Source organism: Condylostylus longicornis, unplaced genomic scaffold (assembly GCF_029603195.1).
Source record: "Condylostylus longicornis isolate FDR11 unplaced genomic scaffold, ASM2960319v2 ptg000135l, whole genome shotgun sequence".
NCBI classification, from domain to species: Eukaryota; Metazoa; Arthropoda; class Insecta; order Diptera; family Dolichopodidae; genus Condylostylus; species Condylostylus longicornis.
Window position 1 is genome coordinate 11928290 of NW_026578103.1, and position 288358 is coordinate 12216647.

The 288358-nt window shown below is 23.4% G+C and overlaps 3 protein-coding genes across 8 annotated transcripts; 1 reads left to right on the forward strand and 2 right to left on the reverse strand.

Annotated features, from left to right (window-relative positions):
• Positions 1–18744: 18744 nt before the first annotated feature.
• LOC129615455 (uncharacterized) lies at positions 18745–19464 on the reverse strand. Its single transcript, XM_055530676.1, has 2 exons — positions 19358–19464; positions 18745–19291 (listed from the first exon to the last, which is right to left on the reverse strand). The coding sequence occupies exons 1-2, from the start codon at positions 19427–19429 to the stop codon at positions 18971–18973; spliced, it is 393 nt and encodes a 130-aa protein (XP_055386651.1). The 5' UTR covers positions 19430–19464; the 3' UTR covers positions 18745–18970.
• A 23090-nt stretch (positions 19465–42554) lies between these two features.
• Positions 42555–45272, forward strand: LOC129615177 (uncharacterized). Its single transcript, XM_055530276.1, has 9 exons — positions 42555–42564; positions 42970–43119; positions 43180–43343; positions 43410–43515; positions 43767–44140; positions 44203–44533; positions 44591–44899; positions 45001–45071; positions 45132–45272. The coding sequence occupies exons 1-9, from the start codon at positions 42555–42557 to the stop codon at positions 45270–45272; spliced, it is 1656 nt and encodes a 551-aa protein (XP_055386251.1).
• Positions 45273–61873: 16601 nt separating this feature from the next.
• LOC129615062 (potassium voltage-gated channel protein Shaw) lies at positions 61874–236826 on the reverse strand. Of its 6 annotated transcripts, none has more exons than XM_055530116.1 (9): positions 235993–236826; positions 159274–159842; positions 158983–159193; positions 154949–155066; positions 143167–143361; positions 135809–136027; positions 135006–135618; positions 129176–129304; positions 61876–62943 (listed from the first exon to the last, which is right to left on the reverse strand). In XM_055530116.1, the coding sequence occupies exons 3-9, from the start codon at positions 159189–159191 to the stop codon at positions 62780–62782; spliced, it is 1647 nt and encodes a 548-aa protein (XP_055386091.1). In that variant the 5' UTR covers positions 159192–159193; positions 159274–159842; positions 235993–236826; the 3' UTR covers positions 61876–62779. The 6 variants fall into 6 exon arrangements, with proteins under 6 accessions (XP_055386094.1, XP_055386091.1, XP_055386096.1 ...); XM_055530121.1 differs by lacking the exon at positions 61876–62943 and adding an exon at positions 66542–66666; XM_055530120.1 differs by lacking the exon at positions 61876–62943 and adding an exon at positions 77152–77281.
• Between the last annotated feature and the right edge of the window lie 51532 nt (positions 236827–288358).

Consider the following 288358-nt stretch of genomic DNA (forward strand, 5'->3'; position numbering starts at 1 on the left):
ATCGTGATATTGTTACTCTAAAATTAATAATTCCAATAAAAATTTGATAATTCAAAAGTTTATGTTAAAATAATGTATAAATTTCCAGGGGCCTTATTATGTAATTCGATTTTCTTAAAAAGACTTGTGTATCTGCAGAAATGGAAAGACAATAAGTACTATAGAAAATAATTGGTAACACCTTATAATTTTTCCGAATACGAAAATCGTTTCATGAAAATAGAATTACATAGTAAGGGCTCAGTTAAATTTACTATTAGTTTAATAGCTCTTTGAAAAGCATCATACATCCGATTGTAAATAAATAATTCCTAAAACTGTGTGTGTCTAAAATTCACAGTTTTCTAACTTTAACACACAAGGAGGTTTTTTTAAACATTTCTTAATTTTTCATGCATTTCTTAATTTTTCATTTCAACATTTTTAAACATTTCTTTCTGTTTCAAGAATCGTAAGAAAACTTCGTCATTGATGTCTAGTATTAGAAAAATCATTAATTTTTATACATTCAACGAAAATTCAACCAATTTGTTTAAATAATAACATTGAGTGTGTGTGTAAAATCATTCATTTGAAGGTGTAATAATAATTGAAAAAGAAAATTGATTTTAATATCGATGAAACAAAAGTTTTTCCCACAGGATAAATTAAACAAAAAATTTTACAAGAAACGAAAAATATTTTTTTTTTTTTATTGCTATGGAAAACTTTAAAGAAAAACAAAAATGTATAAAGAACCCTTTTTACATCCATCCCATGGCTATTCAATCATAATAAATTGAATTAATTTTTCGGCGAATCATAAAAATTATCCTTCCTAAAAGGATTTATAAAGTGCTGAAAGTTATTAACCCAGATTAAGATTATTGTATAATAAAATCGAAAATATAAGATAAATAAAACTTATAAAATTTTCTTGAATACAAATTTTATCTGAAATTGAGAAAAACCTCAATTTAAGTATATGTGTATGTATATATGAGTAAAATATTTATGTATGAATGTACATTAATGTAAGTATATATATATATTAGCATAAACAATGAAGTCATGAAGCCGTTGTGTAATAACACAACACAATATCGAAATTATCTTTTTATTGAAACTTTGTTTCATAAACAATCATAACTTAAGAACAACAATAAAAAAACAAAAAAGAAACAAAGGATGTGGTGCTCCTTTTTATAATTTAATTGATTTTGGCACTAAATTACTTATACAATAATTTTTTTTCTTTAATACTTTAATTTATTTTCTCTTTTCTCTATATAGTAAAGGAATTTTACTTCAAATCTATACTTATGTGTTAAGCTTTTAATTTATCTTACCACAACGTTATAATCAATTTATGTACTAAAAATAACCACCTTTAGTTACAAGAAATAAAATCTAATAACTTTGATTTAAGAAATTTAATAAGAAATTACAAGAATAAAATTTTAATAAGATGAATAGGGGAAATTTCTTTTAGAGAATTTTTTATTCAAGAACTTCATATTTTAATTCGAAACTTTAGTAGTAGTTGTCTATAGAGATTTGCATTCTAGGTTTGTTCAGTTCATTAAAATATAAGAATGTTAAACAATAAAGTCATTGATATTAAGAAATTTAAAAATTATATTATATAAGAAGAGTGTATATAGAAATAAAGATGGTCTTGTTTTAATGATATTCGTGGTTTGATATATTGAATACAGAACCCTAAAAAAATTAATACAGAAAATTTTGTAGTTCAAAATATATGCAAAATAGCCAATTTTCATAAGTCTTTTCTGCGTTCATATATAATAGGTCAATTTGCTGTTGGTATATGATAAATAGGATTGTCGTTAAAAACGCTCTGGATATAGTTTAATTTGATTAAATTAAAAAAAATTACCAGTCATGCTTACTATTTTGTTTTGAATTCAATTTTTGTAAATAAAGTAATGTAAGTAATTCAAATGAAAATTTGTTGCACTGTTTACATACTATGTATACGCACGCATACAAAATTTCTCTATTATGTTGGAATTTTCCTATTATATATTGGAAAAATTTCTCTCTTTAAAAAATTATTTCCTTCAAGTACATATTTTCTTTTTAAAGAGTTAATATTCACATTTGTTTGTTAGAGGAGCAATTAAAAAAAAAAATTTAATTAAACTTTTTGTCAAATTTTCTTATATTAGTGAATGTGTGATTGTTTAATCTAGGAAAATTAATAAACGAAAGAAATCTTCTTTACTTTAATTTAAAAAAAAAAAAATTTATAAGGATGTCATATTTAATGAATATTTCGCTTGGAACAATTTTAATATTATTTCTGCAAACTTCGTAGTTTTCTTATGTTTTTTAGTTATTTGGAAAAAAGTTTTTAATGGTAGTCAGAGAAAATTTTTTGCATACTTTATCTCTATCACCATTTGCAGTTTAAAAAAATATTTTTTCTATTTTTTTTCTACATTAAATAAGAAATGAAACTTAAAATTGCTCTTTTTCATAGTAAGTATACATACATAAATTATTTGAAACTTTTTTTTTATTAAAATAGAATTTTGCGAATTCAGTCTTTGAAAAATTTCCCCAGCAATAGTACATATTGCTATACCATTTGTATAAAAATTCATTTGCATAAAGAAAATATTTTCATTTTATATTAAATATTTTTTTTTGTTATGCTTAAATTGCTACTGATGTATTAATCTTATCTTAAGAAAATCTTATTCGATACAAATTAAGGGACACTTGTTGCCATAAATTTTGACTTTTTGCAAAAAACAGGTTTCATTTCAATATTTTTACATAACCAAAATATAATTCCTTGTTATATTTATATGCAATGCTCTTACATCTCACTTGAAAAACTTTTTCGTATTTCAAAAACAGAAAATGTGAGAATTGACCTCATTTATTCAAATGCGAGGCAACTTGCAACTCATTTGATTCATCAAAAAATCTTGATATTTATTTTGGTAGAAAATATTAAACTCTAGTTTCTTGAAGTATAAAATTTTATTATATATAATATTTAAAATTGAAAGTAAACCGCTATTAGATACGAGTACCTTTGTGAATTTAAATGTTCAAAATGTCCTCTCTTATTAATTGAAAATTCATTCTCAAAATATATTTTAAAAATCCCTTATAAAAATGTAAGAAAAAATTTTAAGGAAGAGAAAAAAAAATTTTAAATATTAAAATAATTTTAATGTTAAAAAAAAATATGCTGAAATTTTTTCTTTGATTGAGTTTTGCATAAAATTTTTGTAAAATTTCTTAAATAAAAAAAAATTTTCGAAAAAAATGAATTTAAAAAAAAATTTTAATGGATTAAAATGTGACCTTAAAAACTAAAATATATCAAATTGCACAATTGTCTAAGTCTTGGTAACATTGTTATTTTAGATCGGAAAGAACTAGAAACTTCGATTTTGGCTTAAACGATTACTTTTAGTGCAGAAAGGTTAGTGTGGCAAATGAACAAAATCGTTTTACAGAAATTGCTATATTACATACAAAATGCTTGAAAATTTGCAATAACATCTTTAAAAATCGTCAGCACATATTATTGTCATGCGACTTTAAGATTTCAAATTGTACGAAAATTAGCTATAATTTCCAGGCATAAATTAAATATTCCTGAAAAAATTTAAAATTTTTCTTAACATGTGACATGTTTACAAATTTGTTTGATGACTCTTCGGTTCGTGAAATAATCTGTCTTTTCCCTTATTTAAGAAAAATAATTAATATACCTTAATAAAAAATTTTATCTAAGAATAATTTTGGATACCTAGTTATATTTAGCGTACACCCAAAAAACTACTATTACTTACATAAATTAATTAAACTAGATTTTTATTAAACTAAAAAACTAAATTTGTATTAAACTAAATATAGAATAAAAACGCAAAATTACTATTTTTCATTAAGTTATAGGTACATATATTGTGTTCTTTGTCGAAGATCCTATATTAGCAAGTGCTTAATTTCAATAAAATCTATTATTCATCAGTTTGTTGTACAATTAATTGGTAAAATCAATAAAGAAATTAATTTTGTAAGCGTTTTCATTTTCATTAAAATGCTTTAGGTTCCAAACGGCTAACAAGTAATAACAAAGCTATTATAAATTTAACATTATGTTTGAAATTGTGAGTAAGTTCTATTATAGAATGTGTATTAATCTATTATTTAATTGTTGAATTAAAAAATTGAATGAATTAAGTAAAGTTACATATAACTATACATAAAAGCATCAGATGATGTAATTTGGGCTAAGTCTTTTCAGAGTTCTACAGATTAATTTTCTTTCTATTTAAATCTAATATTTATCTGAAATTCTTAATAAAAGAAAAAAAAATACATAGGGCAGTTCAATGTTATGTTTACAAATTAGTATGACGATGATAATTGGGACATTAAAAAAAAAAATTTAATTCGAAAAATACTTAGTTTTTGTAGAATAAAGAAAGTGTCAATAATTACCATTTAATCATTCATTTTAAATTTTACCACCATATTGAATATTCACACCTCATATACATTTTGATAATAAATTGGTAATAAATATTATATTACACCAAATTTTTTTATTAGAACAGGTTATAATTTTGTATAGTTGGAAATTCATTTATTGGGATCTACATGAAAATTTTTTTTTACAGTATAATTAACAAGATTACTATTGAAACAAATTCAGTGTACGAACCTATTTCTTGTATTAAATTTGTTATTTACTTATTCTAAATTCAACCAAACAGGTGTCTTAACTATAAAATAGAATAAATACAACAACAATATAGAAAGTATCTTATGCTGTAACAAATTCAGTAAGAAATACTTAATTGTATCTGCAGTAAGCTTATAATTTTCATTCACTCTTTCAATTTTTTATTTTTATTTTTAAATTGCTTTAACTGATCAAAAAATATAATTAACAGTTTTAAACAATTCTGTTGAATATCTGGTCTTAATATGTATATACAGTTTGTATAAATTTATATATATGTTAATGTATATTTGATATACTTAAATATATTATTATATACATACTATAATATTATTTACTTACCTTTCTTTTTAAGTCAATTTTACTCATATGCTAAAAGAGAAAAGATAAAAATATAAGATGATCAGTTGTTATTTACACCGTTAACAGTTAACAAGCGTAAGCAAAAATCGCCATTTATGTGAATTAATATAAGAGTGAAGAAAATCAGATTGATTGTATTTTTAGAATTGAAATTTCAATAGTTCAAAAATAATATTGTGTTTTTTATACAATTTTGCAATATGTGTGTGGTAGAATATTTTTGTTATATTTAAATTTAAAGAAATTTTAATGTATGAAAAAATTTATTAAAATAACAAGAAGTTATTCGAAAAATTTGAAATGTAAAAAGTAAATGCAGCAGTTAAATACCATAAGTAGGTACCTATATTATAATATTATACATAAATCTATACAGATAAATATTAATATGTACGTTTGTTTATAAAAATTATAATGGATTTAGGCCAGTGAGAGTTGTTTTTATAGTTATTTCACTTTTTCATTCAACAAAAATTTTTTGTACATTTTTTTTTGCTTTTAAAAATTATGGTCATTTTTGTATAAATTATCACATAACATAAAGTTTATTAACATCTTGGAGTTATATTATACATTTATTATAACTTATATATTATAATTCATTCAACAATAACAAAATATAAAAAAACAATAATTATAATGATTTATAGAACATTTAATAAAATATTTATATTATTATTTATAATTAATTTTAAATTTGAAATATTAAAATGTTTACCGAAAGAATTAAAAACACTTGAAAAGAAATCATGGCCACCAATGGAAACAATTGATATTTGGGGTAAAAATCATCAATCAAATACAAATAATCAACAACAAGTTCAATTAACATTAACAAAAAATAATAATAAATATGAAAAAAGAAGAAGAAATTTAAATAAAAAACATTTTATTAGTAATAAATCAATATCATTGGATAAAATTAAAATTTTAAATTCAAATGAATTGAAATCAGATGTAACAATTAAGCCAATAATAGCAACATTTACACCACAACCGTATTTTTATAATGAATTAAAAAATAATTTCTCTCAACATTTCAACAGTAAACTTGATAGTGATTCGATTACTGATAAAGATCACAGTCGTCAACATGTTGCTAAAAATAATAAAAAGAAGAGAATAAATTTAAATGTTATAAACAAACAGCATCAAGGCAAAGGTAAGCAAGTTTTTATTTTTATTTTTTATTTTTTTTTTTAATTTTTTTTATGTATATGAAGCCGATGTTCTGTATAAAATCAAAATGCATTTTGTACCAGTTTGTAAACAAAATAGTAATAAGAAAAAGAGCAATATTGTTTTTATTTCTCTTTCATTTCTTTTGAGTTGAATTGAAATGAAGCAGGTGAAATGCAACAACAATAATGTTATGACATAGGAAGAGAATTAAAAATGAGTGAATTTTTTTTTTTTTCGCTTTTAATGTACTTATACACTGTTGGCTTTAGAACGTTTATTGGAAGTAAAATATTTGTTTATGATTATACTGAAAAGATTTGTTAAAAATTTTCTGATTCTTAATGCAATGCAAAATTTCTAAAGATTGAATTAAAAAAAAAAATTTAAATTTCAAATTTTAATGTTAGTATATTTGAAATTAATAATGAGCTATAATGAAAGCATTGGTTTCTGTTAATTTTTTAACAAGATAATTAATTCTTTTATTTTTATAAATTTTTGATGTCATATAACGTACATAATAAATGTATACAGGGTGATTCAGAAAGTTATACAACAATATTATACCATTGGTTAGAAGATCGAAAATGGGTAAAACTTTTGTACCGGACTGGATGCGAAATCTCAAGGGTTTCTGAATTCCAGAGATTTTAACGAATTTTTACGAAATTTTTACTTATCCAAGTGTTTTTGATTATAACTTCCATTCTGAAAAAGTTGGAATTTCAAACAAACAGTTTTAGAAAGCTCTAAGAAAATACTTAAAATAGACATGCTGCTTGATTCTGGTATTTTATGTTCCTTCGGGATACCAAGCATTTGAACTTTAGGGACAATCAAATTTTTCTCTTGTTTCATTTTTTCAGTTTTTTCTAGCTGGACAATTTCGTAAGAAATTTTTTGGAACCTTAAAAATTTTGAACCTTTTGGAACCCAGTTGCTCAAGCTTTAATTTAAGTCCTCAAACATGAAAAAAATTTTTATGGTACAAAAGGTGTAGCACAAAAACGATTTCTATGTCTCTGTAATTATCAATGATCATTAATTTTTGATGACAAGGGTCACTCGAGAAAACAGTTGATATTTTTAAGATCCGTTATTTTGACAAAAAATCAGAATTTTAATGTTTTTATTGAAATGTAACAAATAATAACAAAATTGAAACGAAATTTTATACAAACTTTTTAATTGAAAAACAAAAATTTAATTTGAAAAATTTGAAATTTTTAAAAAAAAAAACTGGAATTTTATAATAGGAAAAACAAAAAAAAATCTAGTAATCAAAAATTTTTTTTCGAAACTTTTCTTGGTAAAGAAATTTATAGGTTTTTAATTTTTGCCAATTTTTATAAGAAATGGTACCTATAAGGTTTGAAATTTTTAAATGCATTTTTCTCAAATTGGGTGCAATTTAAAAAATTGAAAAAAATATTTTCGAAATCTAGATACTATTTGGCATCTGAAGTTATTAAAATTAACCAGCTGGAGCGAATTTTTAAAGATCTGCCATATAAATTTTGATATTTATTTTAATAGAAAAAAATTTTTTTTAATAGGAGAATTTAATTTTTTTGAAAATGGAGTTTGTGGTTTATACATTATGAAGATGATAAATAATTAATAAATAATTTAATGGGATTAAAAAATTTAAACAAATTTCTACAAAAACTTAAATTGGTGTGCGGTTGATGCAACTAAAGAGGTTTTCCAGTAAAGCAATTAATTTAAAACATGTGATTGAATACAAATAGATTTGAAAGAAGAAAAACATAAATTTTTGCCGATCTAGGTGAATTTCATAGGAGAATTTGAAGTTCGTTTTGAGAAATTTGTAAAATTATTGGATAAGGAATTCGCATTTTCTCAAATTTTTTGGTAAAGGAATATTAAATTAAATTTAATTTTAGCTTTATCAACATCTGGTTTGATTTTAATTGAATTTGTGGCTCACAATATTTGTGGTTTTTGTACTATATCTTCTGTAACATTAAAATTTTTTAAATGTTTGTGGACTTAAATTAAAGTTATTTATAATCTATAAAAAAAATTTCAAGGTTTTAAAAAATTTCTTACGAAATTATCTAGTTAGAACAAACTAAAAAAATAAAACAAGGGAAAAATTTGATTTTCCCTAAAGTTTGAATGCTTAGTATTCCGAAGGTAGATAAAATACAGAATCAAGCAGCATGTCTATTTTAAGCCCTTCATTAGGCATTTCAGAAATTGTTTGTATGAAGTTCCTATATTTTTCCGCACTAAAGTTATAATGAATAAAAACTTGGATAAGTAGAAATTTCGTGAAAATTCGTTAAAATCCCTGGAACTCAGACACCCTAGAGATTTGGCACCTAGTCCAGAACAAAAGTTTTACCCATTTTCGATCTTCTAACCAATGGTATATGTGGTTGTATAACTTTCTGAATCACCCTGTATATGTTTATACATATAGAGAGTGTTCAATTATGTTAAACTGATTTAAGAAAACAAATAATAATTTATTTTAATATAAAAGGCTGTTACGTGTATTTTAATTTTAATAACGGAATTTCCTGGATTTCCACTAAATTTCCGGAATTGATAATGTTAAACATTTCCTAGATTTTAAACCATTTGTATCCCTTTCATTCAAAATGTTTTTATAATAAGTATTTGCAAACCTAAATAGTCCATTGGGCCCACAGTACCTTTGTTCGACTAATTGTAACGTACTCTTCTATCATATGGTGGCAAAAGCCTTGCCCCCAAGGCTATCTTGGGCATGGCTCCGTTTTATATTCACCTTAAAGGGGAAGATATAAAAGTTACTTAAACATTATTGGGGAAATTAACGACACACACGACATGGAAACGGATCTGTGACGAAGATGTCTTCTATACGGATGGATCCAAAACCACTGGATGTGCAGGGCAAGGGCGTGAGCATCTCAAGGGCCATAGGCCACCGTCTATCAATATTTGAACTGAATCATATGCCATAGAGCTGTGTGTGAGCAGTTACAACTGGAATGCCTCGGAGAGGCTGTGTGGCCCCGTGGAGAATCTCGCATCTTGATGTGGCTGCTATTCTGCAGTTTATCAGGGCTAATGTAGATGGGGATGAAAATCACAAAAGATCCGGTGGGTCTTCACGAGAAGGAGTTAAGGATAGGATAAGGATAAGGTTAATATTTATATTAAATTTCTTAAGAATCATACCAATTATTTCTAGCAAACAATTTATAATTATACTGCAAAGTATAAATTTGAAATATTGGAGTGCTATATAAAATAAACCACATAAATTATAACATTTATGTTATAATTAAATATTCTTATTTATCAGATAATGACACAAAGGCACTCATATGCAATATATGATACGTGTATTAACCATAGTATATTTTATCCTAGATTGAAAAACTACATCAACACATTGTTGTTTGTACTTTCATAAATTTGTTTTATTTTTTAACTTTGTAATTAGAGACTTTATTTTTTCAATACAATTTATTTATTTTTATGTTTGTCACAAACATTTTTTTTAAAATGCTATAAAAGTAGGTTAAATTTGAAATTTGATTTATACAGTTCTTCTTATACTACGTAAGACTGCTAATTTTTTTTAGAATTCGATATCTATTTTTATTCAATGAACTCTTATACACTTTTAGCGCATATAGATAATCCAATTCAATAATTTGAAGTGCGATATTTTAATTTTTGTATTAAGAGAAAGGCATACGTACATAATAATTTTTGACGTGTTTGTATAGATTTATTTTTTTTTACTATGTGAATTAGAACGAATGGCAATTAACATGGGAGTTATGAAAAAGAAAAAAAAGTTTTCATTGAAGTGAAATTACACAGTTTGTGCAAGTCATTTGAATGGAAAGAAAAGTCAATATGATTAAAAAAAATTTTTACTTAGTTTTTCTATATTTTCATCGATTAAACAATTTATTGAAAAGAAATAGAATATATGCAAGAAAAGAAGGTCAATTACGATTTTCTAAAAAAAAACAAAAAAAAAAAAAAACAAAAAATTTAAAAGGAACGATAAATTTTACTTTCTAATTGTGTGCAAAAAATCACTCACGTGTGATATTGAATTTTTGCGATATTTCATTAATTTGCGCACCTTTTACTTATGGTTTTACAATATGTTTATAAAGTGTTCTTTTACAAACAATAACGAAATACTTTTATTTATATGTTTAGGTAAAAGTGTAAATTAATTTGATTAACTTTTAAAAATAATTAGTTAAAACTAAATTTCACGTTCCTACAAATATTTTTCTAATATTGGAATTGATTTGTACTCAAAACAACTGTAAGTTTCTTTATATTATTAGAATAAACAAAAAAAATGCTTAGATAAAATATTAAAAAATTCGTACATATATGTAGATACTTAAAACTTGAACTTGAATCAATTAACATAATTGAAATTTAATATTCAATTATATAAACTTTTATAATGGGATTAATACAGCAAGACATTCAAATTATGATAGTGTGATCAAAAATTAGTTTTCATTCAACATTTCACCTCAAGAAGCAGTCAAATTTCAAACTATCTTAAGTCTCGTATCTGGCAAAAATGTGAATTATTGTTCTAAAATTAATATAAGGAACGCAGTCTAAATTTATGTTAATTAAAAGCCTGATCTCGATACGAGTATTTTACTCATCAATTGAGAAGAAGGTGAGTTACTATTTTGTATTTGTATAATGTAATTTTCGCGTAAGAATTATTCCTTATTGTATTCTAATTTTTTTCCAAAATATATACAAAATTTATTCACTTTGTTTTTGAAAATGAGACGTTCAGTCGATAAATGAAATGCCAATTGATAATTGAAATGAGCAATCTTATTGGAAAAAATGAAATGTCTATTAGAAAAACGAAAAATTCTGGTTTGAAAGTGAATAAAAAGTGAGTACACGATTAGGCTGCAATTCTCTCAGTTATTATTTTTTAGAGACGAAACAATGTAGCATTATTTTGTTAACAAGATTTTTTACTTGCTTCTAAATCTTGAAAAACCAAAGGCATAAATTTCATAATTTTTTGTGAAGCTATTTTTGATAAAAAATAAAATTGGAATTGAGAATATTGTTTGTGAAAAACACCTCACGTTTTAGCTCTATAAATAATTTTTTCCTTTAATTGTCTTTGATGATTTTCTAAGTTAATTACTTAATTTAATTTTAAATGAAAAAGCTATAAGTATTGTCTATAAGTAACAAAATAAAAAGAATTCAAGTTGTATAACACGTTCCTTCACTATATTTGTAGAACAATTGGATAATTTTAGTTAGACTATAACTGAGACCTGAGAAACAAAATTATAAATAAATTAAAAGATTTTAAAGATTTTGTGAAATTAAATTCGAAATGTTTTACAAAATTTTGAAATACTGTAGATTTACTGTAAAATTTATCCTCATTTGATTATTATCATGATATTTAGTTTAAACTTTTTTTTCTAATCCTGTTCTCTTCTTTATTCTTTATCTGGTTCAAACCTATTTATTGGTATTTTATACTGTTTTAACTATTTCCGCGTGTAGGTTTGCTGCTAACTACAGAAACTCTAAATATAACATATAGCTGAAGTTACTGTATTCAATTAGTCATTTCAATCCAATCTATTGAAACCTGATAATTTAAAATTATAAAGTTAATTTGTTTCATTGTTTTAAATACTTTAAAATACATAAACATAAAATTATTTTTAAATTATTAAACTTATTTCTTCTTAATTAAATTTTGGTTCCAAAAAAAAACAGTCACGGGTTAAAATAAAACACAAATCTTAAATAAAAAACAATTGTCCTAATTTTATTTAAAACAAAATACTCACGTATAAAAGTTTCCGTCTCAGAAGACTATGTATATGCAAAGCATTTTTAAAAAGCAAGTTACACAAACGTACAAATATTATGTATATTTCAATTTCTATATAATTATATTTTAGGTGTATAATATATTTATGTATAACGCTTTCCATCTATTTGAATAATAAACATAATTTCTTTTAATTTTCATAAAAATCCTTTTGTCACTTTAAAGTGTTGGCGAGAAACTGGTTTTTAATGTAGGTACCTATAAAGTATATAGAACTATTTCGTTTACCTTTTTGTGTAAATGTGTATTATACACGATGATTCAAAAAAAGATGAGGTCAAGTACGGAAGCGCTCATGAAATTACTACTTTTATTTGGAAACTTAATATTACAAGAATAGGGAACAATAATTCGTTTTTTTTTACTTTTTAATACAAATTTAAAAATTCCGGTGGCCTTGTTTTGCTATGTGTCTTAAATGGTACAGAAAATAATTACTCGTTTTTTTGACTTAAATTTAAGCTTTCGAAATATGAATAACTTTGATCGAAAACCAGTTTTAAAGTTTGTAAAAATTTAATGTGGGGCAAAGGGTGAAGAATAGACTAAAAAGAATAAAAGAAACAACAAAGCAAATATTTTACAAAACAAATATTTTAAGAATTTGCAACATAAATAAAAATCGAACAATACGTCAATCTTGAAGCCTTTAACAGTTTTACCACTTTCAAAAACTCTTTTAAGGAAGCATTGTTTCTTGGATAACGGAAGTTGTAAGTATAAAATGTCAGAACTATAGAATTTTGAACTTGAAATTTTTTTAAAGTCACTATAATATTTAGGCAACAACTCCGATTTGACCCTAGGTTTCAAAAAAGTTTCATTAATATTTTGTTTCCCTATAAGATAGTTAATTGAACAGTAGCACAATGGCATATTTCTTTGAATCAACTTATGCACACATATGTATATATATTTAAGTATTTATTCGCTCAAATATTAACAAAGAAGTTGAATGATAAAAATATAAAATTCTCCTAAATGAATGAATAATAAAATCATCAACTGTACAAATTAAAGTCATTAAAAATAGAAACAACTTAACAATCAACCTAAAAATAAAAATAAAAATTATAAAAAAAAGCTATTATGGAAATAAAATTAAAAATTTTTCGTTTAAATTCACAATTTTAAGGTATTTTCAATGAAGAGATATGGTAATGGAGAAAAATAACACAACAATACTTTAAGCAACTAAGCAACTGTATAAGTCTGAAGATAGGAGTATGAAAACCAATTGAAAATTTTGGTAATTTTTTAATAAGACAAACTGTGAACAACTTATATAAATTGGTTATTGTGATTGGCGATTTCTAAAAAATTTCATTATTTCTTAAAACATTTCGTGCTTTAAGGCATTCTTGTAGCTTTCGTCTATTGTCCTATTAAAATCATAAATTTTATTATTAACTGTAATAATTTTTCTATAATGAATCATGCAGTAATATTAATAAAATTGTCTTTCAACACATTTAAAAAACACAAAAGAAAAATGATAATGTTATAAACTTAGCATGAAAATTGTGATAAATTTATTTGTCCTAATAAATAGGCGACTCTCATTAATAAAATTAGATTTTCATAGTATAAAAATAAAATTAACCAACAGTTTATATCATAATATTCTTAAAATGTTGACAACTTTTTTAATTTTAGGCATTTAACAGGAAAAAAAAAATGTTTATAAAAACTTTTAGAAGAAACTTTTCTGGTTTTCTTTTTTGGTTTTCACCACCACCACCACCACCACTTATTTGTCCCTTTAATGTTAAAGAGTTATTTTATTTTGTTCAAAATTTTCCTATTTTTACTTTAGTCCTTACATTTAATGGTTATTAAGATTTATGAGCATTGAAATTTTTCGTTTTCTTTTTATTGTTGTTGTTGTTTTTTTTTCTTATTTTATTAAATAAATGACTATTTTCCTTTCTTTTTTCTTTATTCTTGTGTATATTTTCGATTTACTTCTTTTCTAAGAAACTCCAAAATATCTTCATATTTTTTTGTCTTTTAATTTTGATTTTCTTTATTTTCTATTCATACAAATATTTATATTCGTATACGAGTACATATACATACATAAATATGTATATACGTTTATTAATTTTGGTAATTTTACCCTTCAGATTGGTGTAAACAATATGGTTATATGTAGGTATACCATAAAAGTTTTTCTGTAAATTGCTTTTAATACAAATATTTTTATATACATATGTATATAGATTCGGTGTGCCTAAAAAGGAGGACTTTTCAAATTCTAAAAAAAAACAAAAAGAGAAAATTTCAGAATAAAAAATAAATGAATCAAAAAACAAAAAAAAAATTGGATTCTTTAACACTAATTGTAAGGATTTATTCGTTTTAATCAAAAAAAAAAAAAGGCAGAAAATTTTCAAAAAGAAAAATAGTTTTTCCTAGTAAAAAAAAAATAATAAAAGACAAGAAGAAATTTTTCTCTCTTTTTTTTTTTTCTTAAAAAATGAGAGAAATAAGGATAAAATGTGACTATTATGCGTGATAAGAACTTAAAAATGTTATTGTTTCCATTTTATTACATATAGACACTAAATATCTATCAATCTATGTATATATACAAATATGTTGCTATACAGCAGATTGTTTTTACTTGTTTGTGATGTGGTTTTGTTACAAGATTTATTTTTTAGACTTTGGTTCGTTTTTTTTTCTTTATTTTTTGAAAAATAATATTAGATTTACTATTTAAGAATTCTTTTTGTATATAAATATACACGGTGATTCAATAATCAGTGACATAATATATACCATCATTGAGCCCTTTACAAAAAACTGGTTATTCGAAGCCTCTATGTTTTTCGCAAGAGAAGTTATAAGCAAAAAAATTCGGCAAGTAGAGATTTCCTGAAAGTTTTAATAAATCCCTATTCCTCGGAAACCTTTGATATTTGACACCTAATTCTGAATAAAAATTTTACTCATTTTTGATACCCTAAATAATGGTATATGCTGTGTCACTGATTACTGAATCACTCTGAATTTATATACTCGAATATTTTGTACCACTACATATCAAAGGATCTAAGTTAAGGATCATTGTTTTTGTTTTATAATACATACATTATATGAAATAAGAAAACATGATGATTAATTAAAGGTGGATTAAATATAACAATTTATTTTATTTAGAATGAAAGGATTTCTAAATCAAATAGTTTTTTTATGCATTGAATATAATATGTGTTGAAAATCCTTTAAAGATTTGAATTTCTATAGTATTTTAAAGTGAGAAATTTCACAAAAAAAGGAAATCTGAAAATTGAAACTTTTGTTTTCTTGTTATAAGTTTCTATTGTGTAAAACTTTTTATATTGTATTAAATTTTAATATATGGTAACAAAATTATTAGAAAAATTTATGTTTTATAAAATAAAAATTAAAATTTAAGTTAAAGGAAAAAAAAACATAGTAAATTAAAAATCCTACTCGTATAATGTAATTTGAGTACTTAAGAATCATTTAAAAGGATTTAATTTTTGACTAGATAAAATTACCACCATGGAAGACATAATATCAATTTATTAAGATAAAAGTATCATACTCCAAAAGAGAAGAGAACGGAAATAATATTCTTTAATAAAATATATGCACGAATACACATGATATTCTTTAATAATTTTTTCGATTCTTTTGTCACATTTATTCTTATTTTCAAATTGGTAATTGGTATACCAAAAAATATCGTCTACAATGTTATTATTTTAATTAGGGATCGCTGTTGTTTTCTGATAGTTTTTCCTATATGAACTTTTAAAGAAGTGCATTTGACTCCTTTAAACTTTAAGAATGTCTGAAAGAAAAATAAGAATGTGAAGCATCCATTTTCAATAAATTTTAAGATAAGTTTAGAAAATAAATATTCATCATACATATTATGGTATATCTATATGTCAGATTGACTTGAATAACATTGAAATATCTTTTTTTCTTATTTTAATTAAAAATGTCTTCGATTTAAAAAAATTTAAAACGAAACTTGTGTTAAAAAATGTGATTAAAATTTAATTTGATTAATTTAATTAGTCAGCGATATTTAACAACAAATTTATTTATTTTCATATACCACATTAGTAAGTTAACCACATTAGGAACGAAAAATTTCCATTTAAAAAAAAGCATTATTTGTTAGAATTTTTCCGTCAAGGGGTTTTTATCTGATGAATCGTATGTTTTACTTGAATTTTAAAAGAATTGGAATCTATTGCTCTAGAACATTCCGTATTGGCGAATTGTCTATGCAAAAAGAATGACTGCGGAAGATAGAGACCTATTTTATCAAAATTTTGTCTTTGACATTTCTTTATGGTTAAAATGTATGCTAGACTGACAGGGAATTGGTACTGAACAAAATTAAATGGAATCGTTGGATCGTTTGATATATTCAGAGATATTATAGGAATAAAATCAATTTTTCTAGAAAGTAGATCATGGATAATTTAAAAAGGACTTTCTAGAGCAGTCAAATACAGCTCTTACAAAACACATATGTATCAGATATTACAGGTAATACTGTTTATCAGCAAATCATAAGGGGGACGCTTAGTAAGTAATACATTAAAGCTTCATGTAAAGCTATATGTACTCATGTATTGTGTAAAATGATAATTTACCTCTTCTGCATCTAGGAGTAATTCTGAAGGATTAAAAAAAATTAATTGTCAGTAAGGTGATAATTTATGGAAATCATTTTTTTAATGGCTGTAAGAAACACGACTATATTAAAAAGAAAAATACAAGTAAATGTTTGAGTCTTTTGAGATAATCAATGTTCCTTGAAAAATTTTCAATGACTACAACTTAAAAACGATAAGTTTGATACTAATCATCGGCATGTCGTTATGTGTATAGATTTATCAATTGAGGAACAATGTCCAAATTATTGCAGCTTAAACAGCTTCAAAGCTAGACTGGCTTTTTTTAACACAGAATTTTTTCGACCCAATTTTCACATTTGTTCCCCTAGACGAGTTCAGCCTTTAAAAAACTCCAAGGAATCTTACCCCAAGTACGCTTACACCAGAACCAGACCGTTCTGTATAGTGTCATATTGTACATTTGTTTCAATTAAATATTATTATTAACGATACTTGAATACTGGACGAGGAAAGAATTAAGAATGTGAGGATAAAAACGCCGTCATTTCAATTCAAATGATTTTCAGTTTTTTTTTTAATTTTTTTTTTATTTTTTGTCTCCCAATATTGTTAAAGTATGAAAAAAACTTATTTACATTATTAAAAAAATAGTAATTCTTATTATCCTTGTTGAATTTGAACACCTTAAAAGTAATGCAAAAATATTATTTATTATTTTGTTTTTTTTTGCTTGTCGAACTTATTTTAAAATAAAAAGAGAAACAAAGAAAAAGAAAAATTTGCGAAAAGATCGAAATATTTTAATGCTCAAGGTTTTTGTGTATAAATGTGGGTATATATACATAATAAAAGTACGAAAGGAACGTACACACGAATACAATTTCAAACTCAAGGCACGTACGAAATTTGTTAGTTTTTTTTTATTTATTTATATATTTTATTATTTTTCATTTTGTATTGTGTTTTGTTCTTTAAGGAACCAGGATATGTTATCATAATCAGGATATGTTTTATATAATCATGTTTAAGATTACTTTTGTACTGTACCGATGCATTTGTACGAGTATATATACAATATTTATTTAAACATTTAAGGATTTGTATAAAATATGTTTTTATGCTTCTGGACGGCACCCTATCGCTGATTTACAATATTCAACGTATTTTTTTTATAAAGATCCAAAACTTTATATATTAATTTGTCATCGAAGAGCGCAATATGTACACAGGGTGAGTACAATATTATTTATCACTGTTTAGAACATCAAAAATGGGTAAAAATTTTGTTTGAAACTTGTTTTCAAATCTCAACGGTTTCCGAGATACACAGATTTTAACTTATAACATAGAACATTACATATGAAATTCGATAAAATCCTTGCATCTTCGATGCCGTTGAGATTTGAGAACAAGTTTTAAGCAGACATTTAAAGACCTACTGACAAAAATTTATTAAATCCAGTCACTCAGTTTTGAAATAAATTGTTTCTAAATTTCAAAGGTGGTTTTCTTGATTCAAAAGTTATGTCGTATTCAGTAGACAATATCTAACGTAACTTCCAGAGTAGAAATTTATTTCCTAGATATGGTTGAAAGTGTAACCAGTATTGAAATAAAAAATTTTAAGGAAAATGTTTAATTACGAGTATATTTTCTAATATTTCTGGGCAAAAGTGTCATAGTTGATTTGAAATACAAATTTTTAATTTTTCATTTCTGTTTTAATTAAAGTTTATAGATTTAACTAAGTGTTTAACCTTTGAAAGTGTTTCTCATTCTATTAAAGTGGTCTACTGAGACGGTTATGCAATTCAATGCAATTTGTTTGCTTCAAAAATTTAAGATAATCACAATAATCATTCATAAAAGCCAAGCTTGATTTAATATTATTAGTCTCCATTTGATTTTCATGCTAAATTTAATTTTAGATAATATAAGAAAAGAACTATGCAAATTTTTTGCTATAATGTGCTTTATTAGAATTGTAATGAAAAACAAAAAAAGGGAAATGGAAAGGAATTACAATTATATATATATAATATAAGCTCTACCTATTACACACTTTTATATTATACACATATGTTAAAAGGGTTAATAAGTAATATGTATTTAGTTAAATGTTTACAATTGGGATCATTTAAGTAGGATCGATCTTACAATAAAATTTTATTTGGTGACATTATTATTTTATCCTTGTTTAGAACAAAGTGATTTTGTTGTTTGTCCAAATCCATCTGTGAGAATTCCTGAGGCTTCTTTTATTAAACTCAAAATATCGCCTGCATCTTCGTTATCTGGATCGATATCAGTGTTTTGTATTATATCATTAGCCTTTTCAATCACACCTTTTTCAAGTTCTTTCAAAACGTCGCAAAGCTTCTTTCGACAAACCACGTCTCCAACTAAATTCGTTATCCCCAGTGATTTTCCTCCTAAAATTCCATCTAATAAGCCGGATACAGTATTACCAAGGCCCGGAATTATAGAATTTAAAAGTTCACCCACAGGCTAAACGATAATGTAGATTTTTTAATTAAAATAATGGGACTACAATTGTAAATATATAAAAATTACTTTAGGTTCAGGAGCACTTTCGATTCTGGTTGCACTAAGTGCTAGTAATATAGTTATTATTAAAAATTTCATTTTCAAACTGATAACTTTTACTGATATATTTTGTCTTTTTATATAAGTGGGTTTCTCTTCAATTACACAGTAAAATTAAATAAAAATTTTTTAATTACTTAAGTCTTAAAATAATTGTGCAATTTCAAATCACGCATTAAATCCATAAAATATAAATTAATTTTTGTGTACTCGGAAACACTATTACTACATTCTGCTATATCAGCCTATTAAAAATAAAATTATTACTTCATCGTGATTTTAAAATCGTGTTGTGAATGAAGTGAAGATGACATAAGCCTGGCATGATATTTTTAATAGTTTTAACTGATTTTCGTATACACAAATAATATGCAATTGAAATGTATGTGGTCCTGTATAATTAGATTGATTGAAATTTAGAATATAAGAACTTTTTTTTTGTGCAAAGAAAGAAAGCTACCGAATTCAATATAATGTAGAGCTGAAAATTTATTAGCTTAAAAAGTTTATGATTCAGTTTAATGTGCAAATGGGACACAAATGTTTTCAGTTCTATTTGCTAATGAAACAATTTTTTCTTGGAAGAGCGAATTCTGCAAAGTGAATTTGTATACAAAGAAGGAAATTAACATATTTAAAGAATTTATTTTAACTTGACACTTAATAATTTTGTTGAAAACAAAAAACAAGGTGTAACTCGAAATAATTCACAAGCTTACGTAAACTTTTTGTTTAAAATCATTCAAAAAATATGTAAAGCAGTCAAAAAATTTATTCTTGTGAGTTAAGTAAAGCAGTACAGTTATTCAGAACTTCATCAAAATCAATCAATTATTAGTTAAGTTAAAATATCTTTATAAATGCCAGATCGTTTCAGATGGTTCAGTTTCCTATACTAAATATCCGATTATACTAAATACTTTACTAGAAGTTGATTATCTTGATCTGGGAGGAGTATAGGGATGGTGCATAATATCGTAGATAACCAGCTTAATTACTCACGAAAACTTCCTTAAAATTTTAGTGTATATAATATATTGTTCATTTTCACATTCAAGCATCCTAAAAGTATGCGATATAAATCTTTTTTGCAAATATTTATGATCATTTAAGGAATGAAAATATAACAATTTGTTTCAAGAAATATACAGCTACACTTAAGTTTAATAATAAATAAAATGTATACAATAGATAACTTTAAATTTATTACCATTAGGGTGATTATTAAGATGGTAATATAGGCTTACTTTAAACGCATTCATACCTTAAATAATCACTTATAATTTTTAAGTAAAAATCACAAGGTGTTTCTGTCATAAATTATACTTGTACAATATGCATTTAAAAAGCGTATTTTGAAAACTTGTTGTGGCATAAAATTATACAAAATATGTATAAACTGTGTGTATTATACTCGTATCATACCTCGGGCGAATTAATATCCAAAGTTATTATAAATTAGATACGTAATAGTAGTTTGTAACATTAACAAATAACAGGTTTTGATAAATGTCTGTCCACTACAACGATAATTAAAAACTTATCAAGCTGTGTTAAAAACATTTTATTGCAAGGACTGGGTCTTGTAATAATATTGCAATATTAAATTGATTAAGACTTGCAATATTATTGCCAAGTTCCTACTCAATTCAAGGGTTCGATAATAGAAGTTGTTCGAATAATTATCATAAAACTCCGGAAATAATTTGGTCATATCTGGGTAACTGTACAGCGTATAGTATTCAAATATTGTATATGAGTGGAATGGTAAGGTGGCTATTCCAGTAAAATTTAGTTGTGCTTCTATAAATAGCTGCCATACAAATTAAATAAAAGTTACAATATGTACGCAAGTCAAACTTAAGATTAACATTGAATTTTTTTTGTCAAACAAAATATTTGTGCGTTTATACAAAAGAACGAAGCATTGAGCGTAGAAGGACATTTTTTTGATATTGCAAATGTGCATAAATATAATTTTTTTTTTCGAAAAAATTTGAAATTCAATTTAATATTTTGATTTCGGAATTCTAAATCAAAGAATGTAAAATGTATTTGTTCACAGTAGTTTTGTATTTAAAGAAACCTGTTAAGCACGTATGATTCTTGTTCCTAATGTATGATTTTGGAATATATTGAAGCGAGCTTGTTCTTAGCTAAAAAAAATAAACTGAGCTTCTTACCTAAAAAAAGAAATGCTTATTAAAAGATAATATCAACCGCTATTTTTTCCGCATGACTTTGATCTGGTGATTTTACTGAAATTTTTCCAATCAAATCTTTGATTGGATCACTAAATTTCTCTTGACTCTTAGGGCATTTATTTACTATACTTTTCGTTACGAATTTTTCCAGATTATAATTTCCAATAATGGAAACGATATATGATCAAATTGAATTGTTGGGAATGAAGTTAATAAATAGGATAATATTTTTATCCATAATCTGCTCAATTGTGTAAATTTTTTTATTCAAATAAGGTTAAATGTCTTGTTTCTCAAAAAAAAGTAATTCTATTTTTTATTTAATTTGATTTCAAACGTAAAGGATCATTAATTTTTCGCATATTTTTTAATGCTTTTATGTATAGACCATAAAATTAAAAATAAAAAATAAAATTTTGTAAGCTACTGTAATGGCAAGTATACAACATAATATGACAATTATTTCCATTCATGCATTTACCTAATATACATTGTACACATTTCATGTTCTTTGATTATTCACATATAATGAGAGAAATGAAATCTTAGACGAGTACACACCTAATAAGTTTTTATTAATAGATAAAAAATAGGAGAGCGAAATACAATTAAGATAGGTAAATTAAGGAAAATCACTGATTCCAATTTTGGATGTAGTCAATAGGAAGCTATTAAGATATTAACAAATTGGCTTGTATTTAAACTAAATTGAAATGGAACTAAATAAATACGTTTAGGTTTTCATTTAAGTTTTTTTCTCTATAAAGTGAAGGAGCTTATAATAATGGTGATGAAAGAGCTTTAAGAATTTGATAGTTTTGGAAAAATGAAATATTCATAAAATGTTTTATAACAAGTTATATTAAAATTTTATAACAGTTTATTTGGGCAAACAGAGTTGAGACCGCAGGTTCGTCCTCTCTAGTATTGAGTATAAATTCAATATAGCAGTTAATTACTATATTGATAATAATGTTTTTCCAAAAGAATTTTCATAACACGGTGAATATTTCTGTATTTTAAGTATTTTAAATACGAATTCGAGTTAGTCTTCTTGATTTGCATTAGTGCGCAGTGTTGTTGATGGAAATAGATAAAATATTTTATTGACGATGATGATTCGTAATACTAATTTAATTATTCTTTAAGAATAATTTCTATTAAAGTTCTTAATACTATGTAATTACACCTCACATCACCATACTTTTCAGTTAAAAAAAAAACCAAATTATTTTTTAACATTGCGTTGATTTGGCATAAATACCAGCATTTTAAAACCTCTACTTTTTTGGCAATATTTACGAAATCGTGCTAGTAGTTCAAAAATTTATTTTTAAGTTGTTTTCAGTGTATTTTTAATAAAATTTACATTAATTTTTCGGCAAACGTGTTGTATGAAAAATAGACAAACTATTAAAATCGCTCTTTTGTGATGTGTTTTAAAAAAATCTTATATATACGATGAGTTTTGACTATCGTTTTAGCAAAATATGTACACCAATTTTTGCTTTTTTTGTTTTGATATAAGATCGTCTATTGCCAAACAAATTTTGTTGAGTAACAAATTATAAAAAAAAAAAAACGAAATTGAAAAAACTGAAAAAGTTGTTACTTTTTTAAGATAAGTTTCTATTAAAACGATAAGCCGCTTTTCCGTACCTTAAACCTAATCAAAAGATGAATGAATATGGAGCCCTAAAAGAATATATGAACATAAAGGAATAAGAAAAAGAAAATCTAGTAGAAAATAAAAAAGATTTTCTCTTTTGTGTCGCGTTATCCTTTTAAAGAAAAGGTTACGTGATTTTTATATAGAAGAAATCAACATATAAAATAAGAAAATAAAAAAAAAACAAGACAAATTAAAAAAAGAGAAAATTCAAGATTTTCACTTAATTTGTATCGTAAGACATTTTCATTTTCCCGCCAACATACATAAGTGTTCCTTTTCATCTTATAATAAAAATGATTATTATTATATCATCAATCATTATCATCATACCATCATTATTATAATATAAAAATCATTATCATTACTATAGTATCACTGCATATTATCACTATATTTATATTATAGTCTTCGAAAAGAAAATGGTATAGGTTAGATACGTAATCTCAAACACAATTACAGTCTTAGTGAAAAATATATGAACCGTTCCATTTTTCTGTAAAAAGATTTTATCTTTTGATTTTTGTTTTAATTTAGTCTTGGGTTTTAAAAAATTGTGTCTCAATTTGAAATATTTGAATTTTAGTTTTTAGAATTGGGAAAAATTATATTCAAATTTCCTAGCATATCATTCTGTATTTTGTTTACAAATAAAATCTTATGGAAATTTTTACCCTTTTAATAATATTTGACATTCTCTCAAAAATATTTTCGATATTTTCAACCTTAAGAAAATGTGCAAGAATCTCAATTTATTGTGAAGATTTATAAAAAATTACGTGCTAGTTAATGAGTGAGCGACTTTAAAAGTTTTCTAGACTTTTAATTCATTATGACTTCGTCATTCATTAAGCTCTTTTTAGTTTTATTCTGTCAATATTGGGTATTTGTTGTCAAATTAACATTTTATAGTGTACAATTGCTATCAATTTTCTAAATTCATTTACTTAAAATGAGCGCTGTGTGTAACACCAAAAAAATTTTATTTTAATAATAAAAATAGCATATTGCAAAAATTTCAATATAGGTTTGGTCCATGAACTTTCATTTAATTTTATTAAAGTGACAAATATAAGTAATTTGTTCTGTATAACTTTTTAAGAAAATAAATAATTTGAGTTAGTTAAATCAAAAGCTTAACAATACAGAACATTTTATTTTAAAGATTTTTAATATTAAATGTTAAATCAAAATTTCGTTTTCGATAAAATTTCGAGAGTATTAAAAACAATGATAACATCAAATTATAATTATATCATAATTATAAGTAGAAATGATAACATATTGCATATTATTTGTTATGCAGGTAATACCAGAAGTACAGACAACATCCCATGTGCAAAGTAAACAACAATTTTTACCATACCTCTTCTCAAGCCAATATTAAAAATGTTTCAAATATTAAATTTGAAAAAATAATTTCTTTGGAAGCATTCAAAAAAGTTTATTTTTAAGACTTTTCTAAAAAAAATTCAAAGAAAAATTACTTATTGGTTTCATTCTGGCCGACCGACCATCTGATTTAGCTTCTGCCCGTTAGTCTATTCGTGAACCTGTCCTTAATATTTGTATATGCTTTAAGATAGAAAGCTGAAAATTTGTGTCAGAAACTTATTTTCCGATAAGAAAATTTTTATTTATCCAGTTTTAAAAGTGATACTTCGTGATTAAGAGTAATAGTCGATGCCTAAATCATACAATAATTTATAATTTTGTATAATTTGCAATATTTTATAATTTTGTGAAATGGGGTTGAATTTACAAGAAAAGCCATACTATTCTTTTCATTTTGGTACTTCTGTTTATTTAATTTTTTTTCAGACTGTGTAAATTGAGCATTTTACTCCGAATACGATACATGCATACATTGAGCATGTTCTTACTTTTGCTTATTATTGTATAAGATAGAAGTAATTTTAGGATATTAAAGGATAAACGTATACATATATAGTATAATGAAAAGAAAACCAATATTAAATAGAAGGATAATTATTTTTTATCATTTTCTTTTTTCTTATAGATAGTCGTACTTACATATGCACATATATATTTGTTGGTAAATTAATAAAAATATAAGAATATATAAAAATTAATAATCTAAATTGAATACGCTAAATTAAAATGATTTTATGAATGAATTGATTAAATTAGTAATTTCGTTTTTTTTTCAAAGAATTTTTTTTTATTTCATTTAAACATTTATTTAATATCCAAACTCATATATATTTAATTTATGTATTTGTATAGTGTATATGGAATATTAGCTAATATAATTGAGATTTTATTGAAATAAAATTTACTTTATGAACTACATTATTAAATGAGGTATTTTATTGTAAAGAAATGAGATTAATTGAAAATAATTAACAAAAATTAACGAAAACTATAAAATGTTTAAGTTGATCTTATGTTTAAGTTAATTGAAGAAGTTTTCTTTATTATAACAGAAATATGTACACATAGTAAAGAGAACAAACTAGAATTTTTAAATTTTCACTATAGAATTAAATAGGTGCGAGGTTAAAATATTTATTAAATTACTTTTAACCTAATATAGGTAGTAGGTACATGTTTTTAATAAAATGATTTTATATAGTGAACGTCGCATATTTGAGGGACTTGAAACAACGTTTTGTAGGAATAACTTTTTACCAACCGGATTGCTTACAATGAGAATATATTGAGTTTCATATATTGAGTTTTCGGTAGAAACGCAATTTTCCATGGTTAAGAATGGTAAATAAATTATTTTCAGAGAGATGTCGACAAAAGTTTTTGTCTGTGTGCGCACTCGTTTATTTCATTTTCGGCTAAACGAATTTTGATGAAAATTTATATCAGATCAGTAAAAACTTTGTAGATGCTTATATCAGGCCTCAGGAACTGAATATTCTTGATATTTAATATTTATGCTTTCAAAGTGTTAAAATAATTAACTTATACTTATTAAATATCTACTAATAAAATAATATTTAAAATAAATAACTACCAATTGGCAAAATCAAACTTTCAGTAGAGGTTGGTTGCATATTTTTTACTACATTTAAGGAACTAATTTTTTGCATATATTTACCGATTGGATTATGTATATATTAAGGTAGGTTATGTGGAGGCACCAAAATTTTGAATGTCGAGTTTTCGTTTGGCACATACTTTTCTATGGTAGGAAAGTGTAAATAAAGTATGTTTAGCAACCTATTGGTCTGTCTGTGTGTGCACGTGTGTATCTCAAGTTCGGCTGAACCGATTTTGATGAAATTTTATATGTTAGTTTGTTTTCGCAACCAATTTCATTAAAATTTATTGTTTAAATTTGTAGCGCTAAAACAATGAGCATTTAAATTTTTTGGAACAATAAGGCCTCGGAAACTGATCCGGAGACTGATTTTACATTTTTTACCATATCTACGGAATGGATTGTTAAAATTTCTTGAAATTTAATACTTGACTTTTAGTTGAGAAGTTACTGATGAGCTTTTTTTATAATTCGGACGGTACAAAATGAAACTCTACTAAGAGCCAAATTCACATTTTTCTAGGTAAGTTAACTAAAAGCTTATTAGTGTCCTTTAAATTGTAAAAAAGTAAAACGCATTTTCATAATCTTCTGGATTACTTTTACTAATCTAAACAATATACATTGCAGTAGGTTATGTACTGGGCACATCAGATTTTTTTCATTACAAATTTGACATGATTTTCTTTTCATTTCCAAATTGATTTGTTGTAAACTGCCAATAATAACATAAATAATAAAGATATTGTATAATTCAAAACGAAATAAAAAGAGTTCATAGTTTTCTAGTTTCATACCAAGTGAAATGTACCCTTTACTGGAAACTGCAAAAATACTCTTTACAAGAATACCCTTTATTGGACAAAATTACATTAATATAAATGTTTTTCATTTTTCAATAGAATCCCAGTAAACTTTATAATGTGAATATAAATATAATTTTTTAAGTTATTCTCTTATCCATTATGTGAAGTAGCTAAAAAGCAGAAATAAAAAATATTCAATTATCAATAATAAAAAACTTACATATATTAATTACTTTCAGAATTTAATTATTAGTAACATTTTGATAAAAGGATTTCGATAATTTATAACAAACACATATGTAGATAATATGAAAGTGAAAGAAAGAAAAACTTAAAAAAAATTACCTTAATCCTTAATGTTAATGATGTCGAATAAAAATAAAATTACTTTAATTAAATACCTTATATAGGGCTTCTTTTATTCCTCACATACATAGGAACATAAAAGATAAGAGATTATTTAATTGAAAAATTATTTCTATTTTAACCACATGTATAAAAAGTTTTATTTTATATTATTGTAAAAAGGACATTATTATTTTTATATAAAATTAGAACATAAAAAAAGAATTAGATATATATATACATATAACAATATATGTAAAACTATATTGATGAACCAAGAACATTTTTTTTGCTATATGGACAGCAAAAGTATAGTAAAAATTAGAGAACATTAAATAGCCCAATCAAAAGGAAAAAAGTTTTTCTTTTAGTTTTTTTTTTGTTCTTCATTTTCTTAAATATTTATATATATATATATATATACATTTTCCTCAATGGAATAAAAGTAAAAGATACAAAATAAAATAAAAAATATCTTCAATGAAGATCAGAAAAAAGAAGGAAAAAAAATACACTCAAAAAAATCAATCCAATTCGTTGACAAATTCAATAAAATTACCGCCTGACGCGAGATTTCATAGAACTGATTTCATTTACTCTAAATAAATTTATTATGTTTTAACTATATTTCCTATATATCTATACATATATATATATATATATATATATGTATTTATTAGTGAAACTATGTAAAGTATCCTTTAACATTCTTATATTAGATGCAGACATTGTAGGTACTTTTATGTCAAAAAATATACATACAGGGTGTCCAAAATTCAATAGTCAAAAGAGTAGACCCAAACGGATTAAAAATTTTGAAAAGAAATTTCTTTTTTTTTTCTTCCCTTTGTTAGTTATATCTTAATTAATTAACTCATCGAGTCTTCTTTCTAGAATTTCAATATAAAATTGATCTTTAAAACTTTCTTGATCTTCAAAATATTCAATTGCTAATTTGGAATTTTTATCAGTAATTCGAGAATTTCAATTCAATTCAATTTTAATAACTCCTTACTGTTAATAATATTTACTTCAGTAACTCGTTAGTTATTTACGGAATCTTTTAGTAAAAGATTTTTTTTCTGAATATTAATTTTTCGGGGCAAAATGATATTATTTAAAAAAAAAAAGAAAAAAACCTTATATGTGTAATTTTAAAAAAGCGCATTTTAAAATGTATTTGACAAACTCGAATTTCGAGCATCGAATTCTGAATCGACATTGAAATCATTTAAGATCTAAGTTAATCAGATTTTGGTACGTATTTTTTTCAACTGCAAATATGAAAACAATAAATTGTTACGATCGAATCGTCGGGTGACCCATGTGCAATACAAACATTTAGTAAATATGTCGTGATATTGCTTTTACTTATTTAGTGTAGAAACCTTATATGTACATGAATATATATGTATATATACATACATTTATACAAAATTATACGAGATAGGGAAAAATTACATGGGTTAACTTTTAGTAGTGCTTCGTAGGGCATCAAAAATAAAAATAAAATAAAAATTCGAAAAATTTTGAACTTTTTAAAAAAAATTTCAAAAAAGAAAAAAAAACTCGCACTATAACAAAATTCTTATCTCGAAAACTGTGCTTTAAATCCAATTGATTGTAAGACAGAAAATAAAGAGCAGTGAATTGTCTGTGAAGCCAGTCCCCGATAGTTACTCTATGTCGCATGGTTCTGAAGTTATCAAAGAATCATTCCTGAAATTATTTGCCACCTTATATGAAACACTCTGTATGAATATCTTCATATAATGTAAGTACAGATAAATTTCATTTCCAATGTATAAGTTTTAACAAAGTAGTATTATTGTTAGTGTAATATTTCTACAAATATACATTCATATATACATACATATATATGATCACAAAATTTAGAATTACTTAAGAACATTGAAAATGAATCGTTTTTATATATGAAACAATACTGAGAAACCATTAATAACACAGAAGCAAGCAAGTGATTCAAATTAAATTCAGGTTTTTCTTTTATTTTCACTTTATTTTTTTTTTTATAGTTTTCTCAATACATAAAACACACAATTGTATTACATTTTGTATATTTGAAGTATAGGTTATATTACATGTATACTTTAATGATTATATTGAGCATATTGATAGTTTATGTGTTCATATTTTTTGAGGATATTTTTTTTTACCACATGGTGATGGCATGAGGAACATGAAAAACAAATGAAAAAGGAAAGAGAAACAGAAAAACAGGGAAAAAAACACTATTGTAATAAAGTAAATTTTTTTATTCAATTTATTTTTATGTTGGTATTTCTGAAATAACTCTGAATGTATATAAGGTACATATAATATAATATACATATACTTATGATCTTTGTTGGTAAGACTATATTGTAGTTATAGACCACGATATAACAAGAGAAAATTATCTATATTATGCCCTTTAACTAAGTGTTGAGCTTAAAGCATATCCTTCTCGAACCAAGGACCATATTTTTCCGGTAAATTCGAATTTTTTTTCAATTGGTCGACATTTTCTGGAGTTTTGACAATACACAAAGGTTTGTTATATATTAAGTATGTAATGTGTGAACATTAAAGTATCGATTCAAGATATATACACACACCGTATAATAATATAAATGACTGTATAAAAAGGACATAAGGATAAATAATAAATTTATATTTAAAAATTTTAAATTTCCATTTAATTCTTTTCGCATGTAGCTAACTTATTTCAAAAATTACAAATTTTATTTTGTTCTTTTTATAAATATATTTTTTCTCCATTTTGAATTAAAATATTTCATAAGAAAAAAAAAAATTTCAAAGTGTTGCCAATATCCGGTAACAAAAGAAATCAAACGAAAAACAAAAAATTTTAATTTTAATTTTATTATAAAAAATCATGACCGGATATTAAATAAGAAACAAAGAACGAAATTAAAATTTTGGAAATTTAGATATTTTTACTTAAAATTTAATGTTTATAACAAAAATTTTAATAATTTAAAAAAATTGAATATTTTAAGAAAAAAAAATTTCAATTTTTAAAAACAGTAAATTGGTTTTTTCCTTTCGGAATTACAGTGAAACATGAAATACAAAATAAAAAATAAAAATATAAATAATAAAATTTGTATAAAATCTCATATATCCCAGTATAACTTTAATAAAATTTCATGGAAATCATAACATGAACAATAATTTTTCATTAATGCTATATATATGATTATATTTCATGTACTCACTCATAGATGTCCACATATAAGGATTTATTTTAAGTAATTTGTATATACTGAAGTGTACATTACATATATACAAACATACATAATAATATTATAGAAGAAGTATAATACTTAAATAAGAGAAGAAAAAAAAAATTCATTTACAAGAAGTTCATTTCATACAATACAAAAAGGACGAATATAATTCCCTATTGTTTTTTTTTTTTTATTTATTTTTTATTATACTTGTTTTTGGTTTTTCACTTGTTTTTTTTTTTTTTTTGGAAAATCTACTACACTTTTTACTTTATGTTTTTTTCTTTTTAATTTTTTTTCCTTTGTAAATTATTACTTTGAATAATAAAAGGCTTTTTAGATTGTACATATTATTATGTATACAATATACATGTATATTGTATAAAAGTATAAATGAGCATTAATATGAGTGTATGTGTGCGTTATATTATATAATGTATTTACATTGTAATAAAGTGATATAGAAGATTTTAAGGACTCAAAGTCATTTATAAATTGTAAAAGAAGAAGTCATTTTTCAGAATCACATTATTATTATTATTGTTATATGTTACTTATTATATTTCATATATGCATGTATGAGTGTGTTATGTATTATTATAGGAGGGCAAAAATAAAATTTATAAGGATATAATAATATAATATCGTAGATCCTTTTATTTTGTTCAAAAAAAAAAAAGTAAACCAATTTTTTTTTTTTCGTAGTGCTTATTTGATTTGTTTTTTTTTTGTTTTTTATTTAATATGTGAAATGTCATGTGCAGGATAATAGAAAAATAAAAATTAAAAAAAAAGGAAAACAAAAAATTATGCACGAACAATTTATTTACTTATTTTTTTCATTTTTGTTTTTCACAATTTTTCTTGTTTCTCTTTATTTGGTAAGGATTAGAATTAATATGCTCATTTCTAGGATTTTTGACAAATTTCATAGAAATTATGAATTAATTTGTGTAATCTTTTTGAATGATATTATTGTTTATCTATATATATATATATATATATATATATATATATACATATATATACTTGGTGTTATTTTGTTTGGTTTTTTTCTTTATGGTTTTCGAAGGCTTATGCATATTATGTATAAGTGGAAAGGATAAAAAATTTGTAATTTTATAAAGGATTTTAAGAAAAAAAAATAAAATAAAAAATTAAGTACTTGTGCATATTTATATAATTTTTATTTTTTTTTTATATTTTTTGTAAACATACATAAAATTTTTGGTACCTATATGCTTGGTTAATTTGCAATAATCCTTAATTTTTTAAAAACACAACATAAAATTTTTTATTAAACAAGAAAAAAAGTTTCTTTGAATTTTTTTTTTTTTTGTAAATCAATTTAAATAATGAATTTTTTTGAAAAACAAAAAAGAAATTTAACATGTTATACAGGGTGAGTTCCTTTACCAAATAAAAATTTGATGTGGTCAGCACATAACCGACCGCAATGTGTACTTCGTAGTTTAGTGAAACTTTTACAGAACATTATGAAAATGTGTCTTAAACATTTTTTTACAGTTTAAAGACACTAATAAGCTTTTAATTAACATACTCAGAAACGTTTAGATTTGGATCTAAGCAGAATTTGTGCCACCTGATTCAAATTTCAAGAAATATGGCCATAACTTGGGTTTCCGAGCCGTAATCTTTCCATAAAATTTATATGTTTACAATGCGGTCCGAAAAACTTAGGTTTTTATTTTTTCGTTTCCCTTTTCAGAATGAAAATTTGAAATTTTATTAGATAATTTAATGTTCCGATAAGTAGAATAGTATTTTCGTAAATGAAAAATACCTTAAAGAACTCTACAGCTTCCAAAAAATAACTTATAAATATTTTCTGAGATATTAGTACTGTCCATTGATAAAGCCGTGCGTATAGGTACTGTTATAATTATATGATATAAAATTACAATTAAATTTAAACTGTCAATATTGATTCTTTTAAAATTAATTAAAAAAAATATTTATTGTTTCAAAATTCTTAATATTGAGAGAAACCTTAATATTTTATAGTGATAGCCCAAAATCTATTACATCAATTGTTATTATGCATTAAAAAATGAATAATAAAGAAAAATTTTCATGTTGAATATTCACTAGACGCTAAACACTTAAAATCTTAAATATTAATTTTCATAATATATTAATTATTATTTCCCATATTGACCTTTGTTTTATGTAACAAATTCAATAAAAATTGAATTTAGAAAATTCAAAAATGTCCTTGAGAAAAATTAATATCGCATTAGCAAGAAAAATTTCTTATAGAAACTGAGAAGAATTGAATATTACTTTGCAGTACTAAAAGGAGAGATTTTCAAAAATTTTCTTTTGTATTAAGCAAGCAAGGAATGAAATTTCTTTCTTATAAAAACAGAATGTATCGTGCTTACGTATTAAGAGGATTATTATAAATTTATAAATTTTTTAAATTTTAAATAAAATTACATTTGAATTTTAAATTGTTTTTTTTTTTTCTTCTTTTTTGGAAATTGAATTTTTTAAAGTTCAACAATATTCAAAGACGTTAAACAAAAGATTATTTTATTTTTTATGCTTTTTCTTTCTTTTATTTTCACTAAGGATATCTAGGGAAATTCGAATTAATTATTTATAATGTTTGTTTATTATATTTTTTTTTGATTTCGTATATGAGAAAATTGTTGACAGTAACAAGAAAACAATGATAGCGTTTGTTTTTTCTTCTTTGGTTAAGGTTTACAGAATTTTATTGTGATCCACTAACGTATATACTAGTATAACATAGATAACAGTATATAATATATAGTTTTCACAGTATACTTTCAGACTTTCAGTACTCATAAAATCAAGAACTTTTGAAACCAAAAACCTTGCCGTATTTAAAATGAAAATGAGTCTATTTATATTTAGTTTTAATCTATTTAAAAGCCCTTGTGGTCAATAGACACAAGAAGCTAGAAAAATAAAACATTTTTTTTTAACTCGATTTATTATATACTTCGAACTCCTAGGGTGGAGTTTGTAGCAAATTATTAATCCAAATATATGGGAATTATTTAACACTTATTTAACACATATATATTTAACACTTTGAATATAAACACTTATTTTTCACAAATATTTTTTACATTTAATGGTTACATTGATATTGATATTGAATCATAAATTAAAACATGGGTGTCAATATATTATTTATATTGCTTTTCATCATCCAATAAATTCGAATATGTATTAAGGTCTTTCAACTATCACATTTTATGTAATAAAATGGCCAAATTTTCTCGAATCGTAAATCTGTGTTTATAAGTGAAAACTATGAAAAAATATTCGTATTAGTCATTAAGAATTAATTAAGGTTAGGAATTTAGGTACAAAACAAAAAAAAAGATAATTAAAAATTAAAAGGAAAATCTGGTAACCCTTTCCCAATATAATGGAGTATGATTAAAAAAAAACAACATTTTCATGTACATATAAAGTTCGTTGCCGATTAAACCAGTTACGTTCAAACCAATAGCTAATTACCAAATGCCAAAACTTTTAGTAAAACATAAATTATTAGAAAGAAAGCTTATAATGTTTTTAATTATTTTGCCTTATTAACAGTTAATAATCGTTATAATTATAATTATACGCACAGTCCCGCTTTGTGACATTATAGCAACAAAATATAATTCAAATATTCTAAAATAAATTGTAGCAATTTAGGTGAAGTCTAGCATTACAGGTGTTTCTATAGTTATATACATTTTTCAAAATTTGAAATAATTTAGACAAGCTTTATCTAAAGAATGTGTTGCTGCATTAAAAATTATTCAAATGATGTTTTTTGACAAATGTAATTCTACGAATAGTCTGCAAAAATTTTTGAAGTCACCGAACTATAATGATGAAAATGCCGCAATAAAATGTTATCTATTCTGTTTTTTTGATTATTTAAAAAAAAAAAATATTTCATCAGAGAATTACTATAGAATATTTTTGATGGTGTGAAATGACAAATTATGGAAAACGCCCTAAAGTCGCCTATATATCCTATATCATACCGCTTTATCTATTTATTATGACTCTTAAAGGAGTAGCTTCGCAAAATATTATAAATATGAACATGCATATAAAATATACGCATAATGTTACACAAATTCTTTATGTACATAAATATTTCATATACATAATATTAAACTTATTCTATGCGTCCTTTATACTAAATATAAAATTGGATTTAATATCATATTGCTTATTTTTTTTATACTTACACGCTAAGTATTATAAATAATAGGTTTTGTTTTTGTTTTTAACATGACGTTACTGTTGTTTAACAAATGACGTTACAAATTATTATTACTTATAAGATTATATGGTGGAAATTGAAATAGGAGTGATAACCAGGAGTGCTAAATAAATAAGAGTATAAAAAAAAATTTTTTTTTAGGTTGTCATAATCATAAAATTTAATAAATTTGTTTTAAACTGGATGAACAACAACAAAATAATAAGATGTCTACATATAAAGTTTTATCTTTAGCGCATTTTCCACACCTCTTTATGAGTGTATACGACAAACATAAATGTTGTTATTTTCGTTGAATGTGTTTTTAACAACATGTTTGTTTAATTAAAATTAAAATGAATTATTCTAGTTTTTCAAATATGTATGTGTGCATGTATGTATTTTTAAAAGTCAAAACATTACAAAAGGTGATTTAGGTGAAATAATTCTCAACAATGACAAATATCAATAGAAAACGCAAATATTTCAGTTTTATTTTAATCACTTGAATTAAGGCGAAATTGAAAATTTGGCAAGAAAGAAACCAAACCATTCCTTAATGCATATATTTAGGGGGAGAAAAGCTTAACGTATCTAGTGTATGAATTGAATTGAACGGCGCTAATCGAAATTAAAATATTATGCTCGTGGTGTATTTCGTTTAAAAACCATAATGCTGCTAGTAATTTTAATGTAAATATAAAAATTAATATACATCATGTTCTATAATGCAGTTGGATTTTTTAGCACTTTTCCAAAAAAAATTTGATGAAAGTTTGCTCGTCCTAAAAGTATGCAATTTTTGAAATAAATTCGTATATGAATGAAAGTAATTTTAATATCGTAGCAGATTGTTTTTAAAAGCAGTATTTTCACTTATTGAAAAGTTCTACATTAAAAACCATCGCTTTGACCCAACTTTTTATTTTTTTAAATTTTTTATTTGGTTTTACGTCGACCCTTAAATTTGGAACGCATCTAGGACCTAGATCGACCAAGTATATAAGAAAATTTTCAAAACCAATAATTTGGGGACTTAATTAAGTTCTTAATTCTTGATTAGCAATTAAAAGCAATTGAATTAAAACATCTGACTTTTATGTTCTGTAGTATTAATTTCAAAATTAATATTGGCAATACTTCAACAGTGTGTTTGTTCATTAGACAACCACTATTTTATCATTTTGTATTGATTAATGTGTACTATATTATAAAAATTGAAGATTTGTGATTAGACCTCCAATAAAAAAATGTTATACATTATTGAGCAAAAAAAAAATCCATAAAGAAAGAAATATTTTCTATATAATAAAATTGCTAACAAAATGCTCTATTTCCAAATAAATTGCAAGTGTGAGCCTTTTCTACATATTAAACTTCTTTTATTACACTCAAATTTAAAATGGTAATATAAAATAATATATTTGGTTTAAATGTGAAATGTTTGTAAATTGACTGGAATAATAATTTGAATTTATTTAAAAATAAATATATAGCAAGCAATTTCACAAAAAAAAATATTTTTTATGTAATAAAATGTAAATTACATTTTATTATGATTTTATTGTAATAAAACTTAATTTAATTTTATAAAATTTGAGAATTTATTATAATAAAATGGGATCAAATCAATGACTTGCAAAGTAGCACATTTCATTTTAACAGATTAAAATAATCAATTGCATTATTTAAATTAGTTTCATTTAAACACGAATATAATCAAAAATTGCATACATTTAGGGTATGCAAACAAAAAAAAAATTAAAGGAAACTTAACATAATGCTCGAATTTAAGGGTTAATTACCCAATATAAGAAAAATAATTATGTTTTTTAATGGTGAAAAAGCTCGGAGTTCCGGAAATATTTTTATGTGCAGAAATTTCGAATTTTCTAAATTTCGATAGGTGGTAGAGGTAGAAAAAAATTTCTTCTAACGAAACTTTACAATGTCTAGAAGCTGCTGAAATTTCAGATTCCTTAAAAAAACTTTTCGGTATCAAAAATTCGACAAAAGTGGCTTTTAAATAACGGTTAATTTTAACAGCATTTTGCTCTTTTAAGATCAGCTATGTCATGCTAAGGTAGAAAAAACTAGCAGCTATCTTGCAGATGTTTGTGAAATTTTAAAAGTGTTTGTGGTATCATTACAATAAATAGTCAAAAAATGGCATGTTTGAGCTTTTGTGGGAACAATAACTTTTAAAGGGTGGGGGGGGGGGGGAATATAATAGGTGAAAACTTTCTTTTACGAAGATAAGTTTCTAGTAAGGATCTATATGTTCATATAAAATTTCAGTTTTCCATCTTCAAGACTGTAAATGTTTTCCACGGACGGACGGACGGACAAAATGGAACTATTACGCATTATTTTTCAAATTTTTTTTTAAAATGCTAAAAAACGAGAAATATTTACACTTGCTATATTATGAATTTGAAAATTATTTTAATATTTTACATTTTGGCTGCAAGTACATAATAAATTTTATTATTTTAAATTTCGAAGTAATAAAAATCGAATACTCGTATTATTTATTGTACATAAATTTTGAAATTTCAACTTTTTTACAAAAATATTTATTAAATTAAATTTGTATATTTTTCTGAATTTTAAATTTATAATGAACCTTCCCATTTAAAAATTTTGCATTTTTTTTTTTCAATTTTTACACATGTATACACAATAAGAAAAAAAAATTTTATATATGATTTGTATAGGTTTTTTCATTAACAATTTTGTACACTATTATCTTTGAATAAGACCACATAAGCTTTCGGGAATATTTAAAACAATAATTGGAATTGTATTCAAATTACACATTTTTTTTTGTAATTATAAAGATAATAATCGCATTAACAGAATACAAAAAAATCTAATAAAAAAAAAATAAGATTTTTACAAGTCTTAAAACCTTAATCTGTGTAACTTTAGCTATAAATTGAGGCGATTTCTTTTATAAGGGATCCATTCGATGTGACTTTTTTTTGTCAACAAAATTTAAGTATAATCGATCTTTATTATATGTAAGATAAAAAAATGAAATGTAATTAGGATGTGTATATAAAAAGCTCTTAGGCTGACATTTACAAATTCAATGGATTTTACCAAAAATTAAAATCACATTTTCTGACAGATTTTCTGGCCTATAGGTTTCATTAATCACTAATGAAAAAATATTTTTCTTATATTCATTGAAACAAGGAAAATATTTTTTTTTTGTTGTCCTTAAAGAAGATTTGAATTTCTATATCCTTATTGTCCCTTATTATCAATTCAACTAGCAATTATTATCATTACTTACATTTTAGTAAACTACTCATAGCTGGGTATTAATATAGTGCAGGGTTTCTTAAACTTTTTTATATAGCGACCCCCTTCAAGCTTAGGAAATTTTAAACGACCCCCCCCTCCATATAATGAAATATATATTAACCGTAGATGTATATGTAATATCGCACTATTTTACAATGCAAATAAAATAAGGGTTAAAGAATACGTACCCATTCATTTCATATATATAATTGGAAACGTTGTTGGGATATCGGTGGTAATAAAACACAATAAATAGAATGACATAAAACTATATAATATATATTTATTCAATAGAAAAAATAAACTTTTGTAACAATTTTTTGACCCCCTTTCAGTAGTCTCGCGACCCCCCTTGGGGTCGCGACCCACAGTTTAAGAAGTCCTGATATAGTGTATTCGGTGTAAGGGTGCTGATAGTTAATAAATAGATCAGTATTAGTTAGTATTTTAGTTCGCCTTCTTAAAAGGCATTGATTTTAAATTAATGTATAAGTGCGTTAGACGTAAGGTGAATCGCGATTAGTTCACTGTTTCGGTAAAATGTATATATAAAATAAATTAGAATTTGGTAAGCAAAGAGTAATTTTTTAAGCAACAATAATGAACAATTCTATTTTTTATTTTGATATAATTCGCAAAATTAAAATTTTTTAAAAATATTTCTAAAATTTGATTTAAGAACATAATTAATTGTCACGAATCTGATCATTAAATTAATTTTGACAATAAGTGATAGAAATGCGAAATTTTCAATTTACTAAATATTCTGAAATATAAATTTATTTATTCTTACCAGACTTGTAGCATACATTACTTGTAGGAGTAGATATGAGTACGACAAACTAATGAAAATTTACACATAGAATGTTGTTTTTTTTTTGCAAAACGAAACTTTTATTAGAGCAGTAAAAAAACTACATTAATTCAACCTTAATCTTTTATTTTGAATAAAAAGATATAGCCCATATAAAAGAATAAATTTGCACAACTCTACTAATCTCAACTACTACATTATGATGTGATTAAGGAATGCTTAATGTTTAGAGAGTATAAAGTCTGCAAACATTTTCCTCGCGTTTAAAAACGGAAACATTTTAAATGATCCATTTAAATTTATAAAAGGATAAAAAAACATAATAAAAATATGTATACATGAACATATATAAATAATAATTTATTTGGAATGGAAGCCATATTACTCTTGTGATTTCCTTTAATTGCATTAATATGGGTCGGAAGACTTAAAAATTCTTTTGTCGCATTACAAAATACATATATGTATGTATATAATTTTAATGTCCAAAACTCCAAATAAAATATGTTTATCTAAGGAAATAATTCAAATCAACTTCATTTACTTAAATATGTTATACAAAGTGTCTCGCATGAAAGTGCGTTTATCAAAAAATTATTGAAATCAAAACTGAATTATGGGGTTGTATCAATGAGAGGTGCCATATGATATTTTCTAAGCTATTACTTTTTGAAAATTTAAAAGAAACTCGATTGTTAAGTTGAACGTTTCCCCGTTATGCAAATAAAAATTAAAGGGACACCCTTTTGAAAACTTATACATTTTTCTAAGTCATTGAAGGAAAAAATTTGGTATAAAACAACATTGGCAGTACTCTATTTTCCTCAATAAATCTTTAACCAGAACAGGTATAAAGATGACCCATATACGAAATTAAAGATCAGTTGATAAGATGGCCAGCTGTGTTAAAACTGGAGAAAGCACAAAGGTCTACTAGAATATTAACATTTTTTTAAAATGATAAGATTAAATTTCAAATTTTTCAAAATTTAGGATCATGTAATTCTCAAATCTAAACAGATTACAGCTAATGTAAATATTCATAAGGAAGCCCTTATTCTGAGGTTTCCAAATCATATTTAATATGTCTCCTATCTTATACAGGTACAGAGTTATACCTAAAATTCCAAAAAGTAAAAACCGAACTTGTCGAGCTATGAACATAGTCTTAATACAAAAATTTTCTACACATGTAGGTATGTACATATGTTATTAATTAATACATATACAAGTAATTAGTCGAAGAAAATATCTTCTATCCTATTTATTGTCATAATAATGAACATTTATAATAATTATGATGATTTTCATAGAAATGCATCATTTTACAGCATAACGATACTCGTAATATTTACTTTACATAAGTATGTACATATGCCCATAGATATAAATTAAAAATACAAAGAAATACAAATATTTCTCAAATATAATTTATATTAATATGCAAAAAAACATTATTAATAAAAATTTATTAAATTTTTAAATGCAAAATAAAAAAGATATTTAACAGCAGCGCTGATTCTCTTTCCTTCATAATTTTATGATGATAAAGTGAAAATTTTGTACTACATACGTCTGTATAACTTTGTTACATTATTATATAAGTAGCTCTGCTATATTTATAAATATCTTATTTCTGTAATATTTGTATGTAAGGCCTTACTGTATGATAGATAGATATATCAAAGGATCATTGAATATTTCATTAATCTATCGCTGTACTTGATGTGTATAACAAGTATATAAGTCTGTGTTTTCAATAAATATTTGATGTATGATTGATTTTTATTCCCATATAAGAAATTAAAAGGTAATTCACCCAAAATTATAATGGAATTTTTTTTAATATTATTCATGAAATTTCTTTTTTTTTATAATAAGCAACATTTTTTGTGGGTTTAAAAAGCTTTGGAATTATTAATAAATGAAAGTAATTGATTTTCATGATCAGAAAATGACAAATATGGTTTAGTATCAGTAAAGGACCAACAACAAATTCTTAAGTTTGCATTATTTGTCAATTATTACTAACCGCATTGTGTAAACAGTAGGTAGGTTATGTGATGGTAATAAATTTTGCATATTGAATTTTAGGTGGGAACGCACTTCTCCATGGTAGGGAAGTGTAAATAAACTATTTTTAGCAAACTGTCGGTCTGTCGATCTGTGTGGGTACGCGTGTATCTCAAGTTCGGCTAAACCGATTTTGATGAAATTTTATATGTAAGCTTATTTTGACTATGGCACGGATTGATCAACTTCTGGGATATACCAGGCCTCGGGAACTGCATTTTTTAGCGGGCCTATTTTACATTTTTGACCATTTTGAAGAAAATATTATTCAATCAATTTACTTGAAATTTCATAGATAAGCTTTGATGGGCTAATGCCCTAAAAATTGGAAAGATAAGTATTTGACAGGCATTTTTATAATATTCTGTAACATTTTCACTTAACTAGACAATGCACATTGTGGCCAGTTATGTGCTGACTATATCAGAGTATTTTTTTTTTTTGCCTTCGAAAAGGTGCTAAACATTTGGTTCTTGCTTATGAAATAAATTTTAGCACATTTATTTTTTAAAATCTGACAATTTTTTATATGAACTCATTCTGACGTACTTTCCTAACAATAATTACGTATTATACTCAATTATTGAGTATTTAATGTAAGTCTTACAGCAATTTAGTTTTAAACTACAAAATTTATTTTGCAGTAAACCTAATATAAATTTTTCATAGGAAAAGTGAGGAAATGTGCTTGGAAAATAAAAATATCGATAATTAATTATTGTATGTGTTTACTGAAAACAAAATTCCAATAGCCAGAATCACTAAAATAAACTGTTTCAAATAGTATCCCATTCCTATTATATTTCAAATGAATAGTAAAAATTGTTCCTTACATTAAATTTATTTCTGTAGATTTATAATACCCAAGAATTAATTAGAACCGCAATGTTGATGCCTTTTAATGGGTTTTATATTGCGTTAAAAAACATGAACTTTGATGTTTCAATATTTTGTTTGTATACATACGTTAATATTGTGTATTGCCATTATTACACAAAATTATTACAAATAAATGTGAATTACACATTTCTCTTTGTGATTAATAAATTAAAAAAATTGTGATGCATAGATGTTATTAATCCTTTCATACTCGAATTGATATTTGAAAATTATAAAAATCTGAGAATTAACAAAAGTATGATGAATTGAGACATTGTGAATAATTCATTTATATGTGATTTGGTTCTATAAAAATTATTGTCTTTTTCTCATTATAATTTGATTCCCAATTGATTCGCTCTAATAATTCATTACTATTTCGTTTAATTAATTCACTTGTATGTATGTACTCGTATGTTTGTTATTCTTTATTTTGCTTTGTTATTTATTATGTGCTCATAAATCATAAAATATAATTAAATTGTGGACGATTTTAGGTAACGTTTTATACAAGGAACTTTCTCTGAAATGTTAAGCGGTAAGACAATATGAAATGCAATCATTCTCGTCATTAACTCGAATAAAAAGAACGAGAATTGCAGAAATAAATTACTGTTGTTACTGGAAAAGTTTACAGCGTTAATTTAAACATCTTAAGAACTGGGAATTTTCCTTCGATTCCTTGCAATTAGAGTAGTCCCCATAAAATAAACATTTTAAAAGATTTATATGCATTTTATATTACATAGATATTTAGCAATTTGTTGAAATTATTATTTTGGTTAAGCAAATACATATTCATTATAATATTTTACTATTTTAAATTAATTTCTTGATTTGGCTCATATAACTAGGAAATAATTAGATAATATGTTGATAAAATTCATCAAATGCTACATTCAAAGTTTTATAGTAGATTACAGTTTTTCTTCTACATTTACAGTTTTAAATTTTTTCCCTGTATCCGAAGAACATGAATGTTTATCAGATGATGGCAGACGATTTGGTACTTGTCTTAATCCATACGAATGCCATTTAAATAAAGGCAATGCTAAAGGTGAATGTGCTTTAGGATTTGGAGTTTGCTGTGTTTGTAAGTAAAAAAAAAAGAAAAATTTTTACAACATCAATTAATTTTCTTATTTTTTTTTAGTTATTGCATCTTGCGGTAGTGAAATTTCAGCAAACAATACATATTTAGTTTCACCAAATTTTCCAAGTTTTATGACAACAAATGTGACCGAATGCAAATTAAAAATTAAGATGATGAGTCCAGATATTAGTCAACTAAGAATTGATTTTCATCATTTTTTGTTGGTATTAACATTTTAAATATAAAAAAATTATATTTATAGTAAAATTTTATTTATATAATTAAACTAGGGTCAACCAGATAGAAAAACTGGAATATGCAATGGAGATTCTTTTAAAGTAATAGGTGGACCTGGAGGAAATTTTACTATTTGTGGATATAATAGTGGGCAACATGGTAAGTTTTGATGATGTAAAAATAATTATACAATAGATGATAAATTAATGCTAAATAAATTTCAATAAAAAGAGGGGAATCAAATTGAATACAAAATTTATTTGTCAAATTGCAGTTGTGTAGCAAAAAAGACCTTTAAAACTTATTAAAATTAAATTGAACATATTTTTTATAACTAAATTTTAACAACCAATAAATTACACGTGAATGTAATATTTGTTAGCTTATTATGAAAATGCAATATTTTTTAGCTTATTATGATGTTGGAGGTCGTATGGCTGCTCGGCAAGCTTTAATGGGCTTATACACTTCTACTACTACGACTACAACGACTACTACTACAACAACAGAAAAATCAACCTTGAATTCAACAAATAATGACATACTGATGCATGAAAATGATAATGAAATAACAAATTCTACTTCAAATGACGCTATTCAAATGGATTCAGAGGATCTTAATGATGACGAACCGAAACCAGAATATGCTGAAATACTAATCGAATTTCGTGGCCAAATTATTCAAAAACGTTTTTGGGAAATACAAATATCACAAATTCCCTTTAGTCAAAGAGCTCCTGCTGGTTGTTTACAATATTTTAGAGGTGACAACGGCGTTTTTCAAGTAATTTTCAATTTCTTTTCAATGTTATTTTATGTTTTATTTGAAAATTAATTTTGTTTTAGACTTTTAACTTTGCTGATAATGGTAGACATTTGGCAAATCAAAATTATAGAGCTTGTTTCAGGCAAGAAACTGGAATGTGTTCTATTTTATATGAACCATGTGATACACAATCATTTCGTATTGGACCATCAACCAAACAGAACGATGAAGTATTGAATGATGAAATTCCAGAAATTTTAAAGGATGAAACAACTATTAATCCAGTAACAATGACAACAGCAGAAACAACAACTGTTGCAACAATTTCATCATCTACTATAGTTGAAACCACATCTACAACAACAGCAAATTCAACAATAACTACAACGACACCAGCACCTACAACCATAAGTATGTAATGCAAGATAAAATTCAGAATGATTAATTCTTGATTTTTTTTTATTGAAGGTGGGAACTCTGTTCTAGCTGATGAAACAACATTAGCAGCAAATATAACACAAGAAGATGAAGGTATTGAAGGATCAGGTGGAGCACAAGATGAACCAATTCGTTATGTTTCAACTTCATCAAAAAGACCACAAAGTGGTGGTTTCGATTTTTTCGAATTTTTCCGAGAAGCTCTTGATTTAGATGATTTTAGACGTAGGCGAAGCGCAAAACAAATAAAATTCTTTGAAAATAACGCTAGACAATTATATTCAACTTGTACTGATAGAATCACTTTGCCATGCATAATAGAAGATTTCATTGCAGATGGTAAGAGATGGGAATAGTATATACAAAAATTACAAAGTCCCTTTTTCGAATATTATTGAAAATATCTTCTTTGAATATTTCCTCTTTCTTCTTAAATGTAGGAAATTTTGGTTGTGAACCAGTGCATTGTGGAAATCAGTTTTGTTCACCAGGAAATATGGGTGCATTAGGTGTCAGCAACAGTAGTAATATTAACAATAATACAACTAATAGTAGTAATAATATGAATAAGACCGCTGAATCACAATGTCGTATTGAGTCAACAGTGACACCATTTTTTTTGGGTGTACATTTTGGTGATGGAATTGGTAAAGGGAGTCCCGAGGATAATATTGGAGCATGTTTAAAATTTAGTCAAATACCTTGCTTATAATAATTTAAATTTATTGTGCGATTGCATTTTTATTATTATAATTAAGATTAATTAAGATTAATATAATTATTAGGCGTGAAACATTTTATAAATGTGTATTTATAATTTAGAGCATGAATGTATGCTTATTGAGAGAATTTCTTATTAAAATTTTATCAAATATTCTTGTAGTTTAAAAATTTAGTTTTGTCCAAATTTTTTTTTTTCAATTAGTGTGAATGTAATTTATTAAAGTATAATTGTTAGTGGAGTCAGCTTGAATTTGTTTTTCATATATTTTAGATGTTGTGCTAATTAAAATATAAACTAGACAAATAATAAACTAAGTTAATTTTGAAAAAAGTGTTCTTTAATGTTAAAAATAGTTTGTTGTAAGATTTTTCATTTAATTTCAAAAAATAAAAAATTTAAAAAATTTTTATAAATAATCATATTTATTGAAAAATAATTTTTGTTACGGAAAATGACTAGTATTTAACTCTAATTATTGAAAGTGTTTTTAATAGCACAGAAATTTTTAGGGCTCCTGTAAAATTTTACAAATTTTTGATGAATTAAAACAAAGTACAAGACTTATTTTATGGGGTTTTTTATATAAAAAATATTGAAATTTTCTTGTCCTCCATATTTTGAGTCAAATAACGTTTAGAATTCTGTAATTTCTGTTCTATAAATTTTCATTCTGTAACGAAGTGAACATAGGACACAATTTGTGAAAACCTACGAAAATTAGGAATTTCAATTAGTTTTTTAATGAATTCGGAAATATTCTTTGAAAATTGCAATTAAATTTGTATAAACTAAGATTTTACATTGTTATTAGAAAAGATTTTTAGAATTTCCAAAAATTTATAATTCTGTTATAATCCAGATTTCTGTTTAAAGTATAATGAACTAAAATAAAATTATTGAAAATAAAATATTCCAAAAATATAGTAAGTGGAGCTGTTTTTAATATGAATTATTAAAGGCACTTAAAATTTAAAATTGCTTAAGAAATTTTTATTCGAGTTTTTATTTAAACGAGGAAAAACAGGCAAAAAATAAAAAGGATAACAAATTTCCACTGAATATCGTTAAAAAAAAGAAACTACAATTTTTTTTCGAAAAGTAAAAGAAACCTTACCGAAAAAAATAAAAAAAAATAATGAGAAAATTTAATTTTCCAGACTTTTTTTTTTAAATAAGAAAAAAAAAAGGAAAAAAAAACTCAACCTACACATTTTATATGGCATAATTCATTTTTATGTTTTCAGAAAATTAAACAAAAAATTCTTCACCATTTTCTTTTTTGTAGTTTCTATTGGATTTTCTTCCTTCTCCTTCCTACTCAACTCTTTTACTCTTCCTCTATCTCGTCCTCATTCTTTTATTAAATAGCACTAATAACATATTATGCTTATATTATAATATGTGCAACACTATTAACGGTTAGTGATCCTTGGACAACTTTTATAGTATATCGTATATCCTTTCATATGTTAAAAAAGAAAGAAAAACTGTTATAATGCGATACATTACTTTTAGTTGTACTTTTTTCTTTTTATACCCTTCATTTAGTAAATAATAAAATTTTATTTTAACGGTATATTCTACATAAGTGCGACGGCTTTTTTTCTTGTACAGAGTGTTCTCAATTTTCATTAGATTTTATAATAAAAAGAGTAGTTAAGATAATTGTATGGTTCGTTATTCAGAATTTATGCATCAAATATAGTTCATTAATTTTATTTGCTTAGAGCTATAAAAATTTAATTGAATTAGATGTAAATATAATGTGTAAATGTCTGTGAATCAGAATTATTATATTTGATGAAAAATTCAGAGAACTAGAACTTTATCAAGTTCTGATTAAAGGAAGTCTTTGAAAAATTTTTGAAATTTAAATTTTGCGAAACAATTTTGTGGTTATTGAAAATTTTAAAAATTATCAACATGGTTTTGTCCTTTTCAGCTTTTATCTACTTGCTTTACATGTAAAGCCTATAAAATGTATAACATTAAGTTCACCAATGAATTGCAGCTTATCATTGCCCCTGACTCTCTTAAGAATATCAGTAAAAGAATTAAAAATTTTATGAAAAGTTTTATCTATAATTTCCACCATCTTTTTCAAAAGTTCCATTAATCTCTCTATTTCTTTTTCCTTTAAAAACTTCCAGTTTTCTCGTCTTTGGAACCACTATTGATATTTCAATGGAAATTTTAGAAATACAAAGGCAATAATTGTTATATGAAGCTAATGTTCAATAGTTTCAGCAATTAAATTGTAATGTTAGAGTAAGTGTACCGTATGAAGATCACGTTTCCTAAGGCAACGTTTCACAAGTCAAAATATTATATATTTGGTATAAAATTAAATCATTTCCAGAAAATCAGTCAGTGTTAATTATTGAAAATTTGTGATCGATTGCCAAAAAAAAAAATAATTAATTGTTCCCATTAAAACTTCAAATAAAATTTTGGATAGTTTAACTTAATTATTAATTTAAATTTAATAAAGTTTGGAAAACATGCAATCAAAACATGTTTGAAACTTGCCAAACCTATTCAAAAGAAGTTAAGTTTGTTTTCAAGGATTTATGTTTTAAAATAGTTGAATAAAAAAAACCGGTAATAACTAAAATGACAGTTTTTATAAATTTTTTTTGTAGGACCAGATTCTTCTTATTTTTCATTTTTGGTACGAATTAAAATAAAACAAAAACGAAAGCAAAAAAAAATTAAACAAACAACAGCAGTAAATGTAAGTTAAATATACGAAAATGACAAAAAATATCCTGGTTTTATGTGCCTCCGGAGATTTTTTTATGAAACAAATTTTTTTTCTTTTCTTATTTGGTTTTTTTCCACTATTATTTTTCACTTTGCTCTTTCTTATTTTTTTTTGTTATTTTTTACGATTGTTGTCTTTAATTTTTCCTCTTTTTGCTTACATTTTCATTTTGTTATTTTACACCATAACATTTGATTTTCACTTAAAAATACCGTGCATTTCAAAATTGTGCGTTTAAAGAAAAATTTAACTTGATAATTGAAAACGATATTTGGAATTTAATAAAAAAAGAAATTAATAATTTTAAAATTAAGTCTTCTACATCTTAAATTTTTTAAATAGGTTAGATACGATTGTGCAAGTAATATTCTAAATGTCGGATATTTGTGGCCTCACAACATTGCATCTAAACTATAAAATGTTATCAATATTATGAAATGTTATCACTAAACTGCTTAAGATCAGTTTTGTTAAATTGAAAAGTCATAAATTTTTGAAAATTTTCAAAATGTTCTGAAATTTATTTAAAAACTTGCATAGTGACAAAACCATAAATATATTTTGTGAATGAGTTCATGGATTGAAGAAAATAGATGCAAATTTTATAGTGTATGCTTTGTTTAAGACATACTATAGGACATACTCGATATCTGTTCCAGTGTTACCAACTCTTTCTTGTTCAAATTACCACTTTTATTTCAAAAATTCCCATTTTTTCTTCTGCCAAACCCAATTACTTCCCTTGGAATTGAAATTTCAAAATTAATTTGAAAAGCCGAATTTACGGAATATTTAGAAAATTAATTCATATTTTGATTATTATTGTTAAAGGACTCACACAATTTTGATATTTTTCGACAGAGAATTTCAATTTTCAGGCCTTAAGCTAAAAATACTGTTAAAGCTAATAAGAATTTAAGTTCCATAGGAGCATTATATTTTCGAAAAAATTTTAAAAAATTATTTTTCAAGCGAAATAATGAAAATTCTATGCTTATATTACGCATATTTAACAATCAATTTCTCTTTTTTTTTACATCCCACTGTATAACAGTAAAATAGAGTTTATTATTATTGTTTGAATTCCCTTAAAGTATAACACAAGAAAAAGAAAAGCAAAAAAATAAAAATGGAATTTTCAATTCTTTTCAAATAGCATTCGTACATAATAATCTATTCTTACATTATTTTATATTAAATGCAATAGTGTGCGTTAATATGTTAATATATATATATAGTATAACACAAATATGAGTGTATAATGAAAAGAAATACTTTTCTGAATATTCTTAAATTAAATAGTTTTCCTTTTTTTATGGAAATTGTAAACATTTTTACTGATTTTAAAAGCAATTTGAATATTAAAGCAGAATGAAAGGTAAATATTAAAGGAAAAAGAATAAAAAAAAAGAGAAGAAAATAAAACAAATTTAAATAATAAAAAAAAAAATTTAAAGGTTGAAATTATTCCTTTCCTGTTTTTATTATATTGAAAGAATGCTTGGCATTTTATCTGCTGATATTTGATTTTAAATTTTTTTTTTTTATTTAAATAATATTTTTTTTTTTTTGGTTTGCAATTTCTATGAAAATAGACCATAAAATAAAATCAACCATTTTGTTTAATTGGTTAAACGTGTTCAAATTGTAAGACTTTGAATATTTATTTAACAAAAACAAAAAATTGAAATTAGAATAGCAATGTATAAATAATAATAATTCTAATTAAATTAAAATTGTTTGGTTTTTCTTTCATTTTTTTAACATTAAGAATGAAAAAGGAAAAAAACAACTGCATTAGTTATGGAAGGTTTTTAGTACTAGCAATAGTAAAAAAATTTTTGAAGGGTATTGGAAACTATTTTGCTTCAAAAGTAAAAATTGAAAAATGAATTTCCAATTGCAATATACGACACAACACAAGACATAACAAAAACGAAACCAGTACAAAGTAATAGATTGAGTTCATGTTGGCAAATCTTAAAATTTTATTCTACCTCTGTCAGCGCAGAGCTAGAATAAAATCTGCTAAAGCAGAAAATTGAAAAAACTGAAGGAATCAGCTCTACTTTTAAAAACAGTTGACAGCACTGCATAAATAACAATTAATTTTTGAAATTAAATTAAATGCCTTTAAAATTTATTTAAAATAATTGAAATATTAATTAGCATTGTCTCCTATATTTTCACTTTATAATTATAGCTTTTCAATTGTATTTTTAAGCTAGATCAATTGAATTGAATCTGAGATTACTGGGAGCATGGATTTTCATACTGGAAATATGAGAGTAGATCTTTTAATGATCTTTACACTAAAACGATCTGCTTTTTGCAGTGTTATCAAAAATACGCGCTACAGTTCCAAATTTAAGTAAGATTTGCTAACATGAACTCAACAATAGTCTACACGAAACACAAATGCTCTTTCTCTCTCTCTGAGAAATATAGATATAAGAAATTATTCCCCCTGATATTTAAATAATGGTTTTTTTCTTAGTTATCGGTTTAATGCTGGTGGGAGGAATTATTTTTTTTCTTAAACTAGGATCTATTATGAGACATTGAAAATGGCTAAATCAAATAAATTTTACATATTTGCTGTTACAAGCGACTATAAATAAATTTCATAAAACAAATATGAACAATTTTTTGAGAAATATTGCATATATTTGGGCGAACTTTTATTAAAGAAGCATGATATTTGCATTCTGTACTAAAATATTAGTTTATTTAGTACATTAAGTACATACTCTATAATAAATTTTAAAATTAACTGCAAATTTAAATTATTAAATTAAGCTTTGTGTTAGTGTTTCGGTTATTATTGCGTTTAAATATTGCCAGATATTTTAAAAATTCTTCCAAATTGTGTCATTTTTAACAATAATAAAATTTCAAATTGACTAAAAATATGAGAGAAAATTATTTTGAATTTTTTTTTCGATCCAATCACATTCCATTCAATCACTTCTCGCAGGATCTTTAACAAATTAACATTTTATACCTAAACCTTTTTCACATATATGTGAATTTTTTTTTCTTTTATTATGTAAGCTGATTTCACACTTTAAATACTTTTCATTTTTAAATTAAAAAAAAGCCAAAACAAAAATAAAAAAAAGTGAAATGGAAAAATGCCTATGTCAAAATAATAAAATTTTTCAAATTTTTTTCATTTTTTTATCACCTAAAATTCTATCAAAACGAAACAAAGCAAATCTAATCTTGGGTAACATAAAGAAATTAATGTAAATGTATAATGAAAACATAGAGGCATACATACACATACACTCACATTTGAAAATATTAATGTTGAACGAGATTTTAAGATTAAAACAAATTTCCATTAGTAAGTTATTTGTTTAAACGAAAAATATAAGGAGAGAAGAAAAAAAAGGATATCTTCAAACTTTTCACATTCCCATCAATCTCAATAATTTAAGAGAAAGAAAAATTTTATTCAAAGTAAAATAGAAAAAAGACATTAAATGTATTTTTTTCTTCCTATTTTCCTAGCTATTTTATTATATTTCTATTATCAAAAAAAAAAAAAAAAAACTGAGGATTGAAAATATAAGAAAGGATTTCCTCCATATATAGCTGGCAGATGTAAAATAAAGGACGAAAAATATTCTTCTTAAAAATAATATTACATGAATATTAACAATTTTGTTTTTCATTCTTGTTATTTGATATTCAACCTCATATAACATTTAAGGATAAAATTTATGAATTTATTATATTTACACATATTTCATGTTGATATATACAACGATTACTCTATGTATATATATAATATATAGAAATATATATTATGCTCAATGTAAATGAATCTACATTCTTTTATAACATGTAAAAATGATATTTTACTCATATAAAATAATTTATTAAAGAAATAAGAAACCTTTCTAAGATTTAGGCCAAAGATATTACATAATATATATAAGGTATATGTTAAAGAATTATATGGATACAATAAACCTCATTTTATTGAAAAAAACAAATACATATGTGATAGGAAGGATTCTATTATTATTTTCTTATTTCAAATTAAAGGAAAAATACACATACATTTGCAAGTATACATTTTTACCTGTTACATTTAAATCTCTATTTTAAATAGAATATTTAACATTACGATATATTTTAAATTATGATAACTTACGATTGATCTTGCAGCTTCTAAACTTAAAAATATAGTATATAGACAATTATTTTTCCATTGACAATACTCACTTATTTTAGAGATTTTGATATTTTCGATTTTACAATGCTGGTTGGTCAGCATTAGAAGAAATAGTTGTTAATTAATGTAAATCAATTCTACTGAGGATAGAAATGTTAAAAATTCTGCTATGGATAGATATTGTGATCCAATCCGTTGTGTAATTTCAGTATTCTTCTAGAATATTCTTTGTAATACTTACTTTTAGTTTGTCACTTTAATTTTAAACAATAATTTTGTTTTACCTGTTTAATTATTTATTTTAAATTTTTGTTATAAATTAAATTTGAATGCAATTATTTGTATGTCAAAAATTTCAATTTATTACAATTAAAATTTTATTTGATTTTCTTTTATCTCGCTCTCTTTTCGTTTACATATAAGTACCTATAGTAATAAATAAAAGTTGAAGGACTCTTTTCTCAGTTTGCTTGATATTACTGATAACACTGTATTTTTTTCTTAAAAAACTTTAATCTCAAAGTAATCAAATATTAAATGCAATGAGAATGAATATACTCTTTAAAATTTTTTTTGACTCTTAAAGCTCATTTGAGTGTCTGAATGAGAAATGAGAATGTAAGATAAACTACAACAAAATGTGCATTTATTTTTATAATTTTTTTTTATAAAAATAAAGGGAATTAGTCAATTAATTTTCGAAATTATTTGAAAATTTTCAATATATTAATTAGAGAATTTTTCCCATAAGTCTTTAATGAGTACATTTGTTGATTTGAATAGCCATGCTACTGGTACTGTAGGTAAAAGTAATAGATTTACTTTTAGTTTCTTTAATCAAAATTGAACAAATTATTATGAAGCAACTTAGTTTTAATCAGTTGTTCTTATACTCATTTAATTAAACAGATTCTCAACACATAACATAATAGATGCACCTCGTGCTTTAGTTAAATAAAGAAAAAACCAAGAACAAACCCAACTACTTGATTTTTTTTTAATAATTTTAATTTTATTTTTCGAATTTTTTCATTTTTTATTGATTTTTCTCTTTTTTTTCATGTTTTCATTAAATTTATTTATAATATATTTATTTATGTATATATTAACGTATATAATTATATATATAATTTCATATATATATATATATATATTAAATATATACATATATATGTATATATACGATTTTTTAATAATAATAATTTTTTTTATGTTAAAAAGACTTACAATGGTTCTTGTTTTTATTTTTTTTTTTTATTTTTTATACACAATGAGAATTTTATTTTTGAGGAGAAAAATTAAAAATTTTAATTTTAATGTTGATTTCTTTTGTTTTTCTTGTGATAGTTTCTTTCTATTTTAATAATATTATATTAATTATGGTAATTTTTTGTTTTTTTTTTGTGGTAATAATTTGATAAAGGTATTTTAATGTGTGTATATGAATAGATTTAAGTTTTAATTAATAAAAGAAATCAAATATTTTTATATTTACATATGTAAGCGTTTATGTATGTACAATAAATCTATGCTACAATGAGTAGGATAATATTAAGGGATTTTCATTAAAGTTTTGTAAATTACAAATAATAAATATTTTTTATTATTTAATATTATATACATTTGCTCTTAAATATTATAAAACAGAAAAAATTGCAAAAACGAATTGATTTCAACAGTAAATTTTGTACATAAAACGAAAAATAACAATTTTTCTTTTATTTTAGAACTAAAATTTTTGAATTGAAGAATTTTTTTAAGTTTAAATAGATAGCTAGCTATTTTAAAAGTTAAACTCATAGCTATTTTAAAAATTTCGTTATCAAAATAGCTAATAATGAAAATATTATAAAATTGCATATAACTAGGCGAAAAATAAAATATTTATTTCTATAATGGATTTCTTATAGTTTTCATTCTGAAATCGTAAATAATTAAAAGTAAAATGAGATTTTTAATTTTTAAAATCATTAAGTAGCATACATTTAAGGACTTACATAAGGATAAAACATGTTTTTTTTTTGTTTCGAATGCAAGTATATAAGTTTAAATTATAATTTTGTTTCGGTTTAAATTTTGAATTTTTTTTTTTGTTACATTTTTATATTTTATTTAAATATTTTCATTTTGTTTTTCTGTTTTTATAATATCCTTAAATTTAATAACTTTGTTTTTTTTTTTAATTTGCTATGCATGATTTTTTTTTATTTTTCATTTGTTTTTTTGTAATTTTTTTTTTTTTTTTGTAATTTTTGTATTTAAATATTTAATTAATAAAAATAATTTACTAGATTAATTATTATAGTATAATTTTTGTTGTTCTTTTTTTTTTTTGTTTTTTTTTGCATTTTATTTTGTTTATTGATAAATGGCGTAGCGCAATAATGAAAGCTTTACAAATATGAAAATGGTTTTTAATAATTTTTTTTTTGTATTTTTTTTTTCTCTTATTTTTGTGTTTTTTTTTTTAATTAAATTTGTATTTTTCTTTTTGTTGATATAATTAGTAAAAATATACGATGTGATAAAATTTAATAATTAACAGAAGACTGAAAAAAAAAATCGTATTTTTATTTTGATGAATTTTTTTTTGTGTTATTTTTAATTTGTTTTTGGTAATAGCCGCTCGTATTTTAATAAAAATTTGAAAAAATTAAAAAACTTTAATAAATTATTTTAGAATAAGTAGCAAAATCGACTAAACGACAATTTATTTTTAAAATATAATCGAATTTTTCATTTGATTTGATTTTTTTAATATTAAATTTCGGCCATGCTGCCAACCACAATAATTTTAATTAAATAATTTTGAAAAAATAAATATTTTTGTTTTTAAAATTGTGATATTCCAATATAATTTTGTATAAATTAACCAAACAAGAGTTATTGTTTCCATAAAAATTGAATTAATTATAATTAAAATTATTCAAATTTAAGACTTATAAAATATATTAAATCGGAATATCATCAGATGAATTGAAAATTCTTTATAATTTAAATTAAAATTCAAGCGCATGGAAACTAAATTATTGAAAAAGCCGAATGACTTATTGTATAAATAAATAGTTCAAATAAAATGAGAAAAAACAAATTCACTATAACAGTAATTAACACTAATAATATGACTAAGAATTTTAATAACACTTCAATAAGCTATGTAAATAAAATCTTAAGAGTTTGTTTTACAAATATTGTGGTCACTTTTTTTAAAAAATTGTTGGAATGTAAAGGACTCTTAGATTTATTGCGGCTCAAATAAAATAAACAGATTAAAAATAAGTCAATAATTTTTAAAATAATTAAATGCTATAAATTTTTCCAAGATTATATTGAACAAATTTTTAGTAAATTTTAAAAAAAAAAAAATTTCTATTTGTTTGCCAGATTAAATTTGAATGTGAGTGAGATTATTAAAATAAAATTTTTTTAATTTGAAATTCTTGACAAAAAAATTCGAGACTTTTATTTTGTAAAAAATCGGAGTCTCACTTAAATTTGAATAGAAAAATTAATTTTACTATTTAGGCTGTGTTTTAATTTAAAATTAAAAAAAAATTAAAAATTTTAATGAAAATAAAAAAAAAACCGATGATTTTAGAAATTTTTTATTTTGTTCTTTTTTTTTTTTTTTTTGGTTTTTTTCATGTTACTTATTTGCTTTTTTTTTTTTTATAAATTTTAAAATATTTCTTGTTTGATTTTAATTTTTTTCATTTTATTTTTTCTTTTTTTTTTTACATTAAATATTGAATCTACTTTTTATCACATTAAATGCTTTTTTCGTTTTGTGTTTCATTAGTTCATTAAAAATTTTGTTATTGTTTTACATATAGTAAAAAATTAAATAAAATTAAATAAAATAAATTAGTAAATATATATTTTTATATGAATATAATCAACGGAAGAAAAATTAATTTAATAATTTTTTTTTGTATGTATTTTTATTTATTATTATATTGATGTATAACAGTTTAATTTATACATTTTTATTATTACTGTTATTTTTATTATTATTATTATTATTATTATTATTTATGTAATTATTATATTTTGTTACAGCGTTTTTCTTAAGCTTTGAAATTTTGTAAAAATTTATTAAATTTATTTTTTTTTATTTCTTTTTTGATATCCCAATATTTTCAAATTTTATTATTAGTTTTCTGATCTTTTTAAATTATTATTTTTTATTTTGCCTTTTTCCTATAATAATATTTTTGATGAATAAAATTTTAAAACAAAGTTAAATACAATTATGTGAGTTTATGAAAGCTTTGCAGAATATTAATTTTTAAGCTCATCGCTGAAACAATTATAGTTTCACAGCAACACCAAAATTTAGTTTCTGAATTGTGGTGTTGCTGCATTGTATATTGAAAATTTACAAAGTTTTCTTTGTACTCACAGATGTAAATCTATTATTATTGTTTATTTCATTCAGAATTTGAATTACAGAATAAAATAAATCGGTAACAGCAATTTTAAGGGCTCTGAAGCATTGAAAGCATTATAATTTGAATATTAACTAGCAAAATAATCAAATGATTCGGTAGAAAGTAATTTTGACTTTAACATTAATATTAATATTATTTTACTATCTTTTTATTTTTATAAGCTGTAATTATTTTGTTCTATAATGGAGTACATTATATTATATATTTTTACTTTAAATTTATTTCATATATTATATTTTTATAATTCGCACTAATTTAAATTTCTGTTTGTTTTTGTTTTCTTCTAAAAATATATTCATAAATTTCGAAAGATATTAATATTTTTCATTTGATAATAATAAAAACATACTTAAATAATTTATATATATACAATATTTTGATTTTTTTTTTGGTTTTTGCTATTTTTGCATATTTATATAATAATGTATGAATTTATAGACTTAAAGACATAATATTGGTCCGGACGTTGCAAAAAGTGAATATTTAATATTATTGTTTAACTGAAACAGAAATTATTGAATGTAAAATTATATTATTATTTTAGAAATAGAAGTTATTTTATTCGAAAAATAATAATATATTTTTTTTGAGATAGATGATATGAAATTTGTAGTCAATAACAGATAATGTAATATAATATTTTGATATGTAAATATATTTTATATTGGTATACATAATATTATTTTTGATATTATTAATAAATATTTATAAAATTATGTCAATAACATAAGCAAATGTGATTCTACATATTATAATACATACTAAAACTGGTATACATATTATAACATTATACCAAGAGTTTTTTTTAAAAAAGTAAGAGAAAAATAATATTATGTATATATAATAAATAAATTAATATAAGAATTATAAAAAAATTTTAAATATTTCTATAAAAATTTTATACTTATAAATATTATTATTTATACAATGATATTGTTATTCAATTATAAAAGTCAATACACTGGCATTGCATAAAATATGAATCTATATTTTATTTTAAATAATTTTTATATTATAGAAAATAATTTATGTACTTTATAAAATTAAATATTATTTTATTGAGCTCAACTTAGATATTATGATAAATAAAATATATAGATGTAAAAAATTATTTATTTTAAAAATTAAATATGATATTCTATAGTCATATAATAATTAATTGTGTTAATATTTTTTTAAATGATATTATTTTGAAAAATAATATAGAAAAATATGAATTATTTAAAACTTTTATTATTAATTCATCAAAAAGGGAGCCCATTATTTTTATATAACTAAATAGTGTATAAACTTAAACAGAATTTTTAAAATTTCTATAATATTTTTCAAATAATTTTTAAATAAATAATTTAAAGTTTAAAATTTTTTCATTCCAACTTTTTTGTAACAAAAAACTTACTGTGAATTTTAAGAAACATTGTTTGTGTAACCGTAAATAATATTAATTTTCTTAAAATTTTAATGAATATTTATTGTGAACACAACAACAATATTTGGAAAAAAAATTAAATAGAGCTTTATATTTTTTTTTTGCTCATTCAGTTATTGTAGGGGTCAGTGATACTAATTGATATCATTTTACGATATTTAAGAAAAAACTACGATAACAGAATATTGCAAATTATAAATTTATAAATAATTTACTGGAATTTCACAAAATAAACATTTATGTAATTAATGAAGTCCAAATTTTCGAAAAAATACACAATATCTTTTATACACAATGAATAATAATAGTATAACAGAAATTTAAAATTGGTACTGGTTTAAATATTTCAGTATAGTTTCTCACTATTATTTTGATTAAATTTTAATAGGATTTTTATTAATAAATTTTTATTTTAATATTTTATGCAGGTTACAATAGAAACTAAAATAAAACGAGAAAAAAAAATTAATGAATTTAAAGCACGAAAAATTTATTGTTTTCTTTTTTTTTGTTATTAATTTAGTGGTTAGTTGTTTACGATTTAGTAATTTTCTTTTATATTTTTTTTTTTTTAATGAATTCTGAAACATTTTGTTATATTTACATTTTTTTTTTATCTTATTTTTTTCTTTTATTTTATCTTTCTCATACCTTATCATATTATATAGATATATATATATATACATATATTTATACATATGTATGTATGGTATATTTATTTATATCTTTGTATATTATTATTTATGTACGCATTTTTTGTGTTTTTTAAATTTCCAAAAATTTATAAAGTTAGTTTTTATAATACATCGAAATTTTTTGTATAATTTTTTTTTATATTTATTTTTTTTTTAACAATATTAAATTTTCTATAAGTTTCTTGTTTTTTTTTTTTTTTAAGTTATTTATTTATTTTATTTTCTAATAAAAATATGAAAAAAACTTTTTTTTTTTCTATCTAAAATTTTATAATAATAATATTGTTCCTTAATATTGGTTTTATTAATATTTTTTTTTTAATATTTCACTTTGTTTTTTTTTATTTTAAATTTTATCTTAGATTATTTTAATAATTAGCTATTAAATAAACATTATTTACTTTTAAATTTTTTATTTAATTATTTTTTTAAACATACAATTTTTTTCTTTTACATTATGTAAATTAATATTTTATTATTTTAGGTATTTGTTCTTTTAATTTAATAGTTTTTGATTTTATCGATTTGTTTTTTAAAATTTTCTATTTTATTTTTTATTTTAATTTTAAGTATATACCTATTACAAAAAATTTAATGTTATTTACATGATATAGTAAAATTAATAAAATAATTTTTGATAATAAAAAATTATTCGTAATTTATTTAAAGTTTACATATGTAAGTATTGTGATTGTACAATGAAAATGTGTGAATAGAAAACGAAAAATAATCTCATATGTTGTAATTATTTACAATTCTCTATCTGCCGGAACTGAGAATAAGAAGATTAGAGCTTGAACAAAAAAGATATAATTGTATTGTAATAATTACAAATGAAATAAATAAGAGAATTATTTTCGCTGTAAAAATTTTTATTAAAGAAAGAGAAAAGATAATTAAAGTAAAAAACATGAAACAATGAAAGAAGATGAATGAAGAAAATATTAAAAATTCAGTGATAAATTAATTAATGAGTGAAAAATTCGAAATGAGTATTGTTTATTAAATGTAGAACTCAGATTTTTACGCTTCGGAGATAGAGAATTCTGTTTACTCTTGTATAATTATGTGTGTTAAAACAAAATAAATGTTCTAGTTAAAACTGTATATGAGAACAATCAATCAGTGAAAGATTGAAACCTTTTTTATTTATTTTTTTTTTCTTTTCTATATTTAATACACTCTGAAATATTAATTTTATTTTTTTTTTTAAAATACATGAATATAATAAAATTAATCAAACTTTAAATAAAATACGCGGTGAGATTACAACCTTAAATTTTTAAACTAATTTTACTATATCCCGTATAAATTTTTATATTAATTATTTAATTTTATTCATACTTATATAAATACATAAATATATATTATGATTTAACAATAAATTTATATAACAAATTTTTTTTTGTTTTTTTTTTTTCTTTTTTAATTACGATTGCAAATTAAAAATAACATTTTATGTCTGAGAAAAAGAAAAAAGACAAACAAATTAAAATAAAATTTTTTTAAATTTTATTTTTTGTTTTTTTTTTAGAATTTTAACGATTATAGAGCTTATAAATACGGATTTAATGTAAGAATATTATATATATACAGATATATAAAGTACATATACAAGTATATACATAATATTATATTTTATATACATATTATACTTATTATATAATTTTAATAAAAAAATATTTAACTTAAAAAACTATTTTATATACGGTAATATTATTTTTTTTTTTATGTTTGTTTAGTAATTTAAAGCGTTTAAAATTTGCGATAAATTTTAAAAGTATTTTATTTTATACATATAATAAATAGTTTATAAAAATATTTAAACAAAAATTAGAAATTAAAAAATTATTTTTATAGAAAAGAAAGAAATTGTAAAAAAAAAATATTAAAAAATAAATATTTAAAAAAATAATAATTTATTTTAAAATTTTCTCTATATTATTTTTTATAAAGCTTTACATTGTAATTCATTTGTAGTTAATATTAAGTTTTATTAAAACAATAAAAAAAAAATTAATTGTATTAAATAAATATTAATTTTATTTTAATTTTTTTGTTACTATTTATTTTCTATTAGATTTTTGTTTTTTTTAGAAATTGATATTTTATTTAATATAATTTTTGATCATTGGTAAATGCAAGATATTATTATATTTTTAATATATATGTATTTGTATAACATTGCAATAAATTCGATTTTAACTAAAATAAATACATACATAAGTATGTACTCTTATAAAATAAATCCATAACATAACAATTATTACTAATACTCGTATAAATCTAGTAAAGTATTTTTATAAATAAAAATAAAAATTAATAATATTTTAAAATAAAATTTAAATTATATAAAATTGCTGTATATAGAATATATTATAATATTGTTACATAAAATATACATACAAATTATAATGTTAAATAAAATCAAAATGTCAAAAAATCAGAACTGATTAAATGTATAAACAGTAAAATATTGTTAGTATAATTTTTCAATTTTACTAAAATTTTTTTTCGATTAACTAATTAATCGAACAAAATAATATTGTTAATTTAATTGAAATTTTTTATTATACATAAAAAATTACATATAACAAAAGATCAAATTATTTTATTCATAATTAAATTTTATTTGATAAATTTAAATCAATTATTAAATAAATACCATTAAATATTTTTAAAAAATAAATCATAAATAGTTAGTATTGTAGAATATTAGAATTACATTAAGAAATTTTCTGTTTTTAACAGAAAATTCTGCAAAATTAAGAGAATCGAATCGTAGTACAAATAAGAATATTTTTAATAATGAGAGTAGATAGGTACATTGATCTTTATTATCGAAGATAGTCGAATTATAATGATCAGATTATATTTAACATTCATGAAATAAAAATTTATTAATTAATTTCATATAAAATTATATAAAAAACAATTACGATATTGAATAACAAATGAGTGCTAATGAATAAAATTTGAATAAAAATTTAAATGCAAATTGGAACATTTTTATTAAATTTTTCTCTATTTATTTTTTTCTTTTAAATTATTTATTTTAAAGATTTAGTTTAAAGTTTTCTTTATTATTAATTTTATTAATATTTTTTTTTTATTTTTTTTATTTTATTTTTGTAGTAAATTAATAAAATTTTCGGTAAGTAAATAATTATTATTTATTTTTTATTTTTCATTATATTTTTTTTTTTTTTTTTGCAAAATAGTTTATTTATTGGTCGTTGTATTTGTTTTGTAATCTTCTTATTGAAATAAATTCATTATATAAAATAAGAAAAACTATATATAATATAAAACTTAAATAATAATTATAAAAATGCAAGTTTTGATTGTAATAATGAAATCCACCATATATAGAAAAATATCAATTGAAAATTTGAAATCAAAAATTTTTAAAATAGCAAAAAAAAAAAAAATAAATATAAAATTTTATTATATAAAAAAATTAATAATTTTGCTGCATAGTTTATTATGTAATCATTAATATTATTATTATATGATTTTTACTTTTAATATTATTTGTAGAGGTGTTGTTATATAAGCGTTTCTGGAACTTTTCCATATACATATAATTTTTTGTTTTCTTGTTGAATGTTTTCCTTTTATATTTATTTATTCTTATCAATTTAATTTTTTTCGCTTAAAATATGAATTGTCAATAATTTCATTACAATATTATCAAATAATTTAGTTTTTTTTTTTTTGATATAATATTTTATTTTCCGTTATATAAATCGCCGTTTTGCTTATAAATTATTTTCCAAAGCATTTTCTTTTTGATTTTCTGTTTTTGTTTTATTTATTTTGTAATTATATAGAACAAAATTTTATTTTATTGTGTGTAAAATGATTTTTATTTATTATATACGAATTGTTTTTTTTTTTTTAACAATGCGTATACATTTATAATTGAAAAATTAAAAAATAATAAGAAAAAACAAAACACCAGCTAAACTCAAAGGAAATTTTTTTCAGTTGACTGATCCAATAGTTTATTACATTCTTTGGCTGTTATTGGTGGTCCTTTCGATTCAAATGTTGGTTTAACCATTGCTAAAGCTGGATTTAAGTCCATAATATTACGTGGTGACATTGCAACAATACTAGCTCCAATCGGACCTGATTTTTATATATATATTTTATAAAAACCATATTTGATATGGTTAAGTTTGGTTTTTGGGCCAAAACAAAATAAAAAAAATCAAATATACAAAAGAAAGAAAAAAGAATGGAGAAAAAAAAAATGTATATTTTTATATTAAATATTAATTTTTAATTTAAAATATTTATGATTGTATAATATATAAAAGAAAAAATTAGAAAAAGAGATACACTTAATGTAAATAAGAAATAATTTATAAAAGATCAAAGATTATTATAGGAAAAAAAAAATCTATATAGGAATTTTATAAAATGCATTAATAGTAATATATATATATATATATATATATATATATAGCTAGTATAATATATAATATATTAATTTATATTTATGTATATATATAATTATTATATAAATATATAGATTTACAGAAAAATAATTTGGAAATAATCGAAATTTTTTTTAGAGCTCTATTAGAAATTTTTTCGTTTTTCTAAAGATTAACTAAAATATGCATTTCAATTTTTTTTTTGTTTAAAAAAGTCTTAGTGTGCATACTAAATAAGAAGAATTAGTGTATATAAGTTCATTAAAATCTCATATATATATAGTATAACAGTATAAAATATTGTGCAAAACTAAAATAAGAAAACTATTTTTCAAAAAAAAATTTTTTTTTTCTCACAAATTAATTAAATGCATCATCTACTTAATTTCGAAATTCAAGCAATTAATTCTGAAAAATAGAAAAACTAATAACATGCAAAAATTTTGTGGATTTTCTACTTTTTATCACAATCTAATTTTTTTCTATATTGTTATGATTTTATTTGTATTCTAATTAAAATTAATAATTTTTAAATTTTTTTTAGTCCAATCTACTTTCGAATGTGACAATTTTTAAAAACAAATTTATTACAAGTGTGCAACAAGCAAAATATGTAGGTACAAAATTGATTTAAAGCCAAAATGTATGCAAGGAAAAAAGTTGGTTCCTTATTATAAGTATTGACAATGCAAATGTAATTTCTTTTTTTTTTTTGGTTTTTAATTGTTTTGGGTGCAGAAATGAAATTTAATTTTGTTGATATTAATTTGTGCAGACAGAGAGACATTTTTCAAACAAATTCTTATTTATTAAACTTGACTGTGAATTTTTTTTATATCTATGTTGAGTTGAGAACTTAATTACATTTATATTTATATAATATAAATTGTATATATAAATTATAATTATATGTGTATGATGTAAATTAATAATATTTCTGCAAAAATTTTTTATATTAGTTGACTTTATTGAATGGTATGTGTAAATATTGTTTATTTGTTAATTAGATCTGTGTTTCTTTATATAATTAAGGTAAATATTTGTTAGGGTATACTTATATTGTTACGTAATAAATATAATTACTTACAGAAGATTTAAATTTAAATTGTGTATAATTATAATTTGATTTCAAAGTTAAAGACATTTACTTTAATAATAATTTATTAAAGTAGTTATAATTGTAGTATGTTTTATATGACACCAGAATATTAATAATGAAATCAACTGAGAAAAAAATATTAGTATTCAAAGTGGTAAAATAATATACATATTAATATAATTTTGATGTTAAGAATGGGCTTCTACAAAAGTAGTATACATTTTGTTTAAATTATGCCGTCGGATTTTTACTGCGAAATTTATTTTGTTCGTTTAAGATTGATTATATACTTTTCCTTTTTTGGGTAATATAATTTCAATCAATAATTTGGTATCAAAAGTTGAAGCCTTAGAATTTCATATTTTGGGAGACCTTGAGTTCGATATTATAAAATTATAAAAAAAAAACATATTTTTGCTTGAAAAATAAGAAAAAATTTGATGCTATACGATTCAAATTTTAAAAATAATTTTTGGTTTTTTATATTATACAAGGTAGATATGCAAACATTACCGCTAAAAAGTTTGGTGTATCTTTCACAAACTTATTTTATAGTTATGTTGATATTAAACAAAGGTTATTGTTGATAAAGGAGATATAGTGTAGAGGGAAATAAACTTAAAATATTATCTGCGACACTGGCTTTTACTACAATTTATTTAATAATCGTGTAATGCAAAGAAACTAATAAAATAGTTACAATTTAACAATTATAACTCCTTTATTACGTTAGGTTCTCTCCTTAATAAATTGTTTTGGACAAATTTTTGTATTCATAATTTTTAAATGAATTAAGAGAAAGTGAAAATCACACTGGTTTAACATTTCCATTGGGAGTAATATTTGTAACTCTCTCTTTTTTGTAACTCTAATACAAATTTTAAATTACATGTTCAAATTTATCGTTACATGTTCAAAAACATTAATGAAGTTTTAACATTTTCGAAGTACAGAATAGTATGTACCGGTTATTAACATTTTCTTTTAATAACACTTAAACTAATTTAGAGAAAACAAAATAATTACAATTCATATTAATAAAATCAAAAGTAATATGCCATGTTATACTTTTTATACTTGTGATAACATTTGCTATTTTTTTGTAAAGACTTCTTAGGACTGCTATACTAAAATTTCGTATACATAAATTAAATTATTAATTGGTAAATATTTTATTAGATGTTTTTCCAATAAAGTTTAAAAATTCAATGATAATTTTGGTTTTAGAGAAGTTAGGGAAATTTCATTAATCTAGTTTTTGAAAATAAATATAAAATTCACATTGCTGGTGAATATTGAGTTTATTATCATGTTATAAAAAGCAAAAGAAAAATTAAAATGATTCACACATCTTTTAATGTTATTTAGTTATTGCTTTAAAATTGTTTTTAGAATGTTAATGCTATTCCAAATAGATTTTTACATCCAAAAATTATGCCTGTTTCAATCTGAACTATTACAATTAATATGCTAGGCAAATTTTGATTTCTAAAAAAATTTTACTGTAGAAAACAAAATCTTACATAGAAGAAATAAAATCAAAAATTCTAAAAGATTTGAATTTTCAAAGAGAGAAATTTTTTAATTGTTACATTTGTTAGAGGCGAAATTACCCCTTTTGAAAAATTTAATAGAAGAGTGAGTTTTCTCAGCTATATTAATTTTACTACTTATACATAAACAACCTATAAAATATCAATGTATGAGATGAAAATATTTTCTCAAATATTTTAGAAATTATATTTAATAATAAAATAAAATATCTATATAGTTTTTATTAAACATGCTCTGTTTAATTATTGATATTTAGGATATTTGTTTAGTGGAGGAAAATCTCATATATACAGAGTACATTTTGATAGTTATAGCGTATAATAGTTTATAAATCAAGTATATTTTACCATGCATTTTATAACTTTTTGATCAGTTTACTTACAAGTTTTTTTTAACAAAATTCCGAATAATTTTAAATCCCTTTACATCTATTCCGAAGAAAAAGTATCATTTTTTGTAAATTATGTAATCTAATTTTTATATTCAATGTAAACATTTTATGTGTTCATGAAATTACATTTCCGATTTCACCAATCAGATTTAAAATAGCTCATTCAAAAGTTCTTACTATTCGTGTTATTCATTAAGATTTAAAGGAAACAAATTTTTTTTTCATTTTAAACCTGTTTTATTTAAAAATTTGCAAGAATTCTTATAGAAGTAATAAAATGTCACTTTAATTGTAAAGAAATATATAGATATTTTTCTTTTTATTATAAATTACAATAATCCTTGTGTGTTATTCGTATGATAATAAAGCTGAAAAGCATAAAAATAAAATTGAAACTAAATTAAATTAGCAAAACAATTCAAAAATATTCTTGTAAATAAAAAATATAAATGAAATTAATTATATGAACAAGCATAGTAAAATTAGTCACCTTCATTTCAGTGTAGTCTAAGATTATTCACATCATATATGAGGTTGAAAAATATTCAAAGATTTTAAATAATTTTAAAATGTAAATTCTTGTTATATTTTAGAATAGTAGATGATGAATCTAATAGCTTGTTTAATATAAGATGAATAAAACACAAAAAATATTTAGGGATGTTCGAATATTTAGGAGTAATGGAAATAAGATAAATGGCAATAGAAACAACACAAGATAGCTGATATTTTATGTCCAAAATATAATCAATGATCATTTTAATGAATATGAAATCTTTTTTGGTAAACTCATGTCCGGGTATATAATTTTTAAAAATATTTTGCTCTGTGATTCGAATTTTAACTAGGCTATTTATTATTTTCAGCTATTTGTCAAGTTTTCTATTTTAAGTGGGTAGTTTTTATTATAAAAGAAAATTATTAGACTTTTTTTCACGACATTTCTGTAATTTTATATTGCATATGACAAAAACTATCTTAGATTCATATACGTGTTTCCTTGTTATATATTTTTTTTTTGATCCATTAGAGTTTTAAAAATATTTCTAGAATAAAATTATTCAAGGAACAAAAATATTGGTTCTTTTAAGTTTTAGATTTACTAGCTATGAATTTTAATATTTTAAACAAAGTCAAAAAAAAATTTATGAGAGGAAAATTTAAAAATGGTAAAAATTTAATGAAATTATAAACATCTTGAATTTTAATACAAGACCTTTTTAGATGACGTAAGAAATAAATAAAATTTAATTAAAAAAAAAAAATAAATTGTTTTAGTTTCATTGCTTTTTTATTTATTTAATCTTGAAAGACCATATTTTATTCGTATTTAATATTATAAATGATTTCAATAAAATTATTAACAGAATTTTTATGCGTCAACCATAGTTTAAAAATAACAATATTCAAATAAAAACTCTAGACAGTGTTAAAGAAAAAATCTAAGTGAAAATATTATTTTTTTACAGGTACGTTGTACAAATACTTTTCTGGCCAGCAATTATTCTATTGATTAAAAAATAAATCATGTGGCTAACTATTTCCGTAGAAATTATCAATATTTTATTTATCCTACCCTAAAAGTATGCAAAATTTTAGTATAAAAATATTTTGTATAGAAATTAAATGTACATAGTTATATTACATTTGCAAATAATAGAGCAAATAATTTTCCATTTCATTTTCAAAAATATCAAAATTAAAGGTAATATATTTAATTTTTAATATGTAGATTTGGGTTATTTTCCATATTTATTTTACTCTTTACTGTAGCATGTTATTAAAACTAAGTTAATTTTAATACTCGTATTATTTTAAGCAAAAGTCCTTCTAATTATATTTTGTTTTGAGCTATTTAATAAAATGAAAAATAATATCCAAATTCATTATTATACAAAATGAATTTATTAAAATTACCTTTGTATATGAAATGAAAATAAAATACGATATTAGAAATTAATATCTTTTGGGAACAACTACTACATTTATTAAATTGAAGTCCTCCAATTTTTACATGATTACATTTCATCAATTTCATATAATATATTATTTCTAATACTTTAATCGTAATATCAGAATAGTTTACTATGTTATGTATACGTTATAGATATTCAAATAGTGTAGAATGAAATTTTATGTTAAATTTTTACTATATTTATTGTACTATACACATCTATGGGCTATGCTTTAAATATTCTATAATATTATATAATTATATATTGTATTGCATTTTATATTATTTTAATATATGGTCATATGAATTCATACAACTATAAATATCTAGCATTTCGACTATTAATTTATACATAATAAACTTTGTGCCATTTGTTTCCCATCGGGAAATATCAATATCCAAGTATATGTAATATCGTATATATAAGAGTAATTTAATATAAATATAAACATGTCCATCTAAATCAACTTTAGTTAGATGTTTTTGTTACTGTTATACTCTATGATGATGTAAAAAATTTGCATATATTTGTTATTAAAATATAATATTATTATGTAAATATATTTATTATATTATATATATACATAGCTAGCCTTGAATAAAAATAAGAAATAAAGTTTAATTATAAAAGACACATGATTGTGTTATTGGAGAAAGGAACTTGTTACAACTATGTATGATAAAATTAAAAATATAATTTTAAAATTTTAATCAAAAAATCCAATATCATAATATATGTTTTTTTTTTTATGATTTCATAGTTGAGATCTTTACAGGTCAGAACACATTTAAAAATATTTGAATAACACCTAATGAAAATTTTCAAAGTAAACTCTAGTAATATTTTCATGTAGTTTATTTCATGAAACTAAAATAATATAATATTCTGGGCTGTAACACAGTTGAAGTGATAATGTACTTGAAAAGATAGATCAAACACATTTACAGGATGTCATATTGCTTATTTATATCGGTAGCATTTAATCAAAGAGAATAGAATGTTAACTATTCTGAACTCTTGTAAAGGGAAAGGCAAATATAAGGCTATTAAATTAATAAGAATTTCGTTGGTTTTGCATAGAAAGTTTATTCAAAAATTGTATTACAAAATTTTAATTAGAACCACTAAATTTACCCAATTTTGTCCTTTCAAACAAAGTGCTTTGTGTTGTAGAAGCAACACAATATAAATAGTGACTATTTTATTGCTACATACATTTTAATATCGTATTATTATTACTGCCATCCTTATTACCCCAGGTTTTAAAAATAACAATAATACAAATTTCATTTTTCGATTTTTTTTTTATAATGAATTTTCTAAAATTTCATATAAGATATTCAAAGATGTATAAAATCATATTTCATAAAATTTTTTAATAAATCATTGAATATTCAACAAAATTATAATAAAAAATTTGTCACCAAAATTATGTGTTTAAAATTTATTTTACGCAATTTTTCGTAATATTATAACTCAGAATGCTATGCATAAAAATATTAATGCTTTTAACACTAATAGATAATGAATGATGATATCAGTTCCAATGAGATTGCAAAAAAATTTAATGAGGCTGAGTGACAATTATATTTTATTTTAATATTTATAAAAGTGCTACTAAATCGATTTTTATTTTTTTGATATTTAACCCCAACAAATTATATTAATTTTGGATCTTACACTCACTTAATAATTCATTTACGCGCAAAAGTCTTAATAATCATTCAATATATCATAACATGATGCTTTTTGCAATCATTTTAATAAAATTACACCATATAGTAGATAGACATTTATGCATTAAAATTTAGTGCAGGACAATTTTTCCCAAAAGGATAAAATGAATACAATTTTTAAATAACACGTGACTATCGTGCTTTTTTTTATTGTTGCAATCCAATTATGTATGGTGGTCAAGCATTATTTTTACCTCAATAGAGTTCTTCCTATATATTTATAATTATGTACAACCTTTATATTGCACAAATATTCATTTGAGTGTACTGCTTTTATACGTACATATATTGTTCACTGCTCCCATATAACATTCTGCGCTTTAAATGACATTAAAAATTTATGTATACTTGTATAATATCACCTGTTTATTTTATAGACACATAATGCTTGTATATAGTAAGTATGTTTACTTCAGGTATTATGAAAATTTAAAGATTCATGGTGGAATTTTTTTACGAAATTTAATAAAAAAAAATGATTCGAAGAACAGGGACCTTTATCATTACTAATTTACTAATATTTTGGAATTATTAATTATTATATTATTAATTATAGCCACGTATATTTAACGTGGCTATAATTATATTATTGTATTCACTGCGGATAATGAAAATTTTTTTGCTTTTACAAATTACTTGCTATTTTTGCTTCTTCAATCTTTTAAATTTGTGTTCACTCTTGATGAAAATTTTTTTTAAAAACAAATAGTGAATTATTAAATAAAAATAATTCATAAAATTTACCGCCAATTCTTTGATTAATAGTTTCTCAACTCATTCTTGGGTTATATTAAAGGGGTTAAGTTAAAAGGACTAATCAAAGTATACTCGTCTATACTATAATTAGTCCTTTTAAACTCATATTAGGTTTGCAAAAATTTTATAAAAATTATTAAATCAATGCCTATGTTTTTGATAAAATTAATTTTTTAGAAATCTAAATATTTTGTATAGGTACTACATCTGCATATTATAGGTGATAATTTCCGGCGTCATCCAGGTATAATAAGCTTCAAAATGGCTAAATTCAATTACCAAATTGCAATTCAAGTAAAACTTAAAAAAAGTTATTGCTCAACAACCTTTAAGGAAACCATGTTTATAATTGCAAAGAAATTTTAAAATATGCACTATTGATTGCAGATTCTTTTTAATTAACTAGAGTAGGGGTATTTTTAAAATATTTAAATTTTGTTCATTAATATTAGGCGAATGTATTCAAAATAAAATAAAGTGCAGGATTTGTGACATTCTTTAATATAATTTTGTTGAATTTCCAATAATTTTCTTATAGAATCTCTTAGTTTTCGTGTTATTAACTACGGTTACTAAATTTTACTAAATGTAATTTCATTGTTTCAAAGCAACCGATATATTTTTCTCTCTTAATTTATTATTTAAGTACGCATAAAAATAATTTTCATTAAATATACATATTTCTTTTATTTCTTCCTAAAATGTTAAATATAATTTATTTGTTCTCAGAAAAAAAATAAATTATGCAGCTTATTCTTTTCCAGGATTTCTAAGAATATTGTTCCTGTTTTTTTGTATTATTCGGTATTTTGTTGTCGTGGTATAAGAGATGTGTCTTATAAATTCAGATTAAATTACGAATTTTCTTTTGGAGCATAATCAAAAAAATTGATATTAAAATTATGTACACACATTTTCACACATTCAGTAGAATATTATCAATGCTCGTACAGTCTATTTTTGTTATACAATTTATTTTTGTTATATTGTCTGAAATCTCTTAAATTATGTAATTTTTCAAATTACATTTTTTATGATCAAGTGATGCTAATTAACATTTTTCAATTTAAAAATATCTCTTTGGATTAGAGAAATTATTTATCACTGTGCATGTATGGTTTAAAATAATTCTGAACTCACAAAATGTTGGGACTCGTTATTTCAAAAATCCAAAATCTAAAATAAATTCTTTAATCTTTAAGCTTTAATAACCTATTTAATTAATTTTATAAAAGCTTTCATTTGAAATAAAATTTACTTCAAATTAAATATTCCGCAACTGATTTTTAAATCGAATCTATTTTGAACAGAAAATTTTACATCCAACATATCTTTAGCAAAGGTTCATACATTTATTTTAATTGAGCACCTGTTATTCATATTTTGCACCCGGTTACATTACTTTGTTCCAGACAATATACCTCAAAAATGGATTTTTATGAAACATCCAAGAGGCGAAAAAGAAAAACAGAACAGAATGGCACATAAATAAATTTTCATCTTTATTAAATTTTTATTTAATTTCATTTCCGTTTAAAATCCTTATTAAAATTTATATTTTATTATCCTTTCGAATTCTTTTGAATTTTTTTTTTGCTTGCAATTTCAAGATTTAAAAATTTTATATAATGGAGACAGTTTCTCATGTATGTATATATATGTACGTATATAAAGAAAAAAAAAGGAGCAGCCAGATTGTTTAACAAGATTAGCCGTCCAAAAAGTATTAAATTTAAAGAGGTCTAAATTCAATATTCATAAATTTTGTTTTTATTAACTTCCATTTTAAGGATATTTAAATACATGCAATATTTTAAATTGTAAATATGTACGCATCGTAATCATAATAAATTTATATTTTCCTATAAATTGAAATTGAGGGTATTAAAATAAAAAAATACAAAAGGGAGAAAAAGAAGAAAATGAGAATAAAATAGCTGAATAATCTGCTTAAAAAATGATTTAAAAAGATTTTCCCATCCTTTTTTAAATAGAATGATGAAAAAATAAATGCATACAACTTAAACATATTTACAATTTATACAAAGTGGACTAAAAGTCGTTCCAGAAAATAGGCTCTTACTTAATAAAATAGCAAGGGATTTGAAAATTTTAAAAAATTTTCATGACCATTGAATAATTATTTCATTCATTTTTAAATTTCAGAATGCTATAATTCAATTTTATTTCTATATTTCATTTATTCGGATACTGGCAAATTTCCGTAACTTAACTTATTCTATAAATGTGAGAATGAATTCAAAAAAGGGAAAGTTTTCGGACAATAAATTTGAGAAATTAAGTATTAAGTATAAGACTATTTTGAAAAGATGTTCTAGAAATATTGTTCAGCAGTCTTTAATGAATTAAAAATTCCATTTAAAGAGAAATTTTTTGTTAAGGAATTGGAATAAAAATTCAGTCGTGTACAGAAAGTTTTTGTTCAAATGTACAAGTAATCAGATCTGATTTTATTGAAAGCTGAGTTGCAAAAGTTTGGTTTACCAAAACTTAATTTTATAATTGGGTAAACTCGAAATATTAGAGATTTTGAAACATATTTGATAATTACAATTACAACTGAATTGATTTTTACATTAATGATTCTTTCTGATTTTCTAAAAATTCCTATTTAATTTTCTGAAACAAAGTCAAATTCAAATATACACACAATATCCGGTTTTCCAAAACTTTTATCTTTTTTAATGCCAATCAAATCCAAATTACATTATTTTTCCGTCATATTATTTTTAGTGTACTTTCGTTTCATATTTTACCAAACCTTCAAGTATTTTCTTGAAATAACTTAAAATTTTTAGTGGGTGAAAAGAGTGTGGGTACATTTTTGTACTTTTCAATTTTTAAGTTTACTTTGCATATACTCGTAATATCATTTTGTCTATTATTTGAAAAGGTTAAGGATTCTGAAAAAAAATATGTTATATATTTGAATTTAAATATGAATTTTATTAGCGGACATAATAATTTTTTAATGTAAATTTTATATTATAAGGGATCAAACTTGCTAGATATACAAATATACAAATAAATAATATTTGAAAAAAGGAAAATATTAATTTCCGTAGAATGGAATTTTTAAAAAAATTTACGTATATTCAAAATATAATAAAGTTATTTGATTTGTTATAAAGATCAACATTTGACCGTTTGGAAAACTCACAAAAATTCAATAAAATTTTTGAATTATGCAAATAATTTTCAAGTTGATTGTTTAATTTTTATTGTTTGAAAAAGAAGAGGAATAAAAAAGCAATACGAAAATCTTTCACAGAATTCAAAAAAGGAAATTTTAAATTTTCATTCTAATATTTGCCTTTGCATATACATCACATTTTTAAGCTATGATTAGTATCAGTGAGTCAGTGATGACCTTTCAGATATCAATTAAACTTAAAATATGACAGCAATATATATGTACGTTTAATACGTCCACTATTGACATTGTGCCTCTAAAATACTGAATACGAAGTATAATCCAAATGTACGTAATGAGAGTTCAAAAGACCGTGGCGAAGCGTTTCGAGAATAGGTAGACAATTCTTTCGTAATTTTTATTCGCTTACTTCTCTTAATGAAGGATCACCATTTCAAACAATTTAATTTAAAATTTCTCCTTTTCAATTTGTTCTTGAATATTATTTAAGGACTATTATAATATTTAGGCAAATCTATATATAGTATTCCTACATAAAATATTAAAAAAATTATATTCGCCCACTGTTAAATAAATTAAATTTAATATCATTCAATATCAATTTTTTTAAAATACTTTTTATACTATTTCTAAATTTTAATTAATTATATTTGCATCGGTAATATTGTGAATTAATTCAAAATCAACAAGCATTATATTATAATAGGGTACATAAATTATAATTTGTGCATTTAAACAATGGTAGGGGAAGCTATTACTAAATTGGAAATATGTATATATGAGTACTGTGTTGGTATAAAAGAATTATATTAAATAACAGTAAAATATAATAAAAATTTTGCTTTTAGGATTAGTACAGGTAATATATAGGTGATATAATAAGTAATATTATATTCTAGAATCTGTGATTTTTTTTTAATTTTAGTTACCAATATTGTTATACATGATAGTAATGCACTAAAGAATTATATTAAATTGCATACAACTTGGATAATTTAAGGATCCGTAAGAGCTATTTAAAAAATATTTTTTATATTCGAGTTTTTTAAGTATTGAACGAGTTTCTTGAACAAAATAATAGCAAAGGAGACACTCAATCAGTCACGGTTCTTTTGAAAAATGATAAACTCAATTAAATATTTTTCAATGATAATTATTAAAAAAATTTGTTCAATCCAATTGAAAAATATGATAAAAATGAGGCCCTAGTTATTGAAAAAATGAAAACATATGCACAGGTATTGTTTTCAACTTCACATGACACCAGATGTTGGAAGCTCATTACGTTTTAGAACTTTCTTTTGTTATACAAAGTTTAATGAAAAGAAATAAAATTATGGATTAAAACCATCACTAATATGGGAACAGACCACAATATTTTTATAGTTTAGAATATTCAATATTCCAGAAGGAATATGAGTTTACTCACCCTAATCATAAAATTATATAAAAATATATCAAATTAATTTACATCACCCTATATGTTTTTCAAAACTTTTTCTATATTTTTCATATATGGTATAGAACTTAGGTATATTGTTAATTAAATTTCAAGGACTAAAAAATTATTGAATTTATGCATGTATGATATATATACGAAACGTACATACAAATGGAATATACACGAAAAAAACAAAAGCAAATCATATGATATGTATATATAATATATAATTATATAATATTATATACATATATACATTTATATAGGTACATATAAGATTAAAAATAAAGTAATACATTACACGCAATATTGCAATGAAATAAGTTAAAAAAAATTTTTCTTTACTTTTTTATAAAAAAAAAAAACAATTTTCAATCTATCAATCAATCAGTCCATCAATCTATCATTTAATCAATAACAGCTGTCAATTATATAAGTTATAAATATAGGCACAATAATAATATTATGTTTTTGTATTACGAGTAAAAGTAAGTAAAAATAATTTTGGTTTCTCTTATCCTATATTATAAAGAGAAACTTTTAGAAGAGAAAAAAAACAAAATTAAACAAAAAATTTTTCGTATACAAGGAAAAGAGAGGGTATGGGAGAATGGTCACAAAATATGTGTAATCTATACAAACAAAATTTAACAGAATCTAGCGTTTTCTTTTTTGTAAACAATAATTCTAGTACGATATATATAAAAAAAAACATTATTTGGGGTATCTAATTTAATTAAATTGGTTATAATTACGTTTCTCAAAGACTAATATACGAGTATAAGGATAAACGTGATTTTTTTCCAAAAACAACTAGCAATTATTTTATAATTATGGGAATTTGGTATTCGTAATTACTACTAAAACATACAATATTTTTCTATAATTTTAATTAATTTAATTTAAAATTGAATAATATTTTCTTAATGCAATAAAGAAAAAGAAAATAATTATACAGCTACTAGGGATGCTTTTTTTTTTGTATATAGTCAATTGTAATTAAAAATTAAAATGTATACATAGCTACCTTTTGAAAAAAAAAATTACTGTTTATTCAGGATTATTAAATTCTTGACGATGTTTTTAATTATTTTTTTTTAAAATTTAATTAAATTTTTATTTTGTTTTTTGATCTTTCATAATATTATTTTAGTAAAAGTTTTTCTTTATGGTTTAGTTAATTTTTATTTCTATTATACGCGGTGTATTTTGTTTCTTAAAATACAATTTTTAATTTATTATTATTCTTTTTTAATATATATATATATATATATATTTATTACTGTCTGATTGATAATTAATTTAGAAAAAATAAATGAGAATTAAGGTAATTTATTTAAATATCATTTTGTTTAAATTTAATTATTTAAATTTTAAATTAAAAATTGTTTTCAAATTGTAATTGTGAGGAAATTTTAAGCCCATTTCATTATTATTTAAATTACTTTTAATATTTCACAAAATTTTTTAATGATTTTTAATTAGATTAATTTTGAATATAGGATTGAATACCGAAATTATTAAAAAAAAAATTATATTAAATAATCAACATGGAAATGTACGAGTTTTTCTATTTAATATTAATGAAAAATCAAATTTTTTTATATTTTTAATAAAAATAAAATATTTTAAATTTTTCTTTATGTAAAATGTTTTTCCTTCAATAATAAGTAGCAGGTGGGCTGTACAATAATTTCACTTAAAAGGTGTTTATTTTTCAAATAAATTTATTCAATTATTGTTAAATTTATGTATGTGTATTCGTTTTAATACAATAATAAAATTCATTTACTTCTTTGTTTCTTAAGCCTTTATTTTAATGTTTCTTTGCCTTTTAAAAATGTTAGATAATTTTTTGTGTAATATATGAATGAAAATTAATATATGATGTATTTTTTCATTCAAAATGGAAGACCATATCTGTAATAAATATAAAAATTTATTTATTTTCAATTTTAAAACAAAAAAAAAAAAAGAGAATGTAAAAATGATAAAAAATGTATAATATAGGCATAATACTATTAATATAAATAATTTTTTATCTTTAAGGCATGCAATAAGTTAATCATGAGAAAATATTGGAAGAGTGAAAAATATTTGATTTATTGTGGGTGATTGAACTCGCAATGAATAAAAACGAACCCGAAAAAAGTCAGCATTTGAGTTAAACAATGACTGTTCACAAAATGTTATCACACAAAAACTGTTATACAATCTCTTTATTGATATAATATGGGGCTGCACGTTGTTGTTTTAGCATTTGTAAGGTAAGGTTATTTTAATTGATTAATTGTTCAATGAATCAAGATATTATATGATATCTAATTGATGTCTACTCGCAGTGGCCTCGTTTAATTTTAAATTCCTTGCAAAAAATTTGAAATTTTAAGTAATTTTTGTTTTAAATTCTCATTTCATTCTTCACAAAAAAAAAAAAAATTTGATACTTCAAATAGCCAACTTCTTTACTTTAATAAAATAATTTTAATTAAAATTTACAACACAGCTATAATCCATTTAAAATAATATTATAAAAATAAGGAGACGTAAACCTATCACACCCATAAAATGTCAATAAAAAATATTTATTTTTTTTTTATTTATTTTATGAGTTTTATTTCTTTTAGAAAACTCATAAAAACCATCATTAAAATTGGCAATAAAATTTTTATCAAAAAAAAAAAAAATTTAAGGACAAAAATTAAACGTTGATAAAATGAAAAATTATATTTTAAGCGGTTAAAATAAAGCATGTGCTGCTTTAATTCAATAATATTCTCTATTCTATAAGAAAAATTAAAACAATAATAACAAAGAAAATAAAAAAAAAATAATAACTGTTCAGTTTTGAGAAAACGCGCGCCACGCAACAAAAAGATAATTTAACAAACAGGTTTCTTTAAATTATCAAAAATTGTAATATATAAAGTTAAGGAATTCAAAGAATTTTAAATTCCGAATGCCTTCCTTTCTGAAAAGTTTTTTAGTTATTTTTGTCATTGGATAAGGTGTAATTTCTCGATATAATTCATTGAATTAGCTACCTAAACTTGATTATATCGAGAAATAACAAGGATTCAAATTCCCAAATCGAGAGAATCTTTAATGAAAACTAAAATGAAAATTAAATTTAATGAAAGTTTTCATTAAAATAAGAAAATAGTTCAATTGATAACACAACAAGACGTCAACTTTGTGATTTTTCTAAGTCTTTCATAATGATCACATTTTAATAAAATCATCAACTATACGTTATGTGCCTTTTTAAATTCAATACAACACAAAATTTTAGTGGTATACGCTTCGTAAAATTTCTTTGATCTTCAGAAAATTTTATTAAATTTTAATTATTTATCATTTTCTCTAAAAAGAACAAAAAAAAATTTAATTCTGATCACATACTCGAAAATTTCATCCGAAAGTAATAAAATCGAAAATGATTGGGATGAAGAACTAAAAAAAAAAATTATAATGTCTTTAATTTTTCTTGAACAGCACTTTTGCTCGTTTCTTATCTTTCAATTTTTTAAATAGCAAATAAAGTTATGCTATAGATTGAATTTCAAATATTTATTTAAGTTTATTTTACTAAACCAACTAGCGATACCGCAACAATATTTTGACTTTTCGTGCAATACTAAAGTTGCAAAAAAAATACATTAAACAGTTTTCTTTCACAATCTTATTTTACTGCTTCCAATATTATAACTCGTTAACCAAAACAAAATGTATCCAATTTCGACAAAAAAAATGTATCCAAAATGTATCCAGTCTCGTAAAATAGAATTATTATAATAAGCCGTCTTATTTTATACAAATTAGCTCATAATTAATATTAATTTATTTTAGTCTGCAATATGAGTTTTATCATTGATAGTAAATTCTTTAAGAAACCACATACAACTTCTATTGTATTTTAATTCTGAAAGTTAAGGTTTGTAGCTGTTGAACTAAGCGGGAAAAAAAAATGTGCAGCCAATGTATTTCTAAAACAACTAACATGTTTCTGGTATGTTCTTTTCTAAAAGTTCTAAATTTGAACACAAGAAGAGTGGAACTAATTTGATATAGTATCTTTCTTGCTTTCTTCAAAAAAATTAGGAAATCTGTTCAGTAAAACCAACAAATAAGATTTTTTTTGAAGACAAAGCAATTTTGCAATTTAATATTATCAGCACTTTGAAAGTTTTTTTAATATTTATTTAATGCTTGACGAAGATTACATATTTCACATAAATTTTCAAATGCAGCCAATGGCAGCATTTTAACAGATTTGAATATCTTTATATCTAAACTAATTTTAAGGCATAAATGTATCCAAATAGATAGAATTGTATGTAAGTAGAAACGTTGGCTAATTCCTTTAAAACTTCTCTTTCCAGTTTCAATTTATTCACTTACTCTCCTTTATCGCATTTATGCTTAAGTCTTTTTTTCCCGTCATTCAAACAATTTTTCAGCAGTAGTAGACTATTAACATTACATTTAACATTATTAAATAACAGCTTCATATATATATACATATTATGAAAGAGCAAGTTGACCTTATTTTTTATTTTTAGTATAATAAAAACTCTCTAATAAATTAATGTAATTCAGTAAAACATTGCCTATATATGGTGGAGTAAAATTATCGCACCATAATATAAGTATAATACCGTACACCTATAGGTATATGACGTGCATTGTTAGTGTTGACGAAATTCTTTTAATTTTTTCTTGAAATTGTTAAAGGGGATAGAATACCTTTTATATTTTAATATAATATAGTAAATATTGTATGTTTCTTTCTCTTGTTTTTGTTTTAAGGCTCCTTATTATGAAATTTAATTAAGATAAATTGATGTTAAGAAAACAAGCTGTTCTATTTCTTTTTATTACATATTTATTTTCTTTTTTATTTTATTATAATAAGTATATATAATATAATATTAAATTATACATATTGTGTGCATATAATTATTTTTAGAAAATAGTATTTCTATCATATAAAATAAATATTTTGACACTTGTTTTTCTTAGAATGATAATAATTATTGAGGAGGTTGGCAAATGTGTGCGTATATAGGGGACGTAAGTTGGAATACTGACTTATGGGAAATATTTACTTTAGTTCTCTTGTTTTCACAGATTAATTACAAAACTTTTTAATAATAATATAAAGTAACACAAACATCGTAATTTCATATAGGGAAACACGAAGTGAACATGTCAAATTCAAATTTACTGATAAAATTAACAATAGTAAGTTATTCCTAGGGACGTATTCATAATTAAATGTTTATAATATTTTATGAGCTTACAAGCTTAATTTTATTTAAAGACTTCGTAAATCATACAATGTACAATTCCAGCTGAATAAAAACAATGGAAGCACAAGAGTTTTCGAGAAATCAATTACAAATTGTAAAAACGATAGATTTTTTTTTTATCAGCTGTAAGTCGTTCTTTTCTGTGAAAAATCGAAATTTATTTTAAAACTAATAAATTTTTACTTAAAAAAATGCCACTCAAATAAAAAATGAGTCATTTTGAAAATTTTTTATTTCAGAATATTAATGCCAATTATTTAAGCGTTTGTTTGTACTAACGTATTAAATAATAATCACAATTTTTTTTTGTAATATCGTAATTAATATTAAATTTAATTCTTCTCTGGATTTACTCTACATAAACTTAATAAAAATTTATTATTATTGCATACGCTTTATTATGAACTAAATCTTTATTTGGTATTCAATAATTTTTTATAACAAGCCCCAAAATAAATGTGTCATTCAATTTAAATTTTCCTTGTTTTCCATAAATATAAATTTTTACTGAAATCAAATTTCAAGCTTTCTAATTTTTTTTGAAGAATTTTTTTCGCGAAACAGTTACAATGTTATTTTTTCCTGTTTTGTTTTTTTCAAAATATAAAGAATTTGTAAATTAATAGTTTATGAAATTGTTTTATGATCTGTTATATAAAAAACAAACGATTAGTTAAGGATAGAACATCATGGCTAAAATTACCATAATAAAAGAGTAAAAAAACGAAATGAATGAACAAAATAATTTTTCATTATTATGTAAAAACAATTGTTCCTGAATTGAACAATTTTTTTTTGTTGTTTTAATTTAGAAAATTTTTTTCTACAATGTAATGGTGGTTTAGTTTAATAATTAACATGAAAAATAATGAATGTATCCAATCTTTTATTAAATAATTATTGAAAAATTTTATTATTTTCATTTTTTATGGTTATTCTTCATTCTGTTTTATTAATTAAATTTTCTGAATTAAAATTTCTATTGTTCTCTAAAAAAATTGTAATCAATAAAATTCAATATTGTGAATATTTATAATTAAAAAATTCAATAACGACTATGCTTTAAGCAGAAAACGTATATAAGGAATAAGTAGCAAAAATTAAAATTTTGTAATTAATTTGTGTAGGTCTATATATAGGTCTATAATGTTCATATTATTTCTACAAAATTGAAACATATTCAAATATTCGAATATAAGGATAATAAATAGCGAAAACAAAATATAAGAGCGCATTTAAGGGCCCTTTTAAATGCGTATTCGAAATAATTGCATATAAATAGGCGAAGAGAATAAATTATGTTATGAATGGTTCGAATATAAATGGTCAGCACAAAGAATGTTAAGAACAGTCAGAGTTAGTAAACTCGGAAAAACATTAATTCGTTTAAAATACAAACTAAGTTACAAATAAAAATTTTATTAATTTTTTTTTGTAACAATTTTGAATCGTCTGAAATCATATTAAAATTTTAAGGCTAAGTTAATTATTTTTCTCTATGCCAACGAGATTTTAATTATTTCATATTATTTCGATTAATTATAAATAATCGATTCTATGAAATATCAATGTTAAATTACATTCAGACAAGTTTTTTTAATTATTTCTTCAAGTTTTGTTCATAATTTTTTCACTTTTACTTTTATAAAATTTTCAAAATTTGAAAAGAATATTAAGTAATTCTTGTACAACTCTGTACAATTTTTCCCTATAATAATAATTAATAGGTTATGGGTATATACAACCTATCACGTTTATTTTCTATAATCAATGTTCACGAAGTATTGAAAATTATGTACAGCATAATTTCATGGAAATATTTATTTGGGAAAGCTTGTATATAAAATAGATAAACACAAATAATTGCACATATTTTACTTATATAATACAAAAAAAATGTATAAAGTATGTACCTAAAATTCACGTTATTAAAATTCAATATCCGTTTGAGGATTTTTCAATTTAATAAAGAACAAAAAGTTTTCTGCCTTAAAAATATCTAATTTTTTTCTTATTTTAGCTCATACCATAGAAAAATTTTTAATCAAATATTTTACTTAAAATTTTTTTCTGAGAAGAGATGAAACTACTAAATATGTTTCTGGAACGTTTCTTGTATTTTTAATAAAAAAGGAAAAGTTTAAGAAAATAAACATAAAATTCTTTACCAGTGCTCTAACAGCTTTTTTTGTATGCTAAGTTTGTGCTTCTTATATAATCTATTTAATTTTTTTTTAAATGTTTAGAATGTGTTGTATACATTTATTCATTTATAGAATAATAGATAATTAACGCAGAGTGTTATAATTTATGAGGGTACAATGTGAATTTATCAAATTTACAAAGGATTAAAAATAACAAAAAAATATTTTCTTGTTACTTAAACAATATTTTAATCTTATTATAAAAAAATTTTGAAATTAATAATTAATTTTTAAGTGGATATTTCGATAGTAACCCAATATTGTATTAATACGTACTTAATGGTTCTGAAACGTCAGCCCCAACGAAGTCTCTAATATTTTGTTTATCAATATTTTTACTATTCTACACATTCTATGCAACATTAAATTGAGTATAGACAAACATATTTCGATTTATTAATATTTATTTTTATTCTTGACCGTAGATTACTTAATCAAATAATCTAAAACTCTTAGAGTATGTTTTTATTGAGAGAATCACGAATTCTTAATTTTTGTTAGAAAAATTTGAGAAAGTTTTAAAAATAGAATAAGCAACTTGATTTAAGAAAATTGAAATTTAAAAATTTAAAGATTCTAAAGTGTAGAATTGTTAATAATTTCTGATTCAAAAAATTTAATTCTACTGCTAGGTTAGAAATTATCGAATTAATATTAAATTTATGTACTTTAACATTTCCACAAAAAATAAGTAACATCGTGTATTATAAACCACTCCAACCCTTTTAATTTTTAGAATGTCAGTCTTTCCAAATAATTACTATAATAATTCATTTTAACTAACCAATAATTTTACTCTTAATTTTCTACAATACTTATCACGTCCAATATACTATATGACACTTATGTAAACAAAAACTTGAAACATAAATTTAATTTACACATTGTGATTATCGAATTGAAATTCACAAATTATAAACCCATATACACAAATACATACGCACATATCTGTACATTATTTGCTTTGATTATATATTTTAGCAAAATGTTGAGCATATCAGCAAATTTTTCCTGCAGAGTATTATAAATTAAATTATTTGTACCTTAGATCTGAACAATAAATTTCAATATAATTTTAATCTTTATTTCATCAAATTTGTAACAAAAATTTCTTTATCCTTTAAATTTAAATAATATGCATGTATAGCAACCTTTTATATATTAAGAATTCGTTATATACATAATAAGTTTGTATACATATGCATGTGTTATTGTTAATATATAAAATACATATACGTACACATTATATATTATTTTTCTATTTTTATTGTATTAAAAGCATACCATGTAAGAGAACCAAAAAATTTACTTCCAATTTAAAAATATGTGACAAAAGGGAATCAAATTGGGATTACCATAATTTCATGGTTGTCATCACAAACATGCTTCGATATTTTTTATCATTTTCATCATCGTCAACAAAATCATCATCATCAAAAAAAAAAAAATTCTTGAATTGAAAGAGTATTTTTTTTTTTTTGTGTTTTTTAAAATTGTTCATGGTTACGCTAATTTAAATTCTTTTTTTATTTTTTTAGCATAAGTTCAAATCTCAAAAGTCAAAATCATTCAAGTTTTATTCTTCGTTAATGCGATTTAGATTATAGATGGCATTTTTATTGAACGACTTAATAATAATACAGATTCAATTTTTAAGAAAAAAAAAAAAATTAAAATTATATTGAAATCAGTGATAAAACTTTATATTGTCATGTACTGCTCAATAATATTTTGTTATCTACGTACATACGTAAGTAGAATATACGTTATACTTGGGGGATTCAAAGGATTTGTTTTACCTTTATTCTAATACTCTTTTTATTCTTAAATAATTGATTCAGATTATTCGCATAAATTTTTCGGTTTTCTTCTGAAAATTTCATATGTATAACATGAAATCATTTCAGAAAGAATATTAAAAAAAATTATTGAGCCAGCATAAATCCATTATGAATAGAACGTATATTTTAAAATCAAGACGCGTTTCAAAGGAATTCTTCATATACATATATATAAATGTACATGTATATGTATTTGGAATACATATTGATTATTACTTTTCGAAATAAAATTATAATCTTATTAATATTTTTATCAGAGCTGGAAACCTTAATATCGTCCAATCTTTTATCCAAAAAAAAATGCATTTGATTAAAAATTCTAGTAATATAAAGTTTTATGGTGATTTTTTGGTTTGCACTTTTCTATCATCAAATTAAATTTCACTTAAAATTAAATTCAATAGTATGTAAGTATCAAAATAGTCTTATATGGGTCACACATTGAAATTGGTTGCTTTAAATAATTTTTAATATAGTAGCTATTATAATTAAGTTTCGTTTTTTAAAATATTTAAGATGATTTATAAAAATAAGTAATATTTTCATTTAATATTCTTTTAGGCGAGTACTTGTTACGTATACAAAATAGTTTTAACTATATATGTGAATATTTTGAATTTTAAAATATAAAACCCAAAATAAAACAACTTGAAACAAAGAATAAATTCAAGAATTAAACAAATAAATATTCCGTTCTTTTATAAAATGAAGCAAATCCCCAGGTTTTAGATTGTAGATTCCAAGGAAGCCGAATAGGGCCACCACAGCAATTAGGCTCCATACGTTTCCGTCTATAATATCCCTGTTTCAAGTATAAAATCGCAGATATAACCAAACAAAGGTAATTACATAGTATTTTCAGGAAACCGCAGAACGGCCGGGAAACCCTGCCTGAAGACAATTGCCACGCCGGATAGTCAGTACTGGAAGGGAGCAAGGAATGTGCATGGCTGTCTCCCTAACTCCCTAATTAATATCAAAAAAAATTTCATGCTTTTTGCTGAAAAGTAATAAACAAACACTGTGAATATGAACAAACCCGATGTTTTACACATACTTGTACAAAGAATACACCTATAACAAATGCTAACAGTTCCAACAGCCAACAGTTCATGCTGAAATAGAGGCACATCCTTTTCTATTTTTTTCTTTTGATACGCCTACATGAAAAAATATTTGTTGTTGCAAATTAGAGTATAACAATATTTGTGTAGGATTGTTTAAAACTCCACATTAATATCTTATAATCATTGCATAAAATATAAACAAAAAAATTGTACTTAAATAATTTTATTTTAAAAAAATGAAAAAAAAAAAATCCAAAAAACAAAAACAAATTCTAGAATTTGTTTGCTCAACCATAATTTATTTTTCTTTTTAAAAAAAGGTAAAACTTTCTTTTATTCACTTAATTTGTAAAGGGTTACAGAAATTTTTGCTTTGTAAATTATGAACCGTTTTACAATTTAAAATTAAAGTATAAAATTGCAGTTATTTAGAAAGTGTGGAAGGGGAAGAAAGCGTGACGGAAATTAAGTTTAAAACTTTTCTTTATATTGTAATATAAAAAATAATATAATATTTACCAACTTATATTATTTTTATATATATTAAATCTAATAATATATTCGAATTCATTAGAACTTGCCTTTATTATTAATTTTAACAATGCATATGAAAATAATTTTAATATTCTTAAATAATAATATAGAATCCATGGCTTTGTAAATATAATGTAAGGACTTCAAAGAAAAATAATTATGTATAGTTTATTTCTAAGGACTTCCCAATATTAAAAAGTTTTGCACTAAAGTAATACTTTAAAGAAAATTTTTACAATTATATCCTTTACAATGCATAACTATAAACAAAGTAGAATATAATTGTAACAAAAGGACAAAAGTAGGCTCCCATTTTTAGTGAAAATTAATAATTTTAGATTTTAATTATTACAAAATAATATCAAAAATTTTCAATTATCTCCTTTATAATGTCGCTATATATACGAGTGTAATATTTAAAATTCCTTTCAATAAATAAAATTCTTTTTACAAAGAATAGTTTTGATTATTATAAAATTCATTGAACTTTATAAAAGCATCATTAATGAAAATATGAAAATTTCTTGGAACTATTTTTAAATTATCTAGAACAATATTAATCATAATATTATAGGAAAACTATTGTATACAATATATGCTGAGGAAGTATAGAGAAAATTTACATAAAATTTACATATTATCAATAAATTGATAATATGAAATGAAATTGTTAATTACGATTTGTTAAGAGTAAAATTAAATAATTATCTTTATTAAATGTTGTATTATTCATTGAAAATTGGAATATTTTCAAAGAATAGAAAATACTATAAAAAGTAATAATATACTACTATACTTTTTGATAATCATTGCTCTTTGAATCTAACGAAGAATAATTTAAGCTTAAAATATCACAGAGAAAACATAGGATTTTCAAAATGATTCTGGAATTTTATCAGCTTTTTAATATTCCGGATTGTATATTAATTTAAAAGTTAAATTTTGGTTTTATATTTTAAGAAATTTTATTAAGGAAGCGATATACCTACATATCTGGTTAGTACACTTTTGTAAGCGTAAAAGAATTAGAAAATTATATGTACTCATATTATGCATTTAGATAAAATTATTTAATGAAAATTTAGAATTTATATTTTAAAATATTGTTGCAAAATATTATAGTATCAAAAGATAAGATTAAATATTAATAAAAGTGTGAGCAAAACTCATGCATGAAACATGTATAAAGAGTGATTCAGCAACAAGTTAGAGTAAAAGTGTTCGAATTTTAGAGAAATTAAAATTTTCCTCATTTTTTAATTTCTTACTTTTTTTGGCCCGACAATTTCTCATGAAATTTTTTGAAATTTCGAAAATGCTCTTTAAAGAATTTCAATTTCAGGGTTTTAAAGGCTTTAGTAAAAATGTACAAACTCAAAAAATTATCACTATTTTTGATTTCAATTAATTTTTAGTGCTATAAATCTCAACTTTTATTGATTGTTGATCAAGATTCTCAAAAGCAGTTGACATTTCTAAAAACGATTAATTTGAGAAAAAAATTTAATTTTAAGATTTTTATTGAAATAAATAAATTTCAGAAGAAAATTTCACTGGTGTTACTTTTTTCCAACTCTTTGCTGCAAATGCTCCGTTGTTCAAGCTGTTTAAGAATTTCAGGAGCAAAATTAAGATTTAGGGTTTAAATTATGCGGAACTCTTGGCCAAAAGGATAATGCGGAACTCTTGGTTTTCAGTAATAAATAATAAGCTTTAGGTATTTGTATACCAACTTATACGCATATAAAATATAACAATCTCTGAATAGATTTAAAGAGAAAAAAATTTATTGCTTGCATATTAATTAATTTGTACTGCAATGAGTAAAAACACGATTATACATTTATTTTTATCAATAATATTTCATCACTATAATTTCATCATAAATAAAATATAAATAACATATAAATGTTTGAGATGCAGTGATGATTAGCTCACAAGTTAGCAGTGATGATATATTTTAATTATGCAAATATGTACCTTAAGTACCATAAGATTTTAATATTTATATATAAAAACAAAATTACTTTTGAAAAATATAATTTGTTTTTCACAAGTGCGTGTATACGTATAACAAAACGTATGATTCCATATAAAGAATGCCTAATATACACATATGCACTCAATGAATTGATATTACGAGTATATGGGAATCTAATAAATTGATATTATAGCACAATATGGAACTCTTTTCTGACGATTACATATCATTGTATTTGACATTCATGCATGACAATGATTTGGTAAGAGACAATTCATGTTTTGTCTTAGTGTGCTCAAAACCCGGACCTGAATTCGAATGAAATTCCTTCCCATTATGTAGGCGCTTATGTACAAATAATTGGTATGAATTGTAGTCCACTATAGGGCAATATTGAAATTCCTTTTTTTCGAAAGATATTCAGTTCTTATAATTTCAGTGTCGTTTTATTTAACCATGATTACCCAAAAAAGTACCAAAAATCTGGTGTGAAATGAAATGTCTTCTGCTAAAACTCGTCTATTTTTATTAAAATTTTCTTATATGTGCTATTTTTATGGGCACATGAATTTTAATTAATTTGTATACATATTTGTATGCATTTATTTGAATTCTTAAAAGATTAACAACATTAATGTAAACAGTCGCCTCTATTATACTATAAAATGTAAGAATTGCAGTAGACTCATATAACTTGAATTATATTATTACACACTGTGATGAAATTTATGAACATTTTTTTTTAAATTTATGTCAAATATAAGTAACATAATTATTTATTTATATAATTCTGATAATAATAATAAATAAATATTAATAAAAACCATATTAATTGGTACATAACGTATATAACATAAAAAATAAAAATTATTGAAAAAAATTATACATATATATATTGTATTCACATTATGACATATACAATATACGTTATTATCCTTTTAATTTATATTAATTATTCAATTTAATAAATAAAAACTTAAAAAAATTTTTAATTGTAATTTATTACATTGGAGTATTTTCCAATTAAAATCAAGATTTCCTAAGGGAATTTCTTTTATTTAAAAATTATTGTTTTACTTGAAAAACAAATTACAAAAATCGTCTATTCATTTATTTGATGTCAACAAGATTCTTAAACTAGCCTCTAATGCCGATTGCTTTGGTATTTAAAATAAATTAATTGGAAAAATATTTGGAATATAAGAAGGGCGTTTTCAACATTAGTTCTATTGTCATTATACTCGTAAGTAGGTTCTTATTTTGATTAACAGAATTTCGCTTTACAAAAAAATATAATATGTTCCAACATCTTTTTGCAAAATAAATTGAAAGCCAGTGGAAAAATTGAACTAATCTTCAAAATTAATAAAATACATAAGCTTACATTTCGTTTCAATAAAAATATATTTTTAGTTTTATATCAAATCCTAGACAAAATATCTTATAAATAATAAGTAAATTTTAATATTTTAATAAAATGAATTTTTAAAATTGAAAATTTTCAATTCGAATATCAAGATAAAATTTTTCTAAATATTTTCAGAATTTATTATTAATTTATAGCAGACTTTTATAAATATTATATTTTATGGCAATTATTATCTTGTTTGTTTCTTTAATTATGATCAATTAAAATATGAATAAAATAATTTAATATATTATTTTAATTAAAATATTCTTAAAATATTTAAAATTTTAGAATAATTTATGATATTTAAATTGAACTACCGTAAATTTCATGAATATTTTATATAAAATCTTGTATACGTATATATATTTTTATGAAATCTGTTATAATTGAATTTTAATTAACATAAACTTATATTGTGATTTTAAAAATTCGTAATAATTTAAAAATTATTCCTTAGGTAGGCTGCTCATAAAATTAATTTGGTATTTAATTAAATTAAAGCAATTAATATTGCATGTCTTACAAAATTAAAATCAAATTGCAAATATAGAATCGTCCTTTGTAATGAAATTTGTGTGGCTTCTATTTTGCGATCTAAAAACAATAATACTCGTATTATTCCACTTATACGATTAAATAACTAGAAGTTAATAGAAAAACTAAAATGTCCTTTAGGTATTTATTTGAAATTCTATAGAATAATGATTTGTGATTGTGACAGTAAGCTGTTGTGCAAATTTAAAAGAATTAATAATATTCGGAAAAAAGTGAAGGTTATTTTAGTTCAAGGGAATATTCTTATACCCCAGCAAAATAGAAAACTGAAATGCGATTAACTCTAAGTTTGGTCCAATATTGTTTACAATCAACCATTTAATGAATTCTAAATACTTTCTGCAATATTATTTTATATGATACATTGTTTTGAAAAAGAAAGAACAATCTCTCTACATAGCTTTTATTTTAATAATATAACAAAAGAAGTAATAAAAACATAACAAAACCCGCCTACAGAAACACGCCTGAGCAGAAAAGGAAAGGTTTTTTCAATTTTATAAATTAAAATAAAACAGCGATAGGAAAGCCAGAGTTGCCAATATCCATTTTACTGAAAACATTTCCAAAAGCACAGGTTAATGAAATATGAACATCTTTGTACCAAATTGAAATATGAACAAAAAATCTCGTTTTGAAAACTCTTTACTGCTATCATTTTTGGGTATAACTAAGTGGGCGAATTTTGATGAATGTAAAATAAATCATGCAAAATGTTGACTATTATGCTTGCACTTTTAGACACAATAAATATGATTTCATTTAAAAATTTTAATTCACACATAAACAGCATTATAATATAAGATTGTGAATATAACAGTATTACGGTTATGTGGTTAACAAAGTTCACACTTATGATTTCCTTATTTATAATATTGTTATACAATAATTTTTTAAATAAGTATTATAATGTTGCACGTTCACAAGATTTTTTCTAATTGTGATTTAGAGTTTATAGTATAATTAAAATTTTTCATTATTTTTAAAATGTTCATATGTAAGTATTTTTATTTCAAGAAAAATTCATTTAAAGTTTTCTTAAAATTATATTTACATAATTATGCAACTTTCTACATTATAAAAAGTTATTAAAATTTTTTCTTAAATGGAAATAAAATGTGTGAATTTATTTTGCAATTATACCAACACATAAAATTAGAAATATAAAACTACAGCAGTCTTTTACAGCTACGTGAACGTAATTTTAGAGAAACACATTATAATTTAAAACTTTTAAATATTTTATTAAAATAATTGAGTTCTTTAACCATAAATAAATTAGTTAACATATGTATATGTGTATTAAATATTTTGTTATAAATTATAAGTATTATGTAGCACACATACTTTTCCACTTGAAGGGTCATTGTTGTCGCCATATAAATACGTGAATAAAATACATTTTAATGAGCATATGCATACATACAAACTTTATTATTTTCCAAGGATTATTAAAATTTTATACTTATATTATGTATGTAGCTTATGCTCAAATTATTTTTATTTGTAAGATGTGATAAAAGAAATGAATTGTTTCACATATCTTTAGCATATTTTCGCATTCTTATTATTTTTGCTTTATATATGTATATGTTTATAATATATTCGAATATACAATAGTGTTGTATAATTTCGTGTATGTTACTTTTATAGCAGCTGGTAAAAAGAATATTTTCTAAAATTTCGAAAATTTATTCCAGGAAATATTAAGCTTTATTTTATTTATTTTTCAATTGTATTTTTACATTCTATAGCGTAATAAATGAAAACTTTGTTGAAAATTGAAATCCTTATATGAATAAATGTTATTTTGTAATGGTATTTGCAATATACAAAATATGTTGATATTGATTTTATACATGTAATAAATTACAACGATCACTTGGGTTAAGTAGGCATGGTGGGCACTGGAGCAACGAGTTGGCGTGGAGAAAATTAATATTAATTCTGCAATTAGGGGCAGATTTGGCGTTCTGCTTGAGGAATATTATCATGCGAAGCTGTTTTTTCCATCTTGCTCTATTTCTTTGGGTATTTACTTGGCACCCAGTTAGTATAAGTATGATGTTAAAAAGCTACAATAAGCCATGGTGACTGTCGAAGAGGAATGTTTGTTTGCCCATATTTCTCTTCAATAATCTCCAATGAAGAACTATGTATCTATATATCAATGCACCATAATACAGGAACCTTGCCTAACTAATACCATGGTTATCGACAACAATTTTTTTCAAAATAAAAATTAAAATTATTTTTGACATTTTTTAGTTTCGTACTACTTTTAATAAACTCAACTCATTTAATTTTCTTCTAACAAGTTCAAAAAAGGTCAATGCAAAAAATTTATTATCCTTACACAAATTGCAAAAAATTTTTAACATACATTTTTTTTTAATTTTATAAAAAGCATTCATTTAACCTACTTACAACAAATTTATATTATATTTCTTTTATTTAACACAATACCATTCATTATTTTTACTCATGTTGTATTAATATTAAAATATATACTCGTACAATACACATAATCATATAAAATTTAAATTTCAATATACAATTCATATAATTGAAAATTCCATAGATATTGTTCAACAAAAAAAAAAAAAAAATATAATTTTAAAATGTACGAGAATGAATGTTTATGAAAATTTTCACATAGCTTACGGAAATCATTTCCGACAATTTGAAGACGCCTACAACACTATTATACAAAATGAATGTGAATAAAACATAAAAAACAGTTCATGTATATAGTTTTATACACAGTTCTAACATACATATTAATATACATTATTATCATAACGTATATACATGCATACTCTTGTAAAATAATATATAACTTATGTACAAGTTAAAATATAAACACAGCAATATTGTAACTATACATTTGTATGTATGTCGGTATATTTTAATCTCATTTCATTTAAAGGAATTATTAAGTTCTCATCTAACAGTGTATTAAATACAAAAATTATTCTCTTTTTTTTTCTACAAAATTTTAGATGATGAAATTATTTAAATAGTATTCAAAATTATAATGAAATTTATATACAAATTATTTTTTTGTTTTTATATTTAAGTTAATTAAATATAAAAACTAATTAATTTGTGCTACGTACTTTATTAAATGTGTTAACAAAACACCTCCCCCCAAATTTTTAAGATATATTTTTAATAATTTAATTAAATATTATTATTTTTATACAAGTATAACAGTTATCAATTAGTTTTAATGATTTTACACAATGATTTTACAAAATGCGATCAATAAAATTTTATATAGCAATATATATATGTTAAAGGGTTTTGAAGATACCCTTCAGCATATTTTGTATATTTTCTAGTTAACACAGAATAGTCGCTATATAGATTAAGGACATTAATTTAAATAACTCTAAATTTCTTCTTTTGTATTTATACAGTGTTCACGATCCGTTTTAATTGAAAAGTTTTGAAAAAATAAAAGAAGCCTTATGTTTTTAGAGAATTCACCATTAATATATTAGCTTGGATTCTTTATGATTAAATAGAATTACGATTTTTATTATTCTTCATATTCATTGTTCAAATGTGATTCGATTTAAATGTTAACATCTTCAATTTATTTGCAATAAAATTAAAAACCATAGCGCACATAAAATTTAGCACGAACATTCAACCTGTTATTGATGACTGTCGGTGTTAAAGTAATTGTATTACAATATTTCTTGCATATGCCATTGCTAATAATAATTAGTTACTAATTAAGAACGAGTCGTGCCATAATTTTGCTATTGTTTTTGCAATTTTGATTTTGATTATCATACTATATTTATATGTTCGCATTATTAAATTTATTAAAATAAAATATAACAATAAAAATAATAGTTATAATAATTTATGAGAACACGATACAGATTTATATATCCAACTATAAACAAACTTAGAACTTAAAGACATAATTTGAAGTGAAATAAATTCACAGCAAATATTTTTGAGTAAATCTTGAGAATGGAAAAATCTTTAGTATTGAGTATTGTAATTTTATGGTCAGATGTCGATGCATATTCATTAATTATATATTGCAAATATTGATAATATTACTTTCGAAAATTTTGTATTCATCTTATAAATTTCCCAAATTTAGAAATCATACTAGAATTCTGTTACACTTCAAAGATTTAGAGATATTCGAAAGATATTTTTTTTATTAATTAATTTACTATTTTTTCATATCCGCTTAAGAACAATTCCGAGATTTTTATATTTTTTCAATAGAATTCTTTGAAATTATCTAAATATGTCTTGTTTAATTTATAATACACATAAATCTGAAAGTAATTAATCAAAATCATTTCTTTTATATATATATAATCAAACAAAAAAAATTGATATACATTTTGTTTTCATTAAAATATTTAAAACTTTTGCAAAATTTTTACCACAAAACTGTATAATAAAAAAATTTTGTAACTTTTCTATGTTGTATAAAATATTATTTAAAAAATAATTTATTTTGTATAAACAAATTATCATAAAATATTATTAGTTCAGTAATAGTTCAGTATATGTAATTATCTAAACAAAAATTAATTCAATTTAGCCAAATAAAATGTTCCTTTCGAGGTTTATTGACTAACGAAAATTATTATAGTTTGTCCATATATACGATATTTTATACGATATTTAAGAAAAAATCGTATAAAATAAACTCTAAAAAGTTTTAAAATAAACATTCTTTTTCATCAATCTATTCTAATTTTATTTCTTTCCTGATTTTTTTTCAGATTTTTCAATTATATTTCAATAATTATTTTTAAATTTCATTTTAAAATCTTGTTCAGATTTTTCCGATGATGTCGACATGATAGCCAATTATTATTGTTATTTTTGTGCTTTAAGAGCTTTATTCTAAGTTTATTTAATTTTTTTCTTTTTCAAATATTATTTTTTGTAAAATAAAAAAAAACCAATTGAAATTTCAACATTATTTTCATGAGAATATCAAATTTTTAGACAAATTAAGTACTTTATTTAAACAATCAGAAAATGCTTAAAAATTTCACTTAAATCCCATTTTATTTCGATATTAAATGCCAAATATTTTTCAAAATAACAAGCTTCAACAGAGAGAGAGAGAGAGAGAAAGAGGGAAATAGAGAAAAGGAGAGAAAATGAAAAGAGATGGAGCAAAATGAACATAAAAAATCATTTATCCATTTATTTCGATTTTTTTCATTTTCTCTATGTTACTATTTTTTGACACCTTGATTAATCTACTTGTTATATTCGGCGTTTCTCATTCTATCAAACAGCAAAGATATTGAATGCCATGCCAATGAAATCAAAATGGTGTTTCCTCTTGATTTTTCTTATTATCATACCGTTTATATTGGGGCTTTTTCAACTGGGGCAATCTTGAATTCTAAAAATTAAAATTCGATTTGGAATTTTGGAAATTATATTAAAAATTCAAAATTATAAATATTTTAAATACCCCTATAAATATATGCACATCCATACAAAAGCATGTATTATTAAATGTAGAGGCTTACTTTAATAAACAGAGTTTATTTTTCATTTTGAAAAATTAATGTTAATTAATTACTATGTTAAAAGTACCGGATTAAATTGTGAACTATTTCTAGCTGCGTGAATTTTAATTGAAATTTTTGGTTTTTTTTTTTGTATTTATTGATTTTATAGACCATCTTTGAGTAAAATATAATTCAAGTCTTACTTATCACATAATTAACAAATTTTTTAGATGTTTTGTACTAAAATTTGTATTTAAAGTGCATTTAATGTAAAAAGGAACAGCACATTTATTAAAATAATTTAAAATCTAAAATTAAATTTTTATTTTCCAAAAACAAAAGCTACCACAAAATTTCTAATTATATTAATTTATTTAATATTTTATAGTCTCAAAAATATTGTTCCACTGCAATGCAAAGTTTCTTCATCAAACATCTGTGATTGAAGAATAAAAACAAATTTTGGATAGATATCAATTGAAAACTATAAATTTATATTAATATTAAGACACGGCTGCCATATAATTTTGGAATTAAGAAAAGAGGACTTAAATATTTTAAAATAAAATTTCTAAGGAAAAATAATTCTATATTTATTAATCTCACTGCTACACAATAAATACATTTACAAAATTACGCCGTATCGTTGTTTTTAAATAGAATTATTCATATATACTGCTTCTTTTAAAAGTAACATTATAACATACATATTCCGAACTAAGCATAGCAGCTGTAATTTGCTCTTTAGACTTGTATACTCTCATATACTTATTTAATATAATAAAACTATTGCAATAAAATACCATAGGATTCTAATATAGTACAAAATATTTAACAACAAAATAAGATTCTCATTAAATTATAAAAATTACAAATTTATTTTTATAACAGTAAATTTAATTTTTGGTTCGAAAGTGAAAGAAGAAAGCAGTTTACTGAAATCTATTATAGAATAAAATATTGACAGTATAGTTGCTCATAAAAATATCAAGTGATCTACGTAGTTAAAAGAAATTTAACATTATTGTTGTTACAGAAAGTGTTTACATACATTACATAGATATTACTAAAAAAAAACATAAAATTTCTCTAAATTTAAATGTGTGATCAGTTTCTAAAATATAGACAACTGCATTAAGAGATTAAGAGAGTATTTTGTACTAAAGAGTAAAGAGAAAAATATTTATTATACGAGTATATCATTCTTTCAAGAGAGAATTATGCTGTAAATGGAAGTATATCAAATTAAGAGGTACTAGCACTGAAGAGATATGTAGATAACACATTTTATTGTTTATTCTCTCCTTTTAAAGAGTTTCTACTTTACTGTGCTATAATGTTATTTAGATGCTCACCATTTAATACCAAACGCGATCCAATCATTTTTTATTTAGATTTGAATAAATGATTGTTCCAACAATGCTTCCTTCTTTTCCTTTAATTTTTTCATAAAAAGAAACAAGAATAAAAATCATTTTTCTTTATATACTCAGACAATTTTAATTTTTCTCTTTTTTTTCTAATGTTTATTCTTTCTTCATATAAATTTATAAATAGAAAAATAAATTTGATTTAATGTTCAAAATCTAAACAGTTCATAAAGAAATGCTTATCAAAACTTTTATTTTCTTGTTAAGCACAATTATTGTGTTGAGGTAAGGAGAGAAGAAAATGCAAAAATAAAACAAAAAAATCAGCCCCAATACTGACAATCAATTAATTGAAAAGCAAAATTAATGAGTTCATCTAAAATTTTGTGTTGTTTATATTTCAATTTTTTTTTTTGTTAAAAATCCGAAATTTAAAAAATTTAGGCAAAATTCATTATAATTGTGATGAAGAGTCAAAATTTGTTCTTTAAAATTGATCTAATTTAAAAAATTTTATTAAAGAAAGAAAAACTCAAATTCGAAATAAAATTCCCTTTGGGAGCATAAGTTCAAATCCCACCGGCACAGCACAATTGATATTCAAAACTACAGTAACATTAGGTGTACTTCACACCTAATTCTAAGGGTGTTTTAATTATAATCTATATATAAATTAATATAAAAGTTATAGCTCCTAAAGAATATGGGGATGAAATTAATTGAAATCAAAAAATTCCAAAAAAAAAACACGATTATCTCGAAATACTTCTCAAAAGAGCTATGTTCATTGGAATAGAAATTAAAATACTTCTATATTGATATTTCATTTCATTTAAATACAATTGTGAACTAGGAATCATACAGATTAAAAAACCTCTATCGAAAATAAGAAATTTCGTAAAAATATACACGCGTAACACTTATTTAAATTACCATTAAATTGCATTAAAACAAATATAATATGTGTGTATGAAGAAATTTTGCCTTTAAATTTTAAAAGATCCAAGTATGCTGTGAATTTACGCTATTGATTTTCCAAATTTTTTATTACACAATGTTAAATTATTTGTGAAAAAACTGGGAAACCCTCTATATTATTTTATTTTCTCTTTTATAATACCGTAGTTATCCTGTCATTACTTAATCGATAATCTATTTATAATATCTTAATAGAAATTTTCTTTAAATTTAAAAATTTATTTAATAGAAAAAAAAGTAATTTGACGGACTTTAGTTATATGGAATGAAATATTTTTCAAAGATTTTTCTTAAATTTTTTTTTAGGAAATTTCGATATTTTTTATACAATAATTTATTTTTTTTGTTTTTTCTTTTTGCTTTTCAGTTAGCGACTGGAAACATTTCATTCACATATTAATTTTCTATTTGTTTAAATTTAAAAAATTTTCAATTGCCAATTTATTATTGAGGTGTTTATTAAAAAGAAATCAATTTTTGATATAAAATTAATTTCATTGTTTAATATTTATAATATAGTAAATCTATGTGTACATGAATATATTTTGACAGTAAATTTAAACATTGATTGATATTAAAGCTATTGATTATTTTCCATAGAAAAATTTATTCTAATTTTGTACAAAATCTGATACAGAATATGATAAAAGAAAATTATAAATATTCTCTTCTAAAATATTACAGTATGGAATTATAAAAAGAAAATATTTATAAAGTTTTGCAAGTTAGTCGTAAAGTAATTGGGATTTATTTAAATGATTGAAGTTTTCCTGTAATTTGTTATTGAATAGTTTATTTAATTACTTTCAATTAAGTTTTGTTTAATTATATATAAAATATTGATATATTAAATGCGGTTTAATTTGTAATTATATGAGGTTTTTCTACAGATTTACGTTTTATATTCGAATATATATGAAATTAAAGCCTTTTATAATATAATTTGCTCCAAAATATTTTTTAAACCGAAAATATTGTTAGTTAAAATATTAATTAAAATATTATATTTAATTACAGTGCAATTTCAGTGATTATTATACCGTAACCTATAATATTTTTATACTATTAAGATTTATAATAATTATTCGGATGTTGAAAATATTTTGCTTTCAATGTTGGATCGGCAAATCTTCAAAAGCCTTACACTCAATTTTAATACGAAATTTTTAAAGTTTTACAAATTTTAAACTGAATTTTTGATTAAATCCTATTTGGGCAACAAGCTCCCAAAATTTCACTTTCAAATATTAGTTAAGACAGAATTATTAACTAGTTCATAAGTTCATAACTAATCATAAGCCACCATAACTAATTCATAAGTTGAAAGATGAACATCATATCCGCGACCTCACGTCTGTTACTTAAAAAAAATTAATTAGTTAGAAAAGTTGATCAATTTAAGCTTATTCTCATATGGTCGGAGAACAATGGTGTAAGAAACTAAGCGCAAATCTTAAGGAATTTTTTTGAATCGACCTAATTCAATCCCCTTGGTATAACATTCATTAAATATAATTCGTTAAATCATTAAATGCAAATCTCTAAAATTTTTAACGATGATTTCACTGTCAACCGAGGTGAAAAGAATGAAAAAAGTAATTATTTCCGTGAAATAAAAATGCCTATTTAATTTCGGTGTCGAAGGCAAGAAAAAGATTTTCAAATCATTAGAATTTTCAGAAAACCATCAACTGTTTTAAAAATCATGCTCTATTTTCTAAAACTTAACATTAATGTTATAATTTTTTAAAACAAAAATTCTAGTATTCGCATTTGGTTATCGACTGACCTTGATAATCCTCCAGTGGTTCCTGATATAATGTATTATAAATTTAGAACAAGAGTCATATTCTTTTTTTATGGTACAATATAATTATTGACACAAGTTAAAGTATCCAATTTGTGACCAAAATTCTCATTGAGTAAAATTTTTTATTTTAAAAATGGCTACACTTTATTAACAAAAAAAAAAAAAAACAAAAATGATTTCAATAGAAAGATTAGAATTTAGAAAGAAAAACGACATTTTAATAAAATTTTGTAATATTTTCGAAAAAAACAAAAAACTGAAAAAAACAAAATCACTATAACAAACCTAAAAATGACAAATCCATCTAATCTAGGGTAGACTTTAGATATAATTTATGATATACTAAATAAATATTTTTCGTTTTTATAACAATACAAGAATATTATGGTATTATCCCCCTTCTATACATCCATATACATACATATGTATGACAGTTTAAAGCATGGATATAATATACACATATAAAATATTTAGGACATTAATCACAATTAAGTCTTGTGATAAAATGTTGAATAATATTATTTTATATATTAAGTATAAAATAAATAAAATAAAAAAAAAATTATCCTGAAAGTAGAAAATACTTGGTGTTTTTTTGTTTTGTTTTTTTTTTTTGGATTTTCGATATACAACATGAAAAATAATAGTATGAAATTATTTTCAACAATTTTTAAGGATAAAATAAACTATTTAGTTAATAAAAACTTTAATCGGTATTATATAAGTATTAAGACTCTATGTAATTCGGTGATTCAACCATCATATGAGATAAGGATAAAAGTTAGGCAATAAAATAAATGTTTTTTTTTCATATATTAAAGCAAATATAGTAAGATTTATCGGCATTTTGAATTTTTTTTGAACCAAGTTGATAAGGTATAACATGGGGTATTAAAAATATTAAGATTTTAACTATGACTTTAATTACAAAAAGTTGTTTAACTGTATAATTTAATATTATACAGGTGCATATTCTTTAAGTTTATGTTTAATTTAGTTTTTAAATACCTTTTTTATTCAGTTAATAAAATGTTCGCAGATATTACAAATTTTAATAATATTTACCAGCTTAACCCTACAGCCTCTCATTTTCTTTCACAATTATATATACAATTATACAAGATTATCAGTTTTCAAGGTTCTTTTGGAAAATTTTCAAAAATAACTTCTAAATTAATTTATACGGCGAAATGGTAGTTTTACCAATATAAAAAACAATATTTTTCATAAAATTTTGTTACACAATATACTTTCGAAAAAATAGCTCTAACATTTTCATTCATTTCATTTTCAAACTTGCAAATTCAAAAAATTATTTATATCTTTACAGTATGTTATACAATATAATGCACAAGAACTGTAACAGTATTAACATTTTTATGACATTTTATCAATATTATTAATGAAACATCAGGTTATTCAGAAGGTTTTAGTACACAGTTACACTATTTATATAATTAATACGAGTTAGGAGATTTTAATGTACATGGTGTTTCCCATAAGGTGTCAAATAATTTCAGAGATGATTCTTTGATCAATTTCCAGCAAAATATGTATGGGTATGGTGGGGTCGAATGTTATGAAAGGTATGAATTATTTTTCGCATGTTTGTTAAACACATTTAACACGTTTTACTGGGGAAACTATGAGAAATCGAAAAAATGTTATATGGGTTAGCTGTTAGATCGCATTGTAGCGCATCGGAAAAACCAAAAAAGAAAAAATAACACTAATTTTCGAGAAATCTCGGGTTTTTTATAAAAAAAAAATTAAAAAAAAAAATTCTGACTTTGGCGAGCTCTATCTCAAAAACTGGATCAAATCAAATTTGTTGTGAAACCAAAAATTCAGAGAAATCAATAGCCTGTGAAACCAGCGCCCGATTGTTACTTTATGTCGCATGATTCCAAAATTATAAGCATTTATTTATATGGAGAAAAAATCTCGTAGATTTGTTTTTTCAACAGGGTGTAACTCGAAAAAGAGTATATCTGCACTACCATTCCAGACTCCCCCCCCCCCTATTAACTTTTGGCCGGAAATTGATCCAAGAATCATTGAACGAATTGTACGAAATTATTTACCACCTTATGCAAAACACCCTATATAATACATTATTTTACAAGCATTTAAAAATTTAATAAGAATATTTCAAAAATCTTCAATTATCCTTTCTTTAAAAAACAAATGTAGTTTTAAAAATAAAAATCATATTTTATGGATTCAAATAAATTTAACAAATTAAGGGGTTGGTAAACTGAGCAAAAAATATTGGGAATTTAATAACACTATCATATTGTAATATTAAAAAAAAAATTTATCCAAAATACAAAATATTAAATTTGATTGTTGTGTAAGAGTTGCAACACAGTGCTTGGGACAACAATATTATTTCGATATTATTTAGATATCAAGTCCAAAATACAAAATCAATTATAAATTTTATTTAAAATTTAATTATTAAATAATTTTCTAATTATTCCTAATGTAATAGATATTTAATTTTTTATTGTAATAAAAATTATATTGAAAGTGTACAATATTTTGACAAAAATATTTAAAAAACAAATTAATTTTAATTTAACAATCATTTTTCATTGAACATTTCAAATACATAAATAATCAGAATATGCGCCTTCCATACCATGCAGAAAAAATACACTTAGATATAATAACGTAAATAGTATGGAATATTTAGAAAATTAAAAAAAAAAAACTTAAAAATGAAAAACATTTATAAAATAAATTTTTAAATTTGGTTATTAAAAATATTTAATTACATACATACATACACAATAAATGGAAAATAAAATACACCAATTTTCATAAAAATCAAAAATTCAATTGTTTTTATTTTTCTTAATTTAATCAATTGAAACAATATCGCGGAAATTTATAAAAAATAATTAATTCTTGAATATTTTTTAATAAAATCATAGCTCAAATAGCTCAATTTCACTTTAATGTATTTCAGTTCAATTGAAGCGAATTGAGACTGATTTTATGGTATAAAACTTTTAAATAGGATCAGAGTAAAAAATTCAATTCAACCCTAATAAATTTGAAAATAAAATAGAATTGTGAACTTTGAGCTTTATTTATTGAGCATGTTGATATAAGCCTAATATTATATCGGCTGCTCCGAAAAGTACATTCGAAAAAAAAAAAATGTTTTTTGTCAAAAAAACCACCTCCCAATATTGATAATTAACTCGTTTCAATTGACTCGTTTCGTTGACGTAACAAAAAATCATTCAAAAATCAAAAACATAACTGAAAACAAAAATATTTTCTAAATCTACAAAACATTTATACTTCTCACAAAGAAAACAAAACGACAAAATAATAAAAAATTCAAAGTTAGGAGAAAAATAATTTTGGATTTAAGAATGAAAATTAAAAACACCGAAATACACGCACAACACCAAACACTTAAAGAAACCAAACTGACACGAGAATAATAAAAACTGGGGAAAAAAAATATTTTTTTGATTTTATGAGAATTTCAAAAATTTTTTTTTTACTACATACGCTTAAGTTTAGATGAATTTTTAGTTAAAAACAAAATATTTCAGATGTATTTGTATTTTGTTCCAAAATTTTTATATGCAAGTTGTAAACGCTTATTGACAGAGTAGACTTTAATTTCCATTTCATTTATTTTCTATATTGCACAAAACGTTACGATACTAGTTCTATAAAACATTTTATTTTCTGCTTTTTCTTTTAATTTCCATCAATTTTCATTCAAAATTTTCTAATATGCCAATAAAAATTCTAAATTTACGCAGTCGATGTTGTTTTGTAATGCAATAATAAAATCTACTGTCTACACAATTTTCATTATAACATAACGCATATTGTTATTATTATAATTGTGTTTAATGGTAGGTAAGTAAAAATCGATGACAATCGTAATGACAGTGTATAACGACATTATGTTTTGATATTTATTAATGATTTATTATTCCACATGACGATGATCTTTTTTTTTTTAAATTCGGCAATTCTTTTTTTTCTGTATATACTTTTGAAATATATAAACAGTTGTTCAGAGTTGATTTGGATGATGACGACATCAATGGAATTCTTTAAAAATTAAAACGAAAACCAAAGAGAAGAAAAACAACTAAAAATTTAAAAATAACTAGCAAAAAGGAAAATTCCTTACAAAAACAAAAATTAAGAAAACAAAAATAATAAAATCCTTTTGCGTGATTATTAACGATAACAGTGGCAATAATATAATGACGTTTTTAAAATTATTATAAATAGAAAAAAAAAAAAAAAATTTCAAAATAAAAAAAAGGAACAAAAAAAATAATGTACGTATTTTTTTAATATCCTTTTTTTCTATTTTGCTTCTTATTAAAATTTTACATGATTCTTATTATTTATGATTATGATCCATTAAAAGTATGTGAAACAAAGGAAATGGGTTTTTCGTATTGTATATTTAAAAAAAAAAACTAGAGAAATTTTGAAGAATGTGGAAGAAAAGATTAACTTCTTTTTTAAAATATCGATTGAATAAGGGCTCAGGCAGACATAGAATTATTAGTTTTGTAACTGCCGGATCGCTTATTCGTATTCCATAGGTTTATATTCAAGAGCGCACATATGCAAGTGTGCGATCACATGCAATTAATCAGTTTGTAATTTTTTTCAAACTACTTGCGATTTTTAGTAAATGCAATCAATTTGTATTGAAACAATAGTTTAGTTGCTTTGATGTGCGCGCAACGATTTTACAAACAAATAGTAATTAAAGCAAAACTAAAGATTGCATGCCTGCCTGGGCCCTAAAATTAAATTCACAATAGTTGTAAAATGTAATCGATGTCTTAAAATAGGCGTTTAGTTCATGGAATTACAAAAAAAAACATTTAAAATCTTTTTTTTTTAGTTTTATGTTTGATTAACAGCTTTGGTTTATTTTTATTTATTTTGACACCTTGTAAATAATTCAAGTATTAAATTCAAAATTTATTCCATTTCAATAAATCGGAAGTAATAAGAAATTTGAAAGTTTAAAAAAATATTTTAAGATTGCATATCATTGGGCGTTTACTTAAAGGAAAATTTCATTTAAATAAATTTTATTTACGATAATTAAAACTCTCTTAATTTGTTATTTATTTTTTGAAACTTAAAATTTTCAATTTTAAATTCTATATTATCCTAAATTCAAATGTAAAAATTTTTAAAGCAATATTCTTGTTCTAAAAGATAAACCAAATAATGTAATTCATTATTTAATTAATAACAATAAATTTTAATTCCCTATAACAATATTATTATTTACGATATTATTTTTTGATCTTTTGATTATCAATCATTATTTTTATATATAAATCGAAAGAACTTCTATATGTAATATAAATAACAATCTAAATTTCTGTATAATTATATATATGTAATATAATAAATGCTTTGTTGCATTATGATATACATAATAATTATATTTCATATAATTATACATATTCGTTAAGACGAGCTAAAAATTTTTTTTTCCATTTTACAATTTATTTCAATTAATATTATTATATTTCATTATTAAATCGTTTATTAATTAATATTAAATTTCGATCTTATAACAATATTAAAGAAAAACAACAATAAATTTCCAATTTTCCAACAAAGGAAAATTTTCAAAACATAATTCGAGTTTTATATTACGAAAAGAGAATAAGAAAATAATATAACAATAAAAAAATAAAAATATAAAATATAAAAAAAAATAATGAGAAATAAAATAAGAAAATTTATAAAAGTCGCGCCATTTTGCCACCAGGAGTCTTGCCAATCACTGTTGAAAATTCATCTAAGTATTTTTTTTGTTTTTCATTTTCGTTTTGTTGTGTTTGTTCGACGAGGATAAAAAAACACACAGAAAAAAAAAAAACAATTCGATGTGGAAGAAAAAGAAAGAGAGAGAGAGAGAGAGTGAGAGAGAAATTTATATAAAAAAATGAAATATAATACAATAATTTTTATTTTATTTTTTCATTATATTTTTTTTTATTTTAATATTATATTCAAATTTATATACTCTATATGCACAGTTATATACTATATTGTTATACATTTATAAGAGAGTAGTAATATATACTTTGCATTACTTTATAATATTATATATTAAATATTTATAAGGCTTTTTCGGATGTTGGTTAGTGGTAATAATATTATAATTATAATAAAAATGGTAACCATATTATACTTAATAATGGTAATGATTTTTATTTTAATTTTCGTTGTTTTGTTTTTATTTCTCTTTTTTATTATTCATCAATTTTTTTTTTGTTTTGTTGTCCTTTAATAATATTTTGGTTATTTTTATAATAATAAGGTCGCAGACAAAGTAAATAACATACACTTTTTGTATAAAGACCCAAGTATATCACAATAAAGAAAAATATAGAAAAATTTTCGTATGTTGACAATTTTTATTAATAAAATATTAATAATATGAAAAATCAAAGTTCGATTATTACAAGAAATCGTTATCGAAAAGTTGCATGTTGTTATTTTCAAAAAATAAATAAATATTTTATATATATATAAGAGTATAACATTCATACATGTAAATTATAATTACAAACTAATAAAAATGTTTGCTACATAAATGAATTTTCTTCTGTCTTTATCTATATGTCCAAAAATTAATGTGTTCTTAGACATATTGAGTGTAGTAGTCACGTTTTTACTTTTTGTTAAAATTTTCAAGTTATTGCAGAGTTAAAATAGTATATGAACGGTAGATTGCAAAATTTGTAAAAATGTTATTCCCAACAGATTAATGATACGAGTATATAATATGATTAAGTTTTAATAAAGTTGTAATTGTCAGCTACAAAATATATATACCATGTTTAAACTTTATCCACTATAGCCTGGAGAAAAAAGATTATACCGAAATATAACGAATGGTGATATATCGGATGTAATGATGGATAATGATAACAAAAGTAGAATGCAACTCTTAAATGAGTTGCTTATTCAGCGTTTAGTAGGAGTTGTCCTACAAAGTAATTGCAATATGTACTGGAGTCCTATAATCAATTGATACTTTTCATTTTTTCTTTTAATATCTATCCCATTGTGCTAACTTTCACAAATATAACCGAATAATGCTAAAATAAAAGTTTTTTCGACGCCGTTACAATAATTTTGACATAAAAATGCTATAAAAAAAAAATATGAACTGATATAACACTTATTCTAATTCAGAAAAGATTTAATAAAATCTTTATTAAGTATCATAAATTTTTAGTCCAGAAAATACTAAAGTGCGATAAATAATGCGCACTAAAATATTTTCGGGAAGTTAAATATGTAATCCGAAAATACTAATCCGAAAAATCCTCCGAAAGTATTTTCGGAAATATTTTGGCAAAATATTCGGAAACATTATTTTCCTTAATTTTCCATAACATTTGAATTTTTTCAGGGATCTAAAGCAAGAATAGAATTTCAATTCCGTATTTTTAAGTCTAAAAAGTAATTTATCGTACTATAAAGATAAATGAGAACAAATATCGCTATTTTCATATAGCATTGTTTGTAGTTAATTAAGGTTCTTTTATATTTGAATTTGAATAATACCATTTTTTATCATTTTGTATTTGATTTCAGTTCAAAGCTTTATTTAAGGCTTATCTTTGTAATTTGAAAAAAAAGAAACGAATAAAATGTTATTTAAAAAATTATTAAATAAAAAAAGGAAAACTAGTACAACTATTCACTATCAAAATTCCTTTTTTTTTTTGTTTTCTATATTTTTTTTTTAATTAAAGAAAAGTGAACTATGTATATACAATATTTTTCTTTTCATATATGGCTTTTCATATTTTATAAAACAATGGAAAAAGGAAGAGAAATGAAAATTAAAACTGCCTAAATTTCTAAAATTCTTTCATATTTTATTTTATTTTTTCTAGTAAAAAGTTATTTAATGTAAAAACGTACATATGGGAATTTTACAAACTCAATTTTTAATAATAAAGAAAAAAAAATTAAAATTGAAAAATAGAGAAAAGCAGAGAACAAAATACCCACATTTTTTTTTTCTTTTCACTAGCAAAAACCATAGTAAAAAAAAATTTCCATTGTGTGTGTATTACTTTTATACATTATTATGCGAATTATTTGCTATAAGCGCACTAAAAGTTTATAGGGGTATGAAAGGGATTCAATGATGTAGGGTAATTAATATGTAAAAATTCTATAGAAAATAATGAAATTTTTTTTGTTTTTATTTCAGATGAAACTGTGGAAAAAAAATTTGGTACTGTAAAATTAAAGATTATTTACAGCCATCTAACGTTTAAATGTTAAAGAGATCCTAAAAACGAAATACACACAAAAGTTTTTATTGACTTCTTATACTTATTTTTGAATCTATTTACTAAAATTTATAACAATAACCTAAATTTTGTGTTTGTTAATTAAAAATTCTGATATTATGCTGAAAATTTTTATTCAAAATTGTAGAGAATAATTTAATTTTCCTAAAGAAAAAGATGAATTTCAATTCTTTCATGTTCCACTTCATTTTTTTTATTTGTTATTGTAGGTGATTATGAGTGTAAGGGAAATTTTTAATTTTATTAAATATTTTTCGAAAATTAATTCGAGAAATAAAGTTCTGTTTAATAAAATGGATGAATATGCTTTTTTCTCCATTTTTTCCAAATACGAACTTTATTTAGAAATTATTTATCATGGAAATTTTCAAAAATTATCCAAACACATGAAACAGCAAATTAAATTGAATAAATTCTTGTGCCAAATCAGATTCTATAAAACTGTGGCATATTTTAGAAATTATTAAAATTCAAGTGGATTTTAAAATACCGAAATATCAGGCCTCTCATTAAATTTTATAAAAATTTCAACTAATTTTTTGTAAGAGAATCGACGGGATCTAAGAAAAAAAAAAAAATAAAAAATAATTGTAATTTTTTACCATTGTGAAAATATTTCCCTTCCAAACAAATTCAATTATTTATTTAAAACTCATATTTTTTTAATTATTTCTCGGAAAATTCTTGCAAAAAAAAAAAAAAATTATTTCTTGTTTTCTTAATATTCTAAGTAGATTTTCTTTGATAGCTATAGTTAAAAGTGTTGTCATTGATTTTCAAAAACAAAAAAAATATTTTTTTAATATCTTGTGCTTTTGCTAACTCATTAAATTAGGATTCAAAATTTTCGGAATTATTTTTTTTTAAGCATTAATTTATGGGATTTTAAATGAAAATTTTAATATTAAAATTTATCTTATAAATAATCAAAGAATTTTCAATTAAATTTTCATTTCCAGAAATTCGCATTTTGTTGCCATAGAACAATTATGTTGCTTTAAATTTTTTGATTTTTTGAAAATAAATTTTCGAAGAATAACTATCTTAAAAAAATATATCTTTATACTGAATACTCATAAATTTCAATGTATGAATTCAATAATAATATTAAATTATTAAATTTTAAGGCAAGCGCAATGTTCTCTACAACACTAGTAATTGAGCCATTTTAAAAAATTCACTCGAATTGTACAAAGAGTGAAAATTGTTTTTGAAAATTAATAATTTTATTTAATAAAAATTCTCAATTTAAAATTTACCTCAGAGAAATATTTTTGCTGTTAAAATTATTGAAGTTATGAGTTAGAAAATCGATACACGATAGAGCAACGTAAGAAGAACCAAATTATATTTTTAACACATTCCGGTTTTCGAAAACAACGTTGAAAACTAAAGAAAATACTTAAACTTTGAATTGTTTTTGTTTTGGCAGTATCTCATTGTTGGTGTCAAAAACTCTTTAATTTTTATGTAGAATTCATTTAAAGTGGCTCCTTTCTATTTAATTGATGTTGATAGAAGAGTTCAGACCTTTTTAACTGCTAAACTTTTTTAATTCATACTACTTATTTTTTGTATTGAATTTTTAAAAATTCTCCTTTTTCTTTTAGGCTATGAATTTTTAAGATATACTAGAATCCGCTTTACTATAAACAAATTATACAACCTATAGAAAACTTTTATACAACGTAGCGGTTTTTGTTTTTTCTCCAAGTTAAAACTTTAATTTTTCGTGTTCATATTTTTTTTTTCATTTTTTTTTTGTATGTGTTTTATTTACTTTATTTTTATTTTCATAAATTTGTTATTAGTCAGAAAACTATTTTGACAACACAAAAGGACTTTCGAATTTATTATATTTTTGAAAGGATACAATATGAACACATATAACTGCTTTTTTTTCAATGCTTTTCGTCCCTTTTTTTTGCTTGTTGTTTTGGTTTTTTGTTTGTGTGAATTTAAAACAAAATTTTTTCCTTTTATTTTGTTTTATTACGTGACTAGTAAGTGTATGTGACTAGTAGTATATGGGACCGAACAAGAATCAAAAAGAAAAAAGAAAAAATTATATGAAAAATGTATAATCGTAAAGTTATTCTGAAGTCATTGAAATATGGCTTGATTTATGGTTAAGAATAAATGATTTGGAAATATCAAAATAATGAAAATTGAAAAAAATAAAAGAAAAACGAAAAAACACAAAGAATAAACGTAAAGAAAAAAAAAATGTCAGTCAGCTGGAATATCAGACGAAAATCGTTAAAGGCATTCCAATTTTATAGCAACTCATTTTTTTTTTTGGTTTTTTTTTTTGTTCCGAATTTTATGGCAAAATATTTTTCAAAGGATATTTTTTATATTGCGTGAGTTTGGTGCGTTCAATTTTCATTTTTTTTTTTCTATTTTTATTATTACATATTTTGTTGCTAGTTCCTATACCCAAAACTAATTGGAAATGTATTGGTAGTTGAACTATTTCTCGTATATATCTTTATACCTACTTTTATAAAATAATTTATTATATGAAATGTGGGCTTAAATGTTCGGAAAATGAAAAAGAAAAGATTTTTTTTTTTCATGTCAATGATTTCAGCGGTAAGAAAACCAAAAAAAAGTTTATAAATTGTTTTCTGAACAACGACTTACCTATACATTAACAAATTTATATTATACGTGCAAATTACACATAATGTTAAAATATTTTAGGATTAAAAATGACCATTATTGAATTTTTATAATATGGTTAAGTGAATGGTGGATTTTGTTAGGTTTACTTAAGCTATAAGAGAACGAGATTTTGTAAAAATTTCGCGGTGATTTCTTTTCTGAATTTTTTAAAAAAAAATCTTCTTCTTCTTATGTTAGGTCTTAGTCCTGTGTTCTTATAAGAAAATCTGTTTAATAATCATTTTCTTCGAATTTTTCACCAAAAAATTAAAATAAGAGAAAAGAATTAAATATGTCTGAATGCATTAAAAATATTTTGAATAAAATATAATTATACAATCAATTTATTCCAATAATTTTGTTTTGCAATTTACATTCAAATTGTGTGATTATTTCGTACTATGGTACTAGTTAATAATAATCCACAACTAAAATGTCTTTTACAGCAAATCGTTACGAAGAAAATATGTATAATAATTTATTAAGGCATACACTGATTGAGACCGCATTATTATATTCGCATATAAAAAAAACCAGTTCCGTTTTAGTATCACGATACAGCCTTTTCAAGTCACTCTTTACACACAATGCAGCAAAATTCATTTCCAAGAAACTAATTTTTTCCCGAAAATTTTTCAAAATAAATTCTTGAAGGAACACATTCAAGGCGAATATTGCAATCTTAAATTATTTTCATATGTAAAGACATAGAAAAATTTATTTCGTTTCTATCATTTAAGGGTGCAATAAATAACCACAGTTTTTTTCTATAATTATAGTAAATTATATAGTACTGGCCATTATGTCAAAGAAATGTTTCATTAGATATTGCTTATATTAAATTGGTTAAATTCAATTTGAAAATATTAAAAATGAAATTCGTTTAATAATTATTAAAGACTAAACCTTTAAATTGAAAAAGTAAAAATTAAAAAAGAAATCAATATTTTTTTCATAAATTTTATAATTCAAAAACAAAACGAATAAGAATAATAATAATGTTTGTATTAAAAGTAGATCAAAGTCACTATAATGTTATACAGCAATATACATACACACAAGTTTGTATATAACTTATATTATATACATATTTCATTATACTAAAAATCCAATTTAAAATAAATTAACGAAAAACTAAAAATTTCAAAACTAAAATAACCCCACTTCATTTTTGTATAATATATATATATATATATATATATATATATATATATATGACCTAAAGTAATAACTGGTTGGTAACATCATTATTAAAATAATAATCTTTTACAATATACTAACAAAATTTTCTTTATAACAATAATAATAAATATTATTGCTGTTATCATCATTATTATGCAAATTTTACCCAATTATAATTCCCTTGTACAATATAAAATTTTCAGAATATACAAAGAAAATTTATTATTTTACAATATAAATTATATAAAATTTTAATAATAAATTATATTATTAATAAAGTTTTCACATTTTATATCCTAAAGAAATTCATTTTAAAATAATTTAATATTATAATCGAATGGGTGTTATTTCCTTTCATTCTATATTTCATATATACATATGTATAAATATATGTATATGTATTATCTTATAATATAATACGATGTATGTGTAATATTGTGAATTATAATCTGTATTATAAATTGTTCATAATTACTTTATATTAGTGTATGTTATATGGATATAATTATGTGCATTTGGGTTATTTATTATACTGAAGTTTCTGATTGACAAGGATATAGGTTTATTTAGACTAATATTGTATTGTACTTATCAGACTGTATTATAATTATCAATGTTATCACTACAAAATTATATTTGAATTTGAATATCAGATAATTCGGCAAATTTATTAAAAAATATAATTAATTAATTGAATTTTAAAATTTGAATTTTTTAAACCATAAGAATAAAACGAAAGGAAACAATAAGAGCAAGACGAATGGAAACCTGTAATTTTAAATGATGAAGAAGTTGACAACAGAAATGAATAACAACTTCTGAATGATCATAATAAGTTACTTATAAAAATTAAATTTAAATTTAATTGTTAAGTTTGGAAATAATATTAAATTCTGCTAAAAGACTTGAACTTGAAAATTCAATTTCTTATTCCAAAATAATTTCTTTCAATATTTCAAATGCCATTTATAATCATTTTTTACAAAATAGCTAAAAGGAAATATCAATTCTAATATTTAGGGGTTTGCATAAAGGTATAAAAGATTTGCAAATGCATGAGTAGAGAACATAGTGTTAAATCGGAACTGTTTTCGAGTTACAGGTATTTTAAGTTTTTTTGCTTATAACTTCCATTCCAAAAAAAGTAGAAGCTTTAAACAAACAGTTTTTAAGAGTGCTGTTAGAGGGCTTAAAATACCATAAAATCATAAAATTTTTTTTTTTTTTGTGAAATAACGGTTCTTAAAAATGTCAAGTACTTCTTAGAGTGATCAAAAATTATTAATATTTGATAATTAACGAAATTAAAATCAATAAAAAACAAAATTCGTCACAATTTTTTTTGATTTTTTACATTTTATTAGGAAAACTGGACATAGAAATGGTTTTGTTGCTATATTTTCTGCACCATAAAATATTTTTTAACGTTTATTGACTTAAACTAAGGAGTTGAGCAAAATTCTGCAATTTTTTTTAAAATCGCTGTAGCTCGGAAACGGTTCCGATCTAACACTATGTGCCCAACAAAAGTTTTATTAATTTTCGAACTTCTACCTGACGGTAATGGCTCCTAATTTTTTGCTAAATCACCCTGTATATAATTAATATTGTCTTTTATTTATAATATAAAAAATTGCTCTTCTCCTAACCATATACTTTAAAATTTAGATTTTCATTTCATTTTTAAGTCGCCATTCTTTTAGATTAATTCTCTGATTACAATCAAAATCTCTTGAACTCCAATTTTGTCAAAAATTCAAACTTTTACATAGTTCAATAAAACAAATTTAAAAACTAAGTTAATTTGTATGTTAAGAATTTCGCAAGATATAGATAAAAGTTTAAAAATTCACAAAATTTCCCAAAAATTAAGCCTAAATTCTAAATCGATTGTGCTAAAATATCTAAATCTTAAAGTTTTCTGAAGGTTATTTCAAATCTAAAATTCACGAATATTTGCTCAATTATATTTGAACCTTGTTTTTCGCTCAAGTAAAAAAAATTTATAAATTAATTGAATTAAATATAAAGTCTTAAATTATGCTGATTCGAGAACAATTTTTCGATTTAGTAAGTTCTGTCACAAAACCACAGAAATATAGTTAACTAAAATTTTATTGATTCTCAGAAAAATTTTATTTCAAAAAGTTTAAGGCTATGGCTAATAATAAAGAGGACCATAATAAAAAGAAATTTAGAGATAAAAAAAAAGGTTTAAATAACCATGTTGGTCAAATTTTAAATCCTCAAATTTAAAGAAAATTTTTAAAGCAAAAAAGAAATTTAATTTTTTTTTCGGTATTTTCATCTCTTCTCTTCTTTGCTCTTCAAAAAATTTAATGACTTAGTGTACATAATCTAATATAATTAAATAAATAATAAAATTTTAAATTTTAAATTACCCTCAAAGACATACAAAAATCAAATGTTAAGAGAGTTTTTGAACCCAATAAAATTTGGTATCACAAAAGAACTGAACACAATAGAAGTTATAGAATATTTTCTCATATAAAATCATTTAAAACTTCCTTTAGACATTTTATATAATAATAATTTTGATTTGAAAGGATAAAATATCGTAATCAAATAAAAATGAGATCGTAATTTTTTACGATTATTTCAATGTATGCAAGAAAATATCATGATGAAAAAAAAACATGTTTTTTTTTCTAAAGAAAATTGGTTCTTTACGGGCAATAAATTTTAAAATTTAACAAAAAACGAGAAAAAAATAGAGTTGACCTTGTCAACTCTGAGATACCCGTACGAATTTGTTATCCTATGTGCGAATAACTAATGTGCCATAACTAACTATGGGGCAGACTATGACTTTAAGTTGCCGTATTACCATATTAATTTATGCAAAATTTCAGTACTATGTGTTATTCAAAATACTGGTTGTGCCAAACTACTATTGATGTTGTTTGGCAGCTACCAGAAAGAGCCAAGAAATTTTAGCGAATTTTATCAAGCACATCGGCCCTACTAATATACTTACTTGTGTGAAATCTCAATATCACAGCTTTTATAGTTTCTGAGATATAGTCAAATAACTTTTGAAGTTGTATGGCAGGTACCAGAAGAAGCCAAGTAATTTCAACGACTTTTATGAGACACATTGGCCCTACTAATATATTCGTTTGTGTGAAATTTCAATACCATAGCTTTAATAGTTTCTGAAATATAGTCAAACAACTTTTGAAGCTGTATGGCAGGTACCAGAAGGAGCCAAGTAATTTCAACGACTTTTACCAGACACATCGGCCCTGCTAATATATTTACTTGTGTGAAATCTCAACATCACAGCTTTTATAGTTTCTGAGATATAGCCAAATAACTTTTGAAGTTGTATGGCAGGTACCAGAAGGAGCCAAGTAATTTCAACGACTTTTATGGGGCATATTGGCCCTACTAATATATTCGTATGTGTAAAATTTCAATACCATAACTTTTATAGTTTCTGAGATATAGCCAAATAAATTTTGAAGTTGTATGGCAGCTACCCGAACCGGTACCCCGATCATGTCCAATTTAAATAGGGTTCTGGCACTTTTTACAATAAATCATTTGTGAAAATTTGGTGAACTTAGCTCAATTGGTTTTTGAGTTATCGTTCGGACGGACGGACGGACGGACGGACGGACGGACGGACGGACGGACGGACGGACGGACGGACGGACGGACGGACGGACGGACAGACAAAGCTAAATCAACTCAGAATTTGACGCTGATCAAAAACATACACTTGAGTCTATATCTAACACCGTTATTTCTTAGCGTTACAAACGGTAAGGCAAATTTAGTATACCCTTCGAACATACGTTCGTACGGGTATAAAAAATGGAAGAATAAAATTAGATTTTGCAATACATGTATACATGTATGTATGTATATAATTAAGTTGTAATGCATACTATACTTGTGGATATGTGTTATTATTATAAGAATTTTATTATTGTAAATTTGTAAGTCAATATGTGGCAAAAAGAATTTAAATTGATGAAGGAAAAATCTAAAATATTGGAAAAATATTGCCAACACTGCTCGAGAAATGTTTATTATATTATAAGATTGTCGAATAAAGTTGAAAGTCGAATATTTATGAAATTCTACATTATTTTAAAATTACCTTATATTATTAGTATGAGTATAACAATTTCTTTTCATATTTTTTTTCGAATTCAAGCCATTTGCTTTGTAAATGGCCCCCTAAAGTATGCAATTTTTTATATTCATATATTATGAAATTTATTTGACCATTTAACCATAAAATTTATTTGACCATAGCATTTAACACTATTTGACCATGTATGAGATTTTTTTTATGATTTTTTGTTTTTTTAACTTTTTTCACTTCTGCTGAACAATTAATAATTATTTATATTATAATATATTCGCTTTGATAGATACAACATCAATGAGAATTCAAACAACTACCGCAAGTAAATCTCATTCACCTTAAAAAAAGTCACTTGACAAAAGTATTTCGAAATATTTAATAATAACACTAAATTTTATTCAAATTTAAGAAAAAACGAGAAAAAAATAGAGTTGACCTTGTCAACTCTGAGATACCCGTACGAATTTGTTATCCTATGTGCGAATAACTAATGTGCCATAACTAACTATGGGGCAGACTATGACTTTAAGTTGCCGTATTACCATATTAATTTATGCAAAATTTCAGTACTATGTGTTATTCAAAATACTGGTTGTGCCAAACTACTATTGATGTTGTTTGGCAGCTACCAGAAAGAGCCAAGAAATTTTAGCGAATTTTATCAAGCACATCGGCCCTACTAATATATTCACTTGTGTGAAATCTCAATATCACAGCTTTTATAGTTTCTGAGATATAGTCAAATAACTTTTGAAGTTGTATGGCAGGTACCAGAAGAAGCCAAGTAATTTCAACGACTTTTATGAGACACATTGGCCCTACTAATATATTCGTTTGTGTGAAATTTCAATACCATAGCTTTAATAGTTTCTGAAATATAGTCAAACAACTTTTGAAGCTGTATGGCAGGTACCAGAAGGAGCCAAGTAATTTCAACGACTTTTACCAGACACATCGGCCCTGCTAATATATTTACTTGTGTGAAATCTCAACATCACAGCTTTTATAGTTTCTGAGATATAGCCAAATAACTTTTGAAGTTGTATGGCAGGTACCAGAAGGAGCCAAGTAATTTCAACGACTTTTATGGGGCATATTGGCCCTACTAATATATTCGTATGTGTAAAATTTCAATACCATAACTTTTATAGTTTCTGAGATATAGCCAAATAAATTTTGAAGTTGTATGGCAGCTACCCGAACCGGTACCCCGATCATGTCCAATTTAAATAGGGTTCTGGCACTTTTTACAATAAATCATTTGTGAAAATTTGGTGAACTTAGCTCAATTGGTTTTTGAGTTATCGTTCGGACGGACGGACGGACGGACGGACGGACGGACGGACGGACGGACGGACGGACGGACGGACGGACGGACGGACGGACGGACGGACGGACAGACAAAGCTAAATCAACTCAGAATTTGACGCTGATCAAAAACATACACTTGAGTCTATATCTAACACCGTTATTTCTTAGCGTTACAAACGGTAAGGCAAATTTAGTATACCCTTCGAACATACGTTCGTACGGGTATAAATTATCATCAAGAATATTTGTTAAAAATTAACAGAACTTGAAATTTATTTAACAGAAACCTTAAATTTCTAAATTTAAAAGAAATGGTTCCTAAATTGTGCGATAATTTGCTTTCAACACTGTTAATATAAACATAATTATGAAGATGTTGAGGCCATAATATGCAGTTTATATTAATTAATATACAGAATGTAAAGGAACGTTAAAATTATCAATATATGTAACACATATAATTTCATTGCATTAAAATTGAATGTAATAAAGAGAAATTGAAATTTCAATCTAACTATATGAATGTATGTAGGAAAAATTGTTTTTTCTTTTCCAATTCCTTTATTATTAATTTTATTATTATTTTTATTTTCATCGTTATTGGATACATGCTTTTTTCCTCTTTAATTTTTACCGACCGTATTGTGTAAACAATAGGTAGGTTATGTGATGGCAACAAATTTTGCATATCGAGTTTTGAGTGGGAATGCACTTCTCCATAGTAGGGAAGTGTAAGTAAACTATTTTTAGCAACCTGTCGGTCTATCGGTCTGTTGGTCTGTCGGTCTGTCGGTCTGTCGGTCTGTCGGTCTGTCGGTCTGTCGGTCTGTCGGTCTGTCGGTCTGTCGGTCTGTCGGTCTGTCGGTATTTTCATCTCTTCTCTTCTTTGCTCTTCAAAAAATTTAATGACTTAGTGTACATAATCTAATGTAATTAAATAAATAATAAAATTTTAAATTTTAAATTACCCTCAAACACATACAAAAATCAAATGTTAAGAGAGTTTTTGAACCCAATAAAATTTGATATCACAAAAGAACTGAACACAATAGAAGTTATAGAATATTTTCTCATATAAAATCATTTAAAACTTCCTTCGGTCTGTCGGTCTGTGTGTGCACGCGTGTATCTCAAGTTCTGCTGAACCGATTTTGATGAAATTTTATATGTAAGTTTATTTCCACCATGGCACGGATTGCTCAACTTTTGGGATATATCAGGCCTCGGGAACTGCACTTTTTAGTGGGCCTGTTTTACATTTTTGAACATTTTGAAAAAAGTATTCAACCGATTTCCTTGAAATTTCATATAAGCTTTGCTCGATCGTCCGCGAAAATTCATATATTTTTTATAAGAAATCAGGCATCGGCAACTAGGCGTTTACTACGGGCCAAATATACATTTTTGTGAATATAAAGAGAAATAATCAACCGATTTCATTGAAATTTAATATATGAATTCCTCATATTAAAGCAATGAACATATACATTTTTTGGAAAGATCAGGGCTCGAAAACTGATTTGCGGGCCGATTTTACATTTTTCACCATATCTACAGAACAAATTGATGGGATTTCATGAAATTTGATATTTGAGTTCTGGGCATTACCAAAACTAACTGGTGGGCATTTCAGGGAATTCGGATAGCACAAAACGAAACTGTACTAAGAGCCAAATTTACATTTTTCTAGATATGTTAACTATAAGCTTACAAATGTTCTTAAAATTGGAACGAAGTACTTAACAGACATTTTTTTAATATTCTGTAACACTTTCACTCAACTAGACAATACACAATGCGGTCGGTTATGTGATGACCACATCAGATTTTTTTACTATTGTATCGTTATCCTTTTAGAAAGAGAAAAACAACTTGGAACATAAAATTAAAGAAGATACAAAAAAAAAATTAAAAATAACATAATAAAATGAAAAAGATAAAAATAAAAAATCAATTACCAATTAATTTGTCTTTGGTTATGTTTTAGTTTTGAAGCAGCAGTAGAATTAAATAAAAATAATCAGAAAAATAACAAAATTATTAAAATAAAAATTTGAAAAAGAGTAACCGCTATAGGATGGAAAATGCATCTTAATAATAGATTTCTGGATAATATCTAAAAAATTTCGCATATTTTCGAGAAATTTTTTAGAGAATGTAGGTACCACGTTTGATAAATTTTGGTGATTCAACAATATATTTGTTTTCTGATACAACATGACTTTTTCAGACTTCAATTAAATAATATTCCAAAATTTCAAGTATTGATTATGATATACTCTTTTTATGATTTCCAGAAATATTTTAAAAATTTTTAATTTAAAAAACAGTTTTTCATTGATATTCTTTTTAATTTTTTAAATACAATTTTGTAATTTTATAACAATAGACAGCTTTAATAGCAAAAGTCAAAAATATTTTGAGGCAATTATTTATTTAAAACTAAAACTGAAAAATATTATCAAATACTTAAATAGAATAATATATTAATAATATAAATCCTTATTTTGTAAAATAAAAGTTCTTTATTCCCTATGGAACGCGGAGTTTTAGGCATACAATGCATTTTCAACATTGAAATAATCTGTATCCGTATACATTTTACAGTCTATATTATTTAGTTGTTAAATAATATATAACAGTTATGTAACACTGATCTATAGCAGTTTTTATAAGAACTAATGAAATTTGAAAAATCAAACCAATATATACATAGGCACGTACAACTGTTCGGAAATTGGAAATTTGTGTAATTCAATCATGGAATTTCTGTTTTTGATTATTTTAATAATCAAAACCAGAAAATAGTTTTACACTAGAATAATGATAATAATCATAATTTTATTTTGTGGAAAAAAAAAATTATTTCGCTCATTTCCTATAATTATACAATTAATGCGAATAACAATATCAATTTTATGATTCCAAAAGCATTAATTGAATTAAAAATTTCATTATTCCGTAATTTAATAATTTTTAAAATACAGAAAATTTATTATTTTGTTTACCTAAGAATATTTAATTTTTTCTCAAAATATTTTTTGTCGTGTGCCGTATTGCAAGGTTGGGTTTAGTTTTCGAACTAAATTCCATATCATCCAATTTTCAACAGAAATTCATATTTCAGTTTTTAAGTTGGGCAAAAACAATACTAGTTACAACACAATTTATTCACTCCTATATTGGAAGCCCCTATTTGCTAAATTTTAAGGAAATTCAGATATAACTTTCCTTTGAAAGCATGGCAATAAACTTTTTAGAAGAATCGAATTTCAAAGTATGTGTAACTCCACTAAGAATAAAATTTACATTTTTGAATTGTTATTGAATGAACTTTTGTAAAATTTCTTCAAATTTTGATTTAGTGCAACCGTTTCGCTAAACTTTATAATTAGTAATATTAAAATTTTGTATATAATTCAGAAAATATGACACGTTTGTTTACACACTGCCCACAGCAGAGGTGCGGTCCATCGAACCTTTCAAGAAACTCGAATTCATTAGGAGGATGGCTGCCGATGATATTGTAGAGGCGTATCCAACACTTAGTGAGACAGAGGTACAATAGATTCTTATATGCTGGTCGCAGTGCACCGTTACCCCAACTGTACAATCAATAATCTACAATATATTGTTCACATCAGAATTTTTTCCACATTCTCCTGTTGTACACTTCATGCAATATTAAATACTATCTTTTATTTTAGAATTTATGAAAATTAAATAATCAAATTATTCCAAATTTATTCATCCACAAAATTTAATTTCATTTTGGTAATTTTTACTTATCAAATCAATATGCATGGCAATTTATAAAAAACATTATTATAAATTCAGATAACAAGTATGAATTTGTGCACTTTAGCAATATGAACGCTTTTTTGTTCAAATGCTACTAAAAATCACTAGTAAATCAAATTTGCTTTTAACCATTTGTAAATTATATACTTAGTATTTTCCCACTTTTTTTCTCATTACTATTCCTCATCTGTCCTTCTCTCATAACGCAGGTCTAATTTTCCTTCTCTCATAAAAGGTCAAATCAGGATTTCAGAGGGTAGTTTATAATTTAAAACTTTAACTAGCAAAAAGGTAGTAAAATTTCACATTGATTAGTTAAAGAACGTCAATCTCTTAAAAGTCTTACATAAGAATTGCTTTGGCGTGCCTATTAATCAATAATATTGTGAAAAAGCAAGGCAATAGTTTCCTAATTGGAAAATACATAATATATAAAACACTTATAAAAACTTCTCTTTTAATTATTGAAAATATTAATTTGTTATAAATTTTGTTTTTACAGACTTTTGCAGAACCGAAAAAAATTATGACTGGCTATTGTAAGAAATTGTACTATTGAAATAAAATGGGAAATTGGTTTCTTGGTCATGTTTCTATAAATTTAAGTTTAGACTGACTTTACTAAAATCAATGAGTAATTTTATGCACCTGTAGTTGCTGCTATACAAAATTTTGTTTGCAGGCTAATAATTAGAGCCTTTTTTCAATCCTTCATTTGATTGTAATTCATACCATTTATAAATTTAAATACTGCAATTTTTATTTTTGCAAAATTCCCTATAAATGTTTATGTTCTTCATTTCATAATTATAATTAATACATTATGGATCAGATTAACAGCAGATATGAAATTTAATTAACTTCGGGTTTTTTAAAGAAATGTGTTGAGTTTTTATTAAATATTCAAAGTTGAATTTTGGTTTATACAATTCTCGAACACAATACGATTGTTTTAATATAGATAACAAGTGTATTTGTTGATTGAAAAAAAAAAATACTAGTAATTTATTTAACTATAACCTATGTTAAATAATATAGTATAAAATAATTTTATTAATTATATCTAGTACTTACTCTATTGGTATAAGTTGTATGTGTGTTCTTGTTACTATACAAGTATATCGGAATTATTTAATTTGGAAATTAAATGTGCAATTTCAAAATGAAACCTTTATTTCAGGAAAAAATCAAAAATTATTATGATACGAGTATTTATGTCGAATTGAACTACTTTTATAATAAACAAAAAAAAAATTTTTTGTTATAATATTTAGAACCATCCAATTTTTTATGTAATATCAATATCAGCATATTTTTATAATAGCCAAAGGACAAACTAAAAATATTGTAGTATTTTCAATATGAATTATCACAACGTACTGAAATGAACTAAGTGTACAATTTGCGGGACTGCGTCAACATTAATTACAAAATTTATCGACAATCTAATATTGTATACAGTATATGATACATTAAGATATTTACTGAAATTTGCACATTTTTTTCGCAACTAATAGTAAAGCAGTATAATAACAAGAGTGATGTTTTGCAATGTATACATACATTTTATATATTATATGTGCCATAATGTGTGTGTGTGTGTGCTATCATTTTTAGCTCTAATTCTATGCTGTTCTTAAGTGAATATCGGTCAAAATGCATTTTTTAAGTTTATTTGTGTTAGATCGAATATCTAGAGTGCTTTTCATATCTTCCTTTTACAAAAAAAAAATTTGTTTGTTAAATTTTCACTATCTATTCCTATAAAACCATCTTACTTACTAGTGATATTTTTTTTTTTTTGTAGTAGGTGTTGTATTCGATTAAAGTGTCATCATTTTTTTGTTTTGCAAATTTTGTATTTGTGTTATTTGTGAAGATTTCATTATTTTAAAGCCAAAATAAAATAAAATTTAAAACAAATATTATAAATTAGAAAAAAAAAATTGAAATAAGTAGAGAGAATAAAAAAAAAATTGTACAAAAACAATAAAAAATTTTGTGAAATAGTCGAGGTAAATAGAGAAGAGAAGAAAAATATAGAAAAACATAAAAAAAAACAATTGTTTTTGTTTTTAAGTAGCCTGAGTCCTTTTTGTGCTCTTAATTAATATTAAAACGCATTTTTTAAAAATTCTATGAAATTAGAATAAAAAAAAAAAGAAAAATTTTTTTTTTAACTTTAAAAATTTATTTTGTTTTATTTTTTCTAAATTATGTGATATTTTTTGTTTTCTATTAATTTTTTTTTTATGTATTTGTGTATAATAATTTTAAATAATTAAGTATATACATATGTATGTATTTTGTGTAACAAACCATTATAAAAACGTTTTTAAAAATTGTATTCAAATCTCGTTTATAACATAGTTAATAATATGTATTACAATATTATACAATGTAGTTTTTTTTGTTCTCTGTTAAAATTATGATTAAAATTCTTCATTTTTAATTAATTTTTAATTAATTTTTTTTTTTATTTTAAATGATATCACTTATATTATATACATTCCATACGAAAAATCAGTTGAATTGAGTACGTTGATGTAAGTATGTAATTAATATGAGTATATTAATAGTTATATGTATGTATTTCGTTAAAAAGAACATAACGAATATTAAAAAAAAAACAGAAAAAAAAACAAAGTAAAAATAATTTTTTTGTTTTGAATTATTGTGTATAAATGATTATATATTTTTTTTTTAATTTTTTTTCTTTTAGTTAATTAATTTAGTTAATTACTTAATTATATATATAAATTATATATGTTTTTAATATGTGTGTTTATTTATATAGTATATAATATGTATATGATGCACTTCTAATCTCATATAATTTTTTTTATCACTCTTTAAAATTTTTGGGATTTTTTTCTTTTTTATATATCAGTTTTATATGATAATATTCAACAATTAATATTAATATAAATATATAAAAATAAAAATTATTAAAATAATTTATTATTAATATTAAAAATAATAATAGTATTAATATTATTATTGTATGTATTCAAATATTATATAGTATACTTATATTATATGTATATATGTACAAAGGTCTCCCAAAAAAACTGTTCAAATGATGGTTAATAATAATAATGACAACAAATTATGTGTAGCATAAAGTGCTAAGGAATGAATGCTTTCGGTATAAAAATGAAAACATTATTAAACATACTCGTCCAGTAACGCATTATAACATTATTACATTATTATATTCATATGATATAAGTATAACAGAATATTAATGAAAGATTTTTTCTCCTGAGTATGGTAATCTGTTTTAAAAGTTTTCGTTTAAAAATGTATTTACAACCAGTGAACGCAATAGAACCAATGGTGCAATCGTTATAGCACTGTTCCTTTAACTAAAGAGTCTCCGGTTAAAAGAAAAACCGACTATAAAAATTATATTCAATATTAAATATAGATTTATACACCTTACATATAAAAGTAAAAAATTACTATTAACTAATTACCATATTTCAATAATATTAAATATTAAAAAATACCACCAAAATAAAATAGTAAATATCAATTACTTTAAATATTTAATATAAAATTACGGTAGGCTGATCACCCACCCAGTAAACTCAATGACGTAAGAAATTGGTTCGTGATATCTACAATACCGTGCATCAGCCCTATGCTCCACCGCAGAGCGAATTAGGAATAAAAAAAAAAACGAAAAAATTAATATTTTTGGTTAAAAGATTTAGCTAGTATTTATTGTGAGGCACGAAATTTTAATTCAATTTTAACATTAAAAATGTTACATTAAAAGGATTTACTGTAAATTTCATTAATTTTCAATTTAACAGTTGATGTAAATTGTAATATAATAACAATTATAATTGTATATAAAAATTACTATTGAAATTTTAGAATTTTCAGCAATAATTTAATAATAGAATTTCTATACTATTTTTTAAAATCTTTTAATTTATAAATTAAACAGCATAATAAAAATTTTAAAAAGTAATTTGGATATAAAATTAGTTTTATTCTTACGGTCCACAAATTTAAGCACTATAGCGCTCATTTTATTACAATATAATTTTAATAAAATTACTTATTGAGATATTCTGAGTAAATTACAAAATTTATTCTTTTAAACTCAATACCAGAAGTTTTTAATTTCTTTTTAAGAATAACCACTTAAATAATTGTTTATTAGGAAGCTGCATTTCATTATTATCAACCATTAATAGTTTTTTAAAGAGAGATACCTTGCATATATTATTACCTTGCATTTATATTATATTATGAATTGGTAATACTATACGAATATAATGTAATATACAATTTATTATATTTTTCTTATAAATTTTAATCATATACAAAATCTACATATTAAATCAAAAAAAAAAAAATAAGAAGAAAATTTAATTATATTTATTTTAGAATAATATTTTCATAAGTATTAAGTATTCAGTTTAGATCTTAATGTTTTATGCTATTATTTATAAAGTATGTATGTTCAAATAGTTATTTTACAATTTTTCTGTGTGATTTTTAATATCGATTCCTGAAAATGGAAAAAGTTGTAATTGTTTTATTCTGAATTTTTGTATAATTTGTATTAATTTTGATAAATAAGTTTAATAATGTTATTGAATTTTTCCAAATATATATTAATATTTGTGTAAGTATTTCATAATAATTATATAGCATAATATTATGTTTAATATGTAAAAGAGAAGTAATTAAGCAGGGATTTTTTTTTTTTTAAATAATTGCATAGTAAAAAAATTGGGAATGTTTAAACTACTGCGCATAGGAAAATTCAATATACTCATGTTTTTTTTTTTAATGCAAAATTTTGCCATTCAACTTGCTTTGCTCAATCAAAAAATTCAAAAAAAAAAAAAAGGAAAATATGGTTGCTTTTTATTAAAAATAGAGAGGGAAAAAATAAGGCAATTAGCGGGGATTAATCGCGAAAATTGCATATTTCAAGGCGTTGCTTGTTTTTTGATATTTCTATTTCCTTATTGCAAAAATTAAGCGAGCCTTCTTTAATTACAAAAAAATAAATAAAAATAATAATAATAATAATAACGTAAATTATACTATAAAACAGAACAAAAATGAATAAAAACAAAAAGAAAGAAAATACAATTAAAACAAAAATGAAAAGCTTAAATAATTTTGCTGCTTTTTATTTTTAAATATTTGCTAATTATCACATAATATGAATAATGATTAAATAAATTTTATGTTATTTTTCATTAAGAAAATTTTGTCTGCGTCCTCTTCTAATTGTAAAAATGTTATTGCATTTATATGAGATGTAATTGCAGTTGTGGTTATTAATTATTTTCAATTAATAATTGTGTTTTTTAACATTTCATATCAAATTGTATATTATAAGCATTTTTCAAACAAATAAATGAATATTAATGATAATATTAGCAATAATTATTGTAGTAATTATGATTTTACAATAATTCCTAATAAAATCCTTTCCTAAAATGTTTAGTAATTTCAATTTAATGGCTTGCTATAAGTTGGTTCAGCTAAAATATTAAAAAATATAATGTCACAAAATAATAATCAACATAATTTATATTATTCTCAGATGGTCACATTTGTATTTCAACAAACTTTTATTTAGTTATTAATAATTTTGTTTCGAATTTCCATATAACAATAGCATTTGATTTAGTAATATAGTAATAAGATACATATAAATGTTAACAGTAATATTCTAACAATCCAGATGAATTTAAATTAATTCTGTCAACAATAATGCGTTAAACTACAAAATATGGGGAAAAAACTCCTACTGTATTCGAAATTTTACGATAAAACATGAAATTTTATACCTGATTTACTGAAGAATTCAGATTAACATAAACATATTGCAAGTCAATATCGAATAAGAATAATTTGAGTAACTTTTAAAAAAAAAAAAAAAACCAAGTACATATTTCGAAGGAATCTAAAATATGATTGTATTGGCAAATCCAATATATACGAGAATATTATTTCAATATATAGAATATAGTTAACAATAATTAATAAATAAAATCATCATAATTGCTGTTATGACTAACTTTATAAGACACTCATAATTTTTTCAGTGTTTGTCAAAGATTTTCTTATTATTTAATATTCGTTTCATTATTATTACAAATAAAATTAAAATTTGATAAGACCTGAACAAAGTTGATAAAAAAAATGTTTTCAAAGATTTTATTAAATATTTTATGTATTTTTCTTTTTTTTTTTGGAAAAATGTGATATTATGTAAGTAAGAAGGATGTATAAAACAATGATAAAAATAGCATTTTTTTTTTAATATGATTTGAAAAAAAGTATAGCTATTTTTTGAAAATATTTATAAATGAAATTCGATTCCTAAATTTGAAATTATTTTCGAAAACAAAAATTTAAAAATTAAATATTTAAAAAAGCTCTTATTGAAAAAAGCGTATAAATGTGAAAATTTTAAAATTTGAAAAATATAAAGGAAATACAAGACTCTCTAAATTAAATTTATTTTTGAAATTGAAAATTTTTATTTTAATTATTTTTTTATAAATTTTACAAAATTTTAGAAAAAAAAAATTAGATAAGCTTTTTAGTATAGCAAAAATAAAGTTGTTAATTAATTTATTAAATATTAAGATTAGTAGATAAATTTTATGTATATATATATTTATATTTTTTAAATTTGTTTTTTTTCAATTTTAATTTTTTTTGAAAATTTCAATCAGTTATTAATGATTTTGATTAAATTGAAAATTTCATTCTAGAAAATTTTGTTAAAATTTCCGTTTTAAATAGTATACAGGGTGTTTCACATACAGTTGACAAATAATTTTAGAGACAATTCTTTGATCAATTTCCAGGAAAAAAATTGTAGGGTATCTTTTTTCAACTGATTGTTTGCTCGAAAACTAATATATCCGCTCTCACATACATTTTTTGCTGGAAATTAATCAAAGAATCTTTCCTGAAATTATTTGCCATCTTTTGCGACCCAGTTTATAAAAAAAACCAAAAATAATAATTTTCTGTACAAAACTTTAAATTCATTGTTATTCTTTACTGAGAAATTTAAAAAAAATTTTTAAATATTAGATAAATTGGAATCGAAAAACAAAGAAAAAAACTAATAATTAATAATTAAATAAAATTTATATATAATTTAATTTTTATATCACATATTTACAAAAATTTGACATTATATCTATTATTTTGATCCCGATCATAATTATATCAAAAAAAAAAAAATTTAGTAAATTAGGGAAAAAAAATGTTTTAGTTTTGCTTGAAATTTTTGAAAAAATTCTTTATTAATTCTTCGATGAACATTATCTCTGTGTACTTATGATAAGACTCTATTCAAAAAAAATTCATTTATAAAAATATTGGTATATACAATCAGTATGTACACGCATTTATATAACATATATTTATATTATAATTATTTATTTTTTAGCATTAGTGGATTATATACAAAATCATTTTTCGTTATTTATAAGAGTTAAAAGAAAGTAAAAAGCAATATAATGCGTCAGTTTAATTATTATAAAGTTATACATATACAAGTATAAGAGTTTTCCTTTCATTTTAAAGATAATTCAATAATTTAATTTATTTTAGAACAAAAAAAAAACTATTTTTATATAATAAATAATTTTATATAGATATTTTTATATTATTATTTTTTTTTTTTGTTAATTTTAATTAAATGTATAATTTTTATTAATGCAACTTATATGATATTAATAATATTAATAATTTATATATAGAAAATTTGAAACAATTTAAGCATACCTGATTTTGGACTAACTAAATCTTTGGCGCCAGTCTTATTCGCATTCATTCTACGTGGACCCGTTCCACCGGAACCAGGTACTGGACCAGATCCAGGCGTACCACATGCACTTTGTACACCAGATTGCCCTATATACGTAATAACAAAATATAGAATGAAAAAAAAAAAAAAAAAAATAGAAGAGAGATATGCGATTTGATTTTTTTGCGTTTTGTTAATTTGATTTTTTTTTTTTTTTTTTTATGTTAACCATTAATAATAATATAGAGGTATAAAATTTAAAAAATTTTCTTTATTGACTATATTGAAGATTAAAATTTTTTTTGTAGAAATGTGGAGAGGAAGGAAAATCAAAATAAAAGAAGTAAATTTGATAAAGAAAGGAAGAAAAAATATTTTTACATGCAATTTTAAAAGAAACAAAGGACAGGGTCTAGTTTTTTGATCATATAAAATAAAATAAATTTTTTTTTTGGATTATTTATTTACATTTTTTATAAGAAATTATTTATTTAATTAATTTGCACATCATAAGAAGATAAAAACTTCTTAAGAACAAAATATTTTATTGTTTAAAATTAAAGGTTGGCCATAAATACATGTGGTTTTAATAAAATCGCTGGAATTTTGGTGAGAAAGACTATTGGGTTTAACTTTATTCGATTAATTAATTAAAAAAAAATTATTATTTCAAATTAAAATATAATTAATTAAATTGTATTTGATTAACCCCTTGCATTGTTCTAATTTCAAATAAAGAAAGCGAGACGAAAATAACCAAACTATACAATTTTTTTATTCTTTTGATATTTTATAGTTCTAATAAAACTAATAAATTGTAATTTTCCATGTTAATTAGTTTTATTTTAAATTTTAATTTTTTACTAATGTTAAATCAAAAACACGATTAATATTTGAATGAAATTCATACTTTTATATTTGAAAAAATGCAAAAATTTCGTAGAAATTATTAAATTTTTTTGTCAATATGATTTTCTTACAGTCAATAATAATATTTTTTTTAATATGTTAATTTTAGTTACATAAATTATTATTTGTCAATTTACTATAATATTGTAGCTTACAAGTAGAAGAATACTTATTTTGAGAATATTGAACTGAATGAAATACAATGAATTCTTGTACAATTAAAGTTTTAGATTTAAATTCGTCCTAAATTTCAAAATTGTTCTAAAATTCTTTAAAATCGATTATGTAAAATTTCATCATAGTAATATGTATAATATAAAAATGTATAATAAATTTTCAGAAAAATTCACATGAATGATGGTGGTTATAAGGGATTTTTAATTTTCGCCGTAAAGTATGCAATTTTTTTAGAAATAGACAATTTATTAAAAAAAATTTTAACTGATTAAATTTGAAGTGATACGTAGCTTTTTTTAAAATAATATTAATATTATATAATATTAAATACAATAATAAATTATTTTTTAAAAAATTCATTAAAATTGATTACTTTAAATTAGCAAAAAAAAAGCAATCAATTTTACGAAAACTTCGCTTTTTTTTTTTAAATATTCAAAATTTGCGTTTGATGTTATTTTGCCGTATGTCATTTAGTTAAAAATTTTCAGCATCAATTTTTATTTTCTCATTTTTCTATTTTTTTCTTTTGTTCAATTAAATTTTTGTGCAATTTCAACATGTTTGACGATTATAAATTATTCTTGTTTTCCATGCCATTCATATATTTTATTGTAGTACACAATATATACATCATTATATTTATACATTAATTTAATATCTTTCATAAAATATTTAAAAACTTGATAACTTGACCTAAATAATAAATATGTGTTTTGTAGCTGCAACACTATTTGTAAAAATTTCTATATCCTTTTTCATATCACTATTTTATAATTTTTAAATAATAATGAAACTAAAATCTAAATGAATTTCTTTTATCCCTCCTCCTAAATTTTTTCTCTTTTAACTACATATATAATGTACATACATTGTAGTTCTTGATATTTAATTAATGACTTCAGCTATTAATCATAATTAGACTACAATATTAAACTACATTCTCTTGTTTTTCTCTTGTTATCAAGCCAACAACTACAAGCTCAAATAAAATAAAAAGTAGTAAAATAAAAAAAACAACTTCTGTTGAAAATGTTAAGCAAATATGAGCAATAATGTTTACAATAACAAATAACAATTGCGCAAAAAAAAAGAATTTATGATGGTATATGTGTATATAATGATATACTCTTTTCAATATATTTAGCTTGTTACAGTGAACATAGACAACAAAATAAAAATAAAATGAAAAAATATTTGAAATTATAGTTATATTTTATTTTTGCATCTTAACTTTCATTCCCACTTTTAATAAAAGTTATTGACTTCAGTGTATTTTCTTTGTTTTTTGTTTTTTCTTTAAATGAAGCTATCATTTATTTTTTGAAAAATATTTCATTTAAGCTGTGCATAATATTTCGCATTTAACATCATAGTACACATATGTGTATGTAAACGACATGTAATGTTTATTTCATTCTAAAAACAAAATTCAACAACATTTTTTGTGTATGCATAGTGAATTTTTTGGTTTTTCTATTATATTTTACCATATATGAGAATATTTAATTTTTCGCATATTGTGTTATAATATTTAAATGTAGTTATGTATATATAATTCTGACTTCTCATAGTTATTATATAAGCATTTAAATTATATTAACGCAACTACAAATTGTCAGTTTTTGTAGTTGATTTTACATAGAAACCTCTAAAAAAAGGATAGTAGTTGTCTCATATATTTTATTGTTTAAGAAAAATTTATAATTTTAATTAAACTTTTTTTTTTTGTTGAATAAAAGGCAATTAATTTTATCCTTTTTAAACAATACATGTTCTTATATACCCAATATGAAATATTGTTATATAATTTTATATTCAACATTTAGTTAATAGTTATAATACATATTAGAAAGGCTATGAATATATTACAGAAATAGAGTATTCCAGTGTTAATAATGAAGTAAAATTTTACTTGATATTAATTATTTAAAAATAATAAAATTGAATATTAAATACGTCCACCGTTCTATCATAATACTGTTCAAAAACAAATAGGTCACAGGACGAAACTGTTATACAAATATAGTATAATTGAAATAATGTAAAATTATAGACAAAACAAATAATGTAGTGTAATGTGAACAGTTATACTGGGTATTCATAATAAGCATAAGAAATTTATTTTTAACAAAAATAAATTTTTTCTAATTTAACAAATTCAAAGTCTTCTAATAAATATATTGGACTTTATCAGCAATTAATTATTGTTAATTGAAAAATTTTAATTTGAATTCTTGATCCATATTATTAAACCATATAATTTTTAAAATTTTATGTATGGGAATCTATATCACCTTGTACTTATTATCCTTACGCTTTTAGAGAACTTGTAAAATGTTGTGTATAAACATTACTCATATTTTTACTCACACTGTGTTTATAACACATAATAATATTTACAAGTGAACCCAATTTTTTTATGCTTATGTATTTTCAACCTACGTTATTTTCAAACTATAAAGTTCATTTTACTGTTTATAGTTAAATAAAAAAACAAAAACAGAGGGAAAAGAAAAGAAAAACTTAAAATCAAACGGTTTCATGTATGTCCTAAAATCTGTTTTTTGTTTTTACTTTTTTTTTTTGCATAGTCATACTTTATTAAACAATATTAGGGAGTTCTAAGCGTTGACAAAGATTGATGACATTTTAACCGACTAAAATGAACACAAAAAGAAAAAAACAAATTTTATGAGAAAGAGGGGGCTAAGAAAAAACAAGCAGCAGTGTACATAATATAATATGAATTATGTACATTGAAATTGAAATAGTTTTATCCTTATTCTCAACAATATATAGCTTCCCTTTCAGTATAGTTTCTCATTCTTTTAGTTTTTATTACATTTTGTTTATTTTTTTTATTTTTATTATTTTGTGCTTTGTTTATTTTCCCTATGTTTTCACTTATTTTTCTCCCATTACCATGTTTGTTTACTTTTAGTGTTAATTACTTTTTAGTTTTAGTTTATTTATGCTTTTGTTTTTTTGTATTTTGATTTTGTTATTTTGTTCTACCCCATCATTTTTAAGCGGAGTCGACGTTCTCATGACGAGGTTCTGAATTGATTTTATTTACCATTCCTTTATTTTTATTTTTTTGTTTTTCAAATTCTCTCTTTATGAGAGCATACTTTTACATGTTAAATAAACGTTATATTAAAATACATATACGGTGGATGAAGAACAAGACAACAAAAAAAAAAGGGGGGAAAGAGTATAATAATAAAAGTTTATGTTTTTGAGAATTCTCACACTGTACTCCTCCTTTTTTCTTCACAGAATTTATTAATATATTTCATTTCTGTTCTTTTTTTTTTTTGGTTTTTATGTTTTTGTGAAAAACTGCGCCATGACAAGCAACAGTCACATCTTTTAATAATTTTTGTTTTTGTTTTTGGTTACGTTTGTTTTAGAGTTTTTGGTTTTCTCATTTTATAAACATACAATAACAAACATTTTCTTTTCGTCCTTGTACATTTTATATTTTATGTGTACATGTAAAAACATAAACAAAATGTACACATTTAAAATCATTTTTAATGACCCAGGACGATACTAATATACATAATTTCAAAACAAAGGGAAAGAAGTTGAAGAGCACAGCAAAAACAAAAAGAGAACAAGAAAGGAAATATATATTTGTGTACATATATATAAAAAAGGGAAGAAGTTTTGTAAAAATTGAAGTTATTAGTGGTAGAAAATGATTTTGTTTTTTTTTTTTTTTGGTAGTATGGTAGATAAAAATTTTGGGTACATGTACACTTGGCGAAACATAATTACATACATATATACTTTATGTATATATGTCATGTAAGTGTGTGAAATGTGTACATATATATATATAGGTTTATATGGTTAAAATATTCCGCAGTACACTTTAGTAATCATTACATAATGATGATTAAAATTAAAAGAGAATGTAATAAAAGTTTTATATGGACGTGTGCAGGAATATAATGAATGATTACTAAATTTTTATGAAATATCCTTTTCTTGTTTTCTCATTTTATTTATATTAAAATATAATATATTGTTACACGTATTGTGTGCGAATATAAATTTCACTTGATATATTGTATTATAAATATATTTTCAAGTTTAATATATTGGATGATATGCAAAAGGAAAAAAATCGAAGAAAGGATCATTTGCGAAGAAAAATGTATGAATAATTTTTTTTTCTCTGTGTAAAATATTAGAAGCCTTTTTCAATGTTCCTACGTAAATACCCTTATGAATTATATTATGAAATTTAAGTTTATATTTAAATATTGTTGTTACTTTTTTGACCTTCACCATAAAAAATAAGTTCGTTCTTCTCTTCATTTGTTAGTATTAAAGCATGTTTGCATAAAATATTGTTTTAGTTTCTGATAAGTGACTAATCTCGTTCTATTAACCCCAATGAATTTTATGATTATTTTATGAAATATTAAAATTTATTTCGTACCAGCAGAATTTATTTATGTTTTAAATTTCTTATACAAAATTTTAAATTTGAATAAAAGTAATTATTAAATTTTATTTCATTAATCTTAAATTACAAATGATTCTTTAACAAAATAATGTTGATGGAAGCTGTTTTTTTTTATGAATAATTTATAGTATTTTTTAAATAAATTCCTAGTATAATAAAAACAAATTTTATTTCTTGATAATTTATATCTGCATATAAAATAAAGGAAAAGCAAATATAAAAGAAATTTTATTACATACCTGGTAATCTTGGATGATGTGGTGGTCTAGCTGGTTCAACCGGTAATACACGTCGTCTTTTCTTTGGCAGTTTAGCACGTGCTTGTGTATGCGAATAATACATTGCAAAATTACTAACAATAACTGGTACTGGCAGTGCTATTGTTAATACACCAGCTAATGCACATAATGCACCAACAAACATACCAATATATGTTTTTGGTACCATATCACCATAACCAACTGTAGTCATTGTCACTAATGCCCACCATAAACCTAATGGTATACTATTAAAATCATTATGAGGATTTGTTTGTATGCGTTCAGCATAATAAACTAAGCTAGCAAATATAACAATTCCTAATACTAAAAAGAACACCAACAATGTCAGTTCTTTTGCTGATGCACGAAATGTTTGTATTAAGATTTTTAAACCGGACGAATGACGTGTCAATTTAAATAATCGCATTATACGTATAATAGAAAAGAATTCTAATATATCGGCATTTTCCAAATGTGATGCGAAACGTTGCAATACTAAATCAATGTAAAAACTAAGCGTTGCAATATAATCAATAATGTTAACGGATGACTTTATGAATTCACATTTATTTGGTGCTGAAATAAATCTAACCTATAAGAAAATTTTGAAAAAAAAAATAATTAGTAATCAAGTAAAATAATTTTTAATCTTCATTTTTGAATTTTTTCAATTTCAATAAAACTAAATAATTTAATATTTATTCGTTTTTGTTTTGTTTTTTTTTTTTTTCTTATTAATAAAAATGTAAGTAGTATAAGAGTTATAAAAAACATGTACTTACTAATATCTCAAAAGTAAACCAAGCATTACACACACATTCTATATAGAAAAAGGCTTCATGGGCATTCGTTTGTTCCTTATCTAATACCCATGCTGTACTACCATTAGCTGTTTTAACAGTTATATTTTTTACAACCGGAACTCTCATATCTGGATGAGTTTTAAGGCAAAATGACAATATTGAAACGCATATAAAAAACACTGATACTACTCCAATTATCTGTAAAAAAGAATTTTGAAAATTTTGGGTCGAAATTTTAATTGAGTTTTGTACAAAAAAAAAAAAGTTGATAGTAAAAATTTTGAATTTTTCGAACTATGTCCATTAAATTTTAATGTAATTTCAATTGCAATTAACAATATAGAAAATGAATTCAATGCAAAATAATTTTAAATTATTTCTTTTTTTTGAAAAATGAATTTACAATATAACAATATTGAAAACTTTAAAGACTTATCAAGAAAATATAACATATAAGTTTAATATCGGAACGATTTAATGTGAATGTTGACACAAAATGAAAACTTAACAATATGCATATGGCAACTCTGATTTTCAATACATAAAAATTAAATTCTACAATGGGAATGTTATTAAACAACAAAATAATTTACTATTATAGAAAATCAAAAATTTAATGTAATGAATGCTGTTATTAACTGATACAATTAATGATATAAGTTCAGAGTTGTTATCAAATTATTTTTTTCTTAAATAATTAATTAAAATTATCACAATTGAATGGAACGATTACAAATGGAACGATTAAAGATAGCAAACATTTTTTTTATTTCAACATCAATCCTTAATTTATTAATATAAAATTAATAAAATTAAACAACAATATTAAACAAAATATAAAAATATATGGATAATATTTGTATTTTTAAGCTATTGAATATTTTTCAAAGATGATATCGGAAAATTAGATATTTCGATTTGAAAATTATTAATGAAATTAATAAATTTTTAATATTTAGCACAATATAAGATTCGACGTGAAATAAATATCGAGACAATTACTAACTAAGCGACCTGATTCTCATGATTTGCTTGTTTCAAGAAGAATTTTTAGAAGCACCTTATATATGTATATTAAAATGTCGTAATTCTATAAAAATCTTATAATATTATTATTCTTAATTACTAACCTATAGTAGATACTACTTAATTTAACTCATATATATATATATATATATAGGTACTAATTTAATAAGACTTATAAGCTTATAAGAGTTAATATAAGATTATAATGTCTTATAATATAGTAGTCTTAAATTATAAGGTTAATGCAGCTTGTTTTTGAGACACTAATAAGTTACATAACGTCAATATTGGCATTTAAATTTACAAAGTCGAAATTATATTTTATTTTAAAGATTTTTAATATTAAAAGAAAAAGAATTTGTTTTTTAATATTAAAAAAAAAAAAAATTAATTTTTGAATTTTTATACTTCCTTATAATAAAATAAATTGAACGACGTTTTTCATCTAGCTATATATTATTATACTGAAAAAAAAGAAAATTTCTATTTTTCTCACAATTTCACATTATATTCCCAACGATTATTAATAAATTACAAGTAATAAATTTTTCATAAGCCGCTATTAGTGGTAGTACTGCTGCTTTTCCACAAATTTTCGTAATAACACAAAAACATAAAAATTTTAAAAGAGAATTGGAGAAGGTGATTTTTATTGTTCCCAAATATTTTTATTAATAACTTAAAAAGCATTATTTCAGCTTTGCGATCCTTTTAATGATGTTGATAAACAATCAACATGTTGTCATTCTCATGCAGCATTCATTAAACTTGATAATTACATCTTAATGATTCTTAGTAGGGCAAGTAATCATTCCTGAGTATACTAATTTTCATACTGAATATATTTCTTGAATACTAAAATATTTAATGTTAATTTACTTATATTTACAATTAAACTTGTTACACAACATATTTGGGTGTGTATTTGTCCATTTAATTTGTCCTGTTTTCTTATTTTCACAATATTATTTAAGTTTATTAGTTATCTTCATATTATTTATCTTCAAAACTGGAACTCTCCGATTTTATTTTATTTTTCCATTAATAAATTATATTTATTTATTTTATTCCATCACATAACTAATCAAATTTATTTTATAAACCGATTTTATGCGAACGAATAAAAAATATCTGGCAAATCAGTTTTTATATTTATAGACAATTCCATTATAACATACCCGAATTCTTCAAAAACAATCCGAACAATATGTCCTTCTTAAAAGTTAATTCTTTATGAATGATGGCACAATGCAATTGATCTGCATTTAAATCACATTTACATTTCAGCTGAAACAAAATTGTCGCCCCACATATTGAAAACTCAATTTTATTCTAAAATCTATCGATGAACACTTGTAATTTATTTTAAATCGTTGAGTAAATTTAATTACAATAATTTTTTTTTTTAAATTTATAATAAAAATTTTATTTTAAACCAATTTTATAGGGTTTTATTATAAAAATTTAAAATAATAAATACAAAAAAAAAAATAAAAAAGAAGGGAAGACGTAAAAGCATAATATTATGTGTTTTTTATTTTTATATAATTTTTATTCTACATAAAAAAATGGGTGATGGGTGGTGCTTCTTTTAAATATTCTATAATAAAAATATAAAAATTTTTATTTTATAGGTTCCATTAAATCAGATCTGAAATCAATTTAAAAAGTATCCAACATATTTATTATATATTGACATCCTTTTCAAAAAGGACCTAGTACACAATCCTTTTTTGTTTTTTAGTTTTCTCTCCTTTTTTTTAGTAAGCATTTTTAAAACTATTATTCTTTCAATTAAGAAAGCTAGAGGGAAAATAATAGATTGAAAAGAGAATTTAGAAAAAAAAAAAGAAAAATGTCGTTTAACTTGACATGCTGCACAATTTAAAATTGTTTAGGATACGCTGACAGCATTTAATGTAACAGTGTCCAGTAATGTCGAAAAATAATCAAAGTATTAGTACGTGTTTGTATAATATGTGCAATCAAAATGTATATTTCATAATGTCATTTGTGTGTTTTTACATTATTTTTATTTCTGCATACATATACCGATACAACTCTTGTATAAGGTGGTCCACTGTAATTAAAGTCTTAATGATATTTTCTTGACTGAAATATTGTATGAGTTTCGCATAAGAGTTAAGTCTTTGATAAAATTACCTATTTGTTACATTTATTACGGACTATATTTTTACATTAATTACAGGTTATATTTTTACAAATAAATACGATATGCTGTGAGACTAGGCCAATTTTTTAAAGTTATACGGCTGGAAGTTAAACGCATCTCGATTGCATTTTACTATTTAGTGTTAAAAATCATTTGTTAAAATTTTTAAGTTAACTGAAATCGTGTTTTTAAATTATAACTGGGACTGAGAAAGTTTAGTTACGATTTTCTATTGTCATATAAAGTTTTTATATACGTTCGTATTATAACCTTTCCCTTAGTGTTATTATTTCATTTTGATTATAGAAATTTCTGTACCGTTCCATTATAGATAGTCAAATATAAAAATAAAATTAGAGAAGAATGTAATCAAAGTGAAATCAAACCATTGTGAACCCCTTGGGTACCCGACATCTATTGAAATCATTCATACCGACCCCTAAGTGAAATGATTACAATAGTTATTTCTATTCTCAAGAAAAATATTTACCAAATTTAAAGGGGTGACGCAGTATTAGAATAAAACAGAATTATTTTAAATTGAAAAGCTCAATATTTCTTCAATGTTTTTAATTTTTTATTCTATTCGAAAATCCAACGTTATTAAGAACCGAAAAGCGAATCAATTGTAAAAATTTTCACAATATAAGTAACGTACGTTATAAATGTGCTATTTTCATTTAAACTATTGAAGGAATGGAGCTCACAACTAAGCACACAAAAAAAAAGAAGAACAGGAAAAAAATAACATAGAGTCCCATAACGTTGACTCTTTTTTTTCTTTTAAAATTATTTGATTTTTTTTAACTGTTTTTTATATAGATTTAACATTCAATTTCTAAAAGTTGATAATGCAGATTCATATTCATTTAGTTGATGATTCTGATGTAGTACGTGTGTCTATAAATAATAAGAAAGAAACTAACAACTCACAAAAGCTCGTAATTTTCGAAATTCGGTTTCTATAATATGTTGTTCGATTATATTAGTCCAAATATACACTCACACAATATATAAAATTTCAAACTCACACAAATTGAGGTCTAGAAGAAAAACTATATTAAAAATTTGAAAAAAAACGTAATTTAGGTAATGGTAAATTTTAAGAATTAGTAGAAGAAAGTCACTATTTTTCTGCGTTTGCAAAATTTGAAAAATGATTGTGATTCCGCTGCAGTAAATAGTTGAATCCACGGATAGGCGGACAGAGTGAAACCAATAAGCACGTTTTTATATATTTTTTTTTGGAAAAGTGCTGAAAAATATTATATGTCACCAATTACGATGAAAAACATTATATAAAGCAAAATTCAACGAATCAGTCATTTGATATTTAATAGTTAGTCCTTTATGTGAAGAAAATAATCCCGCTTTAACTGAATGATCTGAAAAAGCTATATGCGATACTTAATATTATACAATATATATATATAAATACATATATGTAAATACAGTGAGATGATATAAGTGATGCATTGCAAAATTGAAACACAATGTAAAACTATTGATTGATTCAGTGTTGTTTTATCCTTTTTTACTGCAACAATTTACGTTTTTAGTTTGTCTTTATAAGTTTTTTTCTTTCAATTAAATCGAAATAGTTTCTTTTATAGCTACTGCGTTTTCAATATAATTCTTGAATTTTAAATTTAAAAATCATTAAAATCCATCCATTGCTTAAAAATACTTAGTTTAAGGATTACCTACTTTTAATGAATTTCAATCAACTTTTACTAAATTTAAATAATTCATACTCAAAAAGGACTTGTGAAAACTTAAAAAAAAAAAAAACAAATTGATGATTAACAAGTTTTATATCAGGATGAATACAAAATTAAAATAAATAATTTTAACAAAACTTTGTTTAATTTATTTAAAAAACACAACTAAAATTGCTTTTCTATGACTAAACTTCTTACAAAAATTTAATTGTACTTAGTTCCATGATAGATTTTCTTTTTCGAATCTTGTTACTTTGAAATTCTCAATTGAACAACAATTTTTTGATTATAGAAATTATTTTAAAACTTTAATTTGAGTAATAGAGTGGAAAAAATAGAGTTGACTATGTCAACTATGTGATACCCATAAGAACTTGTCATTTTATGAGCGATTACATATGCCATATCTGACTATGGGAGAGACGATGACTTTAACTTATCATATTACCATATTAATTTATGCAAAATTTTAGTAATGTGACTTCAATATTTTCTAAGATATGACCAAACTAATATTGAAGTTGTATGGTAGCTAACAGAAGAAGCCAAGCAATTTCAATGACTTTTATCACGCACAATGGCACTATTAATATACATACGTTCGTACGTACGTTCGTATGGGTATAATGAGTAATTTATGCAAACGGTGAAGTTCTTCAATTATTTTTATGAGTTAAATCAGGGTTCGGCAACTTACGACTTGTTAAGTGATTAAGAAATTTTTTGTGACAAAATGTGGTTAGCGACAAAGATGCGATATAACAGTATTACAGAAACCTATTTTACTGAGCGGAAGCCTGATCCCCACTCTCCAACAGGAGTGTAGCAATCTTTTTAGTTTTCTAGTAGTCTAGGTTAATGTTGTATGCTCATTTGAGCGTTTTACGCATTGAACATGTTGAAATTCGAGCCATATGACGTTTCGTTCAATGGGTACATGTTGAAATGAGTAAAGTACATGTTATTTTTAATTTATTGGTAATACAATTCATATTTTATCGTCGGCATAATTAATAAAACACCAATGAAAACAAAAATTAAGTACGGAAACCAAGAATTTAATGAAAAATGAACTTAACATTATTGCTTTATTAATGATTCGGCAAAAACACTATTATATCATATTTGCAAAAAATTATAAGTGAATAGTTTGCTTCGCCACGAAATACAAAAATAAATATGATAAATACAACTTTCAATTCTGTTTAAGCTACATTTAAATGTTCCGACCCGTATATAAGAACTTTTATATTGAAAATATCCCGACGACCGAAAAATGTTACCGAACCCTGAGTTAAGTGATTAATAATTGTCAAGAATTTTAAGATCTGATAATATAAAAACTATCTTACGATCTAAATTTTAGTCACCCGAAGTTATTAAAGATACAATATATATTGAGAATTAAGTTAAAACACAGTACAAAATTGACTCTGAAATTATCTTTTTTTAATAACTATAATTCTTGTCTTAAACTGATAGAAGTAAAAAATTTATTTTCGCAATAATTGTTTACCTAAAATAACTTTTGACCAGAAAAAAATGACTTCAATTTTATTACTTCATGTAATATTATCAAGCTCTCATTTGATACCCTCTGCTCAAATAGATAAATTGAATTCTCTTCTAATAATCCAAAATCTTCGGAAATTACTTAAAATATACCCATCCTAATTTCCAATTTTGTTTTTTAATACATTAAATGCGATGTACCCTCAAAAATTTTGTGTTCTGTTATGTAGAATTAATGATTTTACATTCTTGAAATGAAAGGATGAATAGTCGGACTTGTATTTGTCTATTAGTGGCAGTGAAAACTTTATTTAATCATGGCTTTTGTTCATGCCTTATTAAAAAGAGTCTCGGTGTGCTTATAAGCGGGCTTGACATGAAATTTTTTATTTTTATCTTTCTTAAACTAATATCATAAAATGTGCTATCTTAGGGCTCAGATAGATATGCAATATTTAGTTTTGCAACTGTTTGATTACTTATTTGTATTCCATAGGTATTCAAATGCGCATACATGCCACTGTGTAATTGCATGCAATTAAGCAATCAAACAGTTTATTTTTACAATGACGCTTTAATTTAGTTGCTTAAATGCATAACCAATGATTTTACAATTAAACAATAATTTCAAAATTAAAAATTGAATGTCTGCCTGAGCCCTTACACTTATGAATATTAAAATAATGCTTAAAATTATTTTTCAAAAATAAAAAAAAAAATTATTGACTAGGTGAATTTAAAAATATACAAAACACAATAAAAGAAAAAAATATTCAATACAAAACATAATGGAGCATTCTTATAATTTTTTATCTAATTTTGTGCATTAATGAGTGCTTTTAAAAGGAACTATGAGGTTTAAGTAACAATAAACAAAAACAAAAATTGTTAAAAAAAAATTTTACCTTAGCTGCATTTGAACTATATGGCTCATCCATTAATGACCATATTTGTGGCTTCATTTGTTGCCACCATGATATTGTTCCCTTAAAATAATCTTCTTCGAAACCAAATTTTCTTGCTACTTCTTCTTCCGATGGTTTTTCAGTATCAAGATCTAATCTATCTAAAACTGCTAATGTTTCTTGTGTATCTCTATGCTGTAATAAAAAATATTTAGATATTAAGTAGATATTATTTTAAATACACACATATAGTAAAATTTAAATACATATTTATTTTAAAATGATATTTATATACATACATACATAATATGATAACAATTATAGAGAACTCTTTAAACAAAATGTTAGTCAACAAAACTTAAGTAAAAGTATTTTAAAAACGGCTATCAGTAAACCGCATCAGAATGTGATATTTTCATTGAAATAAAATGCCAAAAACGAATAGCACGTCGAAATTATTAACAGACAACTATTTATTTCAACTTTAGCAAAACATGATTCAAATCCCAGCAAGGATGACCAACACAAAAAAAAAATTATTAAACAAAAGTTTAAAAAATCAGTATAAAACAGAAGAACTAATAACAAAATATTATAAAGATTAAGAACAAACAACAATTAAAAAATCCTCTTTTTTGGGGATTGTAAAACAAGCGCAGTCGTACTTATAGTAGAGAATTTTTCACAATTACCGAAGTTAATTATTCAATTGTAACGAACATTTCATAGCAGTCAGGAAATGACAGTCATTTTGAACTGCAGCTCATTTTTAAAGAAAATGACGATTTTTATGTAGACCGCATAGCAGTGTCATACAATATTTTTGTTATTAATGAAATTTTATAATAAAAATTAATAAGTGAGGCCTACGATTAAAATTTGTTTTAATTTTTTTTTAAAAGTGGTTTGGAAAGTAGTATACGTTATAAGTACCCGCTTAATGCCTAATCAATACTGTGAGCTACAAAATTGTGACCTAAAATTGGGTAAATCAAATATTGGGCAAAAAATTTCGATATTCATATTTCCGAATTTCATATTTCGTTTTACATACTATTTTGCTGAAATTCTTAAAATTCGTTAATAAAATTCTGTTATTTAATCATTTTCTTATGTATGAATAATCTTACATCCTAATTCAATAATTTATTAGAAATGTGTGTAGAACGCATGAACAGTTTAAAATCCTTTTTCTAAATGCTGATTCAAAAAATATTTACAAATCAGTGTATAATAAAGTAAAGTAATTCTTATAACTATATCCAAGATTAGATATTTGAATTTTGTTCATGTTGCATTATTGTAAAAGCTTGGTGAATTTAATCCATAATACCATATACTGAATTATTTTTCATTTTTCTGTTTTTATTTTTTTTTCTCTTTATCCTTTCAGCCAACCATTCCTAATCATTTAAGTAAATATACAAGTACAACATAATAATAAGTATTCCCTTTTTATATATATTTTAAATATTCAATTCAATTCAATTTCACCTCAATTCATATGTATGCACATATATACATATATACAAATATGCATGTTATATATACTTCGGTAGTTATATTCAAGTCAATTCTCTATTAGAATTTTTTTGTTTTTTGATTATGATCACCATTACCATCACCATTTTCATTATAATCAATATCATCATCATAATCATCCAAGGGAAAAAGAAAAAAATAAAATAAATAAATAAAAAAGAAAAAGAGAGAGAGAAAAAAAAAACGCAAATTCAAAATGAAATTCAATAAAAAATCCTTTTTTATTACTTATTGAAAGTAAAGTAGACATTCAATAAGAAAAATATTATCCTTTACAAATATTGTTCTTATAATACATAATATATAATACCAATATACATATAAATGTATATAGGTAAGGTACATTATGAAAAAATATTTTCCACGTTTACACACATTTAAACACCCAAAATAAATACTAATTTACCTACAACCAATTTCAATCAATTCCACCACATTAGTGTGTAAAAGCTTTTATTTGTGGGAGAACAAAGTACAGAAAAAAAAATAAAAAGCAAAAATAAAGTAAAAATCAATTTTAAAAACTTATTCTTTCACCTTTCAAATTTTCATATTATTCAAATATTTATGCTCTTTCAATTCCAATAGTTATAATGTTATAACAGTATAAAAGTGGTAGTATTAATAGTACAAATAAATCGTTTTGTATACATGGTTTTATAGTATAACAGCATTTCGATATTATATAATCATTTTACTCAATAAATTCTACTAAAATTTATTAAGGAAATATTATAGAAATGAAATATTTTTCTTTAAATTTAATACAGTACTACGGTCAAAGTAAATTTTCGACACTTGAAAATAAAATGAGATAGCTATACATATAGCTCACAATATCTAAATTAAGAGATAATGTATATTATTATTCATCAAAGTCGGATTCCCATATTTTGAATGAAGTTACTATATCAATGTTCGCATATAACAGCGAATTATTTATATTTCAACAATTATGTTAAATTTTTAAAAGAGAAATCCTTATATGTTGTATGGCCTAAATTAAAATTACTTAAAATTTATTAAAAATAATAAGATTTTGAAGAAGCATTTAGCAACTTAATCTTGATTTCCTTTTAATTAATTTCCTTTCATTTTTGAAAAATTTCCCAAATATATGGAATTTGGAAGAAGTCCAGAATCATAGGGAGTAGTTGTGTCATAACAAATATTATTTTGAACAGTCATTTTATATAACAAATAACAAAATTTTTCAGATTTTTCCTAAATAAGTCGTTTGTACCTTTACGTTTCTCCCATAGTAGCTACTGTAAATATAACATTTGAAAGAAAATTACATTTTCCTTTATAAAAATTCAATTTTAAATTAGCAGTTCCAATTATATAAAAGAGCAGTCCCTACTACAAAATAGAAAGCGCTTTCGCTGATAAATGAACCAATCTTAATTCGGTAAAAAATTTTTAATGAAAGAATAAAATCTTTTCTTTTTATATTTGCAGCGAGGGTTCCCATAATTTTGAAAAAAAAAATAATTTTATGCAAAAATATGATACACAAAATAAAGGATTTGTGTGCCATAGCAGAAATGTAATAAAATTTCCTTTTAAAGTAAAGGGAGAAAAAAATTTTTGTTTTTAATCACTTAATTTTTTTTTTTCTGTTTCGCTTATCACATATACAAAATGATGTCTGCTTCAATGAAAATGTTAACACGAAAAAAATTTTTATTCTTTTTTCCTTTTTTTTTGAAAATTTTAGCTCAAAGACTTTTTCAATGCTCTTTGAATATGTGCATATATTGTTTGTTGTCCCCAGGTGCAAAATTCAAAAAATAAAATATTAAAGTGTTAAATTAATGAAAGCGTTAATAATGTACAAATTGGAAATTATACAAAATTTAAACGAAAAGAAATCTATATAGGAATTTTATTTTTATTAAATTGAAAATGCTCAGTCTTTTTTGTTTTATACTAAAAAAATATTGTATATAATAAATAATTTTTTAAATAGAAGCACTATGTAAAATTGTTACATTGTTAATTGAAATAATTAAGATAATTGGATAAAATAAGCGGTTTATGAAGTAGCACTTTTTCCTTGAACAAGTTACTACGCCTTCTTTTCAAATAACAATGCTTTACGGTATAACAAGATTTTATAACGGCAAAAAATGATTGCTGTTTTTGGACGAAAAGCAAAAAATTAGAAAAAAGCGTTAACATAGTTTTCGAATCAAAGAGTAAATTGCGCGAGGTAAGATAAGACAGAAGTTTTTCAAGTTACCTCCCGGCCCACCCATATGATTTTCTTCCAAATAATTCCAACTGACCCAAAACCAGACCAAGATGTATAAGATAGTGAAAATTCAAATTTTAAAAATTTCGGGATACGAAAACTTATGAAGAGTGGAAAAATATTTGGTTCTAATGAAATAGATTACTTTCTCGTATCCAAAAGTTGCTATAATTTCAGATTTCCACAGGTTTTTCAAAATAACAATTAATTTAGGCGACCTTTTTTTTAACTGTAATGTTCGATTATTGTTTTATGCAATAATAGCAACAATTCTTTATTTTTCTGCTTTCATTAAAAGTACAAAATTTATTGGTTTCAAATAAATTCTCAAAAAGTAATTTTGATCGAACTTCAAAAATTCCTCACAAAAATCCGTTTATATATATATAAAACTTTCAATTTTCAACTCTAGACTAACTCTAGACTAGCTAAATTCCTTAAAAATAACAATTAGAACACCAGAAGAGAAATTTCGTTGAATAAGTTCAATTTCTATTTCAATTATTATTAAATATAAATTATATTTAAAAAAAACTCTAAAATAGTCCGATATTCTATAATATGTGGGTAAAAAAAAATATCAGTAAAATAGTAACAGCCTTTAATTGCATATTTCACGGATTAATATATAAAGGAGAAGTAATTAAACGACTACATATGTAAAGCAAAGTGAGTCACAATATTTTATTATTCTAATTAATTATGCATTTTGTTCTCTTAATTTATAATGTGGGTTTGTTTTAAGATTAATTGCAAAAATTATAACAGATTCGAAAGTAGTCAACTGATAACATTTTCCAAAGTGTTTGTTACCTACTTCTAAATTGTTCATTGTATATGAAAATATCAAATAAATTTACCTACTTTTAAATAAACTTGTATTTTCATCAAATTATAATGTTATATTTTGAAAAAATTAAAGTATGCAATTTAAAAGCAAAAACAATTAGAACGCAATATGTGCAATGAGAAAAATAAAATCACTACTGTAATAATGCTCATTTTGAATAAAGTATATGCCCTAATTTCAATATAACTGTTGCATGCAACCTCAAAACTATTATAAATAATTAATGTGCATAAGATGGCACGTACTTGTACCCATAAAGAGTTCTTACAAACATAAATCAAATTAAAAGCAAATGGACATTTCAAGTTTTTCCTTTTTCTTTTTGCTGCCTTCTCGTAAAGTGCACGCAAACTAATTTTTTATGTTTTTTGTTTTACGTTAACCTATTATTAAATTAATAGCAACTGAATAATATGCACGTACATGAATTTTAAATTTGCATACATGCGCATGCAATGTTTACTATAACCACAGAGAAAATCATATCGTATAATGATGTAAAACGGAATGAACATTTAAAATAAAGGATTCATTTTATTTAATTGTAGGAGAAAATGTAGAACACAATCAATTTTTTTTTTTTTTGTTTTGCCACTCATGAAACTCATGGTAAAAAAATTATGATATACGGTTGTTGAATATACAGGCGAATATTTTAAAATTTAAATTTTTATAGAAATAATTGATTCACTGAGATGCAATTTAAGTTAAGAGTTTTTAATTTAACATTATTATAACAATGATATGCTACGGCGAATTAGTCACCTATCTATTTGAAACCCTATGACGCAATGAAACTGGAGTATGGCTATCTATGATATTATGCACCAGGCCTATGCTTCTTCTAAGAGTAAAAAAGAAAAATATTGTCAATGATATTAAATCTAATTAGAATTCTTAATATGAAACTACAAAAAGATCATAAAATTCCGTATTTTTAATAATTCGTAGGCTTGTAAAACAATTTCGTATGTTGTATCCATAGACAAACCGATACTTTGGTATTGTACTTTTAAGAAAGTAGAATTTAAAATCTGTATCTGTAACAATTTTAAAAATTCAAATATATTATTGATTTTAAATTAATTTATGATTTTTCTTTACATAAAAAATATTATTTTCTGCACCATAATAAATTCAAATTTCAGCATTTTAATTTATGATTTTTCTATAAAAAGTACCCTGTTAAAAAAATGGCTTTGTCCTTTTCAAATTTACTAAATTGTGTTATTGATTTCGGACATAGATAATGGTTTCTACAGACATTAGACAAGAAATTAGCAAAAACTATGAACATATAAATCAAACTAAAAATATTCATGTCCACCTGGTTACAATACAAAGAACAGGATATGCTAATGTGCGGTTTGGAAAAAATTGTAAAGGTAACTTATGTAGGAGCATGTTTCCTATTCCATTTCTACACTTTTTTAAACAAAAATTTTTCATTTTTTACTCGCACACATATTTATTTTTTTCTTTTATTATTTTCTCTTCCGTTTTCCATGCATATTTAATTCGAAAATATTAAAATTTTTGCACTTTTTAAGCTGATGTTTTATTTTCTTTTTTATTATATGTATTTGCAAGTGTCCTGATATGATTTACAAAAAACAGAAAATAAAATTTTTTTATAATTATACTTATACAGTATGTGTGTGCAATACCTTTTTAATGCAAAATGTGGGAAATATGAAAAAAAAAAAGGTAAAAATATAAAGTAATTTTTTAAAGTGAATTTATAATGTTATGTAAATTTCGAAATAATTGGTTATAAATTAAAACAAGAATAATATAAGAAAATAAATGAAAAATTTAAGAGTAACTATTTATGTTAAATAAATTTTTGTAAAATAAATACATTTTATAAAAAGTTCATTGCTACTCCATTTGTAATTAATTTCTAGACGAAATTATTCATTTCTATAACAAAACAAGTAAGGCTTATTGTAAGGTAAGAGTAAGGAAGAATGAATGAATGTTGTAAAAAATTTCAAGAAAGAGTGAGGGAGAGCAAGTAAGGAAGAATATCAACACATTTTCAATCAGCAATCGGAATTAATTAGCAACTCAAATCAAATAAACTGAAAGTTTGAAAAAGGATTTCAAAACAATAATTTGCAAAGTTATAAAGTTTTTCGGCACTCTAAAATTAGAAATCAATAAGAAAATAGCTAATAAGAAAGTAGAAATTAAAATATTAGAAAAAAATTTAAATACTAGAATTAATTCATTTTACTTGACTATTCAACTCCGAAATTTCTCTAAAATTGTTAAGTAATCCTTCAGCAGTTTATATTTTTAAAAAATGTTATCGACATGATAAAATTTTACAATTTTTCTTATAAAACTTTATAAAATTTTTCACTTTAATATTAATATTTAATTGTACGAAATTGTATAAAATTAAACAGAAGTTTTTGTTATTAAAGAATATTTTCGTATAATATTTCTTCCTCAGTTTTATATGTATAACAATTATAATACATATTTACAATTTCCATTGCTATTATACCAAAAATTAACCAATTCAAAAATTATATATTCTTTCATTTATTTCTCAATTTTCCTTTATTTTAACATAATTACATCCTTTTTTCGTTATCCTTATAAAAATGATTTTTGCATAAATGATGTGGCAATTTAAGTTTTAATTCATATTTCAATTTATTTTAAAATTTAATATTTTTCTTCTTTTTAGTTAAAAAAAAACGAAATGAAATTTGTAATTTGCATTTTAATTTTTTATCAGAATTTTAAAAAGAAAATAACCAAATGAAATTCAAAAAAAAAATAAAAATACAAAAAATTGATGAGAGAAAAATAACAAAGTTTGTTTGTTACATAAATTAATTTCCATTTCAGTTTCTTTAAAATCTTTTGAAATTTAATATTTTTCCAGATGGTTTTTCAACAGTATTTTAAGATTATTTTAAAAAATTGTTAAAAAATCTAATGTAAAATAATTATGAATTTTTTTTATTCGAAAATTAACACTATTTTAATATTATTGAAGATGTAAAATTATTATTATTGCAGGCGTATTGGTATTTTGATTCGGGTCTACAACAAAGCTTTGCAAATTTTTGTAATAGAGAGTTAAATCTAGGTAGTTTACAGAAATAACAATTTTGAATCAGCTTTGATTCAAATGCTTAATTCTAGCAATACCATTTTCGTTCCTAAAAAAGTAAAAGAATTACGGTCTTTCCTTTATATCAAATCCGTGCCTGATTTTTGTGAAAATATGTGCCACTGTACGTATTTTATATGGTGCACTAACATTTTTCAAAGCGTCTTTAAGTATGACTTTGTAGTCGAAATTACTATTTGAAATTAAGATTTAAATAATTTCCAAAATTTATTTCTCATTTTATTTTAAAGGTATTTTTAACAATATTTCTTAGAATCATGAAATTCCAAATTTCAAAAATTCTGTCCACATTCTCAAAACTTTCCAATGGTAAAACAATTGACCAGTTTATTGTATTACCCGAATATTTCAGAATTATACGAATGACCAGAATAGTTCTGAAATATCTCGGTTCGCATAATTTTCGTTCTTTTAAATGGCAAATAGTAAATATTTCCGAGCACATTTGATATCTTAGTCTTAGCAAATGTTATTAAAAACTATTATAATTGAATGTTTTAATTCTAACTCATTTAAAATTTTTCTTTTATTTATATTGCACTGATATGGAAATAAAAAGTTTAACAGTAAGTAAAATGTAAATTTAAGAATATTTTAATATATAGCCTCTGTATTATTTAAGTTCATAATATCGTTTAAAGTATTTTGAATTTTTAAAACTGTTCTATGGAGAAAATTTTACAAAACCCTTTTAATTCTTGATACGTAACTTACTTTGAAAGCATAAACTTTTTTATATAAAAAGAAAGCCTACAAAAGAACGAATTAATTAAAACTAATTCTCGTTTAAAGACGCCAATAAAGTAAATCCCCCAATTCAAAAAAATCAAACAAATTCTATTTAATTATAAATGAATTTACAACTTTAAACTAACTTATAGCAATTTATCCAAAACAAAAAAAAACTAAAAAAATTTCTTTCTAATCGCACCGGAAATTTTGCCATTTCTTTTTTATTGTATTTTTCCATTTTCTTGTGCCTTTCAAATAACTGCACAAATTGACTCAATAAAATACAAAAAAAAAAAAACAGAATTCACTTGCATTTCATCTAGTTGATTAAAAGCACTTTTCATTTTCTTTGTTCTATTATTTCCGATTCTATTCCGTTTACTTTTTTCTCCTTGACTTTTTTTTTTGAAAAGTATTTCTCTCTTGTTTTCCAACTAATTGCATAAATCAGTTTCTTTAATAATCATAGTAAAGAAAATAGAAAACCCACAAGAAAAATGTATATGCAAATATTCAATTTAAATTGAAAATTCTTGCAACCACGAAAGGATTAGCTTTTCTATTTTCATGCAAAACAAAGAGAAGAAAAAAATTGAATATTTTACGATGTTCTCTAGAAATTTTCCTAATGTTTTTATTTGTATTTCTATTCATTTTTTTTTTTTTTGTTAATTGTTCTTTTCAGGTCTCCTAACTTCATTTAAATAATTACAGTTATTTACTTTAAGCTAACTTTATTCCATATCAAAAACGTAAATAAATCATTTTGCACGTGAATAAAATAGTATGAAAAATTATGCGGTTCTAATATTTAAATGCGAACTTTATTTTTACAATTAAAAAATCTTACCTTATAAAATAATTTTCTTATTTCATGTCTAGACAAATTTATAGTTAAATATCGCACATATTAAAATTTATATTGCTTATTTAATTATTTTCAGAATATGTGGGTGCATTAACATACGAAAATTAAAAAATATTTCAACGAATATTCAGTACCTATGTATATTTTTTATTAAACGTTCTCAACGTATGTATACATAAATTTTGAAATTTTTAAGTATGAAAAGGTGATCAAAACTTATATAATATCTAGATTTATACTATGCAACAGTCAACACACCCAGTATGTAACGCATGCTAATTATTTACTCAGTGGCACCATGCACAATTTGGATAGAAATTTTGAAGTACGAGAATGTTACGATAATAATGATATATACAATCGTTTAGTATGAAATTCAAACAAAAATGTTCGTGTAAATTAAAGTTTTCGAATGTTTTTTAATTGTTAAATTTGAAAATAATATGACAAAATTTTTTTAATCTCCAAATATGTAATTGAAAAAGTTATGTTACTTTTGATTTCAATACTTCTTTGAATATTCTGAGAAATACAAAGACAACATTAGATTTTCAAATAATCAATAATTTCTTTTTCACAATATTGTGATAAACTTAGCGATACACTTTAAATAAAATAAATATAAATAAATAGACAAATACGGAATAATATTTAAATGGCCCCTAATGCTATGCAATTTTTTATATATTTAAAATTTCGTAAGTTCGTAAGAAAAAGAAAATGTAAGAAACTTTCAACTACGATCATTTATGATTACTTTGAAAACATAATTAAATTATAGAAATATAAGGTTGCTGATTGCAGTAATTGCATCACGTTAAAATAAAAACAATCTGATGATGACGATTAAAGAAAGATTTAAATTTATTGCAACACAGGATTATATAGAATTTACATAGACGTAAATATTTGTTGGATAACATTACATGTATCATGAAATACGACAAAAATGAGATAACAGCAACCTAAACAGCGCACTCTAATTTGCCTTATTTTGAGGCAGTTGGAGTAATTTATAGGATAATTGTGTAGATATAGCTGTGGAATTTCAAGCATTCGTTCAGATAATTTTCTTATGGAAAATAATTTATTTAGTTTAAATTTAGGCTTTAAGCAAATGAACATTCTCAAAAATAATTATTTTTTAATAATTAAGAATCGCTATTTCAAAATAAAGCAACGCAATGAAAATATCAGTTTAAAAATTTAGGCTCAATAATTTTTGGCATGTGCATACGGTACAAAATATAAATCTACATATATCATTAGATAATTTTAATCAAATTCACAAATAAAAATATTCAGATTTAACAGGCAAAGATTCTCGAAAAATAAACCTAATGAAATTCAAATACTTAACAAATTGAAAATTTCATTGAAGAAAATTTAGAAAAAAAAAAAAGAAATCATATTTTTTTTTCATCTCAAAAATCTACTCTTATCATTTCTATTTTTCTAAATTCTTGGTCTTTATGAAAGTTTGTGATCCATTATTATTCTACTTGAATAAACATAAGAAAAGAAAAAAATAAGACGAAAGGAATTGCTTTACAAACCGTGTAAATTAGAAATTGCTTGAAAAAATTTAATTTTGTTTCTTTCATTTTCCACTTTATTTACACAAAATGATTCCTTCACATTGCTCTTCTTCACTTAATCTTATATGAAATTTTTGACGAAAGTATAATAAGTTAAAAGATTTTTCCATATTTGCAATCACGTAAAGTGTGAATATGAGGAAATTTAAATTTCTTTTGTATAAGATGAAAAAGAAGTTTTCTAAAATCGAGTATTTCTGAAAATGAACATGAAAATTTAAAAAATACAGAAAAAGAAACATCCCCTCTTATTAAAATTTGTCCCCTCTTATTTAAAATTTTCAGTCTGTAAAAGCAAGGTTCTGTTTATCACAGAAAACTGCCAATCATGTTATTCATATTATGCGTTTGAAATTAGTTTGTATCTAGAAAACAAAAATTTAATTTCTGCCTTATTCTTTGAGTTTTGACCAAATGTTGAAATTTTGATTCTAGTCATAATTTGTGCTAACTACAACTAAAACATTTTGTGATAAAATTTTGACTTTCTTTAATGGGTTAAAATTTCCAGGGAACCCACACATTCAATACAAGACTTAAGAAACAAGTTTCTAAAAATATACACACAAAAATTAGGTTTCATTTGAAAGGTCTCAAAAAATCTTGAAATTATGTCCAGCGATGATAAGAATGGTACATTTTTTTAGATTACATTTATTTTCTTAATAGCCAGCTTTGAATTTGCATAATATAATAAATTTTGGCGTATATTTTACAAATATTCTTTTATTTTAACACAAAGTAAACTTAATTTTATATTTATTTAGAAATAAAATTTTACCTGCGTATATGTCATCCAACAACATGGTTCTACTTGATTTGAATCTAAACCCCAAAATTCCAATTCTTCTTCGAATAGGGGACCGCAAACATCTGTGGGATAGTGTAACTTTCCAGTCCTTTAAAGAATGAAAGCAAAAAAAATGTATATTTAAAATTTATCTTAATTAATTTGGTCAATTTAAAGTTAAAATATAAAAAGAGCCAACATTTTAACGACAATTAAAAGCGGCATAGCAATTAATTCGTTTAAATTAAACAATATGGCAGAGTTTTAAAGTCGACTCGAAACTTTTTTTTTTTCTAACACATTTTTTATTCCTTTCATATTTTCAGTCTTCTTTTTTGTTGAAGAAAGAACAATAGAAAATAATAAGAATAATATTACAAAAGTTTTTACATATTAAATTCTAATTTTATTTTTTCCTTTTCATTTTATATCCTTTTACATCCTTGAGAGATCTTATTTGTATTTTGTTTAATTCTGATTTATAAAAAAAAAAATTAAATAAATAAATTTAAAAGGAAAATTTAAAATAATTATAAAGTTCTATTACAGTGGAAAGAAGAGTATAAAAAAAGTCAAAGGACGCGTTTAATAAATTAAAAAAAAATTTAACGAGTAAAGTAATTTTCAATTCATATGGACTTATTTCGTAGTAAACTTGAGAATATTAGTAAGCTAGAGAACAAGGACTACCACTGATTTTCAATTTAATTAACAAAATTTTTATAAATTGGTCAAAAATTAAAATATTATTATTGGTTATTTGTGATGAATTCAAACTGAGTTAATAAAATATTAATCAGTTAACTAAATAGCTCCATGTTATCGATTAACTGGCACACAAATGCCTGCTCAAAAATTAACAATGTTGTGGAAAAAAAATCATTACTAACTTTCGGAATAGAATAGATTATTTAGAGAACGCTTTAAGTATGAATTAATAATCGTCTATCTCGCTATTTTACTCGGCAAGTGAGCAGAAAATTAGTAACTATCATATATATGTATAATGTAATATTTTCGAGTGAGAAGAATTATTTCGTATTACATAGAGAACCTCGTTATACCCGTACGGACGTATGTTCGAAGGGTATACTAAATTTGCCTTACCGTTTGTAACGCTAAGAAATAACGGTCTTAGATATAGACTCAAGTGTATGTTTTTGATCAGTGTCGAATTCTGAGTTGACTTAGCTTTGTCTGTCCGTCCGCCCGTCCCAACGATAACTCAAAAACTAATTGAGCTAAGTTCACCAAATTTTGAACACATGATTTATTAAATTTAAATTGAATAAGATATTGGTTCGGGTAGCTGCCATACAATAAATTTTGAAATTTATTTGGCTATATCTCAGAAAATATAAAAGCTATGATATTAAAATTTCATTGATAAAATGATATATGAGTAGGGCCAATGTGCTTGATAAAATTTGTTAAAATTGCTTGGCTCTTTCTGGTAGCTGCCATGCAACTTTAATAGTAGTTTATACTTTAATAGTAGGTCATACTTTAGAAAACCCAGTAATGAAATTTTGCGTAAATTAAAATCGTAACTCAAGATTATAGTCTGTCCCAAAGTCAGCTGTGACAAATTTGTTCGCATATAGGATAACAAATTCGTACGGATGTCACAGAATTGACACGGTCAACTCTATTTTTTTTCGTTTTATTCTAAAATACATACAAAATTTATTCAATTTGATCTTGAACACAAAAATCCAATTAAAAAAAATGAGTAATCTTATTGGAAAAATAAAATATTTGATCTGAAAGACTGCGTAAGTTTTCTCTCATTAAAAATTAAATTTTGAATTATTTAAAAATTTGAGTAATTTTTTACCATGAAATTCAATGTGAGAAAAATAAATATTACTTTTCAAATGAGGAATGAGTGGAATTAGAGGATTTTGCATGAAATTTTTTATGTACAAAGTATTCTAACTAAATAATTCAAAGTATGAAATCAAATAAATAAATTTGAAGAATTTAAAAGAATAAAATGAACTTGATTTTGAAACTCTTACGACTCCACAATTTTACAGGGCGAGTGAATATTATCATTTATGCCTTATCTTATTACAAATAATAGCTTTTATTTATTAAAACGCAAAAAATGAAATTCGTTTCAAAAGATATTACTTGAAGTCGTGGAGTGTAAAGCAAAAAAATTGTTCTTCATTAAATAAATCTCAAACAAAATTATTATAACCTTGTATTTTAAATAATTTTCATCTTATTAAATTATTATTCTTATTATAAAATTTATTTTTTTTTTCACAATTTAAACAATTTCCATTTAAGTGATCAAATAAAAATAAGAATTCAACAATATTCAAAAGAACCGGACTTAAAGCATATTTAATGATAAATAATGAACTAAAAAAAATGTTTTAATTTAAAATAAAAGGACCAAATTATAATTATATCCTTTCTTAACATACCATTTTCCTTTTTACTACGAAGTTATTAAACCATCGAGGCAACAACTGTTATATCTTTTTCGTTTCTTTATTAAAAACTTTATACAAATTCCACGTAATCGATTTCAATTTGTTATGAAAACAAAAAAAAATTTAGTAACGCGTATAACAATAAATTAATTTGTCTTGATTTTACTTTTCTCACAGCTAAATCCAACAATTTCAAATTAAAATCATTAAAGGCGAATTTTTTTCTCAAAGCAAAAACAGAAAGGATATTTTAATGGTACATTTATTTTTATTAAAAAATATTAAATTGAAAACGATTATTCGAAATGAATTTATATTAAAAATTTTTATTGTACGATTTTATTAAAATTGTTATACAAAAAAAAAAAAATATCCTTTCTAAATAATAATTATTATAACATAAAAAATATTTAGTATTAAACAAGAAATAAAATAAAAATATTTTATATAAATTGAGAAAGAGAGTAGAGAAAAAAGAAGAAAATATTTTCTTATACATAAAAATTTAATCGTCTCTAAAATACAAAATCCTTTCATTAACTTCAATGCGTTATATACCGATTTTTATGTAGTTCCAGTAAAGAACACTTTTTTAAAAAAAATTATAGGCGACAGTTTATTTTATTTCAAATTAATGATTCTGAAATTTATTAAGGACCTTCTCAAAAAATTATATAAATGTGTGCATATTATTTTTCTTTTATTCTTAATTGATATTTTAATTCAAGGTCAGTAATTTTACTACTTTCTTCTATAAACTGAATAAGATCATAATGAGTTTATTATAAAAATATATTCTTTTTAATTATTACTGTATTATTGAATTATCTGAAATATCGTATAATATGAAACTAAGTGTAACACATTGAATTCAGATAATAATCATAAATTTTCTCTCAAGAGTCAACATCATTAAGATTATAATAAAAGAAAGATTTTAATGCGTTCAATTTCGAAGTATTTAAATATTATATCACTGATGTTAATTATTTTAACTGGAATTCTTCAAGGTTTTTTCAAATTTCGATTTATATAGTTTCCGCTACTAAACTATTTGATATAAGGTACATCTATTGTAATATTAAAGAAGTGGAGGAAATGAAAATTCATTAAAATCGATATATGACAATTCATGACTTCCTCAATTAAATTAGTAAAGCCACAGAAAGACATTTAAGGGTATTAAAAATGGTATTTTCAGGTGTGTTTCAAATTTAATCTCCTTTAAATAAGGTTGTAATATAAACAAAGAACCATATTTAATTAATAAACTATATTCGGTTATAAAGAAAATAAATTACCGAATCCAGGTAACTGAATGGGAAAAAGTCATCCTTATTTAAATATATCATCCTTATAAATTTTGGCATAAAAAAAAAACTATATCCTTAATTTTCTTAGTAATTTACATTTTGTATAACATTTTTTTTTAAATATAAAATATTTAAGAGATAGCCGCTTATTGACTTAAACTTGTTAATACACAATTATTTTTATTAAAACTTAAAAGAATTTTTTAAAAATATTTCAATTTGAATTGATATAGTTAAAAAAAATATAGTTAAATTTCACACTTACCTATAATAATTGAGCACTTGCGCAAATACACCTGGATGTCTATCAAAAAAATATTCATTTAATATTGGATCATAATTAGCTAGTGCTTCAGTCAGTCTCGATAAACGAGTCGCTGGGATTTTTTTTAGTGTGGCTTTATACGTTTCATGACGTATACCTCCAACATTGAGAACCACTCGGTTCTCCGAGTCCATATTTATTAAATTCATGGCTATATAAAAATTAAAATTTTTTAATATTTAATTTTTTAATTTTATTATCGATTTAAAAAAGAAAAAGACAAGAACTTACCTAAATGTAAATATTTTCCTTTAGGCCTTCACGCATTGGAATTTTCCTAAAAGCTCGCAAGTAAAATTTTCCTTGGCTCTTACTCCAAGACATTCGAAACGTTATGAAAATTTTTGTATAAAAAAATTCTTTTTCCTTTTAATTGTTGTTGTTTTTCTTTTGGATTTTTTGATTATTCAGAAATCTTTCAATACTTTTCGAATTGAATTTAATAATTGTTGCTCTATAATTATTTTGGTATTAAATTTATTTAAATTGTTCATGATATTTTTCATTTTAATTTGCTGTATTATACTAAAGGATATTTAATTTTCTTTGATATAATTAGGAAAAAAATAACTTGTAATAATTTTCCAATATTAAAATAAATTTGTAGTTGTTTTTTTAATTCTTAATACTTTTCCTATTTTTTAATAGTTTACGTATGTGAATGAATAATTTTGTTATTATTTTTTAAGGAGTTTTTTTGTTTTTTATTTGTGGTTGTTTTCATACAAATTCTATCTAGATGAAACCTGATTTTTAGAGCAACAAAACTTTCTATTGATAACAAACTTGTTTTCTACCATCTGTAAAGAGAAAAACAATAAAATTATTAGAAAATTATTAAATAAATTAAGAAATTTTCTAGAAAATTTAAAAATAAAATTTTTCTTTTGGAATTATTAAATTTTAGGATTAGTATCTCTAAAGTTATTGTTTTTCCATACATACACTTTCCCTTGAATTACAAATAATTTTTTCATAAAACAATCTACAACTCATTTATAATCTTATTTATTTATTTTCCTATATAATGTTATGTAATAATTTATTATAATATTAATTACACCCTCGGATACCAGCGCCACAAAGTTTACATTAATAATTTTATAAAAAAAAGGTTTTGTTTCAAATAACAATTAAAAACACACAAAAGAAACAAACGCATCAGTATTATCAAATAGATATTTGCTAGTGTGTAGCGTATGGCCAGAAACAACCTGTAGATTTTTCTGTCTACAAATCTGTGATCTATATTTTACACCAGCGGAGTTGTTGGTCTTTTATCTTAGTTATCGGAAAAGAAATAAAGCCATCGAAATTAAAACTGCTTATAGCTGGTTGGATCCCCCTATTCATTTTGATTACTTCTATTTATATACCATAAAATATAAGAAAATATTCCAAGCATTAAGAGAGTTAACAGAAATAATTATACTTATTGATGGCTTGGCATTTGATGTTAAATTTTTGCTTTTGTCGTGATATAAATTTTATGATAAAGTGAAACTAATAATTACTTTTTTTCTAAATAAAAGTACTTTAAGAGATTTTATGATTTTCCTATTCTTACCTTACAATTTTTGAAACTATAACGAAATTATCGAAAACCTTGTTCACTATATAACATTGTAATCCTTTGGAAAAATTAATTGGCTCCAACAGTATCTATACTTGATTTTCTATGTGTATGCAATTATTTATTTAACGTTTTGTTTTTTAAACTTACTATAATCTCTTAAGATTTCATTTACTTTCATTATTTGAATTAATGTTCTACATATCTATATACATTTCAGTGTATATAGGCGTAAAAATAAAATTAAGTCCTATTAACAAGAATTTTAAAAGCTTTTATTAATGGGCTATTTTCAAATAATAAATTTTATATATCACAACAAAAGTGGTAATTACCTAAAAATAAGAAATTATGCCCTCTTATATTAAATGCATACCATATTACGCTATATACGAAAATATCTGTGTATATGTGTATGTATTAAACTATCATTCAAAATGTATTACATAAAGGATATAGTATTGTTACTATATCCTTATTTATTTATACATAAAATATAAAATCGAAACATTCGCACGTATAAAAAATGTTTTTTTTTTTGTTATTTCGTTTAATTGCTTAATAACCAACCCAATTTTTAAATTTTATTTATTGTATAAATGTAATGTTCAACATCAAATTAAAGGGAAATTTACGTTAACACAGGACACTTTGAGGTATATTTACGAATTGTAATGCCGTAAAGTAGGTAATACGTAACTGAATAGGGCCCCATTGCATCAATCACTTTTTACTTTTTCTTAAAGAATTAATTTCCAAAATTTCTGCTGTACTAAGAGGCAAAACACTTACAAATTATATTAATAAGAATAAGATTTAAAAAAAAACACAAAATTTTTATCATTATTGATTGCATGTATCGCAATTTGCTACACTTCTAGGGTAAACACACTACAATTGTCTTCATTTCAACTTTATGTTCTTTCGAAGTATTTAATGAAATTATTAATTATTGAAAAGTAAAAAATTACGTAGTTTATATAGTCGCATTTGAGTAGCCATTAGTTTAATTTATGCAGTCGCATTATGGAGAGTGTTTTTTTATATCTGTCACACACAAACTGTTTGTTATAAATACTATATGAGCTGCATTAAATACATATCTTACATAATATTAATGATATGATGTTTTTTTCATCAACGATTAACGATTCATTTTTTCCAGTTGAACTGGAATTAAATGATTAGCTTGTAATTAACATGTGGGAAGACTTACATTTGTTTTAATAAAATTTTAAAATTCTTAAAGCTTCAATTATATAAAATTTAAATCTTAAATTTATTTGATGTTCACATTAGCTACTATTTTCAAGTCGGGAACAGTTGAAAATGAACATTATACTGACTGCCTTATTTAAACTTCATATATTTTATAAAATAATCTACATGTATATAGATGGCACTCTTTAATTTGTTCCGTGTAATAAAACAAAAAGTACTAACTGTACATACATTCGTATATTAAAGAGGAACAAAAAGTGAACAAATGTAACCTAACGGCACTAAGTAATTACGGTAATTAAGAATTTTTGTTGCAATTTTTTTTTTCTCCTTTATATTTTTTTTTTCTTTTTGACTTTTTATCATTACCTTTTTTGTAATCATTTTTATAATCTTCAGTAATTCTCTATAGCCTACACTGACATTAAAACACTACCATATACACATAATTTCCAAAAATAAAATGCTCATATAAACTAATACATTCAAAAATGTTTAAATACACATACACATAATAAGTATACATTTAAAATATACGAGTTAAAAGATAAAATTAAAAGTTCGTACAATAAATAAATGGAACCATGAAAGAAAAAAATAAAATAATAGAATGACATATGAGAATTTATTCATTTATTTTTTTTTTTTCTTTTTTTATATGAGACCTCAAATTCACGTCCCGAAATAATGGTTACCGAAATAAACTGATAAAACACAATAATAATTATCTTTTCTTTTTTTTTTGTGTGTGTGTGCTAACTTTATAGACGAGGAATATAAAAATGAAGCACCATCTATAAAAAAAAATATGGCAGTGTTGTCGAATAAATGACCATCTAAATTCGTACTCAAGTCATACCATATATGAAATGAAATTGAATGAGAACCTATCTCAATTATATGGAATTAAAAATAATGACACAAAATTTTTGGCAAAAATAAAATCTTCTAAAAAATTTAAGAACATAATAAAATGTCCTTCAAATTAACATGCTGCTTCTAATTTTTTATTAAATATAATTATGCATTATCTCGGTATAAAAATTTAGTTTTCACTCCAATTACATCAGTTTTCATTATGTTGGATTGATAAATTGATTATGGAATTTATATGCTTCCTAAAATTCAAACAAGAGCAAATAGTCTTCCGGTGAAAAATGTTTTCCCGGTTATGTAAAATTTTCTCTTTGTTAGAAGTTTCTCCATTTTAAATATATTTTCTTATAATCTATAATTTCAATTAATGCGAATTTCAAATTTTGTGAAATTTAATCTCAATTTAAAAATATTTTTCTAAATATTAATAGAGTTTTATTTTCTCAATAAAGACCTTCAACAAATTTTTTTTGTTTTTAAAATGATGCATTAAAATAATGTAACAGTTATAGTAAGTCAAATAATTTTCATGATTCAAAAAAAGAAAGCTGATCTAATGCTTTGTCTGCTTGACCGTAGTGTACACAAGCCACCAGCCATAGAGGAAGCGTACGGCTAGGCTAGAATCTCTCTTCAATATTAAGTGTCGCAGCTACCGCGGAATGAACAAGAGGTAGACTATTTTTCACTTTCTCTGCAAATGTCGAGCTCTGAGTGGTGCCAAACTCGTCGCAGGGTTGGATGTCGTAGATAAACATCAAAAATCTAGATAGATTTCGCGAGAAAATAGGGTGTCTTAGATAGGCCACCTGTAATCATACGCCCTGTAATGATGGCTTGAAGATGACGAGGTAGTGGTAGCAGACGGTAGACCTGCTGCAACAACCGCGTCAACCAATCAACCAATCAATACGAATATTTAATATAAAATAGAATTTCATTAAAGTATAAACAAAGTTTATCACAAATCTCATGTAATATCAAACTTATTTTTTATATGTAAGCTTTTTCAAAATAAAAATGAAATTCAAAAACTTAAACCATTGCATTTGACTTCTTGAAAATAATTTTGTAAATGTATTGCACACTACTAAATTCAATGCATCCCCTAAAAGTATGCAATATTTTGTATACTAATTTTTCTCAATGGAATATTTTTCTATTTAACAATAGAACTTTATTTTATATCCTTAACTATTAAAAATCAGCAAGATTTTATTGTACTCTTTAAGCTACAATTACACACATATTCATACGCAGTATAACAGTTAAATTCTAGATTTCCCTACTCTAATTCAAATTTAAATTTATAGTTACAAAATCAAAATAAAAACAAAATGTTTGTAATAACAATCATAAATTTTTTAATTTTTACGTGAATAATCCTTTAAATCCTTTTTAAAATTCAACAATATTCATATTGCAATTTCAATTGACAGTTTTTCAGCAAACATTTAAAAAATGACAATAAATAATTATTTTTTAATTTTTTTTTTGCATTGTATATTCAGTTTCTCATAATAATAAAAGAAAATTTTAATCCTTGTCTGTTTTTACAATTTTTCAAATTTCTGAGAACAAAAACGCAAAAATCGAAAAAAAAGTAATCAAAATCCTTATGAATTTTAAAATATATTTAAACCTTAAATCCGATTATCATAATATAACAAAAACGAAATTCCTGTCAAAAAAAAAAAAAAAAAAAATATAGGTAAACTTCCAATTGTAATTTTTTACGTGGTAGGATTAGTAGAGTTATAAAATTTTATAAAATTTAAAAATCTACATTTTTAATTTAAAAAAGTAATAGAAATAATATTTAGAAAAACTCCACTATAGAGATCATGATTTGAAAAAGTATTAAGACTTTTGAAAAAATTAAATTCTATATTGAATTTTCAATTTTTATTCATCCTTTTCCATTTTGAAAATAATATCAAAAAAAGTATTATTACCATTTCCTAATAAATTTTTTAGGATATGGTATTGAATAGTATAAATTTAAAATCGCTAAATATTGCAGAGATTAAAATTTATAAAATTTTTTCAACTTTTATTGCAAAAACTAAATTATCTCGTACAATAAAAATTTTAATTTTCATGAACGTTTCCAAAAACTCAATTTGTTCTTTTGTTATACAAATGCAATTGTAAGCATTCAAACAATAAATTCTGACCTATACATATTCTTGTAAAACTTTCAACTCTAATATTTAATTTCAACTTTAAATTTAAATAGCAATTATTATTTAATTTGAATAGTAATTAAGATCAAAGCCACTTTAATAATATTGTTGTGACAGAAATTCACTATTAGTATTTAAATCTCAAGCTCCTTAAAATTTAATATACTTAAAATACTGAATTTTATTTTTTATATATGGCAATATTATACGTAAATACTAAATATTTTGTGTAATTTTAAATACACATTACATTTCTAATTGCATTTTATTTCTATATGCCGAAAAACCAACATACAAACAAAGATTTTAATTACAAAAATAAATGAAATTATTTTGAATTGATTGACTAAAACAATATGATTGAATTAAAAAAATTTTTATTCAATAACAATTTTCCATTTTACATTGAATTACAAAGTAAAACCCAATCTTTTAAAATTAAAAGTTAAAGAGAAAAATAAATAAAATTTTATATTCACATTTATTTTCATTTTTAATACCCAATTTGAGATTGGTTTCAATAGTATAATTCGAACCTTTTAAAAAATTTCCTTTCAATTAAATTATTTTTGATTCTAAATAAAAGGTAAAGTAATAAATGAATATGAATATGTTTAAATGTATAAAAGAATATTCAAAATTTTATAAATAGTAAAAAGGGTGTTTCATTTTGAATTTTAAATTAATAGTACATAATATTATATTGAAATTCATTTGAACGTACTACTAACATCACATAGGAGCTATAAATGAAGCGATTCAACAAAATTATATTATGTATAAGGTTAACTAGCAAAATCTTCAGGAACAGTTTTCACAGTAAATTCCTAAAAAAAAGAAAATTTTCAGCATAAACCATACAACAAACAGATGGTTTAAGAACAAGCGCTCGAAAACTCGCTAAAGAACCCTATTTGGTAGCTAAATTTTAGTACTAAATAAAAGAATAGATAAATCTAACGCATTTGCACGAAAACTTTAGGTACTTAACTTGTATGTTCAGTGAGTCCGAAATAATATTATCATTTTGACGATTAGCAACTATTTTCTTTGTTAACACGACAAACTTATTCAAATTGAAATCAATTGCAGTAAATTTTACACAAAGTAATCCTTTAAAATAAATTTGTATTATATAGCTTCCAATATCCAGATATTAATTTAAATACTTTTGAAAATCATAACATATAAATTTAGTATAAATTATTTGAAAACAAACTTATCAGATTAAAATCAAATCTATAAATAAAAAATAAATTGAAAATTAAACATAAAATAATTTTCCTTTTCCGCACATTCTATGCGCTTTATCACAAAATATTACTAACAGTTACAATATTCTATTGATGCTAAAAAAAAATTTACTAGCTATATTTCGCCGTTTTCCATAAAAAAATATTTAAAACCGAATAAATTTTCAAAATATTCAAAAATTTTCAATTTTTTATTTTCCAACTAATTAACCAAATCGATACGAGTATCAAAAATACAATGTGAAAAATAAATTTATTATAATAAAATAAATAATATGAAGAGTAGGAAAAAAAAGAATTTAGCTACCAATGGTGATATTATTTTGAAAAATTATTTTTTGTATCCTTTAGCATTTATTATGTAATTTATATCCTATTATACATATTCATATACATTTTATTATACGAACGCAAATATGACAATAGAAAATTTGGAAATACGTAGGTTTTATAATAATATATAGCTATAATTTATATGCCTATAATAATTTTTTTGTAATACAATATTTTCAATCCTTATAAATTTCCATTGATTATGTAAAAACTTACTTTTACAAAGTAAAATCCAAAAGTACAAGGAAAATTTTATTGGTATTAAAAGTTGTGCGTGGAATAATAGAAGTAAAATAAATAATCCATACAGTGGAAACATTTCAGATCGCCATTATACAAGATGTTTCGCATAAGATGGCAAATAATTTCTGATCTGAATCAATTTCTACCAAAAATTGTTAGGGTGGAGGGTAGAGATATAATCATTTTTGAGCTACAGCCTATTGTAAAAAAAGTTACCAGGTTTTTCCTGCATATAAATAAACGATAATAACCATGGAATCACGCGACATAGAGTTGCCAATGGTTGCGTAATTTACAGACGATTGATAGTACTTTATTTTCGGTTTTACAATGAATTTGATCTCAGTCATAATTTCCGAGGTAAATCTCGTCAAAGTCAAAATTTTTGTTTTTTAAAATTCTATTTTATTAAACTTAAATTTATTCATTGTAAAATAATTCGATAAACTTTTTAACTATACCATGTATAAAGTTTAATATTTATTTGGTAGGAAACACCTATATATAATTTTTTTTTTACATAATAAGCCTAAAGTAATTAATTTTCTATGAAAAACACCAGGAATAGGAAAATTTTGTATAGGAAAAAATGAAATTAAATTGGTAACAAAATTCTAAATTGAGTTCTCATTTAGGATTCAATTAGTAATTTTGTTTATTTAGTTTTTTTTTTTTTTTGGAAATTATTTCATATCCGTGACAGCTTTAATTTATATAATTTTCGTTTCTCTACTTATCCAAAATCAATTTATTTTATAAATTGCCTTAATCCTAATATTTTATTTCTTCCAAAATATCTAAATATTTATTAAAACTACAACAATAACAATAGCAATATAATATTAATTTTATTAGTATATAACCATAATAAATAATTTAAAATTTTTGAATAGAAGCTTAAGAAGAATTTTAAACCTAAATTTTTCCTATACAAATAAAAATTTTATAGCATACAAACAATTTATAGCAATCTCCATAATTTTTTTTGTTCCTCAGTTTTTTTATGTGTTAAAAATATTTACTTAAGATAAATCAAAAAAGAGAAAAAATTTTTTTGAGTGACGTTTCTTCTTTTTTAATTTTTATAAAATAACGCAAATAAATCAAAATCTTTTAGATTACAGCTGAGACGATGTTACTTCCTAAAACAATTAAATTAAATTTAATTAAAAAAAATTAAGAACATCAACATTTTAACTCAAAAGTGGGGAAGAACTGATTCGAATTTCATATTAATTTCGAATGTTGCCAAAAATTTTTCCATATTTGAATCATTTTGAAAGTTTAAAATTTCAATTAAACACAATCCATAGAGTCTCATTTTATTTAAATGAAATTTTGTAACAATTAAAGCCCGTTATGATTTTAAATTATTACTGGGCTGGATAAATAAATCTTTACACCTGAGATTCTTATACCAATGGTAAAATATAATTTTATTCTTGAAAATTATTTAATATTGTAAACAAATTATTTTAATGGCAAAGCTTTCGAATATTTTCATGGAACTATTAATTTATATTATATTGAATATTTTTCTATTTTCATAAAATAATTTTATCGTCCCCAAAAATTTAAGAAAGTATTATAGCAATGGTTATAATAATGGTTTTACAACTTTTATACAAATTTATTACATATTACAATTAAAAATCGATCGTAAATCCTGGAGCACCTATGGAGAATTTAAGGATGTAAAAAGCCATGATCATGAAAAATTTTTAGATTTTATTCAAACAGTATTCAAATAATATTGGTATTGAACCAGGATAGTTAAGTTCTGAATATTTCTTAATATTGAAAACAAGGACATGTTTTTGATGTCTACGAATATATTCAAATCTATTGAACACATTCATCATAAATGACACAAAATTCCATTACATTTAGGATAATATGAAAATAACTTATTTTCTAGAAATTTTTACTAATTTAGACTTAGAGTTAAATATTTAATATCTTAGAGTTGTACAAACATATTTTTATATATTTTACTATTTTCATAATTTATTTTTAAAAAACGGTATTATAAATCAATTAAATCGTGCTTTTCAATATTCTTCAAAAATTTTTTGTGATTGTCACTGTAATTAAAACTTTAAAAGTTTTTATCAAAACAAATTGCCTATTTTTAGGGGACTGTCAATACCTTAATAACACAGATTTTACCCTAAATATGTAACAACAAACAAAACATGTAAAAAGAAAGAACTCAATGAACAGAGAGTAATCCTGCTGTGAAGGTATTTTTCCCTTGAAAATTCTAAAAGTATTTTAGCTTGTTAAATTCTTTTGCAATGAGTTGTGGGTTTAAACTAATAAAATTACGATAAATATTTAATAGTTCGTTTCTTAATTTCTAATTGTTGAAATAATTATAGAATTTCTTATTAGCTTTTTAAATCACAGGAAAAATTAAAGTTAAAAGAAAAAATTTTAGAACAAATTTCATTAGTTGGGCCAATATTGGGAAAGGCTAAATTAAAATTTAAAAGAGCTTAAATAGAAATGAAGTTTTGCTTACTTACAAAATTATAGTTAAGAATACAGTGCCGTATAACAAAACGGTGTGAATAAAGTAAATAAGATTATAAGTAAAAAATACTCATTTATACAAATGAAAAAATATTTATTATCGTTTCTTAATAAAATTAAGAATATACAAAATCGTTTCATATTCCAAATATTTATTAAGTATACCTTTACCCTATGCATAAACATTTTTTATTTAGAGCAATAGAAAGCAATAGATAACATAAATCCTAACATCTTAACGTTGAATTGCATAAACATTTCATTCGTATATAATAATATTTTCAAATATCTTAAAACTCTATCTATTACCTGCTATGCAAATATAACAAAAAGTTCCTTATACTCGTAACAAAATAGAATATTTACTACAGAAACATTTTTCTCTTACTCAATTTAACAGAAGCTTTTGAAGCCCATTAACAATACAATATTAAAATTCAATACTCTAACAAAAGTACATCAATTTAATAGATCAAATAAGTTCAATTTTCATAAAGACTTGAATGCAATTAATCTAATATATTTGTTATACACTCCATAACAAAAACTTATATAAAATGTATACAATATTTTCATTTTGTCAATCTAAAGGCATTTTTTTATTTTGTAATTTTCATTGAAATTTCACAATTGTATAGCAGTTTTTTGAGCAATTTTATTCAATGCTATGTACAAAATTTGATAAAAAAAAAATACTTATGAAATTTTCTTTTAAAAATTTCAAAAGGATAAAAAATTTAATTTAACAAGTCAGGCAGTTTTTTGTAGATTACTCACAATGTACAGAGAAGTACGTACAAGATACATTAAGTTAAATTGATTCATGCATCTTCAAATGAAAAACGAACATACAAGAGAATTAAAATAGCTCTAGATGCACTTCGAATGACAAGAATAAAAATTACTATAGAAATTTTCCGATATTGTTGTAAACGTATTGAATAAGAACACTTTCTTTGAAAAATGCAAAATAAGAAAATTGAATTCATTTTATGTATTGCAATTTTTTACTTGTTGCAATAAATTGAATTCAAATCTTTTTTTTTTGTTTCGCGTTCTTCTAAAGTAAATAAGTACGCAAATACTGAAAATGCATATTTCATTCAAATTTTCATTTAATTCAAATTCGGTGCAATATTGTACTTGAGAAAATATTCATTTATAACTAACTGCCTTACAACATACAGCATCGCTAGTATACAGTACAGTTACTTCGTTCGGAATTCTTATTTAAATTTGATTTTATTTCATCAGATACTGTAGATATATGCTCGTCAATATGTTGAAATCTTTACACTTTATTAAACACTTTCGAATAAAATGAAAGCAGGACGCGATTTGTGAAAAAGTTGAATATAGTATATATTCAAAACTACAAAGTTTATTGCGTGATTCTGACATTAAATCAACTGTTATTTTTGATATTCAAACTGTAATTTTGAGGAAAGCAATAATTCCTATAATCACGCGAATAAGAAAGTAATAAAGTTTAATACTTCTGTAACTCGGTTTTTGCATCCCTCTGTATTTAAGTTACACGATGGTAGAATAAAATTGATAAGAAGAAATCTAAGAGAGCCACTCGTCATCACGTATGAGGACTTAAGGTCTTTGGAAATTTTAAACATGAAGAAAATTTTAGCATAGGCATGTGTGGTATCAAGAAAACCATTTCAATTTGCCAGAGACGTTTATTAGAGGACTAAAATACGTAAATGGCCCTTCCTTTCTTTTGAGATCGCAAGAACGTGCCCCCAGTTGGCTTATTTTAGCTATTAGCTAAATATTAATAAAATCTGTTTTAGCAAGAAAAGAACGCCTAAACCGATTTTTTTAATTTAACTCAAAGTTTGGTAAGTCTATATAGTTTAATCCATGTATGTATATTCCGCTAAAATTCCTTATATAATATATGAATATTTTTCCTGTAAAATTTTTATAAATTTAATTCATATGTGAATATCTAAAAATTGGAGATGTAGACTATATGAACTCATGCTTTACAAACTAAAACAAAGTTTTGCAGTTTTAAAAACGTAACCTTTTAACTCTTTTCCTCTCATTTTCATTTCATTTTTATGTTAAAAGGATGTCAAAAAGAGTTCATTTCAATTAAAAATTCATTTTGAAAAATATTACATAAATTTAGATGTAATATGTATACAAACTGAATAATTATATGATAAAATATAATGACGCACTAATTCAGTAAGTACATTACCTTTTGTATACATTATCAAAATATTATAGTATCCTTTGGGATATAAATGTTGCTCTCAAAGGTAACTTAATTTGAAATAAAACGAAAAAAGTAGTTCAAAGCTTAAAATATAATGTACGCGTATACAAAATGAAAAATAAAATTTTTAAAATGCCCGAACAATGAGCACCAAATCAAATGGAATAAAAATTTTAATATACTTAACTATTTATGTACTTATACATTAAAACCTATACATAATGTTACGGACATCATTACGATATTATTAACATGTAAAGTGAAATTAATTTTGTAAAAAATGTACCATGGAAATTTTTCAATTTTTAAAATTTTCAAGTGAAATTTTCTTCCCCCATCATAAATGCACACATACAACAACGTAAATAAGCTGGGCATTGTTCAACATATTGTATAGGTACTACTTATACACTCTTAAAAATCACGTTGCTTTACTTGAAGTATAACTTTTCGAATTATTTTTAATTTTTGTTCGACTTTTTGCACCTTTTCTCTGCCTTATCCCTTTGCTCTTTTTTCGTATAGAATTTATATTAACAATGTAGCGCTTTATAATTAAATTCAGATAACAGAAGGTGTCATTTTTTAAAATGCTATATTTATATATTAAAATCAATTTAAGGTGAAAAAGAGAGATAAAATAACAAATTTATAATAAAAATAATGAAATATACCGGTTTTTGGAACACAAAATTATGTATAAGTATGGCTACACTTCTATTGATTAATGTATAGGAGCAGTCACAGCATATAAATTAAAATAGTAACAAATTAAAAAATAAACAGAACTTTCCATACACTATTTATAAATTCATTTTAACATTGAATTTAGATTTGCTATTATAAGGTACACATAATATACAATCGAATAAATTTAACATTTAATAATAAAATTTTCTATTTTCAGCGACCTTGTACTACTTCTAAAATTCTATTCCATTCATATTATTAAAATAGGTACCTATATATAGTCACCTATGTAGATACATAATATAAAAACACTATCCTAATAAGCATATGAAAACACTATCCTGAATTGTCCTGAAGAATGTATTTTCTATATAAAAAATCTGATATGGTCAACATATAACCGACAGCAAGGTGTATTGTCTAGTTTCGCGAAAGTGCTTGATAAAAATATGTGAATGCCCTTTAAACATACTTCTTTTAAAATTTAAGGACCGTAGTATAATTTTAGTTAACGAACCGAAAAAAATGTGAATTTCGCTATTATATTATTATTTCGAGTTTCATCTTATGTTGTATAAATTCCTTATCCAAATACCTATACAGAATTTTTCTAATTCCGTGGATATATTAATAAATTTTAATTCTTGTATATGTTTTCATAATTATTTAATATAATCTAATAAAATCTAATGCATACTAGTTTTTATACATATAGCAGAGAACTAATTTAAGCAAAATACTTGCTAACTCCAATTATTTAGATATTGAAAAAAAACTTAAAACTTAGTACTAATAATAAAATTTCATGACAATTTACAATGTAGAAACCGAAAATTTGCATCTACTACTTTCAATTTCAAGCTCGCCTCCTTGGGCAATACGTGGACTTAAAAACAGCGAATTTCACTAAAAATTGCCTTTACGAAAATAGTTGATTCTTGACAACGTCAATTTCAAAAAAAAATTCTCGACTTGCAGACAAACTTTTTCACTTGAACTAATTAAGTGAAAATTCAGTTGAAATTTATTTAAGTTGAAATTATTATTTATCATTGTTAAAATGATGTTAACAGTATGAACTAGATATCATTCTGTTAAAAATTTTTGTCTATCTGACTTTTAGAGGACCGAAATTGAAATTAACAAAAAAAATTTTTCATGTTATCAATGAATGAATTTAATATTTTCTAAAGAAATTTAGAATTTTTATATACAGGCTGTAATTAAATTATTATTACCAAAAAGAACAACATTTTTAACAAGGATATAGAAAACGGAAAAGGAAATTTCTATATTTTTATTTTAATATGATATATATATATGTATTTGTAAATATTTTATAATGTAAGAAAAATTTGTTTTCTCACTGTTTTTTTTCTCATTTTCATTTTCATTCCATTAAATTCTATTTAAATTCACATTAAATCCATTCATTTTTCACTTGGTATATCATATGAATTGTGATATCCTGTGATATGTTGATTTGACACACATCTTGAATGATTTATCAAATATGGTGTGAAAGGATGTGTAACAAGCATTTGTGTATAAATTATAATGCATACAACTAAACACAAAAAAAAATGTAACCATATTAAGTAAAAAAGAAAAATTTAAACAGTACATGAATTATGATTGGAAGGCATAATAAATTTCATAGTTCATTCGCAATTCTATTACAAAAAAACTTATACCATTGTGCTCCCTTTAAAATTAATGTATAATATCAATTAATGAGAATGAATGAGTTCGATTACAATTTATAATTTTTATTTCTGTTACACTGGAATAATATAAGTTTCTATAAGGATGCGCATTTCACATAGGTTCAAAGCTAAAAATGAAATAAAAGCATAAGTAAGAAGCATACCCTTAAGAACCTTCCAAATCTAAAAGCAATAGTAAAATATCTGGCGTTTTCATTAAATAGTGATGGTTTCAATAGTGTACACCTTCACTTTTTTATTTTTTCTTCTTTCTTTATACATAAAATTGGAAAATAGTTGGAAAATCAGAATTTTAACAAGACAAAATTTTTGCTAAAATAAAAGTATCCTTAAGTCTATTTTTCGCATTTTTAATTCTAAATCCATTCCATATTTTACAAAGCTAACATTTCCGTTAAATATATATAGATTATTTTTGTTTTGCTTTAAAAATGAAAATAAAATGAAAATTTACCCATAAATCCTTTAATCATAAATCTTTAATTTTGTCTTTACATTTTCATTTCTTTATACTCATAAAATAATTTCTTTCCCGTTTACTTCTAAATCTTGGTTCGTATTCCTCTTTTTGTTACTGATATTTCATAAAGTTGTATAAAACTGTGTGCGCTAGCTTTACGAATACTACTTTAAAATATATAAATAACTGTGTCTGTACGTATAAATGTAAATATTTACTTATATGTTTAATAGCATTTTGTGCCTGTCTTCATTTAGGTTTTTTGTGCTTAACAAATTAAATTGAATTGAAAAAACGATTACGCGATTTTAAATGAGAACGAAAACAACGATAATTGTAAACTTAGCAGCTCCTAAATATATACATATAGAATGTGCTTTATGTATATACATACTTGAATATAATATAAACATTATTATATTAAATATATTTCATATTTTATTATTAAGAATATACAATCAAGTTGCAAATACAATACACCAAATGAATTTCAATTTTTTTAACATCATTTAGTTTCAAATGACATTTAAATGCATTTTTCATATTCCCACGTCGTACAAGATGAACATTTCAAGTTCAAAAAAGGCGATATAGATCAACATCGCACTGGATTTATATTACTTAACTTGCTATAATTCTCGATCCGTTTGTCGACATTGAGTCAAACTTTATGGCCAAGCTCTTAAAACTATAATAAACCTACTGACAAAAATTTAGAAAATTCACTGACGCAATTTTGAAATAAATCGCTTCTAATCGTGATTTTTTCGGTTCAAAAGTTATGTCATATGGATGAAAATAGCACTCAGCCAATGATTTGCAAAAATATTATAATTTTATAACAACAATGATCTCTAAATAACAACCAAATTGAAATACAACTCATATTCTTTAAAAGGTATCTATACTACATTTATGATAACAGTATTTACATAAGATTTGACATAAGAAAATGTCAAAAAATCCTCAAGTTCCACATTTTAGTAATACAGTGCATAAAATTGATCCATATAAAAGCAAAAATGAGTTGTCAAATTCAGCATCAACCTAAATTTCTGGAGTGAATATAAAAAACCGTATTATTGCATTATAGATCTTAAAAATTCTTAAAAGTTACTCATGCTTTGTAAAATAAAACTATAAGTTTGCATACAAAAATTAGAAAAATTTAATATTTCACACATCCTTTAAAACGATGCCCTAAACTAGTTGACGCTATTGTATATAACATAGCCTACATAATATTAAATATATACCTGTGTTGACGTATGTGTACATTAAATTATAAATATAAATATGGTGATAAGAATAATGAACGTTAATAACGCAACATGAAAATGACGCAATCTAACGCATTTACTCTAACAAAAAACCAACAACACCAATATTCTACATCTACATACACAAATACATTCATTATGTATGAATATAAACCACACTTATAATGAATACGCGAACAACATTGACAAAAAAACAAAATATACAAAAAAAAAAAAAAAAATTCTAACAAAGAATTAAAATAAGACGTACCAAATTGTTTGCGCCTAAAGAGGAAAAAAAAATTGAATTTTTTTTTTTCTTATCAACAACTTTGTTGTCGGTACAAGACCAAAAGAAAAAAGAACACAAAAACTCTTATCCTGATGATAGAAAAAGGAAGTGAAAGAAAATTTAATTTTCTCTTCACATTCCATCACAATATTATTATTGTGTGCATTGTGGGGGCCTGATAAGATTGAATATCTTGAATAAAAAAAAAATTCATTTTATGTTTTTCTTGTTTCTTTTTTTTGTTATTCTTTTTATTGTCTTGTTGTTTTTACACACTGATTCAAAGGGGTGCTTCTTTCAAAAGTATTAATTTTGTTTTTCATATTTCAAATTGACAAAGTAAATTAAGAAATGAAATATGAATGAAATTAAATAATTTTTGGAAATAAACTAACAATTTTACTTAATGGTAAAAAAAAATCGAAAATTAGTTCGAAGAATTGAAATTAAGTATTCATTAAATGCGTCCCTCTTCTATAATTAACATTCAGTCCTTTCAATTCAGGCCACGTTTATAAAGAAGTAGTAAGCTTGCGGTTGTACTTGCACGTTTATAGATGATACATGACCTAAACAAAAGTCGATCTTTTAACTTACCAATTAATTTATATGCTATATGATAGCAACGCATTGCGAACCCTTAAGCTCGGCACATACATTATTGCGCTTCCACTCTTATGAAATATATGGCAGCAACATAATATATTATAATATGTGTGTAAAAATGTATGTGAAATACTAAAATATTTACATTCATATTTTGTATGTATGTAAATTTTCAAGCAAATGATCACTCTTTAATCACAGTTCCTCATGAATAAAATATAAATCTGCTGAATTTTAAATAAGACAAAAAAAATAAGAGAAATTGTTTTTTTTTCTTTTTTTGGTTTTTCTAATATTGGATACAAACCATCCTGCCCATACTTTAATGTAAATTCTGTTTTGTTAAAAAACTTTTCATCGCATCCTAAGTATTCGTATTTAATTCCGCTAAAATATGAATTTTCTTTTGTTTTTCTTTTTCATTATTGTTGTTGGAAGTTTAAAAATATTTTACATACAACAAAAACTTTAATATTTTTCTTGTTTATAAAAAACAAAAAGTGTTTTTAAATTTATAAACTAAATTATTATTGCATAGTGAACAGTAAAGCCAAACCAAAATGAATCTATACTTTTCGTACTATAGATATTTTTATAATAAATTAAAATTTTTAAAAATGTACTAAGAATTTTTGTAAATATAAATATTTAAGAAAGAACTCAGTGTTCTGAAAATTTCTCATTGAAACTTAAAGGTATTAACACCCTTGCAAGTTATTTTCGAAGCTGTAAGTTTTTCTATAAGAATTCCATAATGTCAGCAAATATATAATTTAATTTTTTTATTAACCGTCCAATGCAACCATTATGTTAATGTTTCTTTCAATATTTTTTTCCACTATTCCTAAATATATGCAATAAATTTGTTCATATTACTATTTTGGTATATGAATTAAAGTAATTCCGTTGAAATTTGCCAAAAACCCGATAACCCACTTTTGATCAACTTGAGCTATTAATACAAATAAGTGCTAGTTAAAGAGTCTAATCCCCATAAACTAATTTAAAAAATAAAATTATTAAAAGTTTTTGAAGCTATAACCAGATAAATCTAATTGATCCTTATTAGTTATATTATATTTATACCCGATATTTACCTTATCGAGGGTTTACAAATTTCCTGATATCGGATTTTGGCTGATTTCTGCGGAATTCTAAATATAGCTAGTAGATGATTTTGAAAAGCATTATTCTTACTATATCAAGGGAAATTAAAGAAATTTTTTAAGAAAAATAGACGAAAACAAATGAAATATTTAATAAAAATGCAATTATTTTATTTAGATCATATAAAAATAAATTTCTTAACAATTTGATATTTATGAACTCTCTACTGCACGCATACATATTAACAGCATAATAAAAAGTTTACGATTTTAAATTTATTAATTGTTAGAAACTTGTCTATTTTATAAGTAAAAAAAATTAAAACGAAAGAATCCAATTTTATAACACTAAAATTCTTTACCAAGTTAACAATTTTTTATATAACAAATTTAAAATTAAACTTAAACAACTTATTAATATGTATGTACTTGCAAATTTTTAATACCGTAAAATTGTTGTAAATTTAAAATAATTTAAGCACATAATTCCTTAATATTCCCTGGCTTTACATAATATTATAATGAATAAAATTAAGTATGCAAAACTTTTCAGTTGTTTAATTTATAATTCAAAAAAAAAATTTAATTTAAAATTCAGAAACTAAAAAATTAATTCAAGGACACTATATTTTTCCATTTTATGTACTTATATTTATAGTATAATAGCTTCCTAAAAAATACCCTTTATAATCCTATGTGAAACTTAAATTTATTAAATTTATTATGGGACACCAAAAGATCAGAAATTTAAAAGTTTCTTTTTTAAAAAAATTTTTCTAAAAGAAAAAATTCAAAAAAAAAAAATTTTGAAATTACATGAAATTTAGTCGAAAATTCAATAATTACTGAGCAGTAATTAAAAACCGTAAATGTGCCATTACTTTTACTATTATATAACACAATAACTATGATCTTTCATTATAAATTCAATAAATTTGTTCTTGGACAACAAAAAATTCAGTAATAATTTTAAGAATAAATTGAATTTTTTTTTTATATTACAAAAACGTGGACAAAAATTAATACTTGAAACTGCTTTTGCACAAAATTCCATTATAATACATTTGCTTAACGCCCCAGACACCGTGGACAAATGCATTCGTTATTAAAACTAATTTTGAACTATCTATATGGAAAATGAGGAAAATAATTATTATTGGGTCTTAAACTACATAGCTAAGGTAAATCGATTACGAATTTAAGTGCAAAATTGTAGTATTGAAAATGAAGCATTGGTAAATTGTACTAAAAAGATAAAAACCGATTGAAGTCAAAACATCTTCAGCCGTAATACGACATTTTCTTTTAAGGCTACAGAATTATTTATTTTATTATGAGTCTGTGAACGATGCTATATTTAATAGTTGTAATAAAGAAACGCTAGACTATTTTTGCAAAAACATTTTAAATTAATGAACAAGAAAACAGCCTTGACAAGGAGAAAATTTAATTGCGAAGTAATTTTTTCTTTTAAAGAATTGTAAAATTTCATACGAAATGTTATTGAAATTTGTGTTATATAAAGGACATGAATATATTTTCACAGGAAGAATATATACATTTGTATATAATATATTATCCTTATCAAAATGTCTTAAATTAGTAAAGCTTCTTTTAAACAAATTACATAAAAATTAATATTTTTTTTTTGTCTACACTCCCACATTTATAAAGTTTTTTTTTTTAAATTTAAAAAGCAGATCATTTTTTTCCTTTATTTTCAAATTTAACTTTAATTTTTTTGTTTTTACATTGTAAAGGTGTATATTCTTAAGTAACGACATTAAAAATTATCCTTAAAAATTTCTTTCTCATAAATTATATTTGATCCTTTATATATCTCATTATAAATTTTAATAGTACACAGAAACCATAAAAATAAATTTGGTATTTAAAAATAATCATTCAAATGATATTCATGAAGGAAAAAAAATTATAATATACACATAGGTATAATATATATACACATATAGACATATATATGCATATTTTTACATATTTAAACATTTAAAATACTTGCTTTATAAATAAAGATTTTTATGCAGGACATTTGAAAATAAAAACTTTAGCGCCAGAATATAGGTAGCGGAAAAATGAGAGATTACATTCTCCTTTAGTGTTAAATTAAAACCAATCAAACTATCTGCAGTGTCCAAACCATATACTAAGTTTCCAATCTATATCTAATAACACACCTGCCTTACGCAGGCACGGAGTTATACTTAAAATATGGAAAAGTAAAAAAAAATCAGTCGGGATTGAGTTTAAGCCCTTGTAAGTCCGAACCTGTTAAGCTGTGAACATCGTCTCCATAGAAAAGCTTTGTCTACTCATAAGGACCTATATAATGGTATATTACAAACCACTTTGATACGAGTCCCCCTGTATTTATAATTCATTGTCACACTTCTTTTTAAATTTGTCATTGAACATAGTCAATCTGGAAATGAAGAATTAGAACATTCCAGCATTTACATGCGATTTAATGTCGACTGTATAAACAACTATTTTAATAAATTCTTATAAAATTTTAGCATGCACCTCTTACAGAATGAAAATTTCTTTTTATTTCTTGTTGTAATGGAAAACTATAATAAATTTTTTGTTAATATTTATTCTTAGAAGGTAACAAATAAACATAAAAATAAAAGTATATTATTAGACCTAACATTAACAAAAACCTATACTTAAGGTCTACACAACCTAAACTATCTATAAATTGACATTTTTTTGTTAAACATACAATAATATACTGGTACTTCTAAGTTTTCTTCTATTTTTTGTTTTAATTTTTTGATTTTCCTCCTTTTGATGAAAACATTAAAGCAATTAACAGCTTTCAAGAGAATCCTTGTACATAATACATACAATAAATTTCTAGACAAAAATTAATAAAAGAACAAGAGTATAATAATACACTTAAACTATACATAAGTAAAGTAGAACAAGAGGAAACAAAATTAAAAAGTAAAGATAGAAAAAGACAACAATTAAAAAGAAAATTCCATTTTTTCGCCTTGAAGAATGGTTAATTAGCGATAAGAAATAATCTTCCCACTCTTATTGAATGTCCTAATGTAATAAAGAAATAGAATGAGAGCATTATAACAGGATTGTGTTATTAAATGGTAAAACATTTCTTGAGTAAAAATTTGATGTTATAAAAAAAAATGCCTATGGTTATAAATAAATGTTAAGCAATATTGGTATTTTAGGTACGCTATATAAGAGAACAAAAAGGAAAACTCTACACAATAGCGGAGAGAAAAATAGAGATTTTAACAAAAGAAGAAGTTTAGTAAAGAATGAAGTTTCAACAATAGAGAATGAATTTTGTTCTATGAATTTTATTTTATTCACAATCATTTTATTGTATGCGATAGGTTTTATTGAGTTCGGTCGGATTAGTTCATCATAAACTAAGAGAGTAAACTATATGCATAGTGAAATTATGTTGCTCTCCTATTCCCTATGTACATGTTTTCTATTCCCCTATGTATTTTCTAAATAATACAAAGAAATCTTTATTAATTTATTTTTAAAAGTTGCACGAAAAAGTTACATAAGATTGGTAAAATGTCCTTTAAACAATTATTGCAAATTCTACAACAATTAGAAACCTTTTATTTAATTTTAACAATTAGTTTCCATTAAAACGAGGATTTTATTATTAAATTTCAAGATATTCTTAGATAAGGTCATAGAAAATGTATGTTAAATGGATTCTAATGAACATTCGATTTCTTACCACAGATTTTCCCGATAAAAATTTGCTGGTTTATTGCTTTAATAACCACATACTAAAATATTAAATTGCAAAAGATCTTCGCGAATTTTCAAATTTTAACTAAAAGCAGCTCAATTCAAATTGAAATACACAAGTGTTTTAGAATTTTTTCCAAAAGTATTTTTATTTATTAAGTGGAAAATTTATTAACAAGGATTGCGAAGGAGAGAAAAACAATGCCATATTATTACAGGTAAATGAAATAAAAAAAATCTTATATGGTCCGCACATAACCGACCGATATTGTCTTGTTTAGTGAAAGCGTTATAGGAGATTATAAACATGTGTTTTAAACAATATTCTTTACAATTTTAAGGACACTATCAAGCTTTTAATTAACATTCCTCGAAAAAAAATTAATTTGGCTCTTAGAAGTGATTATAGCTTTGTGCCATCCATGATTCTTGAAAAGTTCGGTAACAAGCAGAATTATTAAATTTGCAAAATTCTAATTGACGGAATTTTTTTCGTAGATATAGTTTAAAAGTGTAAAATTGGCCCCTAGTTCAGGTTGCGAACCCTGATCTTTCCAAAAAATTTATAGAGATTCATTATTAAAATACCCTAAATTTATATACTCAATTTCAAGGAAATTTATTGATAATTTCTCTTTATATGAGCAAAAATATAAAATGGTCCAACAAAAACGTCCAGTTCCCAATCAACACTATGAAAACTGACATAAATACTCAATACTCAGCTTTATTAAACTGATATATTTGGTGACATTTGAAAACAAAGACATTTTTTTAATTTCTCATTTTTTCAAAACTACATGCAAATTAAGCGATTTACAAACATAATTAACTCATATCCACGCAGTACAGATGGGTTATCATATTTACAACTCCAATTTACCCATATGCATTCCCTAATAGTTTAACCTTTACGTAATCCTTAATTTGTAATTAAATTTTCATATTATATAAAATGAAATACAAATGTAAAATGCGTACAAATTTTTTTATTAACGCAATATCCATTATAAAATTTGGTTCACTCCAGTTAATATGAAAATGTCTGTGTCAGATGTTGTTTGTCCTCCATACAATGAATCAGTATAAATGATAAATTATTCCACTTAATTTTTTTAAAAAATAATATTGATCGATTTTTAACATGGTTAATATTATAATTAATTGCTTTAGCACGCTTCCTTATATTATTTATACAAAAGCATTATATTCGCAATACAAAAATAATCTATATTATGTAGATAATTATAAACTTGTACACAGAAAAAAAAAACGTTTAAAAATATATTACCTATATTGAGTGACAGGCTATAAAAAAGATTTAGGTACTGACACAGATTTACTTAATAATGAACATAATTGGAGTCTGTCACAGATTTATCTATACTTATTAATGAACAAATTGTGTAAAAAGTTTTAAATTTAAGTGTTCAAAATATTCTGTAAACTTATATAATATGTGTGTAAATTTTCATTTAAAATCCCAATTGTATTAAACGTGCTATATAAAAATAAATAATTTTAAATTGTCCTTCGAAAGGGAAATTATAAGAGATTAAAGTACAAAAATACAAAATTTTAAAGTCCAAAAGAAATGGCCTAAATTATAAAAGCATTCTAAGCAACTTAGTTTAACAAAACTAAATGGAAAACTTGTAGCTAAAAGTGTGATTCTTAAGACTTCCTGTTTCCGCTAACATTATTCATATTCACTTAAATTTATTCTAGCAAGTAAATTGTAAATACTTAAGCTAACATCAATCTAAGCATAAAAAAATTTATTTTGAAGTTTTTAAATTTTCTTAGAAATCTTTCAGAACTAAATTTAAATATGAACTAGAAAATTAATATAATTAATTAAAATTTTTCATTTTTTTTTTTCGTTTTTCATAAAAATATTTTAATGATAATCTTAATTATATGCTATTAATTTTCTTAATATTAATTTACATTGAACCTTGAACATTAATATACATAAGCAAACTTTTAACCCTCATTTACTTATTATGTATAAATTCATTCAAAATATTAAAAAAAAAAATTTACTCCAATTATTTAATTTACTTGTCAAAAAGTAATCAAAAAACAAGAAGGAAATAAAAGAAAACGAATATTATGACAAATATAGTCTAGATCTGATAGTTTTATACTATTAACTATACATAATTAAACTTTATATACAAAATATACTCCCGTAAGTAACTAAATATACTATAATATTCATAGTTATATCAAATTTTATTAGGTTGCGTACTACCCAATTAGATTTTTGAGAGCTACATAATATACTTTCATCAAATACTTTATTATAATTAATTGGAAAATTACGTATACTCTTACATTTTTTATATTTTTCTTATATGGCTTGTGCAATAGAATAAGCTATCTAATAATTTATTATTAAAGAAACAAGTTCCGATTCAAACTTAAAATTTTTATACAATTAATAACTTATGATTTTTAATAAAAATTAATGATAAAAATGCTACCAGGGCTCTTTGAATAACATTAATGCATTGCCATATAAAAAATAATATAGCATAAATACATAAACAATCTTTATACATAATATAAAATTTTATGAAAGTATATAAACACAGTAGAATGAATGAAATTATTTGCACAAAATGAAAAATAAACATCCTGTTATATTAATAAATTCAGCAAAATAATAATTTCCCTCTAGACCGGGAATGAAACTTTATTGGTACTTTAAATGACAAAAGAAATGACGGATCATGGAAAATTATAAATTTTGTTATACGTATATATTTTGTTTATTTGCATATTTATTATATAGGTACTTAATATTATAAAATGAATGTGAAATTGTATGTGAATATCAAACTGGTATAGAAAATTTCTTATTAAAACTATAAATTTTCTTTTCATTTCATTTAACTGATTAATCACCTTTGCTCTGTACTCTTTAATTTAGTTTTATAATTTTTGTTTTTATTTGTAATTTTTTATTTTATTCATTATTATGCGTTAGTGTTATATTTATCTTAGGGACGTACTTTAGATGATTATTTAATTACACATGGTGTCAGGAGCTTCAGAAATATTAAATATTTTTTTAAAGCAAGATGGTAATATTTAAACGAAAATAACGAAAAATAATTATGGATTTTTAGTAATAATATTAATGAAGTCAAGTAAAAGGTGGAGGGGACGCTTCTACCAATTATTTTCTTTTAAAATTTTTTCCTTAAATCTTAGAATATGATGAGTAGAATTAAAGATTCTTTTACTAAAAAAATAAAAATGATGTTGTTCAAGTATTTTTTTTTTTGAATCATCTTTAAAAACTCCACTAACTCGAAAATCAACGAGAAAAGATAAAAAAATTTCTCTTAATATATTATTCGGTTTATGTAGGTTCCCTCTGTCATCATAATTCGTGAATATCATTAAATCTAGAATACTCTATATAATTTTCATAATATAACAAACGAAACAAAATCTTTTGAAAAATTCATGGTCTCTCAACAAACCAGAGAATAAGTACTCATATAAGTACTAGTAATAAGTAAAGGAAATGGAAAACTCCAATATGAAAATGTGTCACAATATTTACCTAATAAATCTACAGAAAATGTAAATCTGTAATGTTAAAAACAAATGTATGAGAAATATAGTTTTTAGAATTAAGCATAAATCCTTATAATATTGTGGTTTCTTTAACTTTTCATATTTTTGAAAAAAAAATATTGGAATTTTGATATATCTTTTATATTACCAACATTTCGAAGCACAACACCACGTATATTTTAATTTCTTATACATTTTATCATTTTCAAATATTATTAAAAACTTACAGAAAATTTACAAAAAAGAGAACATTCAAAAGCCACACTTGATAATTCCGAAAAAATACGATTCTCATCTCAAACATGTTTTGGGTATTATATGCTTTGGCAAAATTTCAATGACTTTCGGATCTTGAATAAACTACAAACTAAGTTAAAACTCAAATCTTTCCAATATTTTTATCAGTCGATTACATTTTGCTCCGGACAACATGTCGATTAACATCGAATTCTAAATTTTCCAAAAAAAAACAAAAATTTGCGTTGAAAAATTAAATGAATAGCATACATTGATGTTTTTACCAGTTATTCTTGAAAAAAACGTCGTTCATCATTAATTAAAGCAAATTAAAAAAAAACACAGTTACTCGCTTTAATATTTGAATACACAATTTATAAATACAATACAATTTCCGAAAAGTTATTTATGTAGATATTTCCAAGTTAACGGTAAAAACGAAATTCTACTTATATACCTCTCATTTAAATAAAAAAGAACTAAATTTCTTCAAACTTTAAATTGTCAACGTGGTTTTTATAAAACAAAAGTGAAATTTCTCTGTAAAACAACTATGTATAAATATGTATGTGCACTATTATATACTGATATACGAAACAAAGTTATAAGTTAACTAACACAAAACCAAAAGCAATTTGCATGTTTTTTTTAACTTAATTTTTGACATTTTTATAATTGATGACCGTCTTGGTAAAATTAAATTATTTCTCCTCAATTTCCACTTAATATTTTGTATTTATTTATTTATTCACTTTTTGTTCTTTTTCTCATGTCGTGTTCTCAGTTTTTTGTTTTCTTTCTTTTTACTTTATTTGTTTCTAAATTTCCTTTTTGAATGATACTTAACACGAAATGAAAAAACACAAATGTGATTATACAACAATACAAGTCTACATTATGTACCTATGTATATATACATACATTTTTATGTATGTAAATTCAAATCGATTTTTTTTCTTTTGCATAAGTGTACGTATTTCTTGTTCTTTAGCTTTTGTTTTATCGTTCATTTTACCTATTTGTATATCTATGTGTCCATTATACCTTGTTCTTATATACATGCATATATACATACATGAATATGTGCATACATACTTTATATTGTATAAATATTTTAAATAAATTTCCTTAATTCTCCAATCTCACATCTCTTTCATGAACAATATTTTTATTTTAGTTAGAAAATAGGTGCTGTTTTCTTTTTTTTTACATGAAAGAAAGTTAGTTTTCTTGTATATTAACTATAACTAATATAAAATAGCCCCGACCATATCTAATCAAAAATTTATACACAATTAAATCTTATTTTTGTATATATTTATTTTATAATATCGATGTATATCTGTATATATCTATATTAATATAATATAGACATTACTATTTACTCGCAAATATATATATACACATCTACGGTTGTCATAAATTCATGTACCTAAATTTATTTTGTGTTTTGGTATATGTAAATCTACTTAAAGTTTTTATTTATGTAAAAAGTATATTTGAACAAAATATATTATGTACGAAAGCTGAAATTAGTTAGTAGAATATTGCGTACTACACTCTTTTGAAGAATAATTCATTCTACTTAGCTATAACGTGTAATACGATTTTAGACCATGCCATAAAAAAATGAAAGGCAAATTCAACATGAAAAAAAATACAAAAGGAATAAAATATAAAAGTTGAGTCAAACCAATGGTTTATAGTGAAGCATTTTTCCTTTTAACAAGTGAAAATATTGTTTTAAAAACAATTTCTATTAACTATTTCAAAAATTGCATACATTTAGGATGAGCAATGCACACAATCTTTGAAATAAACCAAAAAAAATTGGGAGAACATGTTAAAACTTTTCAAATTTTTTGAGGATGGAAAAAATTTTTCTTCTAACAAAATAAACTATTTATTAGTGTTTAAAACCTGCTAAAACTTCAGACTTCTAAAACCTGCGATATAGAAGAAAAGCGGTATCAAAAAATTGTAAAAAGCTGATTTTAGATAACGGATGATCGGTGAGATTAAAGGGACCAAGTGAAACTAATAATTAATTTTTTTCAAATTTTTTTTTTGGAAAACTGCTAAAAAGTACACAAATTTACAGCAATGTTGAAAAAAGTGAAAAAACAAAAATTATATCCTTGTGTTTTAACAATATTGTGCACCCAATATCGAAATAAATAATTTTTTAAATAACATTAAAAAAAATAATATCAAAATAACTTCAAGAGTACATAACTATAATTATCGATATATCAACCATTAACATAACTACATATACATACACACATATAAATGGATAAGGTAAAAGGTAAGTGTATTTTCTGATGTTGCTTGCCACACATTTTGTAAACAATAAATATGCCCTTTTAGTAGCAGGGACGTAGTTAATCCTTAGATGTATCAAAAATAACCAAAAGTATTTTATTCAAACGTTTTTATGAAAGATACCTCGAGTTTTTCATATATTTATATCAACAATTCTGGTAAAACATTCTGGATATACGGATATACAAGTTGACACCTTTCAATATATTTTATTTTCTTATCCAAATTATCCTGTGCAAACTACGAATAGAAAATATAAAAATCAATTGAGTTGAATTTTGAACATTGGATGCACTATAAATTCATTTATAAGGAATAATTACTATGTTTGACAAGAAAACAAAGATTTTCTTCATACGAAAACATATTATGCACTTACATATATCCAAATATACAATCCATGTTACATATGAATATGTAAGGACGTATAATGTATAGTAGAAATATGTACAGACATATATCGTATATACATACATAAATGTGGATAGAAGTATGTACATATGTATATAAATTCAAAGTTGTAATATTTCCTTTGAATACTGCCAATGAGCAGAAACATAAAACTATGTTATATAACAGTAATAGCAAAAAAAAATAAAAATATATCCACTATTGCCATCACAATAACCTCTACCACAACAAAATTTATTATAAGAAATAAACTGACATATTCAAATATATAGAAAATCTCACACATTTTGAAAACTCCTATACGCATATACCACAAAATAAGAGAGAAAAATAAAACAAAAACTAAACTTGAACATAACCTACATAACTGTGAAAAAAAAATTACATTAACCGTAACTATGTTAGGAAATTACCTAAATTGACCTATGAAAAGAAAATAACGTAAGTATAACAAAAAGCATAGAGAAACAACATTAAAAACAAGGAAGAAAAAATAATAAAAACAGAAAAGGAAAGAAAAATAAATACATAAAGATAAGTAGACCGACATTTTTTTTTTATTCTCTCAGTTATATCAATGTTATAATATGAGAAATCTAAAGCACCCATTCCTATATGGGAACTAAATACAATCGCCATTAATTATGTTTTATTTACTAATACCAATTATACTTTCTAATACTATTTTCCAGTAGCTGGTTTTCTCTATTATTAATTTAACACAAATTAAAAATGTAACATAAAATAAATACAGACAAGTTACTCTACATTCCTATTACCCTTGCTTTTATGTTCTTAGTGCTAACAGAATTAATAACATAGTCAGCGATCTTGTATTATTAGATTTACCAGATTTTTCAAATTGTTCGAAGATTTGTAAAACGACAGGTTTTCTTACTCAAAATTTGATACGAGTACTAAAATAAAAATTTGATACGAGATATTAAAAACTAAAATTTCATGTTTTGCAAACTATTATTTTGCTCCAACAAAATGTCTTAATCAATAAATGAAAAAATTCATCATTAATAAATAATCTAGACGATGCTGCAGATGGAAATGACGCTTTAGAGTAGATACAATACTGTAAATCGAAATAAATAGTGGAATATATTCTTGAATAACCAAAGATTTGACTAGATTTTCTATGAAGTTAATATTTTAGTGCTGAGTTTAATTTATTTAATTAAAATATGTATTTCAAATTTCCAAATTTGATTTAATCATGATATATAATAGCTATGTCATTAATAGTATTTAGTCTTTTACAATAGTCTGGTCATTGATATTCCAATATAATATTGGATAATATTGCATATTTTAATAAGAATATAGGACGAATATTTAGTTCTAAGATTTTCGAAATTCTTATAATGCTTAATAACATGTCACACAATGCGGGCACACACATAATGTGGTATGATGAATATTACCTACAATATGCAAACTTATTTAAAAAAAATTAAACATGAAGACAAACTAAATAAATGTCAAAATATTTCAGCAAAACTTAATGATTTGTGAAACAACATATTTGCATTACTCCAAAACAAAAATCCAAATTATAAGATATATTCATTGTTTTGATATCAATTAAAAAAATTTTTAATTAACATTATTCTGTTATTGTGTTATTGCATACCTCGAAGAAGTTGAAATATATGGAAACAAGTCACTTAACACAAATAATAACTTTGTTTGATAGGAAATCATTTCCATTAATTTTACAATTACCATTCGTTCAATTCAGTTAAAATACAAAATGTAAAAATTATATCAGGCAAAAATAAAATTACAAAGTGAAATAATCTTAAACAGAAATGAATTGTGCATGCTAACTAAGTCACTTTTGAACAGCATAAAACCTCTAAAGTTTCAGAATATTTTTGAACAAAACAAATTGAAACTGAAGTAAAAGGAAAGAAGAATATGAAAAAAACCGAAAATGAAAGTTAAAAATTAAATTTATGAATATTTAAGGTATTGGGGAGCACATATACCTCAATTATATATTTTGTACTTGTATTTTACAATAAATTAAAATGTCAAATGAAATTATAACAAATACTTTCTTAAAAAAAAGCAACAACCAAATGGTGAGAAAAATGTCTAAAACACCTGTGGATATTTTAAAAATTTTATAAATTCCAACAGGAGTTTTTCTTTTTCATTTTGTTTCTTTTCGGATTTAAAGGTTATGTTTTTGCTTTTTGACTCTCTAAAAATATTATTTTATAACATAGAAATTTTGAGTATATAAATTTCAATTTTTAAATTTTACATATTGAAAAAGAAAGAGCTTCGAAAAAAATAATTTTATATTTAGGAGTCTATATTTTTAATAGAAAATGGAGTTGTAATACAAGTAAATTAATAATAAGTTCTCCTCATAGAACGCAGATTTTTTTAAATTTATTTACTTGACTTTTACCCCACTAGAATTACTTAATTATAATGATATTATACGTAAATATGTTTTAACAGATAGAGATACGAATTTCTATTATACTTAGGAAGAAATTATTTACATAAAATATTTTAGTTCGATGTTCTTGATATAAGTGTCATAGCCAGTAAATTTGATAGCTACATTATATTATGTAACAATAAAGTTGGATGAAACCAATGTAGCACTTTTCTCTTTAACAAGTGAAAATATTGTTTTTAAAAACAAACTATCATTGTACTACGTTATTAAAATTACTTTCATTCATATACGAATATATTTCAAAAATTGCATACATTTAGGATAAGCAATGTATGCATTAATGAGTCGTTAACATAATGCTCAAATAACGGTTATATTTTTATTGCCATGGAACTTGCCGTTAACTTTCTATATTTATAGAAATTTCGGAAATGTAAGGTGGCAAAAAAGCGAATTTTACAAATTTCGAGAGGCCATAAGTTGAGGCACACACATAATGTGTGGAGGCAGAAAACAATATTCTTCTTACGAAATAAATTATTAGTGAATATTTAAGATCTATTAAAATTTCAGACTCCTATAACCTGAAGTCTAAAAGGAAAACGATATCAAAAATTTGTAAACCGGCCAGTTTGTTTTTTTAAAGTTCAGGTATGGTATGCTGCTGTAGAAGAAGTCACTTTTTTTGCGTTTATAAAATTTGAGAAATAATCAATAACTTATAGAGTGGAGGAGATAGGTAAAATTTTTCTTCCACGGAAATAAGAAATTTCAGCTTCTTTTTCGTCTTCAATAATGGAAGTAAAGCTGACCACGGACAAACAGAGTGTTCACTAATAAGAACTAATATAAGTAATCTAAGAACAAAACTGTGCGCTAATAAGAACCACTAGTAATTTTGTACAAAAATTTCTTCAAAAAATCAATTGAGTTCGAAATTAAATCAAAAAATTAAAATCTGAATTACTAGCTATGCATATTCAAATTTAAAAAAAAAAAAATATTGCAGTTATCCTATACCTTTCTACCTTAAATCAAAGCCTTAAATATTTTGTAATTATTTAATAAAAATTTATAAATTTTTCTAAGCATTATTGAGGATAGAAGAAGTAAAAAAATGGGATAAGAAGCATTGTGATAAACGCCTTTTAATTGTTTCTAAAAGTAATATAATTTTTATTTTTTTTTCATGTGAAAAACAATAAATCAACTAACAAATTTGCTTTCCTCAACTATTCCATCGTATGTGTTGATATAATTGGGAGTATTATACGATAAAACAATCACACAATGTTAATTCGAACGCAAAATTAACCCTTATTCATTAAAAATTAATTAGGAATGTAATTATTACACAATTTTTCATTTCGCAAAACTTAATAACCTCTAATTAACTAATTTTATTTAAAATGATAATTTTTTAAAAAATTCTCGAAAACCTATCGTTTATTTCTATTTTTGTTCATATAAAATATTAATAGTAATATCGAAAGAATGAAAAATTAATCAATAATTTTTATTTTAGTTCAAAATAGTGGCATAAGCAAAAAAAAACGCAACATCTACAGTAATTGTGGTAAGACAAAGAAACTAGAACTTTTCTATTTACTTAATATAAAAGTTATATATATAATCGACGTCATTGCATAATTTATTTATATCAAATAATAGAATTTTAGCAATAAATCGATCAATAACGTTGTCTAGTACAAGAATTTATATTTTCTAAATAAATTTCTATTTTTTAACATAAAAATTATTAGAATGTATGTATAGTATATCTGCGCCTATATTGATAAGTGAAATTAATGATAGAAGCATAGAGTTACTGGAATTCCTACTTTAGCACAACATAGTATCAAATCCAAAATTTAAATACCTTAGTTACAAAATTTCTACAAGACGCGCGATATAAAGTAATTATAGGATTAAAACATTTCCAAATAAATGTAAGCGTAACTCTTTCATTTAAAAATTTTTTGGAGAAACTATTTGCTTGAATTGAAAGTGTGTATTTTATTGTTAACGCTGCACTGCGTCTTTGTTATAAAGTCAATAATATTTTATTCATATTTTCCCTGTTGGTATTTAAAATTGTTCACTTAAACATGCTTGCGAGAATAAAAACTCTACTTATTTTACTGCGTAAGCGAACGAACTACAATTTTAAGCGTATCTCCATAACAATAAGTTTATTTGCTTTAATAGGAATTCGATTTTAATGTCATCAAACGTCTTATATATAGAATTTTCTTACGAAGAAATGAAAAACCAATCAAATAAAGAAAATCAAATAATGATGCACGATATATTGTCAATGTCAAATAAGAATACAATATAAAAATTTTTTAAACAATATTTTTCAATCAAACTTCAGGCTATCATTGTTTTCATATACACGTACATACTTATTTTTTTCAAGAGTTTAAGAATACGTAAAATCTTACGGAAAATTTCAATTTGAACAGATTGATGATTAATTTTTTTTATTGTGATTTTCAAAAAATTCTTAAATAAACGCTCACCTTTATTCATCATACAGTATAAATAAAAGATTCATTTTCATTTTTATATTGCTACAGTTGAAAAGATTAATGTACATATTCAATTATATTCATGTGCAAGTATGTATGTACATATTTAATTAAAAACACTATAATTTTTTTTTTTTCCTACTAGGTGAAAAAATCTCGAAAGACGAAGAAGGACGGCTCTATCTGCCTTTTTCCTCCGACAGTGGGGGAGCGTGACTCCTACCCTAAAAAATTCCCCCAAATTCTGAACGGATAAAACTAGTCCTACAGACCAACTGTAACCTCCGCGCTAACTTGGTTTTTCCGTGCTGGAATTAAATACCTTCCATAAGGAAATTGGTATTTCGTGTTAAATCGAATGGTCTTGTTCGTTTAAGTATTTCTGTCATAACGGCATTGTCTAGCAGCCGAGCTGCTTCCATATTTACATGCTGTTCTAGACGAGCCCTATGCTTTATAGCACAACTCCTAATTTCATCCACAACCAAAGGAATTCCTAAGTCACTGTGGATATTACTGTTACGTATATACCATGGCGCATTTACCATGCCCCGTAGAACTTTATTCTGGAAGGTTTGAATTTTGTTAATGTGAGTCTTCTTGGCACAACCCCACAGCTGAATGCCATATCGCCATATTGGTTTAATGATTTGGTTATAAATTAAGATCTTATTATCAATTGCCAAATTGAACTTACGACCTAGGAGCCAATAATTTTCTCTATATTTATTTTCTAATTCTATGTGTTTCTTCTTTATATGCTCTTTCCACCTTAGCTTGACATCTAAAGTCATCCCTAGGTATTTTGCCGAGTTATGGATCGCTACGTTCGTTCCATTTACGTTAATTTATGGTGGATTCACTATTTTCCGATTGATGAAGTTTATGTGAACCGATTTTGCTTCATTCAACTTCACCCTCCAATCTCTAGTCCACTGGCTTATTTTGTTAATTGCCTCCTGTAATTTTTTTGTCGAAAACATTATAATGATTGTTTATTTTTCTATTTTAAGTATAAACGATTTATTTTATTTAAAGTGATTTTATAAATTACACATACACTTATACATAAATTATGCAATTTTCTGACACATCACTTCCTCGAATACGATTTTTGTATCTCACGCAGATGTATAGAATGTGAAAAAACTTCAATAAAATATTATCTAAAATGTATAACTGTTTATATTATACAGAAAAAGGCCAAGAAAACGATGAATGAGAAAAAATATTAAAAATAATTCTATTTTATTTTTAGAATAATTGAATTGCACGCTGTCTAAAATTTTTTCTATTTTCCTCTTCATTGACTTGACGAATAGAATATTACCTATTATTTGAATTTATTAATGGAATATTGCTGCAATCATTTTCAAGTCTTCAAAATAATTCAATTGAAATTTTTATGAATCAAAAATAAAATTGTTTATTTTTGAATATAATCTCGTAAAATTGCTTTTTTTTCTGAAAAAAAAAGAAAATTATTTTATGGTTTATCTATACACTTATGATTCAACCAAGAAACTATCTAGTATGTGTCAATCATTTATTAATCATATTTGTAAGAATATTTTCAAGAGATTAATCCAAATATTCTTCTACCACATATTCTGAAAATCATAATACTTGAGATTGTTAAGTGAATAAATATTTAACGTAATTATGCACATTTTGCTTAATGTTTGTAAAAAAATGGAAGAAATAGGAATACTTAATTTTAATTTAAAAATGTATAATGGAGGAAATTTTGCAATCAATCAAAGACCGCAGAAATTTTATTCTAAAATATTTTATCAATTCACACTATGTAAGTTTAATTTATGCTATGTTGTTAAAAACAAAAATGTCATGGTGCGTTGATTGATTGACGTTGCCGGTGCAGCAGGTTCACCGCACCCCAATTATAGCACAAATGTGTCATTGATCCAAATCTGCGATACTAATCTTCGATATCCCGTCATATTTTATTATTTTATTCTCTTTATATTGTTAAAAGATTCTTTACGTTTATTTTAAGAAAAGTTGGGGGAGAGTTCTGCTCTCAAAGCGACAATTAGTAAATTTTAAATTTAAACATGTGTTGTTTGCACTTCTGAATGTGTATTTTTCTCTAAATATTGTTTGGACTATCATCAAGGTAATCGAAGCTACAATAGACGTTTGAACGAATGTTATTGAGGCACAAAATAATTACTACTAGTTAACCTTAACTTTCAAAACGTACTGTACAGCTAGTTCGCCTCTAAATGGTTTTTATAATAAAATAATATTTATTAGCTCCATAAATGCGTGGATACTTTATATTTAAATTGGATATACATACTCGTAATTTATAATTACATGGAATTGTTCCAAAATCAACATACCTGAAAATAAAAAGAAAATATAATGAAAATTATTAGCTATTTTAATATTAAAATTTTACATATATTTTTGATAACAATTTTTTCATTTATTTTAATTTATATTTTCTATAAATATTTTTCAAATTAATTTTTAATCTTTAGATAAATAATAAAAAGTATTCGAAATCAAAAGGTTTTCACAATAATATCTAAGGTTTCTCACATTTAAATTTTCTATTCATTTTTAATAGGAAAAAAAAGAAAAAATCGAAAAAATAACTCAAGGACTAAAATGCTTCGTTTTCAATTTAAGTAAATATAAAAACAAATTATAAAATATTTAAGAGAAAAATCAAAACCAATTTTCTATCGTTTAATCGAAAAAAAAAAGAAGTCACCATTTTATTTTTTAATATTTTTTTTTGTTTTTGTTATTTTTGTTGGTTTCCACACATAATTTTTTTTATTTTTGATTCTTCAGTTGATTTTTTTTTTTTGGATTTCCATTTCCCAATATTTAATCAAAATCTTATAAACTTCTTCTAATCTTGTAATAATGGAAAATGGAAAATCCTTTTAAAAAAAAAAAAAATTTTTTTTAAATAAAATTAATTTGCTTTTCTTTTTTTTTATTTTCGTTACGTTTTCTTTTTTATTTTATTTTTGTAACAATGAATAGAAACACAAAAATTGTGAGATGAAAGTTTTGTCATCAAAGGAGTTGACTGCTTTTTACTTCTTTTTTTTTCAAATGACTTTCAGGGGCAATATAGAAGATTAAAATTGGGTAAGAATTTTTTTTAATTTCGTTATGCGTTTAACATAGAAAACATAAAATTTATTGTATTTAAAAGAAAAATTATATTTATGATTTGTTAAGGGTAAATTTCTATATGTAAAAAAAGGCTGACCTCAGCGTCTGGGTTTAACTGTGAAAATTCTGTAGTAGCTTAACTTGTATACCTAGTTTTTTTCAATTTAAATCCTACTCCTAAGCATATTAATAAATCTTACTCTCATTACTCTTTTAGAATTCAACACTAAAATAGTGAATGATTTAAAATAGTAATTGATTTTATTTTTAGTATTTAAATTGGTACAACATTGAAAATTGTGACCCTTGTTTTAAGATATGAAAATATTTTCCATTGATTAAATAAAGAAATGTGAACTAAATAAGAGCGATAATCTCAAAAGCTGTAGAATTGCTCATAATTTTTTTTTTTTATAAAATTAAATTAAAAAATTACTTTTAAAGCAAATTTTGATTTCTTCTCTCCGATTTATTTTTCTTTTCAAATTTTCGAATTTTTAATTAAATAATATTTTGGAAGAACTCAACGAAGTTTTGGAAATATACAGCATTAAATAAAAAGTACTTTTTAAAAATTTAATTTATTAAACGATAAAATTTAAAATTTTAGCTATTTTAGAAATTAATCTGCACAGACAAATTTTAATCTCCCAAAATGTTAAAAAACAAAAAAAAATTTAAGTCAAAGCACCTTAAAAAATTGCAATTGCACTGTACTTTAATAAAGCGTGTGTTGGACCTTAAATAATTGCGAACTAAATGTATAGGTAGGTGTGAACGTACTAATTCAAAAATTTTCCAAAATTCTGTACCGACTAACAAAATTTTATGGAAAGTAGCATTTAAATTGAAAACGAAGAAGTAAAGAAAAAAAAATTAAAATATTTAAATTTTTTTAAAGTGACAAAGGTTATTTTGACAAAACCAATTTTCCTTACACATAATTGATTTTATCGTTCTTTCAAACAAAAATTATGTCACTTTTCAATTTTCATTTTGTACAGTTGAGAAAACCCTGAGAATTGAACCTTTTTCGCTGTTGGGTTCTTATTTATTTTCTCAGTTTCTTTTCTTTTTCTCTCTATCTCTCTCTTTTGTTTCTTATTTTCGCTCTTATATCTCTTTGCTACTGCTACCGCTGTTTTTTTGTTTTGTTTCTTTCTTGATTCATAATGTACATTTCTTTATAAATATGTTACTTTTATTTTTCATATATTTTTCTTTTAAAATTTTTCCCTCTTTATTATTCTTTTTACAGTTGTTATACAATTTGATCCCTTTTTTTCCGTTTTTGTGTTATCTTATTGTTATTACTACCTACTATACCCAAATATATCCTTTGGCAAGAAAAACAATTTTTTGAAACACTTTAAAATCCCCTCTTTTCCTCTCTCCAATATTCTCAACATTCGGTTGGTTATGTGTGTAGCATTTTTCTTTGTCTCTTCTCTTTACATTATTATTTATTTAGGCAAAAAGTTACGGTTACAGTAGAGCCTAAAATTACCAAAAAAACAAAAAAGAAGAAAAATAATAAAATAAAATATACGCAAGAAAAGGAACTGCAAAGAGAAGAAACTAAACACAATAAAATAAAAAAAAAATCTTTTCTCTCGTCCTTTTTTGTGTTATTCTTGTGCGTTTTTTTCCCTTTTACTATTTATTCTTTTTTTGTCGAATTTTTCATGAATACAAACACAGTGAAAATATTTACAATAAGAATTTTTAACGTGTGTGTACATTAATATTAGAATGAAAAGAAAAAATTTTTATCAAAGAAAAAAATAAAAAAAATCGTATTTTTTAAAAAATTTTTTAGAAAAACAGAAAATTATTTGTTTTTCATTTAAGGTTTACTAAAAAAACAAAACTAAGAAGATTGTAATAAAATGAAAATATCCTTAAGACGTAAAGATTATGCTGGTGGTTTAAAATTAACAAAAAAAAAGCAAATAACTGGAAACATAATTGAAAATGAAATAAATAAATCGTACAGTCGGTGGGGAGGGTATAGGTCACTTTTAATTCATTAATAAAAATTGTTAAGCTTTTAAATAACTCTTAAACCTAAATGGTTTCAGGATCAAATTACCTTTCTATTGATGATAACAATTGAAAAATTGTAAAAAATAAGGAACAAAAGAATTTCTCGAGAAATTATAACAAATTTTCAAAAATCTTTTCTTAATAACGAAATGGAAACTTTTTAACAATTACATGCGTTTATTGATACCATAAATAATTTTCAGATAATAAAAGAAAGGATTAAATCAAGTATAGATACATATCATCTTTTTAAAGTATTTCAAATACAATTTTGTTGTATGCAACTATAAAAAGTGTGTACATCATTAGATTTAAAATCGAAATATACCGAAAGCTAATTTTAATTTTTTATAAGACCTTATAAATCAACCGAAAACTATAATAGTAAAGTAGAAATATAGTTGCTTACTTAAATTCCACAAACTCCAAATGAAAAAAAAAATTACTCAATTTATTTGCAATTACTAGACTCTTACAAACGTGTTAACAAATTTATAATATGCTGTATGAGTACATTTGGTACAGTCACAAATTGAGGGGCTCAGCAAAGCGGCCTAACCCTCGCTCTCAAAATTTTTATCACAATATATGGATTAGACCACTTTTGCTTTAGAAAACATTAAATTTTGGGTTTAGGCAAAAAAAAAAATAACGGAATATAGGAAAAATTTGACTTTTTTGTCGATAAAATTAAATTTGGGACCCAATTTTAAATACATTTCTAACAAATAAGCAAAAATTTTCGGAGTAAGAGTTAGGTCACTTTGCTTCTCAGCCTCTCATTTATTCTCAGCCTCTCATTATAATATTTCCTATCGCTTACAACTTAATTTCCACGTTATTCGGAATTCTATTTTATTTTTTAAAAATTCATAAATTCGAAGGTTCACTGTACTGTAAATAATTTATGTTTTAATATTCATATACCACATTTATTGTAAACAGAACTTAAATTCTTTTTCATTCTTAATTTTAAATAAAAGAATTATTTTTTTTTTTCCTTTTTCATCTTATTCTTCCATAAGTTATTTATTTTGCATTACTAATACTTAAATAAAATTATTATATATTATATGCAAGTAAATGTTTATATATGTATAGTAAAAAAAAAATTATAATATTATAAGAAAATAAGAAGGAAACAAAAAAAAAAACAAAAATAAATAAATTTCTTTGAAATCAAAACTCAATTTGTCTAATGTTTGAAAGCAGAAAAAAAAATAATTGGATTTATGTCCTTGATTATGATAAAAAGTATAAGATAGGAGAAATAAAATTCAAGTGTATATACACGTACTTATGTACATATACATAAAATATACATCACATATAATCACAGGTAAGAATCCAGACAGTAATAAATTAAATACAAATATGTTAACGCTGTTATAATAAATATGTGCCTAAAGCCTATACACATTCATCATTCATTTAACTCACTCTCATACATACATAGTATGTACATCCATAATATGTATTTAATAATTTTACATTAAAAAAAATTCACACATACTATAAATATTTGCACATTTTTTCATATATATATATATATATTTATTTTATAAATTACACACATGTCTAAATAAAAATAAATAATATGAGGCTTTTTTGATTGAAAAAATTCAAACAATAAAAATAAATTTACTTGCTTATTTTTCTTTTATATTATATAAGAGTTTCAATATTTTTGTTTTTTTTTTCTTTTTTTTTTTGAATTTTTAAAATTCTATTATTCAAAAACAATTGGTATTGTAACAGAAAAATGAAAATTATTATTTCTATTGAAAAAAATTGATATAGATATTGCTTTTATACTTGTACGAACCTGTGTTCGAAGGGTGTGCTAAATTTGTCCTACTATTTGTAACGCTAAGAAATAATGGTCCGAGATACAGCATTGATCAGCCATCAGCGGCAAGTTCTGAGTTGATTCAAACATATCTGTCCATCTTTTCGTCCGTCTCAACGATAACTCTAAATGTAATTGAGCTGAGCTCACCAAATTTTCATAAATGATTTATGCTACTGAATGCCGGGACCCTATTTAAATTGGATATGATGGGAGCAGTGGTTCGGGTAGCTGCCCTACAACTTCAAAAGTTATTTGATTATATCTCAGAAGTTTTTGAAGTTATACTGTCGAAATATTCGCAAGAGCAAATATGTTACATATGGGACTGTCATATGTGACAGAAACTGTTCAAATTTTTTGACTTCTTTTGATAGCTGCCATATAATTTCAAAAATTACTTGTACATAACTTTTAAATTGTTCAAGCTACACAGTACAACAATTTTGCAAAAACGAATACGGAAAAATGGCAAAAAATAGCACTTACAATCACACATTCGTACGAGTATCACAGAGTTGACAGGATCAACTTTACCTTTTCTTGTTTTTGTTTTTGATTTTTTGCCTTTTTGTTAAATTATTTTTTATTTCAATGACGTGATGAAAAGCCAAGAATGAATTTCATTTTCATTATTGTAAAAAAACAAAACCAAAATCGAATAGGTAAAAAATTAATAAAAATGTAAAATAAAAAAAAAATTCTATTTATTTTAATAAATTGAAAAACAATAATATTTCAACGGTACTTATATGTAAAGTAAAAAACTACAGGTGAAAATAAAAAAAAATTTCTATTATTTTGATTTTTTTCAATAATCGAGAAATTTCAACAGAATGAATTAAAGAATAGGTGTTACAGTTTTCGGTGACTGGGGGCGGTCTATGGTTTAGTAGTATTAGTATAAGCAATGCAAAAAACAATTTCTTTTTTTGTTTTTATATTAAAATCATTCAATAAATGCAATGAAATCAAAAACTTCGGGTGTAGTAATTTTCTATAATGCTATTATCATTTTATGTTCGCGATTTCTCCCAATAACACAAACTTGCTCCAATATAATGCATTTAGCTCATTATTGAAGCAATTGTTGCTAAAACAAGATTATTTTGGTTTAAGTGTATGTATTGTATAATGTTTAGGTATAATCAATTTCTCTTTGAGTTTCAAATGTAATTCTAAATTTTTACCTATTCGGTAAATTATTACCTATACGGTAAACTATTACCTATATTACATAATTTTAAGAAATGTACTTACAATTTAATTAATATATAAGCAAATTTTTCCATAGTATATTTATTAAAATTTTAAATTACCATGGCCATACCATAAAATTTGAAAAATAGAAACCAATCAATTATATTTTATAGAAATTTCCGAATCGTATAATTGCAATTTTATTATTAACAAATTTTGTTATTATTAAAATTGTAAAAATGATTAAAAATTTTCAATAAAATTGATTAAAATGCTCATATTGTAGAGTCATACTATTCGTCTGTCCGCTTAAAGCAATAGAATATAAACAAAAATAATAGAAAAGAACAAAATGACTGTTCAAATTTTTTAATTTCATCAGTGAAATTTTATTTCAACAAATTTTTACTACAAATTTCTTTTTATGCGGCAAATTGTAATTTTATGTATTTGTCAGACATTCGCCTTAATAAATAAATTTTATTTATTTTTTTTACATTTTGGTTCTAAATTTATTTTCTCACAAAATGCCATCTGTCTCATTTTCATAAATTTCATTTTGCCAGTTTTTCTTGTTTAAAATCGTTTTGAACACGAAAAATCGCTTATTTTTTGTAATCAGCCATATTTGTCCCATTTTCTAAATCTTCAAGAGGAACTTAATATTTCTTGGTTTCTAAAGTATTTTATATAAAATTTGAATATAAAAATCTAACAAGATCTTAAAATTAAGTTATAAATGCGTATATAATTCTCTTAGTATTGGGGAATATTAATAAATATATATAATAGTCAAATACTGAAAATATTCTTAAAGGTTTTGAATCAACATTTTGTTATCATGTTTGTATGCACATGTATGTTTTACTAAAGATTTAACTTGAAATTTTATAGATATCCAAAAAAATTTTCAGGCTTTATTAAGCCAACAACTCAACGTAATGTAAAATTTGAAATAAAAAAATTGAAATTTGAATTAAATTTCCAATTAAACTACAAATAATTTTTTGGCCATTTTTGCTTAAATTTGGACCTTTTTTCAAAAATTTGGTCCATTAATTTCTTCATGAGTGGCAGCTCTTGTCATAAACTATTGACTTATTAGGAATCGTTTACAAGATGCAATAATGGAATATGATCTAGAATAATTTTAATCTAATAATTTTGTTTTTGATAACTTTTCTTCAAACTTTTCTATTAAAATTTAATTTTGTGTACTTTTTCATATTAAATTTCTATTCTCTTCTATTAAAAATAAAATTTAATTATTAACTTTTAACTTTTTTAATTAAATTCTCTAATATTTTTATTTCATATAAATTTTTTTAAACTTGTAAATAATTACCTGTAAATAAAAAAAAAAGCAACAAATAATTCCTCGGAGCCTTTGTATAAACTTTTAACATTATTTTTTGCCATTTGTTTTTTTCTTTTTAATAAAAATGAAGAAAAATATTATTTTATTTATTTTTCATAATTTATCTTTTGTCATGTCCTTGATAAATTTCAATGATTTTTTTTTTTTTGGCTTATTTTTTCTTTTGTTTTTTTGTTTTTTTTTTATAATTAATTTACTGACTTCTTTTTAAAATCTTTATTAATCATCTTTTATAGAGAAAATTAATGATGTGTTGAAAAATAGGTATATCATAATTTTTTTGAAATTTTCATAGAACAAAAAAATTTCAGCAGATAGAGGCACATTATTTTAATTCTTCTAAGATATTGGTTATATGGCTTATCTACCACAGAGACAAACACAGACAGCATATTTCATATGCCATGGTGTGAAAAAAATTACACGAAAAATTACTCACACATTTAAATTTTGAAAAAAATTACTTTTTTAATTTAGAAATAATAATAAACAAAATTTTTTTAAAATTTTACAAATGAAATTTTCTTTCTTATACCACCTGTACGACTGCTTCTATATGGTCCCACTTCTATTCTTATATTAAGAAATGTGAATCATATTTTTGTTCGTAGGAAACACTTTATTGTTTTTTAAAATCAAAAGTTCATTTCTTCAGAATTCGACTTTGTTCTTATTTTCTATTTAACACACAATTTCTCTCTATGTGTATGTAAATGTGGTATAAATTTTTGTTTTTTTTTTCAAGGTTAATAAAAATTAATAATAATAATTGTTGCTAAACTTTTTCTCTTATTGTTTTGTTGCTAAAAATATTTCTGCTATTGTTATTTTTTACATAGCATTCTGTAAACAGAATTTATAAAAATAAGAGAAGAATATTGATTCAGTGGTTTCCAACATTCAAATATCGCAGCCACAAAATAATATTATTATTGTTTTAGATTACAATATAAACTATGATTTTTACTATACAATATGCCGGGAAATTATTTCATGTTCTATAATCATTACAATTCGCTAATTACATTTGCGTAGCAATCATTTGAAATGGCTACATAAAATGCATAATTTGTTTAAATATTATGCACTTAAAAATTTTACAAATGCTGTCTTGCTTCCAGTAAAAATGCAGAATGAGTGTAATTGATATCACCATCTCTTTCAATCCCTTTAGGAGTTTTTAAACTCCTTTAGGCAAACGTTCCTTAAAGTATGGCAAAACAGATTTCGGAAAGAAAACCAATAGCTTAAGTGACTCCATTATATTCCTTAATATATTATTGTAATTATCTGGTTTTATCTCAAATGGGGGCGTCATAATAACTTAATTAACAGCCTTTTCATTGGTTTGCATTTTACGTCAAGTATATGTAAGCTGTCTATTCGCTTTATGCAGGAATAATTTGTTGACTTAGCAGCTTCCGTTACTCTGTTTGTCTAACGACTGCCGATGAGTACAGACCACAGAATAAACAACAAAACGACAACAGCCGACCAAAACATAAGTCCTTTCATTACAAACCATTACAAGCTCAGGACCATAGGATTTTATTCCATTTAGAAATTTATTATTTCCTTATCTTTTAAATTTCATTATTAATTAACAGTAAAAAAATTTTTTTATCCAATGATTTCCCGCTAATTCCGTAAAATGCTGTTAAGATTTTTTCCAAATTTATGTGAATTTTTTAATATCAAACTGAATTTTTTTTTGCTTTTTTTTTTGACTAGAAACTGTGAATGTTTACAATTTTCTATAATGACTATTTATTTATCTAAAGCTATTTTTACCATCTCTTCATATTTTTATTTAAAAAGAAATTAATTTTTTTTTTGAATTTTTTTCTTTTCCTTTTTTTGATTTTGGAAATTACTTAATTTGCTTCTTAATACTTATGGTTGCCTATTTAGCTAAAATCATTAAGATTTTCTTAAATTAAAAAATTCTTTTAAAAGTAAACTTTAACGCAAGAAAAATAAAATTGAAAAAATAAAAAAAAAACAGCAAAGAAAATGTGAAAAATCTTTTCTATTCTTTTGACTGACCTTTTATTTTATTTTTTCCTTTAAAAAAATTTTCCAAACCGAATTTCCTCATTCAATTAAAATACGAAATCATTTTTTTTGCATAACGAATGTGCGTATTTGTAATTAAGTTTTCTTCCCAAAATAATTGTGGCGAAATGTGATTTTAAGGAAAAAACTAAGCAATATTCTGGGAGAAATGAGTTGAGCAATTATATTGAAATGTTAATTTTTTGTCGCTTATGTATTTTTACCGACCAAATTGCTTACAATAAGGCAGGTTAAGAGATGGTAACAAACTGTAGGCAGGTGTAAATAAACTATTTTTAGCAACCTGTCAGTCTGCCGGTCCGTCTGTACGTCTGCCTGTGTGTACGCGTTTATCTCAAGTTCGGCTTAACCGATTTTCATGAAGCTGTATATGTGAGTTTGTTTTGACTATATGTTACGAATTGATCAACTTTTTGGATACACCAGGCCTTCGGAATTTGACCTTTTTGCGGGGCAACTTTAGATTTTTGCCCATATAAAGAGAAGTAATCAACCAATTTCTTGAAATTTAATATTTAAACTTGGAGTGTTAAAAAAATGAACATGTAAATTTTTCGCAACTATCAGGGCTCCAAAACCGAACTGGGGGCCAAATTTACATTTTTTATCATATCTATGGAATTAATTGATGGAATTTCCTAAAATTAGATATTCCTGAAATTTAATGAATCAAAAATAACTGGCGAACTTTTCAGAGAATTCGGATGGCAGAAAGCGAAATTCTACTAAGAGCCAAATTTCATTTTTCTAGGTATGTTAATTAAAAGCTTACTAACGCCCTAAAAATTGGAAAGAAATATATAAAAGGTATTTTTATGATCTTCTGTAACACTTTCACTCAACTAGACAATACGGCCGGTTATACGCTGATAACAAGAGCCTTATACAAATCATAGAGCTTAAAATTAGATGACAAAAAATGTAAGTATCTAATTATTTTTCTGGAATTATTAACTACAAGCATATGTTATGTAGGTAAATATAAATCGTGGGAAAAATTGTTGTCAATTTATTTTATTCATCAATTCAATTCACATTTCTCAATTAAGTCAAGTGATAATAATTTTTCTCTTTCTAACTACGAGAAGATTTACTTAGTTGAGTGTTACACATTTACTACTGGAAATTAATCTTTAGGAAGTGTTTGCAAAATAAGTGAAATAAAATACTAATCAGCTTCTTATCGAACATTATAATACATTCATTATATTTTTTTAAATTTGTCCAAAATGTTAAAAAATGTGGAGAAAGCAATCATTGTATAGTGGTACCATATACAGATCCGTATAATTCGTCAATTTATTTAATCGTTCTGTTATTTAGAATTTATTTAATTCCATCCCTTACCTTAAACTTTTTAACTTGTTGTATAACATTGAATATTTTCTCTCTATTTGAATTTATATGGAAGATAGTATGTGAAACTGAATGCAAAGCTTTTAATATGTAAGATAGTATAAGAGGTTATTGATATAGATTTTGTTACGTAATATCATTACATTTGAATTATAAAAAAAGATTAAAAATTTAATAGTATATCCTTTAACTATAATGACCTCTTTCATAAATTTTCTTTTTAATTCAACAATCTAAAATAAAATTTTTAATGTCATTAATTTTAAAAAACCTTCCTTATATTTTTTTTTTTGTATAATTGAAATTTTAAATGATTTTTTGAATTTAATATCTCCTAAAAACAAACCTAAATCCAATAAAATATACATAAGAAGTTTAAAATTTTCTTAAATATAGAAACCCAAAAAAAAAATAATAATAATATTCAATAAAAATAAACTTTATAAAGAAATAAATGCTTAAAATAATAAAAATAAATGAGGATATAAGAATTGTTTTTCATTTCAAAACATTTACATAACTTGGGCTATATATTGACCATATGTTCTATTAAAAAAGAATAACAACACAAAAAAAATATTCAAAATATATGTAAAATAAAGAAAAGCTAAAAAAAAAAACTTTGATCCTTGAAAAAATTTATAATAAAAAAAAATCCAAAAAACAAAAAACATACCAAAAACGCATGTAGAAATGACCATTTTACATATTTAATCTTTCTTATAGGAAGCTAAAGAAGAAGAAAAAAATAACACAAGAAACGCTTAATTCCATACCATATCCATTCTTATTTCAATAAACCTAAAACAACATATACTCATGATACATAATATCCTTAATATATCCTTAAATATCCAAAAATGAGAACAAAATCTAAAAAACACAAAAATATCCAAAATTCTAAAAAGTCAGTTAGATTTGAATATCTTTTGTTTTTTTGTACTATAATGTTTTTGTTTCTTCTTTTTATTATTATTTTCGATTATACCCTGTCTATTTGCTATAGGCTCTTTGATATTTTTATATTTTAACTTTAAATCCGGATATATGTTAACAAACATGAGAATTTTGTAGGTACCGAATACCTTATATTGACTAACCAAATTCAAGAAAAGGAAATACGAACGAAAATAAATTCTCTTTTAAAAATAAGAATTGAAAAATTTTCCATAAGGCTAAAAATAAAAAGGACAAAAATACAAAATAAAAGAAAAAGTAAAGGAAAAATGCTTATTTCCTTGTGTAATGTGAGAATCATTGAAATATATTAAAATCATTTCCTGTTTATTAATTCAAAAATAAGAGGGAAAAAATAACTTACCATACATGGAAATAAAAAAAAAATTTTTTTTTCTTATTAAATCAATGGTTTTTGAAGCAGCACTTTTCACTTGAACAATTGAAATACCAAAAATAAATTGTGTAATAAAAAAAAATTGCATACTTTCAGGATATGATAAAAATCATCAAAACGATAAACTTGATGAAAGAGTTGAGTTTGATCTCCATTCCTGGTTTTAATGAATTAGACGAATAAAAAAACTTTATAAAAATCTTATAGAAATTCGAAAAGGTTTGTAATTCAAAAAAAAAAAAAAACACCGAAAATTTAAATTCTTCATACTTTGTAAGCCGCTAGCCTGTTATTCCGACGAAATAAGCTGTTTATTACATTTTGCAAATTGTTAAAGTTTGAAACTTCTACAATTTTCCGCCTAAGAGAAAAGCAGTTTGCATCCGGTTATGTGAAAAAAAGAAAGTATTTAATATAATAGTTAATTGTAAGGGCCATTTTCTTGAATATGACATCAAACATTCAACATTCGATAGAGCAAGCTAATCTCTATTTTTGTGCTTTTATAGACTTCAAAAACTGCTTTTGGTTTCGATACTGTAGCTTTCTGTTTTAAATAGTGTAGAAATTGTGCAAAACGGAAGGATAAACGGGCATCTGGACAAAAAAAATAAGAAATTTTTTTCTCAAAATTGTTCTAAAAAAGTCCTAATACGTAATATAAAATCGAATTTAAAGGAGCACACATAAAAAAAATTTTAAATCGAAAAAAAAAGGAAATTGCTTTTCTTCAAAATAAAAACAATAATAATAACAATAAAATTGAAAATAAGAACAAAAATGGAATTTTTTAAGAACCTATTCCCTCATATATCCTCATTTTTTTTTTTGTTTTCTTTACAAATATGAAAAATATATTTTTTTAACTTTGATATATATAGGTACTAATTTCCTTACTCTATTTTTAATATTAAATAAGGAAATTCAAAGTTTACGCCACTTTACTCTCTTTTATTGTTAAATTAAATTTATAAATAAACTGATCATTCGCCTAATTATATTTAGGCACAATATTATAATGCTAATATGAGTTTTAACATGTTGTACACAGAATTAATTTATTAATGTGTTAAAAATAAAAAAAAATTTAAATGTCTTTGAAGTATAAAAAATTATTGAAGTAATTTTGACATGACACGAAAGAGTATTTTCCCTTGTATTCTGTTATACGCATACATTAAAAATATACATAATGCAAATGGATGTTATGATATAAAACCAAGAATGTAATGACAATATATGGGTTGTCATCAGATGAAAATCATGGCTTTCTAATGGTAAATAATCCTTAAATTTGTTATAGAATAATAGGTTGCTGTTTGTATATCATTTAAGGCTTTTTCGAGAAATTGATATATTATCTATCATTTTCAGAATTAAATCTTTCTAATATTTCTAAAAATTTCTTAAAATATTAAAACTTGGTTTACTGGAGAATTAGATTAAAAAACTAGCTAAAAATTAGGTTGCCATGAGTAGCTAAAACTTGAGGCCAGTACTTTTATGAAAATTATAATTAAAAAAGATATAAAAAAATCACAGTTTCTTACACAGTTTCTTGTCTCTGTTCCAATAATTCAATCTACTGATAAATTTCAAAGACAATAAAGTTTCCAAATTTAATTATATTTTGTAGGTTTCTGCTCATACACTTAAAATATTAAGAAAATTTTAAAAATATTCTAAAGAGTTTTTAAAAAAATTTCAAATGTACATACACAGGTTTACAATATTTGAATGTCTATAATATTATATATGTAAGTATACAACTTTTGATAGAGTACAAAATAAGTATAAAAAATGTGTAGGCACTGTAAGATTATTAAATTTTCAAGAATTTTCATTTTTATGATAATACAACATAAATAGAGCAATTTAAGAATGATTGCAAGAATTCCTATCATCGAATACGTAATTTATATTATGAATTTTAATAAATGTAGGTACTTAATATATGCTCTAAATTTAAAAAATTAAAAATATATACTTGTAGATATGTAGGTACATATATATTTTCTTTAGTGGATGTAATACAATATATCAGTCCTTTAAAGGCGAATTTTAAGAATACAATACACAAATTTAACAAGTTTTAGAATATAGTAAATATTTCATGTCTGAAACACATCTTTTATAATACAAAAATGTGTACCAGATTTCATGACTTACAAATTGATTATCAATTTTCTCGTTTTGCTATTCGATTAAGATAATCTTCGATTTTCTCAATGTTCAATACATTTAACTATACTTTATCAACTTATTTCACAAAAACCTTCAAATTTCTTTATTAATATTATAAAAAATTCGAACTTTGTATATTGATGAAAGTAAACGGTATGAGATGCCACAAAGCTACGTAAAATGTTCCTTTGGTTATAAAGAAAGCAATTTATTAAAATTCTTTCATAAATTTGTTAAAAGAATTATTAACGTAAACCAAAACAATTTCTTAATAAAAATTGTCAAATAAAAATTTTAAAATACCGAGAAAAAAACACAAAAACACATAAGGGTGCCTATCCTTTCCTATTTTAACTTTAATGTTATACGAACGATTTTTATTTTTTATAAATACTTGCAATAAATTTTACGCCAATTGTCATTTTTATTATGATACACATTAATTTTTCTTTTAGTACGGTAATGGCAATATTCTGTCATATTTTGATAACGGCAACATCGTTGTAAAGGTGATCAACAAAAGAAATAAGCAAAAAATTCTCTTGAAGTTTGAAAATGTGAAAGCAAATAAAAATATTTTCCTTCTCTTTGAATTTTGTATCAGAAACAAAATAATGTACTCAAAGTGAAAAACATGAAACTATTAAAAAAATTTCATCATTTTTGTACTGAATTTTATTTATCTTTTTATTCCTTTTTATTTTGCATCTCAGGAAAACATCTTGTTTTTGCTTTCAATCATCATTGTAGATGCATAATATCGTAAAATATTTTTACATTAAATATTTCATATAATAAAGTGAAAATAAATAAAATAAACACAAAGTTTGCTAGTACGAAGTCTATACTTTCTTAATATATACCTTATTGTTAATATTTTACTTAAGTATTATATATTTATATCTAACATACACGTACTTGTATGGTACCATTCAACCAGAAAATCTTGAAACCTAAATATGTTGCAATGTCGAATTAATAGACGAATAAGTGATTTGCAATACACATATTTTTCGTACTGAAATGTTTTTCTTACAAAAGAAAATCGGCCTTTTTTGATTCCAGCGGAGATTTTTGTACTGTCCGAACACAGAAACAGCCAAATTATGCAGAATCAACTAAAGAAAAGACCAATAAATATCGCCTTATGTAAGATGAGATTTCTATTAAAAATCAAAACGAAATGTCTACCGGCAAAAATTTATTTTTATAGAAAATGTGGAAATTAATTAAAATTGAAACAGAAGCACAATAGTATACTTAATTTTTTAAAAAATATATGCTTGTTAATTAAAGTAAATTTTTTAATAATTATAAAAGAAAATGACTTTTCCAAGTCCTTTGTAAATATTCATTTAAATTATTCTACACAAAATGATAATACCATTAATACATCTTAATCTTAATAATATTGTATATACGAGTACCTATTAATGTTTAAATTATCAAGCGCAATTGAAAATAACAATAATCGATAATATATGCAATGCAGGATATTTCTGAAATCAGATTCCATTCCAATATATGTATGCGTATTTACATTTATAATTATGTTTATGCATTTCCTATACTTTTCATTTTACATTTTAAGGAATTTCACCTTAAAAGTAAAAAAAAAAAATTTTAAATTCTTAATCTAACAAAACATTTCAAAAATGTCATACTTGTTCAAAAAATTGATATACGTATTTTTGTTTAAACATTAATTCCTAAATTGCAGTATTTGTTCAAGTAAGAGTATAAAAATTTGAATGTTATACCATATCCAATTTCTACTTCAACATGATTGTACTTAAAGTGAATGTATAAAATTCGGCATAAAACCCAAGATCATACACATACTAAAAACATTAACCTTCGTTCATTCAAACACGTGCATCATATTTTTCTATGTTGATTATAGCAAGTAAATTTTTTATAATAAATTTATGACTCAAGTATTAATGTCGTATTTTAAGAAGATTTTTGATTTCATTTTGCTTAAACTGTACACGTGCCTATAAGTATGCAAAAATCATACTTTCACTATGTATTTTAAAAGAGAAAAATTCATACCTGCAGGAATATATACATATATCTACATTATGATTCGAAAAGAAGTCAAATCGTATATTATATAGTTGTCATAAATTTTTGGGATACAAATTATAAAGAACTTTCAAAATGTATGAAATTTTTGCATATATTTCAAAATAATGTCACTGAAAAAACAATATTTTCTGCTTCAAAAACGCATATATGTATGTTTAACAAAAGATATACGAAACTGCAAATTCCTCCTATATATTCAATTTACATATAACGTAATATTTTTGCATATAAAGTAAAATTTTTTCAGGTTTTCCATCTTTTCATCACAATTTCCATCAAAATTTTAAATGAAAAAAAGAAAACTCTGAAATATTATCGAAAAATAAACATAAGAGAAATTGTGAACAAAATATTTTAAAAATTTATTCTTAAAAGTCATATTAATGTTATCGTTTTTGATATACAAAGTAAACTGCATCAAAAATTTATATACACATATTACATATCTACATCCAATTATTCTGTATTTTTAAATGCTAGGTGGAAAAAATGATTGGCGAAAATAAATGAAAAATTTAGATTTTATATTTACACTATAGCTGTAATCCACAGTTTTCTGGAGGCAGACTAAAATGAAATTTTTATAAGCAGAAATGTAAATCCATAATGGAATGCATAGTAGTTGATTTTATACCAAGTGAAATAAAAATATATTTCTTGATTATATTTGCTGATTTTTTTCGTTTAAGTTTCTCTAAAAATTTCAATTGAGTTTTCTAAGCCCTTCTAGGAAAATTCTTGGTGCTTGGTTCTTCGTCTGACCCAAGGTCAGTAGGGCTCTTTTCCTGGGACTTTCAACAAATTTTCCAATGATATTTGATTCAATCATATTTCTTTAACTGTGGAAGAAATGGATTCGGAAAATTCTTATCCCTAACAGGGAAAATTCGTTCCTTCTTAGAGGTCCAAATTTCTTCTTAGAGTCTTCTTGATGGATATCAGTTATATATCGGATATCAGTTTTCCGAAGTTTCTATATAGCTTGTCTTGAGCTATACTCTTAAATTTCTTATATGCCTTGAAATCTAAACTGAATTGGACTGACCTTTCTCAATTTTATAAATCTATTTAATTTTGCTTTAAAACTACAACATTTTCTCATTTTTTTCATTTAGTTAAGCGATCTGTACATAATTAGAAGTTTGCAATTGAGAAGGCCAATTTATTGCAAATGATAATAAAAATTATTAACTAAGTATTTGGAGAATTAAATTCTGAATGATGCTCCCATTTCATTTCCTAAAGAACTTTCAATTTGTTCAATTTATTATCGCCATTACTGAGTTTCTTCTTTTCGAATTGAGCGCAACACATTGTATATGATTATTGTTATTGATTCAACTATATAATTTGTGTAACTCAATTTTGTAAAAGAACTAGAACACATATAACAATCCTGTCAAAATATTAAAAAAAAGTATATAATAAGGAAGATGTCAAACTATAAGACTTTTAACTATATTAATATCAAAAATAATATAAGTAACATATGAATGTCAGTATACTTATAAAAATAACAAAAACAAAATTATATTTAATGTGTAAACGGAACATACAACGGACGAATGAAATTTGTATCCAAGTTACAAATGTATTCTTACATACGTACCTACTAATATTATTTTCTCAAAAGGATACCAAAACTTATATAAAATTTTACATCAATATACAAATTTTTTTTTTTATTTTATTTAATATCATAGTATTACGTATACTAAAAGATATATATATCCAAAAAATGTGAAGTATATACCCAGTTATTTAACACAACATACATATATAATGTTTAAGGAAAAAAATGTAAATAAATAGTGTACATGCCATGAAGTACGGAAATAAATACAAAAATACAAGGGTATTGCATGAATGAGAGTAAGGATGCCTTTATACTGGTATTTAGTACTTTTATCACATTTAATATACAGTGAAGGAAAAGCAAAGAAAACAATCAAAACAAAAAAAACAAAAACAAAATAAAATAAGAAAAGTAAATATTTTAAGGATATTTCTAAAATGTTTTCACTATATACTTTCTTCCTTAATTTTCTGCATATTTACTGCTGTTTCTACATATATCACTTAACGGAATTCTGTTTTTATATGTAAAAAGTAAAAACAAAAAGAGAATTCATTTATTTCATATGATTCTCATTTTTTTAATATTATTATTTTATATTTACAAGCCTACATTATATAAGAACCTGGCGTTTTAGTACTGTGTATTTAGAAACTGAAATAAGAATAAAAATATCCTGTCATTTACAACAAGTCCTACTAAAGAAATAAGAAGCAAACAAAAAATATATTATGTATATGTATGTAAAAGAAAATATTTTATTTAAACACACACACACGCATGTAAGCCCATAAAAATGAATTCGTATAATATATGACTCAAGTATGTACAATGTTAAATCCTTTTTATAACAATAATAATTATTAAAATACATAATGACGTATGTATGCACGTATTCACAAATATTCTAGTTTCTATATAAAAATTCACTATATTCAGAAAGTGTTATAATTTTTTTTTTCTTTTTATCTACTGGTTCAGTAACTTTTATACACATACGTAATTTTGACCGCTTTTCTTATTGTACACAAAACTCAACTTTTCATATAACAATATATTTATTTCGCATCCTTTAAAGAAATTTGTACATACTTACAAGGATTTTATTTGGTTTATAATGTTATAGACAATATAATAGGATGTACAATAATGCACAAAATGTATACATACTAAATAAATACAGAGAAAAGCGAATGTTAGAAGCAGTCCTGGTTAATTTTGTTTTGACTTGATTTGTAGGCTATAAAGAAAAAGTTTTAATAAAATGCACATGGACAGTTTAAAGTTACATATGGAAAATTGTTGTACCAGTTCGGAAATTTGAACAAAAACGGGATAAAAACATGTGTTTCAGAGTTTTAAATAATCGAAATCATTTTCTTTCTCCGTTAATTCGAATTCTTGAATTTACTGTTTCGTCTCATAAGTATCATTGAACTTTAGATACAATTTATTAGAAAACCTCCATAAACAGATTGAGTTCATGTTGGCAGATCTTATTTAGATCAGAAATTGTAGTGCGTTTTTGTGACATCATTGCACAAAATAGATCGTTTTCGTGTAAAGAACTTTGAAGAAGATCTACTCTCATATTATCAGCATGAAAATTAATGCTACCAATAATCAGAAACTGATATATTTTAAAAATTCAACTGAAAAACTATAATATTACAAAGTAAAGATGGAGTAATCAATGTTAATTAATATTTTAATTATTTTAAATAAATTTTTAATGGCATTATTTATTTTCAAAAATTTATTGTCATTTATGCAGTGCTGTCAACTGTTCTGTCTTAAAGTACAGATGGGCTGTCTAAATGTAGATCCGAATCCTGCAATTAAATGTTTGCGCTGACAGGAATAGAATTAACCTTTAAGATCTGCCAACATGAACTTAACCACAACTTAATTATTTTCAACCAAAAATATCTAATCAAAGTCAATATACACGCAACTAAAACAAATCTTATACACATACATATATGCTTTCAGAACTTATAATATATAAAAAAATAAAAACAAGTTATAAAAAATATTTTTGATCCTGTATATAATATTAAATACGGTCTTAATATTATGATGTAGGTTTGATAAAAGTTCACATGTAGAAAAGATATAATTTAATCAAAATAAAAGAAAACAAAAAACAAAAAACAAAAACTAATATTAATATTAACAAAGAGAAGAAAAAAATTCTGAAAGTATAGTCACAGAGGATGAAAAGTTTCCTCAATTTATGCTGTGAAGAAATGATGGTTCCGACAAAAAAAAAAATTGCTCACTTTATATTATCAATTCTCTATACGTTCTTTTTTTCTATTTTAATCCTTTTTTTTCTATATGTTTATTATATTCTAAATGAATTTGCAGGAAAAAGGATATAAAAATGGTAATCAAAAGTAACACGAAATCATGAGGAGGGGAATGAAAATGAAATAAAGATATGAAAAGATGAACAATAGGAAATATTAAATTTTTTCTTATATTTTTTGTTGTTTCTCTTTAATTTTTTTAATTTTTTTCCATGTTTACTCTTTAAGAAAAGTATTCATAACAATTTCAAAAGGAACGGAAATAAAAAATCATTTTTTACTGCTATTTTATTAATGCACACATGTGCACATATGAACATTTTTATGAATTATGTATATGAATATGGTCGCAATATCCTTTAATATTAAAAAGAAAAATACTTAATATAAATGCATTTCTTTGGTTTTTATTGTATGCAAATTATTTTTATTTTTATTATATCATTTCGTATACTTATGTACATATGCAAAATAATAGAAAAAGAATAAAATTTATATGTGAACCCACGTTAAAATATGATAAATAAGATTATTATAAATTTTACTCACTTTAGAAATTTTTCAATTTAAATTAGAATTAAAACTGAATTTTAGATAATTTTTTTAATCCGAAGGACTTTCTATAAGCCACAAATTTTGTAAAATTAGCAATACTTATAGGTAGTTTTCAAAAATTCAAAAATAAAACACAAAAATATTGAATTTTTTAGCCACATATTCCATTCGTTTCCACATAAGAAAAATAAATTTAAATGTGCAAAAATTGCTTGATCACAACACAAAATTTTCAAGACATCATGAATTTTAATTGACCATTTTACACTTACACATAGAAAGCATCGAATCTTGCATAAATAAATTTAATTAATTTTCTTCTATCAGGCATAACACTTTGTATCTAAAGATAATTTAACTATTACATCACAGTCTACTATATGTAAGGAAAGAAACTTTTATCCTTAAGATCTTCAAAAATTTTAGAACATTTATCTCTCAAACAATTTAAATTGTTAAAGTTTACTAATTGTCCAATTTATGTGTACACCACTGAACCGTCTTTCTTACAATGTTTTTATAACAATAATTTTCCAATATTGAATACCTAAGATGTTGAAATCTGTTTGAAATGTATTTCTCATCTTTTATATTTTAAAGTTTTATAATATAATTTCTCGGAATTGGTTATTTCATTTAGTTCATATTTAAAATAGTATGCAATAATGTAAGAAAATAGGCAAATTTCAAGAAATGTGCAAAATATAATGATCCTAAATTCCAAATCCAAATTCCTTTCAATTTAAATTTGTTTAAAATATTTAAAGATAAATTTACAAAAATTGAAAAAAAAAAATATCATGCCAATCAAATACAATTTTTTTTTTTAATCACCACCCCAAAATCAATTCACAAAATATTTTCATAATTTGAAAATGGGAAAAGGTTTTTGCCAACTTTATTTTTTTTTTAATTTCTTTAGAAATCAGAATGCAACATCTTCGTTATTCTTTTTTCTTTGTAAAAACGTTGAAAGATTGAGACAAAAATCTTTTGATATCTATATAAATTTTAATTTTTCCCATTTCATCCTTTCTGGGAGAGAAAACAAAAAAAAAGGAAAAATAAAATCTAATGTTCTAGGCTTTTTCTAAATTAACCCCTAAGGATGAAATATTGCATAGAAAAAAAAAATCATGAAAAAAATGGAGAGATTTAAAAAACTTATTTGAAGAAAAAAAAAAACAGAAACTTATTTTTCTTCTTTGCTTCCCTATATTGTTTTCCTTTCTTCAACTTTCCTTTTCTTGCACCGGAAATTCAAATACACTGATAACATGCAAAGAAAAAGATAGAAACATAGCCTTCAAAAGATTATTGCTCAAGGAATTCTTTGCAAAAAAATGAAAAAATAATGGACTAAATCAATTTTTCCGAATATTTTTGTTTTTAATTGTTTTTGTTAATAATATGAAATTTTTAGTCTGCAAATAAGACTACATCGATCTTAGAGTCATATTGCTCATAATTAGATATAAAGCTATATAGACAATTCGGTCGTGCTTTTGATAAAAGAAATTTGGAGAGATATTTGATAAAGCATCATTATAAACAAATCCAAATTTAGGAATAATTCAATTCTAACAGTATTTTCAAGTTTATTAAAGCTTCTAATAGTTTGCGAAAAATAAAGTTTCATATTTCCATTCTGAGATTTTTTCATATTTGAAAAAAATAACGATGTTATTTCATTATATTTGAATTTTGGCGAACAATTGAAACAAAGCGAGATTGTAATTGTAATGGGAAAGTTTTTGAATTAGAATCTGTTACTCAAACTTCTCCCGTGAACCTGCATACAAAAACTTCTCCAGTGAAAATATTTTTAAAAGCAAAGATCCTTTATTAAGTGAGTTTCCTTCTTTTTATTAATATTTTTTAATATATGAGAAATTAGACTTATAACAATTCCAAACAGCTTGAATTTTTTTAAGTTCTATTATTCTATTTCTATTTTTCTTTGATACTTTGGTCGATACTGAAAGCATTAGTGTGTGTATAATATAAAAATTCTTAAAAAACCTTTGAAGAAATTCTATTTTAAATATAAATGTAAAATACATACAAACTTTAATATATCAGAAATGATATTGTATATTTTTTAAATGGTTTTTTAAAGAACTTTAGGGTTATATTTCATAAGATCAAATCTGAACTCTTTTAAAAGGATATCCTTTTTTTTTCTTCTTATTTTGTATTCTTGTTTCAATTTTGATTTTCTTTTCACTCACGTCTCATACATATTTATATAGTATTGTTAATATATATATAATTTATATAGAACATCTTAGGTCTAAATATAAAACAACAGGTCTTATCATATCAGATGTGCTTAGAGTTGTTTTTCCATATTTTTTATTTATTATAGTTTTTTTTTTTCATAGGAATTTTTTTTTATAACTATAAAATTATAAAAGATATGATTTTGATATCAGATAAAAATAACACCTGGATATGATAGCTCCAACAGAAATATTCTTTTTCTTTAATATTTTATGAATAAAAGAAAAATATGTAAGGATAAGCAAAAAAAAAAAGGTGGAAATCACCAACTGGGATCAAATAAAATGAAAGAAAGAAAATTATTTTTCTTAAAAAAGAAGCAACAAAAAAAAAAATAATGTGCATATGTTTGACTGGTTTATTGAGAGCATATTTTTTCTAAAATAATTTTTTTTTAGTTAAATTTCCGGCAACCATAACAATCTTGCAAAAATTTTAAATTAAATAACGAAATATTGTGTTTTTAACTCAAACCCTCCCACATGATTTTGGTATATTTTATTAATTTAAATGTTGTAAATAACAAAATGATAATATTTGGTAAGCACACTCAGAGAAAATATTCAATACTAAGCATTTTCTTTACGTTTCATTCAAACTTTTCTTTAAATAAATTATTTTTTACACTTTCTCTGTAATAATCTTACATAATAATATTTAAGATCATCTCACTACATTCTGTTTTTCACATTCACATTATTACAGTACTCTGTACTCTTTTTTATTTACTACTCTCTATATTTGTTAAAAAATTAAACATAAATAATTAAAAAGTTTTTAAAAGAAAAATTTGAATAAGTACAATGCAATTTAAGATGGAGTAAATACAGGTCTAGACACTCAGAGATAAAAATAGAAAGAAAACAACACAAAAGGTTACATGAATGCAAATATTCTGATTTGAATCCTAAATCTAGAAGAAAATAAATAAATAATAGAAATCTCCATTAATATTAACAGCCTTATTATGTACTTCGCTTTCTTATTCACTTTTTATTCACTTCCAAATGAAAATTTTCAGTTTTTCTAATTGATATTCATTTTTCCACCAAGATTACTCATTTGTCCAATTGGATATATGCATTTTTCCTCAAATTATCGATTGAACGTCTAATCTTCAAAAAGTAAGTAAATTTTGTATACGCAATACGGAATAATTGTTCTCACTCAAAAATGACATTATATGGTAGTTACTCAGTTTCTTCTTGCTTGCCGAGTAAAAGCGAGATAGACGATCAGGCCTTTCGTATTTTTAGAATTGTTTCAAAATGATTAAGTATTAAAATTTTTACAAATAACATTTTTCAAATATAAAATTTTCCAAAAATTAAAATTAAAAAGTAGTTCAAACACTCGTCTTTCGTTACTTAGACCAACATATTAAATTACGAAGATGTGTTCAATTAGATAAAACTCAATGGTTTAATTTTTAACAATTTCACAGTATATATAGGATTTTAGGCAAATTTTGACCAAAACATAATATGAAAAAGATCTTAATTTAGTTTTATAAATTATTATGTAAATAAATCTAATTCTGACTAAAACCACAAAAAAAAATTTATTAAAATAAGAAAAAGAAAGTTTCTATTGTACAAAAATAATATGAAATCCTCTAAAGACATGCATGCCGCGAAAGCAAATTAGTGTTTCAAATTAGTTATTTTTATCTTCCATTATCTTTTCTCACATTAAAAACCCCATATATATTCATACATACACATATACAAATATAAATAAAAACTTAAAATAACACAAAATATTTATGAGCGTTTCTTTCTTTCTTTTTCACCTAAAAGAGAAAAGCAAAAATTACTGCAAAAAAAAGAAAAACACCTTTATGACTTTTTCTAACATTATAATGACCTTGAATGAATTGATCGCAAAATGTTTAGACCTCATCTGTATTACTTTTCTTCTTTTACATTTTATTCCTTAATTTCGTATTCGGTTTTACTTTTCGTTTCCCTTCTAATTTTCTTCATTTGAAATATCCTGATAAAATAAGCGTTTAAGATCATAAAAATATATTAAAGTTTTTTTTTCTTTTTTGAAATTTTATACTCTTTGGGAGTTCAGATAAATGGAAATCTTTGAATTTTGTTCTTCTTTTACTTTACATATCGTAAAATATTTAAAATGGGCTTTGAAAAAAAAAATTACTTTTTTTTTTTTATCTTTTCTATTTCATTTTTTTTTATTCTTTAAAGTTATCTAATGCATATTTGTATAATTCTGTGGGTACAAAAAAAAACTTTCTAAATCAAGTTAAAAATATCTTTATTATGTTATTCGAAGCTCAATTCCCTCTTTAGATTTGCAATTTAAAGTTCAATTATGGTGCACAAATGGTTAACAATTTCAAAATTAATTTGCTAAGACAAGTTGATTTCATTGGATTTGTTAAGGCTTTAATTTCTTACAATATTGATTCCATGAATCTCACTTAATACAGACGATACGAATAAAAATATGAAAATCTATATGTTTTCTTAATTAAGCATAAATTTCTAACTTAGTTTACTCGAAATTTATTTTTTTTTTCGATTTAGACAAATTTTTCTTAAAATCACAGAATTTTAGATGAAGGAAAAATGTATTGCTTCTGTAAATGTATAGGTGTGTAGTACATTATTTGAAAAAAAAAAACAAATGTTAAATGGTAAAAAGTTTCATAGGTCTTTTTTTATAAAAATATAGAAAGGATAGGAAAATGTAGGAAAAGAAAAGGTTATACTTAATGGAAAAACTCATTATAAAAACTTTTCTTTTTAAGATTCTGAGTTTTAAATAAAAAGTTCAATAAAATCTGAGGTTTATAGAATAAAAAATTGCAAAAAAAAAAAAATTTTAATTTTATATTATAAATTTTGATGAAGTTAAATTTTATTTTCGAATTTTTCATATAATTTTTATAAAATGGTTTTTGTATTGCTCTATTTTTCAATTTCCTTGTAACATTCGTACTTAAGACACAAATTGGTTATTTAATTTAGATTTTTTTAAGGAATTTTGCTGATAACATGCTTAATTATAACCAAAATTACGGCATAAAATTAATTTTTATTTTACGCTATATTTCAAATCTAATATTTGTATAATTGTTGCCTCTATTTTCATGAAAAACGGGTGTAGCTTTCAAATTTCTGATAATATAGCGAACACTTGTTGTATAAAAGCAAACGCAATAATAAAATAGTATTGCACATATTTTCCGAATTTCTCCAACTTCATCAATCTTATATTAGCCTATATTCCTCATCAAACATTATAGAAGATAATAAAAACATTATAGAAGACATTAACCTTTTACTATTTAAATTCAGCACCACTTTTCATTATATCTAAGACCCGAGGAACAATAAATTAAAATTCCGTCTATCAATTAATTATACGAATAAAATAAAATTTACATATAAAAACAAAATACTATCAAGCATTTTCGATACTATAGAAATTCCACGCAAAGTGGTTAATTTAAGGATAACTTCATTTTATTAATGTATTTCAGAAGAAAAATAAAAACATAAAATAAAATTTAGGTCGATTTCGCCATTGTTTCTCCAATACTTTTACAGGACATTAATTCATTGTTTTATTTTTTTTTTATTAATTTAATTGATAACGAAAAAGAACCACCATACTGTGAAAACGATTTAAGGATATTTAAATTTAGAAATTTTATCACGAATTTAATTGTCATTTGCATTCAATTAAAATGAAAACATTGAAGAAACAAGAGCAGAAAGAAAAAGAAGAAAAAGTTTTAGATTTCATACACAACTAAATATAATTTTTTTTTTTTGAAAATATCCTTATCTATACTCAAATTATATTCAGCGTCTTTATATATCTTTTTGCAATAAAATCGTTTTGTATTAATAGAAATAAAATTGTTTTCGAAATTTTTGTCAACAGACAGTGCTAAATTGTTTGACAAGAATTACGTTTTTTTTTTTTGAAAATCAATTACTTCAAACCACACACACGCACCCCCATGTGTATATAAATTTTTCTTATCACGAAATCAAAACGTACTAAACCCAAGTAGATTTTAACTTCCTTTTTCCCTTCCTTTCAAAATTATTTGTAGTTTGAAAAAATTACGTGACATTTACCAATTTCAACATTTTTTTTATTGTAACGTTATTGTTTTTAGAAATATTTTTTCTATAAATTAAATAAAAATAATGTAATTTTAAAAATAGAATAGAAAAAAAAACACAGACAATAAGGCTTGTTTTTTTTTTGTTTTGATTATTTTTGTTGAATTTTAAATCAAATTTTTGTTATTTTCCATGTTTTTATTCTTAAAAATCAATTATCTTATATTTTTAAATTTTTTCCACATGACGCCGTGTGATATGCAATTTTTTATTTTTTCTCTAAGTAGTTGATTTGTAAAAAAATTGAATTTTCTAAATATATAAATTTGCTAAACAATAATAACATATAAGCTGGCAAACCTACAGCATTTCGTAAAAATAGTCATCCCCAAAAAGTAATTCAGTGCAATCCTTGAAGATTGAGTATCATACGTACGTTATTCAAGAATATCATAATTGAATTACCGCAACTAAAATTTAAATTAAAAAAGTATTCATTTTAAACAAGTATAATTTTCCGTATTTCAATCTATTAAAGAAACGTTTACTATACGATGATACTTATAATATTTAAAGTTCTTAAAAAAATTTAATTTAATTTGCAACAGAAATTTTATTTATTTTATTTTTCTCATTTTTAAAATACTCCACCTGCACATGTTATTTGTTACCTTAATGGTCGCAATTTTAAGCAATGCAAATAAAAATTAATTTTGCGATATGACCAAAATCAATAAAATTTTCGTGTTTTTATTAATTATATTTCATCCAATTACGAACATTTCTTTGTTTCCTGTTCATTTACTTTTAATATTCAATTATTGGTCTTCTATATCTTATATTCAAACATAAGGCACACAAACACATAATTATGATTACAAAATTATATTACAAGGCAAGTACCAAGTATATGTGTGTGTGTATTTAATAACAAAATAATAGGAATTTATTGGTATGCGAGCAACAAACCACACCTTCTACTCTTGTAAATATAAAAATTAATTATACACAAAAACAAACGAATCTCTTGAAAAGTTTTCGATTGTTAATTATTTTGCGCTCTGTTACTCACTATAATCGCATGTCCTCTGGGAAATATCTATATAAGAAAAATTTTATTTAAGTCAATATGGTCGACAATATTTTCATGTCATACTAACTAACATATATAAAAAGATATTCCAATGATTTTGAGTTGAATTTTATTCTAAGCATAATTTTTCCTAATTAATTAAAACTTGTGCTTATTCTCTTATAAAATTTTATTGATAGCACCAGAATTTTAGCATTTCTTAAATTATTGCAGCTAAATCATCAACTAAAAAATATTAGCTCTTTTAATTTTACATATAAATTATACTTTCCTCATGTTGCCGTATTAATGGAAACAAAACCGATGAAATAGAAAAATTTATTTTGAATTTCGATCCAGCAGCTATAAGTTTAAAATACAGTATCCAAATAATAAATACACTCTTAAATGCTTTCAAAATGATTTAAAACAAACAATTAAAAAACTAATTGCCATCATGAGCATCGATCAAATCAAAACTATCAGATCGTTCAAATTAACACAAAGGCTTAACTTACCAAAACTTTAAATTTTATTCATTTTGAAATCCTTCCACGTCTTCTTTCTAATTTTTCAACTAATTCCTTTCAAATCGTATATAACGGGATAATATTTATATGCATGAAAAAGTAAAACCTAAATTGAAAATACATGTATTTCTCCTCCTTTTATGTTTATTATTTGTACTAAATATCCTTAAATTGGTCTCGATAACAGCTTGAATCTCATTAAAACTATTTAAATTAATATGAGTATATCATGAATTCCACTTTTATTTTTCAAATATATTTTCAATATACCTACAGATGTGTGTTACGAAAATTTCTATTAAATTAATATATACAGGGAAGTAATTATAAAATCGAACAAAATCGAAAATAATTATTTGTGATTAAAATGTAATTAATTTATGTTTGAAATCTTGTAATTAATATTTCAACTAATTGAAATGCATTTTGTAACAAAATGGAATAAATTCAAATAGTAATTGTTCTTATCCGATCCTTAACGAATATATATTAAAACACGAAATAGAATTTAGAATTCTAAAACATTATAACATGTCTTAAGTGTGCTAAAAAGTGATTGTACTAAAAATAAAGTATAACAAAGCAATATTAAAAGCAACATTTAATATTACGCCTTACAATATGCAATTTTTCCTTTAATAAATTTTGTTTTTTTCAATTTAAATAATTTGTTTAAAATTTTTCGTATGTGACCGTATACTTAAATCCAAAATATATTTTTAATATATATATATATCTACATGCATTTAATGTAAATAATAAGGTCGTAAAGGAAAATTATTTCAGGATGAATTGGCAGTTAAAATTATTCCGATAATCTAAAACAGTTTTCTTTTTTTTGCTTTAACAATAATATAAGCGTATATGCGTATGTGTAGAATTCCTATTATAATAATAAAATAGCTTGTCAATTTATTTTAATGACAGTTTTGGATTCCATATAAATTAAAGAATAATATATATTTGTATAGATAGCCCTATGAATCAATATATTAATATATATGTATGCATAAACCCAAGAAAAAAATGAAAGGAGAAGAAAAAAATTTTTTTTTTCGTATTTATTTTTTAGTTTTTATTGTTTTATTTTTTATTAATTAATTTTAATGCATATATTGTGTTAAGTGTATCATTATGTATATGATAGCACTAACTTTATAAGTAAACATAACTTATAAAAGTTCAAGTTTGGCATAAATTAGACAATTTTATCGAAAAAAATTTAATTAAAGTTTTTTTGTTAATTATAAAATTAAGGCGTCTTACTGTAACAATAACAATTAAATATGTTCAAATAAAGGTACCAAACCGAGAATTAGTTTATTGAACTATAAAATCTCTGTAGAAGTAATAATTTGGAATATTTCCTTCAGGAATTTTCAATTTGGGGCCAATCTGTAGGCTGGTTTTTTAGGCTAACATTGTATTTAGTTTACATTATGTTCTCACATAAAATTTATTAAATTCACATGGAAATTAAGAAAAAAGTTAACATTTATCAGTACTTATTTTTGTTGCTTTGATTACTCTTTAAATTAATTTTCTAATTAGAATTTCTTGATAACAATAATTACACTACAGCATTTTCTTTGCCATAGATGACACTCTTTCACTTTTTCGAATTAGTTGAGTACAAAAGTGAGATTATTTTCTATCGAACTTTTTAACTTACTGAGTGAGAAGAAAATTAGTGAATATTAACCACATATTAATCCATTAGTTGGGGACCCTAAGTGATCCATCCAAGACATTATGTCACATATTTTTCAAAAAAATTTAGGTATAATATAAAAATTTTCAAAAAAAAATTTGTCTTAAAATTTACCATAAATTAAATAAACAAAATTGAAGACACCTTACTTAGTCTTATAATACATTGATGAGACGGAAACATTTATTCAAGTTCAATTTAACTTTTTTGTTCATGTTATAACCTTTCTTTTCACTCTTCTTTTATTTAATGGATAAATTGAACTTCAAATTGATTATGACGAAAGATAAAGTTTTAATGTTTATTGTGGTAAACCAGAATATTAACAAGGCAATAATAAATTTTTTTTCAATAAGACGCCTTCTATTTACATAATGTATGTATGTATATATATATATAGAAAAACAATTTAGAATATATCATGAGTATAAGTGCTTTAATTAGTCTTAAGGGGTTTTCTTTACTTACATAATTTTTAGTTGTTCTCTTCTTGATTTGTTCTTTGCCAATTTTCACTCTTATGATAAAGTGAAAAACTTTTTATTAACATAATCTTAAGTTCCTTAAATGATACAACAATAATATGTACATAATATATACTTAATTATTATGTACTTAAGAGCAAAATTATGTTTAAGTTATGAATTTTGAACTTTTTTTTGTGGTTTTGTAAAATATTGATTTGTTAATATTAAAAAAAATAAAAAAATTAACGTGTTAGTATCACCCTCTTGTGTAACGAACATAAAAGAGAAAGAAACGAGACAGCAATAAAAGCAATAGTGGTATGGAAATAATTTGTCTGAGCAATAACCATAGAAAATGGGACGTTTAATCAATATAATGAATACATTAGGCTAGTGCTGTTGAGTTTATTCAGGCACACATTTTCGTGCCTAAATAAACTCATTCAAAATCTTCTCTTATTTTATAAATATAATTTTATTTCGAGATTTAAATTTTTTTCGAAATTACATTTTTTTTTTTATATACGAAACTATAAGTATTTACGATACGTTCAGTGTCAAATATAAACCAAGAAATATAAAGTTAATATAGAAGATACATACAGGTATAGTTTAAAGGTTATAAATTTGTTAATAGTACAGTTTAATTAAATTGATGTGGATGAAGGGAAATTTACTTCAATATCTAAATTATAATTAAGCAACAATAATTAATTCCTTTATTTCCCGTAAATGATAGCGGCGTGATTATGAGTAACTTATTGCCAGACTATTTTATAGATTAAATACAAGATTATTTATTACAGTTTACTTAATTATTTTCCAAATTCGATTTATAACTTGATGGCTAACGAGTGCTTTTCTTCAGCAACCGTCTGACAATATAATAATAATATTAAAAGCAAACATCTTATAGCGTAAATAATTGAAAAAAAAACACAACAACAATCACTATAATAAATATTTTATTAAGAACATTGAAAATTTTTAATTACTACAACATGCTGGCTTATAAGAAATAAAAAATTTACAACGAATTTTTTGCCCCAAATTACGCTTTGGTCTTATAAAAAAATTCCTTCATAATTTGTATAAAAATGTAAAATTTTTTATAATCCTTTATAAAAATAAAATTAATTGCTTATATGCCCACATTTTGAACATGTAGTCGAAAAATAAAAAAAAAAAACAAAGTATCATTTGGAATGGACATTCCTTTTTCTTGTAAATACAATAAAGATAAAAAATAAATTTTTTTAATATTTTATCTTAAATTATTCAGAAATACAAAAATAAAAAACAAATTAAATACAAAAATTATTGAAAAAAATTACTCAGTCTATTAAGAATATTTTTTTTTCTGTTTAACTTTTCCATAAAACAGAGCCCATTAAATCCATAAAAAAGAAGAGCTGAAGAATAAAAATAATTAAAACCCTAAAGGATAATTTTTAAATAAAAATACATAAAGTTATTAAATGAATAACTTCAATAAAATAAAACAATAGCAAAAAAAGAGCAAAAAATATTTTGTAATTTAATTTTTTATTAAAAAACATTTTAAAAAACAAAACAAAACAGCAAAAATCCCAACACAAAAACATAAAAAGAGAACAAGTCAGCCTCTTCAAAGTATAATTAAGAATCCTTCAAAAACATTTTAATTTAATTTATTAGAGAATTACAAAGAAACGAGAAGATTACAATTTTTCATGTCAAAAAAAAAAAAATAAATAAAAATTTAGAAAGTTAATTTTATTAAGACATAAAAATTTTCCTATTTTCTTTTTTTGAAAATTATTAATAAATTATCCTTTAGAGTGTAAACGGCACAGCACGTCTATCCCAAATCAATTGATTAATTATGAAGATTCTGCCCCTTCATTTTCTAACAGAGTAAGAAAATTTATTTTGCAGAGCAAAGAATTTTCATACCGTTAAATGCATTTGTAAGACTATATGACCATCATGACAAGAAATTTTCCGAGAGACAAAAACTAAATTATTCGATTCTTGGGTTAAGTTCTAACAAAAGATTGAGGACTTTCAGAAGAAAGCAAATTTCCGTTTTTTAAAGAGTAACTGGGCCGCAACACGCGTGTCAAAAATCACTTAAAAGAGGAGTTTGCGAGGTAAATGTAAACAGTTCTGCAACACATATCCATATTTTAAGGCAACATGATGCAATCAATCCAATGGTGTGTAAATTAAAATATAAAGGAAAATACAGGTTTTATAACAATCTAGAACATTAATAAAATTACTCCTATTTAATTTACCAAAATATTAAAATATTGCATACTTTTAGGATTATTCAAATAAAAAATTGAAAAACGCGTTAATATAAGAGCTCAAATTTAAGTGCTACATGTGTGAGTTAAGAAAAATAATTATGTTTTTTGATGCAGTTACGCTATATCTTTATGATAAGTGGAAATAGTATTTCTAATCTGAAACTTGAATTTTATATTTTCGAAGATATTTTGGCATTTAATTTTAATACTCGTATTTAAAGTGTATTTTTTTTAAATTGACATTTGAACAATAAAAAAACACATGAACGTATAAACAACAAGAAAAAAGATTTTTATACCAAATAACTTAAGTTTATGTTTTACTCGTAGACCGAACAAGACCGTTGCATTTACAAACTATACGCATACACTTTGCTCAAGAGTACTTTCAACACTCAAATGGTATACAAATATTGTACATATATTATTAATTTCTTTCAATAAAATCCTTATTAAATACATATGAATTCGAGTTCAAAATAGTATTTTGAATTTTGAAACCTCTCAAAAAATTAAACTTTGAAATTAAATCGTCCTATTGAAATTTAATATTAATCATATGGCAAAAGAGTGTTATATAAAGTTCCTTATAATATAAGGAGTTTATAAGGTAGGATGGATGAGCTTTGTTTTTCGTTATTGTATGGTCCATTTCGTCAGATGTGAAGACAAAAACATCAATTTTTTGATTTAAAGAATCTTAGCCTTCAATTTAATTTTTTAAATCAAAATTTGAGTATTTTGAAAAAATTTTAATTAAAAATATTATAAGAGTGGCTCATACACATATATTTACATACGTACGTATACGTTTTCTCTTTGATGCAGCTTAATATCCAAAATGATGAAAAAATAAGAGGTCCTGCGGCTTGACTATGTTATTAATTTTTAAATATTGAAAATTTTTAAAATTTAAAATAATAACAAAAAATATACATAAATTTTAAATGCACAGAATGTATTTGAATTGCACAGATCCTTACATTAAATAAATAAATTCTGCGATCTTTAAATTATATACACAAATATTATCAAATTAATATTTTGTATTTATTTTTTCATTTCAAAAATCATAAAAAGAAAAATCTATGTTAATATTGTAATTGTTGATATTATTTTTTGATTCCTCTGATATTACTTTTTGAAAAGATCTAACTTTTTCCCCCAATTCCTGCTATGAAACAGATTAATAACTTAAATCGAAAAAATAAAATTTTCACAATAATTTATCAAAAAAAAATTCACAATAATTAAATTTTAAATAATTTTGGTTTACTTCTTCTTAACAAAGAAGTTTTAAGGAGCAACAACTAGTTAAACAGATTAATAACCAATAATCAGTTACAGCAGCTTAAGCTAGTAATTTGCAATTCAAAATTGTAGATTCACGATATAGAGAAATAATATATGTCTGATTATATATCGAATGTTCACAGTTCCTCTGGCAGGCCGAGTTCACGTTTCCCGAAAAGTTATATTGAACCCATCTCGACGAAATTTGAAATTGCTCTCACGTCACCCAATTTTAAAAATTTCTAAAGTAAATCCTGAATCAAAAATATGCTGTCACTTTCACTCCATTGAAAAATTTTATTTGGTAGCTATTGTAGCAATTTATATTATGTTCATAGAACACAGATTATGATATGAATCATAATCTTCCAAAATTTCTTTGAACTATTTCAGCTCAGGAAGGCGGCTCAATTAAAGAATTAAAAATTCATTTTTCCGACCTCAGAATGAGCCCACTTTTCCCAACCACTATCTATTTATTGGTAAAATTACCCATAACTTATAGTAATTTGGGAACAACACAGATCTTTCTAAGGCTTTTACAACCCCTTGCTTCTTCTAATCCTTACAAGTCTTGTCTTTTCTTTTAAGAATATTATGATTTTTGTCATCTCTTTTGCAACATTTTTTTTTTCATAAATAGCTTTTATATAGAACTGGATAAAATTAATCGATTTTATTTCATTTTAATTTTTTCTTTTGCTTTCATTGCTTTTTGGGCCCACAACACACATACTTGTACGAGTGTACATGAAATTTTACATAAATATTAAACACAATCCCAAAGGATGCAATCATACTTTCAAAAAAAAATATTTTGATTGGTATAAAAAAAAGGAAAAAACTGGGAATGGAAATAGTCCAGATTTTGTCCTTTTCCTTTTTTCAAAACAAATCGAAGAAAAACTCATAACGTATTAGTTTAAAGGAGCTTTAAGATTTTTTTTTTTGCTTTTTGTGCTAACCTAGCATAATAAACCATTTTAATAATAAAAAAAATAGAAAAAAATTGTCGAAAAATAAAGAAATTTAGGGAAAAAAGGACATTTTATATTCAAGGACATGAGCTCTATGTCTTTCTTTTCTATATTATCATTCCTTATCCCCCTTCCAAACCCAATTTTCATTGATTAAAAGTTCAATATTTCCATTTTTCTTTCTCTTCTCTTCTTTCCATTTTCCGATTTTCATCCAAAAAAGTAATTTCCCAAAAAAAAAAGTACCAAAATAAATTATATGTACTAGGATATAAAAATTACAAATAAAAAAAAACGAAAGAAAGAAGCCGGTAAAAAAATGCAAAAATTCTAACCGGAAGAAGAAGCCAAAGAGAAGGCCAAAAGGAACTATAGATGATATTAACGCTTCATATACAAATACAGAAAAAATATCCTTATATATTATTATAAAAGCTTATTTTATTCCCGACAAATATGTCCTTGAGCATATTCGCCCACAGTTATTTTCCATTATTTGTTGGAGATCAGAACAAGAAAAAGAAAAAACTGAAAAAATAAAAATGAAAATTTTTCACATATTTTTCAAAGAAAATTTTCTTTTCAAAATGAAGAAAAAAAATTCAAATCTCATTAAATTTGAATTATAATTTTATATACGTTTATTTGTATGTCTACTTAATATACATTATTTGAAAGCAATGGAACATTTTCTAATCTTTTTGAAAAGGTGAGATAGAGTAAAATTGGAAAAAAAAATTTCAAATTAAAAGATGAATAAGGTATTAGAAAATCATTTGTAAAACCTAAAAATCCGAAACAAGAAGAAGAATTTTTTTTTTCTTTTCAAATGATAAAAAATTTTCAATGAGCAGAAAATAACATCATTCTACTATAGCTATACATGCAAAATGAATTGTGACCTATACAACACATTCCATACATTCTTATAATCCATATATTATATAATTTATGTATACAGGGTGATTCTGAAAGTTATACAACGATATATGCCATTGGTTAGAAGATCGAAATTGGGAAAAACTTTTATTTCGAACGGGGCACCAAATCTCAAGGGTTTCCGAATTCTAGAGATTTTAACGAATTTTCACGAAATTTTTATTTATCCAGATATTTTTGATTCTAACTTTGGTGCCTAATTCTTTGTTTTTTATGTACCTCCAGAATACCAAGCTTTCGAACTTTAATGAATACGAGTATAAGATTTTTCCCTTGATTTTTTCAGTTTTTTCTAGCTAGATAAATTCGTAAGAAATGTTTTGGAACTTTGAAATTTTTTTTATAGAATTTTTCCTAGCTGCTTGAGTTTTATTGTAAGACTTCAAGCCTTAAAAATTTTTTGTGTTACAGAAGATTTAGCACAAAAACCTTTTCTATGTAAAGATTTTAAAGAAAGGCAAGAATTTTAAGCGTTGTAACTATCAACTATCATTAATTTTTGATGAATAGTTACTCGACAGAACCGTTATTTTCATAAAAAATCTGAATTTTAATGTTTTTATTGAAATGTAATAAATAATAAAAAAATTGAAACGAAATTTTATACAAACTTTTTAATTGAAAAACTAAAATAGAATTTAAAAAATTTTAAATTTTTGAAAAGAAAAACTAGAATTTTGTATTACGAAAAACACAAAAAAAATCTAGTAATCAAAAATTTTTTTTCGAAACTTTTCTTGGTAAAGAAAATGATAGGTTTTTAATTTTTGCCAATTTTTATAAGAAATTGTACCTATATGGTTTGAAATTTTTAAATGCATTTTTCTCAAATTGGGTGCAATTTAAAAATTTGAAAAAAATATTTCCGAAATCTAGACACTATTTGGCATCTGAAGTTATTAAAATTATCCAGCTGGAGCGAATTTTTAAAGGCATGCCTTATAAATTTTGATATTTATTTTAATTGAAAAAAATTTTTTTTAATAGGAGAATTTAATTTTTTTGAAAATGGAGTTTGTGGTTTATACATTATGAAGATGATAAATAATTAATAAATAATTTAATGGGATTAAAAAATTTAAACAAATTTCTACAAAAGCTTAAATTGGTATGCGGTTGATGCAACTAAGGAGGTATTCCAGTAAAGCAATTGATTTAAAATACTTATGTGATTGAATAGAAATAGATTTGAAAGAAGAAAAACATAAATTTTTGCCGAATTAGGTGAACTTCCTAGAAGAATTTGCCGTTCGTTTTGAGAAATTTTCCAAATTTTTTGATAAAAGAATATCAAATTGAATTGAATTTTAGTTTTATCAACATCTGGTCTGATTTTAATTGAATTTGTGGCTCACAATATTTGTGGTTTTTGTACTAAATCTTCTGTAACATAAAAAATTCTTAATGTTTGTATAATAACTTTAACTAAACAATTAAAGTTATTTATAATCTATAAAAAAAATTTCAAGATTTTAAAAAATTTCTTACGAAATTATCTAGTTAGAACAAACTAAAAAAATAAAACAAGGGAAAAATTTGATGGTACATAAAATACATAATCAAGCAACATGTCTATTTTGAGCACTTTACTAGGCCTTGCAGAAACTGTTTGTTTGAAGTTCCTATCTTTTTCAGAATGGAAGTTATAATCCAAAAACCTTGAATAAGTAAAAAGTTCGTTAAAATCCCTGGAACTCGGAAACCGTTGAGATTTGACACCCAGTCTGGAATAAAAGTTTTACCCATTTTCGATCTTTTAATCAACAGTATATGTTGTTGTAGAACTTCGTGAATGACCCTCTTTATACACGTATTATATAGATAAGCTTATTTGTACATGAAAATGCCATTAATTTTAAATTCAAAAATATTAAGGATTAAAGTATATGGTTGAAATAATTCAAATTATGTAATAAGATTTGAACCAGAAAGAAAAATGTTATTTTTAGATAACTTTTTTTATACTTTTGTTTTTTTTTTTTGAAAATTAGATTAAGAAAATTTAATTCGGAAAATCTATTTCTATAATTTTTTCAATAGAATTCGATAATCATATTCGATAGAATAAAAGTTATTGATAGCTACGTAAATAATATTTTTAATTAAGGATTGACAAGTTTATTAGGACTTAAAATATGGACGATAAAATAGAAAAGCCAAAAATAATATGAGAGTAGTTATGCTAAAATTAAAATTAAATACTTTTCACAGTTTCATTTCTTTTAAAATGGTCGCCATATTTTAAAAAAATTATACAATATAAAATATTCCCGCCTGAATAATTTTGGTGAGGGTTGCTTCTCAAAGACGAGTTTCATATGTTTCAGGCTCATCATTACACAACAAATATAGTCAATTTATTATTTTCAATATACTGGACAGAGTTTATTCTAAACGACAGTTCTTTGCCAATTACATTGGTCTGTTTGTATGTTATATGTATTCTGAAAATAACAATAAAGGGCATTGTAAAGAAATAACAGAATTAATATTTTAATTAAAATTAAAATATTAAAAAATTCTGTTTTGTAAATATTATAAATTGCAATTTGTTGAAAAAAATAAAATTATTCTCAAGTCTAAATTAAAATGTTAAAACAAAACAGTTGAAAAATTCCAAATAACAATTTCTGATTTTTTAACCTTTTTTTTTTTTGTGCCCTTGTTAAGTCATTAAAGTACACGTTCCACTTTTATAATTAATTTTTTAAATGGAATTATCATTAAATTTAATATTCTCAAATCGATTATATCTGTAAAGCAATTCAATTTAATAAAAAATAAATTTTTTAATTTTTGAAAATTTTCAATGAATTTAAAATAGAAAATTTCATTTTGTTTTGGTTTCGATCTGAAAATTATATAAGGTCTTATGACATAAGAAAGTCCTTTTCCACTTGAATTTCTTTTTGGTCTGTAATTGCTAAACTTTCCAAAACGGATTATAGAAAAATGAAAGAATGAAAAAAATTGTTTTTATATTTTTTTTTTCAATTCAAAATAAAAGTTGTTAATAGAATTATTTTAACAGCTGGACTAAAAATTGTGAAATGGATCTATGAATTTATTGACAATTCAATTTTGGAAACGAAAATGTATAAGCTTCTTTTGGATTAACATTTACGTAATTTGATGAAATTCAATTTTTGCAGCTGTTCTCAATTGTCGTACGTATACGGGGTGATTCACAGAGTTATGCAACAATATAGACCGCATTAGTTAGAGGGTAAAAAATTGGTAAAACTTTTGTTCTGGGCTAGGTGCCAAAGTCAAGAGTTTCCGGGTTACAGGGATTTTTATAAAATTTTTACTTGTTCCGAAAATGATTTTTTTACTAGGTCCTTTATTAGGCTTTTAAGAACCTGTTTCTTTGAAACCCTTTTCTTTTCGGAACGGAAGTTATAAGCAAAAAAAACCTTGTATCTTCATTAAAATTCTTGTATCACAAAAGCCTTTGTGGTTTTATCCATTTTTAAACCTTTAACCACTGGTATATTAAGTTATACACCTTTCTGAATCACCATGTATAATAATTGTCATAAACTTATATTACTAAAATTTATTGATAATTAATTGATTATTTATAGATAAATTTGTTACATAATTTTAAAATGTAATTAAATTAATGCAGTTTCTTTCGTTGTTGCATAATATACTTTAAATTTTCAAAAATTTTTATTTCATTTGAAATTTTTCTGTAATTACAAAATGCTTAAATATATTAAATAAGACACAAAACAACTGAATATATTTCATGGAATATTCATGTAAAAATTTTTTTTCCCTTCTTCACTCCTAGGAGGAGATATTCTAGAATTATATAGTTAACTATGTAGGTGACTAGCCTGTAAAAATTTAACAACTATAAGTTCATAAGTAATTAAATTATAGTTAAAGTTTGACAAAAAAATTATTTTAAATTTATTAAAAACGGAATTTAAAAATTAATTATACACAAAAAAAAAAAATTAGTTTTAAACTTTTAAAAACAAAAATTAGTGGATGAACATTTTTACAAAATCCCTGTATAATCTTGCTTTAAAAATTCTATTAATAAATCGAAATTTTTTTTTTTTTTAATTCAAAACACCCTAATCCTTTTCAAATTATATTAAAGTATGGTAAAATAATTTATATTATAACGGTACCAACTTTTACCATTAAAATTTTCAATAAATTCACTATAAGAATTTCCGATAAAAAAACAAAAAAAAAAAAAAAATAATAAAAAATATTAAAATTCCAAACTTACCTCTTTAATTTTTTTTCTGCTGTTTTTTATAATTTTTTTTTTTTTGTTTTTATTGAATTTTAATCCAAAACAGAATTCTTTAATAACCAATGATTTGACTTTCAATTCCACACCTCTCTTTCTGTAATTTTTAATCTTTTCAGTTTTTTTTTGTGATTTTGTTAAAATTTTTTTATAAACCAAATTCGTCTTCAAATTAATTCAATACAAATATAATTAGAAACTTTTGAATATAGAAATTTATTTATACGCCTATAATTATGCAAAATTTTAATTATACTTTGATATTGTTTTTTAATATGATTTTTGTTTATTTTTATTTCTTTATATTCAATGGATTTATTCTATGAGTTTTTAAATTAAAATTGAAAACGTTTAAATCAAAAAAATAAAACAGTTACTTTAATAAAAGCACATAACGTAAAGAACTTTAACTAATTGATTTGTTTTTCTTTTGAACTTATTTACCACTTTTTTTATATAACAAATTTAAAGAATAAAAATTGAGCTGGTCGAAGAGAGAAAAATGAAATAAAAACGAAAAGTTTTACGAAATCGAAACGAAAAATTCCAATTCTTTGTTAGTGCAATTTTATTCTGGTTGTTCCTGTTTTTTATTCACTTTACATATACACACACATTCATATTAATTTTTTCACTCTCCTGAATTTTTCTTTTCTCTAATTCCAATGGAAATTAAATAAAAAAACTTTTTAATTACATAAAAATGAGAAAAACAAAACTTTACGAATTTTATTTTTTTTTTGTTTGCAAAATTTTCCGGTTTCTTTTTTTTTTCCTAACTTTAGAATTTTTTTATTTTATTGTTTTTTCATTTTTTTGCTTCTTTTCTGTTTAAAATCTACAAGTTCATCAACATACATAAAACATATTTCCACTTCTATAATTTTTATTTATTATAATCGGAAAAAAAAAACAAAATAATGAAAAATCAAAAAGGATAACATGAAATAATAATATTGTACCTATATAGTTTATCGGATGTACATATCGTATGCATTTATAAACATATATTATATATGTATATCCTCTACTAATATGTGAAATATTTTTCTTGTTTGTTGTTCTTGCTTTTTAGATTTGTATGGTTTAATTTTACAAATTCCATTTATATCCAATTTTCATATTGTGGCTAGATGGTTTCTGGTCTTGGGATACCTAAAATTTAAAAAAATAGAAAGAAATATAAGATAATTAGAATAAATTGTAGTTATATTTTGAATATATTTTTTTTTTACATATTTTCAAATAAATTCTTTTTAATTTTTTAGAAATATAGTCGAACATCCAACACAGAACTCATTTTGGGAAAATTCTTTATAACACAAACTATATTATGTTTCATTTTAAATCATATTTCTTTCTACGTCTAAATAAGATTTTTTTCTAAAACGAACTGGTTTTGTTACAAAATTATGGTTTGAGTTACAGAGACCCGATTGTATATATTGTTTTCAACTGAGAGCATTATAATTAGATTTGCAATTGAACTTTAGTTTTAGTATTACAGTCGCCCATACGCATATTTTTTTTTATTACCAATATTACTTTAAATAAAAAAAAGTCAGAGAATGCCTACTACAAATATTTTTTAAAAATTAATATGTACTCGTATAAATATATCTTATCAAACAACGTAATATATTGGAACTGAGCTGGCCAATTTCATATATTTGGAAGGAAATACAATAGTTTTTTTATTGAATAACACCCAACATTTATTTAAAATATTTGGAATTAATGATTCGAAACAATAACAATATTTTTCACGTTATAATTTTATTTTCAAATACAGAACACTGATAAAGAGATGACTCGTTTTAATAACAAATAATATGCTTAACTACTCATCTAAAACTCGTAACACAACTAGTAAATGTAAAAGAATAACTAAAAAATTTATTACGCTTATTTATTCCATGAATAAATATTAAATTTTTTTTTTGATATTTCTAATAAATTAGCATTTGATCCTATATATATAACCAAAATTCTATACAAAAAAAATTATTCGCTTTAAAAACTATTCCAAACTAATCTCAACATATTCAGCACTCGGTGGATGATTCCGTATTTAAGAGTTCCAATACAAACTAAGGACCACTCTGTATAAAATTATGTATATTGCATTTTTTATAACAAAATAATATTTAAATTGAATTAACTTCTGTATAACTCAATTACGATTATATTATTATATATATAATTTCCGTTTATTAAAGATCATTAAAATATAACAACTATTATTTAATCTTATTTCAACATCTGTTAATTTTATTTGTTAAATAGCTATTAAGAAGATAGAATTAAAAACCACAAACAGGATATTCAACAAATATATACACATTACATATTTATATATTATATAAATACACATTTTATAACAAAATATACATATGTACATTGTTTGTAATAAAATTTAATGCTTTTAGTTTTCATTTTGTCTTTTTTGTTTTTGTTCCAACATTATTTTTTTTTTTTGTAATTTATTCAAATGATTTTCATCAAAATAATAAAAACTGCAAAATGAAAATTATTATAAAAATCTAACCTACAGTGATTCATAACATTTTTAAATTAAAAAAAAATATTTTTCATTAATACAAAACTGTGGTTATGAGTTCGCCAAAATTCAATTTAAGAATATAAAATTTTGAAAAGGATGTACGATAATTGACATTATTACCTTATTAATTATCTTATATATTATATACATATTATAATTATTCTGGCCCAGACGAATAAATAACACAGACCTCTAAGCTTTAACACACCAAGAGCCTATTGCAAGAGAAATAAAGAAGAAAAATGGCGGTGGATAGGCCATACATTACGACGACCACCCGAAACAATTGCAAGGCAGGTGTTGGAGTGGAACCCGCAAGGAAGAAGAAGCGTTGGACGTCCCAAGAATACATGGCAAAGAACAATAAAGAAAGAAATCGCCACGGCAAACATGACATGGGCAGGAGTAAAACGAATGGCCCCTAACAGAGTTCGTTGGAGAAGCTTTGTGGATGCTCCCAAGAGGAGTAAAGCAGGAAAAAAAAAAAAATTATCTTATATACATATAATATTATGTTTCATTATTCTGTTTATATTTAAACACAACAATAGCATGAACACAAATTCAATTCCGAAGTAAATACGTTACATTGTTGGAAAAAAAAGCAAAAATATTGTTATATGACCTTAATGTTCTTACGGGAACTCAAACATGAACAAAGCAAAGTGAAAAATTATTACGTGCGGAATAACACAAAGATTGAACAATGAGAACCGACAATCAATTTTTTACGGTATCGCCATAGTCAATCAATTGAGCTTGAATTTCTAAGCTTTTGTAAGAAAATCTAATTTTAAATACACACAAATGAATTAATATTTAATACGTTCATTTTCTGAACCCACAGTAAAATTTCCTCCATATAATATATATGTACACATATATACGAGTATAGTATAATAATATCTACTAATGTATTATTTATATACTTATATGTTTCAAATAACCAACAGATTGTCCTTTTATTTTTATTATTCTTTTAATAAACTTTTATTTTATTATAATTTTACATTATTATTTGAATATTATGATGTTTTTATTTGTCTTTTTTCTTGTTTTTTTTTTTTATTATTTACATCTGAGTAGTTTTTCAACACAGTTTTCATCTTATTTCTTAGAGTATTATGTATAAGTACGTACAAATCTCTCTCACACCATACATACACCCCTATCCATATATACTACAGACAAAGTATGTATTTCTTTAAACAATACATAAAGATTTTCTGTATAGGGTTCTCATTCATGTAGTAAAAACTGTAATAAAATAAAACGCGTTTTAATCCGATTAAAATACATATTTATATTTGTTTTTGTTTTCCAAAACACAAAAAAAAAAAACCTTACAAAAATAATGTTTGTTTTGTTTTTTATTTTCTAATTTTTACTCTTAAAGGAAAGGACGAAAAAAAAATGTATAATAAAAAAGAAGGACATGTAAATTATCTTTGCTGCTATTAAAGAAAAAAAAAACACTGTTTTATGAAAAAGCAGAACATGAGTTTTTTTTTTGTCATAAAAATAACTTTTTAAATATTATAAAATAATAATAATAACACACAAATATAATAAACAGGGTGATTTAAAAATATTCAAATATTGTAAAGCAATAGGGCTATGAACATTTTTAGATTAAATAAAAGTATTCGTATTAGATCTGAAATAATTATCGAAACAAATTATTTTAATTCATCTCTTCATATGAGATCGAATGAAAATAATAAAATATTGCGTACTTTTAATTTTTAATCTATAGAGAAAAAGTATTCAGAAGACATAGCACAACTAAAAATAATAGCTGTAGGCAGGGTTGCTCTAAAAATACTAATTTTTTATATTGAATTTATATTAAATTAGCTCAAACTATTGTTTACATTAACCTACATGAAAAGGTATAGATTAGAAAAGTACAGTAGGAGGAGAACAGGGTTGTTGTCTACTTTTACGAGTATGCAATAATTCTTTCCTCTAAAATGAGGTTTTTGGTTTAGAATATGTAGTGTAGCAACAGCATATTTTTTTTAATCTGAATTATATGAAATAGTTTGTATACTCTTGAAACAAATTTTCGTATTCGATAAATTTTATGATAAATATTATTACTAATTTTTAATTATTAATAAATTCATATTATATAACATAAGCTTTAACAAAATTTTTAACTGGAGCAAATTGTGTGCGGCACAATTATTTAGCTTGATTACTAAGCTTACTTAATTCCAAAATTATTTAATGACGCGTTTCAACATTTAAAAAACTCAATATTAAAAAATTAGTTTGAATTTTGTAAATTTTAGTGTGTTTGAAAACTGAATAGATATTTTTAAGCTTTCCATATAATTGTGTATAAAACACAAGAAACACACTGTATATATTTATGTAATTTTCTCTACATGCGTAATGTTATACATTTGAAAAACATGTAATATGCATAATATTATATGATTAATGGACCATTATTTTTAAATGCAAAATTTTACTCTAGAGATTCATTTTCAGCTGCATTTATTTGCCATAAAAACAATGAAATAAAATTGAATATATAAAATTTGGGCTTTACGTATCACTTAAAAATTTAATTTTAAAATTTAAAAATTAACAATGAAAAACATTTATTTTTAAAATTATGAAACGTACATGTCTGTACCACAATTAAATTGAATATAAATTGGCTTTCTAATAATCGGAGTTTTAATTATTACGATTGGAATCGGAATTAGTCAGCATAATATTATTCTTAACAATTTGTTGATAACAGGAGAGAATCTGTATGAAATCATTACTATTAATTTCAATATAGACACAATTTATACTATGAGCTGTTAGGAAATTATGTTCTGTATGAAAATGTTTTCTTCTTTTTAAAAATTCATTCACGCTATAACAATATTTAACATTAAGGCAAGAAATAAATGAAAACTAGAAAACAAATGAATCAGCTGGTAAAAATATGAAACCAGGAAAAAGTAAATAAATTTGAAACAAACCCATAATTTGCAAAATAGCAAATTTTCCTTTTCGGCAATATTGCTCTTTTATAGCATGTTCTATTAATACTTCAAATATTGCATAATTTTAGGATGAAAAAACGATTAAAGAAGCTTTGATAAATTGCTGAAATCATATGGCCAAAAAATCTTCTTCCCTAGTGAGGGACCCTAGTTTTTAGAGAGAGGAAAAATGTACTCGTACATAATGTGATGGAAGAAATGGACGAACAAAGTAAAATTAATAAGATCTTTTTTTTTCAATTTTGCTCTTAATAGAGTAAAAACGTAAAAATATGAGAAAAAGAATTTTGAAATAAGGAAAACTTGTTTTCTCTCAATCCTGTTATATTTTTTTTTTGTTTCTTATTTTTGTCTTTATATTTTATGTGTTTTCTTTACATTTTATTTTTGTTTTTCTTTCATTTCTTTCTTATTTATCCTTTTCTTTTTCTTTGTTTTTATTTGTGCTTTGAGAATTATGTCTCATCACATCACATTTTATTTTACGACATAATTCTAGACACATTATTACATCGTCATGCGATAGCTTAATACACATACAAATATACTGCTTATAGAGAAATTTAGCATATCATACAATTCACCATTAATATGCCGCTTAAGGCATACAATAATACAGATATACATACATATAGATATTAAGGATTATTATGTAAAAATACATTTAGAGTTTTGGTTTCTCATTCTTTTTTGATTTTTACATTTAACGTTTTTTTTTTTACCATGTTTCGTTTTCTTTTGTAGTATTTCTCTTTCCGACACTTGCCTCACTTTTTCAATATACACATGCAAATGTACATGAAAATAACAAAATATCATTAACATCCTTAAAACCCATAACTTTTCCTAGTTCCTTCCTAAATTCTAATGCTGATTTTTCATTTTGATGTTTTTCTTTTATTTTAAGTTTTCTTTTTCTGATTTTTGTTTTTTTTTTTTGTATTTTCTTGCTTTTATTATTTTGATATTTTTAAAAAGGATGTAAAAATAAAAATATGTTAAAAAAAATAATAAAAAGAAATAAAAAATCAGCAAAAAAAAATTCTTACTCATAAAAATAAATAAGAAATGGAAAAATATTTTTTTTTTCATTTGCTGTTTTTTTTTTTTTGCAAATGGAAATGAAAAGGATTTTTTTCTTACATATCTTTCGAATTGGTTAGAAAACAAAAATTAAAAAAAAAATATTGAAATTGAGAGAAAGTGAACATTTGAAATTTTTTTGAAAAGAATAGGAAGAAAAAGTAAAAATAAGAAAAAAAAGAGAAAAAACCATAAATAAAAACTAATTTCAAAATAATTTTGAGTGCTGTCATTTACAATTTAGGTTTTTCCCTTAAATATTTGAATATACATGCGTTTGTATTTGAATATAATATGTAAATCATATATGTATGCAGAAACACATACAACTGTAAGAAGATATTAAAATAATATTTAAAATTATTGAAACTTTAAAAATATTAAAGTAAAGAAAAATTTTAAGATTTCGCCAAATTCGCATTAAAGAATTTTTGGAAAGAATTCTGTTCCACACGAATCATTTAAAAATAAATGAAATTTACTGTTAAATATAAAATTGAAGATAATAGAGTTTATTACGTGGTTTTAGTTAAAATAGTTACCAAACCGAAAAATCATATTTTGAGCGATTCAAATAAAATATTTGATTTCCATGATTAAAAAAAAATTGCCGTTTCATTGATCTTTGATAATAATTTGGTGGACTACTCATCCACACTGGTTGAGATTTTTTAGAGTTCATTTTTTGGATTTCAAAAATAATATATAACTGGAATAACTGGAAATTAAGTTAAATTTTTTAAAACAAAAAGTACAAGCTTTTTTATAAAGTAAAAACTTGATCATGAATTTTAAATTAAAGTATTTAGTATTTAATTTTAACAAAACGTAGAATGAACTATTAAAAATTCTGATTTCTAATTTAATTTAAAACTACAAAAAGAGAGTTTCAATTTAATAAGATTTTAATAATTAAAAGTAAATAAAGCCAATGTTCAAAAATACTTTTAATTATTGAATTAATTTCTTACTTATTGCCTTATTGAAATGTTCTTAAATTTTGACGAGTTTTTAGCTTTTTTCATCTTAATAAGCAACTATTGGTTTATGAATACCAAACTCAGATTAAACTAATTAGAGCACATTAATGAAGCAAAACCCTCTGCGAATGCTAATTATGTATTAGATATTAAATCGACTTCACTGAATGCAATTACAAGCAATTTTCTTAGAAAATTTGTAATATGAGGATATAAAATTGTGTTAAACCAACTAATTATTTCATTACATACCCTATGGTTTCAAAATATTTATTAATAATAAAAATTAAAATTTTTAAATAGAATTAAATTACATAAATTTGAATACTTTTAAAACTCACATTCGAACTCATGAAAATTTTGAAAACTTTTGTAAATTCAATAAAATTTTGCTAATGATATTCGAAACTTGGCATTGTATTGAAAATTTTGTTTAAATTTATTAAGTTAGTATTTCCAAGAGTTGAATGACAATGTTATGTTATATTATAACCGATAACAGATACATAACCAATCTTCGTAATTCATAAGAGAAAATAAATGGAAATGTTTACCAGCACAACAGTCTCGAATTATTATAATTTTGTTTTAAAAAATTTTTAATTTCAATTTCCTTTTTCAGAATTATTATTAGTACGCGTAACACCAACTAAAATTTTAATATTCGAATTAAAATAAATTCAATAATCTAAAATTCTTGTACTTTCTCTGCCTAGTTCATAATAGAGATAAGCTGATAGATCCCTATATAGCATGACTATGAATTTTTTAGCATCAAATATTTAAACCTTATTTTTTACCCAAAAAATTTATCAAGAATGAAAGTACAAGATACAAAGGTAACTACCTACTTATTCAATTATTCCGATCAGATTTTCACTCTAAAATTTATTCGAAAAAGAAAAAAACTTTTAAAATGCAAGTGTTCGTTTGTATGTAGTTTAACATTTACATATTAAAATGGTTAACGTACAGCAATGATATTTAGTTTTTCACATACATATTAACATTACTACGTATGTATTTGCAAAAATATTTATATGCTATATACAAGAATCTTTCTGTCATGATTTTTAATTTATCAAGTTTTAAGTAATGAAAATAGTTTGGTTATGGGTAGACCAAATAACAAAAAAAAACGTTAGAAAAAAGTAGATATACTTCCTTTCCCTTAACTTTTTTACTTTTATTATTCCATTTTTAGTTTGTTCTTATATAGATAAAAAACACAATCCTGAATAATAAAATATTGTCAAGGTCAAAGATGATTTAAAAAAATAAAAAGAAAAAATTAAATTTGTTAACAAAATAATTCATGAAAATAATATTATTTATTTAATAATGAAGGGCATAAATGTATATGTGTGTGTAAGTTGGAACAGGTAGGAGTTTGACAATATTCTAAAAAAAAAAATATATGAAATCGAACTTCTTAAATTTTTTAAGGACAATCTACGAAAGATTGTATAGCGTCCATATTATTATCAGACTTCAAACAAAGGAAAAAAAATTACAATATTTTCTTATGCAAGATCTTTATCTACTCTTCGTGAATATGAAAATTCAATGAAATTATTGAAGAATATCATTTATATAAAAGACAAGGCTCCTTTTTGGGCTAAATATTATATATATTTCCTATATTTATCATTATTATTAAATGTTATAAATTTATTTATTTTAACAAAGCAACATGACCTTTAACCTTTACCATTTTATTTTGTAATCAATTATAATTAGATTTGACAGAAAGCACGTGCCACACATTTTTGTTGTGTTTTTTTTTTGTGTCTAATATAAAAATAAATTTATGAATTTTTTCAATAATATATATATGTACAATATAAATATATATAATATTATAATGATTAAGGATCAAAAATTGTCACTTGGATAGTATTAATCAAACAAGATTTTTTTGAAAGGAAAATTAAAGATACTTAAAATGCTCAGTGGAAAGGAGTTGTACTGAAACAATAGGAATTCTAATTTGAACCTAAATTTTTATTTGTTCAATTCAAATATCAGACGATTTGAAACCAAACCAACACAAGAGAATCTCAAACAAAGTTCCCAAATATTATTATCACATATTAAATAATTGAGAAATGAAAATTCAAATTTTTCGAATTATTACCAAAAAAACAAATTCCGAAAAAATACAAATATCAATTAAAAATTAGGAGTTTTTAAATTTTAAAATTAAGAATGAATTTTTCTATACCTTTACCACCTAATATGGTGGGACGGAAACACATTTTCATCCTATCCTCTAGAAACAATATCCTATTCTCTATAATACAGCGAAAAAGGGAATAAATCCGCTAAACCGAAATCCTTCAATGGATAGCATAGAATACTTTTAATATTAAATTACTTCCATATGAGAAATTTTATAAGGTATTTTGAACAAATTTTTCAGGGAAATTTTCCCTATGGAAGAAATGTCTGAAAAAATGCTATCTCATGCTTAACATCTTATTAGTCTTACTCTACTAAAATACAAAATTAGAAAATGATTTCAATTGTACTAAGTTTTAAAATTGTCAAAGGCTGTAATAAACAACACAATTTGTTTGAGAAAATGCACCAAAAAACTACCAAATTTTAAATATCTAATAATAAATATGAATTTGATTTTCTTCCCCTAAAAATTGCAATATTAAATTCATAAAAAATTTCTAAAATGATAAAGCTCATTTTTAATTTGCATTTAATTTAACATAGTTTTACAGAATATGTATGTACGCGTATGTATGTGTAAATAGATTACAGTTACTTTTATTAAATAATACTCTGCCATATACTTTAAATTTTATTGAATTTAATAAATATTCTTAAAATTTTTGAACAATATCGAGATTTTTTCAATGCATTTTTATTTAGCATTTTATTTATTTTGAATTTAATATAAAAAAAAATTATTTTTACATTAAATTAGAAGTTTAAATTATTTATAAAAATATTAAGAAAATGTTAAGTAAAAACAAAAACGGCATTTTTTTTTTGTAAAAATCTATTTTAAGAAAATAATTTTTTTGAAGAAAATTTAATGTTGAATAGTAAAATTATGCAGAAATAAAACAAAACAGAAAAAAATCGTACTTTTCCTTTAGAGAATTTGTCATTCTATTTTATTTTGTTGTTTTGTCTTCCATATTTTTTTTTATTACAGAAAACATGAACTCAATTCAAATTTTATAATAAAATTCAGATCGCGCCATTTTGACAAAATAAGAAAAAAGTTTTTCATCCAATGGTTTTGCTTTATTTCGTCCTTTTTATTTTTGTCATTACTTATATTTTTTTTTTATTTTTAAATTTGAAAACTCTAACTAAATTTTAAAAATATTTCGTATAATTCCATTTGATTTTTCTTTAGAATAAATTTTAAATTTAAAATACAGATGAAAATTAAAATAGCTACGTAGCTAAAGCTATATAAAATTTTCTTTTTAGAATGATGGAAAAAAAAAACTTTTTGTTTGAATTTTTTTCACTTCTCACTATCTATACATTTTCTCTTACATATATTTTAATATAAAAATCATTTCCGATAATGATTTATAATGAAATTTATTCGAATTCCAATCATAATGAATTCAGTCACATAAAAATTTTAATACAAATAGCTAAATACGTAGAAAATTTAAAATATTTTATATGTAGCTATAAAAATTTTAAAAAATTTAAATAAAAATAAAATTTGTGCATAACTCAGTTATAACTATGAACTTTTTAATATTCTATTCATAGTATCAATAAAACGCAAACACTTTAAAATTGAAAATTACTCTTATAAGAACCATCCCCTACATAAGCTTTTAACTTCATTAGTTTTACAAAGATTTTGTTTTCTAATATAAAATTCGTGATAAATTAAAATCGAACTTGTATGCGATATTCTTACAAACTATATATGTATTTATTATCGTTAAATATGACAAAACAAACTCAATAAAAAGTCCTTAAATAAATGATATTTTCAATTATTATAACACAGGTGTTTTATAGCAAATTATTATATTATGCATATAACATATTCCATATTAATATAGATTACAGACCTTCTTAGCCATTATGTATAAATTTAAATATAAATAAGAACTTATGTACGCAAATTTATTTAAAATATTTAAAGAAGCAGCTAACTATAATTAATATTAGCATAATTGATAAGTTTTAATAAGCGGAGTATAATTAATGCCTTATATACCATATATGTATATCTATTAGGCCACCAATCTCAGAGAGTAAATCAAAAATAAATTCCAAATTTATATGTAGTTTAAATGCAAGGGGTGTCGGAATTTATTTGTCAGCTTGGTGGGCTGATAGATACACATGGCATTAGTATAAATATGACGACATTCCGCTTTAAAGAATTTCTAATGCTAGAGGAATAAAAAAATTTTCTTACAAGAACAAGTTTTTTTTATTGCAATAATTACTATATGTATCACTTGCTACGCTATTCCTTCTTTGTAAAATCAAATTATATTACTTATGTATATAGTTAGCATACGTTTTGATTTCATGTTGTATAACAGTTATTGATAGTATAATTGAAAACATACCCTATAAAAGAGCAGTGTTATCCGAATTTTTTCACAATATTGTGTGACACTTATTTTTTTTTCAAGTCATACACATTACACACATACATATTGGATAACACAAACGCAATATAACATTAAGAAAATTAAAAATAAATATACATACATATATATATACATTTCATACATTCATTTTAACTTTAAAGAATTCTACATTCTATAAAATAAGAAAGTCAAAACAAATGAAAAAAAAAACATAAAGTGTTTGAAAAACTTCCAATTTTTCAAATTTTTTTTTCTTGTCGTTGTTGTATTTCTCCTTGTTGTCTTTTTTTTTTGTTTTGTTTCCATTTTATTGTTAACAACAAAAGTTAACCAGTAACAATATCGTTTTTCTTGTTATTTATTCCATGACAATTTCTTGACTTTTACTTAAAACTTAATACATTTTTCAAACAAACAATAAACCTAAAAACAAAAGAAAAAAAAACTTATAAAGTAAGCAAATGACATTTCAATATACATATATTATGCTTTTATATATACATACCTCTCTATATATATGCATATATATATATATATATATATATATTATTTTTGAAATAATACATGTGTTCTTTTGTTTAAAGGTTGCAAGAACCACGTACAATCGATAAATGTACATATATATACATATATACCAGAAATATAAGAGTATATGATATATAGCACATATGTAGGTTATTGTGAAAAATTCTTGACTTTAGGCACTTAAATTTGTAGACATTTGTTATTATAGTGATTTTATTTTTTTGTTACATGTTACACAATCGTTTTGTATATATATTAAGATAAAAAATATATGTATATATTTCATATATATCAGACTGTCACAACTGTTAAAATTCTTACATATAAAAAGGTTTTTTTTTTGTTTTTTTATTAAAAACAAAAACATATTAAGAAAATTGTAACAAAACATAAATATATATTTTAAATGAAAAATTTACATAAAATCATAATACACATATCTACATATACAGTTAGAGTGACAAAACACAAAAGAATAACTTTTAAACTATATACGAAACTACAAGTTGAATAAAATTCCATTTAAAGTTTTATTTACCTTAAAGTGAAATTAATTAATTAATACCCAATTGAATAAGTTTGACATTTATTCAGAATGAAATTTTTCTCGGTAATTTTTAATGAATTTCTTGAAAAAAACTCAAGAGAGCCAGCAACTTTCTTGGAAATGAAAAACTTTCAATGGAATTGAATTTTAAAATCATATTTCAGATCCCGTACATAAATTTACATAATTTCATGCATAAAATCTCGCAACTTCTAAAGTAATTTTAATAAATTTGCTTTCTGCACCCCAGTTACAGATAACATAAATTATGTAATATTGTTATTATTTAGGAATACATGAAAAAGTACTGAAAATCTTTCGAAACCCATTTCAAATTATTATAAAATATACCATTCTATATTGACTAAAGTAATCTTTATCAATTCTATAACTGACAAATTCTATAATTTACAAAAATATTAAATCAAAATTTTAAAACCATTATGCACCTAAACATCTACATAACATTTTAATAATAATTTTGAAAGTATAAATTTTTTGTCTTTAACATAAGAAATCTTTTATATATTTTTGACATTTACGCTCACCTAAATTTTACAATTTCTCAAAGAACTCCAACAACATAAGCTACATATATACATACAAATAAACATAGTTATTTACATTATTTTCATGTTATAATAATTATAATTTTGACAATGAGTAAACGAATGAATGAATTTTGAATGACAGACACACACATATTCACCTTATATTTTTTGGCACTTTTCCAAAAAATTTTTGAAAAAAAGGGCTTATTAGTTTCACTCTGTCCGTCCGTCCGTCCGTCCGTCCGTCCGTCCGTCCGTCCGTCCGTCCGTCCGTCCGTCCTTCCGTCCGTCTGTCCGTGTGTCTGTTTACAAAACTTCTACATTCTTAAAGATAGAAAGCTGAAATTTAATACGTACATAAATCTTTACTAGAAACTTATTTTTGTAGAACAAAATTTTTACCTATCTCTCCCCCTCTAGAAGTTATACCCCCTCAAAGCACTAAAAATGGCCTATTTTAACCATTTGTTGCAATGAAACCATAAGCATTTTTGAAATTTTGCAAACAAAGAGAGGCAATGGCTTGCTTCCCCTAACTATAGTTAAAATTTGGAAAAACAAAATGGCCGTTCAAATTAACCGTTATCTAAAGTCCTTTTTTTCCAAATTTTTGATGTCGTTTTTCTTCTAGACCCCAGCCTGTACAAGCTTGAAATTTTAGGGACTTTTAGAAATTAACAAGTAGTTCATTTCGTTTGAAGAAAATTTTTTTCCATCTCCACCCCCTCTCAAGTTATGGCCTCTCGAAATTTGTAAAGTTTGCATTTTTGACACCTTATATTTCTGAAACCGCAAGCTTTTTCAAATTTCTATAAACGCAAAAAGTTAACGGTAAATTCCATGACATTTAAAAATATAATTATTTTTCTTAACTCACACAATTAACCCTTAAAATCGAGCGTTATGTTAACCCCTGTTTATATTAATTTTTGCTTTATTTCAAAGACTGTATAAATCGTTCATCCTAAATATATGCAATCCTAGAAATAGTTTCGTTTATAAATGAAAATAATTTTAATAGTGTGATAGGTATACATAGACTGTTTTTAAAAGCAGTATTTTCACTTGTTGAAGGGAAAAGTGCTACAATACAAACCATTGGTTTGACCCAACTTTATTATAATAATTTATTGTTGAAATTCATGTTAATGTTTTTTTTTTTTTTGGTATTATTCTTATGTGGGTTGCGTTTTTGCTTTTTATATATACATATATTCTCAATTCACATACAATGAAGTTCACTTTAATGAAAATAAAGTTTAGAATAAAAACAAAGAGAAAATAAAACAAATAAAATTACGAAAAAACAATAAGTATTTGTTCATTTACGCGCTCTTTCTTCATCTCTGTACATACATAAATACATATGACCTCTGTGGATGTTTCAGGAAAGTAGGTATGTATAAACTCTATTTGCTATTTTGTATTAATTTTCCTTTTTCATTCCACATATTATAGCGGGTACAGAAAAAAAAAAAACAAATGTGGAACAAAAAACGGAATAAAAAGGAAAACAATGAAAAAAATATGTTCTTTTATTTTTATTTTTTTGTTTTACTTTAATTGATAATGTTTATGTAGTCATGTATGTTGGTGCTATATGTATTAACATTATTTGTACACACCTCTATGTGTTTGAGGGTTTGTATTCTAAAATAAGATAATGTGTCTTATATAGAAATATAGAATAAAAAAACAAAAATGATTTAAGTAAAAATTTTGAAAATAAAAAAGCAAGTTTTTTGCTTTGTTTTGGTTTTTCTCTGTAAATTTTAGAAAATAAAATACAAAAACGCTGTATAAAAGTTTTTATTATTATATTTTTTTTTATTATCATTTTTTTTTTACAATGTCAAATTCATTTTTATGTTTTTTTTTTAAGTATAACACAAGTAAAAGATAAGCAGCACTTCACAAGGATTCGGTTTTTACTTTCTATTTTTTTCTCATTTTATTTTTTTTAAATTTTAATATTTCATTTTTACTACCAACAACACAATTTAAATACAAAAGTTACAACCATATATACAAGTGAAAAATAAAAGAAAAATAAATAAAAAATTATGAAAAAAAATTTGTTTACTTTTTATTTCTCTTAAATTCTTTGAGATTTTAGTTAAGAACAAAAAATAAAAGAGAAAAAATAACAATAATTTTTCGTGCCTCTTTTGAATCATTCTCATTTATTTATTTACACTTACACACATTTAAAATATTTTTTAATGGGAATAATTTTTTCTCAAAAAATTTAATTTAAAAAAAAAAACTTAAAACTAATGTTTTTTTTTCTTTAATTTTATTTATTTAATAAAATAAATAAACATTGTCTTTTTTAAAAATTCAAAATATGGTTGAAAACTCTTTTACATACTTTCTCTACATAAAATATACGTTACATAAATGTTTATATGAAATAATTTGCACACGCATACATAAATGTATGTTAATTATAGTCTTAATTATTAATGTAAGAAAATTAAGGGAAGTTTTTTCTTACATTTGTTTATTCAATTCTCTTTTCTCTAATAATTAAATGAGACTTTTATGTTCATATAAACTTTGTTTACTCCTAAATAGATTTAAACAGAAAGAGAGAATATTAAATATCGATTTAAAAATATTTGTCTTATTAAAAATATTTAAAATGAGTTCAAATGGCTCAGTAATAGATATACAATGATTAATGAAAAAATATTTCTTTAATAAAATTTCAATACAAATCAATTTTTTACGAAAAAATTTGCTTAAATTTTATTTTCTTGTTTCACTTTAAATTTTTTTAAAAATTCAGGCAATTTAGAATGCTTTTATTTCCTGTTTAAAATATATTTCCACAATAACCATTATTAAATAATACAACTTATATAAAATAAATAATTTACACGTGTTTTATTCGAACACGAAATAATGAAAATCAAAAATAAAAATATTTCAAAAAATATCAATTAATTTCTTTTATTATAAGTTTTTCTTAATATTTTATCCAAAAAAAAGCAAAAGAATTTCAATATTCTAAATATCGTACATTAATATCAAAATTTATCTCGACATTTAAACAAATTTAATGGTTCGTTAAATAACACTCAAATTTCTTGAATTTTAAATTTTAGCTCACTCAACGTACAAAGTTTCTTCAAACTCATTGGAAGTAAATTTTTAAATTTGTAGAAATTCAAAAAAGTTTATGTACAAGAAGAAATAACTTGATTAAAATTGAAATTTTGCTGAAACTTTTTTATAGTCGTCAAGAGAAAACGTAGGTGAATAAAATTATGTTCTCAAAATAATTTCAATAATCTAAATATTGTAAAATAATAACCAATAATAAGATTCTATTAATCCAAATTCATCAATAATGTTATATTCCCTTATAACGTAAATCATTTGAAAGTAAATGCTTATATTTACTACATAATTTCGTTTTCTAGTTTTATTGCTCTCATCATGTATAAAATTTTCAAGTATAAAATTTTTAATAAATTAATTTCATATTATTAATTAATTCAAATAAACTTGCAAGGCATTCATATTAGACTACTTCTTAAATCATTCATGTATTAAAAATTTTAATTCAAATTTCCTGAGAAAATAGAGCAAAAAAAAACAAAACAAAAACCATTATTTTGTCTCTTACAATTGACTTAACTTTAAAGTAAATCAAAAAATATTTGATGTCTTCAAACGGCTTTACAATATTTTTCATTCATTCAAAATACAAAATTATACTCGTATTGTACACATCTTTAACATTTAAAAAAAATTTAACTTTCCGGTTGTAATACCGGGTAATCATACTAATGTAAGAAATCGTTGATTTAGCTGTCTGTCTGTCTAACCGACTATGTGGCCGTTCGTAAGGTATAATTCCAGAGTCCTATTTAAGTGAAATTAGGCTAACTTTCAGAGATTTTTATGCTATATCATAGGTATAAAATAAAATTAACTCTTATAATAAACATTGAAATTTTAATCATTACACTAATCATTATTATTAGCCGCCTTACATTTTCACAAACTGCTATGACATTCTCAGAAGCTTTTTAGACTAATGCTTACCGAAAATTCTGTTCTAAAATTTGTTTTAAAAGTATTTACATTATATGAGTACTTATGGTAGCAGATAAATTCAAAATTTATTTAGCCATAACTTGGAAACTGTTGAGTATACACAATATTTCACGTAAATGTATGCAAACACAAGTGTTGTAACAGTATAATAACAAATTAATATTAAATCATAACGCGACTCGTAGAATCATTATTCGTACTGGTATTACCAAGTTGACACGGTCAACTATACTTGTTGTTGTTTTTCGTAATTTTTATAATGTTGTTTTTTACAAAATGTTAAATATTTGTTTTTTTCTATTTATTTTTAGTAAAATAAACCAGATCTTTTACTTTTTTATGAGCTTTAAATATAATATGCATATAATTTGTACAAATACATATACATATATATAAATTATACATACGTATACTATCGTATTCATACATACGTAATACATAAACTTATTCATCTAAAATTGTGAACACACAAACGAATAAAACCACAAAAATATAACTAACATCTCTTTGGTTTATTTTTTTCTTTTTTTTTTTTTTGCTTTTCTACTAATTCTGTTTTCCAACATATTTTATCATATCTAAGGATAAAAGCTCTTTCATCATAAAGAGAAAATTATAATTTTTTTTTATCTCCATTCCTTGTTTTCCTTTCTTAATTTTTTTGCAATAAAAAACTAATTTTTGTCTAAATTTAACTTTTTTTTAAGTTATATAAGATATTTGAATTTTAAATTAACACAATAATGAATAAGAATGGAAAAAAGAAAATACGAAAAGAAATGCAGAAAAGTAAGAAAACAGTGCTATTTAGAACAAATAAGAGAACCCAACAACCTTCATCACTCCCACATGTAACCATAAATCTTGTACAAACTATATCTATAAAATATTAAATAAAATGTTTATGTGTTACACAATTTGATTTATACTTAACATAATATCTACTTACTAAATTCTCAGACAGCCCCTTTGTAGCCAATCAAAATAAAATAAAACTATCAATCACAACTTACAGAAAAATTTTAATTCGTAAAAAAATGTTTATTTAATTTTTTAAGAATTTTTATTTTTGTTTGGTTAATTGGAAATATTTTACAAGTTATTATCGCGCCATTAAAATAAAATTAAATGAAGTTCAACAAGATGAATAAACATCAATACATTATTTGCAATAAAAATTCCACTGCCAGGAACAGTGAGTTAATCTGTAACTGATTGTATCAAGTTCCCTATCGTAAATTGTATAACACCCTATAAATTGTGGTGGACCGGTATATGTTTTACAATTGCAATTTATTATGCTGTAAATATTTTAATAGTTACTTTCTTAACATTAACTATTACAATAAATTTACAATGTAAAAATATTATTACTTTTCAACCCCTACTTTTGTTATATTCTTCACTATTAAATAATTACAAATTTTTTAATGATTTACAAATCAGATATTAACATTGTTGTATGAATGTTAATTAGCAAATTTATCGACTTCCAAATACAATGGCACTTGAATTCTTTTTTCAATTCTTGAATACATTTCTTTGATAATTTTAAAATTTAGAAAATTAAACATTTAAAAAGAAATTGTAATGCTTTATAAATTTATCTGAATTTAAGAGTAATTATTATATTATTGACTAATTATTATATTTTAAATTTGATAAGGCATGTGCGACACCAATTCGTAAACTGAACTGAATATTTTATAGCTCATTTTTCGTTCACTAATAATTTGATCAACATTAATGTTATCGTAATCTTATAACATTTTGTTAGTTGTTGTTGGAAAATTTCTATTTTTTAATTTTTAAGTATTAAGTATTTTTAAGTATGAATTATTAATGAGAGTGTTAACTTTTCGAATTACAAATATAATCTCAATATTTTATAACTGAATATTCAAGGCGACAATACAAATTTACTAAGAATCACATTGAGTGTTAATGTTTTTATGAATTAATTTTTCATTTTCGTAATTTCTTTATATTAAAAAAACCAAATTTGCGTTATACTATATGACACCTGTATAATTTGTTTTTACCGACCTCATTGGGTGGAAACTTGAGTTTTTGGTGGAAAAACACTTCCCCATAATAGAGAAGCGTAAATAAACTATTTTTGGCAAGATGTTGGTCTTTCGGTCTCTATGTGCACGCAAGTATTTTAATTATAGCTGAATCGATTTTGATCGGCTGAATTTTATATGTGCGTTTATGTTATCTATAGCATGGATTGATCAGATTTTGTCATGCCTCGGTAGCTGGATTTTTTTATGGACTGATTTTACATTTTTGATCATTTTGAATTTTATATATATAAGCTTCGTATGACAGTAAAAGAAACCGCCTAACTTCTTGAAGAAATTAGGTGTCAGCAACTGGATATTTCCTACGGGTTAAATTCAAACTTTCTTGAATTTTTGAATTCAATATGTGAAAACAATCAATGTGTGAAAACAATTTTTTGCGAATTTTAGGACTCCAAACCGAAATAGGCCGACTGATTTTACATTTTCTACCATATCTAATGAACTAATTTAGGAAATTTGTAAAAATTTTATATTTGAGTGCATTCTGCTACCCAAAGTAACTGACAAACTTTTTAAGGAATTAGAATAGCATAAAATGAAACCTTACTAGGAGCCAAATTAATATTTTGCCTGGTATATTAAAAATGTAATTTAAATTCAAAAGAAGTATTTAAAGGGCATTTTCAAAATCTTATACAGCTTTTTCGTTAAATCAGACAGCTTAGATCCAAATAAATATATAAATTTTTTCTTCAATTATTTTGTGCATACATATGTATAACAGGAATAAATGTTTTTTATGTTTGAATATTAATAAGAAAAAATAAAAATAATTTACACCGCATTTCATGCCTACCTATAGATACGCGTATATTTTTATATATTAAAATAGAAAACACTTTAAAAATAAAAATACTCAAAAATATTCATAAATATTTAACTAGATACAATATTGCTTATATTTTTAGTAAAATTCTGTTGTCTGCCAGTTAAAAATCTTTAGCAAATCACAGTATTTTTAAAAATCGCATAAACTATAAACAGTTTTCCTAAGATTCTATGGTGTTAATAAAATCGCATTGTAAAACACATTTAGAATCTAAAATTTTTTTCCCGTAAATACGTTTGTAAAATAATTTTTATTTAAAAGAAACAGTAAAATAATTAAGGAAAAGGCAAAATACATATTCGAATTTTAAACATTTTACAAAAAACTGGTTAAAAACTTTCTAAAACTGAATTATACTCTTTTCACAATTTAGTTGTTCACAATCGGTTGCGAAAACTATAAAACTACAAATTTTAAAGTACATTTTACACCTATTATGAAAACTTTAAGTAAAATCAAATCAAGTTGTAAACAATTTCTAATACGTTTTATAAGTACTTATACTTTAAACAAATTAATTACACATATACTAGTACATAGATCTATGTATGTAATATTTTTTGACATAATCACTTTTAATTTTTTTTGTTAAACTCCATTTATTTTCTTATCGTTAAGCAAATGTTCGTTTTATTGGTAATTAATATTTTTTTTTATTACCTAATAAAAATCATAAGTAAAATGAAAACATTTTATAACATAGAAATTTTATTTAAAAAAAAAACAAAAACAAAGTAAATAAAAACAACAAAACAGAAGTATAGAATAAAATAAAAATAAACAGAAGAAAAAAAAATGAAGAGAACGAAGAAAATTAAACTTAATACTACATAGTATTTTACCGTTATTTTATTAACGCTATCAGCATAAACAAGAATATAAAAATATAGAGGCAATATAATTTTTAAGTATAAAAAAAAGTTCATATATATGGCAACAACATCAAATAGAATGAAAAAGAAAATGAGAAAAAAAGAAGGAAAAATTCTCATAAAGAATAAACTCAAAAAAAAAAAATTAGAAAAACTTAACGAGTTTCTTGCGTTTTTAAACGGTATTTTTCGTTTAGTAAAAAAGAAAATTCTTTTAATTTTTCTTTATTTGTGTTTTTTTTTCTTTTTGCTTTTGTTTTTGTTGCATGATATGAGAGAAAGAATGACTTGTTATTTTTTCTTCTTACGTGAAATAAAATGTCACTTTTCTTTACATTTTGTTTTAACGCTTACAATTCTGTTCATAAGAATAGGTTCAAATGTAAGTTTTTGAACAGTTATGTGAGGTAAAAAACCCTGTTGATTGCAATTACAAAAAAATTTGCATATTGTTAAAGGTGTTTCATATTTATAATGCAAAATCAGACAAATGAAAATATTGGTACGTAATTTTCACAATAAAATTTTTGTGATTTTTAAGAAATTTTTCCATTCAATTCTCTCAAAATGATTAATTGTTACTTGCATATTGTTACAAATACACGTATACGAATCAAAAGTTATTGCAATAAGTAAATTTTATACTTTAATATTATAATGTCACAATTTTCATATGAGTAGTTCTATAAAATATTCTAAAATATAATTACTATAATCTAACTCTATTCCATTGAATCCTTCGTGTATATTTTAATAATTTACCCTCTTATATTAAATATTGTTATTGTTCTGTTTTTAATTCTCACCAGCAGGTTACCATTTGACGCCAATTCTAATAACAAATTTCAAAAAAAAAAAAAAAATAAAATTACAAAAAAAGAAAAATAACTAAAATAGAAGAACAAAACAATACGAAATTATAATAAAATAAGGATAACAACAACAACAACAATATTTTTCATGTCCTACATAAATAAATTCCATTTTATATAAAAATTTCTTTTTGTCATTGTTTTGTTTTCATTTTCCCTTAGGTTTTCAGTCTAAAATTAAAATAATCATAATATTTTTTTTTTTCGTCGTCCTTTTTAAACATTATACCTATGTACATAGTACACAATTTTAGTGTATTTATACACAAATTTCTTTTTTTATGTTAAATAATTATACACTCTTTAAGATATAAGTGAAAAATAAAAAAAGAAAACAAAAGAAAATATTAAAATAAAAATCATTTTTATTTTTTCTAATTAAATTTTTATTAATCTTTAGTTCACAAACAACCAAACATAAAAAAACAAACACGAGATCCAATATAAGAGAAAGAGAGAGATTAGAACAATGTAAAGAAACAGAATTAAGTAACGGAAAAAAAAAACCGTGAAAAAAACCACTAAAGTTACAATTCGCATTTTAAAAATATTTCTTTTTTTTTTTTAATCTTTCAACCCTTTAACATTTAATTTATTCGAAATTCTTAAAAAAATATTCAAAATCCTTAGGTTAGGTTTCTAACCTTACGAAATAAAAAGTGTAATGAATCCTTTTTATACCAAGAGTAGTAAGTAAATTTCAGTATAAAATTAGTAATAAGAAAAAAAAAATATTATAACATTATTCGCCTAAAAGCATGCAATAAAATTCAGTTTCTCCAGAAAATAAAAAAAAATTAAAAATTAAAAAATAAATTTGATTTTTTTTTCCTTTTAATAGTCATCTTATGTATGTATGAATGTAAAATATGTGTGTGTGCAAAAAAAAACTAAAATTGCGATCGATATCTTTATCTCAACTCTATGTGTATAATGTCATAACCTTTATTGAAAAGGTAGTTGTACTAAAGGTAAAAATGGTATACAATAAAGAAACCGATAAGTTATTGAATAAATTGACTTACACATACATATACAAACAAAAACTGAATAGTACTTAGATAAATTTTAGTTAATATGAAAATTATATTGAAAAACATTATCATAACATTTCCTGTTATTTGATTTTTCGCTTTTTACTTCCAAATTTTTATATTTGAGTACTTTTAGACTTGAGCTTGTAGCAAAATTTTAGTTTTTCAATTTTTAAAATATTTTTGAAACTTGCTACATATTTATTATTTAAAAAATTATTTAATACAATAAAATATACATTTAATAAATATTTGAATTAAAAACTTGTTTTTTTTTTTTAACATTAATTAAATCAATTTACTTAGAAGTGAATTATAAAGTAATAACAATTAAAGGTTTAAAGAAAGGTTTTCATCACATGATTTTAACAACTTAAAATTTTTTATTTTTAAGTAATTCTAAATTTTATACAAAAGTCATACAATGAAATTTAATAAAAAATTTATATAATTTTTAATTTATCATTTTAACTGCTTCTGCAAACGTATTGCTCTGCAAACGTGTTTGATCATATAGGCGAAAATAGAATGTAGACTCTCTTTGCAAAACTCATTAGAAAAGAGTCTTTTCTAAAACTTTAAAGGGTACCATTACATAACAAAATTTAACCATCAAGTTGATTCATAATTCAAAATTTACCTTAGAAATTTTACCATACATTTATATTAAAAATTATTAAATGAAAAAAAAAAAAAGAATTATTTAAAACAAATTTGTTTATTGTTTATATTTCATAATTAAATCTATGTACTGTAAAAATTTGGAATTAAGAGGAAAATTCCAAAAATTTAAATTTTCTAATTAAGTTTTAAATTTTAATATCAAATTTTCAGCTTGATTTTCTTAACCAGCTGGTTTTCTTAACCAATTTTTCTTTAGCTGGTTGCCTTAACTAAAGTCCTTGGAAATAAATTTAAACTTTTGGGTTTGAAAATAGGAAAAGATCCAAATATTTCCAAGCGTACTTACTTTCGAGGTTTTGTTATCCTAAAAGCCACAAAGATGTTAAGATTTCCTTTTCAATTATATATGTATAATGGAAGAAAAATTAAACAAGAATATTATCCAAATGCATTACCAATATACTACACTCCCAAAAGTACATGAAACTAATATTCCCATAGTTCAAAAATTTTATTCAACTGCTATAGAATTACAAACACCTTTTTATACAATTTAGCAGCAGTCTTAATATAATAACATATTAAATTTATATTAAATTTTTCAAGAAAACGAATTTTTCTACATTATACTTTTGTACAAAGGGTTAAAAATCTTATTTTATTCAATCTAAAAACAACACCAATAATAATGTCCTTCTTCTCTTAAAATGTATTTTATTATAAGATTTTTTCTGAAAGATATGAAAAAAAAATAAAAGAAAATACGCTACCGTTATCCATTTTTATTTTATTTGATATTTTGCTGTCGTCCCTTTTATTCTCATTGCAAATAATTTTTATCTCTGTACATTTTCTCATTGTAAAAATAATGTTGATCCAAACACATAAAAAAAAGGATAAACAAGTGTACTTACCAAAAACAAAAAAAAAAAAAATATACAAAATCATGATGACCGCATCTAACGAAATACAAATAAGTAAAAACGTTTTGGTTGGTGTAAACCGACTGAATAATACCCTACACTTTGTTAATCAGAGTTTAAAAGTTTGATTTTGAAATATTTAGAATTAACTTTTATTGCTAAATGGCAATTACTTGAACCCGTAATTTGACCCAATAGAAACTTCACGGATATTATGTTTGACGTATAAATGGGCACGACTGCCGAGTTTCATGAATCTAGCCTTAATATTTTTCAAAATATTTAAAATTTTCTTTTGGAGTTGTATGGCATCTACTCGAACTTGTCAAGTAATTCCACCAAAACTTTAGAAATATATCTGACCTGAAATTAGACACACGACTTCCGAGTTTTATGAAGCTAGTTTTAATATTTTTTCAAATATTTAAAATTAACTCTTGGAGTTGCATGGCAGCTACCTGAATCTGTCAAGCCATTTCATTAAAACTTTAATGTTATATCTGACCTGAAATTGGACATACGTTTGCCGAGTTTCATTAATTTTCAATTATTATTTTTCCAAATATTCAAAATTAACTTTCGGAGTTGTATGGCAGCAGCCGTTCCATTAAAATTTTCAGAATATATGTAGAACATAATTGGACACACCTTTACAAAATTTGATATTAATACCTTTATTGGTTTTGGAAATATTTAAAAAAATCTTTTTGAGTTGCATGGCAGCTACCCAAACCTGTTGTCCGAATTGGTCCAATTACAATAGCAGCCGTTGTTTGCACAAAATAAAAAACTTGTGAAAGTTTGGTGTCATTATTCATTGATTGCATTATTCGTTTTTGAGTTGCCGTGCTTCCGGACGGACAGACGGACGGACATGTCTAAATCAACGCAGAATTTTACGCTGAGCAAGAATTAATATACATGTCCATACCGCAGATGACTCCTTCAAGTAGTTACAAGCTATATACCAAAGTGTATATATCATCCACGAAGTGCAGGGTATAAAAAGGAGAAAAAGAGATAAGTCAATAAGAGTTTTATGTTAGAAAAATTTTTAAAAAATTAAGCCAAGTTTAGGATATCTGCACAGAAACTTATTATAAATGATTTTTACCGATCGCACTTAATACAATAAAGAAGATTATGTGTTGGCACCAAATTTCGGATGTTGAATTTTTGGGTATCCCATAGTAGGATATTTATGCTTTCCTACTATTTTTAGATAGATGTCTGTCTTTTTCGTCTGCCTGTCGGTCTGTGTGTGAGCGCGTGTTTCTCAAGTTCGGCTGAACCAATTTCAATAAAATTTTATATGTCAGTTTATTTCGGCTATATTACGGATTGATCAACTTTTCGGATTTGCAATTTTACAATTAACGGAATTTCTTGAAATTTAATATATGAGTTCTGGTTGTTACCGAAACTAACTTGCAAACTTTTCTGGAAGTTCGAACGGCGCTAAGCGAAAATCGACTAAGTGCCAAATTTACATTTTTCGAAAAATATTAAAAAATTAAAACCAAAACTCTAAACTGAAATACAATAAAAAAGTTTAGAATACCTGGCAGTTTGCCATAATTTTGTATACCATGAATCATTTTGAATGGAAGAAAATTTTAGAAAAATTTAACATTTTCATTATAGTTTCTCAACAATGCCCTAAAATTTTTCCAAGTACAATTAGGAAGTAAGAATCTACATTGATTAACAATTTGTTTGTACCTGATCCTTCACATATACACAAACTAAAATTAATTTTCATAATATTTTATTTTCTATCTCATCTTAAATTATTTTAAAAATTAGCGAACTTCCTTGAACTGTCTATTATAGTGATAAAACTTACAATTAAGTTTCAAAGAGAGAATTTGTTTTACGAGTCCCCAAAGATGTTACACTGAAAAAAAAAGAAATTAAATTTACAAAGTTTTAAATTGCTTTACTCTATGTTTTGAACAATATTTTTATAACTATCATTGTTGTGTGGCAGTAACTATCATCACAATGTTGTTTTATTGTTGTAGCATGAATTTACTGTTGTCTTTCTATTTTTTTTCAAGATAATGCATTTTAAATTTAAATATAAAACTAAAGAAATTTATTATTTTTCTTTTATCTTCTTTCTTTGCTATTGTGGTTTCGTTTTTCTTTTTTTTGTGGTCCCCAAAGAATGCTACCACCTTAAACTATTTTATAATATTGGCTAATGCAATAAATACTAATACATAATGCATATTGGAAAAAAAGTATGCATTGTATGTTCACAGTGAGATAAGAAAATTCAAATATTATTTTTTCTTGTTTTTTTTTTATTTTTTTTTCTTTGCATCCTATTTCTGTTGTGATGCACAGAGATAACGTATATAAGAACATACAGCAAGCAACTATGTATAAATATTTTCATAGTATACACTTTTAAAACAAAATTAAATTGTACTTTTGGGACTTTGGTTTTTTTAGAATTTTACACCATTAGAAAAAAAACTAAAGAAAAAATTTAAAAAGAAAATGTATAAAAATTTAAAACTCTAGACTGCAATCACAGTAAATTTTATAATTTTTTATGCATAATACAAAAATGCAAACACAAGTTATAATGTACACACAAAAGCGTACGTATGTGTGTACAATTTCTATATTCTTAAATGTATTTTAGAAAATATACTTATATGGATTTGAAAATTTTAATGTATTTGATATTATTATTGATGCCATTGGTGCCTTTTATGTGGAAACAATAATTTATACTGTGTTCTCAAGTCTCATAGTTTAATAACTTTTGACCCATTTAATAAAAAATATGACAAGAAAGAATCTTTATAATATCAAGTGATATAGTTAAAAAAATTTATCACATAACAGTAATTTTCATGAAAATGTGGTCAGTTTCTAAAGCAGTACATTTTACTCTCACAATTTTAAGTTTAAAGCTCGCTGTCTACTTTATGTACATAATGTAGTTCTAACAATCTAAATAATGAAAGTCAGCTATTGAAATGTTGCTTTTTGTGCCATACAATTTAGCATAAATTTAGGGGTAATTCCAAAATTATTTGTGATAATATCATAAAGATCCAAGGATAAACTTTCGAATACGAAGACGTATGATTACTGCTACATTTTTATTTTAATTGGAATTTATTAAAGCTTACAATATCGAAGAAATAAAAGACCGAAGATTTTCACTATGCAAGCTTTTTGCTTGTTAATAGCTCGATAGAAAAGAGAGTATAAAAAAATTTTGATGATCACGAATATCTATATTCAATGTGATTGTAATATAAGTTTGCTTGAAAGGTCAATTGAAAAATCTGATACTAACGTTAAGAAGAAAGTAAGAAAAAATAATTAAGTTTTCGTTTTTTTGCAACCTCAAATTGCATTTGGTTCGAACGCAGGAACTTGCCAAAAACTATTAACTTTTTGACTATGCCATCTAGAATTTAAGTTATTCTACATATAGTGGCGTAATAGCTGTGTAAATATATGAACAAACGGAATTTTCACAAATGGTCAATGTACCCCACTTAATTTCGAGGTAAGAAATTGAATTAAATGAAATTGGATTGTACCCATATATCAATTGTACCTTTTAAAATACTTCATTCATATATCAAAATAATTCGTATTAACTACATCAACATTAAGGGTGACGTAGAAAAAATTTAAGGGTTAACCAACAATATTGCCAATAAATTATCGCCAACAATTTATCGCCATCCAATTAATTGCAATGAAATTGATCCTCTCAATATTAAAAATACTCTCAAAATACTCACACAAAATGAAACAGAATATAATATATGTATGTATGTATGTTTAAGGTAATACGTATAACAAAAGAAGAAAAAGGATTTAATCAATTATGTTAATAATATTAATTTATTTATGTATACAATTTAATCTTAAAAATAATCAAACTTTTTATATAATAATTTAATGAAATTCACATGTCATTCTTATGAAAAAAAAAATTCTTTAGAAACAATCATAATTCATACTGAGAGTAGCATTCCACATCTCATACTTATTGCCTTGAAAAATGATGTTAATAATATCTCAAGGCTAAAACATTAGCCCACAATACGTGTGTATGTATCTAGAAACAACAGAAAAAAAATATTTAAGAAAAAATTTTGTATGAATTAAGGAGATGCGTAGGGATAAAATATATTAAAAAATTTATAGAAAAATGAAAAACTGCTTTCAAACTCCTTAATTTCCACAAATAGGTTAACATATAATATGAATATATATAAAACATATACACATATTTTTACATTATCCTATAAGTATACCCTTTTATTTGAATTCTATTTTTTCCGTCCCTTTTAAGTTTTGTTTTTTCAATTTTTTAAATTATCCTTTATACGAATAAAAAGTAAAACCAATTGATTCTTTAACTTTGTTGTTTTAATTTTTTAAATTTTCATTTTTGTTCTCTCTTTAACATTCTCTATATAGCATGTGATTAAGCCTACATGTGTTATTCTTTAATAAAAAATTAATAAGAATTTTAAAGCGTATGACGACTAACCGCAGGCATTGCTAAAATGGAAAAGACACAAAAACGAAATATAACAAGTAAGCATGTGTTACTGAAATGTTACATATTAAAAAAAAAACCAATTTACATACATATACATAAAGACAATGACTCTCAAAATTGGTGAGATATTTTACACCATCATTTTCGAGAATAAAATCCAGAAAATCTGTTGCCATTATGCTTTTATTAATTTTTTTGTATTTTGGTACAAGAAAGAGTTTACCATACCAATGGTGCAATATAAAACACACATATATTTGTGCATACGAAAATAAAATTTCGTGACATTGCGAACAAAAAAATTGGTTATGCAGTAAATTTTTTAAAAAATTTCCTAACAAATTCTACTGAAATTACCCATAAAAACAGGTTATCACATATTCAATTGTATAATGTTGTCATACTTTTTTATATTAAAGCAGAATGGCTAACAAAGAGGATCATTAAATACAAAAAAAGTGTAAAATTAATTAAATTTAATTAAGGCAATACAAACACATTGAAATTGTAAATCGTTTTTCAAAACTATTTAAGTATAATATTTGTTTTTTAAAATTATACTTAAGATCAGATATTTCAGTTTTGACAACATCGATTAACAGTTCTAACTTTCATCGATCACAATGCACAGATAGATGTCTGGCGATCTATCGATCTGTTGCTATGTGTACTCTAGCAACAAAAGTTTGGCTGAACCGATTTTCACAACTGAGTTTATTTTTAGTCGATGATATTTTCAGAAAGTTTTAAGTTATGCCATACTAAATAATTAGTCTTTATTTTACCGAATGATTTTGTAACAATGGAATGTAGAAGTTTTTCGTAAAATCAAAGGTCAACGGCTGGTGCTTTGTCAATTACTTTTATATTAAAATGCTGCAAAGTATATGGAATCAGAATTTAAATCAGATGACAACGATGTTACCTAAAAGTAAAGAAGAATTTGACATTAAAAAATAAAATTTTGCATAACGAAAAATATTGTATAACGAAAACAGTAACAAAACTCAGTTGAAATTAAAATTTTCCTGTTTGAAAAAAAAAAACTTATACATTGCAGGATTAAAATCAAAGTAGTTTAGTTATAAAAATTTTTTTTTTTTTTTATTATTAAAAAGTTAAACCTAAAGTTTGTTCATTTTACGTATAAGAAATCAAACACCAATGATTGATAAGCTAAACTCAACCTTACCTGAAGACGGTATGTTTATATTGTAGAAAAATTCATATTGTTTTGTTATAAAACTTTTTCATGTTACTGTAAATTATTTGTATACAACAATATTTTGATTGAATGATTACAATAAACACAACAAAATCATAAAATCTATGTACATATGTGAACCGTATTATGTAAAACAAACATCAAATTTATAAAATAAGCAAATGATTACTAGGAAAAATTCTCTTTTTAGTACTTTTTCTAAAAAAAAATTTGAAAAAATGTGCTTATTAGTTTCACTTTCATTAGTCCGTCCGTCTGTCCGTGTGTCTGTTTACAAAACTTCCACATCCTTGAAGATAGAAAATAGAAATTTTGTATGTCTCCATCCGCTGTCAAGTTATCGCCCCTTGAAATTTTTAAAATTTGAATTTTTGACACTTTATATTTCCGAAACCGCAAGCTTTTTCAAATTTCTATAAATGCAGAAAGCTGTCGGTAAATACCGTGCCATCAAAAAATATAATTATTTTTCTTAACTCACGTAATTAAACCTAAAATTCGAGCCTTATGTTAACGAATTTTTCAATTTTCTTTTTTGTTTTATTTCAAAAATTGCTTACTATGCTCATCTTAAAGGTATGCAATTTTTAATTATATTCGTATATGAATGAAAGTAATTTTAATAGTGTAGGACACAGTTAGATCGTTTTTAAAACAGCATTTTCACTTATTGAAGGGAAAAGTGCTACAATTCAAACCATTGGTTTGACCCAACTTTACTTATTATGTGCTCACATATTATATAATAGCTACACTTTTAAAATTTTAATTTATTTTTATTCTTTTTATTTTATATTTTTTTTGCAATTTGCTGAATTAATTTCTATCTTTTGGGAATTTAATCCAGTGACAGATGCCAATTTCAATATAAATTTTTAATATAAAAAAATCAATCGAAAAAAAAAACCCAATAAACTTTTGAAGAAAATACCATTATAATTTATTATAAAATAAGCTTAATATTTAATAACATAGTATGATTTACTTTGGTTTTTGGCAAAGTATTTGCAATCCTGACTTTCATTTGATTTATTCGTAATCTACATTAAAGATCATTTCCAAAGGTTAATTAGCACAACGCACTACATAATATTGTACAATAGATAAATTATTCATTATGTTATTCCTCAAAATATAATTTTACCCTTATACTATACTTTGATGATTTCGTGGAATTATTGATAATTTATTTAAAATAATGGTTACGATAATTAGATCAACTCTTATTATATAATTTAATAAGCAATTTAGTATACAATTATATTTTAAATGAACGTTCTATAATATCCTCTTTCAATAATAATTAGTCGACAGTGGTTTAATCTAGCCAAAAACAAATCTGTTCCAAACCAATAGTATTTTTATTTAATAATATGCAAAATGAAATGCTAATTTTGAAAAATTTTCAAAATTAGCTAAGTAATCACCGTAAATCAAATTATAAAAACCTAATTTACCATCGTTGGTTTTGAAATAAAATGAGAAGTATACGGATTTTTTTTATAAATATTTCATTTTGTTTAATTATAAATTTGCATAGTTATAAATTTAAGTCAAATAATTAATTTTTTGATTTAAAAAAAAAATCATTTAATATTACAATCCACCATATTAGAAAAATTTCCTTTAACAAGAATTTTAAATTGCAATAGTAACTTAAGTAAAATATTACTGCGTTATGAAGAATTGAAATAAAATTTTTATGAAATTTTTTTGCTTCCTTTATTATTAAAATAAGAATTTCAATATAAATTCCTCTATTGAACCATTCCATTTGCATTTCCAATTATTTTCTTTCACAAATAAAATATTTATATATATATTGATTTGCAAAAAGTAACTAACCGCTAACAGATATTCCCATTACGTTGATGTACATAAAACAAAGGAGGTATTGTCATTGCACCAAATTTTTTTTCTCGAAATTGTTACAAGAAGTGCAGTTCTCAATAATTAAAAACCATAGGGAAAAAATTATTTTAGTGAAATGTTAATTATTAGTGTACAGACAGGCAGTACTTCTATATCTAAAGTTTACTTAACCGATTTGAATGGAAATGTATATTAAATTTACTTTGTGGCGGCGCAATTTATGAAATTTCGAAAACTTATATAAGGTAATATTTACCAGATTGTCTGGATTCATATTTATTTATTTTCAGTGATCATTATTATTAACAAAGTTGATTATTCAGAATAAACAGTTTCTATAAAGTGGAAGTCAACTAACAATTTCAATAACCAAAGTTTATATTTTGTTAAGGTATATTGGCAAGAAATTTTTCCAACTTTTTTAAAATTTGAAATAAATTTACGATCTAAAACTCTAATGTATTATTATTAACAAAAATAAATTTACTAAAATTTGATTAATTTCATTCAGTCGATTATGTTTCGACTAAATGAAATTTTATGCATTCAATAAAAAATAATTTTTATTTTGTAATTTTTTACATCAAAACCAATACTCTAGCTTTGCAGAGCACATTGTTTTTTTCTCATTTTCACCACATGATTCCAATAAATTTCTCATTCTTGAGTCACATATTTCATTTCTCAAAACAGTTTTCAATTTATGTTTTCAATATTAACAATAAACGAAAACAAAACAAAAAATGTTTTTTTTTTAATTAAAAATACTTTTTACGTATTTTAGTTTCAATGTTAAGCTAACTAAAGAATTTTTTTTTTGTAACTTAACCTAAAAAATATCGTTGAAATAAATTAATCATTGAAATATGATCGAATTCAATAATTTTCAAAATACGTAACAATAGAAAAAAATTTAATATCAATAAAAAGGATTCTGTGTACTAAAATTGAATTGCAATAAAAAAAATTCATAATCACAATCTGTAATCCTAAAAATGTAAAATTTCAATTCCCTTATAATATCTACACTATGTTATAAAATTTTATATAGTGCCACATATATAACTGCATAATTCATATGCGTATATGCATGTCCTTTTCTGTAAGTTATATTTATGGGTGCCTACATATTATACCGTTGGCATCCAGTTAACATTTTTATGAATTCAATTTAAAGCAGAATATGAAATTTTTTGTTGAAAAAAATATTGAAATATTTTCCATACATTCTAGAAAATATTTGCTGGAGACTATAAATTTGAAAATTTTGAATTATTTTATTATGTTCGGTATTGAGGACAAACAATCTAAGTAAAAAATGGTTTTTTTTGTATAAACCAGGTTACAAGTTTGAAATTAATTTTTAAAAAAGATTTAAAACTTTTTATTTATTTGATTTAAATATCACTTTAAAATTATATGAGACATGTTTCTTGAAAATAATATTGACATATTATTGATTACTCCGTTAATATTATTTCGACCGATTTATTGATGGTTTATCCGATAGATTTGAGTACAACGGCCTTTGTAATTCATTCTTATTGAGTATATCAATATGGTTATATTGATATATATATAACGGGTTTGATTATACAGGTTTCAAGAAATACTGTATCGATTTTCAAAACAGTTTGTTCAATGCAATTCAAATCCCCTTACCCTAGAAAATAATAGGCTCTTACAACCACAGTAATTGGTGGTTTTTTACATTTTGACACCAGTCTCATATAATAATATTTTAATGGACTTTTCAAGGTTGAAATCACCAATTCATCATTGGAACTTGCATCGTAAAATAATGTGTATAAAATTTGAAAAATCATATGTGCGATAAAATTTGAACAACTCCAGTATACAATCCATTTTCACTATACCCATATGCATGTCTGTATTGTTGGCGTACAGAGCTTGTTATTTAAGCTCTCACATAGGAATTATGTTAATGAATAATATATGTTAATGTAAAATGTAATATTAAGGAAATTTTTTGGCAAAATAAAAAGTTGACTAACTGAAATACCATAACGTATTGTATTAAATTCCTTTAATTTTTGGCAAGGAAATGACTCTAAGAATTGGAATTGAATATTTATCGGAAAACTAATTTGTTTTTTAAAATATTAGAGCAGAACATGAATTAAAACAAAAATTGAAATAAAAAAAGGTGAATATTTAAAACTATCTCAATTTTGTTAAAAAAAAAAACATTGGAATTGCAATGAACTTTATTTAAGCGACAAATTAATGAAAAATGCATGTTATTTGCAAATTTTATTAAAAATTTGTTATAAAAAATTTTTTATAACAAAGATTATTTAGAATACAGCAAAAGATGTGAAATAATTTCTAAAAGTAGACGAACTAAATTGTCACTAACTTATATAAAGTATTAAAACACTGAATGCAATACTACTTTTAATTACATACTAATTAAGAATTAAAATAAGTAGTTCATCCGCAAAATATGCAATATAATTATGACAATAGTGAAATACCATAAATTATTGATTATTTACCCGTAGTACATAAATAAGTTAGAACAGAAAACGAAGTTTTTAAAATTTTACTTTTATGGTGAATTGAGTTTAATTGTTTAACGTGATATTTTACTTAGGTATCATATATTTCGATAAATTCCTTACAGCAAATCGTTTCATTTACAATAAACGAAAAATATGCATTAAACATAATAATGAATTTGAGGAGAAAAATGTTGAGCTAAACAGCAACACTTTTATTTGCAAAATTTACCTATATTATTTATTTCATTTTTATTTTAAACAATTATACATGCACATACATACACATCTCAAAAATTGATTTAAAAATATATAAATATCTTTATTTCATTCTAAATTTACTTTACGGAATAATTTTTAATTTTCATTTTCATATACAAAGCCATCATGTACAAATACATATACAAATAATAAGAACTTTTAAAAGAAAGGATAATTTTTATAAATATACATAGATACACATACACACATAAATGTTTACATATTTATTTTAAGTTATTATAGTTATTACAGACATTTTATTCAGCAACGAAAATAATAAAAAATCACTTGAAAAAATTTCGCCTCCCCCCCGTCTCCCAACTTATTCTTTAACACTCACAATCATCTCTCTTTCATGTTTATTACCGACCACATTATATACAATAAGGATGGTTATGTGATGGTATCAAATTCCGGGGAAAAGCATTTCGCCATGGTATGGAAGCGTAAATAAATTATTTTTAAAGAGATGTCTTTCTGCGAATTAGTCTTCACACGCAGATATGTCTGCCCATCAGTTTGCAGACGCAAATTTGAGATCTATGTCTCAAATACAAAAGTTATACGAGTATCTAAGTTTTCTTCGAGAATGAGATGATTTGATCAATTTTTTGTGAATTTGATCAATTTTAACTGGATCTTTCCTAAGGGCGATTTTTCTTTTTCATTTTAAAGAAAATATTCAATCGATGGAATTTCTTTGAATTTAATATTGGAGGCCTATTCGCTACTGGAAATAAGTGACGAACTTTTTTGCATAATTTGGATGTCATAAAGTGAACATCTACCAAGAGTCAATTTTACGTTTTTGTAAATATGTTAGATAAAACTAGCGTCCTTAAAGTTTGAAAGAGGTGCTTAAAGCTTATATCAATAATTTCGTGGAAGATTTTCGCTAAACTGGACAATGCTACCGGTTATGTTCTGACCACATCATATTTTTTTTTTATTTCATTCTCTTACTCACTGCATGCCTACTTTTTTACTCTTACCTACTTGTTCGTTTATTTTTATACCCGTACGAACGTATGTTCGAAGGGTATACTAAATTTGCCTTACCGTTTGTAACGCTAAGAAATAACGGTGTTAGATATAGACTCAAGTGTATGTTTTTGATCAGCGTCAAATTCTGAGTTGATTTAGCTTTGTCTGTCCGTCCGTCCGTCCGTCCGTCCGTCCGTCCCAACGATAACTCAAAAACTAATTGAGCTAAGTTCACCAAATTTTCACAAATGATTTATTGTAGTAAGTGCCAGAACCCTATTTAAATTGGACATGATCGGGGTACCGGTTCGGGTAGCTGCCATACAACTTCAAAATTTATTTGGCTATATCTCAGAAACTATAAAAGTTATGGTATTGAAATTTCACACAAACGAATATATTAGTAGGGCCAATGTGTCTCATAAAAGTCGTTGAAATTACTTGGCTCCTTCTGGTACCTGCCATACAACTTTAAAAGTTATTTGACTATATCTCAGAAACTATAAAAGCTGTGATATTGAGATTTCACACAAGTGAGTATATTAGTAGGGCCGATGTGCTTGATAAAATTCGCTAAAATTTCTTGGCTCTTTCTGGTAGCTGCCATACAACATCAATAGTAGTTTGGCACAACCAGTATTTTGAATAACACATAGTACTGAAATTTTGCATAAATTAATATGGTAATACGGCAACTTAAAGTCATAGTCTGCCCCATAGTTAGTTATGGCACATTAGTTATTCGCACATAGGATAACAAATTCGTACGGGTATCACAGAGTTGACAAGGTCAACTCTATTTTTTTTCTCGTTTTTTTCATATTTCTACAAAATGAATTTTCATTACATGCTACATAATTTTTCGATCAATAATTTTAGAATGAGTAGAATAAAAATATTTTTTTATGTTAACGGAACAATGAAAGGAAAAGGATTTGTAATATTTTTTTTTATCGATCTATAAAAAAATATTTTATATACATATATAGGTATATATTATATACTTACAGAAAAAAATGAAAAATTTAAAATTAAAAATTTATTTTTATAGAGAAAAGCATTAAATTTTCTACCATTTTGAAATTAGATGACGTGTCCTTCACCTACATATTCGTACATACCTACATATTATTATTATAAAAATTGAACTAATGTAAGTATAACTTGGATGTATATAATATATGTATGTATGTATGGAATGTTGTATATGAACTTGTATAATAAGGTATATTTTAGGGGTATTCAACTTTTAATATTTATAGTCGGTTCTCTTTATATGCCATTAGGGGATGAAAGCATAAATAATTTTTTATTTTTATTCTTTTTTTGTTATTTTCTTTTTTCAGTATAGAAAATAAATCTTTCGTTTTCTTTTTTTAAGGTCTTTTTATACAAAAAACACAATGAAAAAAAGTTAGGAAAGGTGATATTTGACAGAATTTTGGAGAGTTTGAAATTATAAAAAGAAAATATTTTACTTCCGAGTATATTTTTCGTTCTCACTTTTTAATTTCAATTTGAATTGTAGTCAAAATTAGATCAAATGGAAAATTTTATTTTTTTTTTCTTTACAAGAAAATTTCACGGCACAACGAATTCGTAATTTATTAAAATCGAAAAAATGTTTCAGTATAGTAAATCGTTGTTTTATTTTTGTTTTGGCCACACTACTATCCAGTAAAAAGCAGGTATTTGGATTGCACCATAAATTTCAAACAATGTGCATTAATTTCTCTATGATGGCAAAAATTAAATAAAATGTATTTTTGGTGGAATCTGTATGTTGCTCTCTCTATGTAAGCTCTCTATTTTAGTTTTTGATAAACCGTATATCATTATGTATTAAATCTTTACTTCAAATATATAATTGTATATGGACCTACTTTTAAAATACATTCGGTATATTTACAGCTCCTTTAAATAAAATAATACTGGTATTAACATTGTAAAATATAAAATTGAACATACAAATCGGTCGGTCATATGTTGTTCATGTCAATTGGTTTCATTTTTTTTTTTTTGTTGAAACCTAATTTTTTTTTAAATTCGGAAACAAATCTTATTCTATTTCAAAAATATTAAATATAAAAATGACAATAAATTTTCCAAATGAAATAATTCCAGAAAAAGTGTGTAAAATTCTTGAATAAAATAATAATTTCGATATGATACACAAATGGGAGGGGATATTTTAAAATATACTGCATAAACATCGGCAATAATTTACCAACATAAAGTACAAGTGGCAAAATATATACTTATTTAAAATGTTAAATATTTTATTTCAAAAATTGCACTTAAGCTCAGTATTTGATTTCGTTTCATTCAAGGAAAAAGGGAATAAAATTTAAAATAATAAAAAGGAACTAATTTTATATCAAATTCTAAACTAGATTTTTCGTTATTTAGTATAAAATTTTTAAAAATAAAAATTTTAATTTTTACTTCAACGCTTATAAGATTACATTTGTTTTTATATTTTTGTAAAATCTACACCATTTCTACACAAAAATTAAATTTCTTATTATGATTTCTGACACAATTTCTCCAAATATTTCTTAAACATAGACTCACTGTTATTATTATTATAGTTGGGCGTTTAATTTGCGCAAATAATTTTTAATTTTCATTTCATTTCATGCAATTTATTTTTTTATTTTTGTGCTCTATATAATTCAAAACGAAATATATACTTTGTAAAAATGTTTAAGTTTCCTATAAATACTATAGAAAAGAAAAACATACAAAAATAAGAATTTTAACGCTTATAATGGTGAGTAAATTCCACTTATAATAATTATAACAAATGAACACTTCCTTTGTTAGAATTTTCCCATTTTCGTGATTTGATTTGATTCTCTACTTTTTAATTCACGAAGGGAATTAAAACCGGAAGAAAATATTCGCAATGGAGGAAAGGAAAAAAAAAATATTTTGACTTCTGTTTTTTTTTCCTTTTCTTTTTGTTGCTTGCTTCCTTATGAAAATGAAAATGGAAAAGAAAAATTACTACCTAAGGGAAATTAAAATAATTTTTCCGAACATTAAAACGTAAATTTTATTTTGACATTAGAATTAGAAAATATATTAAAAATTATTGTAATTTAATTCAAAGGTGAAAAAATTGAAAATTACATATTTTATTCGAAGAAAAAGAATAAATCGGATTTTTTAAGACTTACGGTTTAAAATTATTACAAGTGTAAGACAAAAACAAAAAATAATTTTTATGAGTTAAGTCAAAAACTAAGTTTTATGAGTCATATAAAATGAGCCAAGTTAATTAAATAATAAAATTCGCACATAATATTAGAATTCTTCACCGAAATGAGAATGTAGTTCATCAATACTTCGCTTCTCTTGCGAGCAAAAGCAGCACACTCTCCTAGAAGTAATACTGATGTCTTTCCATAGCTGAACTTCCTTCATACGTCGATAATTCATTTAGAATACGTTTACCTTAAAAGGAAAATTGGAGAGTACTTGCTCTAAAACAATTATAAACGTTATCAAAGGACAACCATGTATGAATTGTAATAATTATTCACAACCGATTGCTATAACTGTTTTATTTGGATCCACGCGTCAGTTTCGACTTTTAGACTCTATCATTACAATTTTAAAGAAATTTAACCATATTTTTTCCAATTGTTTGAGTTCTTTTAAAAAAATATAATTTCAAATACTACTAAAATTCACATCTGTAATGCTTTTGAAACAGACATATCTACGAAGCCTTCTTAATTACAGAATTAAATTTAATATTCGACATTTTGAGCATGAGACTTTTCTTTTAAATAAAACTTAATGAGCTATTTTACTCATAATACACCAAAAAATTCGATAAATATTTCTGAGTATTTATTTAAAATTATTTAAGACAATGTGCGGGAAAATATTTTAAATGACGTTTTAAAATACCAAAAATAAGATAAATGAAAGTCTTAAACAATCAACCAATTTTTCAGTATTAAACATATCAAAAAACATTTTATATTTTCCCATATGTTCCCAAAAAATAATTAATTGAAACGACACATGCCCGACTAATTTTGAACATAAAACAAAAAAAAATTTCGAAGCTAGAAAAAAAAAATTGAGAAATAAAGTTAAGCTAAATTAAATTTTCAATTTTATTTCTATAAGAAAACCTTTTTGAAGCTTTTTTAATAGAAATATTGTGTTTTTCTCAATATTTGTCAAGAAAAAAAAAACAAAAATAATAATAAAATAAAATTCTTCCATATTTTTGAACCTTTATTAAAAGCAATCATTTTTTTATTTTCTCCATTTTTTTATTTTTCTTTCAATTTCTCACTCACTTGTTCTCCAACTCTCCATTCAACCATATACGCACATTTTTGTGTTAGACTTATTTAATTTTATTCTACAGTTAATTTACTTTAACTTTTTGACCACTTTTTTGTTTCTATACTTGCTATTCCTCTATTAGACTTGACTTATTTAAAAATTTCACCAAAAACACAGAATTACAAAAAAAAAGCAAAAGTAACACAAATTTTAGACCCTAGAAAGTAAAATAAAAGCACCATAATAAAAGGACAAAAATCTCAGATATTAACAAAAATTTTCACTTTCCTACCAGCTCCTCCTTCACATAATTTCTTTTTATTTTGCAGAACCGTAAGAAATCATTTTTAAAATTTCAAGAGCAAAAAAAAAAATAAATTATAAAAGTAATAATATGAAAAAGGAAAACAGAAAAAAACAAAACTGAGCCGTTCATTAAGTAATGGACATTGAAATAAAAAAAAAAATTATTTTTTACGTTCATTTCTACACTACCATGCCATGCCATACATTAAATAGATCTTCATACAAATAATAATACACACACACACAACAAACACTTTTTGAAATTATTATCCTTCGGGCGTAAACTTAAAGGCGCATAAGAAATTCCCATAAAAAAGTTTTGTGTTTTTTATTACTTTTTACCTACCCATTGGGAAATGGAAGTTATTTGGGTGTTTTTTTTTTTTTTGTTTCTTTACTTTTGTTGTTTTATTTTATATTATAGTAAAATTTGCAATAAAATAGTGAAATAAAATAAAATAAAAATTATATTCCCTTAAGTATAATTTTCTGTCTTCATATGTATTGATGCATATACATACATATGTCCATATTGATATATATTCGAAAGTGTGCATATACAGTGCAAGAACATGTAGAATGTTAAAAAACTAAATTTAGAATGTTTAATGAATAGGGTATAGTTATACATTTACATTAAAATGAAAACTGAGCTTTACACGTAAAAATTCATAAAACGTACAATGAAGCCCCGAAAGGAACCATCTCTTACGAGCTCTTTCAAATTTGCTATTACATAATTTGCTTTTCTTTCAGAAAAAATGGCTAGTTAATTCTTATTTTAAGAATAATAATACGTAATAATTGGGCATAAATGTAAAATATTGAAAATGTAGTGAACATGCAGGAATATTTTATAAGAACTTATATATATATATACATATATATATTGTATATAGGTAATGTGTCCGAAAATCTGGTTAATAAGTTTTATTTTTCGTTTCTGTTATTTTAATCGCCTTTAGCTTAAACTTTAATTAAACGTTAGAATCTACGAAAACAAGTGTTTTAAAAATGCTTAATTACGATACTGACTTACGCCACAAGCTGATTTTAAGAAAATTTCGATACATACACTGCGTTTTACCGATAATATAGCTCTGAAGAATTACAATTTATTGGTATCACTGTATATGATTTACATTTATTTTTAACAATATACTTTAACACATATTTATTAAAAAAAAATTTAATATTAATAGAAATTTTTTCGCTCTAAATATTAAATAAAGTAACTGTGATAATATCTTACATATGAATCGATGTAATTTTTATTAAAAAACCAGATTTTTATTATAAAATCAACAACTTCCTACATAACATCAGTAAAATGAAATATATTGAATATTTTTTATTAGTGGACGCCTATAAAATACGTGTTAAAAAAATTACCTTATAAATATTAAAATATTCTTAACTAGATTCACATATATTTTCTATAGGAATTTTACCCGTACATTAAAATAAATTTAAAATTGACCATTCGTAAAATAAATAAAAAAAGTTGTAATGATTTCAAAAGTTAATAAAATTCAAATCCAAATGTTGTAGGAGCAGTGAAACTTAATAGGGAAAAAAACTTAATAAAAAATTGTTCTAGCGAGAGTCCGAACGAATTCGGATCTCCACACAAATGAAAAGAATGCTTTTACAATATCTAAGAAGGTGATGGGTTTTCGTGATCTCCGGCCTATCCGCAGTCAATCGAAAGGCTAGATAAACAAGATCATTAGGATTATGTGTCAGGAGTGAGGCAAAAAAAACTCTTAATCCGTAGGCCACCATTCAAAGCGACCAATAAACTTTGGGTTCGAGTAAAAGAGAGGGAAGATACGCGGTCGATTTCTCACCAATAAACTAATCTAATCCAATCCAGCCTATGGTATACTGAATTTATTGGAAGTTAAATTCATTTGTCTTGTTTCTTTTGCCACGTTATTCTTTCAAATAAATTTCTTTCTTATTTTAAACTTGCAACATTCCTCCAATATCACTAATTTTTGCATAATTTATGCCAATTTGTATTTTCATGCATATTCTAGGTTTTAGTATTTCTATGTCTCTATATAACAAAATTTATTTTTCTATTACAATAATTACCAAAATTCTTCTACAATTAGGAAATGCAATTTATAAAATATACGTACTTAGAGTAATATCCCCAAAGATTTCGTAAAAAAATTTCTTTTAGTTTTTTTCAACTTTTATGAAAATAAAAATCATTTTGAAATTTCATAAGATGAAAAAACATAGAATACCTAATTTATTCAAATTTCAAATGTAAAAGTACATTTTAAAGAGTCTAGAAAAAAAAAGAAATTAATTTAAAACAAAAAAAAAATGTTTGATAAGTTAAAGGAAAACATTTTCTATTTTGAAAGGAAAGAATTATTTCCGGTCAGATAAAGTTTTCCCTTTTTAATTTTAAGTAATCTAAAGGGATTCCTTTTTTTCATAAAGTACTAAAACATTTTTGTTATTAAAAAATATTACAAAAAATTAAAAATTTATTTCTTTTTTTCTAATAATTTTTTTTAGTTTTTCCGATATTTTACAATCTATACCTAATTTTGCATTTTAAATATTGAGCTACTATAACATAAATTTAAAAATTTTTCTCTCTAAATGGAAATTATGACCTTCTTTGAATCTTTTAACACAAGTACAACTATTCTGATTTACGTCAAAAAAATATGAAATAAAATTGGGTCAAACAAATGATTTTAGAAGTAGCATTTTTCCAAGTAAACAAGTGAAGTACTGTCAATATACAGCTTTTAAGCATAACTTTTAAATATTATTAAAATTACTTTCATTCATATACTAAAAAATTTCAAAAATTGCATACCTCTAGGATGAGGCAAAAAAAAATTAAACTGAAAGAAGCGTTAACATAATTATTTTCGAACGCAAAGATTAATTGCGTGAGTTATGAAAAATTATAATAAGTTTTTATTACATGGCTTGGCTTATATCATTAACTTTCTGCATTTATAAAAATTTGGAAAAGCTTGCAGTTTCGGATGATAAATAGTTAAAAAATTGACATTTTAAGGTTTTTGGGATGCTAAATTTAAAGAGGAAAGGACAGGTGGAAACTTTCTTCTAGGGAAATAAGTTTCCAGTAAAGATCTGTGTACGTTTGAATTTCTAGCTTTCTATATTCAGAGGTGCAAAAGTTTTGTAAATATATCAATGAACGGACGGATATAGAGTGAAACTAATTAGCACTTTTTTCAATAATGTTTTGGAAAGGTAAGTTAAAGTAAAAAATTTTTATTTTACTTAAAAAATTGGACTGAAAGCTTTTATTGTTACCAATTTGCCACGAAATCATTATATTTAAATATTGAAACCTTAAACTCTATACAATTCAAGGAAGTATTAGTTCCTAGATAGACATGCAAGTTTTAGTTTTGTAACTGTTTGATACCTTATTTGTGTTCCATTCTTTCTTAAATCTGAACATTCCTTAGAGCCCAACGAATTTATTTTAAATTAAAAAAAGTTTTTAGTTTAAATAACCGAATGTTATTTCAAATGATTTATTTTCTTTAATTAAAAATAAAAAATATTTCAGTTTTGCGAAAGATTAACAATTATTCTAACTTCTTCAGTTTGATTATTTGAAACCACGTGGGAATTTGTCATATTATACTTGACTTAAATTAGTAATGATAAAACAACGGCAAGACTTTAGAACTGGTTACCACATAAATTCTGATTAACATTATTCGAAACTTTTAAGCTTAGTAAGATACTGTAAGAATGAATTACTGAACGAATTAGGCTTGAATTAAATATTAAACGAGCATAAACGCATAATGTAGAAGTTGGTGTATATAGTATGAATTTCGTATCTACATATGTATATATATATTATATGTACCTACGCAGCCCCGGATTTATCATACATGCAAAGTATGCATTTGCAATGGGCGATAAAAAATAGGGGCGCCATTGAAAACTTAAAAAACCTCTAAATTTAAAAAAAAAAAATTTCACCCAAAAAAAGGATTCCAAGTTTTTTTTTATACATCAATTTATAGCGAAATTAACTTAATAAAATCTACCTACATGCAAACATAATATTTTGTTCCTACACATATTTTCTATTTGCACCATATAACAAAAAATGTTCATAGAATTAAAATTACTCATACATTTCTTTACTCTACACTACTCTTTCATTCTTATTTTTTATGTATTGTATATGCCTATAAACACAGAATATTATTTCACACAGCTGTATACATTCAATCGTTCATATATATAAGTGAAATCGTCTCATATAATATACATACATATATACGCAACAAATAAAAATATTCAAAAATACACATGTACACATAATTTATATTGTCTAATATGAATAAGATCAACACTCATGCGTACACATATAATTATCTCATAAAGCAAAATTTTTATTTTGCTGAGATTGCTCCCTATCAACACTCGCTCGTACACATATAATTATATCACAAAGCAATGTTTTTATTATGCTTAGTGGCTACACTCGTTCGTACACATTATATTTAAATTGTTTCATACATGCAAAATTTTATTTTTGCTTAGTTGTCGCCCACTCACCAAACAAACAAACACATTATTATAATGTATTACTTTTCTGTATACTATTGCATTAGTAAACAACAAGAACAAAACAAAAAAAAACACAAATTAAGAATGAGAATAGAAAGAAATTAGAAAAAGAGAATGAGAGCAATATTCTTAAATGATGGAAAGCATAGCTTGATATTGAGATTGTGTATACCAATATTTTGTTTTTGTTTAACAACAAAAAATTTTGAATGAATTTTAAAATTACATGATCGTTATGAATTTCTACTACTATGTTCTGCTTTCGTTTTTGAAAAAACTGTTATCAATCACAGAATTAAATTTTAATTGATAAAATCTACTACTTGTATTGAATTGAAAAAATGTTGTTTAATAATCAATCGAATGTTAAGAATTTTATGTTGAATTGATCTTGTGTAAATCATCCAAACAATAAAAGTAAAATGAAATGGCGCATAATTTGTTTCACACATTTATCTCCAAAATTAAAACATTTAAGCAGAACAACATTCTGAAATTTTAAAAAAAAAACAAGCCTATAAATACCAGTAAATGCGTTTATTTTAATAAAGTCTAAAAAATTTAATGAACAGTATAAAAGCTTGTACCAATGTTTATAAAAAGCTTAGTTTTCAAGTCATAAATTTTAGAACAAAACTGATTTTCCTTAAATTTTTGAATGCAAGTCGAAACTTTTTTTATACGCTGCTTCATTTCTCAGGCGATTTGTGAAATAAAAAGCTAAATTTTATTCGTAAATTTAAAATTGCGAATAAAAATAAAAATAAATTTTTACTTTTTTTCATATTCAAATAAGCTTTGAAAAAGTTCATTTGATATCATTTTCATAGAACCTTTTACAATAAGTTTCACTTGTAAGTCAAAAAATAAATTTTTTGGTTGTTAAAATCAAAAAATCAAGTTTAAATGATTGATATAAATCTGATCATAACTTAATAAAAAAACGTACAGTTAAATAAATTACCTTGTTTTTGAGTTTAAAAAACAAAAAATTGAAAGTTTAGTTCTAGACTTTAATTCTATAATTCAGCATAATAAGGTTACAAGAAAGTGCTTTATGATGAATTTTGTTCACAGTAATAAAATAGGTGAAACGGTTGAAGGGGGGGGGGGGCGCACTTTTTAGGAACCGCTTAGGGCGACGAATACATCAGGACCGCGCCTGTACCTACGTTGTATATATAAAGCGTAAAATTTACTCTCAAGTTTTTCTTTATATTGCTCCATTACTTAATCTATTGCAACAACATTGTCCTTTTTCTTTTTATATTAGTTTTCTTTTTATGGCGTACCCTAAGAATTTTTTATTAAAAAGTTTTTGTGGGAAAAAGTCCAATATGGTTAGATATTTGTAATTTCAAGGTTGAATTAATACTAATTTTTAAATAGACCCTTTCTCATTATTTCTTTTTACTACATATTTTAGAGACCTATCAAAAAAAAAACTTATTTAGTAAAATTTGGCCAACTTATTGTAATCTTATAACTAGATTTTTTTTGTATTTTATATTACACTTGTAATATTTTACATGTTTTAAGGATTAAAAGTACCTATTTCTTTAACATAAATATTTAATTATGTTATATGGCATCTGTCATAATTTTGAGCAAGATACCACCCAATAGATGACGTACAATAAAAGACGTCAGATTCTGGGACAAAATAATAAAAATATTATTGCTCAAAATATTAAAGAGTTTTAAATTTTTCAAATTTTTAATTATACAGCTATATGTCATCAGTTTTAATAGAATAAGTTGAGAGGGTGTGGAGATGGGAAAAATTTTCTAACAAAATAATCTATTTATTAGTGTCTAAAAGCTGCTAAAATTTCAGGCTCCTGCAACAGATAAAAAACGGGTTTTAGATACGATAAAGTTGAACGGCCATTTTGTTTTTTTAAAGTTTAACTATAGTATGCGGCGATAGGAGAAGCAAGCCCCTGCCTTTATGCGTTTGCAAAATTTGAAAAATGCTTATGCTTTCACTGCAATAAATAGTTAAAAATGACATTTTTATGGTTTTGAGTGGGTATAACTTCTACAGGGGGGAGATAGATAAAAATTTGTTTTTACAGAAATATATGTACGTATGAAATTTCGGCTTTCTATCTTCAAGGGTGTAAACATGTCCAAGAACGGACGGACAGAGTGAAACTAATGAGCATTTTTTTCAAAAATTTAATGTTGCTTTAAATAACTTTTTGCCTTAACTTTTAAAAAAGTTCCTCATAATATAAAAATCAGTTCACACGCGAGTTTCTTTGGTATACATATTTGAAACAACCGTGTACAGTACGAAAAAATTTTAGTTTGGGCTATCTAAAATGACAAATTTCCAATTTAAACATTAAATTAATAAATTTAATATACTTAAATTTCCACTCTCAACGCTACATTTAGCTTTTAATAAATCACCTCCCCCCATATTTATTGAAATTAAATAATTCTTTCCAAGTACACTATTACTTAATATCACGAACAATTATAAAAATAGCAACTCAAAACAAATAATTTTTTTTTTAATTATATGAAAATTTTCAGTTTTATCTTTTATTACGGAAAAACAAATTTTTTTTCTCACTAAAAATTGTTGTTCTCTTGGCATTTTTAAATAAACAAATAAATTTAAAAATAAAAAAAAGTGAGAAAAAAAAACTTATAGTTGACCAGGTAAACAGTGAGAATGCACGTGCGTCCAAACAAATCAAATAGAAAATTTTTTCGGCTCAATATTTAAATTGTTTTTTTTTTCGAATTTTTCTGTTTTTCGAAATATTTTATAAAAATAATTTTTATAACATTAAAAATAGAATTTCATATTAAGTTACTGTTCATGTTTCTACCTTTTTACTAAAATAAAAGGTTAAAATTAAAAAACAATCAATACAAAAACCAATAACGGTAACAGAAAATTGCTTTCGTAACGTCATGAATGGAAGAGCAAATTATGTTTACACCTTTTCATATTCTAATATTATTTTATTAGAACTTAAATAAGCAAAAAGTAAAAATTAAATTTTTTCACATTTTCTTATGTAATAAAATTTAGCTATAAGGAAACATGTACGTACCATCATTATTCTAATAATGTTACTTACAAGTATGTGTACGATCAGAGATCATTAAAATGTGGGATTAAATATGAAATATGATCGTTTAAACTTAAGAGCTTTGAACCAAGATAGAAATAAATATTGAAACATTATCTTTGAAATAAATATTTCAATAAAATAGAAATAAATATTGAAAGATCTTATATTTATATAAGCGCGACTTTTAAAATATCATTTTCATAAGGTATGATACGTGCCTTGATATGTACATAACATTATACCCGAGGATATTGAAGCTATAATATCGAAATTTAGCACAAGCAAATATATAATCGTTTTTTGACCTCTTGTGGTAGCTGCCATACAACTTCAAAAGATACTTGGTCATAACTTAGAAATTGTGGAAACTACACTATTTATAGCTCCTAAACAATATCAAAAGTTATATGGATAATTCTTATAACTTATATAACGTACAGTGTTGAAGTTGAATTAAGAATGTACAATGTAGGGCTCTATTATTTAATAAAACTAATTGAAATTTTCTCGACTTATATTGACAGCTACCATACACCTTCTAAAGTCATTTATGTCGTTATTATGGAAATTAATGAAATTACAGTCCTGAAATTTTACATACGAATAAGTTCTTTTGGCAATTATTTTCAATAGAAAAAACTAGAAATTTATGTGAAATACTATGGCAATTAAAATACACCACTTAAAATCATTCATTCGCACGGGTATCACAAAGTTGACACGGTCTCTGCCTATTCCCGTTACTCGTTCTTACAATGATTTTATAATATTAAATAATATTATGTATATAAAAAAAATTCAATTAATTTTTATTCAAATTGAGTCGATATTTCCTTCTTCATTAAATAAAGCAACACACAGTATATTTTTCTCCACTGTATAATTAATGTTAATTTATGTTGGCATGTATGCATAAATAAGTATATGGTGTTAATGTGTGATTACCTAAAAAGCCCAACATTAATTTGTGCAGACAATTCTATTCTTATTTTCTTAATACATATTTCTTATTAAAAATGTCTAATATTTCAAAATTATTTATTTATAGTATTCGATAGGTGGCGCTGAACTATTAATTTTATATCTTTTTCTCCTCTTTTTTTTTTAATAATATTTTTAGTTTTTTTTTTTGTGTTGCTTCTATACTATAAAACAAACATTTATTCTCTGTTTCTAATTATCTATTATAAACATTTGAAAGTAATTTCCCTCCAATTAAATTACTGAAATTTCACAGATATTATTTTAAGTTCACAAAAAAAAAAGTATAAAAAAACATAATCATTGAATAAATATGGAAAATGAGTTAAGATGTGAAAAATTAAATTCTTTAATAATTATTTTTAGAATTTTAAATTTCAACAATAATTATAAGGTTCTTGAATTCGCTTTAAAAAATGAAGAGAAAAGAAAATGACCTTAATTTTGATATAAATAAACAATGATCATTTTGTTTTTATTATTCTAAATATTTTCAATAATAATTTATTAAGTTTTTGACCTTTATAAGAAAAAAACACTATAAAATTGATTGTGATCACAAAACGTGGTTCTCTGTAACAATATTTTGTTTTGATAAAAATTTCAAAAAGATCTAGTTTTTCCTCAGGAAAAATTGTAATTTTTAAAATTTTATTCAACGACATTATAATATTATTATGCAAAGAACTAATGGAGAGCCCATAATCAAAGTACACATTACAATCATAAAAGAAAACTCAAAAATTTTGCTTATAGAGCAAAAAATATTATAAAACCGATACCATAAGATCTTCTATTTTAAAATGAACGCCCTATTATACGACTGCATTATTTTTTTATATTTTTATTTCAATGAAAATTACTTCAAATTTTAAATTGAACTAATTATTAGTTTCGAACGTATATATTATATACATATACGCATACATTATGGTCTTAGATTATTTAAAAGGACTATTCTTAAATTTCATTAACTTTAAAATATTTCTCATAATAAATTTGTTTTCTAAACATTTAATATCCAATTAATTTTTTTAATAATTATAAATGGTATCCAATTACTTAAATAATATCCATATAATAAATATTTATTTTCATTGAAATTTAAATAAATAATATTATATACTTACAATCTAATTAATAAAATTTTACTCATTTGATTAATTAGTTTAATTATAATATCCTTACAGAATTACGATAAAAAAATAGCCCAGAATAACAATAATTTGAAAATAATTTTTAAATTATAACTAAATTAAATAAAACAAAACAAAAATACACTTCTATAACGCACATAAATAAATATTATAATTTTTATTAGCATATTTCAAATAAACTAAAAAAAAATCGAAAAAAAATATATTTGTTTTGTCTCACTCAGTTTGCTTGATCGTCTATTCGTGTAATTATTTAGTAGAAAACTGTTATTTTATTAACAGATGATGTTGTACGAAAATTTTTAAAAAGCTTCCTCCTTTCTATTCAAAACTGCTAGATACTTTTTATTTCATTAGATTCTAATACTATTTCTTTTTAATCATGATATATTTTTTTTTTGCCCTTAATTTTCGGCAATTAAGGCAACTTATCATGTTTTTACTAAACCACCAAAATAACTTCCTATCAAAAAATTTATTTTTATATAAATCTAAAGCACACATAATTAACAACAATAACATTTTCATAATTAAATTAATGCTTATTTCAATTTTTATTTATTTTTATCCTGAAAGAATGGAAAATTATCAAAAAATAATGTGAGTAGAACACCATTTGAAAAAAACACTGGCACATGACTTATAGAAACTTGCTTCTTAGAGAACCAGTGGTTTAATACAAACTTGATTTATTTTTTTTACAAAATTATGTATATAAATATGGCTTATATAAAATTATTATTATTTTTTATATACTTAGCTAAATCATTTATTTTTTTTTCTTGTTTTTTAAATAATAAATCATAGATAATAATTATCGTAAATCCTGTGTAATATATCTATATTAAGAGCTCTGAATTTTTTCAAAATTGTATTGCATGGAATTGGTTGTCTGGAGAATTTATAACAAAAACAAAATGATTATGATTAGAATGAAGTTCTAATTTTTACTCTATTAATTTGGAAAATTGAAACTTTCCATGCAACAAATTTGTATATTATAAATTCCCACATAAATCATATGCGAAACTTATAATTCAAAATATATTTCCTTTAATATATTCTCTCGAAATTTCTCTCGGCCTTCTTTATCTAATTTTAACAAAAAATTTTAACAGTATTTTAATGTTTTTTTACTTTTTATCTCAATTAATATTCGTTATAGGAAGCGCATGCAGAAATTATTACTTTTTATCCTTTAATTGTCATTTATTGGAAACATTCTATGCAATATATAAAATTTAATAGAGATATTATTTTAATAATTATTTTATCTATAATCATAAATAATCCATCTCACAATA

Excerpts from the sequence above, each read along its gene's own strand:
- LOC129615177 (XM_055530276.1), top strand. Across the intron at positions 43,344-43,409 it reads ATTTTCATCATTTTTTGTTG|GGTCAACCAGATAGAAAAAC; the intron begins GTATTAACATTT and ends TAATTAAACTAG. Across the intron at positions 44,141-44,202 it reads GTGACAACGGCGTTTTTCAA|ACTTTTAACTTTGCTGATAA; the intron begins GTAATTTTCAAT and ends ATTTTGTTTTAG.
- LOC129615062 (XM_055530116.1), bottom strand. The coding sequence starts at position 159,191 with ATGAATTTAATAAATATGGACTCGGAGAACCGAGTGGTTCTCAATGTT. Across the intron at positions 135,619-135,808 it reads GGTTTACTTTTGAGATATTA|GTTAGATTTATTTCAGCACC; the intron begins GTAAGTACATGT and ends ATTTTCTTATAG. Across the intron at positions 62,944-129,175 it reads TTTAGTTAGTCCAAAATCAG|GTCCGATTGGAGCTAGTATT; the intron begins GTATGCTTAAAT and ends TATAAAAATCAG.
- LOC129615455 (XM_055530676.1), bottom strand. The coding sequence starts at position 19,429 with ATGAAATTTTTAATAATAACTATATTACTAGCACTTAGTGCAACCAGA. Across the intron at positions 19,292-19,357 it reads AAAGTGCTCCTGAACCTAAA|CCTGTGGGTGAACTTTTAAA; the intron begins GTAATTTTTATA and ends ATTATCGTTTAG.